General features: G+C 39.0%; 1 protein-coding gene and 1 long non-coding RNA gene across 2 annotated transcripts; one reads left to right on the top strand and one right to left on the bottom strand.

Moving 5' to 3' along the window:
- Nucleotides 1-10,494: 10,494 nt before the first annotated feature.
- Nucleotides 10,495-123,417, top strand: LOC114118758 (uncharacterized). Its single transcript, XR_003591935.3, has 3 exons — nucleotides 10,495-10,807; nucleotides 77,118-77,200; nucleotides 123,229-123,417. It is a non-coding gene; the product is annotated as an uncharacterized LOC114118758 (long non-coding RNA).
- Nucleotides 123,418-215,967: 92,550 nt separating this feature from the next.
- LOC101117300 (DNA-(apurinic or apyrimidinic site) endonuclease-like) lies at nucleotides 215,968-219,389 on the bottom strand. The gene has a single exon (XM_042231729.2). It carries the CDS (start codon nucleotides 219,326-219,328, stop codon nucleotides 218,372-218,374), a length of 957 nt encoding a protein of 318 aa, XP_042087663.1. The 5' UTR covers nucleotides 219,329-219,389; the 3' UTR covers nucleotides 215,968-218,371.
- Nucleotides 219,390-288,358: the final 68,969 nt, after the last annotated feature.

Here is a 288,358-nt window from a genome sequence, read left to right on the forward strand (position 1 = left end):
GCTGCCTTTAAGGGAAGAAAGTCATAAAGAATACAAGCAGACAGAGACAGAGAGGTGACAGGCAGCCTAGTCCTGGTAAATGCAGAGTCTACTCAATTACAAACTGGCCTTGGAGTGACTGCAGGGTCTTTACCACTGAGATAGTTTCCCCTTAGCAAGTGGAGTTGTAGGGAATTTCTTCCTGATACATTGAAGATCAGGCCTTGATTCAAGTCCACTTCCCTTGGCTATTGCACTACTCTAGCCAACAAACACATCATGTCTGGATATGGTGAGACAACAGATGACTATTTTCTGATATCCACATTGCCTTCTTTCCCCCTTTTCATCTGAAAAAAAAAATGACTTTCCAAATATATATATATATACATATACATATACATATATATATATATATATATATATATATATATAAACAGATCTTGCTGTTCTCTGGCTTGAACTCCTTGAAAGGGTCCCCAGATCTCTTAGGATAAGATTCTGCGTCTCTCCAGTATCCTGCAGTGACCTTCCTAGATTTCTCAAAGTCCCCAGGCCATTCTCCACATGGCCACAGCATTCCAGACACTTCAGTTTCCTTTCTTTCCTCAAATATTCCAGGTCCATTTCATCCTCAGAACCAACTTGTTCCTGCAAGCTGCAAGCCCACCTTCCTACTTTCCTCATGGCCAAGTTTTCATCCTCTATTAGGTCTCATCTCCTCAGGAATAACACTGATTCTTTATTAAATGGCTTATACCATTCCCAGCCTTATTCTTTGTCAAGGTTCCCTGGTTGTTCCATTCAAGTATTTATCAGAACTGTAAGTAGAGAAACAAAAAGACAAAAACCAAATAAACAAAAAAGAACTATAAGTAGATATTCATCTACTTGTTTCTTGTTCAATTTGACCTAGACTGTAGCTCCTGGAAGGCAGAGAGTCTCCTCTGATTAATATACTTCTGCTTAGTGTCCTACACAAACCCGGCACATCTTATTTATTAATTTTTTGGCAAATGAATGAGTCAACTCTGATTTTCTAAGCAGCTCTTCATCCTGACACTTGGTCAGGATACAAAGGGTTAACAGAAAACTATCATCGTATATTGCTCTCCACAAACTAACCAAGGAGCTGAGATGCTTAGGGTTATTTTCCCCAAATTTTGCAAGTTACAGTCAGTTTAACACAGATTCTTACTAACTTAAGCTTCCACACCCAAGCACAGAAATTTATATTCTGCTCCTTTGTTCCGAGTTTTGATCTGTGACAGTTTTAGATAAAGGAAAAAAAAAAATTAAGAGACTAGAAGAGGCTTGGTGAGAGAATATAAAATCATCTTTCTTTACCCATCAGCAGTTCACAGATACCTTTTAAATGTATGGTTTTTGAAAGCTCCTCATTTAAAAAGTACAAACAATATAAGTTAATGTCAAATTTTCTAAAAAGGTGATATAATTCTAATATATAGGTGTATATATATATACATATGCCAATATGTCATATTTGAATTGTATATGATATTTTGCATAAAAGTGCATTTTCATGGATCAGATTTGTGTGAAGTGGAGAATAACAGCAATCCAAACCCAAGATAGACTTGGGATTTTACTTAAGCATGTCAGGCCTTGGGTCTACCCTGCTGCATGACAGCTATACCATCTTGAGCAAATAGGTTTTGGATATCTGTGCAGACTCTTGGGTTCCTGGGCCATAACAGGTGAGAGTTTCCATCTGCCTCACACAGTAATTGTGGAGTTTAGGATATATGATAATGTTGAAACATCCAGACCAATATCTGGCACATTGTGGGTGCTTACTAGTGGCTAATTCAATTTAAATCTCTTCCCACTTTCCAGGAGATTTTAATTGGTCCCTCTGCTAAAAATCACCTCCATCTCTTAGTAAATCCAGTCATGTGTTTGGATTCGTTTGAGCTTCTATATTCTTAATTGGATAATTCAGCCCAGGGTTTATTATAAAAGCCTGGATTCTGCAATCAAATTACAGATCAATCAACAATTACAAGAAAAACAATTAATGGCTGGCAATGGTTCTGATTATATAATTGCAGCCCTGGCTTGCTTTGCTTTCCCTGGCCTCAGACTTTTTCCTCCAGAGGCTGCAGGTGCTCAGAAGGCTCTGAATAGCCTCCCTTCTATTCTAAATTGATCAACTGTGCATGTTCACCAATGAGAGTCTTTTACAATGTATTTCTTCTACAAATGAGTAGGAGGGGGAAAAGATTTCTGCTTTCATTGTTGGGTGTTTTGAATAAAAGAAGAGCTTCAGTGATGTGCTGTGTCACTTGAAAACATGCCTTCTTGAAAGGGGCAGTCTCAGCCCCAAGGTGGTGGGAAAGATCTTAGCTATCACAGTCATCTGTGGTCTCCCCAGGACCACAGTTCAAGAAAAGGACATACTGGGTGTTATCATATGAAAATTTCATGGGAAGGAGGGCAATTAGAAAAATAATTGTTTAAAAAGGCTCTTGGGCTATGATAACACTGAAAAATGTTGGGAAGCACTGTGATAGCAAAAACCCCTCTTAGAATTCTCCTTTTCCTAAAGCACATGCATTTAGAACACAACTACTTAAAGAGAGTAGAAAGATACCAAAGGCATGTGGGTTGCCGTCACTATTCTTTTGAGTCATGGGCAGAACAGATTTTGAGTCAAGCTGACCTATGTTCCAATCCTGGGTCAGCCAACTTTCCCACATACACACCGTGCAACCTTGCACTTGCTATTTAATATCTGTACAAAAACATAGATGATCAGATTATCACTGGATCAATTCTGTAAGACTTTGTGTGGCGGGGGAGGTGGTTGGAGGGCACAGTGTACCATGCTTGGCCTAGCTTAGACATGTAATAAATGGGTTCCATTGCTATTTTAGTAGCAATGAAACAGCGCATCAGGGGTGATGAGTGGGCTAGGACCAGCAGCTCAGGGTCCTGTAGGGGGAGTAGCCTTGGGCAACATAAGTTGGGAAAAGGGGTAAAAACCTAAGATTGCCTTGCCTCCTTGATGGTTTCCCTTGTGATTTAGTCTTAGCATCATTGCACAGCTTTAGGTTGTGGAATTATTTTGGTACTGACAGATAATTATATTTTACCATTCTTTCCTCTGGGACTGTAACCTTGCCACCGTGCTAGTCTTATATCTGTAGTGTTGCTGTATATTGCGTGAGGAAATTATGTGAAATGCTTGTTCCCATCCAAGGCTGGAACACAATAGCATTTCAACCAGGAAAGGCTCTCACAGTAAGCAAGGGAGCTGCTGCCAGCATCTCCCGACTAGTCACCTGAGGATTGGAACAGTACATCTCTCAGGCTTCTTCCACAGAATGATTTATAGAGAACATGCAGAGCATAGCAAAGAGATAGATTTCATGCTTAAAAGGTTAATTCTTGATTTGATTTGTTTTAGAAGTCCTGGAGATTCAGTGGAGGACAAGAAAGACAAAGAGAGAAATTACAGGGCTCCTGCTCTTCAAAGAGAGTAATGGGACAAGATAAAGAGATGCATAGAAAGAATTATTTGATGTTTCTCTAAATTTATCTGTTTAATTTTCTCATAATCCTCCTCCAATACTGCTTCCCTTTTGCATGTCTTTCCTGCTCAGGTACTAGATATCCTCTTATTCCGTTGTCATTTCGCTCTCATTTCTCTCAAAATGCATCCATTTTCACAAGTGTATCTTGTTTAAGGGTGAAAGACAAGGCAAGCAGGAACAGGCAAGTCAGAAAAAGTGTATTTTTTTATATGCAATATACGGAAGGTGTCCCACAATGACAGCCAGATAGTTTAAATGCTTTGTTTTAACTTTCAATTAAGGTTGATGATCACAGATTTCCTGCAGAAAGATGTATGCACAATGCCTTCGGTGAATTTCAAAATGCACTGCTCCAGCTACTTAAAGTGATAACAAACTTCAAAACAAAACAAAACATGCTGTTACAATCACTACTAACATTTTATTTATGTGTTTACTTCCTTGTGTTGGGAGTAACGGCACCACTGGGCATTTTGAGCACCTTTTCCCCCCTTAAAGGCCAGAGGTCTGGCTATAGATTTTCAAAAAAAATATAGCAGTAACCCCACATCACTACAGAATCTTTCAAACCCTTGGCTGTCAAATGTATTTCTCAACAAGTTTATTTTTGGTCTCCCTGAATGTAAATGAACATAGTGGGCCAGGGATTCACACTTTCCTAAAGAAGGGGATGAAGAAGACTTTCTGGCCTAATTGAAACTGTAGAAAAACTAATTTTGGAAGTCTAATAGAATTTCCTGGGATAGATGTAAGCCAAGACATTGGAACACATTTCTTCCATCACCTTAAGTTTAGAAAAAAGGACAACTGGGAGGAAAAAGACAGGGTGAAGTTTGACATCATACTTGAAAGCTCACTGACAAGAATACTTTTTTCAAAACGTTCTTATAAAAATTTACTTTCTAATATTAGTGAACCCAAATGTCTCTATCTATCTGCTATGTCTCTCACTGTCTTTGATGCCTTTCATTAGTTAGCAGGCGCCATCCCACGGTTCATCTTCGCGAGGGAAGCTCAGGCAGCTGTCTGCAGCCAGCTTTTCTGTTTGGGCACCAGGATGTCAGTGGCAGGGCCTGAGGGAACAGCCTGGAGGCTCATCTCCAGTGAGCAAAGCAGTTCATCAGCAGAAGCCTCTGCAGAATCACCTGAGCGCTTTTCTTCAGGACTGCTTCAAGGGTAGTTCTATCTTCCAGACTCCAAATGCATGCTTCCCTATAACCCATGATGAAATACACTCTCATTGGATGGTAGTTTCTGGTCTTTACAGATGGAAAAAGTTTCTTGTTCATTCTCTCTCTCTTTCCTCCATCTTCCTCCACCTAATCTATCGAATTATCATTGCAAATATTCTCACTGGCCTAATTAAGTTTTTGTTGTTCAGTCCCTCAAGTCAGGTCAGACTCTTTGTGACCCCCTGGACTGCAGCATGCCAGGCTTCCCTGTCTTCCCCATCTCCCAGAATTTGCTCAAACTCATGTTCATGGAGCTGATGATGCCATCCAGCTATCTTATCCTCTGTTGTCTTCTTCTCTTCCTGCCCTCAGTCTTTCCCAGCATCAGGATCTTTTCCAATGAATCAGCTCTTCGCATCGGTGGCCAGAGCATTGGAGCTTCAGCTTCATCATCAGTCCTTCCAATGAATATTTAGGCTAAGTTTGGACTTCTTTTATTTTTTTTAGGAAAAAATATTTTTAATTGTAGGATAATTCCTTTACAATATTGTGATGGTTTCTGCCTTATACCAACACGAAGCAGCCACAGGCATACCCATGTCCCCTCCCCTTTAAACTCCCCTCCCACCTCCCTCCGCATCCCACTCCTCTAGGTGTCACAGAGCCCTGGCTTTGGTTTCTCTGCATCATACAGTAAATTCCCACTGGCTGGCTATTTTACAAAAATCTTCTCTTTTGAGAGCTTTATGATGACAAGCTGACTGATGCTATGTGTTATTGATATATTGGGTTGGTCAAGATGCTTGGTAGGGATTTTCTGTAATACGTCACAGAAAAACCTGAAATAATACATATCAGCCTTATACACTCCACTTATTTTTTTAAATACCAAGTCTGGTTCTAAATCCTATTTATGTCATATGCTATCCTAAGGTCCTGGCCAATCATTTCATTTACTGGATCTTAGATTTTTTCTTCTGTAAAATGCTAATCATGAGACTACTTCCATCCTATGGTTGTGAGGATTAAATATATAATATATTAATATATAACATACATAATATGCTTAACATACACCTGGCGCATGGAATGTTTCATTGTTATTATATATTAGTATTGTTTATTTGTAAATTACTTTTGTTATTAACATTAATATATAGACCCCCTCGCTCTTGTTCCCACAAGATGGCATGCATATAATCCTAAGGAAGTTTATGGGTTACTTGCAACCTACTCCAGTATTCTTGCCTGGAAAATCCCATGGACACAGGAGCCTGGCAGGCTGCAGTCCATGGTGTCACAAAGAGTCGGACACGACAGCCTCTTCACTTCAAGGTCTATTTAACAATGTTATTGAAGTAACAGTCATTTAAAACCTACGTGAATACTGCTATAGAAACATCAAGGACAATCAGATGCTTTGAGCCATGTGTGAGCCATCAACAAATTCAGTGTAAGAATTACAGTATCCTAAGCTGTTTCTCCTGTGCCACAGTTCTTCCACATGCCTGTTCCTTTTCCAGACTGGGAAATGTTATCATTGCCAATAGCCCAAGCTCCAGGTTTCATTTGCCATTGAATCCAAATTGTTCACTGAATTGTGGTCCAAGTCCTCCCATTTCTCCTCCCATATCATCTCCCTCAGTCTCTCCCTTCTCTGGCCCCAATATGATGGCCTTAGTCCAGCTTGAAAAAGGATTGCTTTAACGTCATGAAGTGCTTTTGTATACCTTGCCACTTAGATGAGTCCACCCCTTCAGCACAGAGATGCAAGTGAATTACATCAATGCCAACCAAGTTCTGGAAATGCAGTGTCTCAGTCTCAGCTTAAATGGAAGCAAACTGAAGAAAGGGACATAGACCAGCGGCTACTCACATAGATCAGATGCTAGAACATGGTGGCCTTCGGAATTGCCTTAATCTAAAAACTTAACCAGATAACCTGTCATCACAATTGAATTCTAAACTCCTTCTCAAGACATGTGAGGACTTTTAAAAGCCACCTCTCCATGATTCTTTAACCACAACTCATGCCACTGCCTCAGGCAGGCACTTTGCTTTAATCACCCCAAACCATTTGCCTTGGACATCTCATGCTTCTTCATAGGGTCATGAATTGGTATATCCTGCTATCTATAAAGACTCCTTTTCCTGAATTTACTCTGTGACTTCATTCTGTGAGACTCTATTCATGCATCCCCACCTCTAGGAAGACCTTTCAGCACTCCTTAGACATAGTCTGGGTCCCTTTTTCTTTGCCTTTGAAAGACCTGAATTATCATCTCTTACTACACAGAGTTCATTGTCTTATTACTGCTATGTCTCTCATGAAAGTCTGAGAAGTACCCAAATGGTTCAAGTTTATAATTATCTTAATTATACGGTGCTCATGGTTTACTGAATAAAAAATGAAAGATGGAATAAAACAAGAAATGAACTTCTCTTTTCAAGATTTCCTGATGATTTCACTCTCTTGGCATTTCCTTCTCCACAAATCATTCTGACTCGAAATTCATGTATGACCTGCCCAAACACATATCAGCTGCGCTAATGTATTCCTACAACTGGTCTGACTGCCTTACTGATTCACAGGAGGGAGACACAATGAGACAGGATGAATGGCCCATACATAACATGGAGAAGGACCTTCACATGGATCTTGTTCAACCTTCTACTTCCCAGTAGGACAAACAGGAGGAAAGTTTCAACTAAGCCTTAGAAGCAGCACTCATGCCTATTGAAGTCTTTCATTTTCCTGCCTTGGGGAGATGTGTCGAAGAACAAATCCAATGCCTGCACTAGCTGAAGGTGTTTATCTCATTTTTCAGAGAGCAGATAGTGTATATTAGTTGCGGTAAATGGTAAAAGACATTGAGTTAAGCTTGGAAAAAATGAAAAAAAAAAAAGGCTGAAATGATCTGCACTAAATGGCAACTGAATCTGCTTGTGATGTGTGTTTGAAGCTTGATGAACAAGAAGAAAAAAAAGTCTGAATACACTTTGCTTAGCTATTAAACACTAGCAGCATTTTTCTCCTTCCTCTCATTATGGCAGTAAATTACAGCAAGGTGGGAGCCCATTCTCAGCCTCATAGAACTGGCTTCCTGCTACCAGCCCAGTCACAGCCACCCCAATTAGTCACCAGCTGAATGACTATGCAACCACAGATTTAGATCAAAAAGCGGTTTTCATTTCAAGACTAATTCACAGCAAGAAATGTTCCTTCCCTCTCCCCATGACTGTTTAGAATGCCATTGCTACACAGAGAATAACACAGGATGGTTCTGCTCTTGGCATTCGTCTTATTCTGGATGTTAGAGCAAAATATGGAGGAAGGTGAGGTTAGGGGTGGGGTGGTAAAGTTCTTCCCAGTTTTCAGGTCTTTCCTGGAAGCTCAGCTGGCAAAGAATCTGCTGCAATTCAGGAAACCCCCGTTGGATTCCTGGGTCAGGAAGTTCCCTGGAGAAGGGATAGAGTACCCGTTCTAGTATTCTTGGGCTTTCCTGGTGGCTCAGATGGTAAAGAATCTTCCCACAATGTGGGAGATCTGGGTTCGATCCCTGTGTTGGGAAGATCCTGTGGAGAAGGGAATGACTATCCACTCCAGGATCCTTGGGCTTCCCTGGTGGCTAGGCTGGTAAAGAATCTGCAGTGGAGGAGACCTGAGTTTGATCCCTGGGTTGAGAAGATACCCTGGAGAAGGGAACAGTTACCCACTCCAGTATCCTGGCCTGGAGAATTCCATGGACTATACATCCATAGGGTCCCAAAGAGTTGGACACGACTGAGTGACTTTCACTTTCACTTTTCGCTTTGGGTCTTCATTCAGTGCATATGAGCTTTGCAGCATTGCTCTTTGTGGACACTGGAAGAACTGACTAGACGTGGAGAACACAGAAGAGAGATGCTGAAAAGAAGGTGAATATTTAAAAGTCTGTTTAAATGGCACCCATCCAAGAAGAGAAACATGAATAAACTCTTCATGATGCAAGATGCAGGAACACAGAGTTGAAAAACAGAGTGTTAGTTCCAGCTTTTTAAATATATGATCTTGAGAAAGTCATTTAACTTCTCTGATGCTACTGTTTTCCCATAAACAAAAGAAAGGTATTATACCTTTCCTGTCTTCCCAGACGCTTTACCGTAGGAACCATCAGGGAAGCCCATAGGGTTATTATGAGGACTAAATGAGAATATCTGTATACATAATCAAAGCACACTTTCAAACTATAAGGAGCTGTGCAAGTGTCAAGACTTTTTATGATCCTTCAATATAATGCTTCTCTGCCTACCACTACTTGGACTGTTAAGAGTTGTAAGAGACCTCGGAAACCAGCTAGTGACACGCCAATGCATGGGCCCTCCTCTAAGACATGTGCAATGGGTATCAGTCTCTGGATACACCCTGGCAGTGATGGGTAATTCACTACCTTGTGAAAGAGCACTTCCACTATTAGACACTGTAACTATTGAAAGTGGCTTGAGTTAATTAAGAAATGCTTTCATTTTCTTACTAGATACCAAGACAGGAGTCTACTAAGCAGTTTACAAAAAGGATCTACTGCAGTCCTCTCAACAATCCTAATAAAGCATATTGTTTCCACTACTTTATATATGAGGAAACTGAGATTTGGAGACAAAAGTATTCACCTGAGATCACACATTACTGAGGGTTAAGCCACAATCTGGTAAGCTTTTTGGATTGTGACAAGTTCAACAAAAGAAATAACACTGTAGCTGTGGGAGGTCTGGTAAGATGTTAGGGGAAGCATGTAATTGTTTCATCCTCTCCCTGTCCCTCTTTTCCAGTGTGAATTTAGGAAAATGTGCCTACATTCTCTTTCTCCCTTTATAAACTGTGGAAAATAATACTTTCTAGGAGTCACAGAGATGCCACAGCAAATTAATGAGTTAATATTTGTAAGCAGCATTGTGACTCTTTAATAAAAGAATGTCCTAACTGGGAACCAAGTATTATATTACCTAAGGGAGTAGGCAGATAGCTCAATAGTAACACTATAGCCTGGTTTTAAGTTCAGTTTTAATAATAGCATTGTATTAGGTTAACAGAGAACAGAGCACCCCACAGGACCAAAATCAAAGCAATTAGTTAATGCAGATCTTAGGGAAACTCAAACAATAGAGCCACAGGATTCTGTCTGTGATTTGTGTTGTTCACAGGCTCCACTGATGATCACACAGATGGCTTTTCAGACCCGTCAATACCTCAAGCTGTATACTAACTAGGGAGTTGCGAGAGGAATCCTTGCAAACGCATGTGCTGCTTGACCTTTCAGTACGGCCAGGACTGAATTCTACCCTGCTCTGGCTCCCCAGCTTTCTACTGGCCTCTGAAGCTGTCATGACGCCAGCCCATTATAGTCACATAGCCAGCAGGCTTAAAAAGAGTATGGAGAACTGGAACACGATCTATATTCGAAAATAGGACTTTCATTTCATGTCAAACTGAGATTAGACTGTTTTCTAGCTTTTAACATCTGGGTGGAAAGAAGCCATTGTATCATTTGCTCCCAACCATAGCTTTAAAACTCAGAACTCTTGTCATTTCAACAATAACAAACTATGTTAAGGAGGATTGCTTCTTCCATAGTTACCCATGATTCCAGATACTTTTCTGTTCAATTATCCCATTGAGTATAGAAACTCATTCTAACGCCAAGTCTTCCATACTTCAAGAAACTTTAAAATTAAGGCATTATCTATTTGGATAGATACCACCAAAGCAATTTAGGTATCATATACTTTGGCCACCTCATGTGAAGAGTTGACTCATTGGAAAAGACCCTGATGCTGGGAAGGATTGGGGGCAGGAGGAGAAGGGGACAACAGAGGATGAGATGGCTGGATGGCATCACCGACTCGATGGACAAGAGTTTGGGTGAACTCCAAGAGTTGGTGATCGACAGGGAGGCCTGGCACGCTGCAATTCATGGGATTGCAAAGAGTCGGACACGACTGAGCGACTAAAGTGAACTGATGCAGGTCTGACTCTCATATTCAAGGCATAATGATAATAATAATAATGAGGAAGAGGGAAAAGAGAAGAAGAAAGATAAATAGAAGAGTCATCACCATCAGGTAAGGGTTGTATAAGAAGTAATGACAACCATACGGTTTGAGAAAAAGGGAAATGGAAATATGTAAGCAAGAATATGAAAAAGTAGAAAATACTGTGTCTTTCAGTGTTTTAAATTTTATGTCATTTTTCTTGATGTTATTTAGAATCCAAGATGTTAAAAATTAGATGAAATATAAAATAGAACAGAATCAGAGATAACAAGGATTTTTAAAGGCACTAGAAAGTAACCTATTCTAATTCTTTCAAATTAGAATCAGTAAGTTTGTTAAACATCCTCATATGCCCAGCAAATAGCAGAAACTATAAACATTTAGATTTATAGAAACAAGCATGAGGCTACAGATAAGTTGTTTTTTAAAAGGGAATAGGAAAATAGAGCATTACTCAATTTATAAAGTTTTATTTATAAAATAAATTTGAAATAAATATGACAATGTTAATATTTATTAATTCTGTGTGATATTGGAAATTTGTGATATTAGTATAAACTTGGCAATATATCATACCTACTGCAAGGAGATCCAACCAGTCCGTTCTGAAGGAGATCAGCCCTGGGACTTCTTTGGAAGGAATGATGCTGAAGCTGAAACTCCAGTACTTTGGCCAACTCATGCTAAGGGTTGACTCATTGGAAAAGACTCTGATGATGGGAGGGATTGGGGGCAGGAAGAGAAGGGGATGACCAAGGATGAGATGGCTGGATGGCATCACTGACTCGATGGACGCAATTCTGAGTGAACTCCGGGAGTTTGTGATGGGCAGGGAGGCCTGGCGTACTGCAGTTCATGGGGTCGCAAAGAGTCGGACACGACTGAGCGACTGAACTGAACTGAACTGAACTGAACTGGAAATACAGAATGAGAGCTCAGTTGGAAATTATGAGATAATTCCATTTCCTATTATCCTAATTTCTTTACCAATATAGTACTCACTGGTATATAATTCCTAGGATTTTTCAAGCCAAAGAAATTGCTGTCCATGACTGAAAATCATATATTTTTCCTCTCCTTGAATTTACTCCAAACTCACACATAGTAGTCATAAAATTATATGACTTTTCCCAAGATTGGAACATTTCTCATCTAGTATCTTTTGACCTATTTTTTCTAATGGGCAATTTGAGAGAGAGACTTCTCTTTTAACTCAGCCTGTAACAAAGGATCACTAGGTTTACCAGTCTTCTTTTATTCTATGCATTTTTCTTTTGATATATTATCCAAAAGACTTCCGAGTGTGAGAGCGTAACAAGGTACTGATCAACAGAATTTGGCACAAATAAAAGTAGAATGAGTAATCCTATTTTCCTGTGCTTGAAATTAAGAGAACTGAATTCTATTCCTGACTCATCTGCTACCTTGCTGAGTGACTCTGTGTGGACAAATCATTTTATTTATGTAAACCATAGCTTTATTATGTTTTATAATGACAATGTTGGACTAAAGTCTTCCTAGATATTTTCCCAACTCATATTATTTAATTTCCATGATAGTGCCAATATGACTTTGATAGCCTTTCTAAGTTTTACCATGTATGGACTATAATATATGCATATACTATAATTTGTAAAGAGAATACATTGAGTGTATTACTCACTTAAAATTTGAATTTCACTTGTACTATTTCCACAACATGACTAGAAGCATCAGGTTTATTCAAATTTTTTTTATCTTGATTAAATATTTTCAGAATATATGTACCAAGTGTAATTCTATGAGACCCTAAAGAGATAGATTGTTTGTAGGCAAAAATAATTTTTAATGTCAATCAGGCCACAGACAATTCTTCTTTAGTAAAAAGCAATATTCTTATCATTGACTGGCTGTGCACATCTAAAGTAATGCTTTAGTATTGATAAATTATGTCTTTTATCCAAAATGAACTATAAGTATTGGATACACTTTGTCAAAAATCTGAAAAAAAAAATGCGATTGGCTTACCTTTAAATAAATTAGCATATGCCATTGAGCAAAAACAGGACTGGGAGCTGACTGTGGCTCAGATCATGAACCCCTTATTGCCAAATTCAGACTTAAATTCAAGAAAGTAGGGAAAACCACTACTGCATTGAGGTATGACCTAATCGAATCCTTAGATTATATAGTGCAAGTGGGAAATAGATTTAAGGGACTAGATCTCATAGACAAAGTGCCTGATGAACTATAGACAGAGGTTCATGAAATTGTACAGAAGGCAAGGATCAGGAACATCCTCAAGAAAAAGAAATGCAAAAATGCAAAATGGCTGTCTGAGGAGGCCTTCCAAATAGTTGTGAAAAGAAGAGAAGCAAAAAGCAAAGGAGAAAAGGAAAGATATACCCATTTGAATGCAGTGTTCCAAAGAATAGCAAGAAGAGATAAGAAAGCTTTCCTCAGTGATCAGTGCAAAGAAATAGAGGAAAACAATAGAATGGGAAAGACGAGAGATTTCTTCAAGAAAATTAGAGATACCAAGGGAACATTTCAAGCAAAGATGGACTTGATAAAGGGCAGAAATGGTATGGACCTAACAGAAGCAAAAGATATTAAGAAGAGGTGGCAAGAATACACAAAAGAACTGTACAAAAAAGATCTTCATGACCCAGATAATCATAATGGTGTGGTCACTTACCTAGAGCCAGACATCCTGGAATGTAAGGTCAAGTGGGCCTTACTTGTTCATCACTACGAACAAAGCTAGCGGAGGTGATGGAATTCCAGTGGAGCTCTTTCAGATCCTAAAAGATGATGCTGTGAAAGTGCTGCACTCAATATGCCAGCAAATTTGGAAAACTCAGCAGTGGCCAAGGGCTGGAAAAGGTCAGTTTTCATTCCAATCCTAAAGAAAGGCAATGCCCAAGAATGCTCAAACTACCGCACAATCACACTCATCTCACATGCTAGTAAAGTAATGCTCAAAATTCTCCAAGCCAGGCTTCAACAATATGTGAATCACGAACTTCCAGATGTTCAAGCTGGTTTTAGAAAAGGCAGAAGAACCAGAGATCAAATTGCCAACATCCACTGGATCATCGAAAAAGTAAGAGAGTTCCAAAAAAACATCTATTTTTGCTTTATTGACTATATCAAAGCTCTTGACTGTGTGGGTCACAATAAACTGTGGAGAATTCTTCAAGAGATGGGAATATCAGACCATCTGACCTGCCTCTTGAGAAATATGTATGCAGGTCAGGAAATAACATTTAGAACTGGATATTGAACAACAGACTGGTTCCAAATAGGAAAAGGAGTACGTCAAGGCTGTATATTGTCACCCTGCTTATTTAACTTATATGCAGAGTATATCATGAGAAATGCTGGGCTTGGAGAAGCACAAGCTGGAATCAAGAATGCTGGGAGAAATAGCAATAATCTCAGATATGCAGATGACACCACCCTTATGGCAGAAAGCAAAGAAGAACTAAACAGCCTCTTGATGAAAGTGAAAGAAGAGAGTGAAAAAGTTGGCTTAAAGTTCAACATTGATAAAACTAACATCTTAGCATCTGGTCCCATCACTTCATGGCAAATTGATGGGGAAACAGTGGCTGACTTTATTTTTTGGGGTCCAGAATCACTGCATATGGTGACTGCAGCCATGAAATTAAAAGATGCTTACTCCTTGGAAGGAAACGTATGAACAACCTAGACAGCATATTAAAACAGTAAAGACATTACTTTGCCAACAAAGGTCTGTCTAGTCAAAGCTATGGCTTTTCCTGCAGTCATGTATGGATGTGAGAGTTGGACTATAAAGAAAGCTGAGCACCAAAGAATTGATTCTTTTGAACTGTGGCATTGGGGAAACTCTTGAGAGTCCCTTGAACTGCAAGGAGATCCAACCAGTCCATCCTAAAGGAGATCAGTCTTGAGTATTCATTGGAAGAACTGATGTTGAAGCTGACACTCCAATACTCTGGCCACCTGATGTGAAGAACTGACTCATTGGAAAAGACCCTGATGCTGGGAAAGATTGAAGGCAAGAGGAAAAGGGGACAAAAGAGGATGAGATGGTTATGTGGCATCACTGACTCAATGAATATGAGTCTGAGTAAACTCTGGGAGTAGGTGATGGACAGGGAGGCCTGGTGTGCTGCAGTCATGGGATCGCAAAAAGTCAGACATGACTGAGTGACTAAACTGAACTGATCCCCTAAGCTCCCCACACTCATAGCCTGCTCTTAGTGGTCTCAGACTTTTACAGCTATGTTTGTTACTATACCCATTTTCCCACATTCTTTTTCTACTTAGAAGGACATTTCCCATCCATGTGACACCAAGCATTCAGGTAATATTGAGACTTAACCTTCTCCATGAAAAAAGTAAAATGTTTTTAAAATTTCAAAACCTTTCCCATCGGTAAATTCCTTTTATTAGGTTGATGTAAAAGTAATTGTGTTCTTTGCTTGTTGAAATTTTGCATTTGGTATTAGAATATATTCTTAAATAGATGTGTTTATGTTACATACCATTTTAATGTGCATTTCTCATTCTATGTTTTTTTCTAATGACATCACTTCCTGTTTATTTTATACTTATTTTGGATTATGTAAATTATGTTAGACAAAAAGGAAGTTCCAGCGATTTTCTTGAGTTCAAAACTGGTTGTAATGTAGTGGAGACACCTCCAACATCAACAACACATTTTGTTCACTGCTAGTGAACATACAGTGCAGTGGTGGTTTAAGAAGTTTTGCAAAAGAGACAGCAGCCTTGAAGATGAAGAGTGTAGTGGCCCGCCATCAGGAAAAGCCATTAGCGAAGCTGATCCTCCTACCACTACATGAGAAGTTGCCCAAGAACTCGATGTTGACCATTCTATGGTCATTCGGCATTTGAAGCAAATTGCAAAGATGAAAAAGCTCAATAAGTGGTGCCTCATGAGCTGGCTGAAAATTAAAAAAACCTCATTTTGAAGTGTCATCTTCTCTTATTCTGCACAACAATGATGAACCATTTCTTGATCGGATTATGACTTGTGACAAAAAGTGGATTGTATGTGAAAACTGGAGATGACCAGCTCAGGAGCTGGACTGAGAAGAACCTCCAAAGCACTTGCCAAAGCCAAATTTGTACCAAAAAAAAGGTCATGCTCAGGGTTTTGGTGGTCTGTTGCCCATCTGATCCACTACAGCTTTCTGAATCCTGATGAAACCATTATATCTGAGTAGTACACTCAGTAAATGGATGAGATGCACCAGAACTTCAACGCCTACAGCCAGCATTGGTCAACCGAAAGGGCTCAATTCTCCACAATAACACCCAACTGCATGTTGTACAACCAACACTTCAAAAGTTGAATGAATTGGGCTGCAAAGTTTTGCCTCATCCTCCCTATTTACCTGACCTCTTGCCAACTGACTATTGCTCTTTCAAGCATCTTGACAACATTTGCCGGGAAAACACTTCACAACCAGCAGGAGGCAGAAAACAGTTTCCAAGAGTATGCCAAATTCTAAAGCACAGATTTTTATGCCATAGAAATAAACAAACTTATTTCTTGTTGACAAAAATGTGTTGATTGTAATGGTTCCTATTTTGATTAATAAAGATATGTTTGAGCCTAGTTATAATGATTTAAAATTCACAGTCTGAAACTGCAATTATGTTTGTACCCACCTAATAAAATTTAAATCAATATTATAGTTTGGAATTTTTTTAATTTTTAAAAATTTCCATTAATTTACTTTAAAGTCTATTTTTAATTGGAAGATAACTGCTTTACAGGTTTATGTTGATTTCTTCAATACAAAACCATGAATCAACCACAAGTACACATATGTCCCCTCCCTCCTGAACTCTCCCCCACCCACCCGTCTAGGCTGTCACAGAGCTCTGGGTTGAGTCCCCACTGTCCACACAGCAGCGTCACACTGGCTATCTATTCTACACATGGTATTGTATATAAGTCAATGGTCCTCTCTTAACTCAGCCCACCTTCTCCTTGCCCTGTTTTGCCCAAAGTCTGTTCTCTACATTTGCATCTCTATTCCTTCCCTGAAAATAGGTTCATCAAAGCACATTAGCAATTTGCTTCTCCAATCAGATTGGCATTTGTAGTGAAGTGTAAGAGATTGAGAGCATTGCTGGGTTTGCTTACAAAGGTGCAAGGCTAACGTGAATGTATTGGAGGTGAAACCATGCCCGTGATACAAAGACCTAGGAGAGTTTAGTAAGATACTCTGGTACCTGTGTGGTGGCTTACTATCCGTTTTAAAGGTGGGATGGTCATGAACTCGACTGAGGCAGACTCGAAATGCTAAGCCCAATCTTTAAAATCAGTATAAATATAGTCAGGAAAATAGAATCCATGGCAGATAGTTCATTAGAAGGAATTTAACCCAGGAAAGAAGTTACATGATGATAGAATTGCTGAAAACTAAACAGAGGATGCTAAAGTAAATCAGGAATTATCAGAAAGATACGTTATCCCTGGACTTCCCTAGTAGCTCAGTGGTAAAGAATCCACCTGCCAGTGCAGGAGATGTGGGTTCCATCCCTGAGTCAGGAAGATCCTTTGGAAAAGGAAATTGCAACCCACTCTGGTATTCTTGCCTGGAGAATACCAAGGACAGAGAAGCCTGATGGGCTACAGTCCATGGGGTCACAAAGAGTCGGACATGACTTAGAGAGTAAACAATAACAACTGCCATCCCTAGAATCAAAGGAAGGATAAGTTGTTATCACAGAGCCTGGCCACTCAACAGGAACTGAAATCACAGCAGAGGCTGTCCTGTGACCATGGAAGAAATGTTGAAGCATGCAGAGATGACAGAATTAGCTTGGCTTATTTGCTCTCACAGCCAATCTCCTACCAGTGTCTCCCATTTGCTAAACTTAGTAGCAGCCAGTTGGCAGCAGCACTAGAAAAATACAGTTTGTAGGGTCAGGGACCAGTGATACAGAGCAGAGCAAGGGGAAGTGTGGGGAATAAATATGAAACAAAACGAACGATTGATTATGCGCTATCTGCTACAAATACATATACCCATGCCCACACAACAATTTTGAAATATAGGCAAGGTATAGTCAGCAAAGGTCTGTAACATCTTGAACTGCAAAACTTAGGTGAATGCCACTATTAAATAACAAACTCTAACAAAATATTTTATGTGTGTATGCATAATTCTTTACAACCCAGAAAGATTCTTATAGCTAGTTGCCTGGAGAAAATAAATCCCAAGCTTGAAGTGTATAATGAAACCCTGTCTCTACACATTACTCAATTAGAAACCAAGGTAGGGGGTGGGGGGAAACGGTTGAGCTCTGTGCTTTTACAGGCTCAACTGTCTCTCCCTCAGTGGTCATCTTATCCACACTGGTACTTAGTGTTCTTCTAAGCTATTCCTTACTCTTGGTTCTAAATTATTTCCTGCTCTATCGACTAACTCACTTCTTCAAGCAACTTCTGCTTCAAACACACATTCTCCCCTCATTCTCCAAAGTAAAGGGAAAGGCAACTGAACTTCTTTAAATGCAATCACAGTGTGTACTTTACCTCTGGTTCAGTATTTTGTGTACCTTGGACTATAAGTGAAAGTGATTGTATCATTCTTGACATATTCACGGTCTTCACAATCCAAAGACTAATAATAACGCTATTTAGAAAAATAGCAGTACTTCTGATAAAACTGCTCATAAAAATATGAAACTTTACTGAATTGTATTATTCAATATTTTCCTGCTGTTACATAGTGGAATAGAGAAACGATATCGAAAACACTCCCATTAGAGTCCTTGTTTCTTCTGGAAAAGTGTGTTCTAAAGGAAAATTCACATTTCCATATTTCTGTGGATCAGTCTTTCCTTCTCACTCAAGTGTTGCCTACTACACAGCTCATTCCAGAGTGCCATCAAGGCTTGCATCATTACACTGAAATAGACACAAAATAGCCCTTGAGACAAATGAAAACAGCAATACCTATTATTACCAAATACACTTCTCAGTTATCACTGCAGAATAAAATCTGAAAAAAAAATCTGGGTGATACACAACTGTTTGCTAGGAATGACAATATAAGCATAAATAGGAGACGTCAGAAGAGAATTAAAGATGATAAGTCTGACCTTGTTGGTAAGATTTCTGGTACCAGGAACAACTATGAAGCAAATTAACCAAGAACAAAATGCTGAGTTATAAGGCAGAGGTACAACACCTAAAATTTCTCCAGTTTCAGATTTATTCTTTGAAAATGACTTCGGAGACAATTCTGCATAAAATAAATCTTTTTACATGTACATATTCTAGGTGATTGTTAAAATGGTCTATAGGAGCATGGTCTATAGTATGAATTTCATTAACTAAATCCTAGAAATAATTATAATTATATTGAATTTTAAGAAAAGACCCTCTACTGCATTGAAATCAAAGCTGTTTTTTAAATACTTCAGCATTCAAAGATGAACATAATAAGCACAGAGTTATGAGCCAAGCATATTTCTATCTTTTTAGATATACCAATGTCTTTTATTTTCAAAATACCTATGAATTTTCCATTCCTATTTTAAAGATGAGGAAACCAAAGCACAAAGGTTTTAAGGAACTTGTCCAAAACTATACTGCTGGTAGTGGTGAAACAGATTCAATCATAAGCAGACAGAATTCAGTTTCAACTCTTAAACACCACTACCTTAGGCTACATATTTGTAAGGTTCAGCTGCTCTGTTCTAGGGCACATAGTCAATAATTTGGAGACCCATGGAGGAATGTACAAGTTGTAGCTTTGTGAAGTAAGAAGTCAAGACAATGAAAAACTGTCTTAATAAGACAATGAAACACGTTTATCTAAAGTACACTATATGCAAAAATCTTAGCTAAAAGATGAACGATTTGTAAATTTATAATCTCCTTAACAATGAATTTATAAACCAAAGGAGGAACTTATATTTTTTATAGATAATTCACTCATTGTATTGCATGTAAGCATGTACATGCAAAACTCCTATGAAAGATGCAGCATTAAATTAAAGAGAAGAGAATGTCATGAAATCAAGATTCTTACAATCTTAAAGCCACATATAGTCAAAAATAGTAATTCTGGAGACTTAAAAATTATTTAATCTAATCTGTTTTCTAATAGACAGTTACATCCTCTAACAGCTTTGTTAAAACACACTGGATTCCTCAAAATGACTTTTACTTTCCTGCATCTTGCTCATGGGTATGATTCTAAACTTCAACAAATTTCTACCCATCTACCAACCCTGTCATAAAAGTAATCCTTTCATAAAACTTTCTCTTAATTCTCCATCTAAAATATTAATTTTTCTTGCATTTATACCACTTATTTCAGTTGATATATATTTATATTCTATATTACACTATTTTTATATCTGACTTTACTTACCATGACTATGCTACTAAGGGCTACATGGGGAACACCATTTTTATTTTGTCCATTTATCTAGTCTCAACAGTGTTTAGTTCCTAATAATAAAAGATGTTTATTAAATTATTATTGAGTTGACCTTCCTGATTGAAAGATGGTCTACAACTAAATTCATTTTTAATGTGTAATTTAACCAGTCCTATATAAAGAGGATTAAAAACTATAATAGTTTACTAACTTGAAACAATGTTAACCACTGACAATTTTAGCCAGTTTATTTCACATGTGTGCATATCTGCTATACATATAGTGACATATTCCATTCTTACCCCAAGGTTGCTTATATTTAGGAATTACCTAAGTTATGTGGCTTTAGATTTCCCACTCAAGACTGTATTATTATAGTTTTGCATTTGTTTATCAAATTGGATGCAAAAAAATGCTAATATATCATAAGATTGAGATTATAATTACATAGGAGTTAGAAAACTCTAAGAGTTCCCAAAACAATTAACATTCTTTTTTTAATATCAATGAAAATATATATTTAAAAATTTTATTCTCCTGTAGTTAAAAACCTAACACAAAGGAAATTTGAGGTTGTATTTGAGAAGTATGTAATAAAGTAAAAAACCTAAATATGGAGAAATTTCACTATAGTTAAAAAGTTTGAAAGAGCAAACAAATTATGTAACTGATGAAAAGCCCATTTGAATATAAACTATCTTAAAGTTCCAATAATGTAAGGTGTTAATAACTGAGGAAAGCATTTCTAAGATATATAATTTGGGTCTTGCCAAAGACCCTCTAGCTGTAGAGTTGCTATAGCAATGCTACTAAAGAAAATTAATGTTCGTAATTAGACCAACGCTTTAATACCATAAATCCCACTACAGCTATTTATTTTCAAACTGTTAAGGATCTGGGGCTATTTTCAGGACTCGGTGATTTACATTTGCATTTCCCCTGTTTAAGGCCCACCATTTTGGCAATCTAGAAACCATTCAGTTAACTCCAATTAAGATTTTGATTTGATTGGATCCAGTCTCAACACACACACACACACACACACACACAGACACACACACACACACACACACACACAAATCCTCTAATAAAATGGGTATGGGGGCTCTGTACTTAGAAAAACCGCCATGAATATTGTAGCTTGTTCAGGGAATGATGCATTAGAGCAAATAACAGGACATTAAAAATCCCCAGTGGTTAAAATATAAAATCCATACAAATTATAAATCTCCATCCTTCACTCCGATTTTTATGATATTTTAATAATAGCCATAGTTTTATTCCTTATTATCCAAGTGATATGTTTTCTTTCTTTCTTCCCTCCCTTCCTTCTTTCTTTCCTCATCCTTTTCTTCTCTTTTTCTTTATTTACCTATCTATCTACCTATGTTTCACTGAATCTTATATTTATGAAAGCCTAATGAAATAACAGGAGGAAATCAGAAAAGATAATTTAACTTGAGATTTACAAAGAAAAAGCAAAAGGATTTCTAAAATGTGTTACCTATATTTGTGCCAGACCATAATCATGGAAGAATGTATGATGAATCAACATAAAGCACAATAATAACATAGCTGTGTAATGTTGATATAGAGAAATTAACTATATTGAATACCACAATTTTGCACAACCGAGTGTTAGGAGAAGGAGCCTCACATAGTTTTTGAGAACTTATCCAGATCTGCCAGACAAAACCCAGCAAGAAACTCACAAAAAGCTGAGTAGCAAACATAAATATATAAACCAACACTGTAGTCCTGTATAACAGTCTCCCAATGACCGTTTGGCTTACATAAGGTTATTAAACTACCAGGTCGTTGAATATGTGAAAACTCTGAACTCTGCAATTAGATATCTATCCAAGTAAAAATACACAGAGAAGCTGTTACTTGAAGATGAAATGTTGAGAAGCCAGAATACAGTGCTTACCTGCCCCATACACATGACTTTTTCTGGAATAATAGAATTTTAAAAGCAGGAACCACAACTTACCTAAGGAGAGATGGAGAAAAAAAAAATACGTTACTATGAGAGAAGTTCAAAAACACTTTAAGGATGGCATATGTTGATAGGCAGAGCTGGATCTGTACATATGGAGAAATCACCTAACTCCACTATTATTCCTACTATAATTTGCCATTTTCTAAATCCCTGTAAATGTCCCTTGTTTTCCCATTCCTGGCCTGCTTTCTCCTATCCACACTCAATTCACACCAATATTGGTAGTCATATCCTTCTCAGGCTGGTGAACTCCACTACCACTGAAATGTCCTTCAGAATGTGTAATTTCATCCAAAAATAAAGAATCAGAAATTTAGTCTGGATTCCAGACATTACTTCTTCCTAGTGAAGTGAAGTGAAAGTCACTCAGTTGTGTCCGACTCTTGCAACCCCATGGATGATAGCCCGCCAGGCTCCTCTGTCCCTGGGATTCTCCAGGCAAGAATACTGGAGTGAGTTGCCATTTCCTTCTCCAGGGGATCTTCCCGACCCAGGGATCGAACCCAAGTCTCCTGCATTGCAGGCAGATTCTTTACCGATTGAGCTATGAGGGAGGACCTTCTTCCTAGAGTACCACCTTTATCAAGATAAACCACCTGTGAACTGAAAGTGATTAAATCATTGAATTTAAATCTGCCTCTAGTTTCAGAATTCTAAGGCACCATGGGAAGACAACTGGAGTTGCCTAAATCATTTCTAAGTAAAATATTAGATTTAACATCTCTCAGTTAGGATAAAAGGTAGCTAAACCTTTTCCATGCCAATTGCTTTATTTTAGTCCCTAGTAGTAGCAGGAGTGCTCAGCTGTGTCTGACTCTTTGTGACCCCATGGACTGTAGCCCACCAGGCTCTTCTGCCCATGAATTCTCCAGGCAAGAATACTGGCATGGGGTACCATTTCCTACTCCAGGGGATCTTCCTGACCCAGGGATCCAACCTGCCTCTCTAGCATCTTCAGCATTGGCAGGTAGATTCTTTACCAGTAGCACCATGTGGAAAACCCAATTTTAGTTCCTAAGATTAGATATTCAGTGCATGGTTGAGGCTGATTTGACAGTCAAGGCCCTGAGTGTATAGAAGGCTGCAAACCAGGATTTATACAACTGCAATGCCATCTGTGATGGAGAAGGCAATGGCAACCCACTCCAGTACTCTTGCCTGGAAAATCCCATGGATGGAGGAGCCTGGTGGGCTGTAGTCCATGGGGTTGCTGAGAGTTGGACACAACTCAGTGATTTCACTTTCACTTTTCACTTTCATGAATTGGAGAAGGAAATGGCAACCCACTCCAGTGTTCTTGCCTGGAGAATGCCAGGGGTGGCGGAGCCTGGTGGGCTGCCGTCTATGGGGTTGCAGAGTTGGACACAACTGAGGCGACTTAGCAGCCACAGCAGCAGCAATACCATCTGTGAAAGAGTGGGGATTGGAGGTAAAAGAGGGGATTGTGGGAATGAGCTGAGATAGCTTGGTAAAATGGATCTAGGTGCCCCAAGATGACTTTCAAACTTCTAAGTCCAAAGCCAATACTGCTCAGTGCACTTGCCAAATGGAATATCTATCAGCACAAGAGGAAATATGAATACCCAAAGGAACATGTAAATCTATGTACTATATTGTTGGGAGCAGGGAAAGGGCTGGCTCTCTGAGAAGGAAGGTTCTGCAGCGTTTGCAGAGCACCTAGTGTGACCTTCATTTCCTTGGGAACCAGCTTGGAAAATTCTCTAGGTGAACAGTCTTAATGTTTTTCCTACTGGAAGCTGAAGTGTTCATTTTATGCATTGACTAATTTATGAGTTTGGTGAGAAATTCTTTGTAAAATAAATTCTACAGAAGAGAGAGAACCTGAAAATGAATTCCCTCTGCACAACATGTGTGTATGGTCCCATTAGCAGTCGCACAGTGGGCAATCGATTAGGGAGGGAAAAATGGCTTTTTTTATGGTAATGGATTTTGAGCCTCCTGGTGATAATTTATTTACTAGAAATTTTGCAGAGCTGGCTAGCACGCTGATGAAAACCCTCTGAACATGTTCATTTAAAAAGAGGAAAAAGTGCCTTGGCTTATTTTTGAGAAATATTGTTATTAAATCATTGGAAACATATTGATAAAATATGCCTGAAAGCTACAGTCCTGTAATTTATAATACAAATTACATTCCTATTGACAAATGGCAATTTAATCCTGCAATTAACTTTAACAATCTGAATTTCTCTGCTACATTTTTTTAAAAGAAAAACCTTGAAAGACATTCAGTAACACTATGCTAGGATGGTCAGCAGTGCTGGCTTTCTTTAAAAGCAGTCCCATCTCCCTCTTATTTCCTTTTGTAGAGTCATTCTATCCATCTACAGTATATGTGTGTGTGTTCAGTGGCTCAGCTGTGTCTGAGTCTTTGTGACCCCATGGACAGACAAAAGTGTAAAACTGAGATATTTTCACCCTGATTTTCAACTCTTAGATGATCCTGAGATAAAAGGGACTCCCCTACCTCAAATTTCCTTAATACAGAATGAGAGTATAGCAATTTCCTGGTTCAAAGCATGTGAACTTCAGAATCAGAATGGCCCTGTTTCTGTTTTACTTTCATTATTTATTAGCTCTGTGAGACTGAGAAAATGCATTCTTTTTCACTGAACCTCAGTTCCTTTATTTGTAAAATGGAGAAAAATAACCCCTGTTTTGGAAAAGGTATAGAAAAAATGAACACGCATATACCATATGTGTATGCTTATACTTGATATCCATTAGCCCATGTCCTACATCTCCCATCAAACAATGAGACCTCCAGGGGCTAGCATCCTTGTCCATATTCAACTGGGGGGAACTTCTCTTTTCCACTCTACTCAGATTATGGGAGTGAGATGCTCATTAGCAGGGGTAACTCAGTATTCATTTATTCAGACACATTCACATAATCTTCTACCTGACTTAGGAAGCACATGAACAGTGAGAAACAGGAAGAAAAAAGTTAGGGACAGTTACTCATAAAGGTGCTTCTCTGGTTGGCCTTGCTAATATCTGGCTATGAAAGCATTATAGCAATAGAGCTAAGGAGGGAAAAGGTATAATAAAGACTTCTGACTAGATACAGGGATTTTATGCAAATGAATATAATGAACCAATCAAAAATAAAATTGAAAACAATAAATTATATAAAATACATCAGAAAGATAGAACAAGCATGAAAATATATGAACCTAACCATACAGTCCCAAAATATATAAATCAACAACTGACTGAAATGTGAGAATTACATAAATCAAATATTTAAATTTAACCTAGACTCCCAGAAGTAAAAAGATAAGCAGGCAAAAGAACAAAATGAGAAAAGATATAGAATATATTAAGAACATGATTTGAATAGTTTGATTTAATAGACAAATATAGAACTTCACCTCCTATAACCAAGAGATACATATTCTTTTCAAGTACATAATATAGAACATTCATAAAAATTGACAATGTACTAGTCAAAGAAACCAAAAATAAATTCCAAAGAGTATTACTAAGACTCTGACAAAATACAATTAAACCAGAAATTATTCATAAAAAGATAGAGCTAAGATGTCAGTTTGTCTGGAAATGATTGAAAAAAACCACTGTTATTTGTAAACAGGTCCTTGGCTAAAGATAATTTTTTGAGTTTTCAAAAATAATTGCTTAGAAAATAACTATTCAATCATAAAGAAAGAATAACATTTGCAGCAACATGGGTAGACTCAGTGGCTCAGATGGTAAAGAATCTGCCTTCAGTGTGAGAGACTTGGATTCACTCCCTGGGTCAGGAAGATCCCCTGGAGAAGGGGATGGCAACCACTCCAGTATTCTTGCCTGGAGAATTCCATGGACAGAGGAACTTGGTGGGCTACAGTCCATGGGGTCTCAAAGAGTCGGACACAACTAAGCCACTAACACTAGGATGGTCTTGGAGGGCATTATGCTAAGTGAAACGTCAGTCAGAGAATCACAAATACTGTATGATATCAATTATATGTGGAGTCTAAAAAATACAACAAACTGGTGAATATATCAAAAAAGATGACTCACAAACATAAAGAACAAAGTAGTGGTCACCAGTGTTGGGGAGGGGCAACATAGGGATCGGGGAGTGGGAGGTGCAGACTACTGGGTTTAAGATAGACTCCAGGATGTACTGGGCAACACAGAAAATACAGCAGAGATTTTGTAATACCTGTAAATGCAAAGTAACCTTTAAAAATTGCATTAAAAGGAAAAAAATTAAAATAGAAAAATGATAAAATCTTAACAAATTAGAGTATATTTAAGTGGCATTAAAAACAGTACATTCAAACGTACACATAGAAATAGTACATTCAAAACTGTTAGGCACAAATAACTTGTAACTTAGAAATTTATAGCTTTAAGTGCTTTATTTGAAAACAAGATCTATTTAAAAAATAAACTAAACATTTAAGGTCAATAATTTAGTAAATCCAAATATATGAAAATTAAGAACATATTAGAACAGAAATCATTTAAGTGAAAACAGATATAATTAATAAAAACAAACACCCAGTTTTCTAAGAAAAATAATAAAATATGGAAAGTTTTCACAATAGGTAAGAAAGATAAGTCAGGAAGATTCCCTGGAGGAGGTCATGGCAACCCACTCCAGTACTCTTGCTTGGAGAATCCCATGGACAGAGGAGCCTGGTGGGCTACAGTCCACAGGGTCACAAAGAGTTGGACACGACTGAAGTGACTTGAGCACACACAGATGAGAGAGGGAAACAGACAGAATGTGCCACTGACAAAATGAGAAAGAAAGACAGCAGAGAATGAGAAAAATAATAAAATGTTTATAAAGGACAACTATATGATAAGAAATTTCCAAATCTTAACAAAAAGCATATCAAAAAAGTAGAAAATGTATAAATTAAAGAATAGAAAATTAATAGATAATTATAACCATAAAAATCAAAGATTTTCTTTTAAAAAAAGAAAAGTGATATCCAGGTGACTTTACAGATAAATCTTGCTAAAATTTCAAGTAATAGATAATTCTCAAATTAAAAAAAAATTTTACAAAAGAAAAATAGTAACTTGGTTTATTCAAAGAGTTAAATAAAAACAGTATAAGAAATGGAAATTATAGGTCCATTTAAAATTTGAACATAAGAAAATTCTAAATACTCTTAGCTAATCAAATCCATGAGTATATTAAAAGTCTATATTCTGATTAGGAAGTACTTATCCCTCAAATTAGAGATGTTAACATCAGCAAGGTAGCAGTGCAATTCAATACACTAATGGGTGAAGGAAAATAATTGTACATCTTAATAAATGATGAAAAATTATTTGCAAATATAACCTATCAATTAAAACTCAGAAAATTGGGAGTAGAGAACATCCTCAATTCGAAGAGTATATTCCAAAAACTTAATGCTGAATACAGAAAACTCAGAAAAATAGCAAGATCACAGGATCTTTACAAACTTAATTGCAAAAACTCTCTTAACATAGTAATTAAATAAATTAAAAGATACATTAAGCTCAAGGTATGCATTTTTGTTATAAAGATATTTTTCCTAACTTTATAAACTAAAATCCCAACAAAAAATCTAGTATCCTTTGCAGAGCCTAGAAAACATACATATACACACATGCAAAGGGTAAAAAGTAAATAAATAGGGCGACTCTGTTTACAAAGAAAATTAGAGACGGATATTCTCATACCAGATAATGAAAAGCACCAGAAAGTTAGCATTGTACTTATGAAACAGATTTATACCTCTGCAATAGAAAAGAAAGTTCTTAAGTATGCAAATTTTGAAGTTTTGACAAGAAAAGGAACTCATTTTCAGTAGATGGTACTGAGAAAACTGATTCACAAATATGGATAAAAATCAACCTGGATTTCTTTCCCATATCATGTTGAAAAGTTGACTCAAAAATGTGTTGACATCTTAAAGATAAAAGGTAAACATTGAAAGCTAAATGAAGAAAACAGAGGAGACTATCTCCATGTCTTAAGTATGGAGAAAGACGTCCTAAGTAAAATCCCCAGTGCAAAACAATTAGATTAAAAAAAAATGGTTTCGAGTATGACAAAAATTTACTTGAAATTTTCATTTAACATAGAGTGCTATTTGTACACTTAACAATTAAAAGACTGGGAAGAGATCATTGTTCTATATAAAATGACACATGATTAACATTTTGCTTATCCAAGGAACTCTTTAAAATCAATAAAAAGACAGGGAAACCACAAGAAAAATGAATGGGGGATGAATCCTAAATGGTTAAAAACAATATGAAGACATGTGCAAACTCTTTCACAATGAGAAATAAATGAAAACTAAAAGCTTGAGCCATCAATTAACATCCATGAAACATGCAAAATTTAAATCTGAAGTATTCCACGTGTGGAGTGAGTAAGAAGTGAGAAAAAAAGAATCCCAAGCATTGCTGCTAGGAGTATAAACTAGTACAATGTAATGGACAGCAATTTAGCAGTACTTAGAGCAATGACACCACCCTATGGCAGAAAGTGAAGAGGAGCTAAAAGCCTCTTGATGAAAGTGAAAGAGGAGAGTGAAAAAGTTGGCTTAAAGCTCAACATTCAGAAAACGAAGATCATGGCATCCGGTCCCATCACTTCATGGGAAATAGATGGGGAAACAGTGGAAACAGCGTCAGACTTCATATTTTTGGGGCTCCAAAATCACTGCAGATGTTATGGCCAACCTAGATAGCATATTCAAAAGCAGAGACATTACTTTGCCGACTAAGGTCAGTCTAATCAAGGCTATGGTTTTTCCTGTGGTCATGTATGGATGTGAGAGTTGGACTGTGAAGAAGGCTGAGTGCCGAAGAATTGATGCTTTTGAACTGTGGTGTTGGAGAAGACTCTTGAGAGTCCCTTGGACTGCAAGGAGATCCAACCAGTCCATTCTGAAGGAGATCAACCCTGGGATTTCTTTGGAAGGAATGATGCTGAAGCTGAAACTCCAGTACTTTGGGCACCTCATGCAAAGAGTTGACTCATTGGAAAAGACTCTGATGCTGGTAGGGATTGGAGGCAGGAGGAGAAGGGGACGACCGAGGATGAGATGGCTGGATGGCATCACGGACTCGATGGACGTGTCTGAGTGAACTCCGGGAGTTGGTGATGAACAGGGAAGCCTGACGTGCTGCGATTCATGGGGTCGCAAAGAGTCGGACACGACTGAACTGAACTGAACTGAACTGAACTGAACTGAGAGCAATCAATGTGGCCTTCCCTGGTGGCCCAGAGGTTAAAGCGTCTGCCTGGAATGCGGAAGACTCGGGTTCGATCCCTGGATCAGGAAGAATCCCCTGGAGAAGGAAATGGCAACCCACTCTAGTACTCTTGCCTGGAAAATCCCATGGACGGAGGAGCCTGGTAGGCTACAGTCCATGGGGTCGCAAAGAGTCGGACACGACTGAGCGACTTCACTTTCACTTTCAGAGCAATCAATTAAACATATGGCCTCTGACACAGCAACTCCCGGACATATATCTAACGAAACTTTTTCACGGATCTAGGAGGAAATCTGAACAAGAACGTTTATACCAGTATTATTTATGTTAGTGATGTGAGAACAGATAAGAAAAATGCATTGAAGTCATCCAACTTCAGAGTCACGAAGTTATGGGAAGAAACAAATTAAATGTAAATATAAAGGAATGAGTGGATCCTAAAAACTATACTTAGAAAAAACAAACTTTTTAGCACAACACATTTTAGCACAACAATCCAGCATTATATATTTAAGAATATATATCTAACATACTAGCCTAACTGTCTGGTAGGAAAAAGGGAAATGAGTAAGGCGAAAAAAAGAAATCAGAGAGGCCATGCACAAAGGAAGGGGGACTACAATATGAAATATGTGATTAACTCAATATTCTGCTCCCATGGATAACAGTGTTAAGAAAAACCAAAGTGGAAGCCACAGTTTGAAGATACCCCTGGATCAAACATTCAGTCAAGTAACCAGAACTTAAAACTGCCCAGATTTCCCTGAAGTGCTGTCTTCATGATCTTACAGGTTTCTAGATCATCAGCTACCAACAAGTAAGCTTATTCAGTGAAAAGGAATGAAAGTTTCTAGTAACTGATCATTAAAATACACATAGCAACAACAAATGTACTTTCTCATTCATGCTTTATGAACTGACCTATAGCTACTGAGAGCCAAGCTCCTGAACCACTCTTGGTTGGAAGTCTCCCTGTTCTTGAATAGTTCATTTTTTGCTCAAACTACTCACATCAATTACTGCTCTCTGAATTTTCTTTCGACAGAAGAAAGGAAATAACAGCAGGAAGAGAGAAAAAGAGGAAGGGAGGGTGGAAGAAGGAAAGGAAATGAAGAAATAGTAATCAGTTATATAAAAATAGCTCATCTACGATTAGACAAGTATTTTATATATGATTTGCTGGTTAAATAAAAGGACTGAGCTTGGTCAAGAAGCTCAAGATTTCTAGTGTAACTATGGTCAGATGAGAGGGTCCTTGAGTTTTGGAATCTGGATGACTCATTTCTGGATCCCAGATACTCAGTCTATGATCTAGGTTATTCTTCCATGTGTTTGGGGCCCAGAGCCCTTCTCAAGTTTGGTGAGGAACCAGAGTCATAGCCAGGTCTTGTCACTGCTCCCCTGCAAGCAGATGTTGAGAAAAATTCTGAAAATGTCAAATACAAAGAGCTAAGATCATTTAATGATTTTCAACCCTGTCTCCTGCTCAGTGTTCACACTGCACATGTTGAGAGAGAATCTCCAGTGATGCAGACTGTAAATCTGTCTTTTGGTGAGCTCTGTGGGTGACTGTAACATGGGCAATTGGAACAAGTAGCTGGACTGGCCGTTGAGATACACCCATCCATTTTAGCTTCCATCCACTGCAAACAATCCTCCCAATAGCTGTTCAGCTCCTTATAGAAAAATTAAAACAAAATGGAAGACTAAGATACTCCCAGCCTGAGAGGAGGGTGCAACCTTACATTCTTGTTACATATGCTTTCTTCAAGCCCTTCCATGATTAGGTTGCTACTAACGGAGCTTTACTAAGTGCTGCTTTTCTATATAACTGGGGCTTCCCTGGTGGCTCAGAGGTTGAAGCGTCTGCCTGGAATGTGGGAGACCATGGTTTGATCCCTGGGTCCAGAAGATCCCCTGGAGAAGAAAATGGCAACCCACTCCAGTACTCTTGCTTGGAGAATCCCATGGAGGGAGGAGCCTGGTGGGCTACAGTCCATGGCTTCACAAAGAGTCGGACATGACTGAGCGACTTCACTGTAATGTGTTAATTACAAATATAACAAATAACCCTTAGGGAGAGGAGTAAATAGCCCTTTGGGAGTATCTGAATATGAATAAATGCTAGTAGGTTTGCCCCTTCTTGTCTTTAGCATGCTAGTGACATTTTGTTTAATATGGGTATTGGCTTTTTAAAAGACATCAATAATAGAAATAATAGATTTTGAATATTTAAAATCCACATGAAAAATGAAACTATTTTGACAGATTCACTGAAATTGTATGCAAATGTAATGCATATTTAATGCAAATATACACATGGTTCTCTTAACTATTTCCTATGCTTCACTGTGCCTCTCAGTGAAATACTGATGGCTTATCTGTGCGTCTTTATTCTATTCAGTAATCACTTGTTAATGCAGTTTCTGTAGTACCACACAATGGCTAGAATAAAACAAATGAAAGAAAAGGTCCCTGACATTGAGAATATTACATTTTCATTGGGGAGAGAATGAATGCCTTCCAATCACCCAAACAGAGTCATGTTTGTAAATTACCTGGCTTGCTTAATAGCACCACTCACAGACCTGTGAGGACCAAAAGGAAACTCTGGGAATTATCCCAGACTCCTTTATCACCTCATAGTCATGTCCAATAAGCCACCTAACACTAGTTATCTTTCAAATCCACTCCCTTCATCCTATTCCAAGACTTCTTTCTTGGTTGAGCTCAGTAGGAAATAGTGACATAACTTTAAGAGTATCTCACTGTTTTTCTGCTTTTCCCCTTAGTCCATCCTCTATTCTCTTTCCAGAATGATTTTGTCAAAAGTCATGGCTGACCAACCCATGCTTAAAATTCTTCAGTGACTTTCTAAATAATATCCTAAATCCTTTGCATAACATTTAAACCTTTCATGAATTTTCCCCGACTAATTGGCTCTTTACACTTTTTAACTTTCATTCTGTTGTCAAGTCATAAGCAAAAATTTGCAACCCCTTTGTGCACCAACAATGAAACTTGTATTAATAACCGCACTTCCCTTGTAACAATTTTCCCTTTTATCTTCTCCCTTTCTCTTATGTGTTTGGTGAACTCCTATTTATTCTCCTGGAGTCAGCTCAAGTGATTATTCTTCCCCAATACTGAGTCATTCTCACACCCCCACATTGACATAGGTACTGCTTCTATATATTTCCAAAAATTATATGAATATTTTGTATCATTTTTCTCCAATGGGGACAAAAAGGAAATCATGCATAATTAATAGTGTGTACATTCCTTTATGTATGTCCCTTTCTTTAGTAACAAATTGAAAGTGAAAGAAAGAAAGTGAAGTCGCTCAGTTCTGTCCGACTCTTTGCAACCCCATGGGCTGTAGCCCACCAGGCTCCTCTGTCCACGGGATTTTCCAGGCAAGAGTACTGGAGTGGGTTGCCATTTCCTTCTCCAGGGGATCTTTCCGATGCAGTGATTGAACCTCAGTCTCCTGCATTGTAGGCAGACACTTAACCATCTGAGCCACCAGGAAGGTCTCCCAGGTAAAAGTAGCAAGCCCTATTCAACTTCTACACCATCCAGAATAATACGGGGAACTACTTTAAGCCACACATGTACCCAAATACCTCTGAGTAGCAAACTTTTGATAATGTCCCTATTATTCTATAACTCAGCTGTTAGGATTATAGAGCAGGAGAGAATATAGTTTGCAGTTCATTTCTAAGCTCCAATTAATGGACCACAAGCTACACAAATACCACTACCACCAACCGTATCACCATTGCTATCACCACAACCACTAATATCATCCTTGGGGAACTTCACAACGGGAACCAGGGTTACTGATGGAATCGTTTTCTGTCCTTTGTGTGAACTGGGGGCTGAGGCAGGGGTATGATGGGAGTATCTACTTCCTGTGCTTCCCCATTAGACTACAGTTTTTCAGAGCATACGCCTAGCTCTGTTTCTTTTCTCTGCTTTCCCAGAATCTAGCAGAGAGTCTGGAACATTCTAGGTAGTCAGTGATAAATGGATGGACAGGCATTCAGTGATAAATGGATGGATAAATGAACTAATGAACAAATAAATAAGAGTGAGTAAAGCATAAAGCAAGTAGAGAATAGTTCCAAAACTCCAGATATAAGGGATTTTTTTTCCCTGTGTTAATGGGGTCATATTGTTGAGAGAGTTGCTGATTAGGGAAGGATCACTGTGGCATACAGAAATTAACAAAAGATTTAAGTGAGATTTGAGCTGGATCTTACCAAAAGAAAAAAAATAAACAGGTGGAGAAAATTTTTAAAAGCATGTTAATCTCAATATATAGAAGGGTATAATATTGTGAAAGGCAAAGGCAAAACTGCCACAGACAACTGTACAGGATCAAGAGAAACTATGAGTAAGTATCCACTGCTGGATTGAGGAATTTACACTGAGCAAGAACAGGTAACCATGTAAGATGATGTCAGTGTTTGAAGACTTGATATATAAGTTCCATGATTTCTCAGATGAAGGGAGAAAGAACTATATTGAGTCTCTTATACAAGCAGAGAGTAACACCCTCAGTTCATCCATAATATACTACTAGATACGTCAAATGTTCTAAAGCACTTTTTGAATTCTGTACACTAGGATCACTTTACTGTAATTGAAATGGGGACATTTTGAGTTCATTATCAGTTCAGTCACTCAGTCATCCAACTCTTTGTGACCCCATGGACTGCAGCAAGCCAGGCTTCCCTGTCCATCACCAGCTCCCAGAGCCTACTCAAACTAATGTCCATCCCACTGGTGATGCCATCCAACCATCTCATCCTCTGTCATCCCCTTCTCCTCCTGCCTTCAATCTTTCCCAGCATCAGGGTCTTTTTCAATAAGTCGGTTCTTCATATCAGCTGGCCAAAGTATTGGAATTTCAGCCTCGGCATCAGTCCTTCCAATGAATATTCAGAACTGATTTCCTTTAGGATGGATCTTCTTACAGTCCAAGGGACTCTCAAGAGTCTTCTCTAGTACCACAGTTCAAAAGCATCAATTCTTTGGCACTCAGCTTTCTTTATAGTCCAGCTCTCACATCCATACATGAATACTGGAAAAACCATAGCCTTGACAAGATGGATCTTTCTTGGCAAAGTAATGTCTCTGCTTTTTAATATGCTGTCTAGGTTGGTCAAAACTTTTCTTCCAAGGAGCAAGTGTCTTTTAATTTCATGGCTGCAATCATCATCTGCAGCGATTTTGGAGCCCCCCAAAATAAAGTCTCTCATTGTTTCCATTGTTTCCCCATCTATTTCCCATGAAGTGATAGGACCGGATGCCATGATCTTAGTTTTCTGAATGTTGAGCTTTAAGCCAACTTTTTCACTCTCTTCTTTCACTTTCATCAAGAGGTTCTTTAGTTCTTCACTTTCTGCCATAAGGGTGGTGTCATCTGCATATCTGAGTTTATTGATATTTCTCCTGGCAATCATTGATTGCAGCTTGTGCTTCTTCCAGACTGGCATTTCACATGGTGTGCTCTGCATATAAATTAAATATACAGGCTTAATGTACTTCTTTTCTGATTTGGAACCAGTCTGTTGTTCCATGTCCAGTTCTAATTGTTGCTTCCTGACCTGCATATAGGTTTCTCAAGAGGCAGGTCAGGTGGTCTGGTATTCCCATCTCTTGAAGAATTTTCTACAATTTGTTGTGATTCACACAGTCAAAGGCTTTGGTGTAGCCAATAAAGCAAAAGTAGATGTTTTTCTGGAACTCTTTTGCTTTTTTGACGATCCAGCGGATGTTGGCAATTTGATCTCTGGTTCCTCTGCCTTTTCTAAATCCAGCTTGAACATCTGGAAGATTATGGTTCACATACTGTTGAAGACTGGCTTGGAGAATTTTGAGCATTATTTTGCTAGTGTGTGAGATGAGTGTAATTACGCCGTAGTTTGAACATTCCTTGGCACTGTCTTTCTTTGGGATTGGAATGAAAACTGACAGACAACAAAAGCAACTCTGTACAATAGGGAAGAACAAAAATTGAAGGTTCTCTAACAAACTGAATTTATGAGAAAATATAGAAAAGTGATATATATTTTCCCAAAGGGAAATGGTAGGGGACAAACAGTTCAAAGCTGAACATCATGGAATCTTAAATGGCCATAAATGATTATCTTGATTTACATTTTATTTGAAAGAAAAATAACCTGAATTACCTCGTAATCCTGTATCTTAGACCTAGTTCAGAAATAACTCATGAAAACTTAATTGTTAATTTAATTACATTTACATCTCATAGAAAAAGTCTGTTTTTTTTTTTTTTAAAGCGATGATCTGCTGATGTACCAATACCAAGCAGGATGTGGACAGAAACACAATTGAGAACAAGGATTATGCCTTATTTTTCTTGGAATCATTAGTTCTTGGCATTTATCCAGCATAGAATGAACATTTGCTGAATCCATAAATCAGTAGTAAGAAGACAACCGGGATCTGAACAGACCATTGGGGAAATTTAGTTTAATACTGACTGACCGATTAGCCATAAACTCAGTATAAGAAAATCTGGAATAAACCTATCTATAAAATGTAAAGAGTCTCTTTATATGCAGTTATATATACTTATAGAATAAGCTGAAGAGTCCAGAAGGAACATATATAAGGAAAATAAAATTCCTTCTTTAAACAGTGATAATTTTCAAGATCATTGTAACTCAAATAAGTTACATTTGGGGTTTCCCTACTTTATATATCACAGAAAGACCTGCTAACTGCTTATGACAAACATTCACTGTACATCCATTTCCATCTTACAGTTTAGACCAAGTCTTTGTAGAAAATGAAAGCAACGTAAAATATGCAGAGAACATTCATATCCCTTCAGGCTCAGGATGAGTTGAGCATCCCTGAAAATATTATGCAAATACAAAAACGTTTTCTGTGGCAGAGGCTACTTAGCTGGGACTTTCAACACCTTTAGATCTTGGAGCAAGTCAAAGGGATGAATAACGGAATCAGATTCATTTTCAATAGGTGCCGAGTGAGGGTTCAGCTAATTCTATCAAAGATACTCTCTTCTGTCCCTCCCCACTGGCTGCTCATATTTTCAATTTTAGTAACAGAGCAGTATTATACAGAATGTTTGTGTTATTCTTGATTTTACACTAGGCTCCACTGAAGAGCACAGCAGGCTGTGCCTGTGTGCCAAGTCAGTTCAGTTGTGTCCAAATCTTTGCAACCCAATGGACTATAGCCCAACAGGCTCCTCTGGCCCCGGGATTCCCTAGGCAAGAATACTGGAGCGGGTTGACATTCCCTTGCGCAGCGGATCTTCCTGACCCAGAAATCGAACCTGTGTCTCTCACGTAGGCATTGGCAAGTGGGGATTCTTTACCACTAGCACTACCTGGGAAGCCCAGTCGTGGCCTGGGATATAGCCTATTCATTTATCTCAGTTTCCACCATCATTTCTGGTCACTAAAACCCAATTAATCATTTTATGATATGTACTGACTGGTAAACTAGATGCCATTTATTTTTTTAAAAGTAGGCAGGGACACAGGCTCCTTTCCAGTCTAGGCAAATAATGAAAAGACAACCTCCTCAGAGGAAATGGTTTTTGCATTTATTTCACCAGATTGTCTTAACTGTCATTCAGGCTCACTAAGGTGTATAGATACTTCATTGTGCCAGAGAATCATGATCTTGCAGGGCATATTTAAATTAAATTATATTAAAATGCTTCCCATCTTAATATGCTGCAGCCTCTATGGCACAGGAAAATAAGCACCAGTATTCTTCTCTCCCATTAGAGAGAAGGGACTAGAGATTTATATTCCCTATATTTCTTATTAATCAAAGAGTAGGGGGAAACATCACTATCCTGAGGCCTCCAAACTTAGAGAGCTTAATGCGCCCTCCGTTGTATCTACTGTGTCCCCACTTCTGCCAGACATTTTGGACACATATAAGAACTAATTAAAAGATGTATGAACTTCAGCATCACTGTGAAAATTTAAAACCCTAAACTGAAGAGTTACAGATCGGTTTTTATCATGCCAGAAAGAAGTTTTATCATAGCAGTGGCATATGGCTTTATTTGTCCCTTAGGTGCAACTGTTCTCAAATCAGAGCTAATATCAGTTCTCAAATTATCCCTATCAGGAGTAGCTTTGTTTATAAGATCCAGGAGAATATCATCTCACTGTGAAAAATTTCACCTGACCTCATAGGTAGGTAATAGCTTTCCTTATACACTTCCTCGTATAAAGTACATGAATGCTCTTTTAAAAAGAAAAAAAATAATAAGCAAGTATTTTTCTTTACACTCTGTATAAAATTCCTTCCAGGGAGACAAATTTATCACAGATTACAATTATTTCATTATGTTATTTTAGGTTTGGGGGTTTTGTTTCTGTTGTTTTAGAAAATGACTTACTCTAAATTGCATCTAGTAAAGACTACTTAATACAATTAATCATTTGTCGCCAAGAATTATTTACTTAAAACCAGAATTTGCTGAAAAGCATCACATCATTTTTTACTTGTGCCACTAGAGGTAATTGTGTAATTAGTAACCGGTTTACAGAAGCATGTTTTCCACATACTGCTGATAACCCAGGTTTAAATTGCCCTTTCCATCCAGGATCCAAAGGCACTTTATAAATCATTGTATTTAAGTCTCTACTCACACCTGCTCACGCCCACACATCAACTGCAAATGGGGTGTATTTAAAGAGGCCATTTAATACTAGGATAACTACTGCAAAGAATTCTCCACTGGAGTGAAATGCAGCAAAGTTTTAACAGATGCTCAGCAACAATAGATACCAGTAGAGGGAAAGAAATAAAAAAACCGTCATCTCCAATTAAAACTACAGGAAAGGTTTAGCAGGGAAGAATGTAATTACTCATTTGGACTTTGGCCAGGATACCAGAGCTAATACCCTTCGCTTTGGGGAAACTTTCTCTAAAGCTTTTAAAAACTCATCCATATAACAACTGCACATTAATATCTCAGTTAAAAACAGAATTTTCAGAGAATAAAAGACAAATAGAAATGGTCCTCCCCACCACATCAGCTTCATTATGGTATAATCCATAACCCAGTTGAATACACACATGTTTTCAGAGGTTACGAATGGGAAGGGTCAGAAAGCCGAGACTATGGGCACTGAATTAAAGGATAGAACAAGAATAGGTGCTCAGAATCAGTGCGTTGACATAGAGAATAGAGGCTGCAGGAAAAAACTTTGAAATCCAGTTTAAATAGTCAAATATCCTTTTGTTTTCTAGTCTTATATGTCCTCCTCACTTTGAGCCTTATTCTATTATTATAAACATGTGGTTGTTTAGTCACTAAGTCGTGTCCAACTTTTGTGACCCCATGGACTGTAGCCCACCAGGCTCCTCTGTTCATGGCAATTTCCAGGCAAGAATACTAGTGTGGGTTGCCATTTCCTTCTCCATGGATCTTCCTGACCCAGGGATGGAACCCCTGTCTCCTACACTGCAAACTTATTCTTTACCACTGAGTCACCAGGGAAGTACTATTATAAAGATGACCTACTGACAAATGAGCTATAAAAATAATAATGGCATACGTGGAAAGGGATTTAGGGATTATTCCTGGTTTGCTGAAGGCCCAGAGAATGTTCCGTGATACACTCAGACATTTGCATTTGGAAAATAACATGATTATGACTGAGGTCCTTGCACACTTCAGATAATTCTAACCTTTATCAAATGTCCGCAATTGGTTGGCCCTGCAGGGCAGAAGCCAGGGAGATTTGTGTGCATGTGTTTATACGGTTTAATGGTAATCACCTTTCCACCTTATTATTTGTAGAATCAAAAACCCCTCTCCATACCTTCAACTAGCAGATGGTGGAGAGAACATGAAGCACAAAGTGACATGAGGAATAAATTGGAAAGGAACATTCATAATAACTATGATTAGAAGAATTGAGCACGGTCCATAGGAAAATACATGCCTGCCAAATCCAATTCCACTTTCACTTCCACCTCCCTAACGATAACACCCAGGGTCCTTAAACACTGACTTGGAATTAAAATGGATTGTTTGCAGCTGCTCACATGCAGGCTTATTCTGTTGGCCCCGCCCCGTGTTTACATGTGGCTTGCCTTGCCTGCCTCAGTTCTTGCCAGGGAAGGCCATTTGAGAAACAACAGGACTGCAAGCTGAACAGAATGCATTTTATGAGTCAGCTTGATCCTCATCCATGGGCTGAGAGTTCGTAGCGTTAAGCCATTAGCCCTGTTGCCTGCTTTTAAAAGGAACTTGCTCTCTTTGGTTTCCCCCCTAACAGAGGGAGCTGCAGGATTCAGGCCTTTTTGCTTCTTCAATTTACTTTCTGTCAAGTTCCCCTTTCCCTCTGCCCATCTTGTATAAATTTTGTGATGGTCAAGTAACATTTTAAAGCTGAATGGGGATAAAGAACAACATTATATCTGATTGCAGTAGCTAGCAGTAATTTTCAAAACCCTGTTTTTAAGCAAGTGGCAATGAAATTGTTTTTGCATTTGGCCAAGTGAAGCCAGTGGGCGAGTCAATGAGGTTAGGTTGGAATAAGACATGAATGTGGGCACTGAGGTGCCTCAGGTGATGCCGATCTAAACTGTGGGGAAGGGACTTCCACGGTGGTCCAGTGGCTAAGACTCTGCGCTCCCAAATGTAGGGGGCCTGGGCTGGATCTCTGGTCAGCGAACTAGGTCCCACATGCAGCAGTTAGAGATTCTGAGTGCCACAACTAAAACCCAATACAGCCAAACAAACAAATATTAAACATAAATAAACGGGAGAGGTCAGGGTCTAAATCGGGAAGGAGGCTCTGTTTCTTCTAAGAATGGGAGTCCCCTCAACCTAGTGGGTACTTCACATAGCATAGTTCCGCCGGCTGCTGACAGCATAATTGATACATCTCTAGTTGAAAGTTAAAAATCATTTTGAAAGAAAAGTCATTAATTAAGTAAAACTTAAGCCCTGCCTTACAGGTGTTCAGTGTGGGATGAGATGTGGACAAAGAGTACTGATATAGTTGCTGTTGGCCTGCATTTGTCCCTTAAGAAAGAAAGAGTCACTGACAGAGACACCAGTGGTGTAATGGATGGGGGATCTTACAGGTCTGAAGCAAGGTCCCACAGCAACTCCTCACTGTGTGCAGAAGATGGTGGGCAGAACATGGTGGCTAGCTTCCCTCTCAGGCAGTGGGAAATTGCCAGTTATGGGGTAATTGATATCTGATTGGCTCATTGGTTACTAGGGAAACCAGGAGAGGGGCAAGCCCCTGACCACCAGTTTGCTGAGAGCAATCACCAGCTGCGACCTGGGACAAGCATGCTGGAAAGTCACTGTGCATAAGATAGAGAGGTGAAGCAAGCATGGGTTGGGCAGGAGACGTACAGAGAGCAAGAGAACAGCCATCTTGAGGGCCTGACCATACTGTTGCAAATACAGGGAACATTATACATTTTCTGCTTATAAAATTATATTCTAGGATTTGCTCAACATTTCCCTAACCTTGCTCAATAAAATAAGAGAAAAACTTGCCAAGTTTTTCTTATAATTCTAAATTGTGCCACTAACAGCCACATATTTGAATACTAATAAAGTCCTTTTTATTCTCTAACCCTTACAATGCCTCATTCTTTCAAGAATAATCATTTTACTTTTGGAATCAACTATAGAAGTACTCAGTAAAGCTGATTGCCATAATCAGGCTCTACCTAAACTCACCATTTGGTTTTTCAGAATTTTAAGTAACTTTCCAACAAGATCTGAGCATAGAGATACAAGAACATATACACTTCTCTCCACAACACTGCTGTTGCTATTTTAAAGAGACAAAACATCATTGAGATAATGTAGGTGAAAATTCAATCACTTAAACTGTGACTATTAACCAAGCACATATCATGGGAAAGCACAGAGCTAGGCATGGGAGAGAGTAACAAAACTGAAAGAAACAATTTGTTATCCTTCGTTGGTCAGGCTAGAGTCATGTGTTTCCATAGCTTGGGGTGCACGCCTCTCTCACAGGCATAGCCTCATCACAGTCCACTGTCAGTATTTCATCTTTCTTTCTGACTAGCCTATAAGTTTCTTATGAGATCCTGATCGCTTTTATCTTTGTATATGTGCATGTGTGCATGCTAAATTGTTCCAGTCATATCTGACTCTTTGTGACCTATGGACTGTAGCCCACTAGGCTCCTCTATCCATGAGATTCTCCAGGCAAGAATACTGGAGTAGGTTGCCATACCCCCCTCCAGAGGATCTTCCTGACCCAGAGATCAAACCTGCATCTCTTAAGTCTCCTGCATTGGCAGGTGGTTCTTTACCACTAGTGCCACCTGGGAAGCTCCTGTATCTGTAGGATTTATCATTATTCTTGCCCCAATGGGGAAATACCTAAATTAAGATGTTAACGGAATAAATATGGGTAGATGTTAGTACCAATGATCATCAAGATTCTCTTTTCATATTATCAGTCATCTAAAGAATAAAGGATTGTATAGTTAGGCATCTTTCCTGAAGAGGACTGTGATGAGAATCCTTTGGTATGTGTGAGGGTGGGGGTGGGGGGCACTATAAACTAAATTCATTCAAAAGTATTCCTGAGCCTAATCTACCCCCACACACTGGGCCAGGTGTGGGAAACTGCAAGGCTATGTATGGTAGACTCAAACACTGTCTTTGGGATTTCACAGTCTAATAGAGAAGACATTAAAAAAAAAAAAAAAAAAAAGGGCAAATCTGCCTCCACAGAGGAAACGCATAGCAGTGGACCAATGGTGCTCTGGAGCCTGCTTGTACTTCATATGGTTCCTCAAAGTCATTTGTTAAATATTTAGGTACTTTGCAAGCTGGTTCTTGAATCATTAGTTGACTGCATTTGGCCATGATAGGGGGGAAATCAAATCTGGGACATTTTTTTCACCAGAGAGTAGTCACTAGCTTGCCACTGGTTATAGTAATGTGTACCTAACTCTGAGGTTCTTCACCTCTTTTCCTCATCCTTGTCTGCTTTCTCCTTTAAGTGATGATGATAGAAAACACAAGCCTATTTATAAGATGAAGTGAAGTGATAGTTGCTCAGTCATATCTGACTCTTCGAGATCTCATGAACTACAGCGAGCCAGGCTCCTCTGTCCATGGAATTCTCCAGGCAAGACTACTAGAGTGGGTAGCCATTCCTTTCTCTAAGGGATTTTCCTCACCCAGGGATCAAACCCCGGTCTTCTGCATTATAGGCAAAAATCTTTGTCATCTAAACCATCAGGGAAACCCTATTATAAGATACTTTCTTTTAAAAGCTTTACATTTTAAATTGAAAAAAGTGCCTGATTAGAACTTTTAACATATTTGCAAGATAAACCCAGCAAATAAAATGCTTCGTTGTCTCCTTTCATGTGTACCTTATCTTAACACATATAAAATAAAAACTAATTATGTTTAGCTCATGCATAATACTGTATATATAATAGTGTTCAATAAATATACTGAATTGAATCAAATAGAATCAAGTCAAATTTGACTGCACTGCATTAAAATGAACAAGCTAGACTAATTTAAAGTCTGCAATAATATAAGATACTTTTACTTTTTGTATTAAATTGAAACAAACTTTAGCACTAAAATATAATTACTTCTTGCTTGAAAAATCATTTAAGTTTATTGTTTATAAAAGTATGTGAGTCAGCAGCGAATGGTACACTTTTTTGGTATACATGCATGAATTGGCTATATTTTGATGATCTGTGCCAGTTTATATCTTTGAAACATTTATAATGCTAGAAAGCAATACCAGAATTTTAAGTTATTTTTCAATCTGGACTTTGCACTTACTTGAAACCACCTTGCTTATTGATGAAATTTATTTTATCTGTAATTTTTGATTCATATGTATTACTGTGGTCTCTAACACTTCCACATTAATTACACCATAATTTTTACTGCATGTCAGTATCATCAGTACATAGGAGATACTGTGAGGTTTCCTGCCATGGTGTGCTAAGTAAGAACAAATCTTAAGTGAAAGTCACTCAGTTGTGTCCGACTCTTTGCGACCCTATGGACTGTAGTCTGCCAGGCTCTCTATCCATGGAATTCTTCAGGTCAGAATAATGAAGTGGGTAGCCTTTCCCTTCTTCAGAGCATCTTCCCAACCCAGGGATCGAACCCAGCTCTCCCACACTGCAGGCAGATCCTTTACCATCTGAGCCACCAGGGAAGCCCAAGAACAAATACATGGGTCTAAAAGTCTTGGGTCTTGGGCTTGAATTCTACCTAGTAGAGTTTGGCCAATTACTTATCTCCTCAAATCCTTAACTATTTTTTTTTGTCAGTTAATTATGAGGAACTACCTGTATCACAAAGATGCCTGCTGATGAAATGATGGGTGTAGAAACTTTATTTCAGGGGTATGCACACAGACAGATAAAGCTCTATAAATGTTGGCAATTAAAACACATGAATAAGCAATAAAAGAGAAAAAAATCTGAAATCCAAGTGTCTTCAAGGTCTACAAGATATCTGCTGAAACAGCAAAATAATTAGATGATATGTTTTTGGTGGGTACACTCACAAAATTTAGAACTAGGAAAGGAAAATAAATCTATCTATCTATAGTCCAGGAGGAGCACAATAACAATTACTTATATTTATTGGCTATCTGCTATGTGTCAGGCACTTCCCTAGTGTTTCACATACATCAATCATTTAATCTTCAAAAGAACCCTTTAACATACTCTTGGTCATATTCTCATTTAGAGATGTGACAACTGAGTACAGAGAAGGTCTTCTCCAAGTCTTGCCCAATGAAATGATGGAGCACAACTTTAAATCTTGAAAGCAGGCATTCAAGAATACTATTCCCTAGACTATTCATAAATATATATCATCTGTATGATATATATATTTAATAATATAATGATATATATAATAATAACATACTAATATATTTTATAGTATAATAACATATATAATATGTATTTCCTGTAGAAGGGCATGGCAATCCACTCCAGTATTCTCGCCTGGAGAATCGCCATGGACAGTGGGGACTGGTGGGCTACAGTGGGCTACAGTCCATGGGGTCGCAAGAGTTGGACATGACTGAGTGACTAAGCACAGCACATAATATACATTTAACACACACAGTGCACTTGTTTACAGGATCTGTTCTAGTCTTTATCAGAAAAATATTAACTCATTACCCTGAAGCTGGGAAAGATTGAAGGCAGGAGGAGAAAGGGACGACAGAGGACAAGATGGTTGGATGGCATCATCAACACAATGGACATGAGTTTGAGCAAAGTCTGGGAGATGGTGAAGGACAGAGAACCCTGGTGTGCTGCAGTCTATGGGGTCACAAAGAGTCTAAAATGACTGAATGACTGAACAGCGGCAAATATTTATAATAAATCTATGATATAGCAGGAGACCTCAGTTCGATTCCCGGGTCAGGAAGATCCACTGGAGAAGGAATAGGCCAACCACTCAAGTATTATTTGGCTTTCCTTGTGGTTCAGCTGGTAAAGAATCCTCCTGCAATGCAGGAGACCTGCTTTCGATCCCTGGTTGGGAAGACCTCCTGGAGAAGGGAAAGGCTACCCAGTATTCTGGCCTGGAGAAGTCCATGGACTGTACAGTCCATGTGGTTGCAAAGAGTCAGACATAAGAGTTGCCCTGAGGAACTTTCACTTCACTTATAATATAGGTGCTATTATTAATCTCATTTTATAAATAAAATTACTATAACTAAGGCTAAGTAACTTGCCCAGGGTCACACAGATAGTAGATAGCAGGGTGGGATTCAGGCTACAGAATCCCCTGTAGCCAGGCAGTCAGGCTACAGAATCACCTAGCTACCTGGATGCTCTACTCCTCAGAAAGGATTTTAATAGTCTGGTTGTATCAGCAAGGTCATTTCTATTGTGGAAATAACTATGGAGTCTGCTCCCCAAATTTCTGCATGGAAAAAATTCTGTATTTGTTATAGTCTGGTTATGATTTGTTTTTCCACATTGCCCTCTATTCTAGACATGACTTAAATATTTCAATTTTTATGATACACCTACACATCTCAAGGAGAAATTAGTAAACAGATACTGTAGCTTTGTAATTCATTCTCTTTTGAGTCTGATTAATGTGCATCATCTCCAAGGAGATAAGTTTTCTGAATCTGCTGGACTTTTGGCTATATTATAAATAGTTGTAAATACCCTAAGGTAACAATCTACAAAACCTTTAAGAATCATCTAATACCTTTCCCCAAGTTACACTGCTCCTCTAAATCTCCATAAGCTACACCAATGAAAATCTCTTTTCTTAATTGTGTTATTACTGCTAAAAGATTTAAAATAATTTTTTTCAAGCTAGGAAGGAAAAAAAGTTACCCTTCAGTTTGTTAGGTTTGATTCTTGTTGGATAACCTGAAACCATTGGTCTGAACACGTTTCTTGAATGGTTGAGTGGTTTTAATTGTGTGTGTTGTCTCTGTGTCTGGACATAGACTTAATCACTTTAGTTCTAAGGATTTGTTCCAAAGTGAAACAACCTTTCTCTAAACTCTAGAATAATCCTCTGAAGTCTGCTCTCCATCTGTGTTCCCAAGTTTAAAACTCTCCCCTTCCATCTGCTAAATTCAATAGTAACTGTAACACCAAGCAGCAGGTAGAACCAATATGCTGGCTCAAAACTGAATCCTGAAAATGAATCTGGCATCCCTGCTGCAGAGTCATCTGTGTTTGCTGATCTGCCCCCATTAATCTCCAGGGAATAAGAGAGAAACATTTCAAAGAACAAAGGGTGGGGGAGATCTTTCTAATTAATTGAAAACAATAATAGCATAAAAGTCATTGACCTTTTTGTCTGCATAACGACAGCATTGCAAAACAAGAAAATAAAGATGTCACAGATACAGCTCCAAAGTTGGAAGGGGAAGTGTGCAAACATCACACAAACACCTAACCCACAACACATACCTCAAAATTTCAACACAGAAACTTATCTCAAAGACCAAAAATCTCATCTGTCAAATTATTGGTTATAGTACATGCATATCGGGGGCTTCCCAGATGGTGCAGTAGAGAGGAATCCACCTGCCCATGCAGGAGATGCCAGAGACACGGGTTTGATGCCTGGGGTCAAGAAGAAGAGTGTGTCAAGAAGATCCTCTGGAGTAGGAAATGGCTACCCCCTCCAGTATTCTTGCCTGGAAAATTCCAGACAGAGGAGCCTGGCGGGCTACAGTCCATGGGGTTGCAAAGAGTCAGACATGACTGAGCACACCCACACACACACAAATGGATATAGAGGGTGGAATCATAAGTACGTAGGAATGGAAAGTCAAAAGATCATTAAACGATTATAGGGCTGAGATTTTATGTTTCTATTAAAAAATAATTTCTCTTAGAACAACCATTGAAAACACCATCTTTTATTCCTGAAATACCTGAATCACTCATTAATCAGAAGCTCAGGAGGTGTCAGAACATTCATGCTGCCTCTTCCAGCTGTTTGAGTTTTTAAAGTCAAAGATTGTTCTCCTGGTCTTGTCGTTGAATAAGTAAATTGCTTTTGAACACTAGAAGCGGCACATATAAAGCGCGTATATTCCCTTCCCTCCTTTCTGACTGTAGTACACTTTCGCCCACCGTGTGTGTTTCCAAAAGGAACCTTTTACTGAAAGTTCTTCAAGTGAAAGATCAATAGGTTCAAAACAAAACAAGAAATAACCTGAGGAGAAAGGCAAATTCTTCTGCTCCTTCCTGTACAATTTTCCTTGAGTTTAGCCATTATTCAGAAAATCACAGACCTAAGCACTCTTTACCGGTCACTCAAATTTTAGCACTCTGCCTCACCTTTTCCCTTCCTCTCCTGACTCGACTCTGATCCCCTCCCACGGCTCTCACACATTATGTTCACTTGCTTCAGTTTTATTTACATTGTTCCACCCTCATTCTCTTTCTCCCACAGGTGGGCGATGACTGAGGTTGCCCTGGACCCTCCATGCTTCTAATTCAATTTTAAGCTAACTTATTTCATTAATTTTTCTGCAAATGTATTCAGTCCCCTCCCTTTTCTCACCTTCAAATTTCATCTCATGATATGCATATCTTACTTCATGTTTATCCTTCCTTCCATTTTTTTTAATGGCACTATTAGCACTTCATATACCAGTAGGTAATAGTATATTTTTTATTTACGTCTGAATTACATTTACACCCTCACCTACATAAAATATGTGTGCATGAAGTCTCTTCACTCGTGTCCAACTCTTTGCAACCACATGAAATGTAGCCTGCCTCTGTCCTGCCTCTGCCTGTAGACTCCTCTGTCCGTGGGACAGCCAAGGAGAGAATACTGGAGTGGGCTGACTTGCCCTCCTCCAGGGGATCTTCCCAACTCAAGGATTGAACCCGTGTCTCATTATGTCTCCTGCACTGGCAGGCAGGTCCTTTACCACTAGCGCCACCTGGGAAGCCATAAAATATAAGAATATTTAAAATGTGCTATTGGTTTATAAACCCCAAGAAAACAGGGGATGAGTGGATTCATGTCAATGTAAGGCAAAACCAATACAGTATTGTAAAGTTAAAAAAACAAACAAACAAACAAAAAACCAGGGGATGAAACCAGTAAAATTGGTTCATATAATAGACAGCCCTGGAATTTATACTTAAAAAAAATACCTGTTGGTAACCATGAGAGTAGAGGGAAAAAAATTAATAAAAAGGATATGGAAACTTAAAAGCAAATGTAGAACACACATTCTTTTCAAGTATATATAGGATATTAACCACATTACCATATCCTGGGCTATAAAGGAAATAGCCTAAAAAGCACCAAACATCAAATTACTGAAATAATCATAGACTACTATTTCTGATTTCAGTGAATCAGTGAACTAGGAAACACTCATTTGTTTGACTATTTATCACTTCATTTCTAAATAACCCATAGATAAAAAAAATATAATATGATTTAGAGGTTATATAGAGGTAAAAAATTATGAATGTATAAAATATCAAAACTTGTGAAATACAGCTAAACTTCTGCTTACCTATCTCAAAAAATTATTTAAAAAGGACACATTAAACTCAAATAAATAGGGAGAAGATAATAATATAGAATCAAAGTTTTAAAAAAGTAGAAAATAGACATGTAATAAAGGAGTTCAACAGAGCCAATAATTGTTTCTTTGAAAAGAATATTATTTATATACCCCCTTAGCAAGGGTACTCAAGGAAAAATAAAGAATTAACAAATAGCTGATATCAAATGGTAACACTGGCATCACTACAGATCACATAGATATTATATGAACATATTACAAACAAGTTTATTTCAATAATTTGATAACATGGAAAAATGTAGATTACCTAGGAAACATAATCCATAAAGAATTATGCAAGAAAGCACACTTAGCGCCCAGATCTTGGTTTCTAATACCATTATCCAATTTTAAAAAAAGGCAAGGTTTCTTGGAGAAATAGCTGATTTTTATAAAAGGGGTAAAGTGAAGTGAAGTGAAAGTCACTCAGTCATGTCTGACTCTTTGTGATCCCATGGAGTATACAGTCCATGGAATTTTCCAGGCAAGCATAGGGTAGCCTTTCCCTTCTCCAGGGGACCTTCCCAACCCAGGGATCAAACCCAGGTCTCCCACATTACGGGCAGATTCTTTACCAGCTGAGCCACAAGGGAAGCCCAATGAAAGGGGTAGCGAATATATATGATAAACTTAGATTACACTGTGCTACAAGAAAATAAGAAAATGTTCAGAACATGAATAAACAAACAAACAAAACCCCAAAGCCTCGCCATGTTTATTAGTATGTCAAAGGAATTCAGGATCTAACTGAAAAAGCTTGCAATAATCAAACCTGGAATAATTTGAGCAACAAATAAAGTATCATCATATTATAACTCTAAGTAAAAAATAAACATGCATGAGATCATGGTGATATAAATAAATGATTGGCTAAATAGATAAGTGGGAGTATAGACAAACCTCCTGTGCAGAACAATTCCAACTTACACAGATAGCTGACCCTTAAGGAGTATAAGTTCACATGTCAGTAAGGGCCACATGTAGTGACTTACTTCAAAAAGTGCAGGTTATAAAGCAAGAAAAGGAAAGTAATTTTACCAAGGAGAGACCTGATAAAACACTGCCTCAAGCTAGGAGGTCAAGATTAACATTAACAGTGGAAAGTCATATTGCTAGTATGTACTTTTAAAATAATGTAATGAGAATGACACTTTATTTCTGTGGTTTTTCTTCCACAAACACATTATCTCAGCATAATCACAGGAAAAACAAAAAAATATTCCCACTCAAGTACATGAACCATGAACTTCCAGATGTTCAAGCTGGAGTTACAAAAGGCAGAGAACCCAGAGATCAAATTGCCAACATCTGTTGGATTATCGAAAAAAAAAGAGTTCCAAAAAAAAATCTACTTTTGCTTTATTGACTATGTCAAAGCCTTTGACTGTGTGGATCACAACAAACTGTGAAAAACCTAAAAAGATGGGAATACCAGACCACCTGACCTACCTCTTGAAAAATTTATATGCAGGTCAAGAAGCAACAGTTAGAACTGGACATGAAACAACAGATTGGTTTCAAATTGGGAAATGAGTATGTCAAAGCTGTATATTGTCACCCTGTTTATTTAACTTATATGCAGACTAAATCATGCGAAATGTTGGGCTGGAAGAAGCACAAACTGGAATCAAGATTGCTTGGAGAAATATCAATAACCTCAGATATGCAGATGACACCACCTTTATGGTAGAAAGCAAAGAAGAACTAAAGAGCCTCTTGATGAAAGTGAAGGAGGAGAGTGAAAAGGTTGGCTTAAAATTCAACATTCAGAAAACTAAAATCATGGCATCTGGTCCCATCACTTCGTGGCAAATAGGTGGGAAGCAGTTGAAAGAGTGCAGACTTCAATTTTTGGGGCTCCAAAATCACTGCAGATGGTAACTGCAGTCATGAAATTAAAAGATGCTTCCTCTTTGGAAGAAAAGCTATGACCAACCTAGATAGCATATTAAAAAGCAGAGACACTACTTTGCCAACAAAGGTCCATCTAGTCAAAGCTAAGGTTTTTCAAGTAGTCATGTATGGATGTGAGAATTGGACTGTAAAGAAAGCTGAGTGTCAAAGAATTGATGCTTTTGAACTGTGGTGTTGGAGAGGACTCTTGAGAGTCCCTTGGATAGGAGGGAGATCCAACTGGTCCATCCTAAAGGAAATCAGTCCTGAATATTTATTAGAAGGACTGATACTGAAGCTGAAATGCCAATACTTTTTCCAAAGAATTGACTCATTGGAAAAGACCCTGATGCTGGGAAAGATTGAGGGCAGAAGGAGAAGGGGGCAGCAGAGAGTGAGATAGTTGGATGGCATCACCAACTCGATGGACGTAAGTTTGAGTAACCTCTGGGAATTGGTGATGGACAGGGAAGCCTGGCGTGCTGCAATTTATAGGGTTTCAAAGAGTTGGATACCACTGAGCAATGGAACTGAACTGAACTGAAGAGATATTCTCCAAAATATATAACCTATAATGTTCAAAACTATCAGAAACAAAGGAAGTCCAAAAAACTGTCAAAACCAAGGAGTCCTGATCACTAAATGTCATGTGATACCCTGGATAAAATGCTGAAACAGAAAATGGAACATTAGGGAAAAACTGAGGAAATCTGATAAAGTATGAGACTTTGGTTAAGTTGAAACAAATAATAGAAGAAATGAAAGGAAAAAAAACATAGAAAACAATTTTATAAATGATAGATTAAACTGTTGAAAAAGAAATCAAATATGCTTGTTTTTTGGAAGAATATAATGTATCTTTCATCCCCATATCGCAATCACAATAGGGAGAAAATAGTTGTGAGTAGCCTTGCAAAGTAAACACATGATTGAAAATCTTATAAAAGTTAAACACATTTTGTTGCTTTCAATAAGCAGTAAATATCACCTAAAGGGGAAAAGAATCGCTTTATAATAGAGAAAAATAGATTTTGGTCTTTTATTCCATATGCTTTTTGGGCATTCCTTCCTTTCATTTTTATAACTGTTGTAAAGATTAGGTAGAATTTCTTTAAAAAAATACACACAAATTAGGATAGATAATATATTCTGTCATAAAACCATTTTCAACAAATTTTAGATGATAGAAATTATTTCAAACATCGGTTCTGACCACAGTGGTGTGAAACTAAAAATCAACCACAGAAAGAAAAATGGGAAAAGAAAACAGAAAACACACACACACACACACACACACACACACACACACACACACACACGGAGACTAAACAACATGCTACTAAAAGACCAGTGAGTCAACAATGAAATAAAAGAATCAGAAAATACCTTGAGATAAACAAAAATGAAAACATAATCATACAAATCTATGGGATTCAGCAAAGCAGTTCTAAGAGGGAAGTTCAGAGTGGGGAAGTCCTTTCTCAAGAAACAAGAAAAATCTCAAATGAACCACCAAACGTACTACATAAAAGCATTAGAAAAAAAGAACAAACAGAACCCAAAGTTGGCAGAAAGAAGGAAATAATAAATATAGGAAATGAAACAAGTAAATTAGAGGTTAAAACAAATAGGAAAAGAACAATAAAACCGAGAGCTGGGTTTTTGAAAAGATAAACAAAGTTGACAAGCCTATAGACAGGCTCACCAAGAAGAAAAGAGAGATGATCCAAATAAACACAGTAAGAAAGTAAAAGAGGAGAAATAGCAACCCATAGCACAGAAATGCAACAAACAAACGAACAAACAAGAGACTACTATGAACAGTTATATGCCACAAATTGTAAAACACAGAAGAAACAGACAACCTTCTAGAAACATACATCTTGCCAAAACGGATTTAATAAGAAAAAAAAAAAAATTTGAACAGGTTAATTACTGAAAGTCAAATAGAATTTGCAATTAAAAAACTCCCTCTAAACAAACATCCAAGGTCAGATAACTTCACTGGAGAATTTTACCAAACATATAATACAAAGCCTGAAGAAGGCACTAAATAAAATAAATCAATAATTATGGGCTAAAGTCTTTGATGAATATAAATGAAAAGTTCAGTTCAGTTCAGTCGTTCAGTCATGTCCAACTCTTTGCGACCCCATGAATCACAGGACACCAGCCCTCCCTGTCCATCACCAACTCCCAGAATCCACCCAAACCCATGTCCATTGAGTTGGTGATGCCATCCAACCATCTCATCCTCTGTCGTCCCCTTCTCCTCCTGCCCTCAATCTTTCCCAGCATCAGGGGCTTTTCAAATGAGTCAGCTCTTTGCATGAGGTGGCCAAAGTATTGGAGTTCCAGCTTCAGCATCAGTCCTTCCAATGAACACCCAGGACTGATCTCCTTTAGGATAGACTGGTTGGGTCTCCTTGCAGTCCAAGAGACTCTCAAGAGTCTTCTCCAACACCACAGTTCAAAAGCATCAATTCTTTGGTGCTCATCTTTCTTTATAGTCCAACTCTCACATCCATACATGACCACTGGAAAAACCATAGCCTTGACTAGATGGACCTTTGTTGGCAAAGTAATGTCTCTGCTTTTTAATATGCTGTCTAGGTTGGTCATAACTTTCCTTCCAAGGAGCAAGTGTCTTTTAATTTCATGGCTGCAATCACTATCTGCAGTGATTTTGGAGTCCAGGAAAATGAAGTCTGCACTGTTTCCACTGTTGTCCCATCTATTTCCCATGAAGTGATGGGACCAGATGCCATGATCTTAGCTTTCTGAATGTTGAGCTTTAAGTCAACTTTTTCACTATCCTTTTTTACTTTCATCAAGAGGCTCTTTAGTTCTTCTTCACTTTCTGCCATAAGACTGGTGTCATATGCATATCTGAGGTTATTGATAAATGCAAAGACACTCAACAAATATTGGCAAACTGAATTTAACAATACATACAAAGCATCATATACCATGAACAAGTTAGGTTCATTCTGGGCTTACAAGGATGCTACAATACACATAAATCAATCAATGTGATAAACCATATTAAAAAGAGGAGAGATAAAAAGCATATGATCATTGCAATAGACATACAGAAAGAATTAGACAAAATTCAACATTCATTCATGATAAAAACTCTCAGCAAAGTGGGTACAGAGAAAACATATTTCAACATAATAAGAGCTATTTATGACAAACCCACAGCCAAGATAATACTCAATTGTGAAAAACTGAAATGCTTCCTGCCAAATTCAGGAACAAGAGAAAGCTGTCCATTCTCACCACTTGTATTCAACATACTACTGGAAGTCCTAGCCACAGCAGTCAGACAAGAAAAAGAGTTAAAAAGATATCAAATTGGAAGGGAAGAGGTAAAACTGTCACTATATACAGATGACAGTCAATCCTGAAGGAAATCAATCCTGAATATTCACTGGAAAGACTGATGCTGAAGCTGAAGCTTCAAAACTTTGGCCACCTAATGTGAACAGCTGACTCATTAGAAAAGACCCTGATGTTGGCAGAGATTGAGGGCAGGAGGAGAAGAGGGTGACAGAGGATGAGAAGGCTGGATGGCATCGTTAACTCAATGAACATGAGTTTCAGCAAATTATGAGAGATAGTGAAGGACAGGAAGCCTGGTGTGCTGCAGTCCACGGGGTTGCAAAGAATCAGACATGACTGAGTGACTGAACAACAACAATGATACTCTATATAGAAAACCCTAAAGACTCCACCAAAAACAAAACAAAACAAAGACAAACCTACTAGGATTAATAAACAAATTCAGCAAGGTGGCAGGGTATAAGATTAATACATAGGAATCTGTTGCATTTCTTTACACTAACAATGAAATAACAGAGAAAGTTAAAAAAAAAGTTAGGGATAAACCTAATAAAGGACTTAATGTTTACAAACTGAAAACTATAAAACATTGGCAAATGGAGCTGAAGATGATTCAAAGAAATGGAAATATATCTCATGCTTTTGAATTAGAAGAATTATATTGTTAAAAAGGCTATACTACACAAAGCAATCTACAGATTTAATGTGACCCAAATTGGATATTTTTCACAGAGCTAGTAAAAATAATCCTAAATTCTATATGACTCAGAAATGCCCAAGCAATCCGGAGGAAAACAGAACAAAGCTGGAAGCAAAACCCTTTCAGACCTTAGACTATGCTACAAAAGCTACAGTAGTCAAAACAGCATGGTAGTAGCGCAAAAACAGGCATACAGATTGAGAGAACAGAGTAGAGAGCCCAGACATAAACCACACACCTATGCCCAACTGATCTACAACAAAGGAGGCAAGAATATGCAATTAAGCAAAGACAGGCTCTTCCACAAGTGGTGTTGGGAAAGCTGTAGAGCTACATGTAAATCACTGCACTTAGAACATTCTCTCACACCATATAGAAAAATTAACTCGGAATGATCTAAAGACCTAAGCACAAGATCTGATATCATAAACCTCCTAGAAAAGAACATAGGCAAAACATTATCAGGCATAAATTGTAGTAATATTTTCTTAGATCAGTCTCCCAAGGCAAAATAAATAAAAGCAAAAACAAACAAACGGGATATAATCAAACTTAAAAGCTTTCACAAAGGAAAAAGGGAAGTAAACCATCCACAGAACAATAAGACAACTTCTGGAATGGGAGAAAATATCTGCAAATAATGCAAAACAATTGCAATAAAAATCCTAACAAAGTGTGTGTGTGTGTGTATGTAAACCGAAAAGCTGATTTAAAATTTATATGAAATGCAAAAGCTTCAAAATATTTAAGAACTCAAATTTCTCCAAAAGAAAGTCATAGAACCTATGCAATCATATGTAAAAACTTATACAGATATAATAATTAAGAAATGGAAAGGAAAGATAAGTAGGCAACTGAAAGAAAATAGATAATCCAGAAATAGACCTGAACATAAATGAAAAATCAGTTTTGCAATAATTGATATTGGGCCCACTGGATAGCCATTAGGAAAAATTAATTAATCTTAACTCTTACATCATATAAATTAATTTCATTTGGATAGCAGAAAATAAATAAAAGCAAAATAGTAAAGTTTCCAAATGTTAACATAAGAAAATATACTGGGCAGGAAAACTGTTAGTAAACAGAACCACTATAAGCCCCAATCATGAAAAACAAGATTGAAAACTGGATTTCTCTTCATCAATGCTGCTAAGTCACTTCAGTCATGTCCAACTCTGTGTGACCCCATAGATGGTGGCCCACCTGGCTCCCCTGTCCCTGGGATTCTCCAGGCAAGGACACTGGAGTGGGTTGCCATTTCCTTCTCCAATGCATGACAGTGAAAAGTGAAAGTGAAGTCGCTCAGTCATATCTGACCCTCAGAGACCCTATGGACTGCAGCCCACCAGGCTCCTCCATCCATGGGATTTTCCAGGCAAGAGTACTGGAGTGGGGTGACATTGCCTTCTCCTCTTCATCAATAGCCATCATTAAGGGAATAAAAAGGTGATAGAGATTAGTTAATGCTTCTATGGCAATCAAATTGCAATATAAACATATCAAACCAATATGTTGTATAGCTTAAACATATACAGTGTTGTATACCAAATATAACTAACTTAACATATGAAAAGGAAAAAAAAGGAAGAAAAAAAAGAAAAGACAAGCTACAAAGTAGGAAAGTTCATGTAACTGACAAGGGACATTGCTACAGTTGCTACTTCTGTATAACAAATTATCTCATAATTAATTGGTATAAAAGAGCCATTTTAATACTAATGTATTTGGCTGTTAAAAATTTAGAAGTAGCAATGGGAATGGCTTGTCCCTGATCCTCACAGTCTGAAGCTATGGTTGGGAAGACTCAAAGGCAGAGTGACTAGTGGAATAAGTTACTGAATGAGAGTAGTGAAAGTTTAAGGTTGAAGATACAAATCAGAGAATTAGATAATGATAGAGATCTCAACTGAATATCTGAAGAGTAAATATTCAAAATAGATTGAATATGCAGAGGAAAGAAGAGATTGGAGCACACAGATTTGGTGAACTTTATTCTTAGTAGGGCTCCAAAATCACTGCAGATGGTGACTGCAGCCATGAAATTAAAAGACACTTACTTCTTGGAAGAAAAGTCATGACCAACCTAGATAGTATATTCAAAAGCAGAGACATTACTTTGCCGACTAAGGTCCATCTAGTCAAGGCTATGGTTTTTCCAGTAGTCATGTATGGATGTGAGAGTTGGACTGTGAAGAAGGCTGAGAGCCGAAGAATTGATGCTTTTGAACTGTGGTATTGGAGAAGACTCTTGAGAGTCCCTTGGACTGCAAGGAGATCCAACTAGTCCATTCTGAAGGAGATCAACCCTGGGATTTCCTTGGAAGGAATGATGCTAAAGCTGAAGCTCCAGTACTTTGGCCATCTCATGAGAAGAGTTGACTCATTGGAAAAGACTCTGATGCTGGGAGGGATTGGGGGCAGGAGGAGAAGGGGATGACCGAGGATGAGATGGCTGGATGGCATCACTGACTCAATGGACGTGAGTCTGAGTGAACTCCAGGAGATGGTGATGGACAGGGAGGCCTGGTGGGCTGCGATTCATGGGGTCGCAAAGAGTCGGACACGATTGAGCAACTGAACTGAACTGAACTGAGGAAGAAGAAAAGGAGAGGCTCTTGAAAAAAAGATTAAGAAAGAAGGGTCAGGTTTTAGGGGATAAAAAGGAGAATGGATATATGTGCAGGAGGCCAAAGAGAAAAGCATTTCAAAAGAGAAAGGGATGGATGATTACAGGTGCCAAATTTTAGAGTTCAAGGAAAATGAAGTCTGAAGAGAAGACATGGCATAGGCAGAAAGGACATTTTTAAATATCTTGCAAGTGAAACATTTGAGCCTATAGTAACAGGAGATTGAAAATATAGGCTTCAGAAAGTAAGTAGGTAGGAGATGGAGACAGAGGCATAGATGGAAGTTTCAAGGGGCTGACAATCTAAACAGGAGTGATAAAGATGGAGCAGTAGCAAAGAAACACTGTGTTAAGAAAGGTTATCCTCTAAACACAAAGGGTGCTTCTGTAGAAAGAAGTTCTTTATTAATTATGCTATGCAATGTCCTATTTTATCAGTAAGAGTTTTCATGAAGCAACTGATGAACAGAATCTTGACATTTTAGAGTTCATAAATGAATGCTTTCTCTTTAAGACAAAATAAAAATATCTTTTGGAAAAGATACTCCCTTCATGATGCATTTAGTAAAATGTTATCTTATTAACAGACTCATTAATCTATGCATCCAACCATCCTACAGAATCTGTCTCAGTTTTTGTCATTCTAAATGAGGGCATCTGTTCATTTCTGCTATCATCAAGACATTTTATATTGGTACTATATGGCTTTTATCTTCTTGGTTTTAACCAATTCCTCAAATTTAATCCGGGTATAATGTGCGCCAATTCAAACTCACATCATGTTACAAGACCTTATACTTATTTCATCTGTAAATTATGCTTTTTATTTTCTTTTACTTGATTCTATGAGTTGTTAATGAAGTGTTCATTAATATTATAATTAGAGGTATCTTATTAGAGACTCAATACAGCATGTCCCTTCAGATTGACAGTGGCCTATCAATGGTTCCTTCTAAAAGGGGTATGTTAAATTATTTTTCAGTAGTACAATTCAAATGGCTATCACTTCTTTCTAATCAGCATTGTTACTTTCCGTCTGTTAATTCTGTTAGACCTGCATCTCATTTATTCATTAGACTTCCAGTTTTTGCACTGGGAAAAATATCATCTTACTTTGACTAATTTATTCACATCAAACATATTTGGCTTCAACATGATAGCAGATGGGTATAGAAACACATGCATGTATGCACTTTGCCTCTCTTCCTGGCAATGAATTAGTCCACAACATTTTCTGTACCCTATCTCACATTTAATGTCACAGAAGGGATTCATTTTTTGGCAATGAACATTAGTAGCCTGAAGAAAGGGGGTCATAAATCCCATTTTCATTTTTTATTAAAATCATACTATGTCAGGGTGTAATTTTCATTTTTTGCTACAGCGTAATTTACTCAGTGACCTTGGACTATGTTCCTTTGCTAACCTGGAATGTTGAATCAGTGTGCTAACCATTTCTGCAACTTCACACAGTTTCCTCTAATCTAAGACCTTAAAAAGCTTAGTTTAGCTGAATACTCACTGATAGAAGGAACAATGTTGGTGAACTTGAAGAGGAAAAGCAATGGCCGGTGCAAAATTTTTTAAAAATGGAACAAAATCCATGAGTTTCCCAGAAAAACTTAAATGTTTATTTTTTTACCTTTTAGGACTCCATTATCTTCCAAATGAATATCATTCTAGCACAACGTCATTTACTATCTCTTTAGTCTCTCAAATTTAACCATCAATCATTTGAGTATAACTTATTTCTGAACAAACATAAAAAAAAACCAGACTAAGGGCAATGGTTAAATACATAAAATGGTTAAACCTAATGGTTTTAGATCATAATTTGTCTTCTTTCTAAGCATTTAATCATTACCAATAGTTTTTTTCCCCCCTGAACCCATCCTTTTGACATAGGTTCTAATACAAAATAGTTTGAAAAGATGCAGAGAAAAGGTAGTGATGGCTGTAATGGATCCAAGCTCTGGCCAATGTGGTTCACCTTTTGGTACAGGCTTGTTGCCACTAAAACTTTCCACCACATCCAGCCCCTGATTCAATTCAAAGTTCAACCACCTTCTGTCCATCTCCTGCTTTGCTTTATGTCATTCTCATCTAGCTGGCAAAATCCCAAACCCAGATTCATTCTTTAGCCAGCTTTCCCTTCTAATTTCAAATATCTGATTCCTGGTAGAAAAACCATATACACTATAGCATATATCTATGGTCTCATGTCCACGGGGTCTCAAAGAGTCAGACGTGACCGAGCGACTAACATTTTCACTTTCACTTTTCATAAAAATAGACCAACAGCCTAAAATTAGGTGTTTGTGTGAACATGTAAATGTGTATTAAAACATGAGGTATGTTTTTTAAATTATAGGTCAAACTATTAGTAGGTTGTATAAATAGTTTACTAGTTAAAGTATACATTTTTATTTTTAGCAAAATATATGAGAACAGAAAGCTGAGGTCAGACTGTCTTATTTACAGTAAATCAATGTATCATTTCCTAGTATGTGTGTGCATCATGAGTTATAATGTAAAATGAAATTCTTATTGTGGTTCATAATCAAAATAATTCACTGATCTAAAACTACACAGGCTATTGGTGAGAAAGAAAGAAAGTGAAAGTCACTCAGTCATGTCCAACTCTGCAATCCCATGGATTATACAGTCCATGGAATTCTCCAGGTCAGAATGTTGGAATTCTCCAGGCCAGAATCCTGGGCCTGGAGACTGGGCGGATTCTGTACCAGCTGAACCACAAGGGAAGCCCAAAAATACTGGAGTGGGTAGGTTATTCCTTGTCCAGCGCATCTTCCCAACCCAGGAATTGAATCGAGGTCTCCTGCATTGCAGGCAGATTCTTTACCGACTAGGCTATAAGTGAAGCCCAAAGTGAAAGTGAAAGTCATTCAATTGTATCCGACTCTGCGACCCCATGGACTATAAAATTCTCCAGCCCAGAATACTGGAGTGGGTAGCCTTTCCCTTCTCCAGGAGATCTTCCCAACCCAGGGATCAAACCCAGGTCTTCTGCATTGCAGGTGGATTCATTACCAGCTGAACCACAAGGGAAGGCCAGGAATACTGGGGTCGGTATTGGTGAGAATGAGGGACAAATGGAATGCTCATTCACCACTGGTGGAAACATAAAAGTTTCTCCTCTTTGGAAGAAATCACACTTTCTTATAAAGTTAAACATGTACTTACCATGTGACTCAATAATTTCACTTCTAAGTATTTACATAAGAAAAACGAAACCTTACGATGACAAAAAGATTTGTACTTGAGTGTTCAAAGATGCTTTATTCATATCAGCAAAAGTGTTGGAAACAACCCAAATGTCCATTGACTGATGAACTGGTAAACAATCTGTGGTAGATCCATATAGTGAAATACTTTTCAGCCATTAAATATAATAACTACTGATACATACAACAACATATTTTAATCTATAAAGCATGAAGTTAGGTGAAAGAAGGTAGCCAAATCTCACAACATGTTCTATTGCTTCATTTATATGAATATCTAGAAAAGACAAAAAACATAGTGACAGAAACATCAGTGGGTGTTAGGAACTGGGAGTGAAGGAAGGCTTTTGCTGACGAAAGGGCATAAGGCCACACTCAGGTTAATGGAAATGCTGTGTATCTTATTGTGGTTGAGAATACACAACTCTATACCCTTCTTACTACACATCAAAATGGGCAGTTAAAATGAGTATATTTTATTGTACACAAAATATACCTCAATGAGGTTGATTTTAAGACACTAATGGAAAAAAAAAAAAACCCAAAACTTGTATAGATCTTTTTAGATGCTTAAAATGGTCCAAAATATATTCCCTGATAACTACGTACAGCTAGATTTCTTAACTCAATATTAAATGTAAGTAGTGTGCGGTGACTTTGCACTACACTTGAATTTTTTGCTACACTTACAGTTCCCTCTTCTTCTGATCTCCTTAATTCATCTTTTGATCATATAAATATGTCTACAATATAAGACTAAACCATACCATTTCTGAATGTGATAAATGGAAGTAGTAAACATATTTTTTTTTCTAAAAGCAAGAAAATCATTTTCCCCCTCACCCCCTGCTTTTTGGAATGTTTGAGGGCATTTTTTTTTTCTTTCATTTGTGTGAAAAAGGTGCCTTAGACAATATGAGTCAATTTAAATATTAGTCTTTCGGAGAGAAAATATTATTAAATAGATTTTCTGTGATGAGTTCAAAGGGTAATTTTCTAGTCATTGAACTTTCCCAGAATTTCTTTGTAATTATTTCTCCCCTTTCCCACCAAAAAAAAAAACCCAAAAAACAAACAAACAAAAAAAACCCAAAAAACTGCTTCAACCTTTTCCTTAAAAGTATTCCTTTGAGTCTATTCACGTTCCACCTACTCCTCTTCCCATAACAACTGTTTCCGGAGAGTCTGAACAGCTGACTAAGCAATAATCGTTCTTTAACAGTGGACATTTCCTCCCCCCCCAGGGGAAAATCAGACTGTATTGCTAGTTGCACTTTCAAACAAGTAGGTAAAACAATGTAGCATCTATCCTTGAACAAGAAAATCTTTTTGAAAACCAGTCAACTTGGACTCATAACTACAGATGACTTGACAAAATGTAGGCACAATAAAACAACTAAACTATCTAATGATATATATATCTTAAAATTAAGTATAAGAATATATGTATGTACCATTTAGCTTTCCTGTCTTCAGTGTGGAATCCCATAGGCACAGACTGTGGTACAAGTGTAGTTGTATCAAGTTTCACACACTAAGGAATTTCATCTCTCAGGCATAAGAAAGGTGTCATGTAATACTTATGATAGAAAATTAGATTATTTTAATAATTAGCCAATTAATAATTAATTAGTCTATTTTCTGAGTCAATGTCTATGTAATAATTTTCAGCAGGTCTATAAGAACACACAGGTCTGCAAAATACCGAATAGAAACTTTGTGTTTCTTTTATTTGCTTATAGAAGCTTTAAAATGCCAGATGACACAAAGTTGTTGAATTATGATGCTAGCAACAAACAGCTGTGTTGGGACATAGATGTCCTGTAATGATTCCAGTAGTCATGCATGGATGTGAGAGTTGGACTATAAAGAAAGCTGAGCACCAAAGAATTGATGCTTTCGAATTGTGGTGCTGGAGAATACTTTTGAGAGTCACTTGGACTGCAAGGAGATCCAACCAGTCCATCCTAAAGGAGATCAGTCTTGGGTGTTCACCGGAAGGACTGATGTTGAAGCTGAAACTCCAACACTTTGGCCACCTGATGTGAAGAGTTGACTCATTTGAAAAGCCCCTGATGCTAGGAAAGATTGAAGGCAGGAGGAGAAGGGGATGGCAGAGGATGAGATGGTTGGATGGCATCACTGACTCAATGGACATGAGTTTGAGTAAATTCCAGGAGATGGTGATAAGACAGGGAGGCCTGGAGTGCTGTGGTCCATGGAGTCACAAAGAGTTGGACATGACTGAGCAACTGAATTTAACTGAATGATGGGGAGGTCATCCTGGTTTATAGTCTCTGATAAACATGGCTGAACCTTTCAGAATGCCACATTCTTTGTGTATGATAGGATAATTTCTTTGGTAGTAGCTATGTTCTAATGCAGGCAGCTGGATTCCTGTAAAGTTGAAATCAACCCATCCATAGAGTACATTCATGGTTGAGGGAATATCATCCATTATGTTCATTTGGATGAAAGGAAACAATGGAAGTCCGAACAGATATCTAAGCACTTAAACATTTTGTGCCAGGACCATCACATCCCTAGGATGGGAGTAGTAGAGAGCTTCCTAAAGGGCTTATTGCATATTCTTTCAATATTATGCCTCCTAACTGTAATACATTTTAATAGATATGTTTGTTGCTATGAAGAATAAACACAACATGAGATTCTACTTTATAAGAAGTTAGACAGTAAAATCTAGACAACATAAGAAAAATTATACACATGGTTCTGCTCCACTGTATTTCTCTTTAACTACATGTAAGGGAAAGCAGCTCATATAAGAAGAAAGGCCATTATCACTGGTCTTGAAGTTAGGTAGTTAAATGTGTACAACTGACAGCTTGGTGGTGTCACCAGGGAGACATGTAAGAGTTAAACGATTTATATTGTTGCATTTGTAGTTGTAAATACAGTCTTGATCAAGATGATCTAAAAATGAGTAAAGTTTAAATGAGTAAAGTTTAAATGCAGGAAAAATTTTCTATAGAGTCAGGACTCTAACATAGAATCAAACTATTTCAACGACTATGAAGCACAGTCAGGATCAATTGTGTTAGGATCGATATTATATTTATTACTAGGCATAGTCAAAGGAATAGCACACGACCTCTGGTGTTGTATGTTCTATTGAAGGATAGTAAGTATGTGAAAAATCTATTTGATGCTTATAGATTTTTGGCAATCTTGAGTTTCAGTTTTATACGAAACCCCATTTATGGATTGTGAGAAAGGTCTGATACTTCAGAAACATTTGTCTGAATGAAGGCAACAGATGTCAATGTACAGGTAATCAAAGCACAGATAAGAAATGCTAGGATGCTAGACAAACCACTTCACAACTGGCTGTGTCTGCTTCATCTGTCAAAGAAGCCCCAACCTATGGAAACACACATGGTCAGATATTCAATCATGGAGGCTTTAAATCTTAGCTGATGGGACACGAAACATTTTGAATTGGTCCCGTGATAGCTTTGTGGAGCTAGTTAGAGGATTCCTTTCTCTGCTAGAGTCCTGAAGTTCACCAAGTTGTATTGACATGGCATGGGAGCAGCACTGATTTGGGCAGACTTATTGTGGAAGTCTTCCGTGGTGGCTCAGATGGTAAAGAATCTGCCTGCAGCGTGGGAGACCTGGGTTCAATCCCTAAGTCAGGAAGATCCCCTAGAGAAGGGAATGGCAACCCACTCCAGTATTCTTGCCCGGAGAATTCAATGGACAGAGGAGCCTGGAAGGCTACAGTCCATGGAGGTCACAAAAGAATCAGAGATGATTTAGCAACTATACAACAATGACTATTATCAGTGAGACAAATGGAATTTCAAAGCTAGAAAGCAGACAAAAGACTGATAAGCTATTTGGCAGGTGTGAGAAAGTTGAAACTGATGCTATCAATGGAAAAAGAAAAGCAAGTTTATTTGTACCACAGAATATTAGAAAGGACCTTTCTATTATGTCAAGATAGGAAGCAAAATTCAAGTAGACTCTATGACTTGATAGTGTTGGCTTCACAGTCTACCTCTGGGGGATGTAAGTGGAAAGACTGTGGGGGAAAAGACAGTGCTAATTTTATCATTAGGCTATTAGTATTATTTGAATTTTCAAACTATATGCATGAGAGCTTCTCTGGTTCAAGACGGCAGAGTAGAAGGACATGCACTCATCTCCTGCAAGAGCAGCATAATCATAGCTAATTGTTGAACAGCCATTGGCAGGAGAATGCTGGAACCCACCCCAAAGAGATATCCCATGTCCAAAGACAGAAGAAGCTGCAACAAGATGGTAGGAGGGGCACAAACAGGATAAGTCCCACACCTCTTAGGTGGGTGACCCATTAAACACTGGGACCTCACAAAGGATGTGAAATTACTTTACTGCCCAGAACAATATCAAGTCTTCGTTTTGCAATCAAAACTCCCCAGTGCTTGAGAATGTATTTGTATTTAATGTAGTCAACTATGACCATATTGGGCCTCAGAGGGCAGCTAGAATCAATACAATAATGTTAAACATTCTTGACCTTTAAAACGTGTTTTCATCTCTTCCTCCAATGGGAATATCCTTTCCTAAATGATTGCCTTAGAATCTTGAACATTCACTTGAGAGAGACTGTTTCTAAATTGAAATTAAGCAGTGTCTGTGACATTCTTTTCTACTTTCTGATTTTTGACAAAAAACAGTCACATGTTTAAGTTGGAAAGTAGCTGAGTAAAGCTGCATCGTGAGGAGCATCATAGGATCTGTCTATGGCAGGATCTCACAACTTGGTCATGGTCACTCAGATACGTGGTGGTACATTCCAGCATCTGACCTAGGTTGGGGTTATTGACACTTCATTGGCTGCCTCTCAGGAGAGAATTTTCAGCGTGAGTTCAACATAGGCAATATATGCCAAGGAGAAGAGCAAAGAGTCACACCTATTGTTCCATAGAAGGAATTGTCTTTCATTTTCTCTACTTTTTCAAGGGAAGGCTCAGCCTAATTCACTTTTTTTTTTTTTTTCCTTCCTAAACACACTTTATTCCTTGGGTGGTTTCTCTTCCCCTTATTTTTACTTCAATTAAATCACTATATTCCTTGAATTACCTTTAATTATCTTTCAGTTTCCCTCCCTTGGAAACTTTCACTGTTGGAACTAAGTTTTAAAACAAAATAATGTTTGGATCACTAGATGTCTAACAGAAGTGCAAGTTTGCCTTGAACTTCTCTCCTGACCTGCAAAGAGAGAAACCGCTCTATAAAGTAGAAGTTGCCAAGAATGAGAATGGGGACTTTGAACGTGTTCAGAGGAATTTAAGAAACAATTTTTCCTATATCTACTTCCTCTTTCTTAATGAAAATGGTGACGATGATCATGATGGCAAGAGCAGTGGTGGTTGATACGATAATGATGAAGATAAGAGCAAGCAGTAGAGACTGCAGCAGTAGGAGTGACGGTGGTGGTGGCAGCTGAGATACTAACGGTAGCAGAGGTAGAAGTGGCAACATCAGTCCAAGCAGCAGCAACCCCCTGATACTGGGTATTCACTCATGTCCTTCCCACCATCCTATAACATCCTTTTCAGTAAGTTGAGTCATACACTAACTTGTCAATATTCAACTAATTTTGAACTACTAAGTGGAATTTTAAACACAGATGAGACAGTGAAACTTCAAGAGATTAAATAACTTATCCAAAGTCACCTAGGAAAATAAAATTGGCAGAATTGAGACCTTGGTATATCTGACTCAAAAATCCACACCCTTACATTCAGTTCAGTTCAGTTCAGTTGCTCAGTTGTGTCCGACTCTTTGCGACCCCATGAATTGCAGCACACCAGGCCTCCCTGTCCATCACCAACTCCTGGAGTTCACCCAAACCCATGTCCATTGAGTCGGTGATGCCATCCAGCCATCTCATCCTCTGTCATCCCCTTCTCCTCCTGCCCCCAAGCCCTCCCAGCATCAGAATCTTTTCCAATCAGTCAACTCTTCGCATGAGGTGGCCAAAGTATTGGAGTTTCAGCTTTAGCATCAGTCCTTCCAATGAACACCCTTACATTACTCTGTTATTTTAAGCTCTCATGTTTACAAGCTGTTCTATCAAGATTTTCCATGTGTATAAAGACAGGAAGAGTTGTGGCTTTCTCTTTTCCAATGTTTCTTAAATATCCCAATATTCTATATGAGACTGTTTCTCATATACTATACATCATTTAGTACTTAATAAAAGTTTTAAAATAGGAAATCCATGCCATTTAGTTTTATATGCTTCAAGACAACTATGAGATACTGTGAACAATAAGTAGTCACAAATCATTCTGGATTAGATGACTGGAAAAACTGAATTGCTGTCTAATGTCCAGCCTGTTGGAATGTTGTATTACTAACATTCAGTGAGCTATTCCCCACCTCTTAAATAAGGCAAGCAGGCAGTGTTAATGACATGGTAGCAAATGTGTATAGTCTATTCCTTACATTTTGTTTTGATATGTAACAATGCCAAGTAATATAATCTTCTCACTTTGATATTACTGGTTTCATGCTTGCAATTAAAACCCTTTTGTTTGTTTGCTTATTTGGTTATCAGTGATGAGTTCTGAGGTTTGGGGATTATCACAGAAAAAGAAACAGTTCCTAAGAGAGTAGTCTAGTTTAAGTAAAATAAGGAAGATGAAGTCCATCTGTCCACAGCCAAGTAGTCCAGAATTAAGTCTACTTCCCCAGCTGTAAAGTGTAAAGCAGCCACAGGGACACATATAGGTAACGCAACAATTACTGTGCCTTGCTGTGCTTTTGCCAAGGGACACTGATAAGATAGACAAGTATCAATCACTTATGTTATACTTCACAGCAGCACCCAGAGATGTGTGTGATAGATCCTGGCCATTTCACATATGGAAAAACCAGTACAATATGGACTGATTAAACTCTTCAGTAATCTAGGAGAAATATCTAGAAGAGATCTAGAAGACTTCCTGGTCATAAAATAATGGTGCATCACGTGCATATACGCAAACCTTCATTGTTACATCTGTTAAAAATCTCTTTCAATACACAGTTCCTGGTATTAGATGAAAGAGGGAAAAAAAGGCCACCTGCAGGATATAGAAAACCTTCCAATTTGACAGCATTTTCTTGAAAATAAAAAGTTACAATAGGTGAACATGGAAAAAACAATTATACAAACACAAAAAGCAATTATCTTAGCTATTCATTTTCAGCCTTGCCCCTATTATTTTAGAACTGAGGAAGAAAACAGCTTGTTTCTTTACACGCTACTTTTGTTTTGAGTGAGATACTAAACTCAAGATGTTAGGATATACAGGAGAGGAAAACCTACTGTTATTAAAAAAAAAAAATGTGGTCCTAAAATCTAATCTAATTCAGACAAAAACAGAGAGCAGAGTCCTATCTTGAAGACAATCTATTCCTAGGGCCACACTTTGTAGGTGATGGAGTTGAGGTCGATGAGAATTAAAGTGAAAGTGAAAGTGAAGTCACTCAGTCGTGTCCCACTCTTTGCGATCCCATGAATTCAGCAGTGGCCACAGGACTGGAAAAGGTCAGTTTTCATTCCAATCTCAAAGAAAAGGAATGCCAAAGAATGCTCAAACTACCACACAATTGCACTCATCTCACACGCTAGTAAAGTAATGCTCAAAATTCTCCAAGCCAGGCTTCAGCAATACGTGAACCGTGAACTTCCAGACAGAGATCAAATTGTCAACATCCTGTGGGTCATCAAAAAAGCAAGAGAGTTCCAGAGAAACATCTATTTGTGCTTTATTGACTATGCCAAAGCCTTTGACTATGGATCACAATAAACTGTGGAAAATTCTGAAAGAGATGGGAATACAGACCACCTGACCTGCCTCTTGAGAAAGCTGTATGCAGGTCAGGAAGTGACAGTTAGAACTGGACATGGAACAACAGACTGGTTCCAAATAGGAAAAGGAGTATGTCAAGGCTGTATGTTGTCATCCTGCTTATTTAGCTTACATGCAGAGTACATCATAAGAAATTCTGGGCTGGATGAAGCACAAGCTGGAATCAAGATTGCTGGGAGAAATATCAATAACCTCAAATATGCAGATGAAACCACCCTTATGGCAGAAAGCGAAGAAGAACTAATGAGCCTGTTGATGAAAGTGAAAGAGGAGAGTGAAAAAATTGGCTTAAAGCTCAACATTCAGAAAACTAAGATCATGGCATCTGGTCCCATCACTTCATGGCAAATTGATGGGGAAACAGTGGCTAACTTTATATTTTGGGGCTCCAAACTCACTGCACATGGTGACTGCAGCCATGAAATTAAAAGACACTTACTCCTTGGAAGGAATGTTATGACCAACCTAGATAGCATATTCAAAAGCAGAGACATTACTTTGCCAACAAAGGTCCATCTTGTCAAGGCTATGGTTTTTCCAGTGGTCATGTATGGATGTGAGAGTTGGACTATAAAGAAAGATGAGCACCAAAGAATTGATGCTTTTGAACTGTGGTGTTGGAGAAGACTCTTGAGAGTCCCTTGGACTGCAAGGAGATCCAACCAGTCCATCCTAAAGGAGATCAGTCCTGGGTGTTCATTGCAAGGACTGATGCTGAATCTGAAACTCCAATACTTTGGCCACCTCATGCGCATAATTGACTCATTGGAAAAAACCCTGATGCTGGGAAAGATTGAAGGCAGGAGGAGAAGGGGGGACGGCAGAGGATGAGATGGTTGGATGGCATTACTGACTCAATGGACATGAGTTTTAGTGAACTCCAGGAGTTGGTGATGGACAGGGAGCCCTAGCATGCTGTGGTCCATGGGGTTGCAAAGAGTCGGACACAACTGATCGACTGAACTGAACTGAACTGGACTGGACTGTAGCCTACCAGTCTCCTCCGTCCATGGAATTTTCCAGGCAAGTGTGCTGGAGTGGGTTGCCATTTCCTTCTCCAGGGGATCGTCCCAACCCAGGGACTGAACCCCAGGTCTCCCATATTGCAGGCAGATGCTTTACTCTCTGAGCTACCAGGGAAGCCTATAAAATAAGGGATTGCTAATTATTGTGCAAGCCAGATAAATGCTGTGCTTTACACACATATTCCAAGCTGTCGGAAATCAACCTAAAGAAATATTTAATGCCATCACTCAGAATAGGGTCCAGGGTACAAAATTAAAAAAAAAAAACACTTCATTCCACCCAGTTCTGCTCTGATAGAAGTATAAAAGATAGTTCTTGCAAATCATGTTAGTATTCTGAACCTCTGACGCCTACATTCTCTTCTTAAGCCACTGTGTGCATGCCTGCTCAGTCACTTTGGTTATGTCCAACTGTCCGTGACTGCATGGACTGTAGCCCTCAGACTTCTGTCTATGGGATTTTCCAGGCACATCCATGCAATTTTCCAGGCAAGTGTGCTGGAGTCGGTTGCCATTCCCTCCTTCAGGGACTCTTCCCAACCCAAGGATCAAACCTGCATCTCCTGCACTGGCAGGTGGATTCTTTACCACTGAACCACCTGAGAAGACCTAAGCCACTATATATAAATCATATTTTGAGCCGAATTAAATTTTTGACTTCTCTACCTTTGGAAGCAGTCAAATGTTTGTGTTTAGTGTCTTCGGAACTAGATGTCAGGTTAAAGAAGATGAATAATCAGTTATTTGTTGTTAAAGAATCCATTCTGTGATCTGAAGACAGATTGTTATAATATAGTGAATTAAGAGAGTTGAAAAGGGAGAAGTAATCTAGCCTAAAGAGAAGGAACAGAATAGAAAAGCTACACAACAGCTTTTCCTTTGTCTTAAATTCACCTGTTAGAAGGTTCAAGAAGCTAATTCTAACATTGGCTAGTATGAACCCATCTATGTTTTCCCTAAGTAAAGTTCTCATTACTTAATAAGCCAATGTTATTTATTCCTATTCAACTTTCATAGACAATCTTTACATATCTGAGATTTCCAGTTCTGAAGAGACAGAGGATCCTTTCAAAATGCTTGTCTGTCCTCTGAGTGGGCCTCACAGAGAGAAGAATATTTTAAATATTTCCCTACACGAGAGAGAGCTGCATCCCTTTACAATAACAATGAGAAAAAGTCTTTCCCTTACATAGTTTCAAAGAGCCTTTAATTGCATCCCTTTGTAAGTTCGAGGATTTTTCTAAACATACTGACAATGAGGCTAAGAAGATGTGTAACACTTATAAATATGCAGAAATCTGATCATATTTTAACCATTCTTTTGGTCACCTGTTTGCTTCCCTTCACTGCACCATCATACTAAACCCTACAGTCAGGATGGGAACACAAGACACACTCAGAATAAGGCCCAGCCTTTTGGATGTACTTTAGCAAGAGAACAACACGCTGGCCTCACAGGTCATCTATTTAAATACTTAAATGTTGAATGAACCATGATTGACATTTGATCTAGTCTAAAGACATTTAGTCCCAGATTCCAGTGCCTTTTACAAAAAGGAATCAATTCACAAAATGTTCAATGTGTTCTCAGGATACCTGCAACTCTATCATAAAGCCCCATCTGCAGAAAGGTCACCTACTACAGGCATCATGCAAAAACCTGCTTTCATTATGAATTAAGCTGAATATATGAAATCATTTCTTTTAAAGAAAATAAAAGAAACTCCCTGTTGATTGAGATTTCATCTAGAATGGCCTAAATGTTGCAGAGTATTATTCTTAGGCATATTCTTTCACTGACTTTCCTTTGAAAAAAGAAATTATCAATAAATCAGGTATAGGCTCAAGATATGTATGATTAACTACTTTTACTGAAAGCTTCTATGTACCAAGTTCTGAGGAAAAAAAAAAACTCACTTTATATGCTTTTTCTCATTCAGTCCACTCTTTATGGGTGAAGAAACCAAGATTTAGGAAGGATAATCAATTTGTCCCAGTTCAAATATTCAGTGGATCTTCAGAGGTAAAGAGATGATTTAAAACAAACCATCTGATTTCAGAGAGAGTATTTGTAATTTCCTCTTGCAGTCATGAAAATGAAGAGGAAAACCTTTTCCTTCCTAGTAATATCATCATGAATGACTGATCTTGAATGATCAAAGGAAACCCAGACATGGTTTCAATGAATACCCTCATTTTATAAATGAGAAGCTATCTTTCAACGTCCCTTTTTATTTGTATTGACATAATACAAATTATAAGAATCAATGTTTGGGAAGTTTATTTCAATAAGTACTGTTTATTTTATATTGAAGTATATTTGATTTATAATTTTGTGTTAAGTTTCAGGTGTACAGCATGGTGATTCAGTTATACATATTCTTTTCAGGTTCTTTGCCTTACAGGTTATTACAAAAGGTTGAGTATAGTTCTCTGTGCTATGCAGTAGGTGGTAAAGAATCCCACCTGCCAATGCAGGAGATGTAAGAAATGTGGGTTCAATCCCTAGGTTGGGAAGAACCACTGGAGTAGGAAATGGCAACCCACTCCAGTATTCTTGCTAGGAAAATATGTACACACACACACACACACACACACACACAGAGTGTATATGTTAATCCCAAATACAGAAAAATACAATATCTTCTTAAGAAAACAGCTAGTTATATTGCTCTGTGGACTCTTCCAAATTTCACATATAACTAACAATGCACACAATGGATATAATAACATTATCACACTGTGTATTACTTTTCTTGCAGTATATTGCTTTACTTGTATCTGGAGAGCCTGCACATTCATCATTTTAATGGCTTTGTAATATTCCATCAAGCTGATATACCAAAGATCCAATGCACTGGCTTTATAAAACATCTGACTTTATTTACTAAATGCAAAATAAGTTTGTGTAAGCATGTGTTAGAAATTGCTAGACACATTTTCAATGAAAAAAAATCACTGCAGAAATAGGCAGATTGTTATCTATGTTCCACAAACCAGATTTGAGAGAAATGCTTTAATGAAATGCATAGAGCTTTATTTATTCTGATTTGAGAGTCTGAGGTCTGGAATAGCAATTCTGTATCTGTCATTTGCAATACAAATTATTGTTATTATGATTATATATGAAGGTTTGTGAATGCACCCTGAACTTTATGAATATATCATAGAGATAAAGTAGGACTCTTCCCCCAATGCTTACAAAAAACTGGGTAAAGTATAGATAATTATGAACATTGAACAGAGATGCATATTAGTAGATGAAGACTTCAGAGAAAATGTAAGATTTGAGAACAATTTTAAATGAGAAAGGAAAGATCCTAGATAAAAATTAAATTAATAGTGATGACATCTCTAGGTTAATTTTCAGCCAGCTGATGGACTTGATTGAGTACTTGTCTCAAGCACATAATTTAACTTCTACAATGTTCTATTATCTGAAAGGAGCTTATCTGGTTTTTGTGGACAATTTAATTCTCAGAGGACTAGCTTTTCTATTTATTTATTACCAATTAGACTCGTTTCTACCTTCTCTGAGATATTAGCACCTGCCATCCTGAAGTTAACTTTTGCTTAAGAAATGTACATGTGCCATTAATCCTTTAGAATAAATTTCGATTTCCACTTTATGAAGTTCAAAAGATCAAGGGGCTAAGGAGGAGTTTTGATGCAATGTAGCCACTGATATTGAGTGATAGGGAAGGGTTTCATAAAAGGATTGTTTGATCCAAATATTGAAGGAAAATTAGAATATTGTAAAGTCATCAAAGGGCTTCTCAAATGGTGCAGTGGTAAAGAATCTGCCTGCCAATGCAGGAGACACAGGTTTGATCCCTGGGTTAGGAAGATCTCCTGGAATAGGAAATGGTAAACTGCTTCAGTATTTTTTTCTGGAAAATTCTATGGACAGAGGAGCCTGGCAGACTGTACTCCATGGGGTCACAATGAGTCAGATATGACTGAACAACTGAGCACACACACACACTTAGACAGGAAGGGGAGACAGGGCATCTCACAGAAGGAAGCATGGAACATCATGGTCATTATACATGGTGTCCATAATGTCTACAAACACTCACACACACACACACACACACACACACACACACACACTCAGACAGGAAGGGGAGACAGGGCATCTCACAGAGGGAAGCATGGAACATCATGGTCATTATACATGGTGTCCATAATGTCTACACACACACACACACACACACACACACACACACACACACACACACACACATGAAGTAATTATTGATATTAAAATACATGGCATATTAAAAAACATCACATGCTATGTTTGATATGATACCCCTTATTAATGGTGCCATTAAATGGGCTGTAGAAAACAGCAATGAACACAGTGCAGTAATGATGTATTTCCATCAATCTTTGCATATGTATCTATGATTCATTGCTTTAGATGAATTACACATCTAATTTTCACTGAATAAATCTTCACATTTTACATAGCCCATTAAAAAGTAAGCCTAGGTACAAATGAACTTACAAAACAGAAAAAGACTCACAGACCTAGAGAACAAAATTATGGTTTCTTGGGGGAAGGGATAGTTAGGGAGTTTGGGATGGACATGTACACTCTGCTACATTTCAAATGAATAACCGACAAGGTCCTGTTGTATAGCACAGGGAACTCTGTTCAATGTTATGTGGCTGCCTGGAGAGGAGGGGAGTTTGGGGAAAAATGGATACATGTGTATGTGACTGAGTCCCTTTGCTATTTACCTGAAACTATCATACCTTTGTCAATTGGCTTTACTCCAATACAAAATAAAATGTTAAAAAAAGTAAGCCTGGGTATTCAGAAGTAAATCCAAAAAGAAAAACAAAACAAAACAAAACTGCTCTTATCTCTGTTTCCAGACTTTATGGCAACGCTACAGGACCTACTGTAGTTCAGTATGGCTAGCAGATGTGCACTGAGGAGGAAAGGCAGGAAAGAAGAATATGCATTTTAAGAGGGTCCCAGTCATTCCAGCTATAAACTCGGCTGTATAGTTTCCTTTTGCTGCTATAACAAATTACCACAAATTTAGTGCCTTGAAACAACAACAACAACAAAATCTCATAATTCTGAAGGTTATGTTTAAAATCAGATTTGTTAAGTTAAAAATCAAGGTTCTGGTTCCCTCTTGAGGCTCTGAGGGGAGGCTTTTTCAGAGCCTAGTGTCTGACTGTATCCCTTGGCTTATGGACTCTTCCTCTCTCCAGAGTTCGTCACTGCAGTCTATGCTTCTGGCGTCACACCGCCTTCTTCTCATCTGTAGAAGAATCTCCCTTTGCCTCCTTCTTATAATGATACTTGCCATGGTATCATGGGCCCACCTGGATAACCTAGTACACTCCCCCATCTCTAGATCTTTACCTTAATCACATCAGAAAAATCCTTTCTGCTATATGAAATAATATATTCACAAGATCCAGGGACCAAGAAGTTAGCGTCTTGGCCTTGTGGGTCACTATTCAGTCTATGAAACCAGCAAAGGCCATTCTAGATCAATTAGTCCCAGGCAACTATTTTAGGCTTCTATGTTTTGAAGTGGTTTTCTGTATTCATTGGGTAAAATATATATATATTATTTTGCAAAATTTTTGTATGAGGAATCTACAGGCTCACCCAGGTGGCCAAATTGCCAAGTAAAATTAGGGGATCTTGACTTGAGCTGGAAATTTAAAGTCAACTATCTGAATTGAAACCAACAAGCAAAATGCACAAGCTTAATTCCCATACTATGAGTTCATATGATTAATAGTAGCACCATGGTTACCACTCAATGGAAAGAGCATGGGACTTTGAATTCTCCTATCCCAAAATACTTTACTATAATTTCTCTTTTTTTAAGAGGATACGTCTAATACTTTTAGAAGAAAGCATTGCTCAGTAGAGATTTTAGTTCCAGCTTCTGTCTTCCAACAATAAGCCTTCCCCTGAGAAGCTGCTGTGAGGACACAGTGAGGTACAGTACATAAAAACTTAAAATGAGTCAAATATTTGGTAAGATACCCAGTGGATGTTGTCTATTTTTATCACCATCTCTTCACAGGGCTTGCACACCATTAAAGGCTCACCATCACCCAGGAAACCATGGGTTACTTCTACTGAGTAAACCTTAGGAGTGACTTTACTTTCTAAAACCAACAGATAGTCTTCTTATTTCATCTTTGCTGTGAGAGCTTTCTCTGTGAAATGTTAATTCTACAAAGACTAGAAGAGTTGAAAAAGAAGCAAACTAAGTTTCTAGTCTCAGATCTACTGTAAACTGGCTTTGTCATTTTAAATAAGACACTTAACCTCTCTGTGCCTCCCTTTCCCTAGGTTCTAATATTTATTTGAGCATTTGTAAAGATTAGAGCAGTCGTGAGGATCAGTTGAATCAGTTAATCGAACAGACAACCTGAGCAGTAATGATGGCTTTGGCCATCACTTATACACTGTGCTCTTTGTCTTAGTCCACTAGAGCTGCTCTACCAGCGTACAATGGACTGGGTGGTTTATAAACAACACAAATTTATTTCTTACCTTTCTTGAGGCTATAAAGTCTAAGATCAAGGTGCTGTCAGATTCAGTGTCTGGTAGGGGCTCACTTCCTAGTTTATAGATATCTGGGAAATGGCAACCCTACTCCAGTATTCTTGCCTAGAGAATCCCATGGACGGAGGAGTTTGGTGGGCTACAGTCCATGGGTCGCAAAGAGTCGGACACGACTGAGCGACTTCACTTCACTTTCACATGGTAGAAAGGGCAAAGGATTTCTCAGAGGTTGTTTCTATAAAGGTACCAATCCCCCTCACAGAGAGCTCAGTCCTCATGACCGAATCACCTCCAAAAAGCCTCCTCATCCAAATACTATCACAGAGGGGAGTTAGGTTTTCAATATATGAATTTTGGAGAGACATCAATGTTCAATCTATAACACCTATTCCTGGATTAATAATAATGCCCTAGAGAAAATAAAATGAACCTTCCAAGTTCTGTACACAACCATAAATACAGACACTACTTTAAGTTGGGCTGCCATAAACACAGACATTATCTGAAGGTTTGCATTTAATATCGAAAAATCATGCAAAAATACAACAGAGAAGGCATATGTATATATTGTCCTTCTTCAAACTGACAAGCATTAAAGGGGTTAAAACAATTCTCTCAACTGTCATAGAGGATAGGAGTGGAAATAGCTATAGTTAAGACAAATCGCGATATTTTTTGAAGCTGAAATCAGATGGACAATTCTTATGACTTCACAGATGAAAGAAGAGTAAGAATCTTTATGAGGGAAGCCAAGAAACAAGTGGTTTACTGTCATGGAACCCAGGAAAGTTCCTAGAATGAATGTAGAGTTATTGGTAGCAGATAACTCTAAAGATTCAATAGGGATAAAAATGCAAAGATTGGTTGAAAGCTTGTATGTAGTTAGATTCCTAGATCTGTATACCATGACAAATACACTTCCCTCCTAATCTTTCATATGCATACAGAGATACACAGTGGGGGGGAAAAAAATAAGGCACTCATTCTCTGGCGTGTTTGAACAAGAGGTTCTAAGAACAGTGGTTCTCAATCAGGTTCAATTTGTCTCCCATGGAAGATGCTGTGGTTCCAAATTTGGGGGTGGTGGTGATTAGAGGTCAGAGATGCTGCAATTATAGGATGGTCTAGACAACAAAGAATTATTCAATCCTAAGCATCAGTAATGCAGAGGTTGAGAAAGCTTGCTCTGAATATCAGAAAAAGTTGAGGTTGGAGTCAAATATTAAAACCTGAAGAATTAAATGTATATCTACACACTAAATGATAAGTGAATTTTGAGTCTTTTACCCGCTTTACTCATCTAGATCAGCTCTGAAAAACCTGACAATGTGCTTTATAACCTCCAGACAGGAAATCAGAGGCCTCCTTCCTTGGGAAAACACTATCTAGGAGAAAAGACCTGTGGATTTCAACAGCTGACCACTCTAAGGTAAAGCCTGCCATCTTCAGTCAGAGTTGTGACACCTTGAGCTCAAATATAGATGGACAGTGAAGCATCAGCAGATACTGAGAAGAGTTATGATCTGAAAGATATAGACCAAAACAGAGGAATAAAGAAAGAAACAGAAACAAAATAAACCAAAACAAGAAAAAGAAATGAAGGAAACACAGACAAGGCAGGAAGTAAAAGGAAAAAAGATGGTTAATATCACAGATGTAAGTGAGGCCATTGAATCTATGAAATAGGAAAAAAGTGTTACAGGAAAAGACATTTTAAAAAAAAAGAACTGTAAACATTTTCCAGAAAGATGAAAGACAGGGGTTTTTGACACAACCGCAAATATTCATCAGGGTTTGTGCTTATGAATTAGCGACTGATGGTTATGTCTTATTTTTACACAAATATGATTTACATTATGTTTATTTACATCTCATATTATTCCACAAAGTCTGCCACACAAATAACTCATACAAATATTTTGTAAAATGATATTTATAAAATGTAAATGGGTATCAAATAAACAAAGAAAGTCAGTACAAAGGAAAATTAAAAAATACTTTGTAAATCAACAGAGAGGTTATATAGTTGAACTTCAAACTTCAGGTCAGTTCAGTTCAGTCGCTCACTTGTGTCTGACTCTTTGCGACCCCATGAATTGCAGCACGCTAGGCCTCCCTGTCCATCGCCAACTCCCAGAGTTCACTCAAATTCATGTGCATCAAGTCGGTGATGCCATCTAGCCATCTCATCCTCTGTCGTCCCCTTCTCCTCCTGCCCCCAATCCCTCCGAGCATCAGGGTCTTTTCTAATGAGTCAGTTCTTCACATGAGGTGGCCAAAGTATTGGAGTTTCAGCTTCAGCATCAGTCCTTCCAATGAACACCCAGGACTGATCTCATTTAGGATGGACTGATTGGACCTCCTTGCAGTCCAAGGGACTCTCAAGAGTCTTCTCCAATACCACAGTTCAAAAGCATCAATTCTTTGGCACTCAGCTTTCTTCACAGTCCAACTCTCACATCCATACATGACCACTGGAAAAACCAAAGCCTTGACCTTTGTTGGCAAAGTAATATCTCTATTTTTGAATATACTATCCAGGTCGGTCATAACTGTCCTTCCAAGGAGTAAGCGTCTTTTAATTTCATGGCTGCAATCACCATCTGCAGTGATTTTGGAGCCCCCAAAATAAAGTCTGACACTGTTTCCACTGTTTCCCGTCTATTTCCCATGAAGTGATGGGACCAGATGCCATGATCTTCGTTTTCTGAATGTTGAGCTTTAAGCCAACTTTTTCACTCTCCACTTTCACTTTCATCAAGAGGCTTTTAGTTCCTTTTCACTTTCTGCCATAAGAGTGGTGTTATCAGCATATCTAGGTTATTGATATTTCTCCTGGCAATCTTGATTCCAGTTTGTGCTTCTTCCAGACCAGCATTTCTCATGATGTACTCTGCATATAAGTTAAATAAGCAGGGTGACAATATACAACCTTGACGTACTCTTTTTCCTATTTGGAACCAATCTGTTGTTTCATGTCCAGTTCTAACTGTTGCTTCCTGACCTTCAAACTTACTTCAGTAAATTTATTAAAAATGAATGAAAGGGCAGTGATATAAACCATCCTTGCTTCTGAAAACACAGTGACAAGAGTTTCCCTTCTATTCCTTCTTATTATATTTACTTAGAAAAATATCAGAAAACAGAGCTTCCATAGTTTTTTTGATTGGCTTAGGACTGAACAATATAAAAATTTCTGGGGCATTTAAGATCTGCCTTACTTTACACTCTCATGCAGGTTTTTAGGTCAGCTACCCCGATACCAAGAAGTTTCCTTCAAATTAATGTTGGAACACTGCTCTTACAAATCTCTCTTAAAGGGGTTGTGATACATGTATTCCTCCATTTGTCTGATGCTTTTATTAGATGAGAGTCATCTACTACTAACCTTAGGCATTCTCAAGGAGCCAGTAAATTTGAAAAAGACTGCTGTTAAGGATTGATTTTATTAACAATGAACCTAAGCTCTGTACTTCAGTAATACTTTTCATGTAAGAGTCTTGAAATACTTTGCAATTTAAATGAATTAAGTCTTCTAAGATCCTTTGAGCTAGAGAAGACTTGTTTTTGAAATAGAAAATCTAAAGAAGAGAGATACAGAATTAGTTTTATATTTTTAAAGTAAAAAAAAAAAAATCACCTTTCCCTGACCATCCCCTCACTTAGTTCTTGAGTAAAGCTACAAAGGTGAGGGGATGACCCCTCCCTGTTCTCTGGACCCAGCCCTGCTCCAGCCCCTCAGCTTCCCAGACTCGTGGGCAGTTGGTGGTAAATTCTTCCAGAAGCTGTTTTACTGTCTACTTTTCAGGATTTAAAAAGAAAAAGATATATATACAAGTTTTAAAAAAGCAAAATGCAGAGGGCAGAAGTGATGACAGATTTTTTGGGCAATTATGCCTTAAAAAAAAATTTAGAATTTGTCAGTTTTACTGTGGGTTGGCTGTTGATGTTTCATCAGGACAACCATTTCTTTGCTGAGTTCAGGTGATGAGGAAGAGCCATGCCACCAAAACAAAACACACAAAACAAAACTACAGAGTCATCTTTAACCTTTTATTCAAAGTCTCAGTTTTCCTTAACTTTGCACACAAGCTTCAGTGTTGTATTGAATTGTGCCTGCTTCTTATATTTGGAGAGAGTGTGACTATTGAAATTGAAAACTTAAAAAAAAAAATCACCTTTCCTCCCTCTCCCTTGATTTTCTGAGTTATGCCCCCCTTGCTCTCTATACCCCTCCTCTCTTTTCCCATGTTCTTCCTTCCTCTGCTTTTTTCATTGTCTTTTTCTTTTCCTGTTCTACCAACAGACTCATATTCTCAGACTTCCACCCAAACATGATGGGGATCTTTCTGTATGAATCCGAACAGAACACTGAATGAATGTGGGGTTGGGATTAGGAGAAGGGCTCCTTTTCCACATAACTTTGTTTACTCCATTTGGGAAGGTGCCTACATAATCCTTATCTTCAGCTAAACTCCCTCTTCTTCCCACAGTCCCATTTTCTAGGTGGGAAAGCAGTGTCCCACTATGAGTTCTGGTTTCTCCTTTCTCCCCACTGTGTCCTATTTGGATATGAAGCTCAGGCTAAGTGGCCCTCCCATTCTCAGTGATGGGAGAAAGAGGTCTGGCAATAACCAAACCTGATCTCACATCCTTCCAGGCACCTTACTCTGGTCTGTAAGCCTTGGGATTTAGCAGAGTACTCTATGACTATTTCTTAGTAGCTTGGAATCAGAGTACCACTGCTTTTGGAAAACAGGTCTCCACCTCTTCAGGCTGAGCAGAAAGAATTCTCTTTCTAGTTCAGAGGTAGGCAAACTACAGAGGGCCAAATCTGGCTGAGGCCTTGTAATGGTTGGTCTTATGTCTCGACTTGGAGGATGTTCTAGGGAAATTTACATTAAAATCAGTGGATGCTGAGTAAAGCAGACCACCCTCCACCATGTCGGTGGGTCACATATATTGTTCTGAATAGAACAAAAGGCAGGAGGGAAGTTCTGCAGCATATGGCCTTCAGGCTTGAGCTGCCCACTGGCTCTTTCCCCAGGGTCTTCAGCCTGACAACCCAAGGATCTGAACTTCAGTTTCAACTCGTCCCTGGGGCTCCGGCCCTCTGGTCTACTCTGCAGATTTTGGACTTGCCCCCCTCCATAATTGCATTTGCTAATTCTTTAACATCGTTTTCTGTATATGGACACATCCTAGTGGTTCTTTTCCTCTGGAGAGTCTTGGATAATAAAGGCCTGCTTTTGTAAATAGAATGATAATGGAAGATAGCTGCATCTATTTACCCAGGTAGGGTCTATATAGCTGCTTTCTCACTATGATGGTGTAGTTGGAGAACTGAAACAGAGACACTGACCTACAGAACGGAAAATATTTACTCTCTGGCCCTTCACTGAGACAGTTTGCCAATCCTTGCTGTAGCTGGCACCCCATCTCTCTCCCCACTGCTGCTAAGTCGCTTCAGTTGTGTCCGACTCTGTGCGATCCCATAGATGGCAGCCCACCAGGCTCCGCCATCCCTGGGATTCTCCAGGCAAGAACACTGGAGTGGGTTGCCATTTCCTTCTCCAATGCATGAAAGTGAAAAGTGAAAGTGAAGTCGCTCAGTCATGTCCGACTCTTAGCGACCCCATGGACTGCAGCCTACCAGGCTCCTCTGTCCATGGGATTTTCCAGGCAAGAGTACCGGAGTGGGATGCCATTGCCTTCTCTGAATAAGAGAATACTATTCATTTTGCCTCAGTACTCAGGGTATGCCTGCCTCTATCTGAGCATTTAGAACATAAGCATATCCATCTCTGTGTCTCACACATGAGAGTGAGCTCCTAGAGGTCTGGGGCCGTCTTATTTATGTTTGTTTGGAATTTTGTTCAGAATCCAATAAATATCTTTTGAGGAAATAAATTACTAAAACAACAGTAGCTGACATTTGCTAATTAAGCTCCTGTGATGATGCCGCTCTCTATGTTAAGCTATTTACATACATTAATCTTACTGAATTCAGACAACAGCTCCATAATTATCCCCATTCTGCACATGTAGAAACTGAGACCAAGGGAGGGTGTGACTAGCCCACGATTACACAGCCAGGAAAGTGCAGATCTGGGATTTGAGTCCAGACAATCTGACTCCCAAGCCCAGACTCTGATCTACTCAACTCCCCCTCCCCACAATGAATAAACTGCAGCTCTGTGCCCACTTTAGACTTGTTGCCTCTGTGATATCTAAAAGCTATTATTTTAACAAAATCAATGTACAATCTACTTTCAAATTCAAGGTGCCTGATTAGTCTCATTAATATACATATTTTGAAAACAGCCAATCTGTTAGCTTTCATCTTTATAAAAAAAGGCATACACACAAACTATAGTAAAAACATTTTCAAAAGGAAATAAAAAACATCCACTTTGATGCCGTTGCTAGGATCCCCTTTTTTAATATGCAGCACAGTGCCCAAGCCCTGTGCTCTGAGGACCTCCCATGTCTATCAGCCATAGCTGATGATCACAGGTACCTCATGAATGGAAAAGACCCAACAACAATACAAATGATCACAAGCCTCATTTCTTTTCTTTCTGCTTTATGACACCATGGTGCTGCAAACAAAGCATGCAAAAAATTTATTTACTTTTTGGTTCAGCTATTCCCATGTTATATTCATTTGATTTCAGTACATCAGAAAAATCTTCTGATCACTGGACTCATAGACATGGGGAAAGCATTTATAGCACCACGTGAGCCAGCTGATGGTCCTAAAATTTCTGGGGGATGCCCTTACAGTAATAAGGAATTACCAGATCACATAAAAGCACTTATACCAATACATGAAAAGATTATAAAATAGGATAGTTTCTTTATGTGGGCCTTAGTCTGCCGTGTTATTGTTGTGGGAGGAACAGACATTGGGTAGACGACTCGAGGAATGCACATAACCTTCTTGGAGACTATGTAATACTGTCTCTAATGCTAATTCCCACACATTTTTAGGGCAGGCTCTTAAAAGGCTTGTAGCAGCAACAGAATGATTTGTAAGTCCTGGTGCAGAAATAGCAGTAGTAGCTAGGTACTGCTGGGGATTCTAGCAATTATCTATGATAGTCTCTTTGCATAAATTTCCTACAATCTAAGAAGAAAGGAATCTCTAATTCAAGGACATCCTCTCTTCCATTATATGAATGCAAAGTTGAGATTCAATGACTGATTTTTCTCAGACCACAAAGCTTATAAATGGAGGAAATGGGACATGAACTTGATTCTGTTTGTTTCCTAAGCTTGTCCTCATTTCGCTATTCACAGAAAGGAAGGAATCAACCAGCTCTGTTTCCCAGAAACAGAGGGCATTGTCAGATTGACAAGTGAATATGTTTGATGCCTCATGGTAATCTCTTTCCAATGCTTAAAGGTTTTGAAGGGATTAAAAAAAAAACAACAACTGTCTAGTCCTCCATATACCCCCAAATATCCTAAAAGCAAAAGGTTACTGCATTTCCAGAGTCAAGGACTTATCTTCTAACTTTTTCTTCTGGTGATAGTTTATAGCTCAGATAAGGAGAAATTGTTTTCAGCTCAGGCAGTCTAAAGAAAGTACGCGACCCCATGGGCTGCAGCCTACCAGGCTCCTCTGTCCATGGGATTTTCCCGGCAAGAGTACTGGAGTGGGGTGCCATTGCCTTCTCCGAAAGAAAGTACCAAAGATATCCAATTTAGAGGTATAATTTGAACAGCTATAGAGGAGATAGGGGGAAAAAAACCAACAACAATCAACTCATGGAATGGTAGCAAGAAAAGTTGATAGTCCCAGTTTCTTTACTTACTGTATACCTCTGGAAGTTTTCTGAGCATCTGTACACTTCAGTTTTAAATTTATATGTTGTAAAATGAAAATGAAAATAATAATATTGGCTCATAAGATGATTAATAAGTGAGTTGTGATAGTATAATTTGATAGTAAAGTTTAATACAAATGTTAGATACAGCTATTTTAATTTCAACACCATTTTCTTAAAATAACATTTGTGTTATGGGTAGCATGAAACTGTCATGGAGACCAAAAAAAGCAGAGGTAACAAAGAAAGCATTGCTGTAGAAAAAAATAAGATTCTACTCATTTCGTTGACAACTTAAATAATATAATTAATCTGTTTTTCCATAAAACAAATTGAGGTGGCAAATTTCACATCTCACCGGGAAAATATCACTAACTTCCTAGGTCTGATACAGTATCATAATGTTTAGTACTGCTACAGTCTCTTTAAAAATATATATATTATTTATGAAATGCTCTATAACTAGAGAAGAATGAATGTAATTGCGTTTTTATACCAGGGTTTCCAGCTCCTTTCTAAAGAAATATATATTCTTTAAAGACTGTTTTAAGAAAACACCTCAGATGTAAATAGCGTTTTAGCTTTGTTTCTTTTCAGTACTCCATTCTGGCATTTTTTGATGGAAAGTTCTACAAGATAATCTTTTTAAGTTGAAAAAAGATAATCCCGAAGAAACCAAAGCTTTCTCTAGTAAAAACTTGAAGACAGGGAACTATTGCTTTCCTAGGTAAGTTTTAGGGAGAACTAAAGCACACATTCATTTGGAACTTGGATATATATATATATATATATATATATATATATATATATATATGCTTTGTCTCAGGTAGAATGTACTTGTGAGCTGGCCTTGATCTCAGTTCAGCCTTGATCTACTAATTCTTAAATCCAGAGTCTCTCAGAATTTTAAGATGTACTGCTTAGTGGATTTATAGGCTACACCATTCTCTCTTTCATCTGAAATTAAACTCCCTCCACAGTATCTGACCCATCATTGGCCAATTTACACTGAAACTCATCCAGAGATAGGACACTGGTATAAACATGTATACGTTCATTCATAATGGACTCATCCTTTGCCACATATCTAACATTAATGTGAGACTATAGGAGAAGGCAATGGCACCCCACTCCAGTACTCTTGCCTGGAAAATCCCATGGACGGAGGAGCCTGGTAGGCTGCAGTCCATGGGGTCTCTAAGTCGGACATGACTGAGCAACTTCACTTTCAGTTTTCACTTTCATGCATTGGAGAAGGAAATGGCAACCCACTCCAGTGTTCTTGCCTGGAGAATCCCAGGGACGGGGGAGCCTGGTGGGCTATGATCTATGGGGTGGCACAGAGTCGGACATGACTGAAGAGACTTAGCAGCAGCAGCAGCATAGGAATACAAAACAAGGAGAAAACATGTTCTTTGAATAGGGTCACTTAGCTTCTCTTTCCATGTAAACAATGAAAAATGGCTCAAAGACTTCCTTCAGTTTCATGTGATTTGAAATTCACATCAATACAACTCAAATATTAGGGGTGATCTTATTATTTCTTTCTAATTCAGCATACAGTTAAACAACAATGGCCTTCTGTCTGTCTGAATCATGCTTTAAGCTACTGCATGCGTTATACTGAGTACATGTTTCATCAGACATGCTAATTTTATCTGAATAACTACAAAGTCTTCTATCCTTTCTTCAGCTATACTTAAAGAAACTGTCAATACCAATGTGGTTGCTCAGTGTAGCAATATTGTCTCATGGTTTCCCCTGTTCTCACTGATAGGCACTGACCTCACTCACCAAGAGGTTTGCATATCATCAATATAAGATTTGGGGGCCCTCAATCTGTGCCCTTCCTTCCCTGCCACATCTCTCACTGCAGGTTAACCCTCTATCAATTGTAAGTCTCATACATTGTACTCCATCTTCCAGTTCTTCCTGGCCATGAAGTATTCCCTTCTTACCACCTACTTCATGGTTTCTGACCTTTATTCTCTCTTGCCCACCATCCTGGGAAGTGATTGTCTTCCCACACTTTTATGGAACCCAGCTATCCATCTCAAATAGCCTTCTTCTCACTGTGGCCACCCACACTATCAAATCTGAAGACCACTTGCCTCCCGGAAATCAAGCCCACATTTAGCCCCCAAGGGGAGGGCCTCTGGCTCTGTTGTCAGTAATATCTTGCCCAGCACTTAAATCAGGCTTCAGGTACATCATTTACTCTCTTCAATAATTACCTTTTTATCTTTGATAATTCATCCATAATCCTCTCCCTGGAAAAAGTATTCACTTGAACTGCCCCTGCCCTTTAAAACTACTCAGATTTTCTCCATTTTACACTCTACTTTTTACACATGAGTTTGATTCCTGCTGTCCTAGCAAGGTAGTTTTCTGAAATCTCCTTATGAATACAGTGGTCACTCTCAGCGTTCATTCTTCACTTGCTTCTGGTGTGCATTTTAAAGAGCTAACTATCCTTACTTACTGAAGTGTTCCATTGAATTTAAAAAAAAAATGGCATTTTTTTTCTGTTTTTCAGTCTTCCACTTCCGTCATTTGTGTTGCTTCAGTACCAAACAGAAACATTCATATGATTATAGTAATAACCACCATGTATTCAGTTTTTAGGATCTGAATTACATTTTACACATAAGCATGAATTCATTTAGTCTACACATGACTTTAAGAGTGTAATACTATTTCCATTTACAGGTGATAGAATTAAGTTTCAAAGGGGTTAAATGATTTGCTTAACATCTACCTTAAGGCGTGAGTGTATATTCTCTCTTCTACTTCTACTCTCTTCCTAGTCATTGCCATATAGTGTTAAGTACAATTTATACACTGATGAAAAACAAATTATTATCGCTAGACCAGATCTGTGTTAAAGACAAAACATACATACCATTTGCCCAGTTGACATTTTTGTCTCATTTCTCAAAGGATCTTAACTTTATAATACTAAATTCTTTATTCTTTTCCTCTGTCTCATCTTCTCTTTGTTTGCACATAGGAACGCAAACTTGTTTCTTCCTCTATTTTCTCTCTAAGCAAATGATACCACTATTTGCCCATTTGTCTGCTCAAGCCAACAGCCTAGAAACCATCTTGATTTTTTTATTTTCCTTCATTCCTCTAACTCCAATAATTATCCAGTTCTATTAATTCGTTCTTTACACTAACTTCCTTAACTGTCCATTCTGCACCATCTCTCATGCCTTCTTGTTAACAAAAGTGTTAGTCTCTGAGTCGTGTCTGACTTTGTGTGACCCCGTGAACTGTAAGTTCACCAGGCTCCTCTGTCCATGGAATTCTCCAGGCAAGAATACTGGAGTGGGTTGCCCTTTCCTAATTTCTCATTTAAACTGCTGGGATGAATTTTCAACTGATCCATTCATTTCCTTTCTTATATTTCCCCCTCTTTTCTCTACACAAAAGCAGAATGAGGCTTTTCAAGTACAATGGCTCGTCACTTCTTTGGTTACAGTGGTTTCCATCTGGATAACCACATGACATAGCCTCAGTGTCCAATTTCTCTTTTCCATTCCTCCCTGACTTACCGGGATAGAGATGTTTCACTTTTTAAGTTCTTGTTGTATTTTAAGTACTCCCTGGTCTCTGGGTGTACACAGGTGCTTCTTCTCTCACTTCAACCTCCCAACCCCAGAGCTCTCTGAATGGAAGTTCTCAGTTTAGATATTGAATCCTAACTGAGAAAAATTTCCCAATGTTACTATCTAAGGTAACCACTGGTCTCTATCACTAATTTTCTCTCTTTGCTTCTTTCCTAAGATGTTACAGTTTATAGCTATATTTTACTTGCTTTTTATCTTATATTAGATTGTAAGTTCCATGAAAGCTGGTGCTATGTCTGTATTTTGTTCACTTCTCTATGTAGAGCTTTCAGCCTGAAGCAGAGCACATGTATGAGTTGTCTAGGAATTTAGTAATGAAGTACCACAAACTGGGTGACTTAAATACCGGAAACTTATTGTCTCACAGATCTGGAGGCAAAAAGTCTAAGATCAAGGTATTAGCAGGGTTGGTTCCTTCTGAGGGTTATGAGGAAGGATCTATTCTATGCCTTTCCCCTAACTGGTTTTCTAGAAATCTGGCATTTTTTTGGCTTGTAGAAATATCACCCTGATCTTGCCTTCATCTGCACATGGCATTCTCTCTATGCCTATATATCTGTGTTCAAATGATCTCTTTTTTATAAAGATACCAGTCATAATCGATCAGAGTCCATTTTAATGATTTCATCTTAATTTAACTAATTACATCTGCAATGACCCTATTTCCAAATCAGGTCACATTTTGAGGTATTAGGAATTATAAAGAAAAGGGAAAGTGTAAGTTGTTCAATCATGTCCGACTTTTTGTAACTTCAGGGACTGTGACCCCCGCCAGGCTCCTCGGTCCATGGAATTCTCCAGGCAAGAATACTGGAGTGGGTTGCCATTCCCTTCTCCACAGGATCGTCTCAAACCAGGGAGCAAACCTGGGTTTCCTACCTTGCAGGCGGATTCTTAGCTGTCTAAGGGAAGCCCCCCGTAGTTAGAATATCAACATATAAATTTTGCTGGTGGTGGATACAGTTCAACGCATAACTGCACATGAAGGTGTTTGATAAATATTGAAAGCTAGGAAATGATAAAAGTAGCATTTGAAACCATGTCTGTCCATCAAACTTCAAGAAAATCTTTTAACCCCTGATTTGTACAGGTCATCTTTTTCCTCTTCTGATGATTTTGCATCTTGGGCATGAATTCTCAGACTTCATCCATGTCAAACAGAATTGGAATATAGTACCAAAACCATGATTCCTTGATCTGCCTGGAACCCAGAATCAAAGGTTTCCTCTAAATAATCCAGTAGTTCACATGCTTTATGTATCATATCGGTTACAACCATTGTAAAAAACAATGATAATGTGTACTATGTAAAATCTTGATTTCTAAAGCTGCAGAGAGTTATAAACTATGAAATTATTATTTGACAGTGTTTTCAATGATAGGAAGATGAATGTAACAGCTTTAAGATGGCTGGCCTGCTTCTGTGCCTGAGAGAAGCCTACTGCATAGATTGACCTCTGCCAGATTGTTCACGTTTAAAGAGCTCACATGGACAGCTGACCAATTTTCACATACACTTGCTTTAATTGCAAAAATTCAGGATTGAGGGGCAAGTATTCCAGATTCCTCTCTTAACCCAGGTTTTCTAGAAAACAAATCCTGTGGCAAAAGCTTCTGTAGTACTATTTGTTGAAGAATCAGATCTCAGAGAAGTCAAAATCAGGGGAAAAGGAGCAAGAGAAGGAAGGAGGAGAAAGAAATAAAAGAGGGACATCAGTGAGGCATCTGGACTATCGTCAGACAGGAGTAAGAGAAGACTGCATCTCAGGGGAGGCTCTCCAAGAGAAGAGTGTGAGACATTTTTTTAAGGCTCGCTCCCTGACCCCTCTCTCCCTTCCAACAAAGTTCACCCAATGTAGCATTAGCTTTCCTGCACATGTGCATTGTGTCACCTGGTCTCTCCATGTAGCTGCCTCTAGAGGTCCAGTCTAGTGAGTGAGCTGACGTGGTTTCAGCTCTTAGCCAGCACTACCTAGAGCTCAATAGTTTATAACGGTGAGGTTAACAATCATAGAGAGTTGGACCTAGAACCAAGGAAAAAGGACAAGCTGCTGCTTATCAAGGACTGTGCAGGGTCTGAGATTTTACCCAGTTAATCAGTTATCTGCCTCCTGGATGTTGGCAGAAGACATGAGACTGCTGGGCAGTGATAACATTAACTGGAGTGCCAGCATCTGTGCATTTTCTCAGACCCAGTTCCCACTGGGTGACTTGAACAAGGTCAAGTTGCCCTTGATATGTGGTAGGTTGTCCCTTAGAAGAATAACTCAGAGCTTAGGGAACTCACAGGCAGTAAGTTTGCCTGACCTTTGCCCTGGAGAAGATACATTCTTACTTATGATAGACACTACTAAGCAAATCAAATCCCAGAAGAATTCACAGTAGAGGTAACGAATGAACTCAAGGGATTAGATCTAGTCAACAGTGTGCCTGAAAAACTATGGACAGAGGTCTGTAATATTGTATAGGAGGTGGCAAACAAAACCATCCCAAATTAAAAAGCAAGAAGGCAGAGTGGTTATCTGGCCTTAAAGATAGTGGAAGAATGAAGAGAAGTAAAAAGCAAGGGAGAAAGAGAAAGATACATCCAATTAAATGCAGAGTTTCAAAGAATAGCTAGAAGAAACAACTAGGCCTTCTTCAATCAACAGTGTTTAATAATAGAAGAAAACATCAAAAGGGGAAAAACTAGAGATCTCTTCAGGAAAACTAGAAACATCAAAGGCACGTTCTACCCAAAGATGGGCACAATAAAGGATAAAAATGGTACAGACCTAATATATAGTGACGAGATCAAGAAGAGATGGAAAGGATACATGGAAGAAGTGTATAAAAAAGGTCTTAATGAACCGGATTACTATGATGGTACGGTTAGTCACCCAGAGCCAGACATTCTGGAGTACAAAGTCAAGTGGGCCTTAAGATGCACTGCTAGTAATAAAGCTAGTGGATATGAAGAAATTCCACCAGAACTATTCAGATCCCTAAAGGGTGATGCCATTACGGTTTTGCATTCATTATGTCAGTAAATCTGGAAGATGTAGCAGTGGCCACAGGGCTGGAAAGGTCAATCCACATCCCAGTTCCTAAGAAGGGTAGTACCAAAGAATGTGCTAACCATTGGATGAGTGCTAACCATTGCACTCATCTCCCATGCTAGTAGGGTCATGCTTAAAATCTTGCATGCTAGGCTTCAGCATTATGTGAATCAAGAAATTCCAGATGTCCAAGATGGGTTTAGAAAAGGAAGAGGATCTAGAGATCCAACTGACAACACTCATTGGATTATAGAAAAGCTAGGGAATTTCACTAGGGAAAGCTCTTAGAGAGATGGGAGTACCAGATCATCTTATCTGTCTCCTGAGAAACCTCTATGCAGGTCAACAAGAAACAGTTAGAACCCTGTATGGAACAACTGATTGGTGCAAGATCGAGAAAGGAGTATGACAGTCTTCTGTCACCCTGTTTGTTTAATCTATATGCTGAGCGCATCATGAGAAATGCTGGGCTGGATAAGTTACAAGCTGGAATCAAGATAGCCAGGAGAAACATCAACAGTCTCAGATATGTGGATGATGCCACTCTAAAGGCAGAAAGCAAAGAGGAACTAAAGAGCCTCTAGATAAGGGTGAAGGAGGAGAGTGAAAAGAGCCGGCTTAATAGTAAATATTAAAAAAAAAACTAAGATCATGGCATCCGCCCCCATTACATCATGGCAAATAGAAGGAGAAAAGGTGGAAGCAGTGGCAGATTTCCTCTTCTTGGGCTCCAAAATCACTGGAGCCATGAAATCAGAAGGTAATTGCTTTTTGGCAGGAAGGCTATGACAAATCTAGACAGTGTGTTGAAAAGCAGAGACATCACTCTGCCGACAAAGGTCCATATAGTCAAGGCTATGTTCTTCCCAGTGGTCACATAGGGTTGGGAGAGCTGGACTGTAAAGAAGCAGAACACCAAAGAATTGATTCCTTCGCACTGTGGTGCTGGAGAAGACTCCTGAGAGTCCCTTGGACAGCAAGGGGATCAAACCAGTCAATCTTAAGGGAGATCAACCCTAAATATACACTAGAAAGATTGATGCTGAAGCTGAAGCTCCAGTATTTTGGTCACCTGATGCAAAAGAGGACTCATTGGAAAAGTCTCTGATGCTGGGAAAGATTGAGGGCAGAAGAAGAGGGCATCAGAGGATGAGATCGCTGGATGGCGTCACCGATGCAATGAACATGAACTTAGACAAACTCCAGGAGATGGTGAGGGACAGGGAGGCCTGGTGTGCTGCAGTCCATGGGGTTGCAAACAGTAGGACATTACTGGGTTACTGAACAGTAACAACAAGTTTCTCTGACCTTTGGCCTGGAAAAGATATATTCTTACTTATAATAGACAGATGGTAAAGCATCTGCCCGCAATGCAGGAGAACCGGGTTCGATCCCTGGGTCGGGAAGATCCCGTGGAGAAGGAAATGGCAACCCACTCCAGTACTCTTGCTTGGAAAATTCCATGGACTGGGGAGCCTGATAGGCTACAGTTCATGGGTTCACAAAGGGTCGGACACTACTGAGTGACTTGACTTTCACTAAGCAAACCAGCCTTTTGTTCTGAAGGAAGATACTGTCTTCATCTCTGGAACAAAGGCAGTCAGTGTCTCTGCTCACAAGACTTGCCAAATTGTAAGAGACCCACAGATGAAAATCTTATGATACTGTTCAACCAGAAACCAAGGGAAATGTGAATCTGGGGTAGCTTATAAACTGAGCCTAGTACATCTTCCTCTTTTCATATATTTACCGTTTGCAAATATCATGGCAAATGACTAAAATATGTGAAAAAAAAAAAAAAGAATCTTCTACACCCAGTTTCCTTTTGCCTTTCCCCCAAGTAATTGTAGGTTGGTTAACACATTTTCTGAAGTTTTAATTCCCAACATAACTATGAAAATATCTTGCTTAGTTACTCTTTTTCTTAGCCTAATTTTTCTATTAGCATATTTAGGTAATCAGAGCTATAGAAATTCTGAGATAAATGCTACCTTCACTCTATAGCTCTAAAAACTGTGCCATCTGCATTTAAAAAGTGCTATATATGCATGTTATAGAGGAGAAGGGTGATGTGAGAAATGTAAGTAAACTGCAGAAGACAGCATACGTATCTAAAATTTGATTTATAACGAAGGACCTGAAAGCACCCTCATTCTATTTCATAGATTAGGAAAAGGAAATTCAGGAGCATTAAGAAGCTTAAATAAAGACAGAACCAATATTAACCCCTGATAATTAAATTATACTTAATTTTATGTTCAGTGCTTACAGCTCTCCTTTTAAAGGGTGTCTAACAAATACGTAAGAAAAAAAAAAGACAATATAAAATAAACATTACAGGGCCTCTCCATATTTTTTACTTTGGGATAGACCCTGACATCTAGATGAGGTTGAAGAGAAAAATTAATGCTTGGTTTTAATATCATGTACAAAATAATCTTTGAAGGCTTTCTCTGTGAATTCTGTATTGTCTTTAAGACCTGATCATTCTAAATGGCTCCTTGGAGTAATTCAATTTGAAGAGCTCCATGTTCTGTGATTTGCACCAAGATGCCTGCTTGCGTGTGTCTATTATAAATTTCCAGCTCCAACTAGCAATTTTTTCCTATAACAGATATACACTTCATTGAGTGGAACTCAACTATAAACATTTTATTGTCTGAGCGATTCATATGTACTGAGACATCTAGTGTTTAGAATTCCGAGTATTAAAGATGAGGAAAAGGAAAGAAAAAAGAGGACTAGTTGATGTCTGCTATGGTTTCCACCCTACCCCCCCAAATCCACAATGCTAAAAAAGTATTCAGAAGTATAAAACTGTAATTTAAATCAATGGATTTTCTCCCAAATCATTAAAAAAAAAAATCTGCTTCTTAAATTTACCAATATATCACCAGATTCAATTAACACAAAGAGAAGCCCAAGTGGTTTTGCAAAGGGTTAGATTTATGTAGCACTGTTCAGAAAGCAGACTGTGTTGCTGTATTTCCACATTGAAAGCATGGAATACCTTTATCTTAATGAAATATAAACTACACAAGTACAGAACTGCCATGCAAAAAAGATAGAGACCCCAACCCATATCTTAACCTGTGTCACTATTTCCCCAAAGCCCCAGCCTTCTTCCTTTTCTCTGTGGTCACCTTAGAAATGCTAGGATTCATAACCTCTCCCACCAGCTTTCCCCTGGCTGACAATGGAAAGAAAGAAGACAAATGATTTTAATTCTTATTTCTGCACTGTCTGCGGTCCAATGCCACTCTGCTGCCAGCTGGTCCTGCTGCAGCCCTGCTCATAGGAGCCTGGGTTCGTGTGAAATTTTCACACAGACATTACAGGGGTGAAGGAGGGAAGACCAGTGTGGAGAAGGTCTTGCTGCTCATGGAGTGAGATTAAGGTAGCACAGTAGGACAGCAAGCGTGGCACATACAGTTATACTTCTGAGTGTTGCACAGTCACAAGTGATAGAGGGGTGATGCCAGCCCGAGAGGCCTAATGTGTGCTGTGCTAAGTCACTTCAGTCATGCCCGCCTCTTTGCGACTTCAGGGACTGGAGCCCTCCAGGCTCCTCTCTTCATGGGATTCTCCAGGAAAGAATACTGGAGTGGTTGCCATCTCCTTCTCCAGGGGATCTTCCCGACATAGGGATCTAATCCGTGTCTCTTATGTCTCCTGCATTGGCAGGCGGGTCCTTTACCACTACTGTCACCTACAATCTCCCTAGGCCTAATGAAATGCAATATATAGAAGGTAACATACATACGCAAGCCTATTTAAAAACAAACCAGTATATAGACTAGTGGCATAGCTTGATGAAAGGACTGTTCTGGACTTGATTTTATTAATCACTTTTTCAAGCATTGCCAAGTTGCTTCAGTTGTCTCCGACTCTGTGTGACCCCATAGACGGCAGCCCACCAGGCTCCCCCGTCCCTGGGATTCTCCAGGCAAGAACACTGGAGTGGTTGCCATTTCTTTCTTTCAAGCATTAGAAGAGTCAAATGCTAAGCTGTTTTGCTGGGAAAGTGCAAATATAGTATCCCATGGGGACAGGTTAAAAGACACAAGGACAGCTATGGAAGGAGAGAAAAAAGTCAGTGTAGGAAATAGCAATAGCCAAGTGACTCTATTTCACCTGGATTCTGTCCCTGACTGTAATCTTACTATGGGAATTTGGCACGTCTTGGGAGTAGAATCAATTCTTCCTTCGTGGTGGCCCAGGACACAGATACACTCACAAACATATACTATGAGAATCAGGAAACATAAGTGTTAGTGATTAAAGTGAGAGGTGGTTTATCCTGGAGAAAATGTAGGAAGGAGAAAAGTAAGAAAAGGAAAACAGGCAGCTACTCAGGAAGGAAGTCAGATGGTGACAAATTGGGGGTTTGGTGTGCGATTGCTACTGGTAAGAAAACACCATAGGTATCAGGACCCAGACAATTTCTTTCAGATGTATAAACATTTCCCTAAAGCAAACCTTTGAAGACTTGAAACATCAAACTGTCACAGCAGAGGGCAGCAGGGAGAAATAGTGTTCTCAAACCCAGCTCAAAGCAGCACGTAAGAACGGCTTTTTGAAAGGTCTTTGCCAGAAACTTAGATGCACAAGGGGCATGTTTCTGTGATCTCTGTAAATTCTTGAGAACAAGTATTTTCCAGGAGCTTAGAACCTACAGGTCCCTTTAGACCAGTTCAATAATAACTGAACTTGAACACCTGTCGATCTTCCGTTCATGCATCACACACATCAAAACTAACCAGGCACACAAAACATTGTATTCAAACCCAAGAAATACACATTGGGTGGGGCGGGGGGTGGGGATCAGGCCTTGACCAAGAAATGCTGGTTCTAGGCAGTACAGCAGGGAAGTTTGCAAGAGTCCTCTGCATTCAGCCCAAAGATGTGAGAGACAGGGTGGAGGAAGGAAGACAAAGAGTGAGAAGGAAGAGGATGGATGAGCAGAAAAAGAGGAAGGGGCCGGGGCAGAGGAGGAGAGAAAGATCTTGAACCGTTCTTCCTCCTTGGATGATTCAAATATTTACATTTTCCTTCTTTGTTCCTGCCCAGGCCATTCCCTCTCCTGTCCTTTTCATTCATTTCCCTACATCCTTCCTGCCCCCACCACCCCTACTCCTGACAAATTGTTCAATCCTTTGATTTCAAATCTGTTGCCACTTCCTACACTAGTCCACCAGTGAGTTTGTTTATTTGTTTGTTTGTTTTTCATGCTCTGCAGGCTCTCTCCCACCCTCCCTCTCCATCTCTGCATCCTGAAGTAGAACATCCATGCAAGCACACCAGACATACAAACACACAGCTGTCCTGACTTTTCTCTGGCACTCTGCAATGACGGACACTCCAAACATTCAGCACAGCATGCCAAAATATTGAAGTAAAAATGAGAAGCTCTTCAACTGCATTGCTAATTATTTGTAAACAAGCTCTTTTCAAGGTAGAAATTCTGGCAATGATGTCTGGTGTAGGAGACGCTGGGAGTCTACTGTTGGAAGACAACAGAGATCCCCTTCGGATGCTAGGTGGCAGTATTAGCTCACTAACAGGCACATACCTAAGACTTGCCAAGTCACACAGATAATTTAGCTTGAGTGAGACACACATAAAAGTGGAGAACTCATGGAGATGGGCTGAAGCCAGGAAAATAAGTTACCGTGACGGTCCATGGAGGAGTTCATAAACATGGAAAGCTGGGAGTCATTTCTTTAAAAAGGCTCAGCCAGAGACAGTTGATATTTTAAGAGCCTGCCTTGTGATTTCAGCATCAAGATTTCAAAGCCATACTGTCTTTTAAAACATAACACTGGTAGAGAGATTTCCCCAAATGTTTAATATTTTTCCTTCTCCATCTGAATTTTCCCATCTGAATAATAGTGATCAATATTTATAGCAACCAGAAAATATCTGAACATCAAACACTGCTCCGATGACAGGATTTCAGGAACAGATTGTCTTTCTCTTTCTCCATGTGCTCATTACCACAATATCTTCAGTCCCAATTACTCTTTCTCTCTCTCACAGTCTAATTAATCACCTAGACCAGTGGATTCACTCATATAAACATTACTCAAGTCTACGCTCACCTCTCAATCCCCATTGATCCTGGTTTATTTAGATTTTTATAAACATTTCTTCCTTATAAGATTGTGGTAGACTTTTGATTGGACATTCTTCCTTTTGTGTATTCCCCACCATATACTAACCTAACCAAAGTTACAAGAGATCTCAAAAACAAATACAGATTACTTAAAAGCACAGATATTCACATAATGTATTATCAAAAGCAGCATTCCAAGGATATTTTGTCCTCTTAACAGAGAGAGAAAATCTAATCTAGTCTTGCCCCAGCTTGCTTTTAACAATAAAAATCACTTGTTTAGTTAATTTCAATCTAAATCTAGCCAGTCTTGGCCATCCACAAATCCTCCGTCACTTTCTATATCAATATTAGTTCGTCCTTTATTTCTTTTTCCATCCAGAAATAATGAACTCTAAGACAGACTTACTTTCTTTTTCCTTAATAAAATGCAATTCCATTCCTTACACCTTCTATACTCCAAACATGCATCCTATTTTACTGCTGTATACTGAAATGTTTTCTTTTATTATTTTATTAGCTTTAATTACCTGTTTAAATTAGAATCATCAACTGTTAAAAACCTTAATTTTTAGTGAAAACTGAGACATGAGTTTCAGTAGGCTCCAGGAGTTGGTGATGGACAGGGAAGCCTGGCACGCTGCAGTCCATGGGGTCACAAAGAGTCAGACATGGCTGAACAATTGAACTGAACTAAATTGAAGAAGTAATTATGAACCATGTTGATAGACTGGTGAACATAAATTCCAGAGATAATTTCTAAAACATTTGCTTTCTTATTGAGAGCATCTCAGGGTGGCACCATATTCATTTATAGTTCTAACTTTTTTTCTGTTTAGTAATTGATGTCTTAGAATCTCACTTTATTTGAGAATGACCCAGCTATTCAATAAACTTCCATCATTTAACTTAATTTAACACAGCTCTAAAATTTTATGTTACCAAATATTTGGAGAGATCACCCTCAAATAGACATTTCTAAAACACAATTATTCCTATAGAATTTACCTAAAAGCTCTAGTAACTGAGGTACCAACTTCACTGGGCAAATCACATGAGCCTTGAAACAAATAAACAAAAAACCTCACAAAATTCTTGGAATTATAAGTTTCTATCACCCTTTATTAGTCAGGAAAACCACTGGAAAATCTGGATTCAAGTGGAACAAAACTTATTAACATAGGAATGAATGTACTGTTGAGAATAATTATAAATTTATAAATTTGTGTTTAAAATATTCCTGGTTCTTTAATGGCCTTTTTTTCCCTAGATTTAAAACAAACTTTTGTCTTAAACTACCTACAACTTGATAAGATATACTTTTGTGAACAAATAAGAAACATTTACTTTTTCTCTCTACCTGGTACTTTTAGAATTCAGAAACTGTCAGTGAGTATTCTTATTTTCATGCTGTTTATGATAGGACACAATTGGAAACATTGGCTATATGACTAAGACTTTGACTGAAATGATATTCTGCATAAAATCTGAAACTCTTTATAAACTGTGCCCACAAAGCAGTCTTAAAAAGAACTTAAATGGTCAATCACTTTTCTTGTTGTACTTAAATAAATAATAAGGGAAAATTTTTATGCAAAAAGTTATTTTTACTATAATTCTTTTTGGTTAAAAAATAGAGCTAATTGTAGAGAGTAAAATTATGTTTACACTTTTGTAGATGTTAGATTTTAGTCTTTGGGGTTATTTTAATATAACTGTAAATTGAACTGGATCCTGAATTCTTCCAGTTTCCTCAAATATCGGCCTATAATTAACCAAACTAACATTTCCAGTTTTTGTTTTTTTTTTTCCACCCTTCTGATTTGGAATCAGTAAGAACAGAAAGTGATTAAATCTCCTTAAAAGGGTCTGTACTATGTCCTTCTCAGTACCCACATGGCAGTCAAACTTCAGGGACTTGGTGTATATTTCAGAGCTGAAAAAAGTCCCACTTGACACCTGGTACTGCACAAGCACTGGAAACTTCTGAATCAAATTGCTGAGGAAAAAGTAACTGACATTGATGAAAATGACACCTACCCAAGACACTGGATCAAGACTTTGTACTTTAGTTATCCATGAAACTCTTTACTCTTTTCATTCTTTTCTTTACTCTGACATTGATCTCGATAGCTAATAACATCATCTGCATTTCCTGAGATACTCTTAAGGGGAGGGGGATAAATCTTTTAGAAAGTGATTTTCTACCAAAGGTTTCAATCTATGAATAATTATCTAGATCAGATTTGCCCCCACTGGATTCTCACCAGCAGCACCCATCTTTCCAAGGCACTGAGGATGACTATTTCAAGATAGGAGATTCTCTTTTCAATGTGCAGAAAACAACACTGACCCTTGGTTCGACAGGGAAAATTCAGTAACTCTGGAGAAAGAATCTATTAACAGTGCCACCTTAGTGGGAGTAACTTGTGCTTTGATGAAATTTGTCCTTGTCTGTGGTGATTATTATTCTCATTGGGACTATAAATGCCTAATGACTGGCATATAATTGGACCATGCCTCTTAAGTTATTTAAGTGTATCATGTCTCTTAAGTTATTTAACTGTATCCCTAACTATTCTAGAAAAAAACCTACCAGGAAGCCTTTCATAATTCAGGGTTCACTGTTTTTGACAGAGCCCTATTACCCTGGTTAGGGGTAAATGCAAATGAAGTTATGATTAGGAACCTTTCCTTAACTCTTGGAAACAGTTCATTGCTAAGAAACCAGCTTCCCAAGAGCAAGCCTTAGACTTTCTGGCCAAAGTTTTGACAACAGAATAGCTCTTGATGATCTTATAACTGAGCAAGGAGGTGCCTGGGCTATGGCCACCACTGGCTACTACACTTAGATTGACACTTCTGGGGAAGCTGAAACTCAGTTATATAAGATCATTGAGTAAATGATTTGGCTTAAAAAGGTGACTTCTTTAAGGGCTCTTTCTTTGATTTGAATCTTGGGAACCATGACTCCTAAGTACACTCCAGAAATTGGGAATTAACCTGATTATAGCTATCATAATAATCTCCCTAGATTTATAATCCCAGAGATTATCATAACTCTCCTATATTCTCTCAAAAGCTTTAAATGCAAGTTTGCAGCCAATAACGTCCAAGCAAATGATGTCCCTCAGGCTGAAGTGTCACAAAAAGAATGAAGGAAATAAAATATGACACTGAAGTCATGTCCTGTAATATTACATGAGTTTGATCCCAAGATCAACAAAGCTGTAGAGCGATAGTTGAGAGTGCTGCTAATGCCTTAAAGTATTACCACATCCTTCAGATAGACTGAGAGTCTGATCAAAAGGAGGAAATTGTTAAAGAGAAAAACCACAGACCCAAAATGGTGTCACTTGTGCTAATGCCCATTATAACTAACTTAGATTTAATACCTAACCTAACTGCAGTTCCAACCTTCCCCAGAAATGTAATCATAATCAACCAGTTTAGAATGTCTCTGGTCAGAATCAATGAAGTAATATGTTACATTGGTCCTCCCTATCCCTCAGAGGAAGAAGAGGTAACTATATTAGAAAACTATTGCCATTCCCTCAAAACTCAAAAGAAGCCCTGGTCCAAAATAATTCTTTCTTTTCATTGTAAATAGCTCCCTTGCTCCATCCTTCTTCCTATAAAAACCTTTCATTTTGTATAACCACTCAGAGCACCCTTCCAGTAACTAGATGGGATGCTGCCTGATTCATGAATTGTCTCATAAAGCAAATTCAATCTTCAAATTTACTCATTTGAATTTTGGACACTTCTTACATCTAATTTTTGACACCTCTTATATATGAGAGTCCCTTGGATTGCAAGGAGATCCAACCAGTCCATCCTAAAGGAATTCAGTCCTGAATATTCATTGGAAGGACTGATGCTGAAGCTGAAACTCCAATACTCTGGCCACCTGATGTGAAGAACTGACTCATTGGAGACCCTGATGTTGGGAAAGATTGAAGGTGGGAGGAGAAGGGGGCGACAGAGGATGAGATGGTTGGATGTCATCACTGACTCAATGGACATGAGTTTGAGTAGACTCTGGGAGTTGGTGATGGACAGGGAGGCCTGGTGTGCTGCACTCCATGGGATCAGAGTCAGACACAACTGAGCAACTGAACTGACGTCTGTATTTATATATTCATTCTGTTAGTTCTGATTCGATGGAAAGTGAAAGTGAAAGTGAAGTCACTCAATTGTGTCCGACTCTTTGCGACCCCTTGGACTGTAGCCTACCAGGCTCCTCTGTCCATGGGATCCTCCAGGCAAGAATACTGGAGTGGGTTGCCATTTCCTTTTCCAGGGGATCTTCCTGACCCAGGGATTGAACCCAGGTCTCCCGCATTGCAGGCAGATGCTTTAACCTCTGAGCCACCAGGGAAGCTGATTCAATGGAGATTCCTGACTAATACCAGAGAGGATGGTTATGTGCACTAAATGGTAACAAAAGAGCGGTAGAAAGAGGTTGGATTCTAGATATATTTTGAGGCAGAAAAAAAAAAGTTAATGTTTAGAGTGTAGGTAAGGGCTTCCCTCATAGCTCAGTCAGTTAAGAATCTGGGACTTCCCTGGTGGTCCAGTGGTTAAGACTGCACTTCCAATGTAGGGGGCCTGGGTTTGATCCCTGATCAGAGAACTAAGTTCCTACAGCCCTCATGGCACAGTGAAAAAATAAAAATAAGTAATATATTAAGAAAAATAATAAAATAATCTTTAAAAAAAGAAAGAAAGAATCTCGCAGCAATGCAGGAGACCAGGGTTTGATTCCTGGGTCGGGAAGATCCCCTGGAGAAGGAAATGGCAACCCACTCCAGTATTCTTACCTGGAAAATCCCATGGACAGAGGAGCCTGGTGGGCTACAGTCCATGGGGTCACAAGGGCCAGATACGACTTAGCGACTAAACCACCATCAGAATGTGGGTATGAATGTGAATCAAAGAGATGAGTCAAGTTTGATTCAGAAATTTTGGATGGAGCAACTGAAAAAATAAAGTTATCATTCTGTTGCTGTTCAGTCACTCAGTCATGTCCAAGTATTTGAGACCCCATGGACTGCAGCACGCCAGGCTTCCCTGTCCTCCACGATCTCCTCTGGCATCCCCTTCACTTATTGCCTTCAATCTTTCCCAGCATCCAGGTCTTTTCCAAGATACCATTTACTGAGGTGGAAATATTGAGGAATAATGAGGCGATAAAGGGCTTGGTTTTGCACATACTAAACTTAACATGCTACTGTCTGCTGCTCGGCACTGGAGTGGCAGCTGCATGGTTCTGGAGTGACTGTGAGGAGATACCCCACGTCCAAGGGCAGAGAAGTCCCAGCAAGACGGTAGGTGCTGGTGCAGCTGAGCAGTACTGGAGCGACTTTGAGGAGATATCTGACATCCAAGGGCAAAGGAGAAGCCCTAGAAAGATGGTAGAAGGGGCAAAATTGCGTTTATAATCATACCCACCAGAGATGCTCAGAGGGCTCAAACATACCTTGTATGTACCAGGACCCAGAGATCCCACAGAGACAGAACTGTATTTGGGTGTCTCCTGAGGAGGTACAGGTCAGCAGTGGACTGCTCTGGGGGCAGGGGCTCTGGGTGAAGTAGACCTGGGTATGGCAGAAGCCTTCTTGGAGGAGGTCGCCATTAACCCACCATATAGCCACTAGAACTTACACAGGACTAGGTAAACAGACTCTTGGAGGGCGTAAACAGACTCTTGGAGGGCACAAACAGAACGCTGTGTGCACCAGGACCCAGGAGAAATGAGCAGTGACCCCACAAGAGACTGAACCAGACTTGCCTGTGAATGACCAGGAGTCTCTGGTGGAGGCGTGGGTCAGTGGTGGCCTGCTGCAGGGTTGGGGGCACTGAGTGTAGCAGTGCATGCATGGGACCTTTTAAAGAATGTCACCAATATCTTCATCACCTCCACCATAATTTGGCCTCAGGTGATTCACAGGTAAAGTGTCTGCCTGTAATGCAGGAAACCTGGGTTCAATTCCTGGGTTGGGAAGATCCCATGGAGAAGAAAATGAAGAGTACTCCAGTACTCTTGCTTAGAAAATTCCATGGACAGAGGAGCCTGGTGGACTACAGTCCATGGGATCACAAAAAGTCAGACAGGACTGAGCAACTTCACTCTCAAATAACAGGGAGGGAACACAGCCCTGCCCTTCAACAGAAAATTGGATTAAAGATTTACTGATCATAGATAGCCCCACCCATCAGAATAAGACCTACTTTCCCCCTCAGTGAGTCCATCCCATCAGGAAGCATTCATAAGCCTCTTATCCTTCTCCATCAGAGGGCAGACAGACTGAAAACCACAGTCACAGAAAACTAACCAATCTGATCACATGGACCACAGCCTTGTCTTAACTCAATGAAACTATGAGTCATGCTGTGTAGGGCCACCCAAGATGGATGGGTCATGGTGGAGATTTCTGCAAAACGTGGTCCCCTGGAGAAGGGAATGGCAAACCAGTTCAGTATTCTTGCCTTGAGAACCCCACAAACAGTATGAAAAGGCAAAAAGATAGGACACTGAAAGATGAACTCCCCAGGTTGGTAGGTGCCCAATATGCTACTGGAGATCAGTGGAGAAATAACTCCAGAAAGGATGCAGAGACAGAGCCAAAGCAAAACAACACCTAGTTGTGGATGTGACTAGTGATGGAAATAAACTACAATGCTGTAAGAGCAATATTGCGTAGGAACCTGGAATGTTAGGTCCATGAATCAAGGCAAATTGGAAGTCATCAAACAGGAGATGGCAAGAGTGAACATCGACATTTTAGGAGTCAGTCAACTAAAATGGACTGGAATGGGTGAATTTAATTCTGATGACCATAGTATCTATTACTGTGGGCAAGAATCCCTTAGAAGAAATGGAGTAGCCATCATAGTCAACAAAAGGGTCCAAAATGCAGTACTTGGATGCAATCTCAAAAATGACAGAATTATCTCTTTTTGTTTCCAAGGAAAACCATTCAATATCAGAGTAATCCAAGACTATGCCCCAACCCATAATGCTGAAGATGCTGAAGTTGAACAGTTCTATGAAGACCTACAAGACCTTCTAGAACTAACACCCAAAAAAGACATTCTTTTCATTTAGAGGACTGGAATGCAAAAATAGGAAACCCAGAAATGCCTGGAGATAACGGGCAAATTTGGCCTTGGAGTGCAGAATAAAGCAGGGAAAAGACTAAGAGAGTTTTGTCAGGAGAACACATTGGTCATTGCAAACACCCTCTTCCAACAACACGAGAGAAGACTCCACACATGGACATCACCAGATGGCCAACACCAAAATCAGATTGATTATATTTGCAGGCAAAGATGGAGAAGCTCTATACAGTCAGCACAAACAAGACCGGGAGCTGACTGGCTCAGATCATGAAGTCCTTATTGACAAATTCAGACTAAAATTGAAGAAACTAGGGAAAATCACTAGACCATTCAGGTATGACCTAAATCAAATCCCTTACAATTATACAGTGGATGTGACAAATAGATTCAAGGGATTAGATCTGATAGACAGAATGCCTGATGAACTATGGACAGAGGTTCATGACATTGTACAGGAGGCAGCAATCAAGACCATCCCCAATAAAAAGAAATGCAAAAAAGCAAAATGGTTGTCTGAGGAGGCCAAATTGCCAACATCCACTGGACCATCAAAAAAGCAAGAGTTCCAGAAAAACATCTACTTCTACTTTAATGACTTTGTGACCAAAGCCTTTGACTGTGTGGATCACAATAAACTGTGGAAAATTCTTCAAGAGATGGGACTACCAGGTCACCTGATTTGCCTCCTGGGAAATCTGTGTCCAGGTCAAGAAGCAACAGTTAGAACTGGACATCAAATAACAGACTGGTTCCAAATCTGGAAAGAAGTATGATAAAAATGTATCTTGTCACCCTGAAAATTTAACTTATATACAGAGTACATATGAGAAATGCTGGGCTGGATGAAGCACACACTGGGATAAAGATTGCTGGGAGAAATATCAATAACCTCAGATATGCAGATGACACCAACCTTATGGTAAAAAGCAAAGAGGAGCTAAAGAGCCTCTTGATGAAAGTAAAAGAGGAGAGTGAAAACCTTGGCTTAAAACTCAACATTCAGAAAACTAAGGTCATGGCATCTGGTCCCATTACTTCATGGCAAATAGATGGGGAACAGCAAGAGGTTTTATTTTGGGGGGCTCCAAAATCACTGCAGATGGTGACTGCAGCCATGAAATTAAAAGAAACTTACTCCTTGGAAGAAAAGTTATGACCAACCTAGACAGCATATTAAAAAGCAGAGACATCATTTTGCCAACAAAGATCCGTCTAGTCAAGGCTATGGTTTTTCCAGTAGTCATGTATGGATGTGAGAGTTGGACTATAAAGAAAGCTGAGTGCTGAAGAATTGATGCTTTTGAACTGTGGTGTTGGAGAAGATTCTTGAAAGTCCCTTGGACTGCAAGGAGATCCAACCAGTCCATCCTAAAGGAAATCATTGGAAGCTGAAGCTGATGCTGAAGCTGAAACTCCAATACTTTGGCCACCTGATGCAAAGAGCTGACTCATTTGAAAAGACCCTGATGCTGGGAAAAATTGAAGGTGGGAAGAGAAGGGGATGACAGAAGCTGAGATGGTTGGATGGCATCCGGCATCCCTGACTCAATGGACATGAATTTGAGTAAACTCTGGGAGTTGGTATTGGACAGGGAGGCCTGACGTGCTGCAGTCCATGGGGTTGCAAAGAGTCAGACAGGACTGAGTGACTGAACTGAACTGAATGTCCAAATGAGACTTAATTGTCAGTTGGATAAATAAACCTAGAATTCAGAAAAGAGTTTACAACTGAAAATCAGTATTTCAAAATCATTGACTTTATAGCTGTGAACTAGATGAGATCACCCAGGAAGTGAGAATAAATAAATAAGAGAAAAAGTCTGAGCCCTATACTCTCTAGTAGTTAAGTAGTAAGTTTAAAAAAAATGGGGAACATTCAGGAAGGAACTTGAGAAATATCACTCAATGAGGTAAGTAGGAAACCAACACAGAGTTGTTCCCCATAGACCAAGAAAACTATTCAAAAGAGAGGCAATAATGGAGCATGTCAAGTGCTCTTGGTAGGTCAAAGTGGTGACAGAGGGTTTTCTCTTGGACTTGACAATGTGGAGATAACTAGGGGAGATATTATGTTGTTTGAGAACTATATGGATAAAGCTGTTAAAGGCAAGGAAACATATACACAGCATTCAAGACAGTGGTAACCTTTTCCCTAGGGAAAACAATGATATGGGACATAAAGGAACACAGAGGCACATAAAACAGAATTGGTAATGTTATAATTCTTAAATTGGGTTATTCTGCTTTATAATATAAAATGTGTTATATATGTTTCAGGGAAGAGCCAATTATCACTCCATGTTGGAACTTTCTTTGATTTGCTTTTAATTACAAGTATTATTATAATCATATATAATGGCCTGTCACAGAGAACCATGCCCCTTTGCCTGACCATTTAACTAAAGTGTCTTTGATCAGTTCATAGGGAGATAATCTGACCCTTCCCACCTGTGAATGGCTGCAGGAAAGAAGAGATTAACACATCTCTTCCATAGGGTGCCCATTCCCAGAGATGTCTTTCAAAACTGATGGCTCTTTTTACTTTACTTCCTCACTGCCTCTCCCTCTCTATTCTGCCTTTTTACTTTATTTCCTCAGCTCCTCCTACCTCTGCTCTATAAAAACGTGACCCCATAAGATGGTTATTTTGAGATATTAGTCTGCCATCTTCTTGGCCTACAGCTTTTGGAATAAAGTTATATTCCTTGCCTCAATACCTCATCTCTGATTCATGGCCTGTTGTACTGTGAGCAGAGTGAGCTTGGACTCGGGAGCATGTGTAATCTTCTGAATGAACCAAAGATAACATTATTAAAACTTAATATGAAGAAAGGTATGCGTAGAATTGGAATCAGTTGCCACAGACTATTCTGAAAAGTTTCTAGGGAAATGGGCTAGTGGTTGAAGGTGTTATAAAATTAAAGTCTTTTTTTGCCTTGGTTTTTAAGAAAGAAAAGAAGTATTAAGTTATGCCTCTATGCTGCTGGGAATCTTAAAGTGGGAGGTGTGGTGTGGTGTGTGTGGGGTGGGGGGTGGGGGGCGGGGAGAGGGGAGGAATAGAGGAAGCAAGACAGAAAAAGCTTGTGGAATCTGGGCTTCAGGTACCAGAATTCTGATCCTGTGCTGTCAAGAGTCACACTGCCTGTCTTTCATTATTGCTTTTCTCTGTAAAACTTTATGCTGTAGCAAAAAGCTTTCTCCAAGATGGTAACTCTCAGCTACAGATTCATATCCTCCCCAATTTAGCAAACCTAATAGAACTTAATAGAAGATCTTTTCCGTAATACAAAGATAATTTTCTTCTCTCAACTTTTGTATACCAAGTCCAGAGAGAATTCTGTTTCTACTTGAATAGCAGTAATTGATGACTAAACTTAAGTTGCATGTCTACACCTGTTGCTAGGCAATGGTATCTATTAACAGAATATATTGTGTGCTGGACAGAAAAATATAATAAATTAACCAAATCCATTACAATACTGAATATAATTTTTAAAACAAATAAAACTCCTACTACTTACAAAAATATTTTCTTGTAATAACAGATGTATCTGGGAAAACTGAGAAAGGAATCAGTGTCTGCTCTTGATGGTGCAAGTATCTTTCACCTTCCAAAGTACATAGTCTTCCTTGTTCTATTTTCCTCACTAAAGGGAATAGGAGTTGATGTGGAGCTTTTTGTTTAATTGGAAAATATTTAATACAAGAACATATCACAGATGAAGGTGTGGTTTTTAAAGAACTATAGGGCAAAAGGAGAGATACTTTGGAATGTGACTATCTGAAGAGAATAACATGAAGACTTTGAGAGAATCCAGACTGTTGCATTGGGGCTAAGAAGAGAAGAGAACGGTCATGTATGGGAGTAACTTGGAAACAAAGATTTGTTAAGAAAGGAAAATACACAGAAAGGCATATACACACACAGTTTCGGATGTGCATGGAAATATATACATAAGAAATGAGGAAAGAATTTCATCTAGACTATTATTTTTTATTTAGATTCCTTTGAATGTCATTTGATTTTCCATTGATCACTAGCATAAGAACAGAAAAGAGTTTGCTTCTGAAGCAGTTCAGATCTAAGCATTTTTGGAAGTTCTCTGAGAGACAAACAGTATCCTTTATCTTAGGCCAACACAGCTAAAAACTAAGGTAGATTTATGAGCTTGACACAGGAAATGCAAGTGATTCTCTGGAGTCCACTTCTCAAATGATCTTAGAACCTTATTTGAATTGTTTGCATATTTATAAAAAATCCACTGTAGCTACTTCCTGTCTTTACCATTTGCCAGCTCTGCCACAGTTAGAGACTTCCCCAGAGTAGCTTCTAGCACCTCCTCTTTTCATCTTCCCCACCTTTTCTGACACCCACTCTATCCCTGCTTACCCTGTCTGCCCCATCCTTTCCCCCCAACTGCTTTCTTTCCATTAGTTTGCTCTAACATTATCATGTCAAAACTTTAGAAAGCTGCAACTCCGCAGCAAAGGACATTAACAGTGTGAATGGAAATAGGGCTGCAGTAACTGAAAGGAGAAAAAGGAAGCCCAATTACCCATGGAAATGGCTTAGTAAACTGAAATTATAATTGAGTTTGGGCTGAAAGAATGTGGTATTCCCCGCATATCATAATTTTGAATTGCAAATACAAGTTTTTAGGTTAACTCCAAGATCTATGAATTGGACAAACAATGTTTAGTGGGATAAACAGAAAATTGATACAAATATAAGATAAAACAATCAAGTGCTTTAAGTTCCCAAAGGTTTTGCAGCCTGGTGTACACACACTATAGGTACACTCTGAAAGCGAGCTGATGGACCTGCAACTTGCATTGTAAACAATTATTATGGAATATTCTCTTGGTTTTCTTCCACCCTTCATGAGGTTCTCTCTGTAAATACCTTCATTAAATGCCAAAGGCTTTAAGCTAACATATCTTGTTTCCATCCATTGCAAAATGTTTCTATTTATTTTTTCAATAATGCTGCTTTTGTAATAACACCAGACTAGATGTTGGGGTGGGGGAGGAGAAATGAAACAAGAAAGAGAAAGGTCACAATTTTAAGCCATATGGGATTTTTTTATTGTTATGTTTGAAGTGTGTTTAGCACAGAGACAAATTGTACATTTACTGCAAGTCACCGGGACCTAATGAGCTCCTAATGTGTCCCATACTTCAAGGTTTTTCAGAACAAGCCAGTAACTTAGCAACCACAGCTAAACCTTGACAGGAATAATCATTATTTGTGTTGCAGCTTCAGGCTTCCCCACGATAGTTTTCTTTCAATTTTTTTTTCTTTCCTATCTATCTATCTATCTATCTATCTATCTATCTATATATGGACCCCAGAACCAGGCAGAAAAGTGAAGGCTGGGAAGGGAGAATTTCCCCCCTGCTGCTTCAGGTCACAAATGGCACAACCAGAACATGAGTTAATAATATTTCCCAGAGGGGTCACCATTGCGATTGGGAACACCCATTTCGTGGACTCCTGGGTCCCCATCGATTGGCACCTAGTGAGCAGAGTGGAGGAGTGTGGACCAGAGGGACTCTCAAAAACTTCTCCAGAAGATGGCGGAGGAATAGGACAGGGAGACCACTTTCTCCCCCACAAATTCATCAAAAGAACATTTGAACGCTGAGTAAATTCCACAAAACAACTTCTGAATGCTGGCAGAGGACATCAGGCACCCAGAAAAGCAGCCCATTGTCTTCGAAAGGAGGTAGGAAAAAATATAAAAGATGAAAAGAGAGACAAAAGAAGTAGGGATGGAGCTCCATCCCGGGAAGGGAGTCTTAAAAAAGAGAGAAGTTTCCAAACATCAGGAAACACTCTCACTGCTGAATCTGTGGTGAGCCTTGGAACCACAGAGGGCAACACAACCAGGAGGAAAAATAAATAATTAAAACCCATAGATTACGTACCCAATGGTAACTCCCCCAGCGGAGAAGCAGCACAGAGGCCTGCATGCGCCACTAGCAAGCAGGGCTGGGCAGGGAGGCACAGGCTGCATTGCTTGGAGTAAGGACTAGGCCTGAATGCCCTGAGGGCAATCTGAGGGTACTAACGGGAGAGCAAACCAGACTGTGGGATAGCTACCACGTGAAAAGCCCTAACCTGAAACACCATCAGGCCTGGTCATAGAACAAAGGACTGAGCAGAGCTAGACAGCTGCAGGCCGGCCCATCCCCCTCCGGTGACAGGCAGGCGAGGGCAGCCAGAGCCAGAAGGGGGCAATTGTGGCCCCAGAGAGGCATTATCTACCAAACTGCAAGCAGGCTTTGTTCCTAACCAAGACTTCTTGGGATTCTGGATGGTCAACATCTGCCTGAGAAGGTGCGCCGGTTATACACCCAGAAAACTGAGCAGCAGGGACGGGGGAGGTGATAAATCGCAGTGACTGCACTCACCAAACACCTGGTCACCTGAGCTGCTCAGACCTGGGAAGGGCACAAAACACAGGCCCAACCGAGTCTGCGCCTTTGAGGACTACCCGAGTGCTTGAACCTGAGCAGCTTAGACCTGGGAAGTACATAAAACCCAGGGCCAGCCTCAGACGGTTCCCAGCGGAGCAACCTAGAGCCTGAGCAGTGTGGGCAGGGAGGACACACGTGCCATGAGCAGGGGCAGGCCCAGTGTCTGAGACACTGAGAGCACATGCCACTGTTATTTGTTTGCAGTGTCCCTCCCTTCCCGCAGTACAACTGAACAAGTGAGCCTAAAAAAGTGTCCACACCACCCTCTTGCATCAGGGTATAAATTAGACACTGAAGAGACCAGCAAACAGAAGAAGCTACAACAGAGGGAACCTCCTTGGAAGTGACAGGTGCAATAGATTAAAACCGTGTAGTTAGTATCAACTAAATCAGAAGGGGCCTATGCTGCTGCTGCTGCCGCTAAGTCGCTTCAGTCGTGTCTGACTCTGTGCAACCCCATAGATGGCAGCCTGCCAGGCTCCACCATCCCTGGGGTTCTCCAGGCAAGAACCCTGGAGTGGGTTGCCATTTCCTTCTCCAATGCATGAAAGTGAAAAGTGAAAGTGAAGTCGCTCAGTCGTGTCTGACTCCTAGCAACCCCATGGACTGAAGCCTACTAGGCTCCTCCATCCATGGGAGTTTCCAGGCAAGAGTACCAGAGTGGGTTGCCATTGCCTTCTCCGAGAAGGGCACTATAAATCTTGAGAAATATAAGCCAGATCAAGGAACTATCCAAAAATGCCCACAACTGCCCACAACACCACCAGAAAAAGTCCTAGATATATTTTTACTATTTTTACTATCATTCTTTAATTTTTTTATATTTTAAAGTCCTCTATTACTCTAATTTTCATTTTTATAATGTACTATTACTTTGCAAAAAAAAGAGAGAGATCCTATTTTTTAAAGCAAACTTCATATATATATATTATAATTTTGTGACTTTTTTTTCTTTAATATTGAATTTTTGAAAATCCAACCTCTACTCTAGATTTTTAATCTTTGCGTTTTGGTATTTGTTATCAATTTTTGTACCTTTAAGAACCCAATCTTCAGTATCCATTTTTACTTGGGAGCGAGATTACTGGCTTGACCACTCTCTCCCTCTTTGGACTCTCCTTTTTCTCCACCAGGTTGCCTCTGTCTCCTCCCTCCCCCTTTTCTTCTCTACCCAACTCTGTGAATTTCTTTCTGTGTTCCAGATGGTGGAAAACACTTAGGGAACTGATTACTGGCTGGATCTCTCTTGCTCCTTTTGATTCCCCACTTTATCCTCCTGGCCACCTCTATCTCCTTCCTCCCTCTTCTCTTTCCTATGTAACTCCGTGAACATCTCTAAGGGGTCCAGACTGCGGAGCACACATAAGGAAGTGATTACTGGCTAGCTTGCTCTCTCGTCTTTTGATTCCACGTCATCTCATCCTGGTCACCTCTGTCTCCCTCCTCCCTCTTCTCTTCTCCATGTAACTCTGTGAACCTCTCTGGGTGTCCCTCACTGTGGAGAAACTTTTCATCTTTAACCTAGATGTTTTATCAATGGTGCTGTATAGATGGAGAAGTCTTGAGGCTACAGTAAAAATAAAACTGTAAACCAGAAGCAGGAGGCTTAAGTCCAAATCCTGACAACACCAGAGAACTCCTGACTCCAAGAAACATTAATTGACAGGAGCTCATCAAACTCCTCCATACCTACACTGAAACCAAGCACCACCCAAGGGCAAACAAGTTCCATAGCAAGACATACCACACAAATTCTCCAGGAACATAGCCCTGAGCTTCAATATACAGGCTGCCCAAAGTCACTCCAAACCTATTGATATTTCATAACTCACTACTGGACACTTCATTGCACTTCAGAGAGAAGAAATCCAGCTCCATCCACCAGAACACCCTAACCAGGAAACCTTGACAAGCCACCCATACAACCCCACCCACAGCAAGGAAACTCCACAATAAAGAGAACTCCACAAACTGCCAGCATACAGAAAGGTCACCCCAAACAAAGCAATAAAAACAAGATGAAGAGACAGAGGAATACCCAGCAGGTAAAGGAACAGGAGAAATGCCCACCAAACCAAACAAAAGAGGAAGAGATAGGGAATCTACTTGATAAAGAATTCCGAATAATGATAGAGAAAATGATCCAAAATCTTGAAAACAAAATGGAATCACAGATAAATAGCTTGGAGACAAGATTGAGAAGATGCAAGAAAGGTTTAACAAGGACCTAGAAGAAATAAAAAAGAGTCAATATATAATGAAAAATGCAATAAATGAGATTAAAAACACTCTGGAGGGAACAAATAGTAGAATAACAGAGGCAGAAGATAGGATTAGTGAGGTAGAAGATAGAACGGTAGAAATAAATGAATCAGAGAGGGAAAAAGAAAAACAAAAGAAATGAGGACAATCTCAGAGACCTTTGGGACAATGTTAAATGCCCCAATATTCGAATCATAGGATTCCCAGAAGAAGACAAAAAGAAAGACCATGAGAAAATACTTGAGGAGATAATAGTTGAAAACTTTCCTAAAATGGGGAAGGAAATAATCACCCAAGTCCAAGAAACCCGGAGACTCCCAAACAGGATAAACCCAAAGTGAAACACCCCCAAGATACATATTAATCAAGTTAACAAAGATCAAACACAAAGAACAAATATTAAAAGCAGCAAAGGAAAAACAACAAATAACATATAAGAGGATTCCCATAAGGATAAGAGCTGATCTTTCAATAGAAACTCTTCAGGCCAGGAGGAAATGGCAGGACATACTTAAAGTGATGAAAATAACCTATAGCCCAGATTACTGTACCAATAAGGATCTCATTCAAATATGAAGTGAAGAGAAGTCATACAGTCATGTCTGACTCTTCGCGATCCCATGGACTGTAGCCTGACAGGCTCCTCCATCCATGGGATTCTCCAGGCAAGAGTACTGGAGTGGGTTGCCATTTCCTTCTCCAGGGGATCTTCCCAACCCAGGGATCTAACCGGGTCTCCTGCATTGTAGGCAGATGCTTTACCATCTGAGCCACCAGGGAAATCCTTATTCAAATGTGAAGAAATCAAAAGCTTTACAGACAAGCAAAAGCTGACAGAATTCAGCACCACCAAACCAGTTCTCCAAAAAATGCTGAAGGATCTTCTCTAGACAGGAAATACAAAAAGGGTGTATAAACTTGAGCCCCAAACAATGAAATAAATGGCAACAGGATCATACTTCTAAATAATTACCTTAAACGTAAGTGGGTTGAATGCCCCAACCAAAAGACAAAGACTGGCTGAATGGATACAAAAATAAGACCCCTATATATGTTGTCTACAAGAGACTCACCTCAAAACAAGGGACACATACAGACTGAAAAAGAAGGGCTGGAAAAGATATTCCACACAAATAGAGACCAAAAGAAAGCAGGAGTAGCAATACTCATATCAGAGAAAATAGACTTCAGAACAAAGGCTGTGAAAAGAGACAAAGAAGGACACTATATAATGATCAAAGGATCAATCCAAGAAGAAGATATAACAATTATAAATATATATGTACCCAACATAGGAGCACTGTAATATGTAAGACAAATGCTAACAAGTATGAAAGGGGAAATTAACAATAACTCAATAATAGTGGGAGACTTTAATACCCCACTCACACCTATGGACAGATCAACTAAACAGAAAATTAACAAAGAAACACAAACTTTAAATGATACAATAGACCAGTTAAACCTAATTGATATCTATAGGACATTTCACCCCAAAACAATGAATTTCACCTTTTCTCAAGCTCACACGAAAACTTCTCCAGGATAGACCATATCCTGGGCCATAAATCTAGCCTTGGTAAATTAAAAAAAGTTTAAATCATCCCAAGTATCTTTTCTGACCACAATGCAGTAAGATTAGATTTCAATTACAGGAGAAAAACTATTTAAACTTCCAACATATGGAGGCTGAACAAGACGCTGCTGAATAAGCAACAAATCACAGAAGAAATCAAAAAGAAATCAAAATATGCATAGAAACAAGTGAGAATGAAAACACAACAACCCAAAACCTGTGGGACACTGTAAAAGCAGTGCTAAGGGGAAGGTTCATAGCAATACAGGCATACCTCAAGAAACAAGAAAAAAGTCAAATAAATAACCTAACTCTACACCTAAATCAACTGGAAAAGGAAGAAATGCAGAACCCAGGATTAGTAGAAGGAAAGAAATCTTAAAAATTAGGGCAGAAATAAATGCAAAAGAAACAAAAGAGACCATAGCAAAAATCAACAAAGCCAAAAGCTGGTTCTTTGAGAGGATAAATAAAATTGAAACCATTAGCCAGACTCATCAAGAAACAAAGGGAGAAAAATCAAATCAATAAAATTAGAAATGAAAATGGAGAGATCACAACAGACAACACAGAAATACAAAGGATCATCAGAGACTACCATCAGCAATTATATGCCAATAAAATGGACAACTTGGAAGAAATGGACAAATTCTTAGAAAAGTACAACTTTCCAAAACTGAACCAGGAAGAAATAGAAAATCTTAACAGACCCATCACAGCACGGAAATTGAAACTGTAATCAGAAATCTTCCAGCAAACAAAAGCCCAGGTCCAGATGGCTTCACAGCTGAATTCTACCAAAAATTTCGAGAAGAGCTAACACCTTATCCTACTCAAACTCTTCCAGAAAATTGCAGAGGAAGGTAAACTTCCAAACTCATTCTATGAGGCCACCATCACCGTAATACCAAAGTCTGACAAAGATGCCACAAAAAAAGAAAACTACAGGCCAATATCACTGATGAACATAGATGCAAAAATCCTTAACAAAATTCTAGCAATCAGAATCCAACAACACATTAAAAAGATCATACATCATGACCAATTGGGCTTTATCCCAGGGATGCAAGGATTCTTTAATACCCGAAAATCAATCAATGTAATACGCCACATCAACAAATTGAAAAATAAAAGCCATATGATTATCTCAATAGATGCAGAGAAAGCCTTTGACAAAATTCAACATCCATTTATGATAAAAACCCTCCAGAAATCAGGAATAGAAGGAACATACCTCAACATAATAAAAGCTATATATGACAAACCCACAGCAAACATTATCCTTAATGGTGAAAAATTGAAAGCATTTCCCCTAAAGTCAGGAACAAGACAAGGGTGCCCACTTTCACCACTAATATTCAACATAGTTTTGGAAGTTTTAGCCACAGCAATCAGAGCAGAAAAAGAAATAAAAGGAATCCAGATTGGAAAAGAAGAAGTAAAACTCTCACTTTGCAGATGACATGATCCTCTATATGGAAAACCCTAAAGACTCCACCAGAAAATTACTAGAGCTAATCAATGAATATAGTAAAGTTTCAGGATGTAAAATCAACACACAGAAATCCCTTGCATTCCTATACACTAATAATGAGAAAACAGAAAGAGAAATTACGGAAACAATTCCATTCACCATTGCAACGAAAAGAATAAAATACTTAGGAATATAACTACCTAAAGAAACAAAGACCTACGTATAGAAAACTGTAAAACACTGGTGAAAGAAATCAAAGAGGACACTAATAGGTGGAGAAATATACCATGTTCATGGATCAGAAGAATCAATATAGTGAAAATGAGTATACTACCCAAAGCAATTTAAAAATTCAGTGCAATCCCTATCAAGCTACCAACGGTATTTTTCACAGAGCTAGAGCAAATAATTTCAAAATTTGTATGGAAATACAAAAAACCTCGAATAGCCAAAGCAATCTTGAGAAAGAACAATGGAACTGGAGGAATCAACCTGCCTGACTTCAGGCTCTACTACAAAGCCACAGTCATCAAGACAGTACAGTACTGGCACAAAGACAAAGAAATATAGATCAATGGAACAAAATAGAAAGCCCAGAGATAAACCCACGCATCTATGGACACCTTATCTTTGACAAAGGGGGCAAGAATATACAATGGAGAAAAGACAATCTCTTCAACCAGTGGTGCTGGGAAAACTGTTAACCACTTGTAAACTAATGAAACTAGAACACTTTCTAACCCCATACACAAAAATAAATTCAAAATGGATTAAAGATCTAAACATAAGACTAGAAACTATAAAACTCCTAGAGGAGAACATAGGCAAAACACTCTCTGACATAAATCCCAGCAGGATCCTCTATAACCCACCTCCCAGAATATTGGAAATAAAAGAAAAAATAAACAAATGGGACCTAATTAAAATTAAAAGCTTCTGCACAACAAAGGAAACCATAAGTAAGTTAAAAAGACAGCCTTCAGAATGGGAGAAAATAATAGCAAATGAAGCAACTGACACAGAATTAATCTCAAAAGTATACAAGCAACTCCTGAAGCTCAATTCCAGAAAAATAAGCAGCCCAATCAAAAAATGGGCCAAAGAACTAAATAGACATTTCTCCAAAGAGGACATACAGATGGCTAATAAGCACATGAAAAGATGCTCAACATCACTCATTATCAGAGAAATGCAAATCAAAACCACAATGAGGTGCCATTTTACACCAGTCAGAATGGTTGCTATCCAAAAGTCTATAAACAATAAATGCTAGAGAGGGTGTGGAGAAAAGGGAACCCTCTTACACTGTTGGTGGGAATGCAAACTAGTACAGCCACTATGGAGAAGAGTGTAGAGATTCCTTAAAAAACTGGAAATAGAACTGCCTTATGACCCAGCAATCCCACTGCTTGGCATACACACCAAGGAAACCAGAATTGAAAGAGACACATGTACTCCATTGTTCATCATAGCACTGTTAATAATAGCCAGGACATGGAAGCAACCCAGATGTCCATCAGCAGGTGAATGGATAAAGAAAGCTGTGGTACATATACACAATGGAGTATTACTCAGGCATTAAAAAGAATACATTTGAATCAGTTCTAATGAGGTGAATGAAACTGGAGCTTATTATACAGAGTGAAATAAGCCAGAAAAAAACACCATTACAGTACGCTAATGCATATATATGGAATTTAGCAAGATGGTAATGATAACCCTGTATGTGAGACAGCAAAAGAGACACAGATGTATAGAACAGTCTTTTGAACTCTGTGGGAGAGGGAGAGGGTGGGGATGATTTGGGAGAATGGCATTGAAACATGTATAATATCATATGCGAAATGAATCACCAGTCCAGGTTTGATGCATGATACAGGATGCTTGGGGCTGGTGCACTGGGATGACCCAGAGGGATGGTATGGGGAGGGAGGTGGGAGAGGGGTTCAGGATTGGGAACATGTGTACACCCGTGGTGGATTCATGTTGATGTATGGCAAAACCAATACAATATTGTAAAGTAATTAGCCTCCAATTAAAATAGATAAATTTATATTTTAAAAAAGAATTATTTCCCAGAAACACTAAAGAAGGTAATGGGAAAAAGGCTAGATATGGTCATTTCAGGTGAATGAGTGCCAGATATATTTGCTACTCAATATTTATGAATTCAACATTTACAGTTTTGGCAATTTAAAAATCAACATAAAATTCTCTAATGTATATAGAAAACAAATTCAAGGTTACCAAAGGAGAAAGGAGGTGGGGGAGAAATAAATTAGGAGTTTGAAATTAGCAAATACAAACTACTATGTATAAAATACATAAATGACAAGGTCCTACTGTATAGCACAAGGAACTATATTCAATATCCTAACCATAATAGGAAAGAATATGAAAAAGAATGTATGTATATATACATATATACACACATGAAGAGGAATTAAAAAGCCTCTTGATGAAAGTAAAAGAGAGTGAAAAAGTTGGCTTAAAGCTCAACATTCAGAAAACGAAGATCATGGCACCTGGTACCATCACTTCATGGGAAAGAGATGGGGAAACAGTATCAGACTTTATTTTTGGGGGCTCCAAAATCACTGCAGATGATGACTGCAGCCATGAAATTAAAAGACGCTTACTCCTTGGAAGAAAAGTTATGACCAACCTAGACAGCATATTGAAAAGCAGAGACATTACTTTGCCGACTAAGGTCCATCTAGTCAAGGCTATGGTTTTTCCACTGGTCATGTATGGATGTGAGAGTTGGACTGTGAAGAAGGCTGAGCACCGAAGAATTGATGCGTTTGAACTGTGGCGTTGGAGAAGACTCTTGAGAGTCCCTTGGACTGCAAGGAGATCCAACCAGTCCATTCTGAAGATCAACCCTGGGATTTCTTTGGAAGGAATGATGCTAAAGCTGAAACTCCAGTACTTTGTCCACCTCATGCGAAGAGTTGACTCATTGGAAAAGACTTTGATGCTGGGAGGGATTGGGGGCAGGAGAAGAAGGGGACGACAGAGGATGAGATGGCTGGATGGCATCATTGACTTGATGGACGCGAGTCTGAGTGAACTCCGGGAGATGGTGATGGACAGGGAGGCCTGGCATGCTGCGATTCATGGGATCGCAAAGAGTCGGACACGACTGAGCGATTGAACTGAACTGAACTGACATGTCTATATAAGTGAATCACTTTGCTGTATACCAGAAACTAACACAACATTCTAAATCAACTATACTTTAACAAGAAATAAAAATTCTCAGATGTATAAAATATTTTAACATTACTGAGGTACAAATTTATGACATAGGATCCTCCTGGGTAGTCCACTGGTTAAGAATCCACTTGCCAATGCAGGGGACACGGGTTCAAACCCTGGTCCAGAAACCAAGATCCCAGGTGCCCTAGGACAACTAAACTCATACTTCAACTACTGAGCTCACGTACTCCAGAGCCCGCATGCTGCAACTACTAAACCTAAGTGCCACAACAAGAGAAGCCATCATAAGGAGAAGCCCACACACTGCAACCAGAAAGTAGCCCCTGCTTTCCACAACTACAGAAAGCCTGTGTGCAGCAACAAACAGCCTGTGCAATGCAGCCAAGACCCAGTACAGCCCCAAATGACAAATAAATAACAAGTAAAATTATTTTAAAATATCTGTGACATAAACTCCTTAAAGGTAGCAAGTTGCTTGATCAGTGAGTGAATCTAGCTGATCACCCAGCATCTTGACTGCAGTCCATGTTAGTTGTTCTCTATTGAAGTACTAAAAAATAAACTGTTTCATTAGGAATCTCTACCCCTTGCCATTCCCTTTAAAATGACAGTAACAACAACAAAAACTTCTCATGAAGACGATGAAAGGAAAGGGGAGCATATCTAAGCTAGCATTAGTGTCCAACCAGAAAATAAAAAAAATTATAGGATAAACCCTAATATGCATGGAGATCCATACAGATCTGTAGGTGTTGCCCATAAATTTCAAAGGTCTATCAGAGTTATCATGGCTTCTGCAGTACTGGAGAAGTCATATCACTAGTGTGCTTAGTCACTCAGTCATGTCCAACTCTTTGCGACCCTTTGGACTGTAGCCTGCCAGTCTCTTTTGTCCGTGGGAATTTTTAGGCAAGAATACTGGAATGGATTGCTATTTCCCTTCTCCAGCAGATCTTCCAAACCCAGAAATCGAACCCATGTCTCCTGTGCTCCTGCACTGCAGGTGAATCCTTTACCCACTCACAGTTAGGACATTTTAATAGACTTTTATTATTATTGGGGAGATTGCAGCAATGGTGAAAAGGCTTACTTAAGCAGACCTATTTCTGATTTCACAGGCTGATCCACATAAAAGGTACCAGTTGATGGAAAACCCAAAACAGAAGAGAAAATATGTTATTTTAACACAGTTCTTTTTTTAATTAGATTTTTTTCAGATTGAGAAAATAAAAGGGACATTGCTTAGTTTACACTGTTTTAAAAAGATAAATAATACAACACTATGGATATTCAGAATGTCTGAGCTCAAGACCTCACCCTGTGATTAACTAACTAGTCAAGTGACTATGGGTTATAGTTAACCACTCTGGATCTAGAACTGTTTTTAAATTGTTGTAGACCAGGGTAGTCCCTTATGCTGAATAAATGATCTTTTGGAAAAAGCACAGTGATAGGACAGGATATTGCCTAACACTGTGAATAGTTCTGAATGAATGTCTGCAAAGATGAATGCTAGTTCCTGCTATCCTTTTTCCTGAAAAGAAAATAATTATAATTGTTTTCAGCATAAGCAGGTGCTTGTGGGACCTTATTAATGCATTCTTAGGTCTCCATTAACAATTTAAAGGATAGATACCTTGTAAGTCTGATTAATAAAAATTGCTCCTGCAGGTTCTCATGAAAAATAAGCTTTGGTGAATGATACTGTCTGAGTTTCTTATGCATACATATTGGAAGTAATCAGTTTACTGTCATGTAATTATTTATATGAGCAAAGGTTAATAGATAGCTGATAAACGAGAGAGACCTTTGTCTCTTTCTGGACATAACATAAATAGTTCTACGTGGTGGAAATAACAAATGGAAGGTGAACACAGATAGTCCATTAGGAGGTAGAGGACTGTTAAGAGAATGAGGAGGAGTCAGGAAGAAGCTTAGGACTAGCTGAAAGGGGACTGGAACCCTCGAATGAAAGAATACAAAGTTGGATGCCATGAGAACATGTAAACTTTCAAGATGCCTGGCAAAAGGGACTTGGAAGTTAGATATTGGTATATAGCCTAAGGAATTATGATCAGAACTGTCTTATAATCTTAACAAAGCTTCATTGATTTTGTCTGTATCCCATTTAATTGCCTGAGACCACGTTGTTTATACGATTGCTAAGGCGTCCTTTTGCATAACTCCTGGGAGTCTACATCAATGATTGTGGACTGCACAATGCTGTGGGGATGCAGTTCACAGAGACCATTCTGTGACAGGTGACTCCTGGAATGTGCAGTATGGAGACTGATAGACTCACTCTTACGAGCCAAATATTTCTGCCTCTGTACATAAATGGACAGAAGTCAAAATTCACTTAAGAAAGCTATAGAGAATTTGGGGTGTATACATATGATGGTGGGGACAGTGATATTCCTAATTCCATGAACAACAGACAGAGCTACTAACTCTCTGTGAATGACAACTGGGATGAGGCTATGCTGCTACAAATAAATGAAAGCCCCACCTTATGGGTTAGAGACAAATCTGGAGGAAAGGAGAAGACACTGGCAATGTACAGTAGAGTCACGTAATGAACCTAGCTTGACGGTTTCTCAGGATTATCTAAACTGCAAACTGTCATTTGAGGATGGAGCTTATAGTAACATATGGGTGCTCTCTCAGGGGGAAGAGAGGGGGAGAGAGAGAGGGAAAACAAGAGAGGGGGATAAGGGAGAGAGGGAGGGAGGGCAAGAAAGGAGAAGGGATGAGGAGAGGTGATCAACTAGAAGGAGGAGGAGGTGGGGGGGGGCAGTCAATTTTAGATGGGAGCTTATTTTAATATGTAAGTTTTAGTCCACAAAAAACTATTTTCAATTCCATAGCTAAGGTACCTGAATTCTATGATTTGGGGTATTGTAGTCTGGTGGCCTTGGAGAACACAAAGAAAGAATATAAAATAAAGTTTCACCTTTCTTTTCCTTTGCCAAGGCAAGTTTTGTGAAAACAGAAATATAACCTCACCTCTCTTCTGACTTTACTGAGAAATATAAAAAAGAATTCTGAGAAGAAATTACTGTGAATTTTTATGAGGTGAAATAAACATAGGTTTTTTTGAGGGGGGTGAAAGGAATCTTTTTTAGTTACTACCCTGAAGTTATGAGAAACTAAGGACAAGGGGGGATTAATCTCAGATGTGATCAGCCAAGAAAAATGCTCAAATCATGTTCCTTTAAGAAAAAAAAAAAAACAGAATAAAACCTACATGTTCCTTACATGTGATTGGTATATGGATTGACTCCCAGTTTGTATTAATAGTTTTGATAGTCATCAGCTTTATAGTGGACTGTTTAAACAAACCAGGCAGTAATCCAAAATAAACTAAAAATTGTTCTGTTTCTACTGACTGCAAGACAAAATTTAAAGTATATATAGAAAAAAATAACAAAAAGATGAGCAATAATTAATGATAAGAAAGGCTTATGATGAGGGTTTGACCAGGAATTTTCTTTATCTAACAGTATCATAGTGGTACTGTATGACAACATATTGCTGTGCTTTGGGAAACTTGCAATTTTCCTTCACCATAATCACCTCGGCTGAATCAGTTCAGTTCAGTTCAGTTTGACAAGTATTTACTGAGCATTTTAAGCTGAAATGGAAAGAAACTGGACTTGGTTTCAGATTACCTGGATTTGATTCTGGCTCTGCTAGTTACCTGCTATTTGACTTTTACTAAATAAACTTACCTTTTTGTATCACGGTTTTTCAATGTGTAAAATGAAAGTTGACACAAGTAGGAAGGCCCTTTTGGGTATCGAGATGTGAGTACGAACATAACACTTTCCTGGGATTTAAGAGGAATGTAAAAAAGTTACATGATCTGAGACTCTCTGCCACTTAGATGACAACGTGAACAGCCAGCCCAGGTTGTTTGCTTATTTGCTCTCACATCTATTAATATGAATATTACTTGCTCCGTTTCTGTCTTGTTCCACATTTCCTGAGCCTTTTGCTTCGTCCTGAAGTTTGACTAATGACAGACACTGCTATAAGACTGGAGAATGTGAAGAGAAAAAAGCCAGAATGATTTATTTTTTCTTTTTCTCTGCCTGGATAGTGTCTAGAGCAGTAGCTCTGGCTCTTGTTAGATCAGTGATCCCACATCTTTTTAGCATCAGGGACCAGTTTCTTGGAAGAGAATTTTTCCATGGACTGGGGTTGGGGGATAGTTTCAGGATGATTTAAGATCATTACATTTACTATGCACTTTATTTCTAATTTGGATTTCCCAGGTGACTATTGGTAAAGAACCTTCCTACCAATGCAGGAGCTGTAAGAGATGCAGGTTTGATCCCTGGGTCAGGAAGATCCCCTGAAAGGGGGCAAGGCAACCCACTCCAGTATTCTTGCCTGGAGAATCCCATGGATAGAGGAACCTGGTGGGCAACAGTCTGTAGTGTTACATAAAGTTGGTTATGATTGAGTGAGGCCTTCCTTGGTGGCTCAGATGATAAGGAATCTGCCTGTGATGCAGGAGACCAGGGTTTGACTCCTGGGTTGGGAAAATCACCTGGAGAGGGGGATGCTGCCCACTCTAATATTCTTGCCTGGTGAATTTCATTGACAGAGGAGCATGATGGGCCACAGTCCATGAGGCTGCAAAAAGTCAGACATGACTGAGTGACTAACATACTTTTTATTTCTAATTTTATGCAGCTGCTGATCTGACAGAAGATGCAGGTCTGCAGCCGGGTATTGGACCACCTTCCCTGCACAGTATCATCTGACAGAACAGGCAAGAAATGTCTGCCAGGATGCTTCTGGGCTCTGGTGATACTATTTACTCCCTTAGATTCTCCAGCTCAAGGGTAATAAATAGAACCTATGCCTTGCTTGTGGTACTCACTGGGCTGCTTCCGTGTCTTCTTTCTGGCCTTTACATTTTTTTTAAACTCCCAGTACAATCAATTCCCTTCCAGATCCATTTTCTGACTGGATCCTTAATATTATATAATGAAAAGGCTATTGATGTGGGTACACACACACACACACACACACACACACACACACACATACACACACAATGGAATACTACTCTGTAAAACAAAATAACGGCATTTGCAGAAACACGGATGGACTCAGGGATTATCATACTAAGTGAACTAAATTAGACAGAGAAGGACAAATACCATATGTTACCACTTATATGTGGAATCTAAAATAAGTTACAAATGAACTTATTTATAAGAGAGAAACAGAATCACAGACATAGAAAACAAATGTATAGTAACCAAAGGAGAAAGGGGGAGGGATAAATTAGGAGTTTGGGAATAACATACATACACTACTACACATAAAAAACAAGGTCCTCAGTTCAATTCAGTTCAGTCACTCAGTCATGTCCAGCTTTTTGTGACTCCATGAATCGCAGCACGCCAGGCCTCCCTGTCCATCACCAACTCCCGGAGTTCACTCAGACTCACGTCCATCGAGTCTGTGATGCCATCTCATCCTCTGTCGTCCCCTTCTCCTCCTGCCCCCAATCCCCAAGAATCAGAGTTCTTTCCAATGAGTCAACTCTTTGCATGAGGTGGCCAAAGTATTGGAGTTTCAGCTTTAGCATCATTCCTTCCAATGAACACCCAGAACTGATCTCCTTCAGAATGGACTGGTTGGATCTCCTTGCAGTCCAAGGGACTCTCAAGAGTCTTCTCCAACACCACAGTTCAAAAGCATCAATTCTTTGTCACTCAGCCTTCTTCACAGTCCAACCCTCATATCCATACCTGACCACTGGAAAAACCATAGCCTTGACTAGATGGACCTTTGTTGGCAAAGTAGTGTCTCTGCTTTTCAATATGCTATCTAGGTTAGTCGTAACTTACTTCCAAGGAAGAAGTAAACAAGGTCCTGCTGCTGCTGCTGCTGCTGCTGAGTTGCTTCAGTTGTGTCCTACTGCATAGCACAGGGAACTATTCAATATCTTATAATATAATATAATGGAAAAGAATATGAAAAAAGATAATGGCTTTGTAGGAAAAATATGATGGGCCTCTATCTCAAATCTACCTACTAACTAATCAAGTGATACAGGGGAAAGTTATTTTATCTCTTTAACTATAATTATTTGAATAATAATACTTAAGTTATAAGATGTTTCTAATGATTAAATGAAAAAATACATGTGAAATGTTGCCTGGCACATGTTAAGTATCTAATAAATGTTAATTTCTTTCTTTTTATTCCCATGGACTACACAGGAAGAAAAAAATATAAGTATAATTATAAAATAACACTAACTATAAACCATATACAAGGATTCCAGGGAGTGCTAATAGAACAAAACTTGCCTACGTTAAGTATCCCACAATTCTAACCCAATCTACAGACTCTTCCCTCTGCTTTGGAACCACCTGTATTTGTGTTTGTGTTGCTATAATAAAATGCTATAGACTTGGTGGCTGAAACAAAGAAATGTATTTCCTCACAGTTCTGGAGACTGGGAATTAATGATCAAGGTGCAGCCAATTCAGTTTCTTATAAGAGCTCTCTTCCTTGCTTGTAGATGGCCATCTTTATCCTCATATGGCTTTTTCTAGGTGTGTGTGTACAGAGGGTGAAAGAGACAACAAGCTCTCTGGTATCTCTTCTTATATGGACACTGATTTTATTGAATCAAGGTCCCAAATTTATGACCTCATTTATCCTTAATAACTTTCCTAAAGGCACAATCTCTGAATATAGCCACACCAGAGTTAGAGCTTCAGCATATGAATTTTGGGGCGACACAAACATTCAGTCCATAGCACCTCCTATAAACATCTTTAAGGTGTGAATAAGGGCTTTTTAGGGCTTCCCAGGTGATGCTGGTTTTAAAGAGACACAACAGACTTGGGTTCGATCCCTGGGTTGGGAAGATCCCCTAGAGGAGGGCATGGCAACCCACTCCAGTATTCATGCCTGGAAAATTCCATGGACAGAGAAACCTGGCAGACTTCAGTCCATAGGATTGCAGAGTTGGAAACAATCAAAGTGACTTAGCACACACACAAAAGTGTGAGTAATTGGGACATCCTTCTCTATTTAAAACAGCCAATAGGTACAGTTTGCAAATATAATTTTGCCAATATCCTTCAATCTAAATTTCCATATATTTCCATTTCCAAGTTCCATAAAACTAAGGATTTTGCAAATCTGAAAGTTCATGTCTATAGCTAATAATGGACCTTCTCTTTAGTATATCTGAACTCATTTTTATATTAGTGCTGCATTTAAATCTGGAAAAGGAAGAGTTGTTTTGACTTTGGGGGCCGACTCAAAGAAACCAGGCTCTCTCCCCATTTAAAAGGGTTTCTTAGGTTCAAAGAATATTGCATTTCCCTTTAGACATGAAACATATTTTAGCTAGTCACATATAGTAGTGAAATGGAGAAGATTCTGAGGCAAATAAGTAGGTTTGAAAATCAGCCACAGAAACCAAACACTGAGGTCTGGTAGAACTTGGTGTACTTATGGCAAGCGCTTCATTATAGAAAGCTCAGTTCTACATACTTGCACAAGGAGGGATACAAAACAATCAAACTTTTTAGGGATATTATATCATTATTAAATTTGAAAAGCACTTTGAAAATCTATTGTCTTCATAATAAAATATTTTTAAATGACATAAGCATTAACCTAGGGTGGCGCTAGTGGTAAAGAACCTGCCTGCCAATGCAGGAGACATAAGAGACGTAGGTTCAATCCCTGGGTCAGGAAGATCCCCCTGGAGGAGGGCATGGCAATCCACTCCAGTATTCTTGCTGGGAGAATCCCATGGACAGAGGAGCCTGGTGGGCTACAGTTCATAGGGTTGCATAGAATCAGACAAAACTGAAGCAACTTAGCATGTAAACATTAACTTAACTCATTATTTCATTTCTAACCTATAAAATAGTCATATAACTTTATCTCATTGTAAATGCTGACATCATATATATGATATTTTTTATAACTGAAACTCCTTAAAAGGGTAAAAAAGAATTTTGAGCAGTATTGACACCATTACTTTCTATATTTACCCAGAAGGTGTGAAATTATTGGTCAAATTTCAAGTGGATGTCTGAAGAAAGGGTGTAAGTAATTACTGTAAATGACAATCTATGAGACGTTACAATGTCAATGGTTAGTCAGGAATAATAGATTTCTCAGATGTTTGTTTCAAGTTCTGTATTGGATTTCCCCAGGTAATCTTTCCTGGCAAAAACAAGAGGAGCTTAGTCATTGAATCTCACTCTGGAGAGACAGTGTTATTTTGGCATTTCTTATGCCAAATAACATCTGAAAGTCATCACAGGACTCCTCAACCAAACCTGCTGGTTATACGATACTCATTGGCACAATCCCATTTTCAGCAGGAAAAAAAAAAAAGAATGAAAAAAGTGCTCAAAAAGTGCATCCTACAAAATGTATTAAAAGCCAGAGAACCTATTATCAACTTTAATCAAGTAAATCCATTTCTACAAATTCAGCCAAAGTATCCATGGATTAAGATCCATATATAAAGATGTCCATTAACCCCATGACTTATAATGGTGAAAAATCAGAAGAACCTAAATGCCCTCTTGAAAAGGAATGGCTAATTATGGTATACTTATTCAATGGAATATAGTAAGGTAATTTAAATTCTATTTAGCAAAAATAACACAAGAGCAAATGTTATCTTTCATAAGGAGCAAGTACTTTTCTTTAACTTTTTCTAATTTTATGCAGTTTTCAACTATAGCTAAAAGATTAGATAGATGCTTATAAAATCCAGGGGGAACTTACTGGAATCATGAAATTCAACTTTCAAAGTATTTTACAAATTTAGTAATAATATTTCTAAAACATCAAATCCCATTTGCCACGTGATAATTATATGCTTCATAAGAAACTGAGTATAATAGCCCTTCCTAGGTACTTCCAGTCTGTCTGTCTTCTAATCCACTCACCTTTCTTCATAAATGCTGAAGTGGTGTCTTCACTTTAGACTGAAGTGATGTTGAAGATCTTTTGCTTAACTTAGGCTCCTTGGTCTCTCAACTTTAAAATACCAGAAAGTGCCTTCTTCAACCTAGTCCATAACATTGAATGACAGGGTATGAAGTGGTCAAGTTCATGAACTTCAGATTTAGATGGTGAGGTTCTACCACCTGTCACATCAGTTCAGTTATCTACTTGCTCAGAAAGAGATTTAAGTTCTCTCTACTCAGTTTACTCTTGTGTCAATCAGGTCCACTCTGAAGATTACATGAATATGTTCATGGCTTACAGTACTGCTTGGCACATAACATTCAATAAATGTCAGCTGCTATTGATATTATTATCATTATTGTTAGAAAGAGCATCAGAACCTCTATGTACCTTCTTCATTGTCATTGAGTAATATTCTGATACTATTTTGTGTATTGAGGAATAATACATCATTGCATTTTTCAAAAGCAGGATGATAACAATTAGGAATTGGAACATATTTCATAAGTGGAAGGAACAAATAGGAACATACTTCATGAGTGGAAGGGAATTCAGAAATTGTTCAGCACAAACAACTTTTTTAAAGGTGTTCAGAGATTTCAGGGCTTCCCATGTGGTGGTAGTGGTTAAGATCTGCACAGGGATCAAACCCGTGTCTCCTGCGTCACCTGCAGGAGACACAGGAGACATGGGTTGGATCCTTAGATTGGGAAGATCCCCTGGAGTAGGAAGTGGCAACCTACTCCAGTATTCTTGCTGGGACGATTCCATGGACATAGGAGCCAATGGGCTGCAATCCATGGGGCCAGAGAGCTGGACACTACTGAGTAACTCAGCACAGCATAGCACAGCAGAGAGTGTCAACTTAAACAAGTTATACATTCAGTTTGGGGCCAACTAGAAATAGCAACCAGGAATCCTGGGATCTCATGACTCACTTCTTCTGCTGAGAGACTCTGGAGCCTTGTGTTGACAATGTGCAGCTCTGGGAAATGCTGCAAATTACATTGGAAGGGAGACTAGGAAAGTATCACGTGTCTTAATAGCAGATGAAGCAAGAGAGACTGGGAGAAGACTCTCAACATATTATTATAACATCTGAGGTGAATGAGACAATCTCCCCTTTCATTGAAAACTGTTGTCAGATTCAACAAACAAAGCTGCTTCCTTAAGTACGATGGACACCTGTTCCTCATTGAGAAAATATTTTAAACATCAGATGTAAATTAAAACATTTCATATATTTCAAACAGAGTATAATTCATAAAAAAAACTGTTTACATGTAGCAATAAAAAAAATCTGAGCTTGGCAGTTTTGATTTGTTATTTAACAAATATCTCCATCAATTAGGTTTGTAGGTGCAGCTCTACCCATATTCCCTAATTAGCAAGTGGTTCTGGCTCCTTATTGCCGACTTTACACTGGAATTATATCAAGTTTTTGCTTTTGGTCTCGTCATCAGAACTCCTAGCTAGGTGTAAATAACAATATATACCATATCAGAGTCTGATGTTTTAGCACAAAATGAAAATTCTAAATCTTAAATCATGAGGACTCTATGGGTTTGATCATTTTTAATGTTTGTGAAACCTTGAAATAGTTTAGGGAATTTTATTATGCATTTCAAACTGCATATTTAATATTTCCAACCATGAAATGGTAATAGAGTTATTCCCAAACTTACAAATGAAACCCAGGAAGGTTCAGGGAGGGCAGCACTCTAGAGGACGGCATCTGAATTCAAAATTACATTGTTAAATTGGAGAAGTAATCAGAAATCAACAAAATGAAGTTTAACAGGGACCAGTGGAAATCATGATAAAAAGAAAGAGAGAAAGTGACATGTTGCAGATATGGGAATTCTACAGGAAAATGCGCTATACTCAACTGATTTCACTATTAGAATAAAGTAGGACAAGAACTAATTAAGTCTAATTTCCCCCCTTTTTCTTTTGTTTTCTTCCTTAAATATAGCACTAGAATGCATTAATCCTTGTCCACCAGGCCAACTTAGTCCTCCCTCTTTTTACGCCTTTATTCCTTACTTTCTTCATCCTTGTCTTTTTTAACTTTCTTCAAGCTTTATTCTGCCTAATCAGTCACCTGGTTAGTCTTGATACTAATGGTGAAAGTGATAAAGAAAGAAAGAAAGAACAAGAGTCATACTGAACTACAACTAAAATGACCCAGGAGTCAGTCTATATCACAGGTTAAGAATCTTCTATGTTCCCAGAGGCTCAATGAGGTAGAAAGTGAGCATACCGTGGCATGGTTTTCCAGGTGAGTACTAATGTTTCCCGCCCCGCCTCCCCCTGTCTTAAGCAAGGTCTGGAATTGTGTGAAAAGAGAGGCACATTAATCAGCCCCTGGTGACAAACAATACAGCCATGTTTATCTGTGGCTCTAAACAATGTCAAGAGATTGGGCTGCCTCTCTTACCAACAGAAGGCTGAAATAAGAATTACCGTTACACTCAAGGATCAAGATATATTTTACTTTCTAAGAAACAGCCGAATAGTTTTCAAAAAATGCTTGTGACACTTTACATATTAATGTTTCTAGTTAGTTAGCTGTGTGTGCAGTTGTGTCTGACTCTTTGTGGCCCTATGGACTGTAGCCAGCCAAGCTCTCCTGTCCATTTCAGGCAGGAATACTAGAGTGGGTTGCCATTTCCTTCTCCAGTGGATCTTCCCAACCCAGGGACCCAACACATGTCTTTTGCATTGGCAGGCAGATTCCTTACCCCTGAAACATAGGGGAAGCTGTACATTTTTCTAGCACATATGAAATTGTAATTACTCCTCACATTCTCAAGATCTTTTTATATTGTCTTATTTTTCTTTAATTTTAGCCATGCTAGCTAGTGTGAAATGGTATCTCATTGGAGTTTCAGTTTGCATTCCTCATTGCGTTTTCAATTTGCATTTCCAGGATGATTAATGATGTTAAGCACCTACTCACGTTTTTACTGGTCATTCATATATCTTCCTTTGTAAATTGTCTGTTCAATACTTTTGCTCATTTTTAATTAGATTGTTTGTCTTTTTATTATTGATTTTTAGGAGTGCTTTCTATTTCTTGATACAATTTATTTGTGAGAAACGAATTTTGAGTGTTTTCTTCTAGGTTTTTTCTTGCCTATTCATTTTCCTAATGATGCCTTTTGACGAGCAGATGTTTTTAATTTTGATTATCTCAAACTTAATAGGATTTTTATTCTCTATTATGGCTTGTACATTTTGGATTCTAAGAAATCTTTGCCATCTATAAGGTTAAAAATAATTCTCACATTTTCTTCAAGAGCTTTATAGATATAGTTTTAAATGTATGATCATTTTAAATTAATTTTGGAACATGGGATAAAGTAGATATAGAAGTCATTTTTTTCCTATTGTGAGCACCCAGTTATTCCAGAATCATTAGTTAAAATACCTTCTCTCATTTAATTAGTATAATGCCCCGGTCAAAAATCGATTGACCAAGCTCAATATTAATTTGGAAATTATTCCTGAACTGATTCTCAACTGATTTAAGGATTCAACATACTTCCAATCAAAATTCTAGCAGGCTTTATTTTAAAAATTAAATTAAATTTATTTTTGTCTTAAAGTATTTTCTTATTGAATATAAAATCTGTAATGAAGAGAATCAAATTTATAAAGCATTTTTTTAACATAAGGACAGATAAAACCACTGAATATGAGGAAAACATAAATATATAATAAAAACAACATGTGTGATCTATATAATAATGAAATTGAATGACCTAAGCTACAAAAATCCTAAGGTAAACACATAGAACACAACAATATATTAATCACTCTGTCAAATACTTTCCCTCATTCCCAGACAGAGAACCTAGTCTCAGTCCCTACAATAGTGTTTTCATATTTTCTTCATAGCACATATGGCAAAGTGTAATGTTTTCTACTATTCTCCTTCATTTGAAGTGTCATTTTTTAAAAGATGGTACATTTATAACTTAGAGTTATACATATTTGTATTTCCACTATAAGTCTCTGCATATGTCACACCCACAGTTAATGCTGAATGAAGGAAATAATTAATGCATGATTACCCATTACCACTAAGTAATAAATATCCTTGTGGGACCATTTTGTAGCAGGGTTTTTTTAAATAGAAATTGACAAGTTGACTTAAAAATCTTTACAGGAATGCAAAGGCTCTAGAATAGATAAAGTAATTAAAAGAAAGAAGAACAAAGTTAGAAGATTTATTTGACCTGATTTTAAGACTTACTGTTAAAACTCTAATAATCAAGATAGTTTGGATATTGGGAAAAAGATAAACATAGATCAATGGAACAGAAAAGAGAGTCGAGAAATAGACAAATACATATCTGAATTGATTTTTGAGAAAGGTGCCAATGAAATTCAATGAGAAAGGAATATTTTTCAATAAATGAATTCCTGTATGAAAAAAAAGGAAACATCTGCCATTACCTTATACCACACATAAAAATTAACTCAAACTTGATTATAGTCCTAAATGTAAAACCTAAAACTGTAAAACTCCTAGGATAAAGTCTTTGTGATTGTGGGGTAAGTAAGATTTCTTAGGATATGATAGGATGAGTCATACAAGAAAGAAAAAAAAAGATAAATTGAACTTCATCAACATTAAAAAATTCTTAACTTCAAAGACACCATTAATTAATCAAAAAGACAAGCTACAGACTGGTAGAATATATTCACAGTGATCAGACTAAGAGCTTGAATCTAAAATATATACAGAACTTTTTGAACTTAATTATAAAAGTGCTAACAACTCAAGAAAATAGATACAAGATTTGAAAAGATATGAATGGCCAATGGCATATGAAATGATGCTGAGTATCACGAGGCATTGGTGAAATAAAAATCAAAAACAAGGAGATATGCTCTATACACACACTAGATAAGTTAAAACTTAAAAACCACCACTACCACCACAAGAAATAAAATCTAGCCATTCTGAGTCCGAATAAGGATGTGAAACGACTGCAGCTCATATTCTTTGAATGGAAATGCTATAACCACTTGGGGATATGTTTGGGGAAAGTTTGGTAGTTTCTTTAAAAATTCAATATATTCCTTTCATCCATCATTTTGCAACTAGTTTCCATCATTTTACAACTAGTTATTTCCCTAACAGAAAAGAAAGCAAATGTCCACACAAAGACTTATATATGTAAATATTCACTGCAGCTTTATTTGTAATAGCCAGAAACTATTGGGAAAATCCAAATATTCATCAACAGTTGAACAGATAAGCAAATAGTGGTATATCAATGAAATACTACTCAGCAATGAAAAGAAAGAATTACAGAAATGCACAACAATGCGCACTATTCCTCAAAATCTTCATGCTAAGTAAATGAACTATGCCAGGAAAAATAAAACACATGTTATTTCATTTATACGAAAGTCTACAAAATGCAAAGTATAATGTCAGAAAGCAAATCATGTGTTCCTATGATGGGGTGTTTAGATGTAAATGGATTACAGATACTTGACACAGGGTACTTTTGGAAAATGATGGGAATATTTATCTTGATCAAGAGTGTGTATATATATGCCCAAACTAGTGAAGTTTGGTATACTTCAATTATACCACAATAAACGTGAATTAATTCACTGTGTAGATCTAGAATTGTCACTCCTAAAGGTATTATCCAAGAGATAATATGAAGTGAAATGAGCCATATGTCCACATAATAGATTTGGGAAAAAAAATAATAAAAAAATGTTCATAGCAACCTTATCCCTTTGAGTTAAAAGCTAGGAAGAAGCAAATGCCCACCAACTGGAGAATGTGATAAATCTGGGACTAGAAAATAATGAGTTACTGATTCACATGACAAGACAAATGATTCTCCAACACATCATGTTAAGCAAAAGTATCCAGATATATCTTTGGTGGTGGTGGTTTAGTCACCATGTTGTATCTGACTCTTGCGACCCCATGGACTGTAGCCTACCAGGCTCCTCTGTCCATGGGATTTCTCAGGCAATAATACTGGAGTGGGTTGCCATTTCCTTCTCCAAGATATATTTTTATTCACATGCAAAAGCAAAATTTGAAAGTCCCATACTGTGTGATTCATTGATATAGACTCCAAGAAAGAGCACAATTATTTACAGAGATAGATATCAGAAATAAGAAAGTCATTTCTTGAGAGAGAGAGAGTTAGAAGTGACTGAAAAGAGCCAGAGGACTTTCTGTGACAATGTAAACATTCTATTGGGTTAGTACAAATGTAATTGCAGCTTTGGACCATGAATTTGAAATCATTATAACTAGACTCACATACATCTTTACTAATCAAAACAGGAACCATTACAATCAGTGCATTTCGGCCAACAAGAAATAAGTTTATTCTTGTAGTGTAAAAATCTGTGCTTCAGGATTCATGAACTCTTGGAAAGTGTTTTTTGCACCCTGCTGGTGGTGGAAGCATTTTCCCTGTAAAAAGTTGTCAAGATGCTTGAAGTGGTGGTCAGTTGATCATAGGTCTGATGCATATGGTAGATGAGGCAAAACTCTGAAGCCCAATTCATTCAACTTTTCAAGCATTGGTTGTGCAACATGCAGTCAGGTGTGGTTGTGGAAAAGAATTGGGCTCATTCTATTGACCAATGCTGGCTTCAGGTTTTGCAGTTTTCAGTGCATCTCATTGATTTGCTGAGCATACTTTTCAGACGTAATGGTTTCACTGGGATTCAGAAAGCTGCAGTGGATCAGATGGGCAGCAGGCCTCCAAACAGTGGCCATGACTTTTCTTTGCTGTAAGTTTGGCTCTGAGAAGTGCTTTGGAGCTTCTTCTCAGCCCAACTACTGAGAAATGGTTCATTGTTGTTGCATAGAATAAAAGAAGAGGACACTACAAAACTATTTTTTTGATTTGCAGTCAGCTCATGGAGCATGAACCTATCAAGCTTTTTCACCTTTCCAATTGGCTTCAAATGCTAAACGACCATAGAATGGTTGACATTGAGTTCTCTGGCAACTTCTCGTTTAGTTGTAAGAGGATCAGCTTCTGTGATCCTTCAATTAGTCATTGTCAACTTCTGATGGCTAGCCACTATGCTCCCCATCTTCAACGCTCCCCTTTCCTTTGCAACACTTGATTGACGCACCACTGCACTCTATGTTCATTAGCAGATCCTAGGCCAAATGCGTTGTTGATGTTGTGAGTTGTTTCTGTTGTTTTATGACCAACTTTGAACTCAAATAAGAAAATTGCTCAAATTTGCTTTTTGTCTAACATCATTTCCGTAGTCTAAAATGCATATAAAATAAATAGCAAGTAGTAAATCATTGGCAAAAAAAACATAAAGCAAGAAATGCACATTGAGATGTTATATAATATAACCACATTTAAGAATGTATTCCAATATCAAATGGCAAATTTCAACAATGCAAAAACCACAATTACTTTTGCACCAACCTAATATACAAAATCATTGCAGATGGTGATTGCAGCCATGAAATTAAAAGATGCTTACTCCTTGAAAGGAAAGTTATGCCCAACCAAGACAGCATATTCAAAAGTAGAGACATTACTTTGCCAACAAAGGTCCATCTAGTCATGGCTATGGGATTTCCAGTGGTCATGTATGGATGTGAGAGTTGGACTATGAAGAAAGCTGAGTACCGAAGAATTGATGCTTTTGAACTGTGGTGTTGGAGAAGACTCTTGAGAGTCCCTTGGACTGAAAGGAAATCCAACCAGTCCATCCTAAAGGAGACCAGTCCTAGGTGTTCATTGGAAGGACTGATGCTGATGCTGAAACTCCCATGCTTTGGCCACCTCATGTGAAGAGTTGACTCATTGGAAAAGACTCTGATGCTGGGAGGGATTAGAGGCAGGAGGAGAAGGGAATGACAGAGGATGAGATGGCTGGATGGCATCACCAACTTGATGCACATGAGCTTGGGTGAACTCCAGGAGTTGGTGATGGACAGGGAGGCCTGCTGTGTTGTGATTCATGGGGTCGCAAAGAGTCAGACACGATTGAGCAACTGAACTGAACTGAATATATCTTGCTTTAAAATAAAGTTACATATCCTTGGGTTGGGAAGATCCCCTTGAGAAGGGAAAGGCTACCTACTCCAGTATTCTGGCCTAGAGAATATCACGGACTGTTTAGTCCACAGGGTCACAAAGAGTCGGGCATGACTGAGCAACTTTCACTTTTACTGCTTCCCTGGTGGCTCAGAGGTTAAAGCATCTTCCTGCAATGTGGGAGACCTGGGTTCGATCCCTGGGTCAGGAAGATCCCCTGGAGAAGGAAATGGCAACCCACTCCAGTACTCTTGCCTGGAGAATCCCATGGACAGAGGAGCTTGGTGGGCTACAGTCCATGGGGTTGCAAAGAGTCAGACACGACTGAGCGACTTCACTTTCACTTTCTTTCTTACATATATACACTCAGGACTTCCCAGGTTGCTCACTGGTAAAGAATCCACCTGTCAAGTAGGAGATGCAGGTTCAATCCCTGGGTTGGGACAATCCCCTAGAGAAGGAAATGGCAACTCACTCTAGCATTCTTGCCTGGAAAATTCCATGGACAGTGGAGCTTGGCTAGCTAATGGGATTGCAAGAGTTGGACACAACTGAGTGACTAAACAACAGCAATTTACACAGATCTGTTAAAATATGCCAAGCTGTATACTTTAGAACTGCGAGCTTTATTGCATGGAGGGAAAGAAAGAAAAAGAGAGAATGGGGTGAAGAAGAGGAAAAAGATGGAAGGAAGAGGAAAGAAGGTGGGAGAGGAGGAGAGAAGAAGGAAGAACAGAAAGGAAAGGAAAGGAAACAAGTCAATTCCAACATTAACTTCTCTGTAAAGCCTCCGTATGATCTTGATCAGAGGTAGCATCTTAAAACAGATAGACAGACCATCTTCTCTACTTATTGATACTATTCTACTTGGCTGGTTTGTTTTACTACATGGATGCTAGGAGAATATTATATAGCACAATTCATGGCAATCAAATAGTTGATAAGAAAAATTCTTCATAGAAGAATTCTGGGTGGAAAACAATATATAAGTAAAATCACTGTTTCATAACCCCTTAATAAAATCATGGCTTAGGCAATACTCATCAATGGAAACTAAAGCTATTAGGTAAAATATAAATGGAAACCTTAATAATAGGACCAGATGGATAATAGCGGAATCCATTGATTAATCTTAATGTCACTAAAAGTGTGACCACAGCTATTAGGTGCTTTCCTGCATATGTGATGCAGATGCACTAGGCACACCGATCAAATATTCCTGAAAAACATAATTGATTCCTAATCTAATCAAACTCTAATTATATAAACTATGTGGAACAGAGGAACAATTTAAACAAGAGCATGAAGGAAAAAAATAAAATCTAGTTATGGGATAGTTCACAAGACAAATGGCCCAATTTTCTAAACAAACAAAAACTTTGGAGAAGGAAGGCCATAATACACTAGAGACTTAAGAGATATTACAACCAAATTCAATTTGTGGACCATTTTTGGATCCTGACTGGAGCAAACCAACTACAGAAAGACATCTCTAAGACAATTATGGAATGTGAATACATTTAGCTATTAGATAATATGAACCAATGTCTTTAATGTTGGTAGATTTGATAATGTTACTGTGGTAGTATTTTAAAAGTATGCCCTTCTCTGTTAAAGCACACTGAAACATACTAAATTATTTATGAGTGGAAAAAATGTCAAAATTAGTATTTGGTTTGCAGTACTCTGAAAAAAAAGTAAAGCAGCAATTTATATAAAACAACATAGGTGAAACATTGATAAATGTTGAAGTTGATGATGGGTATATAAGGTGCACTACACTACTTTTTCCTTACTGGTATTGAGTGTGTTTTATAATTTTCATAATGAAAGACACAAATGCCTACTAAAAATCTACATTTTAAATTTTCTTCCTAATATTTGAGTTACCATTTAATAGTATTTATGAATCCCAATCCATAATCATTTCTGATGTTATAAAATGCATCTAGTTTTACCTCTTATGACATTTTATGACCGTCAAGCATGTGTAAGAACATGTTTTTATTTTCAGAGACATACAGATGTATGCATAGTCCATTTTTCCATTCTTAATACCCTCTTTTTCAAGTGCATCTTCCTTTTACTGTGAAAAAAAAAGCACAACAAAATATGCAAAACTCAGTCCCCTCTCAGAACACACTTCCTGCTTGCAAAGCCAGAGAATGTCCACATGTTTACATGTTGTCAGCCTGCTGACCACCACCCAGCATGCCCAACAACTAGACTGGAACAACTGTACTAGAAATAAACTCTAAACTCACATTTTAGTTTAGCTTTTCTTCCTCTTACTGTAATTAAAAAAATAACAGCTTTATAAAGGGACAATGGGAAAAAATTCATTACTTGTTTTTGTGCATCAAATCCTGGTACAAAATATTGTTATCCACTTGCTGTCTGTGTTTCAGCCACAATGAATTCATTGTTGTTCTAGAAACTTCCAAATTCATTCTCTATTAGGACATTTGCATTGGTTTCATATTTATTTGAGGTTCAGCTAAAAAACCATCTCTTCTCAGAGAGCTTTCTGAGTACCCAATCTAATGTACTCATTTCTCCATCACTGTCTTTCACATTTGACCCATTTATATTCTTCTAAGTATTTATCATTATCTTTTTTTCACCTCCTTTGTATCTGTTTTTCTGTGCACTATTATCCTCAACTAGACTATAAGTTCAGGGATTGTGACTGTCTGGTTTATTGTAATACCCTCCATGACTCAAATAGTAATTGGATACAGTAAGTATTCAAAACAATATTGTGATTTGAATAATTTTTATATTAATAAAAATTATGTACTATATCATATGTACTACATAATTTATGCCATAATACAATAGTAACAGCAACACAAATGATACTATTATCAGACTATTTTCCAAAAATAATTCTATGTTGAGATGTCTTGATTGAAATTGAAGATGGCAGTGTGATAGAAACAGTAAGGGCATCAAAAATGAGTGATAATAGTAATATACAAACAATACTAATACTACTAATGAACTGTGTTCCTAAGTAAACTAATAACCCTAGCTGAATAAATAATAACCAATATTATTAATCTTTATAATAGCCATAGAAACTTTAAGAGGAAGAAGCCACACAAAGGAATTAAATAATTTGGACATAACCATTCAGAATGTCTATCACAAAATTCAAGCCTTCTAACCAAAAGTCAGTTATTCGTCCATTCATTTGTTCAATAAGCACTTTTTCAGTTCAGTTCAGTTCAGTCACTCAGTCGTGTCCAACTCTTTGTGACCCCATGAATCGTAACACTCCAGGCCTCCCTGACCATCACTAACTCTTGGAGTTCACTAAAACTCATGTGCATTGAGTTGGTGATGCCATCTAGCCATCTCATCCTCTGTCGTCCCCTTCTCCTCCTGCCCTTAATCCCTCCCAGCATCAGAGTCTTTTCCAATGAGTCAACTCTTCGCATGAGGTGGCCAAAGTATGGGAGTTTCAGCCTCAGCATCAGTCCTTCCAATGAATACCCAGGACTGGTCTCCTTTCGAATGGACTGGTTGGATCTCCGTGCAGTCCAAGGGACTCTCAAGAGTCTTCTCCAACACCACAGTTCAAAAGCATCAATTCTTTGGCGCTCAGCTTTCTTCACAGTCCAACTCTCACATCCATACATGATCACTGGAAAAACCATAGACTTGACTAGACGGACTTTTGTTGGCAAAGTAATATCTCTGCTCTTTAATATGCTATATAGGTTGGTCAGCACTTATTAGGAACCCGTAACATGTCAGGGATATTGCTGGACACTGTCATGAGTAAATCAGACAAGAACCCTGTATTCACAACTCATTTCCAAAACCATATTATGTGCCTGTCCAAAGACAAGACTTGTAAAGCTTTTCAATGCAAAAAATAAAAAGAAAATCCTTTTTTTCAACTGGACTAAGCCACAACCAAGCTACATACTTTCAGCGCAACAGTTGGATCCTGATATTAGCAATGGCACTGCTGATCAAACACATGCAATTGTCTACACAATGAATATTTATTTACAATTTCCTAATTAAATAACCTATATAAAAATATGGCATTCCACTTCTTCATCTGCTGCTCTTCTTGATCTATCTCTAGAGAACAGTTCAATTTTTTTTTTTCAAATTGTTGGCTTAAACTCTTTCAGAGGTGAAAAACAATAGTTTTCTTTAAAAAATTTTTTTGAGGTCAAATTAATCTACATCTTCAAGTTTTAATTGTGTAAGTAAGAAGGAAAATGGGCCAACCCTCCTGGGGGATCCCGTCTGTCCTGGTTCTAGTGACCGACTAAGCCGCTGATTTGACATTCTAGGGAATTGGGATGTGTTCTTCACTGAAGAAATCCCAAACTGCCTGACAAAATCTAAAGCGTTTGACCTTTCCAGTCATACTGCTTTCATTATTTAAAATGAAAAGAGAAAAAGAAAAATGAGAGAGCAAGTGGAACTATACAAAAATTTGCTTATCAGATTCCATCTTCAGCACTACCTTAAACCTTTTTTGAAATGTGAGCACAGAATTGTTAACTTTAGGGTGAAATTGGGCCAAATTGAAATGCCAACTCATATTTCAGAGTGCCTTTACTGTTAGAGTCCCCCAGTGGTAGACGTGAACCCCAAAGCTTATATAAATGTATGTATGTATTACTCTTGTGAATGGGAGGGGGCAGATTTTAATATTTCTATAGCTTATTCTGTTCCTAAGGGAAGAAATGAGTTATGCTATTCCTAAAGAAATCTAAAAGACAGAAGAAAATTAATAATATAAAACTTTAAGAAAACAGGATCCAAAATAAAATCTAACATGTTATCTCTGGCTGACTTTGTGATTCTGGGAAGATACGATAATGCTAAGTAGACTAAATCCAGTCAAAATCCTATCAGCTTGTGTGTGTGTGTGTATATATCTATAAACATACTTTATTTATAATATATATAAAATACATATAACTATATAAAGTTATATATAGGTTATATATTATGCATTGCTATATGCTATATATTCTATAATAAAAATATACATATTCCACAAAATTAAGAATTAAGATGTAATGATATTTAATTATATATTATTAAATATAAATATATTTAATAAATTTTAAATAGCTATATAGATAATGTAGATGTAGCGATACAAGAGTAAAACAAAAAGTACCACCTGATGAATTCCTTAAAGTCTCCTTTTTCTCTTGGCCATGGAGACCAAATATCAGTTGTCACTTGGAATATATATGTTTACTTAGGTATATAAAGAGAGGAAGCATCAGATACGTATATTAGAAACTATAGTAATTTTCCTTTGTAATATACTAAAGTACATTCACAAATCTTGAGTTCTAATATATTGCCCATGAGAAGAAAAGCATTAGATACTTCATTGCTTGAAGGTGGAGATCATTTTTCCATTACACATTCTCTGTAAAAGTGGCTTTGGGAAATGTATACAATTGACCAACCTGTCACACAACACTGTTTTTTGCGTAATGATAGCAGTACTCAGCCCTGTATTTTAACCAGGTTTATTTTGTTTAGGGAGCTGGGCTGCAAATTCATGAAATCTATACAGTCTTAAAATCTCAATCAGTATTTTTTCATACAACTTATAGTCAAAGATGAAGGAGACGAGGAGGAAAAAGAGGAGGAAGAGGAACAAGAGTGGGAAGAGGAGAAAGAGGAGTGGGGGGAACTACACAAAATTTATTTCTAAAAATTGTCTGCACACGTGTGCTAAGTAGCTTCAGTCGTGTCCAACTCTTTGTGACCTGTAGCCCACTAGCCCACTAGGCTCTTCTGTCCATGGGATTTTTCAGGCTAAGATATTGGAGAGGGTTGCCATTTCCTCCTCCAGGGGATCTTCCCAACCCAGGGGTCGAACCTGCATCTCTATGTCTCCTGCGTTGGCAGGTGGGTTCTTACCACTAGCACCACCTGGGAAGCCCCAAAATCATCTACTCCCACTAAATTAACACATCTGTCTTCTATTTTCTCACCATCCCTAAAACCTTGCACTTCCCCTCCCTCTTGTCTGGGGTTGTATCATTCCCTACTCAGGTAACTCTTCATTTTCTGCTTGCACCTGTTGAATAATCTAGCCTCCCAAGTATCTGAGTCATCCATTCACCCTGGGTCTCCCTGTTATCTCTATCTACCCTCACTTGACTTCATCACTCTACTTCAAAGTCACATGTTTCATTGTCTTCCTCCAGTTACAAGTTGCTACGTTTTATCTGTCCCCTCTGCTGTTCCTTAGGTTCATTAGATCTACTATTTAAGCTCACTAATATGTCTAGTTCTATGAGACCTCAATTTTCCTTCTATCATTTTTTCCCCCTATTTCAGTTCCTTCCACCACCAGCTTGGTTCCATTATTTTGAGCACTCTATATCACTTGCTCCCACTTTACTTCGCTCTCTAGTATCTTACCTCCATGTAAACTCCTCTCTGGGCTTCACTGGTGGCTCAGACAGTAAAGAAACTGCCTATGATGCAGGAGACTGGGTTCAGTCCCTGGGATGGGAAGATCCCCTGGAGAAGGGAATGGCAACCCACTCCAGTAGTCTTGCCTGGAGAATTCCATGGACAGAAGAATCTGGTGGGCTACAGTCTGTGGGGTTGCCAGAGTGGGACGTGACTAAACACTTGCATACTTTCAAACTCCCAACTACGTACCAATTCTACAAAATCAGTTTCTATATCTACATCAGGGCTGCTAAGTCCAGTTAAAGAAAATCAAATAAGTATATAAATGTGTGCCACCGTGTGTTCTGGTTTTCAGTATAAGCTGCTATTGTCAGTTCTCAATGCATAACCATGGTTGACACCCTGGTTCATATACTCATTTTTTTTTTTTTATATATATAGCTTTTGTTTAGTCCAAATCCAACTGCTACTTTTCTCACTGCCAGCAAACAATCTACAAAACAAAGAAAAAATGAGATGATATCAACTCATCTCATTTTCATGTGGAATTAAGGTGCTATGGTTTTGAAGGAAATGGTTCGGCCCAGAGGTAAGGAAGAGATGAGAGACAGTCTATGCACTACTGGCCAGATCTTTTGTTTCTGGGTTCTTTAACGTATGCATTGAAGATGTTGTGAATTCCCAGTGGAGCCATAAGACACTGCTCTCACTGCTTTCTCGATCATTACCATGACTAATATTGTCACTGGCACTTACACTGCTCTATCACCAACTTCTTTCATGTCTGCTCTCCCAACATGTAAAGGATTTGCATATGAAGAACATTTCATTAGCACTGTTATCAACAGACTTAGAAAAATGCAAGGTGAAGAAAATACACCAAGAACACAAAGAAACATTTCAAACAATAATAGAATCCAGGCCATTTGTAAATGCCAGATTTTCCCCAATACACATAAAGCATCATATTAAAATTTTGATTTTCACTTTTTCATTACAGAATCCTCTATCTGTTCAGTACTGTATCTTGCAATATCCATCATCACATTATCAAACAGGTGAGTAAACAAATCAGTTTCAATTGCTGACAAAGGAAAATACATATTTATCTTCACTCTGATTTTAACCAAGGATTTCAGTTTATTGGAGAATATGTTTAAATTGTTTATCTTCTCCATGACAGGGATGTTCTGAAAATTTTGCATCTGATTTCAATCTTAGTGAAAGGCTCTGGGTGTCTGTAATTATGGTAATCCCAGATGCCTTCTTATATAAAGGTGGTGTAAGGAACTCTCCCACAAGGATTCAGACACCAACAGTAGACAACTTAGTTTAAGCGGAAAAATATGGAAAATGAAGCCAAACAAACAGGATTTGGTAGATTTAGATGACAGTAAGACTAACAGAGGCTCATCCATAATGACACTGTGAAAGAAATTCTAAAGAAAACTTTAGATGCCACAGTAGTAATGGTAATATCTAGAATGAGGGGGTTGATCACCTCTCTTTATTCTGCACTAGTAACACCAGACTCAGAGTTTTCAGAATGCACCATGGTTAAAAGCTTGCGCTGTCACAGGGGTTCTGTGTCAGAATCTCTCCCCTGCAAATTTCTGGTTCTGGAATATTATATAATCTCTATGCTTCAGTTTCTTCATCTATGAAATGAATACATAGCTGCTATGTGATTATGTAACATCCCTGACTTTCAATTTTTTTTAAAAAATGAGGATTATTGTATAGATGAAATGAAACTTCAGAACCAATAGGTGAAAACTATCAAAGGACATCCACTCCATGGAGACAGCCCTGTGTAGGCTCTGTGAGCATTGAACACAAATATTGCAAGGGGTATTTGATCCCTGGTCCAAAAAGTGATGTAATGTTCACCTCAGAACTATGAGATATCACTGTCCCAAAATAGTGACCCCACTCTCACTTTTCAACTCTGCCTAAGGTGACTTCTAATAAGTATTTAGAAAATTATTTTATTTCCCCTATAGAGTTCAACAGTAAACTCTGAAATCAGGGAAAGATCAAGCAAACAAACAAGCTTTTATTCCAGTGGCCTTTCTGAAAGGAAGATGAATATGAATTATGCTATGCACATGGATAAAAGAATCAGTTAAATGCTATTAATAAATTGAGTTTTCAATCAAAGACAAATAAAATTTGAAATACTGCAGCCATGCCCCCAGGGTCCATGCCTTGTTATAATGAGTTCATTTCAAGCCTCTTTCAAATGAGATCATTTTTTTTAACAAGGTTCCTTTGGTACTTTTTATATGAGATTGAGTCAGTTCAACCTTATAAATAATTTTATTTAGTGATATGTCATTGTATAACAAGTTTCACTCATGGAATTCCTAAAATTTTAAACTCATCTGCATATAACTAAATTTGAAGCTTAATTAATCAAAATACAGTAACAACCCATATAGGTTTAACGATTCCAGTAGCTTTAATTAGCTTACATATAATTCTTTTCATTGCCAAAAAAAGAAGAAAATTTAAGTAAACTTGAAACACTATATTGCATTTAATGAAGTATCAATTTTTTGACAGAATTCACAGTTAATAAGATTATAGTGAAAATGACACATTAATTCATTATATTGGCATTATAAATTGGTCAATTCATATATAAAGCAAAGTGAAATTATGTAGCAAAAAACCACAAGGACTGGTACATCCTCTGACTCAAAAATTTTACTCCTAGAATTTATCTTAAAGTAATAATTTAGTATGTAAATAAGATGATCATTGTAGTGTTATCAATAATAGTGAAAAAAGCCAGAGACAATCTGAGTATTTCACACTAATAGAGGTTAATAAATTATATCATTTTAATACAACAAAATGATGTACAGCTAAAAAATTGATCAATACTTAGATAAATGACAAAATAGTTGGTATGTTAAGTGAAACTTCCAGAATAGATAGTAAGAGTTATCCTTTTACATATATGAAATACATCTATGCATGAAATATAGAGGGCAGTTTTTTAAGGTTAACTAAATTGTTGATTTAGCAAATTTTTAAAATTCAGTTTTACTGTAATGAGTAGCTTATCCCTTCTCCACAGGATCTTTCTGACCCAGGAATCGAACAAGGGTCTCCTGCATTGCAGGCAGATTTGTTACCAGCTAAGCTACCAGGGAAGCCCTAAAAAATAATAAAAGACCCCAATGGACACAAGATATAACTTAGGCAGAAAAAGCTGGAAGTCAGGTGACAGACTTTTTCTTTATATTCCCGAATAATGGGAAGTTCCAAATTCTTGAACCCTTAAAATCAATAATCTCTTGCCAATCCCTTTACTTGCCAAGTTCTAGCTACCTCCTGTTTTTTTTTTTTAAGAATAAAGTGACAATAATCAAGAAAGCTCTTATTATAAAACTTAAGATTTTAAAGTATTTTGAAAATGAAAATATAATCAAATACTGATTAATAAAAATATTAGTGGGAGAAGAACAAGCAAAGATTTCCAGGGAAAACAAGATTCTCTCCTTCGTGGAAAGTTAGATAATGCCTGTGCATTAAGAAGGAAGTTCTGTTTTCCCCTGTGACTCCTAAACTAAGTGAGACAAACTCTTTGCTTACTGTAGTTAATTAGAATTACCTGGTACTGTATATTGATGGATCTTTATTCAGTCCCTTGGTTCTTAACAAATAAAAAATCCATTTCCCTAGGCTGACCCATTAATTGAAGTCATTCTTTTGGTTTGGTTTTGCTTTCTTTTTTTAACATATGCAATTTTGTCACAGTAAATTTTAATTTCCCAAATGGCAAAACATTTCAGAATATCTCCAAGGTGCTTGGAACTGAAGATCAGCCACGGAGGTATTACAAGTGTGGTCACACTTCCCTCTGAAATCTATCAAAGCTCTTCTAATTAGCCTTTTGCCACATGACATCTCACCAACTTCAGGAGATTTAGGGTTGTTAATCCTCCATCAGCAACTGCATTATGAAGATGACTGAGTTTGGAGACTGTAGATAATAAGTAATCTAGACTTTACAAGTCACTCTTTGGGTTATGCTTAATGGAGATGAATTGGGCTCTTTGATGGAAGATGCCAGAGTTAGAACTGAGCTTTTTAGATTTTGTTTGTCAACGTTGTTGTACTGACTTCTCCCTAAAGCACGACTTCGTTTTCTCCATATGCAGGATAGTGCTAGAAATACCTGTCCTAGCAACATGCTCCCAGGAATAGTTGATAGGTAATTAGTTAAAGAGGGCATTCTTCCTTGCTGGGCAAGGGCAAAAGACAAGTACAGGTGAATTCACACATCTGATCATCTAGTCTGATTATTTCCCTACATCCTTTGTCTATTGTTTGAACTGAGGGATTCGTGATTTCCTGATACACACTATTTACCACTGACTGCCACAATTTGTGAACTATTTCTTGTATTTTATTTTATTTTCAATAGCAAATTATACACTAAACACTAATCTCTCATGTATACTTAACTAAAAAATTATGACATAACAAAGCCTTTGTAAATCAAAAGAAACTTAGAAATAGAAATGTATTATTTTTCCTTCTCTCTGGAATATGGCCTTGTCTCACCAAGGCCCAAATTATTCTGTTTTCTTGCAGTTCCACTGAAATTAAGCTGATATTTGAACTAGGAACACCTTCGTTCCTATAAAACTTAAACAAGTTTTCTATCGTCCCTAGAAATAAGTTACGTTGTTCTTATTTTATTCCTTCAAAGGAATTTGAAAGAGCTCTGGTTTTTAGAATCTTGATATTTATTCCTATACCTAAAAAAAAAATTAGTCATAAATAAGCCACTTTATTGGGAAAGTAAACTAGCACATTCACTGTAGAGTTACTGAATTGATACACTACGTATTTCTCATTTATTAGTTTAATTTTGTTGTCAGCTCTTCTACTGTAACATTATATTTCCCATGGGTTCACATGAGATTTACACTCATTTTTAGCTACTTTATTGTTAGATATTTCCCTCTTATCAGTTATTTATTTAAAGCTTTCACCATACTCATTTGATCTGAATAAATTTATTGAATAGGTACTCTCTTTTTATAACCAAGCTCAGCTTTTGATGTGTATTTATATTATATTTTTTTAATATCAAAAAGATCAATAATTTAGAGAATGATTTTGATTTGCTTTTGTTTTTTGCTCTTTATAGCTGAAGGGAAAGGTAAAGAGAAGGACAACAGTATGTGATTTTTCTCTAGTAGTTGCTATCCTTCCTTCAAAGAAATTTTGGAATAAGGAGTCTTTAAAAAATAAGATGTAAGCCTACTTCGATATTAACTTAAAAACTACAACTTGTGAATCACCAGATTTTACCAATTTTTATGTAATTTGGAGATATGGAAAGCCAGAAGTCCAGCTCCCTATGTTAGGAATCTGAAGACTGTCTAAGTCTGCATTAGAGTCTTTCCTATAGTTATAGTGACTGACTTCAGTATAGGTCATATTACTGCTCATTCATATTTGGTTGCCTACCCTACACTGCCCCTCTTTTTGTAGGAAAATTATCCATTCCCATCTTGTTGGAAGAAGAACTGAGTGCATGATTTGGTTTTCCCAACTGACAATGTTAGAGATAGAGGCTGTAACAGAGGCTACTCCATCAGCTGGAGTATCCTGAGATGAAGATGACATGAAAGAGAATTCATAGTAAATCCATGACACCATGCTGAGTAAGTTGAAATACTCTAATACTATGAGAAATTAGGATTTGGGGGTCATTTTTTACTGTAGCATAACCTAGTTTGTCATAACTGATAGAAGTATTAATATAGGGATCCTCACAGAAATGCAGTTAAAAGGAAGCCATTCCCCCACAAAGGGTGAGTATAGTACAGAACAGGGACAAGAAGGAAGCACCTCAATCCAGCTGACCTAAGTTAGGTTAGCTTTGGAACTAAAGGACTTAGGCAAAAGGCTCGATAGACCTGTATCAATAGTATAATGTTTACATCTTGCTAAGGGATCAAAGCAAACTCGAAGGAATTGATGCTCAACTCACAGATGCAGAGGACAAACCTGTGGTTACCAGGAGGGGGTGGGGGAGTGGGAATCACAAACTATGAAGTGTAAGACAGACTATGGGGATACACTGCACAACACAAGGGATAAAGCCTACATTTTGTGATAACTGCAAATAGAGCATAACCTTTAAAATTGTTTTTTTTTTTAAAAATCAAGGAAAAAAATAAAGGAAAATGATGTTCACGTGGTGGAGAAATTTTGAAGCACAGAATTCTAGGGTCTGGGCCAGACTCAAATAATCAGTCTGTGAGCTGTGTTTAAGACAGTGACTGTACCAGGAGGTTCTATATGTATTTAGGGAGGAAAATGAATTCAGATCCAGGGAAGCAATGCCAAAGACTGATGGGTAGGGAGAAGTAATAGCAGAATGAATATTTTTAATCAAGAGGTAAAGGTGAGTCAAGATATGGAGAGAATTATTTTTCAATTGGTTCAGAGTAAGGAGTTCAGTCTAATAATTCTAAATTTTAAGAGTATTAGAGCCTAAAAGGTGCTATTACTACGGTACAGAAAAGCTTCTAAAGAACTGTATGCATGTGAGCAGTGCTCTCGATCTTTTATACCTCAAGAGCTCTGCAGGCCTAGAGCTTACTTAGCTGAAAATGTCCCCGGATGAGCTGCCTAGAGACATATTTGCATCCTGAATTGCAATGTGCCCCTGGGCTCACAGATCATTCTGACTTAACTGGGAATGCTACTCTCAGTATCTGCATATTTGTGCTGTGAAATTTCCAGTCAAACACATGGGAAGAGAACGGAAGACCATGTGTGACTGTGTGATTAGAGATCATATCAACAGAAAAATCCAGTGAATGAGCCAGATCTGGCTACTTTAGTCCTAAATTATCTTATTCCATCCTCAAGAAACCAACCTAAGAAAGTATTATTATTATGCTCAGTTTGCAAATGAGGGAAGTGAAGCTCCAAGAAGTAAAGTAACTTTCTTGAGATTACTTAACCAGAAACAGTGGGGGCTGGTTTTTAATCTGTATAGTCTAGCTTCAGAGCCTATGCTTTTTAACAGCTAGCTAAAATGCAGTCCATGTTACTGTTTAAATCTATTTAGTTCCGGATTTCTTTGTAATTCAACAAAAATTATGGTCAAAATGAGAAAATATACTCCAGATATGCAACATATAGCCCCAACTACCTATGCTTTTCTCTTCACACATTTTATTTGTGGGAGATGTGATCTGATGGTGTGACGAAAGAATCAAGGGAATCCTTGCCCAGCATCCAAAATAAGCCCAAGAATTAACATATATTTAACCAAGGATATATTGAATTTTGGGCTTCCCAGGTGGTGCTAGTGGTTAAGAACCCACCTACTGATGCAGGAGATGTAAGAGACTCAGGTTCAACCCCTGCATCAGGAAGATCGCCTGGAGGAGGGCACAGCAACCCACTTCAGTATTTGTGCCTGGAGAATCCCATGAACAGAGGAGCCTGGGCTACAGTCCATACGGTCACAAAGAGTTGGACACGACTGAAGCCGCTTAGCACACATGGATGCATATTGGATTTTAGGCTATATTTCCACAAAAGGAGTTAAGAACAGAAAGATCACCTGAATAACTGGGCAGTGAAAAGAAGGGGGATGCTATTCTTCACTTTCCCCCAATTTATCCACTTAGCTGACAGCAATTCAGGTGTTGTCCCTGAATAATTTGTGAAAATGTGCCCTTCTAGGCTTTCCGTGGGCTGTGACCAGATTCTATTTGATCTCCACCTCATTATTCAATGGCAGTGCACTCCAGGTTCAGCAGTCAGCAGTGATGTGTTGAGCAGGGGTGAGTGGCTGGCCCATTACCACTGATAAGCCTTTTACCAAAGACAGCTCCCACTGAGCGGAGCGAACAAGACTCCAACTGGCTACAAAGTGGGTTTTGGATAAAAACTCATTACTCTCCAAAATCTAGCTCAAAGACCAGAGAGTTATCCTGAGGAGGCTACAGTGAAGTTCACCTAATTACCAATTACACTCTATCTTCCTTCCTCTTCTCTCTAATTTAATCTCTTAAATTTCTCTCTTGAAATGTTAACAGCTGGAATAGTTTTGATCAGAAACACAAGCCATCATAGAATTTTAAGGGAAAGGGGTAAAAGATAAACTGTCCTAGAGAAAGCTTTACTAGGGAAAATGACCTGTGATGTGTAACCACAGTCTAGAGATTACTGGGAAGGCAAAAATGAAAGATGGCAAGGCGATGAGGACTATTCACAATGGCATCTGGCAGGGAGGCTCTGTTATCTCACAAGCCATACATGAGGCTCAAAATACAAGAACCATAGCTTACAAAAGAAAAAAAAAAAAAAAGTAAACATGTGAAAGCGGTCCATTGATGGGGAGAAAGGGAAGAGAAAGTTTTTGTTTGTTTGTTTTTAATCTTCCTCAAGTTTGATGCTAATCCTTTGTGATGGGGTGGAGAGCTGTGTGATTTTCATAACTGAAGAGCAGTCTCATCATCCTTAGCAACAGGAAGTCCCTTTCTGCTGTCTTTTGAAAGTTTTATTTTGGTATAAATAGGATTATATAATCCTTCAAATAATTCCTGTGACCCTAACTTTTGCTAAATTTTCACAGCACATGTTGATCGATTTTGCAAAGTGTTTAAAGAGGACTGGTATTCTGGGATTGGGAACAGCATTCAGAATCTTTCTCAAGATGCTGGAGAGATTCATTTTTCACCTCTCAGAAACTGTTACTCCCTTTCAGCTATCAAACCATTCAGACCAGGAGAAAAGGTTGGCCAGCCTGCCCCACTAGGCGGTCTTCTTTCCAAAATAAAGCCCCACAGCACCCAGCAGGGAGAGAGACTCATGCCAGCCCTCTGCCCTCTGATTAGTTCATGAAAGGAAAAGCTCTCACTGAGCTCTCACCCCAGAGTCTCTGCATGGTTTCAGAGGCCTTTGGAACTTCTCTGGGCTTCAAGAGGAACTAGAGGCAATCAGGAAAAAAAAAAAAAAAAAAAAGTATAGCTGGCTATTTCTTTACAACTGGAGAAAAATCTGCTAACCTGGATCAGAGAGCATCATGACCTGTCTACAGCCAACCCCAACAGATAGGTTTTCACCATACAAAACTAGAGGCTCTGTGGCTACTGCAAGTTAGCACGCCCTGCATGTGTATGCAGTGAGGCACTCTGCATAGAGTTTGAGAATCCAAGATCAAGGAGGCAGCACTGTCACTAATAACTTCAAGGGAACTTTGATGGAGTTGGGGGCAAGGACACTCTAGGTTTGATTTCTTCTTCAGGCTCTGTGCTAAAGGTAATAGCAATGCATACTAGCAGGCAGAAATATGCTTTGGGCACACAAACCATAAAAGAAACCATAACAGAAAAGAGCCATTGCTTTAATGTATGCTGCAATATCGTCTATAGCCTTCTTCCAGACATCCCAAATTGCTTCCACTACACCCCTGGCCGCAAAAAAATAAAAATAAAGAAGGGAAGAGCAGGGAGCCTTTGGGCTGTTTAGACAATATTATTCTTGGATAATTTTCAATATGCCCCCTCTGAAGAGCATATCTGGGTTTGAAGTGTTAAGATTTTTTAAGAAAAACCTGAAAAGCAAGCATTGACCCAATCAGAAAGATTTTGCTATACACACCAGCCATGGTAGTTCAGTTAAGATACAGTCAAAACCAGAGACTTTGGGTGTGGTTATGTAATATGGTTGGAAATATATGTTGAAGGATGGCTGACTCCTACTGGTATTGCTAAAAACACCAAACCAAGAATGAATATATTTGGAGTGGCCTCATCTCTAGTTGCCTGACTTTAGACAGGTCTCTCTGCTGAGACTTACTCTTCTTGATCTTATATAAGGAAAGGATAAGGATAATGTTTGCCCAGGTTATTTCATAGAGTCCACAACTTGGACAAGACATTGTAAAAACCCTTTAGAAACTATTAATATGCCACAACATAAAGCGGCACCCACCAGTTAGTGAATATTTCTCATGTTCACTTCCCTGTGAATATATGTATACTTATCTTTCCTCAAAATGCAATTTCTTCAAGAAGGGATTGCCATTTTAGGTCATCTGTGAAGAATGGCAAGTTCCTTAGCTGCCCAAAGAGAAGGTTTCAAGTGGTTCTGTGGCCATTTGAGTAACTGTGTGGCCACTGAAAGAGGTCTTCCACGTGTTTGCATTCTCAGTGACAAAACCAGAGTTTGTCACAAAACATTCAAAATAAAGACAAGTGTTCCCCAATGTTCTCATTTGCTTTTCCCTGTGGCTGTTCTCTGTTGAATCATACAATTTACTGTTAGTTATTTAGTGGTTTCAAATTATTTTACAGTGCAGTGAGGGAGTAAATGTGGCTATATAGAGCAGATAAATTAGAGGAGCATAACCTTACATGATTAAAAACACAGTCATGCTTAATTTCTCTTTTTTTAGTGTTGCATTGAGGCTGTCATAGCTTCCTTAGAGAATTCCAACCATTCTCTGAGTCTCAACTTCAGTGGCCCCTCCTCTCTTGAGCCTTCTCTGGTTTCTCTCAAAGAAAAATTGATCTTGCCTTCCTCTGGATTTCCATGTTACTTTGTCTCCAAGTCTCTCATGGTACTAAATTCAACCTAGTATTTTTTATTTTCTTTAGGAGCTAAGACTGATGCTCACTTCTTTCTCCTGCCTGCACTATACTGTCCTTGGTTTCACACACAGTATTTGCTCAATAATTACTGATTACTAAATGAGTGATTTTGTGAATATAATATAAATCCATGTGTGCTTTACTTGTACAGCTACACAGAAAATACAGAGTTACTGGGTGTCAGGAGATAAGGAAGTGATTAAAAAGCCCAGTTCAGGCTGCCTCCGGGCTGGGCCAACCCCACCAGCTCTCAGGAAAGCATCCAGGCTCCTGGGGGCATGAGATTAAATCTTCAACACATCAAACTCCTATGCTCTGAGTACATATGTATTGAGGAGACGAGATAATGAACATGAATTTCTGCCCCACCCAGCTCTCAGGATCCTTGAAAAGTCAAGTATTCAGACCTCTGACATTCTCATTCAGGGAAAACATGACTTTTGTGCCTCTTTCTTTGTTCTCTTACATTTAGCCTTAGCTCCATAAATGCTTCATTTGTGTTCTGGTGTAGCTTCTGCCTTCATTAGAATTTTTGCTTTAATTAATTATTGAGCCCTCACTGCAAAGGGTTTTCCACTCTCCACTTCTCATCACCAAGGTCTTGCAGCCGACCTGCTCCACTGGCCTGGATGTGGGACTGGAGACAGTTCAGAATCAGCTGTGTTTCCATGAGGGCTTTTTGGGGGAACATGGCAAAGACAGGATTTTGTACACATTTCCTCCTGTGTGTGTGTGTATAAAATAAATGTACATGTATTTATATGTACAAACACGTGTATATATATATATATATATATATATATATATAAACTCAGAAGGTCTAGTACACATGCCTAGACTATAGCAAAGCACAGTAGACAACAACACTAGAACTTCAACTTCCTTTAGTAGTTTTTGTTCAATTTTTCCTCCCATTTTAATTCTATGTGCCAAACTTCTGATCATTTCACCTTTGGTAGAAAGAGGAGTTTTTATTTGCTCATTTTTGCCACATTGTTTGTCATCAGTTCTCTGTAACCACTTACCTGTTCTTCAGGATTTCTTTGTGCAGCCAGCCACACTCTGTACCTCCTTCCCTTCCCTGGGGCTCTAGGAAGGAAAATTCACTTCCATGATTTTAAAATCACCTAACAGAATTCTTCTGCCTGCCAACGCAGGACACACAAGAGATTTGGGTGGGGAAGATTGCCTGGAGAAGGAAATAGCAACCCACTCCAGTATTCTTGCCTGGGAAATCCCATGGACAGAGGAGCTGGTGAGTCGCAGTCCTTGGGGCATCAACGAGTTGGACATGACTGAATGACTGAGCACGTACTTATTCCTAGTCTTATTTACAGCCTTATATCTACCTTCTTCCCCTCCTCTGTCCCCTGACCCCAACGACAATCTCTGCGCCCCAAGGAAGCTCAATTTCAGAGAAGATGGAGAGAATCTGGTGAGGCATCGACAACTGTTGTCACTTTTAATGGACCCTGCATGGCAACCTTCCCACTTTATCAGCCTGGAAGCTGATGAGGGGAGGGCTTCCCTGGTGGCTCAGTGGTAATCTGTCAACACAGAAGAAACAGGTTCAGTCCCTGGCTGGGAAGATCCCACATGTGGACCAGCTAAGCCTGTGGACCGCAACTATTGAGCCTGTGCTCTAGAGTCCGGGAACCACAGTCACTGAAGCCCTAGAGCCCGTGCTCAGCAATAAGATAAATCACCAGAATGTGAAGCCGCACTGCAACTAGAGAGCAGCCCCCACCCTTGGCTACTAGAGAAAAACCCACGCAGCACCAAAGACCCAGCACAGCCAATAAATGTATATATTTTTGAAGCTGATGTGTTTGGAAATTGTCTTTCTATGATATTTCTAAAACCTGGAAAATATCAGGCACTGACCATGGTTTTATTCCAGTGACTCAGTCACTTGTTGTAAATGCTCTCTCTGGTTTTCTCAATCAAGATTGCCGGGAGAAATATCAATAATCTCAGATATGCAGATGACAGCACCCTTACTGCAGAAAGTGAAGAAGAACTAAAGAGCCTCTTGATGAAAGTGAAAGAGGAGAGCTTAAAGCTCAACATTCAGAAAACTAAGATCATGGCATCCGGTCCCATTACTTCTGGCAAATAGATGGGGAAACAGTGGAAACAGTGGCTGACTTTATTTTTCTGGGCTCCAAAATCACTGCAGATGGTGACTGCAGCCATGTAATTAAAAGACGCTTACTCCTTGGAAGGAAAGTTATGACCAACCAGGACAGCATATTAAAAAGCAGAAACATTACTTTGTCAACAAAGATCTGTCTAGTCAAGGCTATGACCTTTCCAGTGGTCATGTATGGATGTGAGAGTTGGAATATAAAGAAAGCTTAGCACAGAAGAATTGGTGCTTTTGAACTGTGGTGTTGAAGAAGACTCTTGAGAGTCTGTTGGACTGCAAGGAGATCCAACCAGTCCATCCTAAAGGAGATCAGTCCTGGCTGTTCATTGGAAGGACTGATATTGAAGCTGAAACTCCAATACTTTGGCCACCTGATGGGAAGAGCTGACTCATTGGAAAAGCATCTGATGCTGGGAAAGATTGAGGGCAGGAGGAGAAGGGGATGACAGAGGATGAGTTGGTTGGATGGCATCACCGACTCAATGGACATTGGTTTGGGTGGACTCCAGGAGTTGGTGATGGACGGGGAAGCCTGGAGTGCTGCAGTTCATGGGGTCGCAAAGAGTCGGACACGACTGAGTGACTGAACTGAACTGAACTGAACTGGTTTTCTTTCCGAACATACACGAACTCCCCAATTCCTCTTCTTCTGCTTCGATCTTGCCCTGCCTTCTTGTAAGTCAACAGCATTTGGGGAATATGAGAAAGGGCCATAGATCTTCAAGGTAGGGAAGTGTGCTCAGTGACATGACCCCTCTGTGCTTCCTTAGGACTTGATCAAACCCATGAACTACTGTGAAATTAAACTGAAGTTTGAGGTTCTACTACCAATGAATTATACAGGCTGCAGAGAAGTCACTTTACTTCTCTCAGTATCTATAAAATAAGGATAATTAGTTTCCTTTGCCCTCCCTCACAAGGATACTATGGAAATTAATGTGCTAATATCTTCAATTGGCCTCACCCCCTGGCACAAAGATATGAACAGAGTACAAAAAATAACTGTGACCATTTTGCTTCTGATGACTGAAAACTTTTTTTTCAATCTCCCCACAATGAAAATCTAGTTAATTCTCCTGACAAGAAATAAAGTACTTCTGTCTGCCATGATCTGATTCATGAAAAAGACTTTTTCAGTGAGAAGAAATTAACCACGAACTCTTGCTTGAACACAAACAGTTCTCCCTGCCCTTCATATTCATCTTCCTTTTATCATGGTTGTTATTGAAAAGACTGGAGGACTGCATCTCGCACAGCTATCTGAACATCTGCCTTTTCTCTCTGTTCTTAAAACCAATTGGGGGCACAGATGATGCGAGGGCACCTCAGGCAAGTATATAAGTGGGGGAATGGGGGAGTCACATACTCAGATCCAGGTAGCAGTCAGAGAGGACTAACAGTTGGTCAGATCAGGTACATGTTCATACAGAGGGACAGACAGCACTCAAAAGAATTATGGAAGCTGGCAGCCAAAAGGGCCAAGGCTTACTCTGAGCAGCAGAGAGCTGCCCCTTTTACAGGTTAGTTGGTGGCCACCCTAGTACCCACGCTTCTAGCATGTACCTTTTCAGATTCAGGCGCGACAGTGCTGGAAGATTCTTTTCAATGCAAAGAAGTTCACAAAAGGAAAACTGCAACAACTATGAGAAAAGGTTAAAGCATTTTTAATATATGCACCATAGCCAAGTATTGGCTGGGCCATGAGGTAGAGATGATTATGCTTTACCAATAATTGAAAGCATATATGAAAGTGGATGAATTTTTTCATCAAGAATGCTAGGAGTGGGTAGCATAAAAAGAACTAAGTTGGCAAAAGGTGGGCATTTGCTTGGAAATGGTAACCAGCTTCCTGATTGGACTATTAAAGAAATCTCACAGAATGATTTCTTAAATGATAAGCAAACAGCACAGAATCAGAAAGAAAATTAGAGCTTTTAGAAATTAACTCAATTGTAAATTAACCAAATTAAATTAGCACATAACTGCTGTTCTCTCTGTTACAGTATCTCATTAATGCTTGTTATTTTGTCTCCTTTGGCTTTTAATGTGTTGCATGGAATCTAAGCTATCACCAATGAACCTGAGAAATGCCATATTTTTTTCACAATTAAATAATCTGGCTGTTTGAGCACAGGCTTTGTTGGGGAGTGAATAGGACCTCTTTTAGCCAAGCTGGCAGGAAAATTTTTCCATTTGGAAAAGTAGTGTGTATCAAATAGTTACACAGCTCCTAATATTTGCTCACTATAGTTCCATGAATTTCTCTGGTAAGGAAACAATGAACTCATACAAATTTAGACAATCTCTCACTCATGGCAAGGTATGTTCACATCAGTTTATCTTGCCCCCCAAGTTCCATGAGGACAATGTGGGACCGTCCCAGGCAGGTGCTGCGCAGTCAGGTCTACGCCAAAGCCTGGAAACATTAAGTGTAAGAAACAAAGTGAAGTCGCTCAGTTGTGTCCAACTCTTTGTGACCCCATGGACAGTAGCCCTACCAGGCTCCTCTGTTCATAGGATTTCCCAGGCAATAGTCCTGGAGTGGGTTGCCATTTCCTTCTCCAGCGGATCTTCCCGACTCAGGGATGGAACCCAGGTCTCCTGCATTGTAGACAGATGCTTTACCGTCTGAGCCACCAGGGAAGTCCAGTCTTAGAGATGGCTGCTGGCAAACCAGCTCATCCTTCCCTTTGGAGACAGAGTAGTTTTGGAGGGGTTTGTTTGCTACCATGGGAAGTAAGGGCAAACCTTCTCTATGTAGAGATGGGTGGGAGACTTTACTATTTTTGAAGGTCTAGCTGGATCTCTATCTTTAGAAAGACAGTGACACTAGCTTTTGAAGTAAGGCAATGGCACCTCACTCCAGTACTCTTGCCTGGAAAATCCCATGGACGGAGGAGCCTGGTAGACTGCAGTCCATGGGGTTGCTAGGAGTCGGACACAACTGAGCGACTTCACTTTCCCTTTTCACTTTCATGCATTGGAGAAGGAAATGGCAACCCACTCCAGTGTTCTTGCCTGGAGAATCCCAGGGACAGGGGAGCCTGGTGGGCTGCTGTCTCTGGGGTCACACAGAGTTGGACACGACTGAAGTGACTTGGCAGCAGTAGCAGGAAAGCAAATAATCTTCCAGTGTCTCAGAAGATCTGCAGACATACCAGAAGAATGGAGAATTCTCTCAGTGCTTTAGCTTAGTGGAATGCGCTTCAGAGGCAGAGATCTGGGTTCAGATCCTAACTTCAATTTTCATTTTAGGAGATTTGGCACCTTTCCACATACTCTTTCAATCCTAAAACCCCTCACCAGCAAATACATGAACTGTTTCATTGCCATATCAACTCTCTGAATGCAATAACAGAGAACTTAGGCAACACCTAGCATATATTAAATGCTCATTAAATTTGATTACCTTCTCTTCCACTGTCTCCCAAATTCATTGAGCTTCTGAAATGACTCATCAGCTATACACTCTGTATTGCTTTAGGTAACAGAGGGTGAATTACCAGGAACATCTCTTTTAAGTGAAAAATAATTAACATGTACAAGATGTTTGTCCCAGAAAATAGACAATTATTCATTAGCTTCCTGGGGTTGGGCAAACCATCTGACCTATTTGGGTATCAATTTCTTCATTATAACATATGGAAATTGTTCTAAATGATCTCTAATTGCTCTTTTAAATTCTAAGTTCTATTTTCTCATTTCTGTTTTACATATTTCTATCAGGTACAGGGTAATGATTTTAATTTAACTTACTTTGTGTATTTTTCTTGAACTGTGAATTGACTGTTTCAAAATACTGAAGTTAAATTTTTTTTTCTTCTGCCAACAACATAGTACATTCTCACAACCAAACAAATGTTTTTTTTTCTACCATACTTGTTTACAAAGCAGTCATAAATATACATGTTAGGAAGGTCTTCCCTCCTTCCCATATGATTTCCTTAATATGTATATATTTATTGCAAAATTGAAGATGTTTTACAGAAGAATCAATCTTCAGAGATTCACATGAATGGAAAACAAAGTGAGGAGTATAATGAAAAGTGACACAATTCAAATAACTGATATTTGGCATAGGATTTGTTTACGTATTTGCTTTTGTATGCAGGTTCCTTTGTGTCCTAGGATTGTATTTTAAACAAAAAGTGAAGGCACACTGAAAGCTTGTCTAAGAAATAGGATGGTTTTGCTGCCCAACACAATCTTCTTATGGGGCTTCCTTGGTGGCTTAGAGGCAAAGAAACTGCCTGCCAGAGATGTGGGTTTGATCCCTGGGTTGGGAAGATTCCCCTGGAAAGGGAAATGGCAACCCACTCCAATATTTTTGCCTGAGAAATTCCATGGCTAGGGTAGCCTGGGTGACTACGGTCTATGGGGTCACAAAGAGACAGATATGACTCAGTGACTAAACAACACCACCACAGACTTCTTACGGCAGTCTTTCTTGAACAAAGACCATACATCTCACCATGATTGCTCTGACAAATTCCACCTCCTAATATCCCCTTAGGACTATGGTATTGCTTTTATGTACAGATTTATGATTTATTTTTTATCATACATTTGCATGCAATTTTTAACTTATCTTGTATCTAGCACTAAATTGAACACTATACAAGGACTGATTGACAGAAAAGAGATAAAAGGTAAAGCAAGACTCAAGGCAGATTTGTTAGAGAAAGAGAATAAATAAGTTAAATTGGAATTAAAGGGGGATATACTACTTCTGATCTAAGGATCTGCCAGGGGTCAGGAGGCATCTGCAAGTCAGATTGTCAGGGCAGGAGACTCAGAATAGGGTGAAAGTAGAAAGTCCTTAGAACTGGGGAACATACAAACATGTCAACGATAACCCTGTATGTGAGACAGCAAAAAAGACACAGATGTATAGAACAGTCTTTTGCATTCTGTGGGAGAGGGAGAGGGTGGGATGATTTGGGAGAATGGCATTGAAACAGGTATAATATCATATAAGAAATGAATCACCAGTCTAAGTTCGATGCAGGATACAGGATGCTTGGGGCTGGTGCACTGCGATGACCCAGAGGGATGGTATGGGGAGGGAGGTGGGAGGGGGGTTCAGGATTGCGAACACGTGTACACCCATGGCGGATTCATGTTGATGTATGGCAAAACCAATACAATATTGTAAAGTAAAAAGAAAAAAAATTAAAAAAAAGAAACAGATAATGATCTGGGCTATAAATGAATTATGCTCAAGGACTGAGCAAACTGTTTAGGTAGTTCAGTAAAACATAATTCAAGAAACCCTTCTGACATACTATTATATGCAAAATACTCTCCCAGCTGCATCTGTCACAGTCTTAGATCAGAGAGCTGGGAGAGCCAGGTTCCTGGTTCAATTCAGCAGAATTTCTAGCTTTTAGTGAATTTCAATGTCATGTACTTAGTCAGACCTGTGAACTGGAAAAAACCCACACAACCTAAAAATTGTATGTCTTGTTTTATTCAGGGAACTTACTCTGGGAGACAGTGGACAGCTCTGAGAACTATTGCAAACAAGTAAGGAAGAAGCTAGGTTATGTAGGAGGTTTACTGATAAAACAAGGCAAAACCAATACAGTATTGTAAAGTAAAACAAAAACAAAAAACAAGAACAAAAACATGTAGTTGAACATCAAAAGGTTACTGCTAATCACAAAAAATAGACATCACAGGTTAATGACCTCCATGCCTTCCTATGTATGGGAAGATCCGAGAGTCTGGGCTCATTGAAATTATTCCTGCGATATGCATCCTAACTATCTAGGGCTAGTGTCCTGTTTTCCCTCCATCCTGAATTCCCCTCAGGCAATTATAGTGGCTGATGGCTTGATGGCAGCATTTATTGTTTACCAGAATAGCAGGCAACATTTTCTGTCCACAAACAATACACTCTGTACTTTTCTACCTGTGTATTCATATGGCATTATTCATAGAAAACAATTTTCTAGCCATGAACACTAGTTTGAAAATGAGTTAAGGACAAGTGAGATTTTGACAGAAAGAATGTTTAAATTCTTGATACACATACAAATATTTTAATCAAGATTTTATGAACAGTATTGACTTTTTGTAGAGATAGTATTTTCTGAACAAAACTCCAATTACCAATTTCATTCTTTGATCAATATTCTATATGATGCCTTTACATTTTTTTTTCATGCTCACTTTGCTAAAACTGTCTTTATTGTTACCAATGATTTTTCTGTGTAAACTGTACAATGATTAATTGAAAGATCAAGGTCTTTTGTTCGTATTGAAATACATTAATTAGTGTCAGCATTTTGCATGTAGGGCTTTTGTGTTTGTATGCGTGTGCTGATTAGTTCCATCAAATCTACTTTTCAGTCATTTTTTGCAGATCTAAATTTTGTCAAGAATATTTTATTTTTCTATTAATTTTTAGTCAATAAAAATGTTATTATGTGCAGTTTCAGCCATTCTCAGCTATATTTTGTTCCATTTGTTTCTCATATGTCTAATCTTCTTGGGTCAATTTTTGCATTTCTCAGTGTTCCCATGAGATATTATCCCTGAGTCAGTTTTCACCTATCACAAACTTTCAACTATCACAGTGCAATTTTAGTTTATATTGTTTCTATAAGTCTAATTTTTCTTGCATAAGCTGTGCTTCTTAAATTCACAAACAAGTGTTCCTTATATAACAAACAAAGGATTTAGGTACACTGTAGAATTTACTTATCTTCAGGATCAAGGCAATGACATCAACACCTCCCAGTTGAGAACACAGACAATAAACTGGGTTAGAACAATCATTTTTAAAATGATCTAATATAGCCCCAGCCTAGTAACAAAGGATACATATATTTTTGAGGATAAAAATAATTCTTAGTCCCCGGTCTAGCCCCAGAAATTCTGGTCTTTTGCAGGGTAAGGTAATCAGCAGTGTTTTAATTCATCTGCAGTTTCTTTTCATAGCTGGTCAGAGAAGAACTGAATACATTTTCAAAAACTAATCTAGACTATCTCTCCCTTAGCATCAAAATTCAGGGAGATTCATACTATAGTATCATACCAGAATCCCTAAATAAAGATGGAGACTGAAGAGATACAAGCTAGAGAATAAAACACAATTCTAATTAGTGATGGCAGTTTGAACATAGATTTATTAATACACCTGCTTCTTTCCAAAACCTCACTAAACTGACAAAATGAATAAAAGACATAAAGGACAAAAAGAAGAGGCAACTAGATTAGTACAACTTTGGAAAAAGGTAAAGCAAAACAGCTGGTGGTAGTTGATGTAAACTGTGCCGAGAAAGTCCAACCTAAGGGACACCAAACCTGCCTTGTAGAAATAACCCCTTCCTTCAAGAAATTAGGTTTTTGTAGTGTCCGGAACCACTGGAAGTGATGTAAAAGCAGAACTGAAACAGGAAGGTGCTTTTGAAATTCTGTGGAGTCAGTAGCTAGATCTTCCAATTTTCATCCTGATTATGTTTAGGAAGTATCGGATCCTCCCTTATGCTCTCCTCCCCACTTCCTCCCTCTACAAAGAGTGGTTTATTCTCTGGAAAGGCTGAAACAGAGGGTCTACCTTGGGGGACACTACGCTGGTGTAGGTCCCTCCTGCATTTCTGTGAGCTGTGAGTAGGTGTGTGTACTCTTTTTAAACAGTTTCATGAAGATACCCGGCATGGACAGATGGACAGCTGCAGGTGTGATCAAGTTTGCTTACACAGACACACTGGCACAAAAGCACAGCCTGACAACCGTGAGAACATAGAACCACACATCCTGCCACATCCATCCTTCTTTCTGAAAGATGCCATTCATTTTAGATATAAATCGACAGCCAACCCACACAGACCTGCTGTTGCTGCGATACTAACACTGTAAATTATTTACTGCATCTTAGGGAATTTATCATAGAAATTAAGCTGGAGAAAAAAATGCATACAGAAAAAAACATTCTGCTATGTTAGGAAGCTACTGTTATATTTTCAACCTTCATTCTCAAACCCATTACATTTTTGACCTTTATTCTCAAACCTCCTCTGCAACAGGTTAAGAGCTATACCATGAGGCACGAAAGGAGATACTGAATGCATTTCTAACTTCTAGAGTTTTTCATCTGCTCAGCTCCAAGATTACAGAATGTAGCTCATTAATACACTTCAGGACATAACTGAAAATCTGAAAGTGTTGGGAATCTACCACCTTCTAGAAATCTGCCGAGCCAGCCATAATTTGCTCACACCAATCTTTCCTGGATTCATTACAGCATGTACAGTGTACAGACAAAAGCATGCTTACTTTTGTCTCCAGACACCCCCATTTATTGTCACAAACTGATGCAATACCTTCAGGTCAATATCTGCAACAGTCCATTCTGATTTTGCATCTAGATAGAGCATCCCATCTTTCCTTTCCTCTCCTTTTCTTTAAGAATTTCTATAAATTACTGGCATTAGCAGTAACAGAAATTCTCAATAGCAAAGGTAGAATCTGGTCGCAACAAGAAGTGGATTTAATCTTTGTGTCTGAATGCTGTGATCATGAAACCCGGTCTCTCTGTGTTCCAACACTAGCACTAATCCTTGGTATGTTCAATCTTCCAGCATGATTTTCTCAAGGGTCTTGCATGGTTGTCGGTCTCCTCTGTTGACTGGATTCTGCACGTGTAGTGTGGACGTAATACAGCCAACACTTGATCAACACTCATGTCCTGAAAGTGAGTGTTGACCTGCTGGTGAAGAGGACAGACCATGTGTGGCCTTATGAGACGTGTGCTTGGGGTCACGTTTAGATCCCAGATCGACCACTTATCAGGTAAATCTCAAATAAGTTGCATAACTTCCTGAGATTTCAGTTTCTTCAAGTGGAGAAATGAAAAAGGGCAACATTCATCTCATGGAGTTAATGTGAAGAGTAAATGGAGATTACACGGAAACCATGTGGAGAAAATGGAGATTTTACACGTACAGTTCCTAAAGAAACTGGTCCAGAGACACACAGTAGGTGCTCAAGATTTAACATGTACTTCCACCAGAAAATAGCTTTGCTGTTAGGTCCATTTATGTTGAGCTATTATAGGAGAATAACTATGACTAGAAGGAAGGTTTCAAAATAATAATTTAAAAAACTGTCAAGTTCTTTCTCTTTCAAATTAGGGGGAAAAAGAAAGAATGAATCCAAAGACTCATCCTTTTCATTTTTCTCTCCTTGGACAGAGAGCTCTGGCTCCCTTGGGAGAATGGCTCCCACTGGCTACATTGCAGTATGAACCATTGTGTCTTTCCAGTTAGAATAGACAGAAGTATCCCTCTTAAATGTGGTCTCCCATCAGAAGCTGTGCCAAGCCAGCGACATCTCCCTGGCAAGAAAATGTCTCACTAGCTCTGTTTTCATCATTCAGTGTCAGGTCAATGTCAAGTTCATTTTAAGAATCAACCTTTGGAGACTCTTCTGGGTGTCAATTGCCATTTCCACTAAAGCCTGTCTTTGTAAAGTATTTTTTAAAACACTTTTCTTATGAGAATTCTTTTCATGTTTCCCTAGAGATATGGCACCTTTGAAGCTGACCCAAAACAGAGTCAGAGATTCAATGGGATACAGAACTCCTACTCATTCACTGCTCCCTTCTTGGGTTTTGACAAAAGAAACAGAGAATGAGGACATGAGAGAGATGAAAGGACGTCCCATTAGGGGTCAGGAATTGATTTTTTGCTGTTGTTTCCTGGAAATCCACTATGAAATGTGAGAGTAACAAGTTTACCAACAACATTTCAGACTGAGATACTGCCCTCAGAACTATACCATTGAAGGCAGCAGTGGTAAATTCAGCATAGTATTGCCTAAAGCCATTAAAAGGGAGCATACTTTTACATATAAACATATATAAGGATTCAACATTTTGCTGGAAAAAAAAAGATAAATGGGAATCAACTATTGGGGGGAAATAAGAGGAAGTCTAACAAATATTTCTAGGTTAAATCAGCTAATTGCAGAGCAATCCATCACTGACTGGGTCATTTGTGGGTGGTGCTTAATAGATAACACAAGAAAACACTCAGATGTGAACTTGCAGAGGATACTCAAGACTGAACATGTCAAAACTGTGAGAGAGAGGACATTCATTCACTAGGATTCAAGTTAATGGCAAAAGTAACGACCAGATGGGGTTTCCTACACTTGTTATTCTTGTGAAAGCAGGGTCCTAATTAAATTTTGGGAACATAAAACTTACTCACCTGGGTGAGGGGCTCTTTAAGAAAACTAATTCAATAGTTGGAATATGATATTATCAGCATCCCTCCTAGGGGCTAGGAGGGCCTTACAAAAATGAGAAGCTTATGAATCATTAGTCTGATAATACATCTACCTCTGGTTAAGAGTTATTTGAATAACATTTGAATGCTTTCTCTGGGTACCTTCCCTATAAATATCTTGCTAAATTGGGGGCTGACAAAGAAAAAAATTGTCAAGACTTGACTAGTAGGTTTGCACTGGAAAGTGTGATATGGGAGAGGAATTTTATTCTCATTTAGTTAGCCATGTTAAGTGACTTACTAAAAGAAGTAATTTTTAGTAATAAAAATAACAATAAAAAGTAAATCAGAGAAATGAAGAAACGCAAAGAACAATCACAAGAATCATGCTATTGTAGTCCCTTCTAATCTTTCTCAAAGGTGTGTGGCAGGTAGGGGAGTGGGGGGAAGAATTGATCCAAATCATTCAACTTATATTCATAGCACAGTCACTAGTCACTATATCAGATGTTGCCTTGCTATTATAGAACCCTGGGTGATTGACTTTCCCTTAACTTTCTCTCCTTCTGTATTATTTACATATGTTTTTATTTATTTTTTATGACCTTTGAAGCATTTCAATTTATAATCAAGCTCAATGTTGAAGTTTCTGGTTTTAACATAGAAATAATACAGCTTTAGCATTTTGGACATCAAATCACTGTAGCTTGAAGATTTAGATTGGTTTAGAATTTAAACAAATTTAGATTTAGATTCGTTGTTGTTGTTCAGTCCTAAGTCATGTCCATCTCTTTGCAACCCCATGGACTGTAACACACCAGGCTCCTCTTCTCCACTCTCTCCTGGAGTTTGCTCAAATTCATGTCCATCGAGTTGGGATGCCATCTAACTGTCTCACCCTCTGCTGCCCCCTTCTCCTTCTGCCCTCAATCTTTCCCAGCATCAGGGCATTTTCCAATGAGTTGGCTCTTCATATCAGGTGGCCAAAGTATTGGAGCTTCAGCTTCAGCAAAATCCTTCCAATGAATATTCAGGGTTGATTTCCTTTAGGATTGACTGGTTTTATCCCCTTGCTGTCCAAGAGACTCTCAAGAGTCTTCTCTAGTGCCACAATTTGAAAGCATCACTCTGGATATGTAAGCTGAATCTTGGCAGAAATTAACTCTCTGATATGGAATAGCTACAGAAGCAGAGTTTTTCATAAGGTGCAGAGAATCACTGACTAGATGATTGGCTAACTTCTGGAATGGGGGTCTGATCTGTAATTCCCATCCCTGTCATTTTTCATCTCTCGTGTAGTGGGAGCAGGGAGGGGGACTGCCTTTTATATGTTAAAAAATAGTTTTAATGTATCCAAACAAACACTCCAGAAACAGTAAAAGCTTTTTTGGGTGACTGCCATACTGCCATTCTCCACATAATACATTTCAGAGATAATATTCAGTCTTCTTTTTTTTTTTTTTGCATTTCTATAGCAAGGGAAAAAAAATGCTATATACTATCTCCGTACAGTACATAAATCCCACTGACTTCTTCCCTCCCCCAATTTATTTTTGAAAGTCCAAGTATCTCAGAGAGCAACTATTTTTTAGATGCAGAATGGTGTGGCCAAGAAAGTATGCATTATAGGTAAGGAACTTTGGATTTTTGTCTTAATATCCTACTGCTGGGCTTCTGCTTTCTCATTAAAGAAGAAGCAAAGAATTAATTGGGGGATAATTGCTTTACAATATTGTGCTAGTTTCTGCCATAAATCAACATGAATCAGCCACAAGTATACATATGTCCCCTCTCTCTTGAATCTCCCTTCCATATCCTACCCCATCCCACCCTTCTAGATTGTCACAGATCACTGAGCTGAACTTCCTACAGCACACAGCAAACTCCCATTGACTATATATTATTGTTAAGCAACACTGGACAATCCTTCTAGATTTAACATCCTAAGATTCTTTGATAGGTTTATATTGTTGCTCTTTTCTTCATGATTCTGAAGTGTTATCTTGGCAACTGTTAGATTATATTGCTTGTTTTTGTGCAATATCACAGCTTCTGAATTCAGAATCTCTCATTCAGCTCAGCTGATGGTGTACTTTGAGGGCAGCAGAGTCCATCCATATCCTATATTCTCTCTGGAACCAGGTCAATGAACCATTTCTGCAGGAGTTCTTTCTGCTCCCCAAAGGTCCTAAGCATTTTTGATGAGGATTATAGACATGAGTTAAAGTGGGCACCCACTACGTGTCAGGAACCACTGCAGGCACTAGGGATAGAATGATGAACAACAAAGGTAAGTTTTCTCCTCTCATAATTGCTTAGAGTCTAGTGAGGAATACAGACATGGATCAACTCATAAAAATAAATGTGAAAATGCAACAGTGACAAGTGCCACTATAGACAAATACATTCTCTTTGAAAAATCTATAGTATTATTTGATCTGTTGAGGGAGGTCCAAGAGCTTTCCCGAGAAATTAATGATTAACCCAAGATCTAAAGGGTGTCAGAGTAAAGAACAAAAAAACAAAGGAAAGGAATCTAGGTAGAGGTTATGTCACATGAAAATGCCCTGTGATAGCAGGAAGTAACATGGATTCATGGGGCTGATGAAGACTGTGGTTATAAAATAAAACAAGATCCTGGAGGAGATGAGATTGGAGGTGTTGGTAGAAGCCAACTACCTTTTTGACCCAATAAGAAATTTCATCTCTATCCTAAGAGCAAAGGAAATCAGGAATGAGACTGCATGATTAGATTTACTTACCAATCCCCTTCCACTTGACAATGAAAGAGTTGAGGCACACTTCTCCAGAGTTAGACAGTGTGGAGAAGAAAACAGTCATGTAAGAGCTCTATTACAAGAGAAGACTCTTGAGGGTCCTTTGGTCAGCAAGGAGATCAAACCAATCAATCCTAAAGGAAATCAACTCCGAATATTCACTGGAAGGACTGACACTGAAGATGAAGCTCCAATACTTTGGCCACCTGATGCCAAGAGCCAACTCACTGCAAAAGTGTTTGATGCTGGGGAAGATGGAGGGCAGGAGGAGAAGGGGGTGGCAGAAGATGAAATAGTTAGATAGCATCACCGACTCAATGGACATGAATTTGAGCAAACTCCAGGAGACAGTGGAGACAGGAGCCTGGCATGCTGCAGTCCATGGGGTTGCAAAGAGTTGGACATGACTTACTGACTGAAAAACAATAGCTCTACTGTTATTCTAGATTCTTCTCTGGACTGGTAAAATTTTCTTGTATGTCTCATTTCTGTACAGTTTATCATGGTTGTAGACAGGACAGCATCAGATGGACAATCAGAAATTCTAGTTCTCTGGTTTATTCCTGCATTATATATGCTACTGAAATGGATTTTGACATCTGAAGGACAGTCGTAGTGCCCACAGGATTCCCAGCAAGCAGACTCACAGCTCTGCCAGGTGAGAGAAACACAGGTGTCTGTTCCCCCGGCACATTCTTTGATGAGACTGCAAGTAGCTTGCTAATACACCCAACAGAGAATGCTGGAAATTTCTGGGTTATTCTTAGAATCCATCCTTGGCCCTTGTGATGTTTCTATATTTTCTTCCAATTCTCAATTAAATGTACAATATCATCTTTATTCCTAGAAACTATATAAACCCCATCAGTCAGTTCAGTCACTCAGTTGTGTCTGACTCTTTGCAGCTCCATGGACTGCAGCACACCAGGCCTCCCTGTCCATCCATCACCAACTCCTGGTGTTTACTCAAACTGATGTCCATTGAGTCAGTGATGCCATCCAACCATCTCATCCTCTGTCATCCCCTTCTCCTCCTGCCTTCAATCTTTCCCAGCATCAGAATCTTTTCCAATGAGTCAGTTCTTTGCATCAAGTGGCCAAAGTATTGGAGTTTCAGCTTCAGCATCAGTCCTTCCACTAATATTCAGGACTGATTTCCTTTAGGATGGACTGGTTGGGTCTCCTTTCTGTCCAAGGGACTCTCAAGAGTCTTCTCCAAAACAACAGTTCAAAAGCATCAATTCTTCAGCACTCTGCTTTCTTTATTTTATTTTATTTTACTTTACAATACTGTATTGGTTTTGCGATACATCAACATGAATCCACCACAGGTGTACACATGTTCCCAATCCTGAACCCTCTCCCACCTCCCTCCCCATACCATCTCTCTGGGTTATCCCAGTAAACCAGCCCCAAGCACCCTGTATCCTGCAGCGAACCTAGACTGGCGATTCATTTCTTATATGATATTAAACATGTTTCAATGCCATTCTGCCATATCATCCCACCGTCTCCCTCTCCCACAGAGTCCAAAAGACTGTTCTACACATCTGTGTCTCTTCTGCTGTCTCGCATACAGGGTTATCATTACCATCTTTCTAAATTCCATATATATGTGTTAGTATAGTATATTGGTGTTTTTCTTTCTGGTTAACTTACAGATGGCTAACAAACACATGAAAAGATGCTCAACATCACTCATTATCAGAGAAATGCAAATCAAAACAACAATTAGGTACCAATTCACACCAGTCAGAATGGCTGCGATCCAAAAGTCTACAAGCAATAAATGCTGGAGAGGGTGTGGAGAAAAGGGAACCCTCTTATACTGTTGGTGGGAATGCAAACTAGTACAGCCACTATGGAGAACAGTGTGGAGATTCCTTAAAAAATTGCAAATAGAACTGCCATATGACCCAGCAATCCCACTGCTGGGCATACACACCAAGGAAACCAGAATTGGAAGAGACACGTGTACCCCAATGTTCATTGCAGCACTGTTTATAATAGCCAGGACATGGAAGCAACCTAGATGTCCATCAGCAGATGAATGGATAAGAAAGCTGTGGTACATATACACAATGGAGTATTACTCAGCCATTAAAAAGAATACATTTGAATCAGTTCTAATCAGGTGAATGAAACTGGAGCTGCTTTCTTTATTACTATAAAGTATAACTGTCACATCCATACATGACTATTGGAAAAACCATAGCCTTGACTAGATGGACCTTTGTTGGCAAAGTAATGTCTCTGCTTTTTAATATGCTGTCTAGGTTGGTCATAACTTTTCTTCCAAAGAGCATGCATCTTTTAATTTCATGGCTGCAATCACCATATGCAGTGATTTTGGAGCCCCCCAAAATAAAGTCTGTCACTGTTTCCAGTGTCTCCCCATCTATTTGCCAGGAAGTGATGGGACCAGATGCCATGATGTGTTTTCCTGAATGCCTAGTTTTAAGCCAACTTTTTCACTCTCCTCTTTCACTTTTATTAAGAGGCTCTCTTGATAAACCCCATTAGAGATTCCCATTCATGCTAGCTGGCATCTCACAAGCATGCAGTCATCATTAAAAAATGATGCCTCACCACATTAAGCACCAAGAAGCCCATTACCCTCTAAGCTTAGAATTTCCATTGTTCTTAAGTAGTGTTAGGGCATCATCTTCAGTAGTCCTGCCCCTACTTCCCTCCAACCCTACCACTGTGGTGATTCTAGATCAGTGAAAGGAGGAGTGGCTGGATGGGACACAGCTCAAAACCTATCTCTTCAGCCTTCTCAGTCTCTGTGTCCTAAAGCCACACCAACAAAACATTTCCGCAGGTGACATTCAATACCACAGTGATTCAGATAATATAAGTGGCCAGATTTTGAACCAGCTCTGGCTCTGGTTAGCAGACAAAATAGAGGGTTAAGACACATCAGACTCCTAATGAACATCCAAAAGTAATCTCATTCCCCTTGTTCCATGACTAAGGTCACTTACTGACCTGGCAAGGTTGGGAACGCCAGACTTGGTATCAAGGAACAGGCCCAGAGCAAGAGAGAAGATTGAAAATGATGCGGTCGGGGGAGCAGATAGACCCTTAAAAAGAGGCATGGTCTAGTCAGCGACCAGAGTTTAAGTTAGTCCTTTGTTCCTTTGCATGCCCCACAAAATCCGAGTACCTTCCACCCTAAATAGAATTGCTCTGTAACAAAATAAATGGGTAATAGAAAAGAACATCAGTTTATTTGAATAGCTTCAGAAGGCTGTAGTTGATTGTAACCTTCATTAAAACATACCACCAATGACAACAAACACAGAGAAAAAGCATGAGGAGTATCCTTTTTTCTCCTCTTTTGGAAGAAAGAGATTAGAATACAAGGGAGCATATGAGTACAAATGGAAATGTTTTGCCTACTAGAGCTTTGCACGTTTTTTCTGCTGTTCCTCCAAATAAGGTTAAATGGATTTTATTTGTTTACAGATGGCCTCAATAGTACATCCATCACCTTTTTCTCTTATTATTCTTTCCTCTCTTTGCAATTTTTATTAAAATGAGAATGGAATGGTTAGTGGCTGTGATCATTAGCTTGCAGAAGCTGGCTTATGAAACAGATTGTTAGTGCCATAAACACAGGGCGAGGAACTCTATCACCCAGTCCCTGATGTAGCATGTCAATTCTCACGGAATGGCTTAGCCTAAATAGTGTTTGCTGTTATTCATAAATATATAATGACAGTGATCCTTAAGTAAACTTCACCCAAATCACTCAATCCTGCACTAGTAATGACTGTACACCAGTAAAACGCAGTGAGAAGCAGCTGTTCTAGGCTGTTTGTAATATTAGCTATTATTCAAATACTGTTGTCATTCACCCTCCACAGCTAAAAGGCTAGGCTCCAGAATTTGGAAGAATTAATTCTCTGCTGTGTACTTTCAAAATGTCCAAGGTTAAATGAGAAGAGAAGAGAAAACAATGACACTAGGAAAATGGAATGAGTACTGAAAAGCAAAACATGTTAGATGAATAATGTAGTTTTCTCTAAGAATTTATATAGGTTATAAAGAATATTAAGAAAGGATTATGTTAAAAAGATATTCTAATTAGTTACACCATGGAATTGAAAATGAATAAGTGGAAATGCATATTTTATCTCTGGGTAAAATTGTAGTAATAATGATAATGTTGGGTAATGAGGATAGCATTTTCCTCCGAACAGATCTATAAAATCAGCAGTCTCAACCAATGTACCAAGGTGATCTCAAGTAGTTTATGGAAAACAAAAGCACATAGAAGAGTCAGAATAATCAAAAGATAATGTGAAATGGAATCTAGAACTACTCAATATTAAAACCTGTTGTTGTCATGCTCAGATGCTCATTTGTGTCTGACTCTTTGCGACCCCAAAAACTGTAGCCTGCCAGGCTCCTCTGTCCATGGAATTTTTATGGCCAGAATGCTAGAGTGGATTGCCGTTTCCTCCTCCAGGTAATCTTCCTGACCCAGGGATCAAACCCAATTAACCTGAATTGGCAGGTGGATTCTTTTCCACTAGTGCCACCTGGGAATCCCAAATATTAAAATATATTGAGCTACAACATTTGAAATAGCTTACACTGGCCCAGAAGAACCATGGAAAAGTGAAATCATATATAGTGATGAATACTCAAAGAAATTTAGTGTATGATAAAGGTGAATGAAAAGTAAATTATGTAGCAAATATTGTTAAGACTACTGACTAGTGGCTAAAAAACAAAAACAAAACAAAACAAAAAAACAGTTGGATCACTTTCTTATATCTTAGATGAAAATCAATCCCAAATAGATCAAAGAATTAATAAGTAAATAGGAAGAGAAAAGAAGAAAGTTACTTAAGGACAAAAGGAAAGCTTTTTTTTTTTCTTAAATATCTGCGGTAGAGAATTAAAACAAAAAAAAAACCATAAAATACTCATAAATTTATATAAAATTTAAAACTTCTACCACCCTCAAAACAACCACAAATCAAGTCAAAAGAAATGATAACTAAGAAAACTATGGAGCTTATATGATAGTCTAAGATTAAAGCAGTTTTAATATTAAAGCAATTTTACACATAAAATTTTAAAACTAAGCATGTGACAGGAAAAGGAGAAAATGACACAAGCAAACAATTCACAGAAACATAAATCACCAATGCTCAATTCACATAAGAAAATGTTCAAACTCACTTGCAATTAAAGAGATTTAACTTAAATGTTTGACTATATTTTACACATCAAAGTAATAACAATTTTAAACTCTGATGTTACCTAATGTTGAACCAGCCCATTCTGAAGATCAGCCCTGGGATTTCTTTGGAAGGAATGATGCTAAAGCTGAAACTCCAGTACTTTGGCCACCTCATGAGAAGAGTTGACTCATTGGAAAAGACTCTGATACTGGGAGGGATTGGGGGCAGGAGGAGAAGGGAACGACTGAGGATGAGATGGCTGGATGACATCACTGACTCGATGGACGTGAGTCTGAGTGAACTCCAGGAGTTGGTGATGGACAGGGAGGCCTGACGTGCTTTGACTCATGGGGTTGCAAAGAGTCGGACACGACTGAGCAACTGAACTGAACTGAACTGAATGTTGAACGGATATATTGAAACACTAGATATATCTTGGTGGAGGCTTAAATTGTTGTGTTTTGTGCAGCCTTTGGCAATATCTATTACAATATAAAGTCCACCTATATTTTTACCCAACAATTGGACTTCTAGAAATTTATCCTGCTGACACACTCACCAATTTTGCAAAATAGATGTATAATGAGGTTCATTGTAACATTCTTTGTAATAGCAAAACAAAAGAAAATAGAACAACCATATGATAAAATAAAAACCCTAGAAACAATTTAAAACCATCAAAAGAAACTAAATTATTATGCAGTGATTAAAATTAATGAAGTAAATCTATTTATAACATATGCTAACATTCTAACTGCAGTGTTGTGTGAGAAAAAATAATTATACAACAGTGTATATAGTTCAACTCCATTTCTGCTTTCTTCTCTGAAAACTATAAATTATATGTAAGCTTCTAGAGTTAAACAAAAGCTAAACAATACTTCTTTTAACTCACATAACATCCCTGATAAGAAATGTCTGGAAGCCTCCAGTTGCCTCTGACTGAAAATCTGAACTTTAAGGCCAACCAGTAATTCCTGCTCCCATCTATCCAAATCTAATTTATTCAGCCACAAGGACATCCAACTGAAGTCTCTTAACTCTTCAAGCATTTGCCTTCTTTAATGTTCCCAGGAACAAATGAGACCACAATATAAGCAAGGACATTGAATGAATTATTCATATCAGAGAACATATGAGGGTTACAGATCTAAAGAAGTCATATTGGTTTGACCAAAAAGTTCTTTTGGATTTTTGCATAACAGCCTATGGAAAAATCTGAACACACTTTTTGGCCAATTCAGTATAGTGGCAAAGATGTCTGAATAGCAGTCTATTATCAATTACAGTCTTAAGTACCCAGCTACATAAGTAAATAATATCTACCAATATAATCAACACAAATCCTGCTGAATCAATGTAACAGTTAATTCTCAAAAGACCAACCTGTTCAAAGGTGGACAACTGCAAGGCAGTGCATCTTTCAAGCAATGTATGCTGGCATAACTTTCTCCAATTTTACAAGAACAACAAAATTTTGTTTGAACCTAAAGGAACCCTGCACAAGCCCTAGGGAAGCCAGTTCATCCCCTATACCTTCAGTCAATCAAAATGAGGAAGCAGGATAGAAGGGATCTGAACTGTCCTCTGCAGGATGTTATCTTCTCTGTGCTAGAACTATGCCATTTTCCTATCTGATTTTTCCAGGCAGTAGAAATGTGGCATAAACTTGTAAGTCCTAGATACACAGGTTCTGAAATCTTCTGACTTACAGACTGCTAATTTGGACAAGTCATTTAAATCCTTGAACTTCAATCCTTTCATTGGTAAACTATGAAACCTATGTCCCAGATTAATAAAAAAAAAAGAATAAATGATTTTTAAAAAATGTAAAATGCTTGAGTGCTCATGCTCAGTTGGTTCAGTCATGTCTGGCCTTTTGTGACCCCATGGACTGTAACCCACCAGGATCCTCTGTCGATGGGATTCTCCAGGCAAGGATACTGGAGTGGGTTGCCATTTCCTCCTCCAGGGGATCCTCCCAGCCCAGGGCCTGATCCCACATATCCTTTGTCTCCTGCATTACAGGTGGATTCTTTATCCACTGATCATCAGGGAAGGGTGCCTAGCACATACTGAATGCTTGGAAAATGTTATTTTTATATTTTCTTTCCAATCACATGTTTGAAAAAAATGTCATCTAATGCAGGGTTTGACTGATGTCTTTCTTTTATTCTTACATTTACCACTTACAGAAATGGTGAAACGTGGCAATGGGCATGACCTTTGACTCTATGTCTCTTTGTGCTGTTATACATCTGTTGGTCCTATGTACCTCCCACAACATTGTAAGCAAGTATAGTGCACAGGCTGTACACAGTCTCTTGATTTCCTCTTACTGGTATGAACATGCACACACACAGCAAATTCCCAATGAATGTGGTTGACTTGGTGCTCTGACAGCTAGAGGGATGCAGCACTTCTAGGTTATAATATTTACTGCCTGCGTCATACAACTGAGTAACTAGTTAACCAGCCATCCAAGGAAGAGAATCACAGGTTGATCAGGACTTATGACAACAGTTCCTGTGGGTCGATTTCAGAATTCAGTGTCTCACTCTTTTAGCTCCCACACGTGTCTCACGCGTTTAGCTCTTTCTCTAGGAAAGACACTGTGGCTGCTTGTCACATCAGTATATGCGCTGCTGTACAAATGGGTGCGGTAAGTAAGGAAGACGCTGCTGACTTCCTCAAGCTCAGTAAGCATCACACACGGAGTGTCGTTTTTCCTAAGAAATACAGAACATAACAGTCGTAGAATGTTTGCAGGATAAGTCAGGGTCTCATTAGTTGGACCTGTACAGAGCCAATAGGGAAACAAAGGAAAAATCACTGAACTAGGTCCACATTTAATTACACTTATACTCAGTTAATCACAGCTAATAAAATAGGCAATGTACCAATTTCCCTTATGGTAGAAGTTCAAGCTGATTTTTTAAGAAACTGTGACTCCTCCTAACTGGCCAGGTCAAGGAAGTAACTGGAACTACACAACTGGTATTTGAAGCCAGTTATGCTTATCCGGGACTGTTTTTTTCTGTTTTGCTTTACCCCTTGTTGGCTCCTGAGTGTCTAAAAAGGAAGGGATTTCAAGGTCATCTGATTAGAGAAGAAGGATGAAAATTTGCCTCACAGCTGTCTGAACAGAGCAAGCATCCTTCTTATACATTCTTGGGATGATGTGTCCGAGGGTGTTAGCCACGCTGTAACACCAAGTCATATCCCCATGCTGGAGGATGAGGGATGGATACAGACTTTCATAGGAAAAGCTTAGAAAAGGTTATTCTGAACCATCAAAGTAGCAGCAGATAATCCTTGCGCTGCTAAGCTTTCTCATCGATAAAGGAGTTGGACAAAACCTATTCTGGTATCTCGCAATTCACTTACTACTAAAATGTCATTGAAGTCTAAAAAACAAGAAGTATTCTGGAAATTCTATTTCCAGCAAGAACAAAAAAATCTACGGCAAAGCTTCTGTTGAGGAGTGGGTAGGCAGGAGAACACAGAGGAGAAGAGCCTCACTTAGCAAGCATAAAATCGGGGGTTCCACAGGATGCCATCACTTGCTCTCGGGCAAGCCCCTTGACCTCACTAAGCCTCAGTTCCATCACCATAAAATGGGGTGATGGTAACTACCTCCCAGGTTGCCGGATCTGGTAGGCTGTAAGTACTCAGTGTTAGTTGTTATCACTAGTAAGGGGGCAACAGAATACACACAAGGGCAACTGAAGAAGGATGAAATTCATATTCTATGGGCCAGAAGATCTCTCTGAATCAGTACCATATTTACATAATACATTTTCTCCTCAAGTATAACCAGTTGCCTGTTCATATTGCACTTCTAATAGTAAGATGCTCATTTAACATTTAGTAATTAGAAGCAAGGTTATTGCAGTAACATTGCTCTAGAAGGACCCTTCTCTCCTGGATTTCTAAAATAAATAAATAAATAAATAAACAAATGAGTAACTATGTGACTGATTAAAAACTCTTATCGCCTCACACAACAGACACCAGTTTGATTTCTCCCTTTAACTGTAGTGAGGTCACACTCCTGGGTTTGTGACATAGCAGCAGTTGCCATGGAGATGATAGCTTTATCAGCAACTCCACTCGCAATGACTTGACAGAAAGGTTACCAAGAAGCAGATGGGCTGTGAAGGAGACAGAACCCCTGTCTAAACACAAATAGCATTGATAATTAATTAGTTGAAGCAGTGGGGGAAATTATGAAAATGTGTGAAAGGTAAAAGGATTTTTATTTATTACAGATTTGATTGTTCTATTCCTCTTTTGCCAGAGGAAAATCACATCTCTTCCACCCTGGGAAATGTTGCATGGAACACTGAGTTAATGTTGCACTAACTGGTTTGAGTACTCAGGGGTTCACTTTCCAGACCCATTGACTTTTTGGTTAAAGTCGCAAAGTTAGTTATCTTAAGTGATTGTATTTTCTAAGGTCCAAAAAGAGATTGTAGAACAAAACAAAACAAACCTCAGATTACTGGGATGATTAAAGGATCACAGTGTCAATTTATTTCAACTTCTAAAGGCTCAATTTGAACACACAAATCCTCTATTCGAAAATGTATCCTTTGATGATAAAAGCCCTTGTATTAATTTTCTACGGCTGGGATAAAATATCACAGATCCCGAGTGACTCAAACAACAGAAAGTTGCTTTTTCACAGTTCTGGAGGATAGAACAGTTTGATCAAGGTCTGGTTTCTTGCCGAAAGTAACACAAAATTGTAAAACAACTATACACTAATAAAAATTAAATAAATAACCAAAATAAAAGGTCTGGTTTCTTTGAGACCTCTCCCCCTGGTTCACAGTTGGCCACCCTCTCGCTGGACGCTTACATGGTCTTTCCTCTGTGGACACATCCCTGATGTGTTCTTCTGTGTTCAAATTTCTTTGACTTATAAGATCATCCATCAGATTAGATTAGGGCCCACCTTAGTGGCCTCCTTTTTAAACTTGCCTCTTTAAAGGGCTATACCCATACATAGTCACATTCTGAGAAACAGCTCTTCTAATGCGGCAGCCTGGGCCCCTTCACTACGTCATCTGAAGCAGCTTCTATCTCTGCCTTCTTGGTTTAAGGCACTAAGGGGGAGATGATGTATTATTACATGTCTGGTGGGAATTTAAATTACATAAATAACTGTATCTTTGAGAAAAGGGTAGCAATCCATTCTTTCCTCAGTCAGTAGATGATAAGAACCTTGGGAAGTGAGAAGAACTTTGAGATGGTTTAAAATGAATGACCTAGTGATTGAACGATTGATGTCCACTCTCTGAGGTTTTCAGAGAAAATGGCTAATTTCCCAAGCCTGAAAACAAAAAACAAACAAAAAATGAAATAAACAACAAATTTTAAAGATGAAGCTAAAAACACTCCATAATTGAAAAGATATGTTCCCTGTGAGCCAGCTGTCACATCTTTAACCTTTCTCTCTGTTGGTACATATTACAAATAGGAGGATAAAGCCCCAAACTACATCTAGCCTGTTAGCTGGTAATTTGATTTCCATGAATTTGGGAGCTGGTGAGGCACGCTTGCCTCCCTGTTTGTTTCAGCATTGAGGCTGGCAATTAACCCTCTTCCCTTAAGTAATCAAAGGTGTTTGCTGGGACCTCAAAGTCAACTCAGACGGGGCATTATGCTAATGACCTGTTTGAGCAAGACTCAAATTGAAGTAGGAATGGTGGCAGAAAGATGTGGCCTTTCTCTATAGAAATATCTTTATGAGCATAATTAATTGAATAGATTGTGAAAACAAACTTGTTGAGCGATTACTGAAATGATTTTCAAGTTTTCTTGATGTGAGATGCAAAGAGATATGGAAAAACAGAAACTCAGAAAAAGATAATATCAATAAACAACATGTAGAATATCACAAAGCTTATTTCATTAGAAAGTAAAGTATTTGCATCTTCTTTGCGATGTAAGCCAAATTTGATGTCGCAGGGGAGGTCTGGAATATCTCCACAGAGGCCCCTCCCTCAGTTCCTCTAGCAGCTGTCATTCAATTGATAATGTTTCTATTATGTATTTAGGTCACTGAAATGCATTATATTTCTGGGGCTGAAATCAAATGGGACATGTGGGTCTCAGAGAATATAGTACGCTGTGCTCTGTCAGGTTCCTGCTGGTGGTCCTTACTGTGACGCCTTACTTCTTCCTCTCGATTATTTAGGATGGGAGAATAGGCAGGAGAGACTGAGTTAGCAAGAATCTTTGCCATCTGGACTGATTTCTCCAACTTACATCCAAACAACATTCTTGAAATTTCTTTATGCCACAGTCTTATGTCAGCATTCTAGCATGATAAAGAGTTTTTGAAGGGCTACAGAGCAGACACCTTGAGGTCATTCTTCTCCTTCAAAAAAATGAGAAGTAGAGAGCCAGAGATCACTCCCTTCCTTGTTATTTCCACAGGAAAAATAAGAAGGCTACTCCTCTTCTATTTCCTTGATACCTGTGATCATTAACAAAGCACCAAAAGAATCCGTTGTCCATGCAGGAGACATAAAAGATGCTGGTTCGATCCCAGGGTTGGGAAGATTCCCTGGAGAAACGCATGACAATCTATTCCAGTACTGCTGCTTGGAAAATTCCATGGACAGAGGAGCCTGGTTGGCTTCCGTCCATGGGGGTGAAAAAGAGTTAGACATGACTGAGCATGCACACTCCACTACTAAGTATCTGGGGAAGGTAGTTTTCTGGGGGAAGAGGAAGATAAGTACTTTTTATTTTCTTGGTTTGAATTCTATATACATTTCTCCTGTATATTGTGTTTGACTTTTAAAAATAGCTTTATTGAGTATAATTAATATACAAAGCATATTTAATGCATTTAATTTAACAAGCTTGGAGATTTGCATACACCCATAAAACTCACTACAATCAAGGTAAGAAATATCCATCAACCCCAAAGTTTCCTTTTGCCCCTTTGCTTCTCGTCTGTGTATGTGGTAAAAACATTTAACATGAGTATCTGCTTTTTTTAAGCCACACAGTTTCCAAGTCATCCTGATTTTCCTGAACACTCTACCCATATTAAATCAAGACAGATTAAATTCTATTACATTAGAATAATATCTATCTACTTACTTACCTATCAATCTATGAGAATAATAATAGTAAGTACCTGCTCAAAAATCTGCTCCATTTTAATCATACTCAATGCATTGAGATTTGATCATCACCAAGAATTTTGATGGTTCATCACTATCCACTTGTCTACTCTTAACTTATCAAACAATTATTTGGCATCCAATGGCAACCCGCTCCAGCATTCTTGCCTGGAGAATCCCAGAGACAGCAGAGCCTGGTGGGCTGCCGTCTATGGGGTCGCACAGAGTCGGACATGACTGAAGTGACTTAGCAGCAGCAGCAGCAGCATGTGCCAAGTACCATCCTAAGTTCTGGGGACCCAAAGACAAGTTTAAGGTAAGAGACTCTCTTGTGCTTAATGTATTTTACTGAAACAAAATGTTATATGCAGAAACATATCTTTTAAAATGGGAACTCATTTCTTTAACCTGGTCTCTCTCACCTACTAAGCAAGTTATCAGCTGGCTGCTATCAAGTAAGGCAGAGTATTCTCCTTTGAATTCGTCTCTTCTGCATCAGCCCCTTGATTCCACCTCTCCATGAACTTTCACCAACCTCCCATAGTCCTTGTTTCCATCTTCTTTTTCCCCTGAGTTACTCCTTCATAGATGTTTCACTATAGAGAACGAGAATTACCTTCTCTGAATTTCTGTAATCTAAAGCTGGATCCCTTATGTTCCTTCTCATCACCCAGAGTAGCAATTTAAGTCCAAGAGGTACAACTTTTCTACCCACTTTCTGTCTCTATTTCTGCACAATTCTTTTGTGTACTTTGCAAAAGAAGAAGTTTAAGATCATATAAAAATAAAATTACAGGGCAGAACATACCACCTACTGTCAAATCTCCTATAAACTGATAGTAAGGGTTTTACAGAGGATTGCTTCTTAATAACATAATAAAACACATGTGTTGGGAGCCAGCGTGAGGAACTCCGCCCATGGCAAAGGTCATGAGGAAGGAAGCTTGGCATACGCAAAGGCGTGATCAAGCCTCAGGAAACCCCCTGTTCCCGAGCATCCACCCCAAAACCAGAGTACTTTACGGGAGCTCTCCCCCATAACCATTTCTCTCAGAGAAGGAGTTAACTTGCAGCTCCAGTTGATAAAAATTCCTGGGCGTGATAAGAATGTTTCGACTTACGAACTCTGAAGGTTCTCTGGCCTGCCTGATCAGGCTCGTCAGGCCGCATGGGATTGTTTACAGCCTCCCAACTGTGAGAGGCACGGGCTGTTTTAAAACTTTCTAAATACAGACTCTTTTGAGAAGTTAGAAGATGATTAGTATAGTACAGTGGGTTGATTAGGAATTATATTGGTGAAGGTTTTTTTTTTTTCATTTGTCGTGCCAATAATTACTGCTAATTCCCTGCCCTGGGTGTGACAAGGATGTCTCAGGTCAAACCTCTCTGCTGACAGACTAGCTTGTGTGACAACCTCTCAACCATAAACAGCACAGAGAGTTTGGAGTATTAGTGTAGGGCTTTTTTCACTGATGAGTCAATGATTGCTATCAGGCCTCCATATCCTTAGGCACCTGGGAATATATTAATCCATGTATTTGGAATATAGAAAAGGAAATATAGTAGTTTTTGATGTTAGCAATACTAGACTTTTGAGTTAATGAATCTTCTCTTTTGTTATAGAACACTGTACTTTGTTATAAATCACTATAAATCACTATGCTATGTAACTTTATCACTATCTTAAGACAAAATAGATCTTAAGGGGAACATTGGTAAAGGGTTTACATTTGTTGAACCAATATTTGCTTCTAAATCTCCATATTCCTGCCCTTACAATGAATATAACTAGCATATAGGAAAAATAAGTATTAACCTTTAAGATTAATCATGTTAAACCTTAGGTTAAGTAAATTCCTTTCTTGATTGTAACTCACTACACCCTCACCCTATAGGAATGTAACTTTATTTGGAGGGTGGCCCCTGATTTAAGAAAAAATCACCCCTGGAAAAATAAGTTTTCTGGTTAACTGACCCAGTATCAGAAAGGGCGATAAAATGTTAGCAGACCTCATGGCTAAAAGATGATGAAACTCATAAGACCTTTGTATAATTTTATATGAAGCACCTGATTGTGACAAGGGTCAGGTCTGCTGACCCCCCGCGTGACTCTGTATTCATCCTTATGTATAACAGAAAGGTATATAAACAAACCTGAAAAATAAAGAAATCGGATCAGTTTCTGGAAAGACTGATTCCCCCGTGTCGTTTCTTTCTCGCTCCCCGCTTTCCTGGCTGAATTACCATCTGAAATGTGGGTACTCACCAAGCCTGCTTATTCTGCCTGGGCTTCTGAGATTGGACCGGGGAGGCCTCAGTGCCTCCTCTCCTTTGGGAGAATGGAAAGATGCCTGTGGCCTATGTAGGTGGTGATTGGTATTCCATGTAAACCAGTTATTCAGCCTCTTTTCTCCACTAATTCTCCTACTACACTATCTGTTTCTAATCTCCCTCTATATCTGTAATTAAATAAGTTTTTTTCAGGACGCCAACTCCGTCCCCACCTTCGAATCACCCTGGATCCACCGGGGATGGACCCCGGCACACATGTCTTGAGATCTTTTACCAACATGGCTTTCAGATGTGTAGGCTTACAGAATCTGAAGTCTTTAGGGCATTAATACACTTTCACCAACAATTATGGTCACTGAACTGACAAAATGCTGAATCATGCTCTGCCTCCGATCTTCACCAGTCAGACCTGTGAGCTGGTACCCTAGTTCACTGCTGTTTCCTCCTGAGTGAATCATTTAGGCTTAGCCATGTAGCTGTTCCTCTTACTGGGTCTCTGGTAAGGCCCAGGAGAGGAAAGGAAGGTCAACTTATTCTTTAGTCACTCTTTAGAAAAGGCGAAATAAAAGAGACAGTTAAGCTGGTTTAAAGCCTTCCTACTTCAAGAGTGGTCCACTGACAAACATTATCTCTATCACCTAAGGGTGTGTTAGGGATGCACAATGTCAAGCCCCACCTGAGAAGCACTGAATTAGAACCTCCATTTAACAAAGTCCCCAGTGATTTATATACACACTGAAATTGAGATAAACTTGAGAAGCACTGGCTTAGAAGGTGACTCTTTCCATTGACAAAGGACAAAGAAAGAAAGTGGCTCATAAATTGGGGTTAAAAAACTTTTCTTTGGAGACAGGAGAAAATGATGGTGGTAAAAGAGAGGAGTTTGGGTGTCTGTTTCCATCTCATACAAACACACACACACACACACACACACACACACACACACACACCCCTCTACCTGTATTTTTCCAGCCCACTCTGGATCTCAGCTGCTAGAAATTCCTCTCAAATGATTGCTGGGTATGTAGACACCTATTCCTACCTTAGCTATTCACATGATGTCCTAAGCAGCAAGCGAATAATCTTCCACTTTCTTCCTTAGCCCAAGCATTAGTTTTGATAGAGGTTGTCTCCCTAACATTGCCCTCACTGGCCAAGGGTTAAGAAGCTCACTGAAAGAAGGTCTCTTTTTGATTATTTGAAGCAAGAATCCAACAGTGCTATTTTTCCAGAAGTGGCACATATTTTTCTTGATCACTTGGGCATTCTTCATGTGGCTCCATCAAACTGAGGACTGTTGATTTTCAGTGTTAGAAGGAACCTAAAGGACCAGTTCATATTCTTATCTGATGCTGAAATTCCTGCCACAAGTCAGCTTGTCATTGCCCAGCTTATGCTTGGAGGAAACAAATGAAAGAAACCTCAAAATTCATGCTCATATGCATACATCAAGCACTCAGTGACACTGCAGCTGCCTCACTCATTATTCGAGAGTGCAGCACTCCACTGATGACATTTACCAACCTCCTCTTAGTCCGGCATGCTTCTCTCATCAACAGTTTAGTCTCAAAGAAGCGATGCAAGAAGGGAGAAAGTCCCCTCACAAACAAATCCTTTTGCCTAAGTATGAGAATACAGTATAGTATTCATAAAGATGGCAGCTAGAGCCCAGCATGAGAGAGGTACATTTCTCACACTAATAATAACAATAATAACCATAATAGTAATAAAATACTCTATAAGAACTACCATTCCAGAGAAAATATTTGCTATTAATATTATTGTTTTTATTATTATTATTGTGTTACTGCTAATAATAATGATAGGTTACTTGCTAAGAAACTGGTCCTTCAGTGTAACTAAGAAAGCATATTTAGCAAGGGTTCTCCTGAAGGCATTTCTTCAGTTAATAAAGGAGGCTGACAGATCTTCTCACAGCCTACTGCCAGGTACCAATTGATTGCCTCCTTCTAATAACTGTTTAATTTGCTTTCCTGTACTAATATAGTCATGCAAATTGTTGGCCTCTGCCCCTCGTTGACAGAGAGGATGGCATTCCAATAGGCCAAATGGCACTGCCCCTGGTCCCACCTAGCTCCTGCCCTACTCCCATTCTCAGCATTTGCCATCCCTGTACAGCCTCCTCCTGCCTGTAACCCAGACACAGATCTGGCCATTCGATTATCCAGGAAGCCGCCGAATGACAGTGAGAGAGTAAATCGGTCAGACCTCCAGGGCAGCAGCTGGAGGAAGAAAGAAACATCCCTTTGCCAGGTCTCATGACCTCTTTCTATGTTTAAACAAAACTCATCAGCTCACAGCACGGATTAGCATGGCCTCATTATAGACATGGAGTTAGGGTCATATAAGGCCCAAATGAGAGCAAGGTGGTTTAAAAAAAAAACAAAACCGAAGTCCCAGGAGGACGGGACGTTGTGCCGAGGTGACAGGAGGTGAAGGGGCAATGGGCAGTAAATAAAGAAAAGGCATCAGTGGAAGAGAACAATGACAAGCAAATGTTTACGATTTTGAGTCAACATATCAGGGAACCCAGGGCACAATCACACTTGATGACTGAGGCAGAGATAGATGTTGGCAGTCAACACCCCAACCTGTTATCATAACATCCTTGTCTTGATTTAGGGACCTGCCTCTTGAGAAACCTATATGCAGTTCAGGAAGCAACAGTTAGAACTGGACATGGAACAACAGACTGCTTCCAAATAGGAAAAGGAGTACGTCAAGGCTGTATTTGTCACCCTGCTTATTTAACTTATATGCGGAGTACATCATGAGAAACACTGGGCTGGAAGAAGCACAAGGTAGAATCAAGATTGCCGGGAGAAATATCAATAACCTCAGATACGCAGATGACACCACCCTTATGGCAGAAAGTGAAGAGGAACTAAAAAGCCTCCCGATGAAAGTGAAAGAGGAGAGTGAAAAAGTTGGCTTAGAGCTCAACATTCAGAAAATGAAGATCATGGCATCTGGTCCCATCACTTCATGGGAAATATATGGGGAAACAATGGAAACAGTGTCAGACTTTATTTTTTGGGGCTCCCAAATCACCTCAGATGGTGATTACAGCCATGAAATTAAAAGACACTTACTCCTTGGAAGGAAAGTTATGACCAACCTAGATAACATATTAAAAAACAGAGATCTTACTTTGCCAACAAAGGTCCATCTAGTCAATGCTATGGTTTTTCCAGTGGTCATGTATGGATGTGAAAGTTGGACTATAAAGAAAGCTGAGCGCTGAAGAATTGATGCTTTTGAACTGTGGTGTTGGAGAAGACTCTTGAGAGTCCCTTGGACTGAAATGAGATCCAACCAGTGTTCTTTGGAAGGAATGATGTTAAAGCCGAAACTCTAATACTTTGGCCACCTCATGCGAAGAGTTGACTCATTGGAAAAGACTCTGATCCTGGGAGGGATTGGGGGCAGGAGGAGAAGGGGACGACAGAGGATGAGATGGCTGGATGGCATCACTGACTCAATGGACATGAGTTTGGCTGAACTCCGGGAGTTGGTGATGGACAGGGAGGCCTGCTTTGCTGCAATTCATGGGGTCACAAAGAGTCGGACACAACTGAGTGACTGAACTGAATTGAACTGATGCCAGGAGCTTCTGGCTTTTTGCTTAGCTTTCAAATTTCTGGCTTACTAAATAAAAGGACTGCAAAGATTCAAGCACAGAGAGGTGTACATGGAGGTTGCGTGCATGCTCATTCAGCTGTGTTCAAGTCTTTGTGACCCCATGAACTGTGGCCTGCCAAACTCCTCTGTCCATGGGATTATTCCATGGAGTGGGCTGCCATTTCCTCCTTCCGGGGATCCTTCCAATCCAGAGATTGAGTCTGAGTCTCCTGCATCTCCTGCATTAGCAGGTGGATTCTTTACCACTGAACCATCTTGGAATCCCACATGGAGGTCGCAAACGCTCATTTAAACATTCCCCAGAGTACCTGGTGTGCAGACACCTCTAGGTCTTTCAGCACGCTATTCTGCCATCTGGGTGAAATGCTTCATGCTTTATGTCAGCCATCAAGGACCATTATGAAGACCCCATCTCCCACATGGAACTTTCTATTCCTAACCAGAGCACATAGAGACTGCTTCTCCCACAGTATTGCTTTTCCACTTTGCACCTACTCTTAGCTAATTAAAAGCAGACCCTTCAGTCCCTCACACAAGACCCTCCACTCTATCACCTAAAACATGGTTTTCTATTCCAGCTCCTACCATTGTCCACAATGATCCTACGGCCACATCCTACTGAACCTCATGTTCTCCTCCCCTCTGCTCCATCTCCTTCCTCTCCTCCCAGGTTCAGTAACCAAGCACCCCATCCATCAAAGGCCAGCACAGAATCCCATTCCTTCTTACAAATACTATAGGATATGATCTGTCTCTGTTAAACCTGACATTATTTATATCACCTGCACAGATGTTTAATTTTGTGGAAAGATTAAAATTTACTTGAGGGGAGAAATTTCAAGACTCTCGGCAGAGTCCCCCTAGAACTTTTTTTTTTCCTCTTGGCCCTAATAGTTTGCTCTGAGTGTCTCAAGAGACATTTTGTAGTAGGTTTACATGGAGAACTTCATGGCAATCTGAAATATAGACAGTTTGGACTTCGAACAGGAAGTAACTCCCCACCACAAGAACTTTCTGATTCCCTTGTCATTACCAGGGAGTACACAGAATGTGTTTTATCAATGGGAAACAAGCTAGCAAAGGGAAGACAGACACAGGACATTAGGTGTATAGAGAGATGCTTGCTACTCAGCCACTTCTGCAACCAAGAAGCAGATCCTACTGGAGGAAAGCAGGGCCTGAAAAAGTGTTTTGTTAATATAGATTTGGGACTAAAGATCATAGCACAAGCAAGGACTTCTGAATCACAGCTCAACACCAAGTTAATATTGATTGTCTAAATGACAATAAAAGGGGGAATATTTGTGGAACTGAAGACTAAATACTTCAAGATGATACTCAGTTAGTAAAACACAATTTGTCCTCAGAGTGTCTCCTGGGTGCCTAACATTGATACTGAGACCAAGCAAGGCCACTTTGGAGGTAGTGGGACTTCTAAGGAGGAAGAGAGAAAAAGGAAAGAAATAAAAATTCAGTAACTCTGCAAAACAAACAACAATGAATAAAGAAATTAAATAAAAAACAACAGCAAAAAATTCAACCATATGAAGACTACATAGAAGACAGCAAAGAAGCATCTGTACTCCCAACTGGCAGAAAACCCTCTTGTCACCATCACCATCCTAGTTTACACACCACACTGTCTTGCTAGGATCAATGCAACAGTCTGCTAAGACGCTTGCTGGCCTCAGCTTTGGGTCCCATGAGCACATCCTCCACACAGAGCACTCTTTCTGAACAAAAACCAGTTCAAGTCATCACCATCCCCACACCTTGCCTGACTAGCTCTGCACTCAGCCTTTTCACTCTCTCACTCGGAACTTATTTAGGATTTATGAGGCATCAAGGGCACAGAAACAAAGCAGAATAAGCTTGATTCCTGCACTACAGGAGAAACTTTCCCTGCAATTAAGTCCAAATGCCTTGATGTGGCACACCAGGCTCACATTCCAGAGCTTTCTTATCTCTCCAACCTCCTAGACCACTTTCCTGTGGGTTTGACACTCCATTCTTAGACTCATTCTGCATTCTTACTTTTGTTTCTCTATTAGCCTTCTCCACACTCTTTTGTTGTCATCTTTTTCAAATGATACTTTTTGCACTGAAATACCCTTCCCCTCCCACCTTCCTGGACAGTCCCCTAACTAGCTGCTACTTCTCTCCAGGATACCTTTTATAACCCTCTGTTTTCTCTTTGCGTGTCAGCTACCTCCACTCTACTGATAGATGAGGGAGATCCCACATTATTTATTGGTAGATAACTCCAGTACTCAGAGAAGTACCTGATTTATGTGGGTGCTCAATTATCGTCAGTTGGGTGCCCTAATTACAGTTTGACCTTGTGTTGCTCGTTTCTACTAGACTGAGAGGAATAGGTTCAAACTGTGCCTGAGGCAGGGACTTTGGTTCACAGCTATCCTCAGCTTGGTGAATCCCAGGCACAGAATAATATTTGTTGGATGAATGAATGAAAGAATGAATTAAATTAAAAGAAGCAGTATTAAAATACATCTACACAAATGTGATTAGAACCAAAACTTGACACTGAGCATTCTTTTGACCAAATAGAAATCTGGAACGTTCTCACAAGGGATTAAATATCTTAAGAAAAATACTAATTTCTTTTTTTTAATGTAATAATGCTTATTTTATTTATTCCATTTTTTTTACTTTAAAATATTGTATTGGTTTTGCCATACATCAACATGAATCTGCCACAGGTATACACGTGTTCCCCATCCTGAACCCCCCTCCCTCCTCCCTCCCTGTACCATCCTTCTGGGTCATCCCAGTGCACCAGCCCCAAGCATCCAGTATCATGCGTTTAACCTGGACTGGCGAATCGTTTCATATATAATATTATACATGTTTGAATGCCAGTCTCCCAAATCATCCCACCCTCCCCCTCTCCCACAGAGTCCAAAAGACTGTTCTACACCTCTGTGTCTCTTTTGCTGTCTCACATACAGAGTTATGGTTACCATCTTTCTAAATTCCATATATATGTGTTAGTATACTATATTGGTGTTTTTCTTTCTGGCTTACTTCACTCTGTATAATAGGCTCCAGTTTCATCTACCTCATTAGAACTGAAACCCTTTTGTATACTCCAATTTCCCCTATCCTTGCATGGTACAGTAAAAGCACTGGAGTTGAAACTGTGAGAACCTTTACAATTTTACTTCTGAATTATGAAATGCCATATCTACCAGCCTCGACCAGAAGCAAGGCAACATGAATATTAATGTTTGGAAGGGCCTGAAGTATGCCAGCAGGATGATTTAAAGAGGAGAATAATCAGGGACTGAATCTTAGTAAATAAATCCAAGGTCCAATTTGTTTAGTCTCTCACCCACATTTTTAAAGGAAAATTAATATTCTTTTTCAAAAGCAAATCAATAGAGATTTTGAACTGCTGACTTGGTAAGTTTAAAGCGGAAATGTTTCTCTTGTCCCCAGCAGCTCCTGGCTAAATTCCTTTTTCCCAGTCTCTTTCCGCCTCATTTCAATACACAGATATGTACGCATGCCTTCAAAACATCACTCATGAAGTATTTATTAACTTGTTACTGTCATGTATCTAGTGCCACCTTGCTATTGTCAGGACACAGACCATGGAAGGGCTTTTCTCTGTCTTCAAGGGATTTACAATACCAAGGGGGAGAGTACACACACTCTTAGATCAGTCATATATGTATATAATGATATATAATTGTATTCCATAATGATTTTGTATAATGACATATAATGACAACATATAATTATATCAGGCGCATACACACACACACACACACACACACACACACACACACACACATAAATAAAAGACTCTTGCTCCTTGGAAGGAAAGCTATGACCAACCTAGACAGCATATTAAAAAGCAGAGGCATCACTTTGCTGCCAAAAATTCATCTAGTCAAAGCTGTGGTTTTTCCAGTGGTCATGTATGGATGTGAGAGTTTGACCAAAAGAAAGCTGAGTGTCAAAGAATTGATGCTTTTGAACTGTGATTTGGAGAAGACTCTTGAGAGTCCCTTGGACTGCAGCGAGATCCAACCAGTCCATGCTAAAGCAAATCAGTCCTGAATATTCATTGGAAGGACTGATGCTGAAGCTGAAACTCCAATACTTTGGCCACTTAATGTGAAGAACTGACTCATTTGAAAAGACCCTGATGCTAGGCAAGATTGAAGGTGGGAGGAGAAGGGGACGACAGAGGATGAGATGATTGGATGGCATCACTCACTTGATGGACATGAGTTTGAGCTAGCTCAGGGAGTTGGTAATGGACAGAGAGGCCTGGTGTACTGCAGTCCAAGGGTTCGCAAAGAGTCGGACATGAGTAAACAACTGAACTGAACAGATGTATATAATGAGTATATATGTTCTATATATGACACACAGCGTTATACATAGCAGGCATTGGTAATGGCTCATCGGCTTCCCTGATAGCTCAGTTGCAATGTAGGAGACCACCTGCAATGTAGGAGACCCCAGTTTGATTCCTGGGCTGGCAAGATCTGCAGTATCCACTCCAGTATTCTTGGGCTTCCCTTGTGGCTCAGCTGGTAAAGAATCTGCCTGCAATGCAGGAGACCTGGATTCAATCCCTGGGTTTAATCCCTGGGTTGGGAAGATCCGTTGGGAGATCTCCTTTGGGAGAAGGGAATGGCAACCCACTCCAGTATTCTTGCCTGGAGAATTCCATGGACAGAGGAGCCTGGCGGGCTACAGTCCATGGGGTTGCAAAGAGTTGGACACAACTGAGTGCCTAACTCACACACGCACCCCCAATCTCATTTAATCCTCATAGTGATTCTGAGCAGTTTATAATAGTATGACTACTTTATAGATAGAAGGTCTGAGATGTGATTAAAACACCCTTGCAAGATGCTACAGCTAAGGAAGTGCCAAAACTAGCATTTGCAGTTCTGCTCTGCCTAATTATAAACTTCTACTCTTTCCACCATACTCTTTATCCATTAGTTGTCATCTCCTTTTGGCATCACTTTGTCATTCTCATTATGTTCTAATATTTCTATTCTACTGAGACCAAGCTGATCTACTTGGCACCTCTGAAACAAACAAAGTGTGCTTTCTTGTACTGATTTGCCACCATTGCCTTGAAAAAATTAGGAGTCAGAACAGCAAACAGGTTCCAAGTGTAGTATCTGAAAGCAAACTGTTTCGTATTCAAATTCTGACATCACCTTTTCATAGGTGCATGACCTTGGGCAACTTACTTCACCTACTTATATTTCCTTACCTGTAAAATGAAACAATAATAATAGTATCCACAAGTGTCATTAACTATCTTTGATAACTCATTCTAGTTATTGTATTTTATTTACATTAGTGATATAGGAATGGTCATCTAGATGAATAAGTCTTAGGCAGTCATTACATTGAAGACTCAAAAATAGTGTGAGGATACCTTGCCCAATGGAACATAAAATATGATAATTATTTAATGGTAGAAATGGATTTAAACATGTATGCATTTTAGTACAATCCTCTCATTTCACACGTGGGAAAACTGAAGCCACCCCCTTCCCCCCAAAAAAGGGCCAAATTCACATATCTGGTGGAGGATCTCTTACGAGCAGTTTCTGAGAGTGAAAACTCAGTCCAAAGATGTCATTCCAGACTCTTATCATAACAATCAGGCTCCACACAGGTCTGCTGTACTCCTATGCCCCATTTTTAGCTGTCTCTCCATCGGTAAAAATGCTGTTACTTTATGAAGCCCAAATGAGCTTTCTTTTAAAGCCTTAGGTGGTGGTGGTTGGTGGTTTAGTGGCTATATCGCATCCGACTCTTTGCGACCATATGGACTGTAGCCCACCAGGCTCCTCTGTCCATGGGATTTCCCTGGCAAGAATACCGGAGTGAGTGGTCATTTCCTTCTCCAGGGGAGTCTTCCTGGCCCAGGAATTGAACCTAGGTCTCCTGCACTGTAGGCAGATTCTTTGCCACTGAACTTTCTTAGCTGGTTCCTAAGATTTATACTAGCCTAGTACTCTTGCCTGGAAAATCCCGTGGACAGAGGAGCCTGGTAGGCTGCATTCCATAGGGTCGCTAAGAGTCGGACACGACTGTGCGAGTTCACTTTCACTTTTTACTTTCATGCATTGGAGAAGGAAATGGCAACCCACTCCAGCGTTCTTGTCAGGAGAATCCCAGGGAAGGGGGAGCCTGGTGGGCTGCCGTCTATGGGGTTACACAGAGTCGGACACGACTGAAGTGACTTAGCAGAGCAGAGGTCTCCCACATTGCAGGCAGATTATTTACCATCTGAGCCACCAGGGAAGCTCATTTAAATTATTGCAAAGCTTAAATGCAGAAATACAGGTTTTAAATGAAATAAATATTTTAATCATGAGTGAAAAATCTAGTTTAACTCATTTAAGTAAATTTGGTCCTGGCACCAAATGCTAGATATTGGGAATGATAAGGTGGAATAAACAACAGTGTCCCACCTCTCTTAGGTTAGTTCATCAGGTTTTACATCTTACCTATGGAATCATCTTTTCCTCAATTAGGTTAGCTTAATAAGACCAAAATAACCATTTACTGCTTGAATGCCAGCATATTCTTCTGTCTAATTGTAGGAAGGATAAAGAATGAGATAAGACTTTAGGAATTTAAGAGTTCCACATTTCTAAGAACTCCTTGTGGCACATAATTAATTTCATAAACAAGTGTTCCCCTTCCCAGTCATTTTTCTTCTCAAATAAAATCTTTCCTCTGAATATTAAACAAGATTATAAGACTATATGACAGTTTCTAGAGACCAGAGGAAATACACACACACATGCACACACACTCTTTATATAAAGCAGAGTATATCTCAGAATATGTTTCCTACAAAGAGATACTAAAATGTTTGTAGAATTTAGGATCTAGTGCTAGGTCTTTGTTATTATTCAATGTAAACCAAAATAATATAACTGCCACCATCACTAATTTTATTTAGTCCTTACAGATTCCATGCTAAGGACTTTATATACATTATCTGGTGAGCTCCTACACATAAAAAGGCATTCATTCAGTCAGCCAGTCCATAACTCAGTCATGTCCAACTCTTTGCCACCCCATGGACTGCAGCATGCCAGGCTTCATTCTGCTGCTTTTTGTATGATCCAACAGATGTTGGCAATTTGATCTCTGGTTCCTCTGCTCTTCTAAATCCAGCCTCAATATCTGAAGTTCTCAGTTCATACTGTTGAAGCCTAGCTTGGAGAATTTTGAGCATTACTTTGCCAGTGTGTGAGATGAGTGCAATTGTGCAGTAGTTTGAACATTCTTTGGCATTGCCTCTCTTTGGGATTGGAAAGAAAACTGACCTTTTCCAGTCCTGTGGCCAATAATGAGTTTTACATATTTGCTGGCATATTGAGTGTAGCACTTTCATAGCATCATCTTTTAGTATTTGAAATAGCTCAGCTGGAAATTTCATTGTCTCCACTAGCTTTGTTCATAGTGATGCTTCCTAAGGCCCACTTGACTTTGCATTCCAGTATGTCTTGCTCTAGGTGAGTGAACACACTCATCATGGTTATCTGGGTCGTGAGGATATTTTTTGTACAGTTCTTCTGTGTATTCTTACCATTAATATCTTCTGCTTCTGTTAGGTCCATGCAATTTCTGTCCTTTATTGTGCTCATCTTTGCATGAAATGTTCTCTTGGCATCTCTAATTTCTTTGAAGAGATCTCTAGTCTTCCCATGCTATTGTTTTTCTCTATTTCTTTGCATTGATCACTGAGGAAGGCTTCCTTATCTGTCCTTGCTATTCTTTGGAACTCTGAATTCAGATGGATGTGTCTTTCCATTTCTCCTTTGCATTTCACGTCTCTTCTTTTCACAGCTATTTGTAAGGCCTCCTTAGACAACCATTTTGCCTTTTTGCATTTCTTTTTCTTGGGGATTATGGTCTTTCTTGGTTTTGATCACAGCTTCCTGTACAATGTTATGGACCTCCATTCATACTTCTTCAGGCACTCTATCAGATCTAATCTTTGAATCTATTTGTCACTGCTGCTGCTGCTAAGTCGCTTCAGTCGTGTCCAACTCTGCGCGACCCCATAGACGGCAGCCCACCAGGTTCCACCGTCCCTGGGATTCTCCAGGCAAGAACACTGGAGTGGATTGCCATTTCCTTCTCCAATGTATGAAAGTGAAAAGTGAAAGTGAAGTCGCTCAGTCATGTCCAACTCTTAGCAACCCTATGGAATGCAGCCTACCAGGCTCCTCTATCCATGGGATTTTCCAAGCAAGAGTACTGGAGCGGGTTGCTATTTGTCACTACCATTGTATAATCTTAAGGAATTTGATTTAGGTCATACTTGAATGGTCTAGTGTGTTTTCCTACTTTCTTCAATTTAAGTCTGAATTTCACAATAAGGAGCTGATGATCTGAGCCACAATCTGTTCCTGGTCTTGTTTTTGCTGACTGTATAGAGTTTCTCTATCTTTGGCTGCAAAGAATATAATCAATCTGATTTCGGTATTGACCATCTAGTGATGTCCATGTGCAGAGTTGTCTCTTATGTTGTTGGAAGAGAGTGTTTGCTATGACTGCTACATACTCTTGGCAAAAGTCTGTTAGCCTTTGCCCTGCTTCATTCTGTACTCCAAGGCCAAACTTCCCTGTTACTTCAGTTATCTCTTGACTTTCTGCTTTTGGATTCCAGTCCCCTATGATGAAAAGGACATCTTTTTTTTGGTTTTAGTTCTAGGAGGTCTTATAGGTTTTCATAGAACCATTCAACTTCAGCTTCTTCAGCACTGGTGGTTAGGTCATAGACTTGGATTACTGTAATATTGAATGGGTTGCCTTGGAAATGAACAGAGATCATTCTGTCATTTTTGAGATTGCATTTGGCACAAGATGTCAGAGTACAAGGACGTATGTTCATCTTCTCCTGTGAGAACTCCAAAATTGCAACCAACTGCTAAGCAACTCAGCAGGAGACTGTTGGATCCCACTAAAAACAGATACTCCATGTCCAAGGACAAAGGAGAAGCCCCAACAAGATTGTAGGAGGGGTAAAACCACATTTAGAATCAAAGTCCATGCCATCAGAGATGTCTGGAGGGCTCAATCAAAAACTTGTGTGCACCAAGACCCAGGGACTCCACAAGAGACTGAACCAGACCTGCCTTTGTGTGTTTGAGTGTCTCCTGCAGAGGCATAGGTCAGTAATGGTCTGTTGTGGGGACAGGGGGTCTGGTTGCAGCAGACCTGGGAGGCGCAGCATGTGAGACCCACTATAGAGCCACTGAGCAGACAACCCACAAACTGGAAAACAATTATACCAAAGAAGTTCTCACACTGTTGCAAAAGTTCTAGGGTCAACAACAGATTTCCCAACCTGGAGATCCAGCAAAGGAACTGAAAACCCCCAGGGAATTTAATTTTGAAGGCCAGTGGGATTTGATAACAGAACTTCCACAGGAGTGGGGAAACAGACTCTTGGAGGGCACAAAGAAAACCTTGTGCACACCAGGACCTAGGAGAAAGCAGCAGTGACCCTACAGGAGATTGAGTCAGACTTTTCTGTGAGTGTCCAGGAGTCTCTGGAAGAGGCATGAGTTGACACTGGCCTGCTGTGGGGTCAGGGGTACTGAATCCAACAGTCCTGACATAAGTCCTTTTGAAGGAGGTCCCCATTACTGCCATTACCCCTACCAGAGTTTCGCCTTGGGCCAACCTACAGGGAGGGAGTACAGCCCCACACATCAACAGAAAATTGGATTAAAGATTTACGGAGCATGGACCCACCCATCAGAGCAAGACCCAGATTCCCCCACAGCCAGTCCCTCCTATCAGGAAGCTTCCACAAGCCTCTTATCCTTATCCACCAGAGGGCAGAGAGAATGGGATCCACAATCACAGAAGACTAATCAAACTGATCACTTGGATCACAGCCTTGTCTAACTCAATGAAACTACAAGGCTGCCATGTAGGGCCACCCAAAATGGATGGGTCATGGTGGAGAGTTCTGACAAAATGTGGTCCAGTGGAGAAGAGAATGGCAAACCTCTTCAGTATTCTCGCCTTGAGAACACCATGAACAGTATGAAAAGGCAAAAAAGATATGACACTGAAAGATGAACTCCAGGTCGGTAGGTGCCCCATGTGCTACTGTAGAAGAGTAGAGAAATTGATCCAGAAACAATGAAGAGATGGAGCCAAAGCAAAACAATGCCCAGCTGTGGATGCGACTGATGATGGAAGTAATGTCTGATGCTGTAAAGGACAATATTGCATAGGAACCTGGAATGTTAGGTCCATGAATCAAGCTAGATTGAAAGTGGTAAAATAGGAGTGGCAAGAATGAGCATCGACATTTTAGGAATTAGTGAACTAGCATGTACCAGAATGGGGGAATTTATTTCAGATGATCATTATATCTACTACTGTGGGCAAGAATCCCTTAGAAGAAATGGAGTAGCCCTCATAGTCCACAAAAGGCATTAGTATCCCAATTTTACAGATAAGACAATTAAGGCTTAAGCCTTATAAACTTTTCCAAAGCCAAGTAGTTTCTACATGGTAGAACTGAAATTTACACCTAGGTCATACAGGGTTTATGTGTCTTCATACTCTTTTGGAACTTTTTTGCACAAAGTAGGTCTTTAGTATGTCCTTATTGAATGGCTGAATGCTGAAACAGTAGAAAAGCCACAAAAATGCTCTATTGCGAAATAAACTCCTAGAAAAGCTTAACAACCAGACTTTGAAACAGAATCCCCTGTGATCAGGCCTATATAGATTTGTGAAAGACCCTGAAGCAGCTTTGCAGAAACTGCCCAAACATGCAGCAGTGAATTCTGAAGGGGTTATGAGCACACTTTTATTGCTACAGAAAGAGAAATAGAATTTTTAGTCATAATTCATCTAGTAATACAATCCAAGTTTTGCTCTACTGAGATTTCAGGGGAAAAGAGAATAATAAAAGTATCACAGTTACTCCCTGTACAAAACTCCAGGCTTGGACCCAAACAGAATGCTATTGTTTGATAGGGGGAACTGGGATACCAAACGCTATTGACTCCATGTATAGTTCTCCCAGGCCAGCTCAGGCTTTCGAAAGAGATCTGGCTCAGCAATTTTAGCTCCCCCAGCACCATCACTAGCTTAACACAGGCACGCACACATACACACCACTTTGATACAGAAATTTTCAGAGTTACATAAAGTAATTCATTGTTGGTCCTATACTTGTGCTTTTCAAAATGTGCTCCACAGGCTAGCAGTATCAGCATCACCTGCTCGTTATTAGAAATATGGAGCCTCAGGCCTGACCCAAATCGAATGAATAAGAATCCGCATTTTAGCACAATCCCTGAGTCATTCATACACAGTCAGGTTTGGAAGGCAATGATCTCTGCGGGGATCTGACTAGTTGCTTCCTTCAGGTACTAAAACAGAAGAGCCACTAAGAAGAACACTGATGATCATGTCAACCACTTGATTTTGCTGGTGCTCTGAAGTACAGTTGAATGTGAGACTGAACTGGGTCCCTGCAGCCTTCTTCTATGCACTGTGGTCATGCAAGGGCCAAGCAAAGCTTCCTCAGGCAGTGAAGAAGGGGTCACTTTCGATGTGCAAGTCCTTTATTTGCATCATTAAAATATATCCATTGCATTCTTTAAGATGGTTACATTTTCTATAAAAGCATTTTTGATCCACCATCCTATTCTAAAGACATTTACAGGCATATATCTGTGTACTTGGAGTAGGAAATGGCAACCCGCTCCAGTATTCTTGCCTGGAAAAATCCCATGGACAGAGGAGCCTGGCAGGCTATAGTCCATTAGGTCGCAAAGGGTTGGACACAATTGAGTGACTGAGCACACATCTATGCACTAATTTATTCAAATAGTACCAGAGCATGTTCATAGACTTTCTATTGTTTTGTATTTATCTCCTCATGATTAGCACCTTTCAGTCTGGAACATTGTAATCTACTGCTTATTTAATCCCAAATGGGAAGTAGGAGAGCCTGAAAGAAATAATTACTGAAAGGGGATTTTGAATCAATCTACTTCGGCCTTCATTTCTTGGGCTTTGGTTTTCCTAAAGAAAAAACTATTCTTGGCTTTCCCATAGTATATGAGGATTCCTAACCTTTGTTCCTGATGGGAAAATCAAACTATACCCAGTAGAATCATGTTTGGAAATGGCAAAGAAGCAACAGTCTGCTCCACTGAGCAAAAGCTGTTTGAGCAGATTCGAGATCATTTCTTACATCAGGGCTTGAGCCTGATTTGTGGACCTGGCCACAGCTGTGCAAATCGTGGAGTGGTGACCAGGGGACAAAGAGCTCTGTGTTTGCCTCCTGTGGCTTTTGTTTCATTTAGGTCTCCTCGTCCCAGGAGCTTCAGTTCACAACACTGAGGGTAGGGAAATGACATTCAAAGTGTACTTTTCTCAGAAACACAATATTTCTCCTCATTTTTAGGTCACAACTGAAATAGGGTTTTAATGTGAAATTTGCCTTAGGCTCAGCAGATGGTTCCCAAATATCGTAAGTATCCGTTTGCCTTCTGTACACTGATGTGGTTATACACTGTATACACTTGCAAGGGAACTCATATCCTGTCCAAATCTGCCCTTTCCATCTCTCCTATTCCTCCCCTTTTTTTTTTTCTGTTTATGTTGTTTGGTGCCACAACACACACCTTGCTGCATGCAGCCTTGTGCCAATCAGACATGTTTATGATGAGAGGTGAGTGTGGGTGGAATGAGGGAAACATTTCTATGCTAGATTCAGTGGACTCAGATCATATGTTGATTTTTCTTTTTTCTTTAAAAAGAAACTCCCTTTAAAATTTGGGGTGAAAAGGTAAGCACATTGCATATTGAATTTATTTACGTAGATGCTATCCCTGATAATTTTTATCTTTAAATCATCCCACAGCTGCACTTCTAACCTTTCTGGACATCATTATTAATGTTCCCAGCTCCTGGCAGTAGCTGGTAGAGGTAGCATTTCATAATTCAGATGTAAAAATTAAAAGCCAAGTGCTAGAGGGGGTATACAGTAGCAGAATGCATCCATCCAATATTTTATTGAAAGCCCTTCAGAAAACCAGCCTGTCTCAATCCTCTCTTGGCAAGGAAAAGCAACATTAACAGTTAAATAATGGTGGCCGAGAAATTCACTCTCCCTCCTTCCTTGGGGAAATAACTATAAAGACCACAGGATAGTTCCAGAAATATTTTCACTTTGAGGCTCTTTAGTCAGATCCTTAATGGGTACCCAAGGGGAAAGGGCTCTGGCAAACCCCACGTAAGACAATGTTTGACTAACGGTTACATGAGAATCAATGGCCCCCTAGTCAGCAGGGTGCTGACATCATCAGGTGCCCATCAATGCGCCTCTCACGTCTGCTGGCAGAGAACTCAACGGAGAAAGGTCTCATGATGCCACTTATTCACTAGTCATCAGCCCTATAGCCTTTCTCTTTTTGTTAAAAAAAAAAAAAGTTCCTTTCATGTTTTTATGTTGTAGTGAACCTAGATTCTCAAGTCTCTTCAGAGAGAAGGGCTGCCTCATCATTATTCTCTTCATATTATTATCTTCTTCCTTCAAAAGCAAGTGGATCCCCACATTTGAAAGATGTTTGAACTTGGAAATCGTTTACGAAAGATCATAACTAACTGTAAATGGAAATAAATGCCTACTAAAGCAAAATAATTAAAACAGACTCTTCACCAACGTGATAAGTCCATCCAAGCAAGGAAAGAAAAGCAGTCTCACTTGGTCATCATGCCTTACTAGAGCTATCTCTTTCTACCAACTACTGATACTGTTTTAGAGCTGGAACAAATAAAATTAAAAGAAAGCAGAAAAAGGAATAAACTCTCTATAAACTCCCTCACCTCTCCCAGTGTTTGTTTGTTTGCTTGTTTGGGGGGTTTTGTTATTTTGTTATTTTGTTTCTAATATCTAGCTCTCTCTAGCAGGGAAGAGAAAGTGGCCTCTTGTCAATTCTGGCCAAGATTCTACTTTCTCAGCCCTTTCTTGTCATGATTTAAAATGCTCTACTTAAAAAATGCAGCTGCTTTCTATAAAAACTCAGAGCCAATGTCTACATCCAAATAATGATAAGAAAACTGATTTTTGAAGAATTTCATACTTAATGAACCTCTGTTTTAAGGCTATTATGAGGCTGCTTTTTCTAAAAACAGCCATGACAGGTGTCTTCACAATATTGTTGTTATTTTCATGCATCCAGAGATAGGTAAGTGCTTCTTGTTTGAGATTTACTTTACTCAAGTAATTTCTGTCCTAATCGTTGCTAAAGTGATTTTTCTAAAAAGAAAGGTACAGCATTGCTTCTTAAAAGAGTTTAGTTTCCCTTTGTCCTCTGGTTTATTATTTTCTATAAGACGTGTTGAAAATGCATTTCTATTCCCTAGGACTCCAGACCCATAAGCAACTTGTTTGTTAGGCCCTATTAGGAACACAGTACAGACAGAACTCCAAAGCCTGAAAACAAAAAAAAATCAAAACAGGCTGTCCATTAGTATGTTGTGAATCTGCATGGAGAATGTCATTACATTTTAGTTGCATTATTTTTAGCATGGCCTGTTTCTCGGGGCCTGTTTTTTCTAACCTGTTTTTTTTTTTAGGCTGTCAGGAATGAGAAGCCAGGGACCGGAAGCTAGCATCATGACAGGCTGTATTCTGCTAACCAAAGCCAGGCAAGGGGCTGACTCCATAAAGTACTGCAAATATTTGTGTGGTTCAAAGGGGCAAGGAGATGTCCTTGGTTAGGAGGAAGTCTATAAAACATGATGGACAAGAGATTTCACAAGGCTTAACAAAATAAAACGGAGGATGCATGGGGAGAAAGGGAGAGAGGAGGATTTGAGTTCAAACTTGGATTTAGATTTTCTATGAGGACAGTTCAATATGGCTGCAGAGATGCAGCCCTTTTTTGCTCTTTTTCATAAAGGCCAATAAAAACTCCAGATTTCCAACACCCTGCAAGCTGCTCCTGCCACATCTCGGCTTCTGGTCTCCTTCTACCGCTCACACTGGCCAGTCTGCTGCACATCACGCTCCCCGGGTACCACAGCAGATGCTTACCACCCACGTACTCCTCAGGATGTGAAGGCAGAGGAGAGAAATCTCGGTGTCTCTTGCAGCAAGGAAAAGGAGGGGAAAAATCACAAGGCTACGCTCACTGGGATTATCTTGTCCACTCATATGATTTCTCTTTCCTTCCTTGAAGGGCTCTGTAAGTGCCCTTAAAAGTGTGAAACTTTTAAATAAAGGCATCATTCTCATTATTTGATGAGCTCAATAAACTCTGCCCCAATTTCAGGGTACTAAGTAACAGCACGGAGTTTGAAAGGGCATATCTAGCATTGTTTGAGTCCAATGGGCACATTGTCCTGCCACAACAATGTAAGGCTGTGGGAATGTGCTAGTCTCCAGAGTTACAGGCAGCTGCCACTTTAGGAACCACTTTAGTCCTGCTGCTATCTCTCTTCAGCAGGCAAGACCATCTTCCTCCAGCCTCCCAGAAGGGCACGCCATGGCCACCCCAGTCCTGCTGCAACAGCAGTTAATGAGTTTTCTGTGTTTCAGGACAATTTAGGGGCAGTTTCATCATCCATGGAAACAGGGAGACTGGCAAAGACATGCCATCGTTTTCCTGCATGTGAAGGGATTAAATGAACCGAGTGGTGCAGCTGGGTTTTCAAAATAATGGGCATCATGTCTTCTGTCAAACAGTCTAATCTCAGGGTTCATAAAAACGTATATCAGAATTTACATTAGAATTCAGTAGAATGGTTCTAGGTTCCAGAGAAAGAGAGTATAATGGTAGAGAGAGAAAAGGTAATTGACTTAACAAGATTTAGGTCTTTCCCCACATTTGGGATAATCTAGAATACATTTTTATTGTCATAAACGATCAGATATGCTCTTTGAACTGATGAGAATTTTCTTTCACTGTTTTTTGGCATAACTGTAATTCCAAGCATGGTTCAAGTCAAAACAGAACACTGAATTCTTCACAAATTATGCCCTGACTCAGCAAGGAGGCTGTCAGAGTACAGGGTTCTAGATTTGGGCACATTACTTAACTTTTCTTAGTTTGTTTTCTCTTCTGTAAATGCGAATAATAACTGTAATTCCTATCAAGGTTATTGTGAGGATCATGGGATATAATTTCTAATAGGCCAGTGTGTGGTTCTGACACATTTAGGACCTGCTCAATAAATACTAGGCCCTATTATTCTCAATACTGAACACATAATGAAGGGGTGAAAAACTATATCAATTATAATTTTCTTATAAAAATATTTATTCACTGTTGAACTTGATTCTTAATGTTTTTCATCGTAGAACAAGGGTTCTGACCTCAATCATCCACCCATCAAATCTGAACTGAGAACTTCCTGTATATAAGACAAGAGGGTAGGATTCCTCCTCCTGTGTGTTTGCCTGTGCCAAGTGTCAGACATTACATAAGAAGTAGGACCTACATCCTGGGCTTCCCAGATGGCGCTCATGGTAAAGAACCCACCTGCCAACGCAGGAGACATAAGAGACGTGGCTTTGATCCCTGGGTCAGAGGGAAAAATGGCAACCCACTCGGGTATTCTCATTTGGAGAATCCCATGGACAAAGGAGCCTGGCAGGCTACAAAGCTATAGGGTCACAAATAGTCCGACACAACTAAGGCAACTTTGCATGCAGATCCTGCTGCTGCTGCTGCGTCACTTCAGTCATGTCTGACTCTGTGTGACCCCATAGACGGCAGCCCACCAGGCTCCGCCGTCCCTGGGGTTCTCCAGGCAAGAACACTGGAGTGGGTTGCCATTTCCTTCTCCAGTACATGAAAGTGAAAAGTGAACTCGCTCAGTCGTGTCCGACTCTTCGCGACCCATGGACTGCAGCCCACCAGGCTCCTTGGTCCATGGGATTTTCCAGGCAAGAGTACTGGAGTGGGGTGCCAATGCAGGTCCTACCTCCCAAAAATCTCCATGAGACCCAGACTGTAGCTATCTGAGATAATCAATTCACTTTGATTCCTGGGATCTCCAGGCGGAAAAGCAAATCATAAAATAAACCTCAGAAATATCAAATATTTAACTTATGCTGGTGAAATATGCATACATTTATATAACCCAAGTAATGGATTATAAAATGCACGATGCAGTAAACCCTACATAGTACTTTCCAACTGCACATAGTAGTCTGAAGAACTTTGCAGAAGGATAAAATTATTAATATAGCAGATTTTATACAGGCTTTCATGAACACTTGGATTTCAACAGAGGCAGTTTGGAAGTTGGAATTGAATATGGGTGGGCCCGGGTCCCTCACCCCCACTTCATTCAAAGCAGCTCGTCTTCTTTTATCTGTCTGATAGCCTAGATTCTGAAGAAACTGTCTAAAAACTGAGGGTGCATTCTGATGGTAAAAATCAATCAAACAAACAGTTTGAAAATCACAGCAGTAAAAAGGTTCAATCTGGTGACTTCTGGTGACAATCTGGTTAAAGGAAAAACTTTAACATCTCTGAAGCTTACCTGTCACACAAAATTTATAGCAGCTTAATGTTTCAGCATTGTGTCAAGGACTACTCCAAAGCTAATGCTAAATCCTATATGCTTTTTAGTACAGATACCAAGTAAGCATCCTCCTCCGCTTAGGAATCTTATTTATGTATTTTGAATGGGGATAAGGAATTGGTCTCTTACAGAGGCCTGCACTGTACTTCACCAACCGTATGTGTGTGTGTGTGGGGGGGGGTGGGTGTGTGTGGGGGTATGTTTACAGGACTGGGAGAGAGAGGATAAAATCCAGGTATAAAAGCTTACATGTAAAATAATTACTTGTCTTTTTTTGTTTGTTTAATTTGCCTTTAGCTTAAGTTGATCTTCCTAATCAAAAATGCCAGCTTTCCCAGATGCTACTGTGAAGATCCAAGCACAAGTTCTTCTTCAGTATCCCTTTCTATGCTTCAAGAACTCATTGATTCACTCATGCATCCATTCAATAAACCTTGCCAAATTTCCGCCATATTCCAGAGACTGCAGAACGGTGAAATGACTAGATCTAAACCTATCAAAAAAGATGTGATGGGCACACACACACATTGAATCAGCATGCAAAAACCGAATTAGCACAGGCTCTGGGGTCAGACCTGCCATGGTGTGAGATCCATTTCAACAGTTATAAAGTCTGTGAACTTGAGTTAAGCCATTTATTCTCACCAAGTCTTAGTTTCCTCATCTGTGAAACAAGGCTTAATAATATCATCTACATACAGTTCTGGTGATTAAACGTGCAACTATATGTTTAGACACTGGCCCCTAACCCAGTATAAAATGATTACTCAATAAGTAGTAAGAATTAGTTTTCTTTGAAAGCTCAAGGCCACAAGCCACTGGATTGTGTAAATTCATGGATGGAGTACCCAGGTGGCAGTGCATTAACGAAGCAATGTTTTTGGCAAAAGGTTCTGAGGCAGTCTCAGTTGCTCTCAACTTCTCAGGGAAAATTTTGCTATCTTCAAGCATTTTCTAAATTAACAGAACCCTAACTTGGCTTAGAGATGTACTTACTTGGTATAAATTGGCCTTTATTTTGGAAGTGAACACCATGTGAACCCAGGTGTAAAACAGAGAGGGCTCCAAAGTACTCTATAAACATGCTTTCTAAAAATGATCATATGAAAGATTAATGTAAATTGATACTGTTCTCAACACAGGAGCAATTCCCTGGGAATGACTGAGGAGATTTAAGCCATCAGCAGCAGGATAACAGCTAACACACTGAAGTAATGATAACTAAATGGTGCTCTGAGTTATTAATGCAATTTCTACAAGAGCTTCGCTCATTATGAGGATATGGTGATCAAACAAAGCAAATTTGGCTCCATAGTACTTGGCACACATTGCATATTTTTAATGCTTGAGGCTTAAAAAGCTGTGAATGCATTTGGCTTAGTACTGGCGCTTTTCTGGTATATTAGCTTCTTACTGCTGTTATAACAAATTATCCCCAAACTTGGTACCTTCAAATAGCACACATTTATTATCTTGGAATTCTGTAAGGTAGCAGTCTAATGTGGGTCTCACTAAGCTAACACCAAGTTGTTAGTAGGTCTCCTTTCCTTTATGGAAATTCTAGGGGGTAACCTGCTTCCTTGCCTTTTCCAGCTTCTAGGTGTTGGCCCAATTCCTTGGCGCCTGGCTGGCTTGCTTACTGCATCTATTGATACAAAGCCAGCAATATTGCAATTTCTAATGCTTATTTCTCTCTTCATCTTCTGATTACAGCTAGGAAAGTTTCTCTCCTTTTAGGGATTCTTGTGAATAGACTGGATTCACCTGTACAACTCAGGATAATCACTCTAGCTGAAGGTTTTGAACCTTGTCATATCTGAAAAGTCTTTTTTTTTTTTGCCATATAAGGTAAAATACTCACAAATAATGGGGCTTAGGACACAGATATCTTTTATCTGTAGAGGGTCATTATTCTGCCTACCACATATGGCAATGGGGCGAGTGAGCTATTAAAGTTGCTGTTAAAAGACACATGGCTGTAGGTCTTCTGAATGCTCTGTTGTATACAGCCATTAAGGAAGACATGAACATTCAGAAAGTTCTCCTGCCCTGTACCTTCTGTTAAACTTCAGTTCCATCTGTAAAATGACCACTAATGGACTCAGTGACCACTAGCTACCCTTCCAGTTTAAAAGGATGGGATGCCTTCTATATGGACCAAATTTTATGTACTACTCCTTGACAAATTTAGATGATTCAGATTTCAAGGCAAATTCAAGAATCAGAAAAGATGGGAAAAAATTTTTTTAAAGGACAGGAAAGGTAATATCTAGACCACGTGGATTGCCCAACCCCATGATCTTTGCACTGGCCAGTCCCCACATGCAGTACTGTGTTCCTTTGGCCCTGCAGCTTTTGAAAGGAGTGGTCTGCACACCAAAGTGAGCCTATGGGACACTAATCTGGAATGTGAGGGGTCTCTCCAGCTTGAACTATGGTGGCAGGAGCAACAAAATGTACTTTGGTGAACAGAAAATTGGAAAATGGGATGAAAGTGTGGATATGATAATTTGTCCTTATTGAAGAAAGGTGATTCCTTTCTTCCAGTAACTAAATCCATGTGGTCATTTAGTTACTCAGTGGAGGGCCAAGGTTAGATTAATGAGTAAAAGGCACAGGAAGGTTCAGTATGAGAGGGAACTTTCCAGGAGTAAGACCTGGATCATGAAAGCAGCTGCTTGTGAGGCAGTTAAGGCTGTATGATTAGACTGTGACTGTGACCAGAGGCAGTGCAGAGTCGATTCCTCCATTGCTAGCGGCTTTATGTGGTAGTCCTAAAGATCCCCCTACCACAAAACCTCTAGAAATGTCATGAAACTGGTTACTATAAAAATAGATTAAGAAGATAGTTATACAAAAATTGTGCTTTAGATTATACCCAAAGAAGGATTTCCATCAAGCAAGGGTAGAAAGATTTGAGGATACAGAAGCAAAGAAAGTTTGGGGATAGATTTTAAAAAGAGTTGGCACTTTTTATTAATGCATTATTTATTCTTAAATTGCATTCTTCTTAGGATTAAAAGGTAGACTAGAGCCATGACTTTGAAATTGCATCAGTGGGGTCTTCTGGTCCTTCTGAGTGAGTCAGTTGCTGCCAGGTACGGGAAGATGAAGGGGAAAAGAAAGAACAGAGATAAAGGAGAGACAAAGGAACCATTGCCAACCATTGCCTACATTCTGTTCTCAACCACAGGAGTTCCACGTCAGGGCTCCTGGTAAAGTTTCTTTAAAAATGAAGCTCAAATGCTTTTTCAAAAGGTAATATTGGGGTCTAGCAGACTATTCAGACATAAAACTGGAGGGTTTGAAATGAAATGAATCTAAAATCCTTTCCCCCATAGTTTGGAGATGTAACATATTTTTGAGATTGCTTTTCAACTTGTGTAAATTTCTACATACCTTCATGTTTTGATATTCCACCATTGGGTACTGCTTTGTAGTGTGATCTGATGGAGACAACACACACACATTTTTAACATCTAAACCATGATCATACTATATTTCAAGAAACTCCATAGACACGCCTTATGGAACCCTAAGGGTTCATACAACTGAGATAAAAATCTGCTGTTCCACAGTTTACTGACTTTGACTAAATTCATTAGAACAATTCCTAAGTGTATGATAGATAATAACAACAGACTTCTGCAACTTTTAAAAATAAAAACTATCAAAAGACAAACGACAAACCAAGGGGGGCATACCTGCTGCTCATCACTGAAAGCTAATTTCTCTAATAATAAAGGACTCCTAAGACACTGACAAGAAAAAGGCTCACAATCCAACAGAAAGATGGACAAAGGCCAAATATACAGTTAATAAAAAGGAAATGCAAATCATCTTTAAATATATAAATAGATGCCTAATTTTACTTTTAATAAGCCCATTTAACTGGCAAAATCCAAAAGTTTGATAATAGTACCTTGGTGAGTCTGAAGAAACAGACAAATGTTCTTGTGTGTTCTTCCACTGAGGGCTACTTAATAATATTTATCAAAATGATAAGTGAGTATACTCTTTGACACAGCAATTCTAATTCAGAGGATTTACCCTGCAGATATAAGTGCATATAAAAAAGATTTATGTATGAAATTACTCATTATGTTGTTGTTTATAATAACACAAAATTGTAAATAATTCAAATGAACTGACTATACAAATAATGGAAATCCATATAGTGAGATAATATGTAGCTGCAAAGATGAATGCAGTAGCTTTGCATGCACTGATCTGCATGACCTAAATCACTAAAAGATCTTTCAGAAAAAAAAAAAGCAAGATGCAAAACACTGTGCAGAATAGTGCAGTATTTGCCTTTTTATGTAAAATGCATCCAATGATATATAGTCATGATTGTTTTTATATATATCAAGAACATTTGAAAGTATACTGACACATATTAATTGAATAGTTATTTGTGACTGGATAGAAAAAATAGGCAGAGGAGACTCTGGATGAAGAGGAAGTTATTTTATTGTTACACTTTAATTTCTCTAGTTAGATGAATCTCTAATCTCTGATCTCTTCTTCAAAATTAAATTTAAAAATTAATTAAATGACCACCTTCTGACAAACTAAGATTCACCTCAACAACTATTCATGTTTTTGTAAGGGAGCCTATTCTTTAAAACAGTTTTTTGAAACGAGAAGAAGACTGACATACTAAAAATAATAAAACCATAATCCATGTAGGTGGATGAGAAGTTAAGTATCTCCACCTCCCCTGTTAACATAGATAAAGGGAGTAATCATAAACTTTAATTACAAACTTTCAGACAATGAAAGAAAGAATTTTTTTTAAATTGAATTATCTAATTTTTATCATCTGATAAAACATAGCCTACCATCATTTTTTATAATCTATTACAATTATTGTAACCTATGGCAGATTTTATGTAGAAGCATTATTAGTTTTATAAAAATTTAAGAAGATCATTCCTCCTCTTTTAAAATTTACTGTGTAGTAATGTCAGCAATACTTCTATAGAATATACAAAGCACATTCACATTAAATAAAGATTAGTTATTTTAGTGTAAGAAATGATCATAAGGCTATTTTAGATAATAAGAAGTAGCTAACCTTTATCTAATTCTCTCTCTAAGAGAGACACTACACTTGATGTAGTGTCTCTGTAGTGTCTCTCTTAGAGAGAGAATTAGATAAAGGTTAGCTACTTTTATATCTAAAATAGCCTTATGACCATTTTTTGCACTAAAATAACTAATTTCTTTGGAAGGAATGATGCTAAAGCTGAAACTACAGTACTTTGGTCACCTCATGCGAAGAGTTGACTCATTGGAAAAGACTTTGATGTTGGGAGGGATGGGGGCAGGAGGAGAAAGGGATGACAGAGGATGAGATGGCTGGATGGCATCACTGACTCGATGGACATGAATCTGAGTGAACTCCAGGAGTTGGTGATGGACAGGGAGGCCTGGTGTGCTGCAATTCATGGGGTCACAGAGTTGGACACGACTGAGCGACTGAACTGAACTGAACTGAAGAGAGACAAGGTTAAGTGTTTTTTCCTAAATTGTCCCTGAGCAACAAGCAGTCACTTAATATCCCCTTTACACAAATGAAGAAACAGGCTTTTAAGCTGGGTATCTTGATGAAGGGTAGGCAGCTATTTCGTGAAGAAGACAGAAGCTGAACCCACAGTGAGACTCCCAAGGCAATGTTCTTGACCACCACATACCACAACCACTCCTGTCCCAAAATAGAAACCTGGGGAAGCACATTTATAAGGAAATCCAGGAAAGCTTGGAATAGAGGAAACCAAAGTCACGGTGAGAAATCTCCTGGTGCGACCCCATGGACTGTAGCCCACCAGGCTCCTCCATCCATGGGATTTTCCATCCATGGGATTCTCCAGGCAAGAATACTGGAGTGGGTTGCCATTTCCTTCTCCAGGGGATCTTCCTGACCCAGGGATCGAACCCAGGTCCCTTGCACTGCAGGCAGATGCTTTAACCTCTGAGCCACCAGGGAAGCCCGTGAGTCAGCATAGATTTGGAATTTATATGTTAAAAAGGTCTCAAATGTTCTAATGTAGCTGGAGAAAAACCTAAATCTGGGAATGGTTGCCATAGATTTTTTCCTATGAATATACTGTCACTCAAATGGAGTTTTAAAAGGAGCCGGACAGCAGTCGGTTCAAGGACACATCCTCCCCAGATCCTGGAGTGCAGCTATTGCCTGCTGCTGAAGAAAGAGCCATCCATTTGCTTTGGCTACCACACTCTCAGTTGGCAAGGTCAACGTTCTGTTTTTAGAAGCTGTGAAGGTTGACTTCATTCAGCTGGAGGGCCATCTCCACAACTGTCTCCCTCTGTAGATCTAGCACTGCAATAGATGTGTGTGGCAGACAGCAGACACTGTCCTTGCCCTTGACAAGGTATAGAGCTGTCAATGTGAGCAGCTGAGATTTACATACTTTGAAACAATTATAGAACCATAAAAGACAGTGCGTAATCAAGGGCCAGACCGTGTGGTATGGCTCAGATTATGCAGAAGCAGAGAAGGAATATGATGAAGCACAGTAAGAAAAGTTTTTACAGAAGGATGGGTCTTGAGTTAGTCCAAGGTTATCAGAGGAAGGAGGTCATATTTAGGGTGTGAAATAAGAGCTTGAGAAAAGGCTGAGAGGCCAAAGTCATATTTTCAGAGTAGTTTAGAATCAACATAATGTTCATAATTATTATTTTTGTGTTCATGCATCATCTTATTTTCATTTTGAAAACCTACTCCATGTTTAAACTCTGCTAAGCACAGGGAATACAAAGAAGAGTATGATAAGATCTTTATCCTTATCAGCTGAGGATGAAGAGTTTACTTTTAGCTGGGGTAGCACTTGTGTATATTGAGAATCGGATGGTATGTATGTTAGAGGGTGATGGCAGCAAAGGAAGAAAAACTCACTGAATGGATGAGAGATGGCAAATACGAATGGAAATATAAAAGGTGTCTAATAAAAGAAACCTGGGAGATGAATCTGGAAAGGTATTTTGTTCCAGAATATGGAGAATCACAAATACTATGACTTGACATCATAATGTATATTGAGAAACACAATTAAGGCAAAGGAAAGATAGTGAAATTCAGTGTAAATAATTAAAAAATAATTCTTTAGGGAATGGAGATAACTGAAAGAACAATATAAAAGTCATGATTTTAAGGACATACTAAAGAATATAAGTATAAGAATAAAGCAAGGAATAAAATGAGGCCAGGGAAAATGTCTAGAAGGGTTTGGGAAGAGCCGGGACTAATGTCATCACAAGAGGACTAAAGTTTAAAAGGTTGAGAAGAGAAGCCCTTAGAATGAAAAGTAATAATAATACATTTTTTATGATTGAACATAGATTAGGAAAGACTGGATTGACTAAAATACCATTCCCATACTTTCAGGTCTAACATTTGTCTAGCTTTCTATGTGGACAAAAATAAGGATGTTAAGAGAAGTCTTTCTGGAAGCAAAATAGTGGGTCCAATCTTATACATCAAGGGTCTGTGTACTTAAAATGAGATTCTATCCCATGTGTCAAAATGTACCTATAAGTATAACTAATTGCCTTACAAAATCTACATTTCACACTTGTATTGAGTTTTCTCCTTTCTAAATATCATGTTTCACCACATTACAATTTAATTTAAAAAGAAAAAATGAGTTTTAGAATGGCATTCTTTCTTTCTTTTTTTTTTTCTTAAGCTCTGAATTATAGTGAGTCAAATCGAGCAGAGAGGCTTAAATGTGCTACCTGAGCAAATCTGCAGAAGTAGTCACAGTTAGAAGCATTTCTCTGGGAAGGATAAAGACCTTGATGGATGATCCAACCGTTTGTACAAGGTCTGATAGAAGAAGCTATTATACAAGCTGGGATTGTGATTCATGAGAGTAAATCCAGGTGACTACTGACAAGTTCAGATGAAGAAATTGGGTTGAAGCCACGCATTAAACTCAGGTTACAAGGACTAAGATAAGGAACAAAGTGAGTAAGATGATCAACTTTACTTCAGAACAACTGGACAGGAAGTCCTAAAAGAGTCAGAAACAAAGCAGGAATTTTAAGAATTCTGAGATTATCTGACAAAATAAAGGCTGGGAGCACACTCATGGTGGTAACCACTCATCTCATGTGGCCTGAAGCCCAAGAAGAAAACACTGTGGACCAGAATGGGCTGTTCCCTCCTTCTTTGGGCCAAGTCCTACAGAAGATGCTGGAAGTCTAAGTAGAAAGTAAAAACAAGTGGACGTAGCATTGATTCTTTTGAGTTAATGAAGAATATTCAAGGTCCCCATGCTAGGGGAGCGGGGAACGCACACAGTCAAGAAGGTCCGTACAATCATTCAGATCAAACAGCAAACAAGACAAATGGACTTGGGCCTATACAGTTTGGTTGGATAGACGTTTCAACAGAGGCATGGCTTGTGCTGCTGAGGTCAAGGCCAGAAAGGCCAATCCGTGGACAGACCTTAAGACTTAAAGGAGCTCTTCTCTGGAATTGTGTCTGTTTCTGTATATTGATATCTTGACTTGGGGCTTTGTTTTGTTTTCCTTCTACTTTTCTAGTAAACTTCCCCTTGAAAATTTTCCACCGTGTGATTAGAAAGCTGGAGGGCACAGGCGAGGTGATGGCAGCTGCCATCTCAGCTGGAGAACATTCATTCTTCTTCTTTTCCTTTCTCAGCAGCTGCTGAGGCTGAGGCTCAGACAGACAGAAAGGTGAAACCCCTGGAGGAGAGACAAGGCAGCTGTGATCACTGGTTCCTTCCTGCCTAGGGTGTTCTCTGACTGTAAGGCTATGTCCCCTTTTAAATATATAAATGTTCATATACATATATATGTATATGTATATTTACAAATATGTACAAAATAGTGAAGTCATCAGTAGCTACTGCATGCTCCCTTAATCTTTAACAGAAAACAATTACTGCTTTTGAATTTAAAAGTACAAATAAGCTGCACCTAGAATGGTTTAAGATATTACACATAAACGACACATAAATGATAATGCTAGAATAATGTGTTCTAACAGTATACTGTGCCTTTAGCAAATTGCATCCCAACATATTTCCAGTTTCATTTCGTGTTGAGAAGAAACAAACCTCCCTGGGCACTTTATAGCTCAAAGTATAAAACATACTGAAAAAGCACTGAAAATAGTATTGTTTCTTCCCTTCACCTGTTGTGCAGTGTTGGTATGTCTTCATCCAGATCAGAAGTAGCTAGATTTCAGTATTAGTACAGGAATAACAGGTAAAGTTATTTCTCCATGCTGGTTGCACTGGATTTCACTGGCTCCTATTGAACCAACTTCCCACTGATCTCAATGGGAGTGTTGCCTGAGAGAAGGTGGTAAAATTAAGCCTTGTGGTTTATAAAGTACCTTGGACTTTAAAAAAATATATAGATTTCTGTTCTGTGGTAGACCTCTGTGACTCTTCCATGCACTAAATTCTCACTGAGTGTGGAGATAATGTGGGACATGGAAAAGATGGGGAAAATCCAAAGCAAATTAAGGTCTAGCCAATATCATTATGCGTGAAGAGGCAAATGCTAAAGCCTTTTTTTAACAAGAGAAAGTCTAATGCATGTCTTGACTATTTGCTCCACTGAGAAATTGAATATTGAGAAATCAATCTTGCAGCTTTACATGAGCTGAGGTTTATGGGATGGGACAGAGCCAAGCTGATATTGCCAGATTTATTTTGCATATAACCTTTTTAATCCTGCAGATATGAAATGCAACATTGAAAGTATTCACTACTCAATAAAGACTTTCTATTGCTTAGAGAAATAGTCAATAAACATGCTATTCTTCTAAGCCAAGATAATATTGCTGAAGCCCCTTGAGATTCATGCTGCCCACACAACCTTTTGGCACAGCTTCTTAAAGTGATCACAAAATACCTAATACTAAAAATTAGACTATATATCAATACAATCATTAAAAACATCATGTTATTTTATATGTCATTCCTTTGCTGGAGAAGGGAACAAAAGCATATATTTTAGGGTGGAATAAAGTGGTAAAAGAGTTCAAGGAAGGATATAAGAATATGTTATCTGAAAATGAAATCTGAGTCCTTGTTGGTGGTCAATAAGGGAAATGAGATTTTGTGATACCATTTATATCCTTCTCAAGAAGGAACATTACAGAAACACCAAGGGCTTGAGAATTATGAAGGATAACTTTGCTGTTCAGAAAACTGGATAGAATCCCATAAAAGGTATAAATAACTAATAAACATGGCCCTTCTCTGGGAATTTTAAATTTAATGTAAAAGCTTGACAAACTTCAGTGAACTACATACCACGTGGAATATTTTCATGGCTTTCAGCATATGGAGATATAATTAGAGTTAAGCCCAACTACACACAGACATATGCAGTGAAATTGCTATAATTACTGAAGAAATTGCTATTAGCTGGGAAGTTCTGTGAAGGCCTTGAGTTCTGGATAGAGCTTTAAATGAAATGAACCATGGCCCACAGTGAAGAAAACATGTCAGACTAGACATTTCGAAGGTCAAAGTCAAGAATGATGAATTCAGATTCGGAGGCCAGCTAATAGATTTGGAGACAAAAACCAAAAGAGGTAAGAAGGAGAAGTGAATAAAAGGCCTGCCAGGAAGCATAATTAGGTAAAGAAATCACTAAGAATAGGACTTAAATGTATGTTGGATAAATTAGTATTAAATGTATATTATATTCTATTACCTTAGTAAAAGTAGTTCCTGTTTACTGGGTCCCTACCATTTCCCAGGCAGTGTGTTGTTTTACATACATTCTTTTTTGACCCTTTAAACATTGTGAAATAATATTATCCTTATTTACAGAGGGGCATAACTGTATGCAAGGAAATTAGCAACTTTCCCATGGTATTGCAATTTGATAAAAGAGGCAATTAAGACACTCAATGCTATTACTATAGAATGACAACATTACAATGACTCTAGAGAAAGACACTCTGTTGTCAACACTTCGGCTAGATCAGAGGAGAGAGAGGCTTCAGAAAAGAATCCTGTGGTAGTTCAAACATGAAGTTAGAGCTGTGAACTGTTGCTGCAGAGGGTTGATCTAAACACTGCAGGGTAAAAATCAACAGAGGCTGCAAACACTAATATGCTGTTGTTTAGTTGCTAAGTCATGTCCAACTCTGAGACCACATGGACTGTAGCCCGCCAGGCTCCTCTGTCCATCGGATTCTCCAGGCAAGAATACTGGAGTGGGTAGTCATTTTCTCCTCCAGGGGGTCTTCTCAACCCAGGGATCGAATCTTCAAACCTGCGTCTCCTGCTTGGCAGGCAGATTCTTTATCAGTGAGCCCCTTGGACAGCCAAACAATGGTATAAACAACATCAAAGATTTATGACACTGGCCCTTAACGTATAGAATATGTTTAGGCTAAAAACATCATAGAAGCATAGTTTGAAACACAGGCTAGGAAGTCAGATTACCTAGGCCTGAGGGGATCCTTCCAAAGTGCAAACTTTGAGATCTTTGGCAAGTTGCAAAGATTCTGTTATCCTGAGTTTTCTAATTTCAAAATAATTGTTACCATTAATATCTCCTATCCCATGATACTGCTGTAAAAATTAAATTAGATCTTGCCTATAAAATGCATAACATAAGGACTGATTAAGATAATACATCTTCAATAAATGTTACTATTATTGGCATACGGACCTCAAATTGTCTATTCACTTTTACTTATAAAAACCTGGGGAATATGAAATTCATTCTTCCCACTCTAAATACAGTCACTTTGAAAGGTTTTTGTAGCTTACAATAAGAAAAGCCTTATGTAACTATCACATGTGCAAGCTGCACACACATTTCATGAAAATATCCTCATTGACTGTTATAAAAACCGATATCCCCTTATATTGCATTCTCTTCTACTTCTTTCTTTTTAAAAAATACAAGTTGTGACTCAGTAAGTTAACTTTATGATTCACTAAATGGTGTCAACCCACAATGTGAAAAACATTTCTAAATCTCTCCTTGGGTTAATCAAAATTATTACTGCATTGTGAATCTATATCCCATTGTGTAGCATCTCAAAGATTTGATTTTATTGAATTGAGCTTAGGCATTATACTTTTGGAATAGTTTGAGAGGCTTTATAGGAATAAACCTCATGAAATTTAGAACTTTATTCATTGTAGGCATTTTTTGAGAGTCTGGTACAAAGTCTCACACAATATCTCATTTATAAGAGCTCTTGTATGTTTAGATCTTACTTGTTCTTTTTTTTTTTTTTTTAATGGAATCTGTGGATCATTCGAGGCATCAAAATTAAAGGGTCTAACTTTCCTGAGAGAAAATAAGGTAGAAATTATATATGTTGTCCTTACCACTGTATTTATCTTATCATCTCATCATATTTTTCTGTACTTAATTCCCATTGTTCCAATTCACTTTCATATTTTCATGGTATCATTTATTTTTTTATGATTTTTAAAGAGATAGTATTGCTGCATGGTTCAAAATCCAATCGATTCAGAAGGGTGTATGGTCAAAAGTCTCCTTTTCATCTCTGTCCTGCAGCCATCCAGGTCTCTCTCAAATCAACTAATACAATCAATTTCTTGTGAATCTTCTCAAAGATCTATAATACCCCAAGAGGCATAAAGGTAAACTGACATGTCTTTTTATGATCTACCCACCTATCTAGCTAGCTGCTTCTCCTCTCCCAAATGTGTTCCCTATTTACATAGTTTGCTGAAGGCCATTCCATACCAGTATGTGGCCTCTTCAGTGTTCTCCATGGCTGAATGATGGCCCACTGTGGATGGAAATTATTGTTTAACCAATTTTCTACCATTGCATATTTGTTTTTAATGTAGTTACTAACAATGACAATTACAAAAAGCACTGCAAGGAGCCCATTTATATCATTTAGCATGTGTGTACATGTATTTTAAGTTAGACTCTTAGAAGTGGAATTTATGGCTGGTGGATAAGTGTGTTTGTGTTTTTGATAACTATTGTCAAACTGCTCTCCATTCAGACTGACCAATTTATGTTCCCAGTAGCACATATGATGATTTTGTATGTACTTCTGTAAAATCATTCCAAATCCTCTTTTAAAATTGACATGCCATTGATATCTAAGTACGTTATTAAAATGGGAATTAAATTTGGTTATAGGCACAGTAAGATTTAAAATTAGAGAAACTTCCCAGTCACTATATCTTATAGAGAAAGGAAGATATAAAATTAGTGGAAGATTTGGGAACTGCAAACATGAAAATTATTGTTTTAACTAAGAATGGATAAGTTCATTGGATGTGAAGATGGATAGGTGGATGGACAGGTGAATGCATGTGGATAGATAGATCAATACATTAATAGACTGATGGATTAATAGATTAATAAGTGATTCCGAGATTTTCCAGTTAGTGGTGAAGGAGAACAAGTCAGCAAAAGATGTATTTACAAGGAGGTGTTAATAAAATATGACAAGGAGTAGGGGAGTACACATATACCAGGTTAAGGAAAGAATTAAGATGGAGAAGAATCTGGGACTTCCAGAGTAGTCCAATGGTTAAGAGTGCAGTTCCAAGTCAGGGGGCAAGGGATGATCTCTGCTCAGAGAACTAGGATCCCACATGCCATGTAGTTTGACCAAAAAATAAAATTTTTTAAAAAAGGAGAAGAATCTAATGAAAAGAAAGGCTACAATGTCCAGAAATAGAGACAAAATCTCTGAGTGTGGCCAGGGTAGCAATACTAGTGATGAGAGCAAACCAAGGCAAAGAGAAGGGTGGAAGGCAGGTTTAAGGAAATCAAAAGGCAAGATTTCCAATGGATGCTGACTATAAATGCTGTGCTGACTTTCCAGGAATAGTCCATGTGATTCTGATTATTAAAAAGATGAAAAAGTTCCTTTCTCCAATGGAGAGAACCATATGACCAAACTATATTTTCTACATAATTAGAGTATAACTATCACACAACAAAGGAAGGATACAATATGTAAAGGCAAAGACTGCAACTGCTTTAGCCCTCACAGATATGCAACATAATTAGCACAGGCTTCCTTAAACATCTTGTATTCATCCAGCCAAACTATTTACGGAATGTGCCAGTTCCAAATATGAATAGGTTAATTAAATACTCTGCAGTATTTATAAATTCCAACCTGTGGTTAATATAGTTAAAAGACTGTTCACTAGCATGGAGGAATATCTCCCTAGCAATTTGTATCTAATATGCAATATTAACCAATGCACATTAAGATACTCATCAAAATAGAAAAAGATGAAAAAGAAGTTACTATTGTTGTAGTGTTTTCTACTTAACATTTTATTTTATTTTATTTTATTTTTTAAAGCTGAAACTATGGCTCTTTATTTTCACAGGGACAGTTCAAAGGAAATATCAATAGCTTTTGTTTAATGCAAAAAAAGAAAAAGAAAAAAGCACCACCCCTACACAAACACCCTCCTTGAGAACTTACATCTGTTATTAGAACCCTAAGCCTAGGGTTAGGGTTAGGGTTAGGGTTAAAGGATTCAGTTTAGAAGGGAAATACAATGCCGATTTCTCCAGATAGCAGTTATTAAAGAAGTTTGGGGGTAAGAATTTTAAAGCTAGCTTGGTGGGCTTATTTCCCAGGCTCAACGTGATTTGGAAGAGGTGTCACAGAGCTAGGTATAGGGTAATGGGACAGTGGTCACTGCCCAGAGCCTTGGAACGGATTTTACTGTCACACAATGCAGGCAACAGAGACTGAGATAACAAAAAATAATCAAGGCGCCAACCAACGTTTTTGGATCGCGCATTCATCATATAGGTCCAAAAGGTGTAGGCATAGGCCCTGTTGGGGTAGAGGTGCCGGAAGCTGTCAGTGAGGGGCGCAGCCTGCAGCAGTTCCCCGAAGCCCTGCCGCCCTTGTGGAGTGAAGCCAGCATTCTTTTTATTTCCCTTTGGGTTGCGAAGGTTAATTTCTTCATGAGCCACGTTGAGGTCCCCACATAGCACAAGGGGCTTGCGGGATGCCAAACCCTTCAGGAATTTGCGAAAGGCTTCATCCCAGCACTGGCGATACTCCAGGCGCACCAGACCTCGGCCTGCATTAGGCACATAGGCTGTCACCAGCACAGACGCCTCATATTCAGCCACAGTCACTTGGCCTTCCGGATCATGTTCTTCCTCACCGATGCCATAACAGACTTTGAGTGGGCACTGGCGGGAGAGGAGGCCCACGCCACTGTACCCTTCCTTGTCTGAAGGAGCTGACCAGTACTGATGGGATAATCCAGACAGTTCTTGAAGTTCAACTGGTAGTTCGTTCTCGGAACATTTGGTCTCTTGGAGGCACAGGATGTCTGGGGCTTCTTCCTTTACCCAATCTAAACCTTTCTTCTTAATCCAGGCTCGAAGCACATCCACATTCCACGAGCAGATCTTGAGTGTGGCTGATTTGCCACTGGGTGAGGTTTTCTGATCTGAGGGGTCTTCATACAGAACTGCGCCCTCTCCTACTGCCTCTTTTTCGTTCTTTTTCGCTCCTGCCTTACTCTTCTTTGCCTCTGGCTCAGTCTTGGGCTCTTCCGCGTCTTCAACCACCGCTCCCTTTTTCCCACGTTTCGGCATCACTGTAATGTATGCCCTTGTGCACCAGTTCCACTTCGCCCACTGAAGCAGTATTTTGATCGCGTTGCCTTTCATCTGACCTGCTTCGGCCCTGTCTGCCTCCTCCCTAAGCCAGCACAAAGAAAGCTCTACTTAACATTTTAAAATACTTTAAACACTGTATCCTTTCATCCTTTGAGAAGATTTTAGAGGATAAAGTGGTATGGAAGAAAAGTAAGTCCAAAGGAGACAAGAATTGTGGATGAATGAAGAGTAGGGTAACAAGAAGGAAAAATAATTGTCAGAAATGAGAAACAGAGAACATGGATAAATAGATAGGAAATAAGGAACTGAGAAGTCCAGCACTGAACGTCTAGAAAATTTACTCTGCAATAAAGGCCCTGAAACTGGCCTCAGTGTTACAGTATCTAGAGAAGGGCTTCCACTGCAGTGAGGAGGGGCAGGTGAGATCAACCAGGACTGACATACATCATAGAAAACACATATTAAGAGACTGCCTTGTCCAGAACTCTCATTTTATGAACTGGAAAACTGAAATCCAGGGAGGGGAAATTATTTGCCTTTGTCATTAGGCTATTTTGCAGGAAAACTGAAGTTTTTAGTTTCCTCACTCTAGACAACTTAAGCCAAAGTCAAGACCCAGTAAAGATCACACTCCTTCAGTTCAGTTCAGTCACTCGGTCATGTCCATCTCTTGCAACCCCACGGGCTGCAGCATCCAGGCTTCCCCGGCCATCACCAACTCCCAGAGCTTGCTCAAACCCATGTTCATGGAGTCAGTGGTGCCATCCAACCATCTCATCCTCTGTTGTCCCCTTCTCCTCCTGCCTTCAATCTTGCCCAGCATCAGGGTCTTTTCCAATAAGTCAGTTCTTCGTGTCATGTGGCCAGAGTATTGGAGTTTCAGCTTCAGCATCAGTCCTTCCAATGAATATTCAGGACTGATTTCCTTCGGGATTGACTGGTTTGATCTCCCTGCAGTCCACAGGACTCACAAGAGTCTTCTCCAACACCACAGCATCAATCAAAAGCATCAATTTTTCATTGCTCAGCTTTCTTTATAGTCCAACTCTTACATCCATACATGACTACTGGAAAAATGTTCCTACATTCCCAATGATCTTACTGAATACTTTCCAAGCAACATCCTCCTAGTCACACATTCAATGGTTCAAATATCTATGTAACCAAATAAGACCTCAGTGGATCCATAGAACAAGTCCTCTATCACTCTATCAACAGTGTAGAAAAGAAAACAAAGACCCCAGGAGTTGCTATGCTTAGCTAGACAGTGGTAAGTCTAACACATTATTACTCACCTGGGTCATAATACAATTGCTATCATTTATTTTCCAAAACTGATATGTGATGGGCTGTCTATCTAGAGTGAAGTGAAGTTGCTCAGTCCTGTCCAACTCTTTGTGACACCATGGACTGTGGCCTACCAGACTCCTCCATCCATGGAATTTTCCAGGGAAGAGTACTGGAGTGGGTTGCTATTTACTTCTCCAGAGGCTCTTCCTGACTCAGGGATTGAACCCAGGTCTCCCACATTGCAGGCAGGTGCTTTACTGCTTTACCGTCTGAGCCACCAGGGATACACACACACACACACACACACTCATTTTAATATTTAATCATACAGCACCTGTTATTTTTACATAGTTGTTCCAGATGAACAACTTCTATCTTCTCAACTACTTTGTTAAACTCCCAGGAGGCAGAAACCCTGTCTTACATGGTATTTTGTCGTCTTGTCCCATTAACACCTCAGGCTTGCCGTCACCATGTAAACTGTACCCACCTAAAGATTTGCAGACAGGTGGCTGTTTATCTCAATCCTTACTTGGGCATGATTCTAAGTGAAAATTAAACTATGTTTCAGAGGACTCTCAGGAGACTCTGCTATGGAGATGCCAATGCCGTTTCTACATTTAGAAGGCTCACTGACCAGCTAGATGCTCAGTTTGAAGAATGCCATTTGACAACTAGCTTTTATTCTAATTCAAATCTCCTTTTCATCACTCACGTTTCTTGAATTTGCTGTCAGTTTAAGCTGGCCCAAGAGAAGTGACTTTTACTATTTGCAGTTTCTCTGTTGTTTAATCAAATGGTGGGTGGAATCAAGGTTGGCTGCTCTAAAACTGCATCCAAGCAGGGACTCTTAGAGGGTGGAAATGTCAGCCTACCTACTGGGAGCTATTCCAAAGCCAGCTGGATCTGCCTCCAACACTCTTAATTACCATTTTGTATTTTAAATGTCTCAGTCAATGTGCCCTCTTTAAAAAAAAAAAGTAAAATAAATAAGTTCAGGTAAACACAAAGGCAAGGAGGCTCGGCAGAATGCAAGTTTCCCTAAACTTCACCTGGTGGAGAAAGCATAGGTAAAACGTTTCTTAGCATGTTTTTTTGAAGATGGTAGTCAACTGCTGAAATGCACAAAGTGATCTCTTCTTTCAAGGATTAATTACCACAAGTCATAGCTCAGCCCTCACCTATATTGCCAAGAGAGGCATTTAATTTTGGGTACCCAATGATTTGGAAATTACTCTGCAAATAAAACCCTATAATCCTAGGTGTTGCCAATGACTTCATCAAGGAACTTAAGCTAATTTGATAAAAGTGAGGAAATTTATGTCAGGCTGCACACAACTTTTTTCATTAGCACCCTGGTTCCAACTTCTCTCTTCCATTTTTCTTGTCTTTGGCCCCACCTTTTAAACCCAGTTTTTTTTTGTTCAACACCCATACTCTAGTAGTCAGTGAAGTTGCAAACATAGCTGTCAATGGAATACAACTGAATGGAGAATGGTGGTTGTGGTGGTTTAGTCGCTAAGTCGTGTCCGACTCCTGCGATCCCATGGACCGTAGCCTGTCAGGCTCCTCTGCCCATGGGATTCTCCAGGCAAGAATACTGGAGTGGGTTGCCATTGCCTTCTCCAGGGGATCTTCCCGACCCAGGAATTGAACCTGAGTCTCCTGCATTGCAGGCAGATGATTTACCAACTGAGCTATGAGGGAAGCCCCGAAGGGAGAATATTGTGCATTTATACCGCAGAAACGATCCCTTTGGATGTACAGTTCAAATAGACTCAAGATGAGGCTTCAGATTGTGTTGACATTTCTTTAACTTTCAGTTTATGGCAGCCATCTTCAAAACATAAATGGTAATCCTAGTAACACAGTATCATAGTAATTCACTGTTAGAAACTAAAAATCATATGTCTATATGTATGGGTTACACAATTCTTACTAGAATTTCCTATTCTATATTACACTGTAGACAAAATTTATTTAAGGCCAAAATTATTCAGATCACACTTTAAATGTAAAATCCCTATAATAACAACATTATAAACATTTTACTTCTTTGGGAAGTAGTGTAGCACCAGTGGGAGGTGGAAGGCACTAACTGTAATGGTATTAAATGTGTATTGTGCTTTATTCATTGAAAGATATTTACTATTTTCATCATACTCTTTATAAAATCCAGTGGGAAACAAGTTTTAAATGGAATTTATATCTGATATGATTTCAAAAGAAAATGCAATTTTCAGAGGAGACAAGGGTGGGATTATTTTTGATAACAAAAATATGTTATACACATATACATGTGTATATGGGTGTGTATTTCTGTATGTGTTTGCTAGTTTCACAAATAAGCTGAATACCCACTCTAAAAAGCACTTCCCTTCCCAATATATACTTTGGGAGATCATGATGTCTTTCCTTACTCATTTATGAAAGTTTTTTTTTTTTTTGAATGAGTCTATAAATGAATGGTGATAGAAAAAAGTCATTTTATTAATACTTTGTCAAACTTTGTTTCAGATGAAATATAAAACTGTTTAATTTGCCACAGTTAATCCCAAATGGTATCTAACTGTTCTTAAAAATAAAATCCACACTTGGCAGACAGAGTCACCACGTTTGATGACATGAACATAATGGGGACTGGAGTTTTATGGTATGACCTTAAGAGACCCTTCAACAATTATTTGAGCCTTGCCAAGATCACGAAAATAGGCATAGCATTTTCAAATATGATTGGATTGAAAGTGGAAAATTCTGAAAGATGAGAATACCAGATCACCTGACCTGTCTCTTGAGAAACCTGTATACAGGTCAGGAAGTAACAGTTAGAACTGGACATGGAACAACAGACTGCTTCCAAATAGGTAAAGGAGTACTTCAAGGCTCTATACTGTCACCCTGCTTATTTAAATTATATGCAGAGTTCATCACAAGAAACACTGGGCTGGAAGAAGCACAAGCTGGAATCAACATTGCCAGGAGAAATATCAATAACCTCAGATATGCAGATGACACCACCCTTATGGCAGAAAGTGAAGAAGAACTAAAGAGCCTCTTGATGAAAGTGAAAGAGGAGAGTGAAAAAGTTGGTTTAAATCTCAACATTCAGAAAACTAAGATCATGGCATTTGGTCCCATTACTTCATGGGAAATAGATGGGGAAACAGTGGAAACAGTGTCAGACTGTATTTTTTTTGGGGGGGGGGATCCAAAATCACTGCAGATGGTGATTACAGCCATGAAATTAAAAGATGCTTACTCCTTGGAAGGAAAGTTATGACCAACCTGGACAACATATTAAAAAGCAGAAACATTACTTTGTCAGCAAAGATCTGTCTAGTCAAGGCTATGGTTTTTCCAGTGGTCATGTATGGATGTGAGAGTTGGAATATAAAGACAGCTGAGCGCTGAAGAATTGGTGCTTTTGAACTGTGGTGTTGGAGAAGACTCTTGAGAGTCCCTTGGACTGTAAGGAGATCCAATCAGTCCATCCTAAAGGAGATCAGTCCTGGGTGTTCTTTGGAAGGACTGATGCTGAAGCTAAAACTCCAGTACTTTGGCCACCTGATGCGAAGAGCTAATTCATTTGAAAAGACCTTGATGCTGGGAAAGATTGAGGGCAGGAGGAGAAGGGGACGACTGAGGATGAGATGGCTGGATGGCATCACTGACTCAATGGACATGAGTTTGGGTGGACTCTGGGAGTTGGTGACGGACAGGGAGGACTGGCATGCTGCGGTTCATGGGGTTGCAAAGAGTCAGACACAACTGAGTGAACTGAACTGAACTGAAAGGGTAGTATTCATATTAATATATAAATTCTATTTTGTGTAAAATAAAAAGACCTCAGCCATTGTATCTTATATTCTCATCATGTATATAGGCGGAAGAAAGGAAACTATCATTCATTTATTAATACATTCTTTTTTTTAATAATTTTTTTTGACCATGAACTCTATACTGGCTATATAACAGGAGACTGTTTATCACATGGGACCACTCTCACAGTGCTTACAGTACTTAAAATAATAACTGCATAAATATACTTTGATAAAAATTTTTAAGTAAAGATACAGTGTGCTAGGAAAGCAGAATATCAGGGGACCTCTAACACAGTTAGGGGGGTCACAGAGGACTCCCTGAAAAAGCAAGAAAAGCTAAGGTCCAACCACTGTATTAACTGCTTTGGGTATATTATCACTATCATTATTTTATTTCCACAGAAGTCTTAACAATAATATATTATTACCCCCATTTTATGGATGACAAAACCCAAGATTTAGGGAGATTAAGTCATTTACCTCAGTGCACACTGCTACATGAATCATAATTAATATTTCAATCATGCCTATCAGATTCTTAAACTTACGTTCTTTCCACTCCACCACACTGTCTCCAACAATGCCTCAAACAGTCTGGCAAATCATGCTGCGCTTATTTGCTAAACTTGCAGGGATCCTCAGTATGTTAAACGTCACTCAGTTGACATTGTCTAATGAAAACTATTTATGCCAAGGGAATTTTGAAGATAATCCAATACAAATCAGTATCATTTTGGATGAGAACAAATTGGTAAATTGATCCAAATCCATCTTTTTCCTTGTAGAAGTCAATTTCCATGGAAAATATAGATCCCTTTGGGGTAGTAAGAAGCAGCAATCTGGGACATGGTGGACTATATCATTCAAACAGATTTTGAACAGATTCTTTGGCTAAATTTGCTTCATCTCTCATACTCAGAGACTGTTGGCACTCTTCACTGGATAAATTCATGTTCAAACAATCCAGGGAGTTTCAGTAAAATGTACACACATTGTATATGTTCACTTCAATTATACACGTATTTACTGGGTACCTTCTAAAAGGAAAGCTTTGTGTGATGCTTCACCTCTTTCCTTCAGGAATGAACATACCTATCATCTAATAGGATGGTACCAGAACAACTTGTTAACTAAAGGGACATAACTTAAGGAAGTGATTTAAGTGTTGTCAGAACAAAGTGCCAGGAAGATTGAATGGAGGAAAGAAAGCATATCTGGTTGCTGAGAGAAATGGCATTTGAGGTGAAGTGGAGAGGGTGGGTTGTGGGGAAGGAAGAAACCCCATGAAAGGGTACACATGTCCAAATCATAGGCTGTGGGGAAGCTTTTGGCACACTTGGACAGAGTGGTTGCTTTTGACTGAAAGATAGAGTAGCTAAGTTCTGGGGGAAGGAGTTGGTAATATCCTGGAGTTGTTATTTGAAGGGTGGTCATTTAATTGCTAAGTCATGTCCGACCCTTCACGGACTGCCAGACTCTTCTGTCCATGGGATTCTTCAGGCAGGAATACTGGAGTGGGCAACCATTTCCTTCTCCAGGGGATTTTCCCAACCTAGGAATCAAAGCTGGGTCTCCTGTATTGCAGGCAGATTCTTTACTAACTGAGATACTAAGGAAGATTTATTTGAAGGGAACTGAAGAACTTGAGGATTTTGAGGAAAAGATGAGTGTGTGTTAAGGAACATACTTTAGAGAAATAAATTGGGTGAAAATGCAGAGAATTATTGGAATTAGGGGAAGAAGAGATAATGAGGAGAAAATTTTGGAGATTATTATTAATAAATATTAACAAAGTGAATAAAAGGACCATGATGAGAAAAGGTAGTGGTATATCTACAGAGTACAGTGATCTATAGTACTACTACTGTGTTACTGCTAACTGTAAAACATCTAAGTTTGTGTGTGTGTATATATATATATGTCTACATTCATATATATATATGAATGTATACATACACAATGCAATATTGTGCTCAACTGTGTCCAACTCATTGTGGTCCCATGGCTCCTCTGTCCATGGAATCTTCTAGTCAAGAATATTGGAATGGGTTGCCACTTCCTACTCCAGGGGATCTTCCCAACTCAAGGGTTGAACCCACATCTCTTGAATCTGGTAGGCAGATTCTTTACCACTAGCACAACCTGGGAAGACCCAATGCAATATTACTTAGCCATAATGAAATACTGCCAATTGCAATATCAAGGATAGATGCAGTAACATCATATAAATTAGTAAACCCATTTTGAAAAACTGTTTAACATGAACAAATCTGAATGTACTTACATCTATAACCAACAATGTCACTCTTCAGTTCAGTTCAGTCACTCAGTCATGCCCGACTCTTTGCGACCCCATGAACTGCAGCATGCTAGGCCTCCCTGTCCATCACCAACTCCTGGAGTTCACCCAAACTCATGTCCATCAAGTCGGTGACGCCATCCAGCCATCTCATCCTCTGTCGTCCCCTTCTCCTCCTGCCCTCAATCCCTCCCAACATCAGAGTCTTTTCCAGTGAGTCAACTCTCGCATGAGGTGGCCAAAGTATTGGAGTTTCAGCTTCAGCATCAGTCCTTCCAATGAACACCCAGAACTGATCTCCTTTAGGAGGGACTGGTGGATCTCCTTGCAGTCCAAGGGACTCTCAAGAGTCTTCTCCAACACCACAGTTCAAAAGCATCAATTCTTCGGCGCTCAGCTTTCTTCACAGTCCAACTCTCACATCCATACATGACCACTGGAAAAACCATAGCCTTGACAAGACGGACTTTGTTGGCAAAGTAATATCTTTGCTTTTTAATATGCTATCTAGGTTGGTCATAACTTTCGTTCCAAGGAGTAAGTGTCTTTTAATTTCATGGCTGCAATCACCATATGCAGTGATTTTGGAGCCCCCCAAAATAAAGTCTGACACTGTTTCCACTGTTTCCCCGTCTATTTGCCATGAAGTGATGGGACTGGATGCCATGATCTTCGTTTTCTGAGTGTTGAGCTTTAAGCCAACTGTTTTACTCTCCACTTTCACTTTCATCAAGAGGCTTTTTAGTTCCTCTTCACTTTCTGCCATAAGGGTGGTGTCACCTGCATATCTGAGGTTATTGATATTTCTCCCATCACTCTTAGGTATGTACCAAATATATGTGTACATAAGATAAAAATATGTGTATAAGAATGTTCATAGCATTTATAATAGTCCCAATGTTTGGCTGTTCTCATGAAACACAACTGTTCATAAATAGGGAAATGAATAAATGGATGAATGGGTTGTGTTAGATTCCACAATGGAATACTACATAGCAAAGAAAATGAATGAACAGCTGCTACACACAACACTGACCAAATGAAGCCAGACAAAAGAACACAGCGAATACTGTTTCATTCATATAAAGTGTCAAAATAAGTCAAACTAGTCTATAGAATCAGAAATGAAAGCTGTGGCAGTCCATGGAGAGAATAAGTGGTGATGATTGGGAGGGGGCAGACAGGATTTCTTAAGTGCTGGTAAAGTATTGGGTTGGCAAAAAGTTCATTTAGATTTTTTTTTTTTCCTATCAGAAAAACCCAAATGAACTTTTTGGTTAACCCAATAGTTTTTCTTGGTCTCAGGGGTGATTGCACAAGTCTGCTAATTTGGTGAAAATTCATCAAGATGTCCACTTATGATTTTTTTACTTTGCTGAGTGTTCTACTTCAATAAAAATCTATTATGTTAAAAAGATACATGTGGAAATGGGAAATGTTACAGAAAGGTGAAGACATTGCAGATATAAACTAGAAGTGATGCCAGCAAGATGCTTAGTCATTTCAAGTTTCCCTATCTTATTCAAGATATTACAAGGTGGTCAAACATCTGGTACTTCAACCTTCAGAAAACCAGAAAACACACAGGAAAGATGGATAGGGTAAATGTAAAATGTAGAATTACCTTCTGTTCCCACACACACCCATTTACATGGGGGGTAATTTGTGACACAGCATGAACACTCTGCATTGAATTAGTTCTCCTAGATATTTTAGCAAGTATTCATCTATGTGTATCTGTCTCTAATGTTGGGGTCTTAAAAAAAGGACAAAGAAACCAATGATCTGACTGTAAGCATTCAAAATATTTGCTTTGTTAAAGTATGTGCTGTCATGTTCTGGCATGGACATTTCCATTACAGATAAACAAAATGGTCATTCATGCGTGTACACTCATTATTACAATCAATTACATAAGTCTTGCTTGATGGCTGATGATTCAAAGCTGTAGGTCCCAAAGTCTGGCCTGGCCTTATTATATATGCCCATTAAAACTGCATTCACATGACAGTGATCAATAGGTACGTCTACTACATAGATAAAAGCAAAGGGAATAAAGTTTAAAGATTTAATAAAACTTAACAGTCAAACTGCAAGGAGATCCAACCAGTCCATTCTGAAGGAGATCAGTCCTGGGTGTTCATTGGAAGGACTGATGCTAAAGTTGAAACTCCAGTACTTTGGCCACCTCATGCGAAGAGTTGACTCACTGGAAAAGACTCTGATGCTAGGAGGGATTGGGGGCAGGAGGAGAAGGGAAGACAGAGGATGAGATGGCTGGATGGCATCACTGACTCGATGGACGCGAGTCTGAGTGAACTCCAGGAGTTGGTGATGGACAGGGAGGCCTGGTGTGCTGCAATTCATGGGGTCGCAAAAAGTCGGACATGACTGAGCGACTGAACTGAACAATCAAAGAACAGTTTGAATCCCAACAGAAATATAAAACACTATGACTTTTAATTGAAATATAGAATCTATTGGTTTTTTTTTTCTTATGTCCTAGCTCTGATTTGTCATTTGCAGGCTCTTTGTAATTGATGTTAATGAACTGTTACCCCTGAGCTGATTTTTGGTGGATAGGGGCTGAGGAATGAGCCTAAATAGATTGCCCTCTACGCGTACCAGTATTAGACTTTTTGGCAGAAACTATAGACTAACAGTCACAAAAAGGAATTAAGTATCTCCTCATAACAAGGGGATAACTTCCTCAAAGGCAGGTCCTTGAGTGCTAAGGGGACAGACTGGCAGAGAGTTTTCACTCTTGGGAGCAATGTCATGCCTTCATTGTGGATGCCTTTCTTCTGGTTTAGTTGCCTACTCATTTTCGCTAAATTGAATCTACTTCCACAATTTAAATGCAAAAACCATAACATAATAGATCTGACAATAGGATATGATTGAAATGCTTTGGCACTAATCTATTTTTTTCTGGAACGGGAAGGCAATTTTTGCTGAATCAGAAGGATTCCTCTCCTTGTATTGCTGACCAGATCATTGGTTTTTTCAATTCAACACAACGCTCATTCCGGTGCAGGATCTGCAGGAAGGCAGTGATGGCACATGAAGGTGGTAGTTTAGTCGCTAAGTTGTGTCTCACTCTTGGAACCCCATGGATTGTAGCCTGCCAAGCTCCTCAGTCCATGGGATTTCCCAGGTACGAATACTGGAGTGGGTTGCCATTTCCTTCTACAGGGGATCTTCCAGACCCAGAGCCTGAAGCCCTGGCTCCTCATTGCCTGCGGAGTTCTTTTACCACTGAGCCACAAGAGAAGCCCTGCAGCAATGGCACAGACAGACCCCAACTCACAGAACAGGCCAATATACTTAACATGTTGTGGTATATTTGATAATCACTAATCCATAACATACATAAACACACATAACACACAAGCCATGAGGGAAGACTTGACCTATAAAAGCTGAACCTAACAGGGTCCTCTGCCCAATCAAATTCTCACTAATTCTTGAATCCCATTTGCTTCTCTTCTCAAGGTCCCACATTGTGCTAGCCTTCCTCATTTTCACCTTCCTAGTACTAAGGGAATTAATTGATTGTTTTGTTTTAAAAGGCTTCCTGCAGGGCTGTAGACAAGCTGGGTAAATAAAAATAATCATGAGAGAGTAAATTGTGTCTGTACATGATATTATATCCTACTCAATTATGTTAATGGGGACTAAAATAATTATGAGATGACTATTCCTATTTATGCCACTATTGGTGTAAAATTTACTTCCCTCATCTAGGGCTTCATGGGATCTGTGCATTCTGGGGCTCTACTTTTTTCTCTGAAAACTTCCATCTGATTATTTAATTTGCTTGATAGTAGGCACCAGAAAAAAAAAGAAAAGTAAATAAAAGAGGTAAAACCAAATCAGTTAAGATATTCATTCAAATATTAGGAGTTTTGAAAATATCAGACACCTATACTCTTTACGTCCCTATTATGACCAAAGTTCAAAAGAAGTGAATAACTTGTCCCTGGATGTTTCGGTGAAGATACAAAAAGAGAAAACTAATCAACGAGACGAAGATAGTAGGCAACAATTAAAGTTTAATTACTCTGGTTTCCTTTTCATTCTGCAGGTGTGTTTTTCTACTTCATCTTAAAAATTAGGCTGAAAATCCATCTGACCTCCTTCTAACCTCCAGCCATTCATTTAAAACATGACATCCAATGGACATCAAGCTTTCAAGTTTAGCAAGAGAAAGGTATATGAGCTGGAAAGGGAAGCGTATTTGCGGAATTGAGGGTATTCTGTATCCCAGAAGCTATCAGTTGTGTTCCATGTTTTGTTCATTTAATTTTTAGAATAATTTTCTAGTAAAAGGATAAGTTTTACTGAGGTGCAGATAAGTTATATAACATCCTCAATTTCACATTTTTATATATACAGCAAAATCAAAACTGTAACCAAGCTGTCTGATCCAAAGTCCATGATTTTTCCAATACATGGTCTTGAAAAGTACATGTGTATTATTACACAGTATCATAGTTTTTTTTTTTTTACGTATGTTATCACTTATGATGCAGTGAAAATAAATTTACCTTAAAATAAGACATGTTCTTTTAAAAACTTGGAAAACTGCAGCTACCTCAGCAGGACACTAACAGCAGAAAATACAGCTTCATTTCTAATGCAAACTATCCCCAAATAAGTGGCTTTGTCTCCAAGACTATCTGATTTCTGGCAGTGTACCTAAGAGGCAAGGTTACAATGGCAATCATGGAGAGATCAGTGAAAGTGTCAGTCCTGGGACAGAAGATCAATTGTCTGCATTGTGAGTTCTCCTTGCCCAGAACCCCAGGGACTCAAAAGCAATCCCATTCTGCTTTCAATACCTCCTTTCTCTCCGCTCTTGAATAGTCCCATTTGAAAGTAGCCAGTCTAAAGTTCACAGAGAACTAACTCTAGCTCAGAGAGTTCAAACATTTAGTTGAGCTAAGAACCTGGAAGGGCAAATTATTATTATTTTTTTCTTTTTTATCTCAACTACTTGTGACTTCTAAATTAGGATGGCGAGATTTTAGATACAGTATTTCCTGCCTCTAGTCAAGTCAGTTAATACTGTAATTTACTGTGTTAATGGTACCATTTGCCCCTTCTGATCCCTTCCTGCATGCAGAGGCAGCAGTTTAAAAGGGGTTGCATAAACTCTCCTTCCACTAAGGGAGAGAAGGCTTGCGATTATCAATAATGCACTTTGCAGGATAAATAATGCACTTTGCAGAATATAAGTCAACATCCTTAGATATTGACTCTGAAGACACTTGATGGCATTACCATTAATAGGCGACTGTAAAGAACATGACTAAAATACCTAATGCTATATTTCATACCACATGGAATTTTCACATTACTAAAATAATATCAGAATATAATCTTGTCACCGATTATCAGGGATAACTGAGTAAACAGAACTGCTAGCAAACTGCATATATTTCTAATCAAAAACAATTTCAATAAGGACAATTTTCAACCCTGAGCTGCAGAAATCTAAGATGACTCTTATCATCATCTATCCTTTGTAGTTTTCTTCTCTTTTAAACTCTGCCTTTGTTTGCCAGTCTAATCATAAAAATCAGAAATTGCAATTTCAAGAAGACACAAAGAGACAATACCAACTTTGAACCTGAGTGTTTCTTCTTGTAGAACTCCTAAAAGCAGTTTCAAGTCTTACAAATTCTCTGTGACAACAACGATTAGAAGTCCAGTGGCTGCTACAGTAATTGCCCCATAATTATATCTGTAATATCCAACCTGGTTTATGCATACAATCTATATTCTAATAGCAGTCAACAGGTCACAAGTTAATAAAAATACCATTAACATCCCCCTGTGACTAAGGAAGAAAGATACTCATCTTATGAGGCCACAGTGGGCCAATATAAATTCCTTGGCTGTTAGCATAATTAACTGTGCTTGCCCGTGGATTTCCCTGGAGGACCTTGTGGGTACAGGTTGACCTTGAGGCGTGCTCTTGGTGGTGTTCTGCCAGAGGGCACAGGCTGTCAAGGGCTGAGGTCAGTGCTGAGTGAGGGTCTGAAGAACATGCCTGTTTCTGTAATTTTGCTGGACACTGAAAGCATCTGCACACAGTTTATATTTTCTCGGGTGCAAGTGTATAAAAACAAAGCAACCAACAACAGTTGTGAAGTTGACAGTTTTCTATGACATCTCAAGCCTCTCTTTGAAAAGATAAACAAAAATGATAAACCTTTAGCTAGACTTATCAAGTTAAAAAAAAAAAAAGAGAGAGAGAGAGAGGATGCAAATCTTCTTGTTCCTCTTTCCAGGCTCAAAACTCACAACTTCGTTTTCTTCCAGACACAACACATTTGCCTGCTTTGCAAAGCTCTCCCTTACCTAATCAAAACACAAAAAGCATTGGCAGCAACTTTGAAACCTTGACCAACACTCCATCATGTTAAAGTTCTATGTTTTCACATTTTAAAGCTTTTTTAATGCATAGAAAAATTTTTTTCTCAGTAAAAAATGAAAAATGGAGATTCAAGATCTGAGAAGAATGAAGGAATGTTACCACTTATCTTTGAGATGTCTCCTACTGACCTTCACAGCAAATTTGCTTTACTGACGTCTAACTGCAGAACCAAGCCAGGAAAGTCATGGTGGAGTCTAAATGCGTGCTTTTTTCTCTCCCCTCAATCACAGCTCTGCTGTTCAATGTGGAGCACTCACTGGTCATTTTCAGTTTCTTAATGAAAAATTTTAAAGGTATAAACATGCAGAGAATAATATTGGAAACACATCTGTAACCTTCTTTTGGTTTTACTTATCTTAATATTTTGCTGTATTAGCTCCTGATCTCTCTTTTTTTTTTAAAGAAATAAACTGGTATAGATACAGATGATATTTCTTTACCTTCATCCTGAGGGAGAACCACTCTCCTAAAGTTTTCTATTGGTAAAGTGCTTTTCCTAATTAGCAATTTGCAGCTGAGCTTTTTGTGTTTTTAAATTATAAGCGATGATACCCAAGTTTGGGGATGAATTTTGCTGTCTCCAAATTTATATGGTGAAGCCCTAGCCCCCAGCCCCTTAGAATGGACTATATTTGGAGATAAGGATTTTAAGGAATTGAGGGTGAGGAGGCTGTGATGGAATGCCCTAATCAATCTGACTGGTGGTATGAAAAAAAGAAGAGATACCAGCGAGGGGCACAGCAAAAAAGCCATGTAAGAACACAGCAAGAAGTCAGCCACCAGCAAGCTAAGGAAGGAGGTCTCAGGAGAAATGATACCTGCCTACACCTTGATCTTGGACTTCTAGACCACACAACTATAAGAAAATAAATAACTGTTTAAGTCATCCAGTCTATAGTAGTTGGTTATGGTAAATCCCTAGCAGACTAATACAACAACCCCATTCAACTTTTTTTCTCCCCTGATTTTTACTTTTTTCCTACATTTACACATTGCCTGAGTTCACTTATAGAAGAGTTGCACAGGATTCATCATATGTATGAGCTGCAGCTGGATTTATTCACTCCACAATGGGCATTCAGGTCACTCACAATGTTCTGCTAAACTAAGCAATGTTCAGTTGAACTTCCCTCCACATCGCATACTTGACAGCGGCTCTCTACCTACATACTTATATCTAGAAGGAATTTTTTTCTGTTTTATGAGGTGTAGGATACCTATAACACCACTAGCTTAAGATCTTGTCAAATCACTATCAAACATGATTGCAACCAAAAACCCTCCTCCCTATAAGTGTAATATGAACAGTATGTTGCTTCTTTACATTCTTTGTTAGACTTTTGTATGATTTTCCTAATCTGACGGGTGAGAAGTGTGGCTGTTTCAATTTTTATCTTGCATTTCTTTGATGATAATGAAGTTTGAGCCTCTCTTCATGCTTATTAAACATTCCAGTTTACTGTTCCTAAAACTGTCTAGTTGTGCCACTTTTTTCATTTTTAGTTGAATTACTTTACCTCTTTTTTACTGATTTGCATGACTTATTTACATATCCAGGCACCTGATCTTTGCAGGTTATATACAATTGTGAAATCTGTCAAAGGCTGTGGCTTGTATTTTAACTTTGTGAGTGGTGTTTCTAATTCAATGGTAACAAAATATAATAAAAATCATCTTTACGGTTTGATACTTTTGTGTCTTGTTTCAGAAATTGTTTCCTATATCATTATAAGCATACATATTTTTTCTAAAAGCTTTTAAACATTGCCTTTCATATTTTATCTTTTAATCATCTGTAGTTCATTTTATTGTATGACACAAAACAAAGATTTAATTTTACATTTTCTATGTAGCCAATTCTTTCCACACCATTTATTGAAATACATCATTACTTCTCTAATTACCCCCTCATCTACTAAATACTACCTCATTTCTATATATGCTTAATTTCTATATACAGTTAAGTCTGTCTTAAAATTGCTAACTCAGTCACCTATCACTGAAGTAATGACACTATGTCCAAATAACTACAGCTTTATAGTACGTCTTGACTTTCATAGCTGCTGAATTGGAAGACTGGATTAGCTCAAGCTTCTAGCATCCAGGATACCTGGTCGTGGAGAACAGGACCAGTAGTCACTGTTCGAAGACTTTGGTCACAGATGTGTCAGTGTACTGAGGGAACAGAAGAGAGATGAGGGATGAAAAAATAGAATCGGGATGCACTTTTAGGAGAACAGTGTACTTCAGCCAAGCAGTACTGTGTAAAGAGGAGAGAAAAAGGTCTGCAAATCCTAAACGTTTGGAATATATCATTCAGTTCCTCAGTCATTTAATGTTATATGATAAATAACACCTGGCATCTGGTAACTTTCAACACTGATCTTGACTTCAGAATGACTGATAAAAAGTTTAAAAACATGATTATTTCATTTTACAGAACAATAATTATATTTGAAAATGTGGGTCATATTAAGTGCATCGCTTATTCTATTAAAACAGCAGATGGTCTTCATATGTATTCATGAGTCATGATACACTGTTTATGTGGACTCTAGTGAAGGAGGAAGTCAAGAGGGAACATGAGCCAGTGACAGACAAACATCAGTGATGAACCAGTCATGAGTATGATTTTTATATTGGTCTATTTTAGCTCTGGGGATTCAGATACTAATTTATAGCAAATGAGCAAATACTGAAGCCTTGGACCTGGTTTGTTCAATTAATTGTTGGGTGGTAAGGGAGATGAAAGCAAGGGGACTCCAATTAAGAAATCATGACCCATATTCTCTATCAGTTACACTAGTAAGTTGTGCACAAAACAGAGAAAACATAAGAAAAGAGATAACTTACTATTTGTTTCAGGCTAAATCTTTGAGACTGAGTATGGGGAGAGGGGTTGTTTGTTTATGTTATCTGGTCTCTATAAGAAAGAAAATTGAAGAAGCTGAAAATCACTGATTAATTCAATACCATTCCCCCATAATGCCATGCTAGGAAGTAGGAGTCCTATAAATGTTTCTTACTTTTATAGCTTTACCAATTGAACTTTAGAAAAATGTCCTTTCTATTGAATGTCCCTTGATCTTGAAAGTACTATCCTATCTCCTTAAATGTTACTCTGAGGTACCTCTCCCTACCCCAAATGCATCCCAGTGGACACAACCATTATGACAAAACTCTCTTCATGGATACAACAGCTTTTTGATTGTTAAGGAAAAAAAAAAACAAACAAACCAGATACAAGAGTTTTTTCCTGGGTGGATCTATTCCAGGACAGAGGTGTTTTAGAGTCTATATTCTGCAGCAGAGCAATGCACGAAAGCACTTCAGAAGCATCAGGGAGCTGCGAGCCAGCAAAATTCCTATGGTGCACAACCACATCCATCCCCTCTGAGCCATGCTGTTTAGTTTCTGCAGCCTGCTATTTGGGTAATGTCATAACACTAGGGAAATGACTGAAAAGCTGGAATAGGTTAAAAAAATGTATCCATGTACGCATCAGGCTTGGGCAGAATGAGTGGTTTTATTTGGCTGTATGTCCAGATGGTTGCTACGAAAGAGCTATGAAGAAATATATAGAAATACATGCAACTACACATAAAAATACCTAAACACATAGGAAATAGTTAGGTCCATCAAAGTGCACATCCCAGATAACTGTGTAGGGCCAAGGCAGTCACCATCCCAGGTATGTGGACATGTCCCCGGTGTCTCAGGCTGCTGATGGCTCACAGCCAAATTCCTCTCCAGTGAAAGTTTGTTGAAATGCTTCACTTGAGGTTATTCCTCTTTCCCCGGGGTAGCATGCATCCAAAAACTGGTCAATATGGTGACATAAGGGTCCAGTTCCCTTGCTTTCACTGGGGGACAAGGGGTCATCCTAGCTGCAGAACCCCACCAAGGATGGCCTGAGGGCTCTGGTGTGTTGCTGTGTTTTACTCTACTGCACCCTCTGCCCTGACCTGTGTCCCTTCTCAGGTGTTGTTTCCCGGAGCCTATCAAAATTTCTGTACGGAATTCTGAGTCTCTGTCTCAGGGAACCTAACCTAAGACTGTTGATACGAGAAGGGAGCCTAGGGAAGATTTTAAAACAGAACCTGGGAGCCAGATCACCTACTGGCTTGCTGGTGATGAGTCCCTCATCTCGAATGGCAAGTCAAGCACTGGCAGCCCCCCATATCTGACTACAGTACTATTGCCCAAACTTTCATCATTGCAGATGCAATACCTCAGCTTTTTGAGAGGTCTAGGGAAATAAAGAGAGGACTAAGGAATCTGATGTCTGTTGCTGGAGACCAGCAACCATTGTGCCTTGGAGAAAGACAACTAAAGGGTAAAGGTGGTTAATCACCAACATAAGGCAAAGTGTGAGAGTCAGAAGGCCTTCCTATGGACTCTCTTCTCTGACAGGCGAAGGGGAGAAAAAGCTGAGGATTGACCCAAGACTTAATTATAACAGAAGCAGAGCCCCAGATAAGGTTTAATTCCCAACCCTGCCAAGGCTGCTACCAAGGTTAAGAGTGGGACTTAGAGACTAAGGGAGGGAACATCTGGGCCGTGTTCTTAAAAGTAGTGAATTCACAGGATCCCATAAGCATGCTGAGCTTCCTGCAGAATTCCAGGCTTACCTGCTAAAATTTAGTGTTCATCCCTTATTTAAACATAATGCAGAGGCTTTTGTGTTACAAGACGACAGGCCCTCTGAGAGCTACCACCACGTCTAGATACTAGGCCAGTAACTAGAATCAAATTGCAACAAAACCTGGCTAGGGAGGCGTTGAACCTACTAAAGGAAAGAGGGCTGATATCATGGTACAATACTCAAGGAACTGTAGGATTTAGCTAACATGTACTGGCAGGATTTGGGGTTGTGCATATGGGCCTGAATCCTGTGAGACAGCCTTTTTTGCAACTGGATCTTGAAGGTGCTGATCAATATGAATGAAATATGAAGCTGGATAAAGAAGAGTCTACCAATTTGGCAGCATTCTCCCATGATACAGAATTGAACACCCTAGCAAGAACATTGGGAAACAATGCTCCTAAGATAACTCAGGAAGATTGGATAGAGTATTGTGTGTATGTTAGTCACTCAGTAGTGTTTGGCTCTTTGCAACGCCATGAACTATGGCCTGCCAGGCGCCTCTGTCCATGGAATTCTCTAGGCAAGAATACTGGAATGGGTTGCCCTTCCCTTCACCAGGGGATCTTCCCAACCAAGGAATTGAACCCAGGTCTCCCACACTGCAGGCAGATTCTTTGTTTTCTGAGCCACCAGAAAGCTCAGATAAAGTGATAGTCCATGCTAATTGAGTAGAAATGCTCAGTGTTTCATGGTACATGGCAGAGAAGCTCAAGGAAGTAAGCTTTCTAGAGTGGATACATTATCTGAGGTCAGAAAACCCAGCAGATTCTGTATTCCATGGAAGACAGTTTCTTTACCAAGGCAATAAGGGATGTACTGGTAACAAAGTTACCAGCATCAATAATCACAGTGATGTCCATTCTTTATAGGCTGGGGCTGATGGTAGGAGACAATATTAAAAGACCTGGGCTCTCTAATAGCAATAAAAATGGTTGGATCCCCAAATAACAGAGGCCAGGTAGAAGCACTAAATCCAGGCAGAAGCAAGGTAGCTTCTGCAGTTATTGTAATGAATGGCACTGTCAGAGTAGCAGTCAGGCTAGAGGAGGGTGGTTTGGGAAACAAGTGTTCTTTGTGAAGCTTCCCACATACAGCTATGACATAGTTAGTAGAACAGTCTTCCCAGGACCAAATTAGGTGGGCAGCCAATAAAGATACCATACAATCAAGACAAAACAACAACACCCAGATATATGACCAAAAGGCTAAAGGTGACAGCTAAAATAAAATGTTACTATCTCAAGTCTAGTTATCATTCCTGGGGATAGTCTCAGATATGGAGCCGTCTCAGTGAAGATCAGGATAGATCATAACCCCTAGCTCTTACCTATGGCCTATAGACATTTACTTAAGTAATCATACGCTGGCATTTGAGACTCTCAGACAAAGGCTTAGGTTAACATTATTACGCATTGACCTGAAGCTTCACAATGGCCCCATGTTAGAGTGGAGGGTTGCAAGTGTCCTAGGCATCAGAGTCCTGACCCACTCAACTCACAATGAGCTACTCAATCATCGTTGGACATACTTAGTAGCTGACGGAATCTCTACACAGGTTCCTTGATCTGACAATATGAACTATTATAGGGGGGAAGGTGAAATGGAAATTTCTGAAACTGCTCCTATTCTAGTCAAAATTGAAAAGCATGAACAATATTGCATCATGAGAAGACGGAAACAATTAGGACCACCCTGAGAGTGGAAAATTCTGAAAGAGATGGGAATACCAGACCACCTGACCTGCCTCTTGAGAAACCTGTATGCAGGTCAGGAAGCAACAGTTAGAGCTGGACATGGAACAACAGACTGGTTCCAAATAGGAAAAAAAGAGTACATCAAGGCTGTATATTGTCACCCTGCTTATTTAACTTATATGCAGAGTACATCATGAGAAACGCTGGACTGGAAAAAGCACAAGCTGGAATCAAGATTGCCGGGAGAAATATCAATAACCTCAGATATGCAGATGACACCATCCTTATGGAAGAAAGTGAAGAGGAACTAAAAAGTCTCTTGATGAAAGTGCAAGAGGAGAGTAAAAAAGTTGGCTTAAAGCTCAACATTCAGAAAACTAAGATCATGGCATCTGGTCCCATCACTTCATGGGAAATAGATGGGGAAACAGTGTCAGACTTTATTTTGGGGGGCTCCAAAATCACTGCAGATGGTAACTACAGCCATGAAATTAAAAGACACTTGCTCCTTGGAAGGAAAGTTATGACCAACCTAGATAGCGTATTGAAAAGCAGTGATATTACTTTGCCAACAAAGGTCCATCTAGTTAAGGCTATGGTTTTTCCAGGGGTCATGTATGGATGTGAGAGTTGGACTGTGAAGAAAGCTGAGTGCCAAAGAATTGATGCTTTTGAACTATGGTGTGGGCGAAGACTCTTGAGAGTCCCTTGAACTGCAAGGAGATCCAACCAGTCCATTCTAAAGGAGATCAGTCCTGGGTGTTCATTGGAAGGACTGATGCTGAAGCTGAAACTCCAATACTTTGGCCACCTCATACGAAGAGTTGACTCATTGGGAAAGACTCTGAAGCTGGGAAGGATTGGGGGCAGGAGGAGAAGGGGACAACTGAGGATGAGATGGTTGGATGGCATCACCAACTCGACAGACATGAGTTTGAGTGAACTCTGGGAGTTGGTGATAGACAAGGAGGCCTGGCGTGCTGTGATTCATGGGGTCTCAAAGAGTCGGATACGATTGAGCAACTGAAATGAACTGAACTAGAGTGTGCAGGGGTGGTGATTCTCATCATACTGCCATGTATTCACCATATGGAGTTTGGCCACAACAAAACCCAGAAGGATTCTAAAGGATGACAGTGAACCACCAAAACAACCAAATGATGCTATTAGGCATGACCCAGCAATCTTTGTTATCATAGGCTAACACAGTCTCAAGTACATAGTATATTGCCACTGATCTCATACATGCATTTTCTCAGTATCAGGAAGGAAAACCAGAAATAGCTCACATTCATGGAGGAAAAGAAAGAGTATCATGATCTTGTCCGTCGGCCTGTTAAATCTTTCACTCTCTGTCACAATATATATCCAAAGGATTTGGATCATTGAGACATTCCATAGATCACATTTTTCTACTATTTTGAGGCTATTTAAAATAGACTCAATAAGAAAAGTATATTAGAGGCTTCTTTTACATAATACAAAGATTCAGAGATGTGCCATATGAGTGAATTTTTAGGGCTTCTGTCATCTTGACCATGTCAGGACTTCCCCTCCAAAGGAAATGACACATTATAGCATCCTGCATCTCTCACCATGGGGCATAATGCCACCTAGGCTTCTTTGATTTCAGAAGAGTATTTTACATTAAAAAAGAATGTTCTGGCCCATTTCCTGAGTGGACTGAAAAGCCAGCATCTTTGAGAAGGTCCTGGAGTAGGAAAGAGCCCTTCAGGCAGATTGAGGCTATGGTGCTGGCAACCCTGCTACTTGGAACATATGAATCCTGAGACCCTACAGTATTGTGAACATGTGTCTTGAGAAAAACACTTATGCAGTCCTGGAACTCCTAACAGGAGAATGACACAGATACCTAGGGTTTTAGAGCAAAGCCATGATATCTATAGCAAAGGATTATATATAGATTGAAAAACAATTTCTAATCCTTGGTTAAAACAGAGTACCTGATGGTAAATATCAAGCAGCCAAGGGAATCCATAGATATCTATGATGAGCTGGTTCTGTGAGCCCCATCAAATCATAAAGTAGGGTGGTCCCAGCAGTAATTCATCATAAGATGGATGTGAGAAATCTAAGATTAGGCATAAACAAAGCCTGAGAGTATGGCACCCCGCTCCAGTACTCTTGCCTGGAAAGTCCCACGGACCAAGGAGCCTGGTGGGCTGCAGTCCATGGGGTCGCTAAGAGTCGGACATGACTGAGCGACTTCACTTTCAGCTTTCACTTTCATGCATTGGAGAAGGAAATGGCAACCCACTCCAGTGTTCTTGCCTGGAGAATCCCAGGGACAGGGGAGCCTGGTGGGCTGCCGTCTATGGGGTCGCATAGAGTCGGACACGACTGAAGTGACTTAGCAGAGAGGATTACAGAAGGGCTGCACGAACAGGTAGGTAGTTCAGCTCTCATGTCATCCACTGTGTTACATCACAGGCTCTTCCTCAGTTTATACCTAGGGATCAATCTAATATGCATACAGGGTATAGAAGGGAAGTCTCTTTATGATCTGTTGAAAGAACAGTAAAAAGTGGAGGGGACATCTCAGGATACTTGTGCAAGCAGAAAATGGACTGTTGCTCCACTTGAGCTCAATTCAGGGGAGAGGGAAAGTACTCTCACTGGGCAGACATCTGAGTGGTAGACCTGAGTATATATATTTGTGTGAAAATAGACGTGTCCTGAGATAACAACATACTGGGGCTCAAAGGCAATAATGTACACCGTAGCTGAGTCCTCAAGAACCTGCCAAGAGAATGACTGGAAGACTGTATTCAAGGATATCTGGAGAAGCAGCATGTGGATGGGCTTCCGTGAAGCATGAAGAGCTCTGGACCGTGTGTTAGCACTTACTGTAGAGCAACTATCAAGGAAGAAGCACCTGTAAGATGAAGTGGAGGGACTATGCCAGTCCCTGGACACTGGCTATCCTCTGTCATCAGCCACCGCAATGCTGGCACAATGTCCACACATATGGTGACAGGTACAGAGACTATGTATGAGCCCAGACTCCAAGGCTTTCCACTCACCAAGTCTGGTCTTACTATTGACAGTACCAAATGTCCAAACTAGTAGTCAAAGAGACCAACACTAAGTTGGAGAGAGGGCACTATCCTTTAAGGAGAGAAACAAACCACTTGGTAGAGGTTGGTCAGGGTGTTACTCTTTGCCTTGACTGGGGCAAGCTTGATGTGTCATCTCAGCTCCTGAGGTCCCTGTAGAATGAGCTGAGCTACATTAGTGTTGAGCCTTTCCCTCTGCCCAGTCTTCTTACCTTACTGTCATGGGTGTTGTCCTGAGAGGGCTCCCTAAGAAATCTGTAAACAAATTTCCATCTCATAGTCTGTTTCCCAGGTAATCCAATCTAAGACAGATGATAAGGCCAGGGACTTCCCCAAAGGTGAAAGTAATTACCTTCAGAAAAGAACATGCACTGATATCAAATGTCATTTTTCTTTATCTTCAGATTCAGTAAAATGGTATTACTTCTGATTTGAAATAAGAATTCTCTTTTTGCTCAAGGGTGAGTTAACAGCTACAATTTGGAGAAATAAATTATTTCATTCACATTCTATTAAAGTGACTCATTGTTTCTCTGTCATGACCTAGAAAGTTATAGAATTAGCTCTTACATGGACCCCACATATACATACAGTATACCAAAGTGCTTTAAGCAAGAAACACTGCCTCATTTTGTACATTATAAATGTGAAGTTGAGAGAGATTAGTTGCCTTGCCTAAGCCATATAGCTGGGTTATTGCTTAAGGGGAAATCAGAAACCAGATTCAGCAATGCTTAATATAGTTTTTTTTTATTCTATTAATATGCTATCTTTCTAAGTCTTTGAAATCCATTAAAGTCTAAGCAAAATAAATCACTTTAATGGGGATATTTCTGGAATAGGAAATGGCAAACCACTCCAGTATTCTTGTCTGGGAAATTCTGTGGACAGAGGAGCCTGGTGGGCTGCAATTCAAGGGGTTGCAAAGAGTCGGACATGACTGAGCACGCACGCACATACTTACTTCCACGTGGGAAAAGAATTATACACAGGCTAACTTTTTTATTTTAGAATGTTCTTTCTCTTGACATAGGACACCTGTTAGGCATGCAGGAGTATTTGTTTCAGATTATGCACAAACCCGTCCTCTCACGCACTCTCCAGCAGTCCTCCTTTCCCTTTGTACCTGCTGGTACACACTGGTACCTGTGTACCTTTGTATCCATAAGTCTTAAGCTATTCTGAACATGCAGTATTGTAGGGACCTGATTCAAAATATGGAGTGAGCTTCTATGCACTAAGTCACTAAGGCATCAAGATTCCAGGGGAACCAAAGCAGAGGGAGGCAATGGAATCAATGCATGAATCTGGGACTGTGAGCTTCCAGGGGCAACAAAGAACACAGGGGAAAACATTTTTTGATCCTACTTGTTGGAGAGAAATGGAATGTACCCAGAATTCATAGTTCTATGTTTACTACTATCTTTGCTGGAGAGAAAAATGAAAGAATTTATCTTTAAGATCACCTTAAGTAGAACTACAGTTGGCCCTTGAACAATGTAGGGGTTAGGGATGCCAGCTCTCAGCAGAGAGGAAAATTCACATAACTTTATAGACTACTTTCCATAGCCTTGGTTCTGCATCTGCAGATTTAACTAACTTTGAATAGTGTGGTATTGCAATATGCATTTATTGGAAAAAATCTTCATATAAATGGACCTGAGCAGTTCAAATCCATGTTGTTCAAGGGTCAACTGCATTATAAAAAAAAAAAAAAAAAAAAGGAATGCCCATTTTTTCCCCCCGCCAGGGAAAATGATCCCAGATTTCACTGGAAAAAACAAAACCTTTCAAAGAGTAAAGATTTTTTAATTTAAATTTTAAAGAAAGAATTTCTGATTTATTTTAAAGAAAGAATTTCTGAGACTTATTTCAGTTATCACAGTCTCCACCATCAGGTAAGTGCTCTGAAGTCAACTCAAGTCTCTTGAGATTCAGTTCATACTCATTGCAACATTTTCTCTTCTTAGCAGTGATGAGAAATAAACATGAGATGTTACCAGTCCATTCTTTGGACAATAGTTACAAAATTAAAATTCTATGCAACTTATTTATAATTATCCCCTGACTATACACTGTATATCTTTATATTCTAAAGAGCTCACTAAACTAAAAAAATGAAAATACATATAGCTGATAAATAACTCAAGTAGAATTCACATTGAGTCCATTCTGAATTTATCCTAAATTTAAAAAAAAAAAAGTATAATACATAAACAATGTGTAGTAGGCTGCAGTCCACGGGGTCACAAAGAGTCGGAAACGACTGAGCGACTTCACGTTCACTTTTCACTCTCGTGCATTGGAGAAGGAAATGGCAACCCACTCCAGTGTTCTTGCCTGGAGAATCCCAGGGACGGGGGAGCCTGGTGGGCTGCTGTCTATGGGGTCGCACAGAGTCAGACACGACTGGAGTGACTTAGCAGCAGCAGCAGCAGCAGCAGCAGCAGAGTATACAATAATAGCCTACCACCAAAAAGTGTAGAAAAACAACAATAAAAAGAAGGACTAACTGAGAATTAAAAAAAAAAAAAAAGACTGAATGACATGTTAGAAAAATTGAATAATATTGTTATAGGCAACAATAAGCAAACTAAGTTTCAAATAAAGAAAAGAATGCAGTGATATTTCAAGGACAATGATCAGCCTGCTTTTCTTAGAATATAGGGTTTTTTTGAACACAATATTTTTTGCTTTTTAAAAATTTTTTAAATTATTTTTTATCAAAGGATAATTGCTTTATAGAATTTTGCTGTTTTCTGTCAAACCTCAACATGAGTCAGCCATAGGTATACATATATCCCCTCCCTTTTGAAACTCCCTCCCATTTTCCTCCCTATTCCACCCCCGCCAGGTTGATCCAGCCCCCCTGTTTGAGTTTCCTGAGCCATACAGCAAATTCCTGTTGGCTATCTATTTTACACATGGTAAGGTAAGTTTCGATATTACTCTTTCCATACATCTCACCCTCTCCTCCCCTCTGCCCATGTCCATAAGTCTATTCTCTATGTCTCTTTCTCCATTGTTCCCTGTAAATAAATTCTTCAGTGTCATTTCTCTAGATTCTGTATATACGTGTTAGAATACGGTATTTATCTTTCTCTTTCTGACTCACTTCACTCTGTATAATAGGCTCTAGGTTCATCCACCTCATTAGAACTGACTCGAATGCATTCCTTTTTGTGGCTGAGTAATATTCCATGCGAAGAGTTGACTCATTGGAAAAGACTCTGATGCTGGGAGGGATTGGGGGCAGGAGGAGAAGGGGACGACAGAGGATGAGATGGCTGGATGGCATCACTGACTCGATGGATGTGAGTCTGAGTGAACTCTGGGAGTTGGTGATGGACAGGGAGGCCTGGCGTGCTGCGATTCATGGGGTCGCAAAGAGTCGGACACGACTGAGCGACTGAACTGAACTGAACTGAATATTCCATTGTGTATATATATCACAACTTCTTTATCCATTCATCTGTCAATGGACATCTAGGTTGCTTCCATGTTCTATCTATTGTAAATAGTGCTGCAGTGAACAGTGGGTTACATGTGTCTCTTTCAATTTCAGTTTCCTCAGGGTATATGCCTAGGAGTGGGATTGCTAGATCATATGGTGGTTTTATTTCTAGTCTTTTAAGGAGTCTCCATATCATCTTCCATAGTGGCTATATCAATTTGCATTCCCACAAATAATGCAAGAATGTTCCCTTTTCTCCATACCATTTCCCCCGTTTATTGTTTGTAGACTTTTTGATGAGGGCCATTCTGACCAGTGTGAGGTGATATCTCATCATAGTTTTGATTTGCATTTCTCTAATAATGAGCGACATTGAGCATCTTTTCAAGTGTTTGTTAGCCATCTGTATGTCTTTTTTGGAAAGATGTCTGTTTAGATCTTTTTCCAACTTTTTGATTGGGTTGTTTGCTTTTCTGGTATTGAGTTGTATGAGCTGCTTATAAATTTTGGAAATTAATGCTTTGTCAGTTCTTTCATTTGCTATCATTTTCTCCCATTCTGAGGGTTGTCTTTTCACCTTGCTTATAGTTTCCTTTTCTGTGCAAAAGCTTTTAAGTTTAATCGGGTCCCACTTGTTTACTTTTGTTTCTATTTCCGTTACTCTAGGAGGTGGGTCATAGAGGATCTTGCTTTGATTTATGGCATCGAGCGTTCTGCCTGTTTTCCTCTAAGAGTTTTATAGTTTCTGGTCTTACATTTAGGTCTTTAACCCATTTTGAGTTTGTCTTTGTGTATGGTGTTAGGAGGGCTTCCCTTGTGGCTCAGCTGGTAAAGAATCTGCCTGCAGTGCGAGAGATCTGGGTTCGATCCCTGGGTTGGGAATATCCCCTGGAGAAGGGAAAGGCTACCCACTCCAGTCTTCTGCCCTGGAGAATTCCATGGACTGTATAGTCCATGGGGTCACAAAGAGTCGGACCTGACTGAGCAACTTTCACTTCACTATGGTGTTAGGGTGCTTTTTAAAAATTTTTGATTACAGGATGATTGTTTTACAATGTGGTATTGGTTTCTGTCATACAACATTGAAAATCAGTCATAACTATACACATATATTCCCTCCCTCTTGAACCTCTCTCCTACAATGTTTTTTTTTCTTTTTTTAATGAAGAACTTGACTTATTATGAACTTGACTTAATAAAAAAAGAAGGAGGTATACTCTGCCATACACAAACTCAGCCACTGCGATTGTACCAAGAAGAAATGGACTTGAGTCAGAGGAAAGAGCCAGGGCACCAGTTCTATACCTGCCAGCTTACTTGCTTATAAAACTCGTTTAATTTCTCTGTGCCTTAACGTTTTATTTGAAAAATGAAGCAAAGAAACAGTCAACTGCCATCCATTTAGTCCCATATTCTATGATAATTCTTGTTTTCCCAGGCTTGCTACTTAGGAAGACATAAAACAGTGATTTTAGACATATTCATTGAGCACAGAATCTATTAACAATATTTTCCATTCACATAGAACTTTATACTTTTACAAGTTTATTTGAATTCCTTCAATTCAGTTCAGTTCAATCACTCAGTCCTGTCTCTTTCTTTGTGCAACCCCATGGACTGCAGTACACTAGACTTCCCTGTCCATCACCAACACCTGGGGCTTAATCAAACTCTTACCCATTGAGTCAGTGATGCCATCCAATCATCTCATCTTCTGTTGTCCCCTTCCCCTCCTGCCTTCAATCATTCCTAGCATCAGGGTCTTTTCAGATGAGTCAGTTCCTTGCATTAGGTGGCCAAAGTATTGGAGTTTCAGCTTCAGCATCAGTTCTTCCAATAAATATTCAGGGCTGATTTCCTTTAGGATGGACTGGTTTGATCTCACAGTCCAAGGGACTCTCAAGAGTCTTCTCTAACACCACAGTTCAAAAGCATCAATTCTTCAGTGCTCAGCTTTCTTTATAGTCCAATTCTCACATCCATACATGACTACAGGAAAAACCAAAGATTTGACTAGACAAACCTTTGTTAGCCAAGTAATGTCTCTGCTTTTTAACATGCTGTATGGTTGGTCAAAACTTTTCTTCCAAGGAGAAAGCATCTTTTAATTTCATGGCTGCAGTCACCATCTGCAGTGATTTTGGAGCCCTCAAAAAATAAAGTCTTTCACTGTTTCCATGGTTTCCCTATTTATTTGCCATGAAGTGATGGGACCAGATGCCATGATTGGTTTTCTGAATGTTGAGCTTTAAGCCAACTTTTTCACTCTCCTCTTTCACTTTCATCAAGAGGCCCTTTATTTCTTCTTCACTTTCTGCCATAAGGGTGGTGTCATCTGCATATCTGAGGTTATTGATATTCCTCCCGGCAATCTTGACTACAATTTGTGTTTCTTCCAGTCCAGCGTTTTTCATGATGTACTCTGCATATAAGTTAAATAAGCAGGGTGACAATATACAGCCTTGGCGTACTCCTTTTCCTATTTGGAAGCAGTCTGTCGTTCCATGTCCAGTTCTAACTGTTGCTTCCTGACCTCCATACAGATTTCTAGGAGGCAGGTCAGGTGGTCTGGTATTCCCATCTCTTAAAGACTTTTCTACAGCTTGTGGTGATCCACACAGTCAAAGGCTTTGGCATAGTCAATAAAGCAGAAATAGATGTTTTTCTTGAATTCTCTTGCTTTTTTGATGATCTAACAGATGTGGGCCATTTGAAATCTGGTTCCTCTGCCTTTGCTAAATCCAGCTTGAACATCTTGAAATTCACAGTTTACATACTGGTGACCTGGCTTGGAGATTTTGAGCATTACTTTGCCAGCATGTGAGATGAGTGCAATTGTGCGGTAGTTTGAGCATTCTTTGGCATTGCCTTTCTTTGGAATTGGAATGAAAACTGACCTTTTCCAGTCCTGTGGCCACTGCTGGATTTTCCAAGTTTGCTGGCATAATAAGGACAGCACTTTCACAGCATCATGTTTTAGGATTTGAAAGAGCTCAACTGGAATTCTATCACCTCTACTAGCTTTGTTCGTAGTGATGCTTCCTAAGGCCCACTTGACCTCACATTCTAGGATGTCTGGCTCTAGATGAGTGATCACACCATCATCGTTCTCTGGGTCATGATGATCTTTTTTTTGTATAGTTCTTCTGTGTATTTTTGCCGCCTCTTCTTCATATCTTCTGCTTCTGTTAGGTCCATACCATTTCTGTCCTCTATTGGGCCCATCTCTGCATGAAATGCTCCCTTGGTATATCTAATTTTCTTGAAGAGATCTCGAGTCTTTCCCATGCTATTGTTTTCCTCTATTTCTTTGCACTGATCACTGAGGAAGCCTTCCTTATCTCTCCTTGCTATTCTTCAGAACTCTGTATTCAAATGGATATATCTTTCCTTCTCTCCTTTGCTTTTCACTTCTCTTCTTTTCAAAGCTATTTTTAACTCTTCCTCAGACAACCATTTTGACTTTTTGCATTTCTTGCTCTTGGGGATGGTCTTGATCACTGCCTCATGTACAATACACGAACCTCCATCCATAGTTGTTCAGGCACTCTATCAGATCTGATCCCTTGAATCTATTTGTCACTTCCACTGTATAAATGTAAGGGATTTGATTTAGGTCATACCTGAATAGTCTAATGGTTTTCCCTACTTTCTTCAATGTCAGTCTGAATTTGACAATAGGAGTTCAAGATCTGAGCCACAGTCCACTGCCGGTCTTGTTTTTGCTGCCTGTACAGAGCTTCTCCATCTTTGGCTGCAAAAAATATAATCAATCTGATTTTGGTATAGACCATCTGGTGATGTCCATGTGTAGAGTCTTCTCTTGTGTTGTTGGAAGAGTGTGTTTGCTATGACCAGTGTGTTCTCTTGGCAAAACTCTACTAATCTTTGCCCTGCTTCATTCTGTACTCCAAGGCAAAATTTGCCTGTTACTCCAGGTATTTCTTGACTTCTTAGTTTTGCATTCCAGTCCCCTATAATGAAGAGGACAACCTTTTTGGGTGTAGTTCTAGAAGGTCTTGTAGGTCTTCAAAGAACCATTCAACTTCAACTTCTTCAGCATTACTGGTCAGGGCATAGACCTGGATTACCATGATATTGAATGGTTTGCCTTGGAAATGAACAGAGATCATTCTGTCATTTTTGAGACTGCATCCAAGTACTGCATTTCAGACTCTTATCTCAATTAATACCCACAATGAAGCTGTGAGCTAGGTAATCATATCTTCACTTTAAAATTGAGGGAAGGGATTTCCCTGGTGGATCAGTGATTAAGAATCCACCTTCCAATGCAGGGGACGTGGGTTCCATTCCTGGTTGTGGAACTAAGATCCAGCATGCCATGGGGCAAGCCTGTGTGCCACAATGAGAGAGAAGCCCTCATGATGCAACTAAGACTTGACTCAGCCAAACAAACAAATACTTTTCTAAAACAATGAGGACAGAAGATATGTTCACTCAAAGAAGTTAAGCAACTTGCTAAAGATTACAGAGGATTCAAGCGCAGACCAAACGCAAAGCTGGATGCCCACACTCCAACGCTGCACACTATCCAAACTACCTACTATTATGAATGAAGAGTTTTGCAAAGATTTCACTGGATCTAAGACGGATTCACTGCTCCCAAATTATTTCAGACTTCTCTTGAATGTGCAGTGGAAGATTAGGAGAGATGGGAATACAGAAAGTACAAATCTATTTATCTGAATATTTGTTAATCCCGTCTGGGTGAGTTCCTCTGCTTGTACAGGTCTGTATTTTCAATGTATTTCAAAATATAGCTAGATTTTAAATTAGCTTTTAAATTATTTTAAAAGTTTTAAAATTATTAAAAATGATCACTTTTCAAAAGGGTTCTATCTGTTCTAACACCTGTTCTCTGAAAGATTAAGGTATCTTGCAGTTCCTAACCACATCCTCCCAAAAAAGAGACCCTATGGTTCAAAAAGATTAAAGAATTCTGGCCTTAAGTAATTGATGTTAACCTTAATCAATGCATAAGTGAATCAGGATGTCTTTTGTAGAGGACATTTCAGAGCCTTTAATTTATTACTATACATTGTTAATTATCTAAAGGAGGGGATAATAGTCAGTGTTTCCCAGATTTATTCAAGTATTAACTTTTTTAAGGAATATAAGATCTTAACAAACTTCTGTAGAGTACACTTTGGGAGTTTTGTCTTCTTACAACTGAAAAAGGGCTTAGAGAATATTTATTTTAACTTTTACAAGTGTCAGTGAATAAAATGAAATCCAGACAGGTTAAGTAACTTGCTCAGAGTCACATAGTTAGTGGCCTGGCTCATGACCAGAACCAAGACTTCCTGACTCCCACTGGACTAGTGTATTCATTTCACACACTGTATTTCTGTATAATAATATGAATGGTGAAAATAGTTTTGTCACCTGATATATAATTGGCACAGCCAAACTCATTTAGCACCAGTATAAATAATATATAGTAATTCTCTTTTCAAATCTAAGATATTCATTTACTAGAGTATGCTTTACCATAAACTCACCTTATTCTTAATCATGTTAATTATCTGAATTTATCAGGACACTAAACTTTATAAAACCATTTAACGTTTTGTCTTTTACAAATGTTAGAATCTTTATAAAATAAGAATCTATGTTTTAATGAAGAAGGGGAAAGAAAGCATATCAATTGAGTATCTGCAGTGTGCCTAGCACCTTCCTAACAATATCTTTAGTTCTCAAAATAATTTTAAAATTTAAAAAGTTATTAGTTCTGTTTTCAATGGGAGATAAAAATAAGCCTCAGAATTTCAATCAAGATGTCTTATCATTTGACCAATTAACAGAGGAATCAAGACTTCAGTGCAAATTTGTGTGGGCAATAATTAAATCATTTAATTCTCCATTTTTGCTTTTATTTAATGGGGATAATACCCAATTATATCAAATATGACAATATTAAGACAATTTATATAAAGTCCTCATATACCTACAAAGAACTATTACTATTCTTTGCAAAGAACAGAGGTATCCTAACCGTTTTTTTCTTAATTTTCAGGTCTTCTGCTGCTGAGTCACGTCAGTCGTGTCCGACTCTGTGATACCCCATAGTAATATACATTTAAAGACAAATATTCCCATCAGAGAGAGACATAAGAAACTTCATGAATTATCCCTTTTGATGTGTTTGTTCTAAAAGTTTCATGTTACTTTTAAAGTTGCACTGTAGGCCTTGATCATATTTGTTGATCAAACGTGTAAAACTGAATGAACAAGTTTAACGAGAAATGCAAGATTTATGGAATTCAAAATTGCTTAGGGAAATGAAAACACAATTTCATTTATTAATGGTCGTTAATGACGTATAATCAAGGCAGCAACTGCTAGGCAAATAAATAAACAATTAGCTGGTTTATTTTAAGTGTAAGCAGAGGATAGTCCAGCAATTTGTTCATTATTCTTATCTGCTGGGCCTTTTAACTTTCAATTCCATAATGGAAAAGGTGGATATTAACTGAATGCTTTTATATTAAATTATGTTTTAAATAGCCTAGGTGAGTTTGTGCATACTTTCTAATTTAAATTCTGTTTATATCTACATTTTTTATTCTGTGTTCCTTCAAGCAGACATTAACAGATTTAAATACAGTAACTCCCCACTTATCCAGAAGGTCCAGCTTGTCAGAAGTCTCTGATAAAAGCCTCAGAGAAGCTGGAAATATCTACCCGAAAGCCATGTATTAAGACTCTTAGGAATTCATGAGGAACTGTATTGACTTTTTAAATATGCAATTCTTTTAAACCTCAGTTATCTGGCTTCTCAGGCTCTGATAGATTAGTTGAAGCAAACTAGAAAAGGTCAGAAGCTGTCTGAGGCAGGTAAAATATGAAGAGAGGTGATGGCTGACAGTTTTTACCATGCTGTCCAAAAATCCTGGTCCATAATGACTGTCCTGGATCATGAAGAAAGGGCTAAATGACATTAATGATTCTTGGAATTTCTGGCTAAGTCATGTATTTTAGAATGACTATCCTCAAATGTGGTTAAGTTCACGTAGCTGTAAAATTGAGCAGTGTGTGTGTGTGTAATTGGCAATGTCTTCACATATGAAGTAGCATTTAAGAAGAGTCTTAGTAAAGGAGAAGAAAATCACTAGAAAAATTTAAAAGTGAGGCAATATTTTGAAAAGAGGAAAAAGAAGGAATAGCATAATTAATGTTTTAATGAATTAAAACAGGGGTGAATTTTAAGTTATCTAATATGACTGGAGTACTAAACTGTGGAAAATTCTGAAAGAGATGGGGAATACCAGACCACCTGACCTGCCTCTTGAGAAACCTATATGCAGGTCAGGAAGCAACAGTTAGAACTGGACATGGAAAAATAGACTGATTTCAGATAGGAAAAGGAGTACATCAAGGCTGTATATTGTCACCCTGCTTATTTCTTACACCCTGCTTAACTTCTATGCAGAGTACATCATGAGAAATGCTGGGCTGGAAGAAGCACAAGCTGGAATCAAGATTACCGGGAGAAATATCAATAAACTTAGATATGCAGATGATACCACCCTTATGGCAGAAAGTGAAGAAGAACTAGAAAGCCTTTTGATGAAAGTGAAAGAGGAGAGTGAAAAAGTTGGCTTAAAGCTCAACATTCAGAAAACTAAGATCAGGGCATCTGGTCCCATTACTTCACTGGGGAAACAGTGGAAACAGTGTCAGACTTTATTTTTTGGGGCTCCAAAATCACTGCAGATGGTGACTGCAGCCATGAAATGAAAAGATGCTTACTCCTTGAAAGGAAAGTTATGACCAACCTAGATAGCATATTCAAAAGCAGAGGCATTACTTTGCCAACTAGGTTCATCTAGTCAAGGCTATGGTTTTTCCAGTAGTCATGTATGGATGTGAAAGTTGGACTGTGAAGAAAGCTGAGTGCCAAAGAATTGATGCTTTTGAACTGTGGTGTTGGAGAAGTCTCTTGAGAGTCCCTTGGACTACAAGGAGATCCAACCAAGGCATTCTAAAGGAGATCAGTCCTCGGTGTTCATTGGAAGGACTGATGCTGAAGCTGAAACTCCAATTCTTTGGTCACCTCATGTGAAGAGTTGACTCATTGGAAAAGACTCTGATGCTGGGAGAGATTGGGGGCAGGAGGAGAAGGGGACGACAGAGGATGAGATGGCTGGATGGCATCACCAACTCGATGGACATGAGTTTGGGTGAACTCCGGGAGTTGGTGATGGACGGGGAGGCCTAGCATGCTGCAATTCATGAGGTTGTAAAGAGTCGGACATGACTGAGCGACTAAGTGGGAGGGTGACCAGAAGCTTGGATCCATCTCTTTCATTTAAGTATTTACTTACTGTTAAGGTAGTTTATTGCCCTACACAATAAATGACTTTATCTTGTGGGGGGTGGTTCACTCAGTTATTTATACATTGGTACGACTAAAGGGTCTGTGATATGATTTGGTTAGGAAGATAAAGGAATAGAGAGCATGGTATGTCTAGGTATTCTTGAAGGTAAAAAGAAAAAGTCACCAAATCTATGCCAAAAATCTACTAGGAGATGTGGTACATGTACCAGTAAAAAAAAAGTCACCAATCTATGTCAAAAATCTACTGGTAGGTGTGGTACATGTATACAATAGAAGATGTGGTATCTGTATGTAATGGAAAACTACTCAGCCATAGAAAAGAGTGAACTTTTGCCACTTGTGACAACATGGATGAATGCAGAGGGTATTATGCTTAGTGAAATAAGTTAGATGGAGAAAGAAAAATATCATATCATATCACTATGTGTACTATGAAGCACCTGAAACATATAATAATTTTAAAAATATACAAAGTGAACTATGGTTTTGCTTTGAATCCCATAATAGATAATTTTAAATAAATTATTATATATTGACCACAAACTATATATGTGTATACATATGTATACATATATATATATATGCATATGTGTGTTCATAGGCATACATATATATATATATATGTATATATATATATATATATATAGAGAGAGAGAGAGAGAGAGAGAGAATAATAATGATGATGACATGTACTGTTGAGTACATGGATTTGATTCCTGGGTCAGGAAGACGCCTTGGAGGAGGAAATAGCAACCTACTCAAGTATTCTTGCCTGGAAAATTCCATGGACAGAGGAGCCTGGTGGGCTACAGTTTATGGGGTCACAAAGAGTTGGACACGACTGAGCAACTGAGCATATATACATAATGTTGAGTGTCTATTATCTAGCAGGCAACATACTTTACACACCCTGTTAGTTAAGAATGACAATTCTCATACTAAAAATGAGGAAACTGTGGCCAAAGGATTTTAAATAATTTTCTAACCATGATAGAATTCTAAGTGGTGGAGCTAAATAAACTAGTTTGTGCTTTCCTCTGTTTTGGAATAGTGCCTCTCTAATAGTTCAAAAAGGATTAAATTTAGTAGAAGAAGATGGTATGAGACTAGAAAATGAATCCTTAATGATGTTACTGGAAAACAACAGATTCCTCATCACTATATATAATCAGCTGTATGTGTATACATCTATCTTTGGAAATAGAAGCATCAGAATGCTTTGTGTTGTTCATACAACTATATAATTAGTCATAAGAAAGCAGTAAGTTTAAGAGTCTCTACTGTACACAAACTTCTGCTGTTGTTCTAATTTTTATAATTACTTGCCATTGCCAGCTTCCTACATTACCCAAACCAAATGAGACATGGGTGCAGTTTACAGCCTACTCAAGATCATTAGCAATGAGGAAAAAAAAATACTGCAAAATCAGCTCAAGATTTCCAAATGATGCACTTGAGGGACCTGGTTTTGGTGTGCAGTTTTTCACTACTTCAGCATGACTTTGTATGTCATTTTTACATGATCAGGTATATTTTTCCCTTCTTATGTTACAATGATTGTTCTTAGTATTGTTCATTCTACTGTTGTTTTTCAGTCGTGTCCAACTCTTTGTGACCCCATGGACTGCAGCATGCCATGCTTCCCTGTCCTTCACATCTCCCAGAGTTTGCTCAAATTCATGTCCGTTGAGTTGGTGATGCTACCTAACCATCTCACCCTCTGCCACCCTCTTCTCCTTGTACCTTCAATCTTTCCCAGCATCAGGGTCTTTTCCAATGAGTTGACTCTTTCGATCAGGTAGCCAAAGTATTAGAGTTTCAGCGTCAGCATCAGTCCTTCCAATGAATATTCAGGGTTGATTTCCTTTAAGATTGACTGGTTTGATCTCTTTGCAGTCCAAGGGATTCTCAAGAGTCTTCTCCAGCACCACAGTTTGAATGCATCAATTCTTTGGTGCTCAGCCTTCTGTATGGTATAGCTCTCACATCTGTACATGACTACTTGAAAAACCATAGCTTGGACTATATGGATATTTGTCAGCACAGTGATGTCTTTGCTTTTAAATATGCTGTCTAGGTTCGCCTTGGTTTTTCTTCCAAGGAGCAAGTGCCTTTTAATTTCATGGTGGCAGTCACTGTCCACAGTGATTTTGGAGGCCAAGAACAAAAATGTCACTGCTTCCACATTTTCCTCTTCTATTTGCCATGAAGTGATGGCACCAGATACCATGATTTTAGTTTTTTGGATGTTGAGTTTTAAGCCAACTTTTTCACTCTCCTATTTCACCCTCATCAAGAGGCTCTTTAGTTCCTCTTCACTTTCTGCCATTAGAGTAGTTTCTGTTGTTGTTGTTCAGTGGCTAGTCATGTCCAACTCTTTGTGACCCCATAACCTGCAGCACTTCAGGCTTCCCTGTCCTTCACTATCTCCCAGAGATTGCTCAAACTCATGTCCATTGAGTCAGTGATGCCAAACAACCATTTCATCCTCTGTCTTCCCCTTCTCTTCCTGCCCTCAGTCGTTCCCAGCATCAAGGTCTTTTTCAATAAGTCAGCTCTTTGTATCAGGCGGCCAAATTATTAGAGCTTCAGCTTCAGCATCAGTCTTTCCAATGAATATTCAGAGTTGGTTTCCTTAAAGATTAACTGGTTTGTTCTCCTTGCAGTCCAAGGGACTCTCAAGAGTCTTCTCTACAGTTCAAAAGTATCAATTCTTCGGCACTCAGCCTTCTTTACAGTCCAACTCTCACATCCAGACATGACTACTGCAAAAATCATCTGCACATCTGAGGTTGTTGATATTTCTCTCAGCAATCTTGATTCCAGCTTGTGATTCATCCAGTCCATAATTTCACATGATACACTCTGCATATAAGGTAAATAAGTAGGGTGACAATATACAGCCTTGATGTACTCCTTTCCCAATTTGGAACCAGTCAGTTGTTCCATGTAAGGTTCTAACTGTTGCTTCTAGACCTGCATACAGGTTTCTGAGGAGACAGGTAAGTTGTTCTGGTATTTCCACATCTTTAAGAATTTTCTACAGTTTGCTGTAATCCACACAGTCACAAGGCTTGTAGTTGATGAGGCAGAAGTAGATGTTTGTTTCTAGCAAAGGACAGGGAGGCCTGGTGTGCTGCAGTCCATGGCATCACAGAGAATCAGACACGACTGAGCAACTGAACAACAACAAGATGTTTTTCTGGAATTCCCTTGCTTTTTGTATGATCCAACGAATGTTGGCAACTGTAGTTTTATACTGGTCTGAAAAGAACTGTAGACTAGGATCAAAAGACTCAGGTTTGAGCCTTGTTACTTCTTAATATTGCAACATTGTTCAATTAAAATCCTTTGAGTTTTAGTTTTCTCCTTTCTGAGGTTTTGCTACCTGGCTGGCCTGTCTAATAGGTCCTAACATTGAGGATCAAAATGAAATAATGAACTGAAAGTGTATTAAATTCCTCAAAATTCTATAAGACATAAAATAACCCACATGAATGTCTTATACATTGAGGACATATTAAATTAAAGCAATGAATAGTAGGTGAGGGGCCAATATTGAATAAGGTTTAGAAGTGCAGTCCCTGAGTCCGACTGCCTAGGTTCAAACACTGACTTCATAACCTATTAGCTAAATGAACTTGAATAATTACTTAACCTCTCTGTACCTTTTTTTCCCCATACATAAAACAGAGAAAGTAGTATCTGTCTCTTAAGCTGTTTTAAGGATTAAATAAGACATTCCATGTGTTGTGTGTGGTACCTTATTCAGTACATTTAGGTATGCTATATTAAATAGAAATGTTTTTAATGGTCATTCTTTTCCAGAGGTTCAAATGAAACCAACAGAAGGAAGGAAGAGATTGAGGAGGACTCCATTAAATCTCCTGCCTTTTGAAAAACATGTGAGCATGTGGATGAGAGATGGTTAATTATTACGGACAGAGATAGTTTGAATCAACATCTTCAGTTCCTTCTCTATTACTTCTAAAGGGATAAAGAAACAACACTATCAGGGAGATTATCCAAGACTATAGCAAGCCACCCCTCTTAATTTCCCTCCTCCTTCCCAACACTCTTTCTTTCTAAAATCCCAAAAGAATACTGGAAGTCAAGGACATTAGGAGCAATAGGATGGCTAAAAAAAAAAAAAAAGAGCAGGATATGCCATTCATTTTTCCAGTTTTATTTATGACCTATAGCATAATTGGTTAATTAAACACCTGTAGAAGATGTTCTTTGCTTTGCTGAGAACACCTCCTCCTACCCCTGCTTCACGAACCTCAGAATGTCTTCCAGAACCCAAGAGGTCTTCCTAGCCATGTAGGCTGGCCCAACATCCTCTCCTCCACTGTGCTCAGGCATCTCTCTGCCCTTCTATGGCTGCATTTTATCGAACACTGAAACTGATTGCCTGTTGGTGAAATTTTTTCAGAGTATAAGTTCTCAAAGACAGGGACCAAACTCATCTTTATATCCCTGAGAGAATATTCGGCCTATATTAAAACTCAATAACTGTTTATTGAAGTAGACGACATTGGTCTTCTTGATTGTGTTAATGTATCTTAAATTTTAAATCACTTTTGAAAGAAGTTCAAAATCTAGTCTATAATTTTTTTTACCAAATTATTACTCTTAAGACTTTATAGATGATTTCTAATGACACAAAACAAATATCTGTTAACCTTCAGAGTAAAAAAAGAAAAATTCATTCTACACAATACTCTACAGAAGCTCCTAACTTGTTATCATTTTTAATTTTTTGTAAACAAGTTAACGATGGTTGGCTTAGATTTATAATACAACTTAAAAGGACCCACCCTGTCAGTTAACTTTGTATGTAGCCTTCAGATATCATGCCCACATCTGTTCTAACTGCCTGCTATTACAATTGCCCTGAAGCTAAGTTCCTTAGGCATAAAGATGGAGTTATTTATTAACTAATTATATCCACTGCTCAGAATAGACTCTTCTTACTACAAAGGGAAAAGATGAATACTCCCTTGGCACAATTATAGTGAACTGTAAAACAGTTGTTTCTATTTTTCTCTGTTTACCTAGCTCTTTGATTCAATCAAGAAAACTTTCTGCCAGGGTAAGTAAAAGTTACCTCCAGAATTCTCTGCCAGGGATTTGTCAGCTTCCCTAAGACTAGAGACTGCTTGGCCACCTTCACAGGATGACTGGCAATTTTATCATGAGTAACAACACTGGCTTATGACACGTATACCACAAGTATTTCTTATTTATATTCCACACAAATCATAAGTAACAACTATAAGGCTATATTACAAAATGAACAGTTTATAAGGCACTAATTTTGTAAAACAAACACAAATTCTAGTACTACATTTCACAGGAATTTAGTTTTCTTCCCTTCTCTTGTCACTGTCTTATACAAATATTTTAATACTGATTAGAACTTTGCCTGACAAAATATATGCACATCTTCCTCTCCAAACCCTCATATGGCACAAAATTAAGAATGGAAGTAACTATGTTTCTTCCTTGAAATCTGCACAGTTCATGTGAAACAACAGCATATGCCCAGTAGTTTATATATGCTATATTTTTGAATATGCAATGTTTATGTGATTGTATATTCCTCAGTATAGAAAGAAAAACATTTAAAATTAAAATTTATCATAAAAATATCATAAATTCAACTGAAATGAGCACTTTCAGGAAAAGTTTGAAAGTTGCAAAAAGCTAGTACTCAAGCAAAAAGGGAGAAAATTGGGTGACAATATAAGTCTAGGAGTATCTTCATCTTCAGTTGAGTAAGGATAATGGCTGAACTGGGTGCATCGACCTCCCCTCAGTCAAAGAATTGTGGGTGCCTCTGGATCTACTTAAATGCTTGTGCATCCATACTCTTGCACACATTTAAGTAGTCACTGATGGTTATACAAAACAGGACACATATTCTCTTGCTAAATAATACAATAGTGATTTCATTAAATTTGTCATTATTGAAAATTATGCTGTAGGAAATCCACCAGCCAATCATCTTCAGAACCATTCAATTTGTTCATGTCCATCTACAATGAAAGACTTGCTGCACAGCTGTGTTTGAGACTGTGTAATGACTTTAAATCTAGGACACAGACTCTTCTTGCATGTCCAATCAATTTGTTAGGAATTTGATCCTGTGCTAATAGGGCTGCGTGTATTTAAATTCTTTCTTTAAAAATTGTATCTGAACTGAATGCTGAATATAGCCTTCAAATTCGATGAACTCAATTTTGCCTTTCCTTTCCAGAAGAGTTTTTTTTTTTCTTTAAGAAGACTACTGTTTCCAGAGGCATAAACCAAAGAGTAGAAAATGTCCATGTACCAGTGCTATAAATTCCTAAATGAGTGTGTGTTGATTGCGCAGTAACAAGATTCAAATGCATGAAGTACATTGCCCCAAGCTCCAAGAAAGTCCACACAATCTTAGAACAATGCTCTCTTACTAATTTTAGATTTATGGCTAAATGCAGTGAGCTCTAAGAGCAATCCCATTTTCAGTGTTAGAAGTGCTTGAGATAAGACCATCAGACAGAGCATAAACAGAAGACAAATGTGAGGCTATACCAGGAAATCAGAAGCGTATGGTAACAAAAGGGAAAGCAAGATCATGCAATTCTCTACTGTACAAATTCTATTAAAGAAACCTTTTTTTTCTTAATTTTTATCCATTAGGAAACTCATGGGAAACTCTAAAATCTAAACTGATTTGTGTCAGCTGTCATCCAAAGTTATGACTTTCTTGGTTTTGTAATCTTATGTTATAATTACACAGTCTTTTTTTAGATGCCATGGTATTAATCAATATATGACTGCAATCATTCAAACTCTGCATACAAGCACGTCATTCTACCTTGTTTCATAATGCCATGACACAGTATGAAAACTCTGCAAACCAGTGTCTGGCATGGAGCTGTTCAAGTCATAACAGTGAATGAGGCATAAAAATGTCACGACATGATTATCATACCTCATGCAATGAGGATTATAAACGTCACATCCTGATTATCCAAGCTAGTGAAGAAGCAAAAATGCTGTACACAACTACACTGATAACATAAAAATCTCCTGTGACCCAATTCAGTCAAATCCAGTTCCACCTGACCTTCAGAAGAAGGACTCCAGTGATAAAGGAATGACCTTTCTTACTTGTTTTGTGAAAGAGGCATGAAATGTGGTTATCAGATAAGTGACTAAAGGTTGAACCTCCAGACATCAAGCAAAAGAAGCCAGTAAGGAGTCCTAAGCTGTCAAGTTCTTGAAGGCAGGAGCTGCATTTCACTCTTACCTTTCTACTCAACATATCATCACATACATGGTTGTACAAGTCCTTGAAAATATTTTTTTGAATTGAATTAACTGATTGGATTATGTGACTGATCACCCTACTCAGAGCAGTAGTTCCTCAAATCAATCACAAAACTAAAGCCACTTACTGGGATGTTCTGGTTTTCAATCATAATTTGAAATTATGATTCACAATGTAAACCATAAGGTGAAAAGGCATACAATTTGAGCCTCTCAATCCTCTGAAAACATGAGACAGAGTATAAACAAATGCCTAATTAAATAAAATCAGTAAGCTATATGTGCTTCCCATATTAGTAATTGGTTTTTAAAATTAGAATTTTAGGTTATCAAAAGGTTTTCCTCTATGCATAAACATACAGAAACACAGACAGTAGATGATGCTCATAGACTAAGAAAATGAGAGACTAATTTGAAATATATTTGAACAGTGAATCAGGGCTGGAAAGTGGAAAACATGTACAGAGAGAGACAGAAACAGAGGGCTCTCGATGAATTGAATTTTCTGACCCTTCTCTCTTCTGCATCCACTGATTTTCTTCCCCCACCCTCCCTCCCCCGCCATGATTCTCCCTTCCTTCCTTTAATTTACATAATCTTTTCTCTGGGCAAAGCTCTAAGGACAATCATGAGAAAGAAAAGCCTCTGCAACTTTTTCATTGGTTCCTCAGCTCGTTTCTATAACATTTAGCAGGTACTCCTTATGACAGAGTGGTCAAATAGACCATGAGCAAGTGGAGAGGGACATGGGTTTACACTGCTGCTTATTCTCACCCCACAGAAGGAGTCACTTTTGTACCTGCGGTTCATGTCACCTACTTCATCACAAATTAATAAAATAATTTGCTATATATTATCCACTATGAATTACCATTTAAAAAATAAAAATTAAAACACTCTGTAATTGAGCTTTTGTCACTTCCCTACAGGGACTAACTTAACAACCAGGGATTATTTTTCTACTTATTTTTTCCTATCTGTCTACCTACCTAGTGATTTATCTTTCTACCTACCCAACTATCTGTATTTTCTACCTATAACCTAAAATATATTCCTATAGGAATGAATAGGACACTCTTTTCTTAGAAAGGAAATAGATACATGAAAGAACTGAAATACAAATATTTAAAAATTCATCATATTTAAATGATAGTTTAGGCTTTAAATTTTCTGCATGTATATCCTGTATTTTTTTTTAAATTAAATCAATAATTTAAAAATTCTTCCATTATGAAGCTATTAAATATCTCCTGTCTCGCCTCCTAACACGTCAAGATCCTGAGAGCCAGTCTCATTTCTTATTACTTTGAATTAGCTTTATCTATATCTTATTATCAACACTTGGTAAATACACTTAGAATATTAGAAATTTACCAAGCACTGTATTGGCAACTCTGTAGGAAGCTTTAAGATTTATATTGTTTCCTAAGAAGCTAGCTGTAAATACTTAGTAAATGAGTGATTTACTTTAGAAAAAGAATGGTTATTTAAAAAGAAAATTCTGGAGGGAATTCTCAAATACTAACAACTCACAATGAATTTTGCTATTGAAAATAGAAAGAATGCCTTAGTTTGGGGGTATAAATTAGGTCTTTGACCCAACTGGGTATGAAACTGAGCCTGATCCTTCAGGCCTCTCTGTATGACCCCCACCCTGGTATTCCTCAGCTCTTAAAGTAAAAGGCTTTGCTTTGGTCCCTTAGGCCTCCCCTCAGTCTCAGAAAGACTGGCTCAAGGGTTAATGATTGGAAAAATGTGAACATGTGGTAACAAAAAATAACAGTTGGACCAGGAAAACTGATAACAATTCAAACAATTCCAACTGATAACAATTTAATAAATCAACCATATAGCAGAGTCACAGAATCTTTAGTTTCTCCCTGAAGGGTATATATAAGGATGCCTGACATGCATTCCTAATTTTTTTTTTTTTAACTAGAAACCAGACTCCACCAGATGGAAACTGCTGACCACAAGCATGTAGACCCCAGACCTGTCAGAAGCAGAAGATTAATAACCGAGATTCCTGAAATATCACCTTGTTACTTCAGTTCAGCCGCTCAGTCATGTCCAACTCTTTGCGATCCGATGGACAGCAGCACGCCAAGCTTCCCTGTCCATCCCCAACCCCCAGAGCTTGCTCAAACTCATGTCCATTGAGTAGGTGATGTTACCTCACTGTCAGCCAATCAGAGGATTATGCATGGGCTGAGCATGCACCCTGTGGCCCTTTTCCTCACATTGTCTGTTAAAACCCTTCCCTTCCCTGAAAGCCATTAAGTTCAGTTCTTTCAAGAGGGGGGGGGGGGTGGGGGGGGGGCGGGAAAACCAGTTCTCCTCGCCTGGTGCCCAACCCTGTACTTTCTTTCATCACAGTAGGTGTCAATAGGTGGGCTTTGCTGCACATTAGGGGAGTAGACCCAAGTTCAGTTCAGAAACAGATACGTTAGCAAATTATAGTCAGCCCTTCATTGCCAAGTATTCTGTGCCCTCGGATTCAACCAACCACAGAGCAAAACTATTTTAAAAAATCCAGAAAGTTCCAAAAAGCAAATTTAAATTTGCCACCCATTAGCAACTATTTACATAGTATTTACATTGTATTTACAACTATTTACATATCATTTACATTACATTAGGTATTATAAGTAATCTGCTGCTGCTGCTGCTGCTAAGTCACGATGTGTCCGACTCGGTGTGACCCCATAGACACCAGCCCACCAGGTTCCCCCATCCCTGGGATTCTCCAGACAAGAACACTGGAGTGGGTTGCCATTTCCTTCTCCAATGCATGAAAGTGAAAAGGGAAAGTGAAGTTGCTCAGTCGTGTCCGACTCTTAACAACCCCATGGACTGCAGCCCACCAGGCTTCTCCATCCATGGGATTTTCCAGCCAAGAGTACTGGAGTGGGTTGCCACTGCCTTCTCCATATAAGTAATCTAGAGATGGTTGAATGTATAAAAAAGGGTGTGCCTAGGTTTTATGCAAATACTACCCATTGTATATAAAGGACTTGAGCACCCTCAGATCTGGGTAACTGTGGTACAGCTGGGGGAGGGAAAGTGTCTTGAAACCAATCATCTGTTCATACCAAGAGATGACTGTATGTTTCTAAAATCTGCTGTAATGATATAGCCTTATCAAGCTTTCATTTAATATTTAGGTGTTTCTGTTCCCCTTGCTTCTGTCCTCATGTGAAGTGTTTTTTGATCTTACACTATCAATTGGAGTTATATGTATGCTGAGGGTTTGAAAATCCAATATTTTGACAGTTATCAGTTCTGAAGGAGCTAGTATGGTAACCTAGATTGTATCATTATTAAAACCTGTAGTACATTTCACCTATCTTATCAATTAGACTGGAAATCTCACAGGCTATCAGCATATTTTAAATAGATAATGCTCTATTAACATAAAAAATAAGGTACTCCATATTCAAGAGGAAGAGACTTAAGACATTTACAAATGTATATTTACATAAGTAATATATAATTCACAAACTATTTAGAGTAAATTGTATATGCCTGTTATTGTCAGATTTGTTTAGAATGACATTTCAATTTGAAGCAGTTCGTATATAATGAGCTTTCTGCTGAGGGTGGGCTGAAGAAGCTTTGGATTCAGATATGAGTGGCTCTCAAAGGCAGCAAGATAGAAACACAATCTGCTGACCTTGAGGTTTAAGACATATCAAGTTGTAGTGAAATAAACAGGTGTAACCGCATAAGAGAAAACAATAGCCTTGCTGGCCATGTGAGACGCTTCCTGTGTGTATGGAACAGCTGAAATATTACCATTTCAAGGATCCCTGCCTTCTTTTTTCTTCTAAGAAAAGTCTGCCACCTGCACAATCTCTGTAGAACACTTCAGAAGATATCTTTCACTTACCTAAAAGAAAGACAACAACAAAAAAAGCATTTAAACATCATTTCATGGTGAATTTGTTTTTGCAATCTTAATTTAAAAACCCTTGCGTTATATAATAGACATGGTTCTAAAACTTTGTATATGCATTGAAGTTTTGTAAATCAAATCCTGCTTTCTCCTTGTCTTAATATTATAGCATTAGATTATTTTTGATAATTTGATAGTTCATTGGTCACCCTCCGTGATAAAATTATTTAAATATCTTGCATACAGATTTTTCTGTACTACAAGAAAACAATGTCATAATCAAATGCAGAAGAAGGTAGACATTTTCTGGTCTCTTCATGCATTTAACGATTTAATCAATCTTTCATTCCTTCATTTATTCAACAAATACATATTGACTTTGTGTCCTGGCTATTATGCTAGCCGTGGAGGTGATCAGAACGCTTACCCTGACCTTAAATGTCCTACAGTTCATCTAGTCATTCCGGACCAGTGGCTGTATGTACATCTGTCAAAAAAGACTAGACTCTGAAAATCCCTGTCCCTTGGCCCCTGGACATACACAAAGGTCTAACACAGAAAAGCTGCATATTTCTTTAGTCCTTACTTTTATGCTTAGTTTGCAACATTACTGAAAAGCATGATTTTTGGTCAGGGAAACACGATCCAAAATAGAATAGGGAAAGACAGGGACATAAGAGTAAACAGCATATTAGCAATCCGATAAACCATCGGGAGGGACCTGCACTGCCTGGGTCATAGATGCTCATACCCAGATCCTAGCAATCCCCCACCGTTAGCCCCACTGCAGAAGGCTCGTCTGTCTGGCACCTTAAATGGTGTACTGAGACTTTTTAAAGGTCCCTGGTGTCACTGAATTTTGACTCCCCATTCCTGGGCATGAGAATGCCTCCAGTCACCAGCCAGTTCTTGTATCTCTTATGCTACAAACCAGGTGAGCCAAACAAGGCAGTCCAGACCCTAGAGGGGAAAAAAAAAAATCACTTTCTGCTTTAGATGAAAGCTGTGTTGGTCCTCTGGGGATTTATACTCTGGAATTTCTGATCTGCCATTGGATTTTGCTGATTTATATTCTATTTTATAATTCACAATGGGCATTGGAAGCTCCTGGCTCTCATCCCAACCAATCTGAAAACAAGGAATGAATTCCTTTGAGTGGACATACGACGAATGAAGCTGTTGTCCACAGGCAGTAGAAGTTACCAGAGCTCCCACAGAGGCTTGTGAGCTGAGCCCCTGCGTGTAGCTGCTGTTCATTGGAGACTGAGCCAAGGTACTCTACCAAGTGAAATCGATTAGACGGGATGTGGTGAGCATGGTGACTGCTAGAGGGACCGCCTTTAGGAAGGCAGCTAGGACAGCAAGGAACAACTTTCTGAATTCTTAGGGTCTACTCAAGTGGAAGATGGGTGTCTTCTTCACTTAGGCACTTCAAGGTGTTTATCTGACTCATTTGATTTTGAAGTAAGAGTTTAAAAAACACAAGTTCCTCAGAGGTATCAAACGGTAAGATTCCTTTATAACACCGATAGTTATTCAATGTATCTGAGTATGTCTAAAGAAAGTTTTAAAGGACTATGAAAATATGAAGGGCTTTTCCACACACTACTACACTTGTCCTCATGCTCCCAGGAGTCAATGGATGAGCATCAACAAATCCCCATATAAAACAGGTATGCATAACTTAACCGCTGTACTAGTATTAAAACAGGATTACATTGTATTATAAATTTCCACACTCTGACTTGTGAGGAAGAAAAATGAGATGCTGAATGCTTATGTGGCTGCTTGTGCCTTTGGATATTGACTTGTCTATGTCAAAAATCTGTTGATTAAGTAAAGCAATCAGATGAACTCTGTGATACCCAAACTTAATGTACCATAAACATATATCTTGACAAAACTATTGACCATTTGAGGCTTAGTGAACTTGAGGTTAGTATTATTTTAACTTAGTTTATAAGGGGTCATAATAAAGCTAGGAAAGTAATAATGATGAAGCTTGATAACTAATCTCATGTTCATAAGACTTCAAGTTGTTTTGAAGCCAGAAAGTGCTTTTTAAACTGGCAGGAAAAGGCTGCTGAAGGTGGTTTGGGTTGAGTCAGAAGAAGCAGGGGCAGTCCCCGCTGTCCAGTGGTTAAGACTCTGTGCTTTCAGCTTGTCCCACCCTCTCCTTCCCCTGCTGTGTCAGGATCCATCTCAGGAGGGAGGGGATACATGTATGCTTAGAGCTGCTTTACGTTGTTGTACAGCAGAAACTAACACAATACTGTAAAGCAATTATCCTCCAATGGGAAAAAAAGAGAGATTCTGTGCTCTCTGCTGAGGGTCTGGGTTCAATCTCTAGTTAGGCAACTAAGATCCCACAAGCCACACAGTGTGGCCAAAAGATAAATAATAAATAAATGAATAAGAAATGCAATTTTAAAAAAGGAAGGGGGGACTTCCCTGGTGGCCAGTGGTTAAGAATCCACCTGCCAGTACAAGGAACACAGGTTCAGTACCTGGTCTAGGCACGAAGATCCCAGATGCCACAGGGCAATGGAGCACGTGCACTGCAAGTGCTGGGACCACGCTCTCGTATGTGAGGACGCAAGCCATACACCACATGAGCCGCAGCTACAGAGCCCGAGGCCACAACCTGAGAAAGCCCGTGTGCTTTTCCGAAGACCCAGTATGGCCAGATGAAATTAACTAATTAGTTGATCAAAAAAATAAAAGAGGAGATCCTAAAAGTTCTCATCACAAGAAAATAATAATAATAATAAAGGAAGCAGCGGCAATCTGATATGCTGGAGGCAGTATCATGGAGTGATTAAATGAGTACGTGCTGGAGTCAGAATTGCTGGGTTTGAAAAGCTCCTTACACTACATATTCCTCAATTTCTTCATCTGTAACATGGTAACAATCCCTACATCTACCTCACAATAGCACCTAGCCTATGTCTGTTCACAGGAGCCCAGTGCTGATGCTGCTGCTGCTGCTAAGTTGCTTCAGTCGTGTCCGACTCTGTGCGACCCCATAGACGGCAGCCCACCAGGCTCCCCCGTCCCTGGGATTCTCCAGGCAAGAACACTGGAGTGGGTTGCCATTTCCTTCTCCAATGTGTGAAAGTGGAAAGTGAAAGGGAAGTCGCTCAGTTGTGTCCGACTCTTAGCGACCCCATGGACTGTAGCCCAGTACATGTTAGCTATTATTCTTATTTTCTCTTGGATAATCTCAGCTACATCTTCTTTGCTTTGTTACAGTAAAGGGGACATGGAGATAGAAATGGAAGAGGAAACTACATGTAAGTTTTCTTTTATGACTGGGCACAGAATTGGCTGAATGACATCTCTTTGGCAATGGCTTAGGGAGCTCACTGAGGGAAGGAGGTATCATGAAGATATGAGAAGGAAAATGATACATTAGAAGTATGTGACCTTTATTGCTTCCTGAACATTTCATAGGCAGGCTTTCATGGTTCCTCAGGGTTGCAGTGATGACATGGAGGCAAGAATGGGTAGAAGCTCAAGCAGAATCTCTTAGCTCACAGGCAGGCACCACATTCTGTGTCTTGGTATTGCTGGGATACTTAAAACTTTCAACACAATATTCTGGCCAGGAAGTAAATGAAACAATTTTTTTTCAGGTTGTTACTGGAATAAAATGGTAAAGTTTTAATAGTGTTTCAGTGCCTAGATTATTGTCAACAAAAAGAGAAAGAAATGTTAGGAGAAAGTGTGACCCCACAGCATGTCAGCCTTTGTTTAGAACCTGGAGCAAAACTATAACTAGAGGTCTACATGCCATATGTATAAATATTTATCATTATAAGTAAAGATAACAAACTGTTAAAAAGACATATTTTATCCTACTACCCTGATGATATGCCTTCATGATGACCTGTAAGGTCATGTTAAAAATTAAAATTCCAAGACCACTTGGAATTCTGTACCAGAATGTGGTACCACAAAGAGAACTGGCCCCAACCCCGACCTCTGACCCATGGGGTTCCTCCTGTTTCTTTCCATCCTTGTTTCAGTCAGCGCTGTAGGGAGACACACATTCATGAGGACACCCACAGACTACACATTTAACCTTTATCTACACCCACACAAACAACTGCAACCCTGGCCAGCCCTCTGGCCTCGACATGCACACACTAGCAGTCAAGGCTGCCCTTGGATGAACAGACCCATGGAAGAGTTCCTGCCAGACCCTCCAAGCAGGTTCAGGGCTACTAGGACAGGGAATTTAGGAGTCCTCTGAATCTGGATCACGGCCTACAAGAGGTGATGCAGTCCCTAGAAGGGCATATGTCTTTGACCTTCAGAGATTCCTCCACTGCTTGAGATGCATGTAGCTGATGGAGGGGAGGATGCTCTAAAGCAGGAGACTCATAGAAGCATCCTCCTTACCCAAGGTTAAAAGTCATACTGCTCCATGGAGTCTTGGGTAATATTCACAGGGGAGAAGAAAATAGATTTTCTAATAACCAAGGTCATTATTGCCTTCCAAGTGTATACTGAACAACAACCCTAAAAGACTCTCCCCCACACACTCTAATTGCATCCCTCCTGCCTCACTCACTGTCGGCCTTGTTTTTGGTTTTTGCCGCCTTCTGAACACTGTGATTTTCTCTCAGTTTTCAAAGGAAATTTACCACTTGGAGAGCACAACAAGGCAGCTGCCAAACAGTTTCAGCTAAACAAGAACAAGACAATATAATCCAAAATGTCTTCTCCAAGGAACCCTGGACATATGAAGAACAAATATCCAGACTGGACTTTGGCCAGGCATTGAAACTAACCCTGCCCCTCCATCAGATGTGTCATGGGATCCTCAACCATCACCCTTGATGGGTTTCAAATCTCCTCTGATGTATATAAGTACAAGATCCCAAAAACACAGTGTGAGAAACAAATAGTTCAGTGCTGATTCATGAATACCATTCTTGCAATGATATTTTTCATAGGAGAGCTCCCACTGGAAGTTCCACATAAATCAAAATCATAAATAAATAATATTGTGTAAGTACTAAATGGACCTAACATCCCTAAGATAGTTTAATCAAAGCTTCAGGCATTTGAAAATCAGATTTGTTTTGATTTTCTTCAGGCTCCATTTTTTACTTCATGATAATGAAACAAAAGCTTTCCTAAAAACAGACAAAAATGAATCACTGCTACCTCGGGTAAAAGTCATTCACATTTCCTGCAAAAGTCACCTTGTGAACTTAATGTAATCAAAACAACAGGAGGAAAATTCTAAACTCTTGTTAAATAACCATTAATTATTTATCTGAAGAGTCCATTGCTTATGAGTAGATGTAATTTTTGGCCTGGAGAAAGAAACAAATAACCAACAATGACTTTTGTCTGTTGAGGTTGTTGAAGTATAATTGCAATTTTTTATCAAAGAGAGTCTACAGAAGTACTGTGGAAAGGCAGAATTTGGCCTATATTATCTACATGAATGTGCTATACTGCCTATGTGAATACAGTTAGCCTGAATGATAACACAGTTATAGCAACTCTGCTCTCAGCCAGTATTCACATTGGCCGGTTAGATGAAACTGCAGTAATGAATGAAGCTCAAACAGTAAAGAATCCGAATCTGCTTGCAATGCAGAAGATTCAGGTTTGATTCCTGGATTGGGCAGATCCCCTGGAGAAGAGAATAGCAGCCCACCCCTATATCCGTGCCTGGGAAACACCATGGCTACAGTCCACAGGGTCAGAAAGAGTTGGATACTACTGAGTGACTTTCATATTTAAATACTATAAAAGACTAAACGTATAATAAAGATAGTCTTATAGTTAAATAACTCTTTATAATTAATTTTTTTTACCATGTATCTCATTTTATCCATAAGAAAATGATGTGCAATACATCATGTCTAGAAAACATTCTCATCCATCATCTGTCTTGTACAGTTTTCTGTTCCATCTCTAAAGCATATATGGAGAATCACCTCCATTGGTAAGGGAGGAAACAGACAGAGCCAGGACTTGTTCTTTCCACCAGGCTTCATTTTCTCCAAGAGCAATCTCTGGGATTTACACATAGAAGTAAACATCACGCATGTCCTAAATTGCATTTTATTTTACCTGAAAATTTATTCATATACTTTTCTCTCCAAATTAAAGGATGAGAACATAGGGAAGAATCATTTGCGTAGCCAGTCATGGAAACAAACTAGTCTTAAGAAACTTCCCCTTCCCTTTACTTCACCTCTGTGTTGTCACCATTTTCATCTTCTTGGTAAGTTCCTCTAATTGATTTAATGGAATTAGTCCTTTGTGCTAATTCCCTCATATTATTTATGTGTGAATTTACTGATTTTTACTCATTAGGTCCCCCAAAAGGTCAGATGGCAAACTATCTTTTACTGCTGCATTATACATATTTTTATCTCTGGTAATTTAGGACTTTGGGACAAACCAAAATTAGCACCAAAAATGTAAACTAAATCAACAATGACAATTAGTAAAACTTTTGTCTTATTTCTGTGTGAGTATCACATCTTCTAGTATCCTTTGCATCAAAATTTACTTACTTGCAATTGTTCTTTCTAAATTTCATCAGCCTCTCTTCCACAAACTCAGACCAAACTAGTTAGCTTGCTTTCTTTGACATTCTTTTCTTTTTCTGTCATCATTTAAAACACTTCTATTCTAATGATGAAGATAAATTAAGAAACTTTCCTGAGCTCATACAGCTAGCAAGACTGGGCCAGGAATTAAGTCAGTTGCTGGATGTGAAAGACCTGCCTCTTGACCACCTACATTTCTGCTTCTAGGAAACATCCTCACTCCTCACCATCTGCCTTCAACATTTTTTTCTTCATTCCATCTATAAACCACAAGTGGGAAAAAGGCAATGAAGCATAAAGCAGTGAAAGGAAGGAGGATTTATGAATATTTTCTTCAATAATAAAGCAATCGGTATGTGTGTAATAGAGTGAGACGATTCGTGTGCTTGTCCCTGGTGTTCTCCACCAGTGATTCTGATTTCGCACATGCCACAGATCAGGCCCCATGATCAAGGTCTTTTCTCACACATTCATGTATCCATTATCTAGGAACCATCCCAAGTTTCATTTTGCTGAAATGCTATTCTACTCACACCCAGATTTTATAGGTAACTAACCTGACTTTGTTCACTGACACCCCTGAGAGCCGAAGATACTTCGAGAGTTGCCCCTTTAGCAGCTACACCATCTCCATAACTACTGGGCTTTATCCTTCACATCCCCTGCTCCCACTCACTGCCCCCTCCCTTTTGCAGCATGGATGGAGGAGCAAATTACATTATATTCCTCTGCTCCATAAACTATGTCAATTTCTGTGGAAACAATATTAAATATGGTAATATCCCCTCTCTTTTTCTTAATCCATTACATTCTCTAACCTCAATCACACCCGAACTTTGAAAGAAAACCACCACAAAGACGCCTGGGTAATGTCATTATGCTAATTTGCTGGCGCTAATCTGTAGAAATCACAAAGTAGCTATGAGAGAGGGAAATCTCTGGAAAAAGCATGGCACACCCCCTCGCCCCAAGTCCTCTCTGTGCCTGTAGTCCAGCTGAGCAGTGCTGTGTCTCTGTTGTTTGGAGACTGCGACCCAACACCTGCACCTCTCTCACCTGATTGTCAGGGTTGAACTTGATCTTCTGAACTTGGCCCAGGAAACAGAAAAGAATCCTAGTAGGGGAATCACGTGCCCCTCTGGGAGGGATGGTCTGAGAGCAATTATTGGGAGCAGTATTTCACAAAAGGCGCAAAGTGTCAGCTTTTTCTAATCCTCAGTAGGGAGCTGTAGAGCAGAAAAGTTTAGTACAACGACCGTACCACACAACACTGAGTTACGAGGCTGCTGTTTTGTTTCTCTGACCCTCCCTGTGGTTAAGCTTTCCTGTGTGTACTTTTCTTCACATGCCAGAGATTGTTCAACTGCCCTCAGGGGGCATCAGTGCTCAGTCCAGAACCCCCTAGGGGCTACCAGGAACCACAGAATCACAGAGTGGAAAGAAACATGTTCCAAAATGAGAGAAGACAAAGCTGGCCATGTGGAGCAGCTTCCCATCTCTCGGGTGCTGGTGTTGACCTTGATGCTTATGACAGCAACGGCTGTCGTGGAACTCTAACACCTAAATATCTCCTTTGAACTCTTAAACTTGTTTGTAGTTACTGCACTGTCTACATGGGTCTGGAAGAAAGCATTTTGCATCATTTCAAATCTATGGTAATGTTCATACAGAATCATATTTATTTTAGAAATGACAGTCTCATATATCCTAATTGGAATTAGGTATAAATAAATAACCCTCATCTGTCTCCAATTCAGACATACTGCTCAGCTTGAAATTTGTCTAATAATTAGAGCAAAAATGAAAAGGTAAACCATGCACAGTGATGTTTTATTTTGACATAGCCTCTCAATTTTCCCGCAGTTATAAATGTGTGGAATCCAGCTATATTCTCCCACATATATTTCAGCAAAATCTCTGCATTATGACAGCAGACATGCATTAATTATCTAGACATTGCTTAACCCTATAGCACTGAAAGTACATTATATGACGTGGAAGAATATTAGAGGTTGTGCACATTGTTAATTCATGTGACAGTACTGGGCTCAGTGCAGTGGGAGGCAAATGTGACCGAGGGTTAAGTGCCAAGTCTCCCAACACCTGTATGATTTTATTACAGTACTAGTCACTGAAGGAACTTTATTCTATGCTGAGATTTTTGGTGAAGGTTTTTGTTCATTTGTTTAACATTTTTGAATCTAGAAAATCAGCCAGTTTGCTGCAGATAGCCGTATCACTAAAATAGAGTTATGTGAGGGGTAAGAAAGCATGTTAGGAGTAGACACTAGTAATAGAAAGCTAGGTTGACGGGAAGCTTTGCTGAAAAGAATGCTAGCCTAAAACCAGAGAATGTAGCTCTTAGCTATGAAATACAGTGCAGCACAGAGAGGGTGAAACTGACATCTGGGGGAGCCCAAGAGTGATCTGAGCAGAAGGAGGACTGCCAGGCTAAGCCGCACTGTCTGTTCTCTTCCAGGTCACAGCACCACTGGTCCACGCCAGGGCCTCTTCCTCCCTCTCAGGGACAGACTGCAGCCTTCATCCTCCCTATCTGCAGCCAGTGCACCTCTCCCATCCAGTCTCCAGAGACTTCACACTTCCCTCCTTCACCACTTCAATCTAATAACACCAGTCCTCCGTCAGAAAAACACCACGTGGTACCCAACGCCTCCATGATAAACGAGACCCCCCCTTACATGGGTTCAAAGCCTTTCACAATCAGGCCACACCCCTCCTGCCAGCCTTTCTAGATACCAGCCCCCTCTATGCAGTTCTTACAGGAGCCACAAAAGTTCTCCCCACAAGGTTTATTAACTTCCCCACACCCATGCCTCTTGCCACAGAATTCCCTCTTTCTGTAATGTGTGATCTCTTTCTCTGGCCTGGCAAAACCCATCATTCTGCCAGCTTCTGTTCAACTGTTCTGCATCCTCTGAAGTTGTCTGCAACGCTTCTCTCCTGACCTGATTCCTATCACAAGCATCTGTGTGTGGGACTGCAACACCATGCCCATAGCATCTCCTTTTTGTTAAACATCAGGTCTCATACTGACTTGCCATCCCTTTAGTTGTATATGAGCCTGTCTTCCTCCACTAGGTGGCCAGGTCCTCAAGAGCAGAGAAGGCAACTGAATGATTCTGGGTGTTCTGATTCCCAGAAGAGCACCTTGCACCTAGCAGGTGCTGAATTAATATCTGTAGACTCAAAAGACTTCATTAAGCTCCATTCAAAGGAACACAGCATCTCCATTCTACCTATTCAGAGGTGCTCCACAGATAACAGCACCGATCACTTTAACCAATATATTATGCTACATCTGTTTGGCGCATTGTAATTCCCTGAGAGCGACAGCAGAACACAAGGAAGAAAGGAACTCGCAGAAATCTCAGTGTCCCGAAGGCAGAGCTTTGACGGTGTCTGAAGCCGCTTGGGGATGTCTTCCGTTGTCTTTCAACAGAAACAGTTACAGCAGGCTTTGGTAAGGGAGAGAAAGCTAAAACAGCTCTAATTTCCCCCTTTCCTAAAGCTCCTCTTGCTTGGCAGAAGCTCTCCATGTGTGGGAGGGCCTTTGGGACAATTCTCTCCAGGGCTGCCAGGTAGCTGTTTTCCCCGTGTCTGATGAGGCTGCCTGTCAGACTCCCTCCATCCCCTCCGCCGGCCGGGTCACAGGAGGATGAACTGACATTACACGTAAAATAGCAGAGGTTAGATGTGAGACCTGGGTGCTTTCGTAAGTGAGCACAGTCAGCCCAGTTCCCCCGGGGGTAAAACCAATAAGGATACTGACATGGGAAACGGATGTTATCTCTGTAAGATATTCCTACAGCATCTCTAAAAACAATTTCCACAGTAATGTTTGCCTTTTTCTTTTCTACCTTGAGTACCCCCTTCTGACCATCCAGCCTCCGAGCTGAATGCAGTAACAGTGGATCCAGAAGAGTAAACAAGAGAGGAAGAGAGGAGTTTAAACACACACACACACACACACACACACACACCTTAAACACACACACACACACACACACACACACACACACACGCACACACACACACACCAAAAAACGCCTGCTCTCCCATACAGCGTTTTGAGTTAAGCATTCAGCTGAATTGCTTAGGAAATGAGAATCCGCTTCCAAACAGCTAGGGGGAGCCCGAACACAGTTCAACTCTCTCATAAACCGAACTCATTTAAATTTCCTGTCCCGCAGCTTGACAGTGTCTTTTGAAAGTATCCCCTTTCATTGGTTCGGGCAAAAGTCTGAGCGTCTCTGATTGGAGGATGGAAAAGTAAACGCAGCAGAATCCCCCAGATACATTCTAGGGTTGCTTTTTTTTAAAAAAATGGTGTTTGTATCAGACTGTCGGATGATACTGTTTCCTGCAGTTGTCCAAAGCCACAGCAGGAGTAACCAGGAAGATCATTTCATAGCTGGATTGGAAAATTCCAGACAAATAGACAGTTGGCAGCTGGCTCGTTTTCTCCACCTAACCCACTTGTTCTATGTTTGGTCTGATGCCTTCTGTAATAGCACTTTTCAATCTTTTTCAGTGTGTGACTGGGCTTCATACTTCATTTATATATTCTTTGCGCTTTCAAATGAAAAATTTAGATAGGTAGGAGTGAGTTTGTAACATACAAATCAATAACAATATTCCTAAAACAAGTAGGCTAGAGTCAGTTCCTAAATTACCAACAGGTAGTTTGCATACTGGTTTTTTGGAAGTGGACCGTCGTCCTTTAGAAATAAGAAATTTTCAGATGGCAATTAAAAATTGTCATTAAATACAATGTACTTGATCCTAAACTGAGATGCAAAATAATATAGTAAAGTTGCTTTATTAATTGTGTGAACTTTCAACAAGCCATTTAACTTGACTGATGATCACTCTTCACTTCAAAGTGAGGACACTCTGGGTTATTTTGAGGCTTAAAGGAGAAAATGGTTATAAAGTGCTTGCCACATTGCTCTGCATAAATAAATAAATGCCTGATATTCTTAGCTATCCAGAACTTGACATAGTGGTTGAAGCAAAAAAAGTACTTAAAAAAATCTGTTTAAGAAAAATGAATAGGTAAATATGTGAAGGGAATTTCACATATCTTCGTGGGAAATATACCGGATCCCATGTTCCTGACTACCTTCTCCCATCCCCTGTTGTTTTGCTAAACTGGGTGGAAGACTCCTCTCCTTAAGTATTCCTTGAGTAGTAATGAGGATTCCTCCAATTCTACTCCACTTACACAGCTTCAAGACCCAGTAAGCATAAGGGCTTTGGGTAGAAAGAAGAGGAGTGAGTCTTTGGGGTCTGGGGTAGGGGAGAGGGGGGGCATCTGTCAGTGGTTCTGGTCCAGAGTAGAAAAAAGAGTATAAATACTACTTTTGAGTCCCTCAAGATATAAAGGAAGGGAAAGGCTCAGATTAGGAATCTAGGGAGAACCCAACAGCATGAAGGATTTTAGCAGGGGAAAAATCATGGGTATAGTAATGAAAAAGGCAGGAACGCCAGGAGTGCAAAGAGAGGACTGACGGGGTGAAGGGAGAAGGCATATGCTGAGATGAGGTCTGTCATAGGATAGTGGGTAGGCAGCAACAGCATGAATTATGTCTATGTTAACAAGCAAAGGGTAAGACAAAGGGGCAGAGGAAGAAACTCTCTGCCGAGGAGCAGTTAAATCTCAACAGCAGGATGGGTAGCAAGGTAGAAACCATAGTTGGACAGGTGGTTCAGATGGGGTGATTATATTACTAACTCACCAAAGCTCGCAGCCTCTGGAGGTGGGGAGAAGCCATGACTTCTGTTCAGGTAGGAGAAATCAGAAAGACACCAGATCAAGAACAAAGCTGGGGGACATAGAAAGAAGGCAGGCAGAGACCCAGCTGGAGGATGGTTCCATCAACAAAGTTCAGTGAGACCGGCTTCTCAGCCACCAGAGTGGAGAACCCCTCTGCACCTGTAGCAGCTTGGCCCTTTCCCTTTATTTCCCCTTTGGGGACCTGAACGTCAGGCTTGATGTTTCTGACCTGGCTTTACACCACTGTGGCTGTACTCAGTGAAGTGCCTAAAGACAGGTTTACCGCACTTGGGTAGATCATATTTTCCCTCAATCCTGTGAATAAGGCTTCCCTGAAGTCTTTTACCCACTTGTCTTCTTCTAGAAATGCATACTCATGGAGTAGAGACTAGACTTTAGCAGGAAGCTAGGCCCAAGGTTGATGATCTCCAGTGAAACCTTCTATGACAAGGCATGAGGGCTGGGTCTACTTAGTGCAGAGACAAAGGACCCCATCCCTGAACAGGGATATCTGCCTTGTTAGTCAGAGTTTACATTGCTGAGCACCTTAAATGTCGGTCTGATAATTTCACAGAACATATAGTAAAACATTCCTAGTACTTCCATATTTAAAATTATAGAAGCTGAGTGGACATGCTTTGCTTAACACAAAGGAAAACTTTCCTAGATGTTGTTCCCATGTATTTGTGAGTAAGGAAAGTCTATTTGATTTCAATTCTGTTGTATTTTGTGTCATCACAAAGAAAGACTGCACCGGTGCCTAGAACAGCACCTGCATGAAAGAGGAATGGGTTTTCACACTTTATATATGATGTGTGATGTAATTTGCCATCTTGGGGGGAAAAAAAAAACAAAATAGCAATAAACAAATTTCACAAACATTTTTATTGTTATGATTCTAAAGGGCTAGTGAAAATTACTAAGATATGTGATTTCTCTGACGGAGATTACTACCTCTGGAATTACGTGCTTAAATAATGTGCCCCTTAGTATTCTGAAGATTTTTCCAAGACACAGAAATATTCATTCACTGAACACCTCACTGTGTCTGTCTTCCCGTTTATAAAATGAAAACTGCTATCCAAATGCACAAAGTTGCTGAGAGAACTAACTAAATGCCAAGGACAGGAGGGAAAAGTGTTTAAATGGATACGTATGCAATTTTATTCAAATTTAACATGTATAGTTATATATATTTATACAAATTTCACATATGTAGTGCTGGGAAAGATTGAAGGCGGGAGGAGAAGGGGACAACAGAGGATAAGATGGTTGGATGGCATCACTGACTCAGTGGACATGAGCTTGAGTAAACTCCGGGATTTGGTGATGGATAGGGAGGCCAGGCGTGCTGCAGTTTATGGGGTCGCAAAGAGTCAGACATAGCTGATCGACTGAACTGAACTGAATATATTTAGTTGTATATAATTGTATTCTAATTTAATTTATATATCTACCACTGCTTTTTTCTAGCTTATTGGGAGTACAATATATGCAATATATGTATATGGAAGTGGGACTAACTAACATAGGCTTTAATTTGACATCTCATTGCTGTGTGCTTGGTTAAGCTACTAACCTTTTCAGAACCTTGGTTTCTAGGAGGCCCTGATGTGAAAATTCATATGAAAATACTGTGTAAACAACAAAGCATTTTATAAATGTCTGTTTTGCTGGAACCTAAAAGGATCCTGGAGCAAAAAAAACCATATAGTTTAAACACATTAAGCCACAGGGGGATTTCTTTCTAGCTTACAAATGCCTAATTTAGATTCCAAAGGTTAGAATATAAAGGTATTCCAAAGAAAAAGCGTTAGGCTTGAAGTAGCAAATAAGAACATAGATTATATACGTTAGAAACATAAGTATCTTCTCTTTCCACCCAAAGAACAAGCAAAGACTTAAAGAATTTTAAATTCAGAGGGGAAGGGGAAAAAAGGAATGGAAAGAAAGGGCTACCAGTAACACGTTATGAAGTGTATCTTTATAGGAATACATTTCCTATTGCAGGTAGCACGGAAGGTGACTGCTGTGGACAGGAGACGCCTGTGCTTGGCTTTACTTTTCTTCTCTGAATAGAGTTCCTGGGCTCAGACTCTGCCATAGAGCCATGGTAAACAGTGCCCCGCCACTATCTCTCCTCTCTACTCCTTCCCTTTCAGATCGCCCTTCCTTTTGCCTCCTTTGTAGAGGGCAAAAACTTGTGACTGGTGCAGGCACATCAAGAGGTCCTCTGATTTCAGGGGTTATTTATCCATTGGGGGCTTCCCAGGTGGTAAAAGAATCTGCCTGTCAATCCAGGACACATAAGAAATTTGATCCCTGGGTCCAGAAGATCCCCTGGAGAAGGACATGGCAACCCTCTCCAGTATTCTTGCCTGGAGAATCTCTATGGACAAAGGAGCCTGGTGGGCTACAGTGCATGGAGTTGCAAAGAGTTAGATAGGACTGAAGCGACTTAGCATGCACACATACCCGTTTGACTTGTGTGCAGCCTCTCCAACACTCCTAAGAATCCTAAGAGACCCCAAGAAGTTAAAAGCTTTCCTTAAGATGACACAGCCGGTGAGAGAACCAGGGTTGACATTTGAACCTGGTTGGCTTCAGTGACTCTATGTGTGTGTTAATAGCTCCGTTGTGTCCAACTCTTTGAGACCCCATGGATGTAGCTTTCCAGTGTACTGTCTGAGACAGCAAGGACTGTACACTTTCCCAAAGAGCTTAGGAAGAGAGTTCTAGGGGTGTGGAATTTGATGTAAGGAAAGAAGGCATAAAGGGGACAACCAAGGAAGTGTTAGGAGGTTGACAGTCCCTTCCCCACATCACTTGTTTTTCTAGAACACCAGCTCAGGCAATACAAGGAAAACAGTAGACTTGCAAAAGAGCCCATTAGGCTGATAGGCCTACAGAGAAAATGACAAGAGCTACTCTGTGGAAGAAGGAGTGAATATCAAAGGGTTGCCTCTGACTAGAACAAGTCAGATCCGCAGTTAGAACCAGAGTGGGAGGAATGAGCTGCCCCACCCCTGACAACCCACCCCCGACAGCTGCAGTAGGCACATCCTTTACCCTCATGGCGACCCTGACCTCAGGGCTAGATTTTTATTCAATATCAGCTTGCTGTGCTCAGGAAACCTTTTTACCCTTTTAGCATTCTCTGTAATGTCTTTCTACATTTATATAACAAACTATAACTCATGTCCTGGTCACGTTTTAGAGGATGCTACTGTAGTCATCTTCCCTTTTGCCACACATGCCCTGCCTGTGTGATACCTACCTTCCTTCCTCTCTCCCTCCCTTCCTCCCTTCCTCCCTCTCTCCCTTCCTTTCTCAAATGTTAACTGAGCCTCTCCTGTGGGCACTGTGGTAGACACTGGCTCTGCCAGACCTATATAGTTCCCTGTGTTAGTCACTCAGCTATGTCCAACTCTGCAAACCCTGTGAACTGAGGCCCACCAGGCTCCTCGGTCTTTGGAATTCTCTAGGCAAGAATACTGAATCGGTTGGCATTCCCTTCTCCAGGGGATCTTCCCAACCCAGGGATAGAACCCAGGTCTTCTGCATTGCGGGCAGATTCTTTACCATCTGAGCCATCTGGAAAATCCATATGGTTTTCATGGCACTTGCATTTCCACTGTCCTCCTGTTTTCTTTTTATACATGATTTTTAAATGAAGCCTTTTGGCCAAGTGCTGGGATCAGATTCTTTTCCCTTCATTGTCTTTGGAGGATCATCCACATTCATTTTTTTTTTAAATACAGATTTGCCAATAAGTCAAACAAAAATGTGCATTCAAGAAGTTTTTTTTTTCTTTTCTTTTTGAGGTGTCCTTAACATGAACATGGTCATTAAGGAATTTATAACTGGACTTCATTTATTATATCACTTCCTTGAAACTATAAGTAAAATTTTGTTTATGTAGGTATAGATAATTTTTTCTGAAAATAGTTTTCATCAGATTTTCAAAGGAGTCTATAACCTACAAATAGATAAGAACAACTGAGATATTTGAAGGCAATGGTGGTAACATTTCTAAAATTTGTTCTCTGTATAGGTGTTACCATGAGGCTGCCTCTCATACATCATTTGATTCCATGATGATCATAATTGTGATGGACACAAATGAAGACTATTATCACTGAGGTTGACTTGATGGTACATTTTAAAGTTTGACTTGTCTCAACATGATACAAAAGGAATTGGAATTACTCATAAGAAGGAGTCAACATAAAAGTTAATTTATGATGTATGTTCTACTTCAAATGAATCCATTATAAACTATATTCAATATAAAGCATTTTGATGCATTCACACAGCAGTAAAACACATCTTTATGGGATCACTGGGGGAAAAATGTTTTGAAAGAACAAAAATGAGCAATACATATATTTCTTAAGTCAGCTTTGCTTAGTACAGCCCTATAGACATGAGGAGCTGGACTCTTGCACAATGGGATCTGATTTAGAGTTGATTATACTATACAGAGTAATAGTTCAGTGATACCCTTTGGTTTAACATGCCCAAATAATCCTTTCTGCACTTATACACAAGAAATTTACAGCCTATTCTTGCCTTGTCTATACAGTGGGGTATAAGAAGCCTTCAGGCTGAAAGAGTTAGCTGGCCATATTCTAGAAGGAAATTCTGGAGGTGACATCCACTTACTTAAGCATGCCTGACTCCTCACCCTTTTTTCATAGTGACATCAGACCAGCTCAGTCCAAATGAGTACGAAACAGGATTCAGAGTTCTACACGCTTGGACTTCCCTGGGGTAGTGGTTAAGAATATGCCTTGCAATTCAGGGAAGAGGATTTGATTCCCGGTCCAGAAAGATTTAACATGCCTGAGAGCAACTAAGCCCAAATGCCACAACGACTAAAGCCCATGTGCCCCAGAGTCTGTGCCCCACAACATGAAAAGCCACTGCAATGTGAAGCCTGCTTACCACAGCTAAAGAGCAGTCCCTGCTCACCACAACTAGAGCAATCCATGCAGCAACAAAGGCCCAGCACTGCCAAAAATAGAACATCAGTCCTTGATGTTCATTAAAAAAAAGTAAATCCTTCATCAAATCATTCTCACACTTGACATTTCAGGTGGTAACCCTAGGTTAATTATTCTAAAAACTAGATGAAGTGCAGTAGGCATTGGAAATACCAGCCTCATTGCATTGGCAGCATATGGAAAAATAAAACTGAGAAGCTTATAGAAAACAAACAAAAATAATCATATCAGTCCATCCATTCAGTACTTCAAACAACAAAGGTGTATGGGACTCACCCTAAGCTATGTATCTAAGTGAAAAGGAAACCTGTGTGTGTGCTCAGCTGCTTCAGTTGTGTCCACCTCTTTGGGACCCCATGGACTGTAGCCCGCAAGGCTCCTCTGTCCATGGGGTTCTCCAGGCAAGAATATTGGAGTGGGTTGCCATGCCTTCTTCCAGGGGATCTTCCTGACACAGGGATCGAACTCACATCTCTTAAGTCTCCTGCATTGGCAGGCAGGTTCTTACCACTAGTGCCACCTGGGAAGCCTGAAAAATAAAACCTATGTTCACACAAAACCACTTTATCCTAATGTTTGTAGCAGCTTTATCTATACCACCCCACAAAGGAAATAACCCTGACTGTCCTTTCACTCGGGGGTGGAAAAACAAACTATAGTACATCCATATCATGGGATACTAAGAAATAAAAGTGAACAACGTATTGATGCATGTTGCAACATGGATGGATCTCAGCGTCATTGTGGGAATTAAAAGAAGTCAGAGTCAAAGGCCAAATACTGCATCATTCCATCGATGTGGCATTCTGACAAAGGCAAATTGTAAGGACAGAGAACAGATTAGTCATTGCCAGAGGTAAAGAATAGAGAAGCCTTAACTACAAAGGATTAATGCAAAAATGTGTGTGCGTGTGTGTGTGTGCGCGCGCGCGTGCACGTACATGTGTGTATTTGTGAAGGGGAAAGGGCGATGGAACAATTGCACATCTCGCCTGTAAGTGGTGTTACACGACCCTCCATCTGTCCTAACACAGAGAACTGTACACCAAAAGGAGCGGCTCTCACTGCATACATACTGAAAAGTAAATTTTGTAGAAAAGGATGGTAATAAGATAGTCCAAGTTCAAAAGCAATTCAATTCCATTGTTTTTTGGACACTGTGAGGAGTTCAGAGACGGAAAAGCAAACAACACATTACCAAAATACAAAATCCTTTCCCTTGACCTTAAACATTGCAAACTAATGAGCAAAACAAGCTTGTTGGGAGAAACAGAAAAAAAAAACAAAAAACAAAAAACTTTAGTAGCTATAGGAAAGGTGTGTGTGATTTAAAGGATGAAGAAAATCTATTATTACTGGAATATATTTTCCTGTGCTGGTCACTTTTGTCAGAAATGTATCCTCGTAGCTGTGCCTTTTGCCAATAAAACAAATCCAGCTCCCCAAAAGTGAAGGAGGCTTCTTCTAGGGGGTTGCTCAGGCTGCCCCTGGTGGTTTTCCATTCTGATGTACTATGTGAGACTGGTGGGCATCATGCTCCCTCTCCTCCCCTCTATGCCATCACCTCAACCACTGTTACTCATGGTGGATCAGCACACTTACAGGAAAGGGAAGGATGGCAAAGACATCCTCCTCCAAACAGTTCATGGTTGTGGGGGTATCAGTGGGCTATCCACTGAAATAAATGGCTTTTAGGGACTACAGAGGGGCAAGGTTTATTTCTTTATCTCTGATGGATATATAGAATTGATAGTTTAAAAAATAACTAAACTGCACTTCTTGTAGGCTTTCTTTCTTTCTTTTTTTTTTTTTTCCTTTTCTGCTTTCTCCATCCCCTGGGAGCCAACTGAGCAGCTCCCTCCCTGCCTTATCTCACCGACTACAGTAATGAGCTCCAGGGGGACCTCGATACTGCCTTTGAAGTAACACGTTTCTCTGAATACACTTTGAAATTTCTCTGTACATTGTTTGTTTCTTGTTTGCTCTGACTGTCTCCTTGTAGGGGGGGTCTGACAGCTGTTGGAGGGAGGGGTGGTCCAGCATGACAGGTCTGGAATGTGTAAATTGAACAACAACAACAACAACAACAAAAACACAAACAAAACAAGAAAGAAAAAAGAAGAACACACATGTACAAATCCCTTCCAACCTACTGCCAGAGCAGGAATGGAAGCCCGAGAACTGTGGAGCAGAAGCATCCTGTTGGTTGCGGGCAGAGGAAGACAGCCAAGGACAGGCACAGCTGGGAGGCTTGAAAACTGTCACAGAGGAAATGGCCTGCTGGAGACAGCTTCTTGTGGGGACAGCTGAGAGACAGCCCAGGGGAGGGACAGAGAGGGAGAGGGACTCTGCCCTCCTCTCCTTGGGATTTCAGTGCACAAAGACCCTGCATCTGAAATAGTTGAACATCCTGCACACTGAGCAGGGGGAATACACGGCACAACCATTTTAATCTTATAGCTTCCACACTGCAAAGACCTAAAACAGGTTTTGGAGATTTGGGGAAGGGAGGTTAGATTTAGCATTTAGGAGACAGGGAAGGGGGGAAAAAAAGATACACAATATAAAGAGAAAACCTGGTCTAGACCCTTGATTTAGCCTAGCATTCACAGTCTGCATGAAAGAATTAAATTTCCATTTACGGAGAATTTATCAGCCACTATTTCCAACTAACCGGATTGCAACTTGACAATGTATAGTAGTGGGAACAGAGAGAAAACCAGATTGCACTTGTCCTTGAAACAGGAAGAGAGCAATCCCTGGCCCAGAAATTCAGTATAGAAGGGAAAACCAGACTGACAAAGTCAACTCGATATTTTTGGACTTCATTTTTATGAAAATACTTGAGAAGACCATGAGATCTGGAAATACAAGTTGGAGGCCAAGCATACCCAGGGAAATTTGTTTTGCTTCAGCAGAATAGCAGAAGGCAGGTAGAGTGAAACTCACTCAGCTGTGAGGACACTCGAAACTTTCAGTGTGGTCTCACTCCCACTTCTCTGGGCTCTTTCTGAACTTGTGCCTCCGTTGTTTTTTCTTTTTAATTTATTTTTTAGTTGGAGGAAAATTGCTGTACAATGTTCTGTTGGCATCTGCCAAACAACAACACAACTCAGTTATAATTGTACATATATCCCCACCCACTTCAACCTTCCTTCCCTGCCCCATCTCACTCCTCTAGGTTATCACAGAGCACCAGGCAGAGCTCCTTGTGTTACATAACAACTTCCTACTAGCTATATATTTGACACATGATAGGCACCCCACTCCAGTACTCTTGCGTGGAAAATCCCATGGACAGAGGAGCCTGGAAGGCTGCAGTCCATGGGGTCGCTGAGGGTCGGACACTACTGAGTGACTACACTTTCACTTTTCACTTGCATGCATTGGAGAAGGAAATGGCAATCCACTCCAGTGTTCTTGCCTGGAGAATCCCAGGGACGGGGGAGCCTGGTGGGCTGCCGTCTATGGGGTTGCACAGAGTTGGACACGGCTGAAGTGACTTAGCAACAGCACCAGTACATATATGTCAGCGCCACTTTCTCAGTTCATCACCCTCTCGTTCCCCTGCTGTGTCTACAAGTCTCTTCTCTATATCTGCATCTCCATTCCTTTCCTGCAAATAGCCACATCAGTACCATTTTTCTAGATTTCATATATGTACATTAATATCTGGTATTTGTTTTTTTCTTCCTGACTTACATCACTCTATATAACACTGCCTGTGGTTTTATAATCACAACTCAAACTACTGTGTGAACAACGGACTTATAATTTCCTTGACTCTCTTGCCTTGCACACTTAGTAAAATTTTAGTCATCTTTGACTCTTCTGGCTTCTCTTTCCTGTCCTCCAGGCCTAATCAGTCTCTGAGTCGTGTTTTTTCTTCTTTTGTGAGACATTTTATCTTATTCCTTACCTTCCTCTTACTGCTTCAAGTACCTATCACCACCTAGCTAAATTCTGGAAGTGAAATGAAAGTCACTCAGTCATGTCCAGCTCTTTGCGACCCCACTGACTATACAGTGCATGGAATTCTCCAGGCCAGAATACTGGAGTGGGTAGCCATTCCCTTCTCCAGGGGATCATCCTGACCCGGGAATCAAACCAGGGTCTCCTGCATTGCAGGTAGATTCTTTACCAGCTGAGAGGCTTATGAATGAAAGAAAAGCAAGAAAGAAAAAGTCAAGACTCTCCTGTGGGTGAAGGTGTTCCTTGAACTGTGATGGACTGAAACACTGAGGGAGCAATTTCAATTGTGTCCTTCACCTTCTCTTTTTCTCCCCCTCCCTCTTTTGTGTGGGCTGATCTTTGTCTGCCTGTGTTTTATTGGTCCTGGGATCATAGGTTAGAGCTGAGAGCTGCTAAAGCCTTATTAGGGTAAAAAACAGAAAAGAAAACCAGATTCTGTTTCAGCTTACATGGAATATTCACGAAAGTTAAAACTGCCCCTGTCCAGAGATCCATCAATTTCAATGATTCAACATCCAACTATGTTCTTTAATTATACTGCAAGGAAATTAGAAAAGGAATAATGAAAAAGAGCCAAAGATATCTCCTACGTCTTGAAACTAAAACGCTTGCTATTAAATTACTTTGGGGTTAATGCAGAAATTGTCAGGGAAGTTATGAAATATAAGTGAATGACAATGATATCACCACATATGAAAGCTGGCAGGGCACAACTAAAGCAGAACTTGAGGGAAATGTGTAGTTTTTAAAACATTTATCAAAAAAGAAGAAGAAACAGACTGAAATAAAACAAGCCATGATTCTACTTGATTCATAGGGAAAAGAAGAACAGACCAAATTGAAATCAGGAGACAATTATTGAAGAAAAAGGTAGAAATCAAGAAACATAGAACAAAAAAATGCAAGAATAAATATTGCTCAAATCTAAATCTAACTCTTTTAAGACTAGCTAGACAAACCTCTGATAAGATTTGTTCAAGGAAAAAAGAAATATTTTCAATCAAACAAAATATAGAATACAAAGTTGGACACAGCCAAAAATAAAACAGTGACCAACAAAAGAAAGGACGTTGCAAGCAGTACTTCACTAATACATGTGAAAATGAATGAGATATGTACCTGAGAAAACATAGAAATTACAGCGGCAGATGTATTTTTCATAGATGTCTACACGTACTTTCAGAATCTTGCCACTTTCTCATCTGAAGTGAAGTTCATTCCCCATCCCTTTGAGCCTGGGCAGGCATGTAACTGCTCTGACCCACAGAGTGTGGTTATCTGGAAAACGGTGTGATTTCCAATGCCATGTCTTTCTCCACTCTGGGAAAACCAGCCATCACGAGGA

This window comes from Ovis aries, chromosome 1 (genome assembly GCF_016772045.2).
Source record: "Ovis aries strain OAR_USU_Benz2616 breed Rambouillet chromosome 1, ARS-UI_Ramb_v3.0, whole genome shotgun sequence".
NCBI classification, from domain to species: domain Eukaryota; kingdom Metazoa; phylum Chordata; class Mammalia; order Artiodactyla; family Bovidae; genus Ovis; species Ovis aries.

What these genes read in the sequence shown, in the direction of transcription:
- LOC101117300 (XM_042231729.2), bottom strand. Translation starts at nt 219,328, where the DNA reads ATGCCGAAACGTGGGAAAAAGGGAGCGGTGGTTGAAGACGCGGAAGAG.